This window comes from Metopolophium dirhodum, chromosome 3, assembly GCF_019925205.1.
Source record: "Metopolophium dirhodum isolate CAU chromosome 3, ASM1992520v1, whole genome shotgun sequence".
Taxonomy (NCBI): Eukaryota; Metazoa; Arthropoda; class Insecta; order Hemiptera; family Aphididae; genus Metopolophium; species Metopolophium dirhodum.
The window spans coordinates 3692777-3942768 of NC_083562.1; the positions used below are offsets into that span (position 1 = coordinate 3692777).

The following is a 249992-nucleotide window of genomic DNA, read 5'->3' on the forward strand; positions in this document are numbered from 1 at the left end:
CCAGGTAATTATATTTTAGGGTCATCAATAACGCATAATAATAATAATATATAACTTATGCATGCGTGAACACGAGAACATTTTTTTAGACGTCACGATAAGAAATCGAACAGCTGATTTGAGGATTCGTCAATTTAAAACGTGTTGATAATCACTGGTACTATTACCACCTGCTGCCATTAAATATTATATCAAATCGAGCCCAAAGATCGTTTTCCCAAAACGTGTGTTGCAGTAATACGTTTGTAATTAAAAAAAAAATAATACACTCCGTATACCCATTCAGACTGAAATAACCACCTAATATCAATAATTTATTAGGCGTACTATTCGGTTAGAACAGAGCAAAACGAGTAGGTTGGGTCCGACGTGTGGTGCGCTCACCGGGCAACAGTTGTTGTCCGTAAAAACCATCATCGTAAGTACCTACTTATTATAAACGGTGTTTTTTCTCTGCTCTGTCACTTTTAACATTATTTTATGATATTCTTTATAATTTTATATTCAGAATGACGACGCGTAGTAGACTTTAATAATTAATGCAAAGTTAACAGATAAAAACAAAAAAAATTCAACCGACTAAAAGCATATTATACAAATATTAATTGTTTCTTGCATACGGTCTCGTGAATACTAATTATCATAGCATAAAAGAAAAATTCTTTAAATCTTGAACACTTTGAAAAAAAATTTCAATAGGAACACTACTATAGTAATATGTGTAATAAAAGAGGATGTGAATAATTAAAAACAAGCACAATGTAATCTTTTATTTATTTATTTGTTTTTTTTTTTTTTACGATTTTATATTTTAACTCGTTTCAACACAATAAAATAAAATATATCTCTAAACATCTGAAAACATATAATTATATAAATGAACAACCGGAAAGTACAAAACACGTGCATAATTTAATTAAAACACAGTTACATGGGAGGAGTTTGGCGAGTGACTTAATTATCGTTCGTTCCATTTGAAATTTATTAGTTTTCAAAATGGCGTGGAAACACGTCGAACCGTTCGCCCGCACGTCATCACTCATTCCACGCGGTTCGACATTTTTCATTAAACATAATTTTAAGCACAAAATTAACAGTTTGATTAATGTACGATTTCTAGTTTGTTAACAATCAGCCATGTGGTGTAAGAACAATACAAATTTTTACATAAACGCAATAAGCGGAATAAAAAAAAATGAATAAATAACATTAGGTACTACTTACCTACAAATATCAAATTTTTTTGAACTTTATTATAAATATATAATAGTATAATACATCTAACTATTTATGCGTTAATACCTAATTGGTTTCGCATAACGCCTAAACATTATTGGATTTATCGAAAAGGTTTAAGAAAACAATATCGACCATATTATACCATTATAGGTACACCTAAGTGTCAATAGTTGATTTTGTGTATAGTATAAAATATTAAAATAATAATAATAGAGGGAATGAATTATAATATTATATTGTACGTTGACGTAGAGTGAATCAATGTCTTTATGTACCTACTCATAAATATCAAACATAATAGACTTAACATTAGTATTTTACAATAGGTACTTGTCTTTTAATTTGATTTGAACGATATAGTCTATTTTGTGGAATAAGTCAACAATTGTTGGTGGTTAAACAGCCATTGAACATTCGTTTTTTTTATAATATTTATTTATTAATAACAAATACGCAATTTAAAAATTGTATTAGGTGTAGGCTAATTAAAAAAAAAAAAAAAAACACTTTGGTAATATTATGTAAATTAAACAAGTATTAATAATTATTGTTCTGTCACTTTCGATTCATTAAATTAGATTTATTTATTTTATGTTAAGCGCGTCGATATTATATTAATATTAAAACTAACTCCTGTAAAATCTCATTTCAAATACAACCGTTTAATACTGCTCGCTTGTTTTTATCACAATATAATATACGACACGACTTATATTCTTTGAATATACCATATTTATGTCTTATTTTACGGTACTTCCATTATAAATCATTTCAACACATAACTACAGAGCCTCAATTTATTATATTATTTGATGAAGACGATTTACTTAAGTGAATAATGGGAATTTTAGTGTTAAAATATATTAAGCATACCTACGACTTAATGCTACTGATATAATGACACAGATGTACGTTTTTCTTATTTTTTTTTTTTCTTTAAAGAATTTAAATCGCTATAACATAATAATTAACGAAAGATAATACGCGCTGCCGTGACATCGTCACCGTAAGAATCATGATAATATAATTAATATTAATATAACTTGTTTTTAACTTTGCAGAGTCGACACAATTATAATAATAATAATATTACGATGAATAGTGATAATGTTTTTAGTCAAAAAATATTTTTGTTCTTCGTTAATATAGGTAGTTATTTTTAATCTAAAAACGATTAACAATATTATGATTTATGACACATTATTATACATGACAATATACGTATACCTATTGCGGGCTATAATTGTGAACTACTAATTACAGTAGGTAGGAAGTTGAACGTAGTCATCATGACTTTAAACGTTTCGATGATAAGTAGGTACTTTGCGTATAAATCTGATTAAAACTTGTGTTTTAAAATACGCGAATGAGGCACGACGAGAGAGGAACAATAATATTTCGTATCACCGCAGCAGCAGCACCTCTACGCGAACAATAACAATTAAAAACCAAATAATTTCGGGGGACACTATTGTTTCGTGTGTTTATTATTATTATTATTATTTTTTTTTTTTTTGAAAATTATCAAACCATTGTTATCATCTGCAATGACGCCCGGGCCCGGCCATGCCGACCTATTTCCGATACGACTCGCAAGTATATATTATTACGATGTTCATATTTCATTCGTATTATTACTATTATTATTATTATTATATGATGGCTAAAAAGTTTGCGAAATTTAACGTGCGAGCACGCGCTTTCGTGTGATTCGCAAGTCTGATAAATCGTATATATATTCCGAGAACTCGGCGGGGAGGGGAGGGGAGAGGGGCAATAAATTATATCCCATGCCGACATTTGTGTTTAGAAGACTTGTCCGGTTTTAAAGACCGGATGGGCCGGGTCAGCCCGGTCCGAGCCTTTGCAACTCATTAGTTATTATAAACACACTTTGTACAACCAGTAACCACCGAATGTAATGTGTACCCATAATGTTTATAAATCATAACACGTTGCGGTGTACGAACAACACATATTTCCCTAAAACGTACAATGTATATTGTTATTCACTATAACATATAGTGTACAAGCGTAGTGAATTAATGGAACAAATATTAAAATTAAAATCGCAAGTGCCTCGATATCATATGTATAATACTCATATTATAAGCACATAGGCGAGTATAGTCGTATTATATAGGCAAGGCATTATGGCGTGTGTATAATTATTAAGTCACAATATATAATGATTTGTGTCGAAAACGCGAATTCGCTCTTCCACGATATACTTAGTTAAATTATATTTTCTATGACTGTTTAAGAACATTGTATCTCTCTGTTGTGGTTCCAAATAATGTTTCTGTCGACAGTTTACAAACGCAATATTGCAGTCTATACCATATCTACGGTTAGGGATTTCTAGGAGTTTGCATGTTTTTAAATAATCATCAAGAACGTACCTAAGTAATATAGAAATTTGTTTCGTAGTAATGCAAGTTTATATATAAAATGTACAGTTGCATATTTTGCATATTTGACCATTTTTTATTTACAAGTGCATAATATTTGACAATTTTTTTTATAATATATAGAGATAAGTTTTATAATTTAATAAAAAAAACGCAATTTTAAATAGGTTTCCTGGACTTGAGATATTCCTGGACTTGGTATGATGGTTTTATTTATAGAAAATAAATATTTTAAGATTAGTGTTTCTTTTCCTCGCTGATCACTCGCATTGTTACGTCTTATTGATATACCACATGCGCGATTCACTAAAACTCGACGTTAGAAGAAAAAAAAAATAGGAAAAGAAAATTATCAATTATTTGTTAACATACAAGATTTTTGTTATAAATTACAATATATAATTTTTGAAATACTATCTAGATATTAAAATGAAAAGGTATTATTCAATAGGTACTATGATTTTTTTCTTAATGCATATTTTAATAGCATATTTAGTGATTTTCTAGGGCATAAGTGCATGCATTGTTTAAGGTTTTGAAGGGCATGAAGTCCCTAGCCCTAACCATATCATAAGAAAGTATAATAACAATATGCGCATTATGGTGTATGGAGTCGATTGTGTATTCAACCAGAAATGTAAATCATATAGTTTTGAGTGAGAGTGACGGGTCTCTCTATATACCTCTGTATGATAATATATCGGTTTAGTATAGTTCTTAAAGTGCTTCGCGAGTAGCACGTGAGGTATCATTCGATTATTTTATGAACTCAGTATATATTGTAATACAAATAATTGCACTTGCACGACTGATTTTGACATATTTTGAAAAAATAAACTGATCGTATTATGTATGTACTTCCGATCATTGATTAACTGCAGTCGCAGATATTACAAAACGTATTTTAGAACGGTCGGCTATATCATATTATTATTAAATTGTCATCCTCGTCGAATTAAAAACACCACAAAGCCGCTTAGAAGTTAATCTACAATAATACGTTGTAATTGAATTAGGTGTATTTGTACTAAACAAACATTATCCAACGATTAAATTATTATAATATTATATTATGCTCGAGTATAAAATGGTATATTATTATACCTAGCGACGCGTAACTTAAAAAAATTACGGCCACTATCTATATAATACAAACCATAAAGAATAGTATCGGTATTTGTGTCAAAGGAACGTGGGACTTCGGTAATAATTATAGACAATGGATATTTTAATAATGACATTATGTAATATCTATGGCTACTGCAGAACCACGGCACGGTAGTGCCCTCGGTATAAACCACGATATAATTGACCAAAAGACGTTTTTCTGAGTATCTGCTACAATAATAATAATAATAATAATAATAATAATAATAATACGTTATGTCTAGACTCAGTAGTCTATATAGACACCAGATGGAAGGCAGTACCGGTAATTATTTTTCTTTTTTTTTTCATAAGACGTGTGTAGTTATAGGTACCCATGACTCTGGATGCCAGTGCAGCAATTATCGGCTTTAATTCCAGTTTCGGACCTTGACAAAATTAACGTGCTAGCGAAAAAAAAATTCAGTACCTTCCTTTGTGTGATACGTAAACAAACGGCGAGTGTTGCTCACAGTGAGCACCGATAGTATGCCCATATCGTCAATAGGGGGGGGGGGAGTAATGCGAGGGCTTCACCCTTCCTCGGGGCCAACTCAAGCCCTCCTAAAGATATTTTATATTTATGATTTATTGTCATGTGCTAAAGATACAATGATTATAAAAATATGTATTTAATTTAATATTGTAAATTGTCGGTATAAGTTATTGCTTATTAGTAGGTATATACCTATTAGACATTATAATTAATGTCAATGTTTTTTATACTGGTATTGTTCGACCTACAATGCACCTATGATGTACTTTTCTCTGTATATTGTCAGACGGACAGTCTACATTGAATTATCTACAGTGACGACTGACGGGTGACAAATTACAATCGTACCTATTGTGTTTTTTAAAATTGAACTCACCGCGTATATATGATGTGAATTATTCATAATTTATTGTCAGTTGGTGATTATTATGTTTAGCATTTTTTAATATTAGAAACTGTATTAACAGTCATCCACTGCAGGCTACTGCCGAATAGGTGTTACACAGATGAAACTACCAATGAATACTGATTTTTGATTTTTGTAACTACAATAAAATATATTATTTTGCACACAAAGTTTATTACTATCATAGCAGCTATTATATTATCGCACCTTCATAATATTTTCATACTTTTAACGGATAATTTCTAAATAAGCTATTTGATAATGTAACCGTATAGAGATGAGCAATATTCTTTATAGTAATATTATAACATTTAATTAGTGATTGTTTTGAATTTCATCGTATAGATGACATTGTATATGTACACGAATGTCCCCACTCTCCTTTTGAAACTATTTGGGCTCAAACGCCTAGTGAATTTCAGGATCGACTGACGGGTGACAAATTACAATCGTACCTATTGTGTTTTTTAAAATTGAACTCACCGCGTATATGATGTGAATTATTCATAATTTGTTGTCAGTTAGTGATTATTATGTTTAGCATTTTTAATATTAGAAACTGTATTAACAGTCATCCACTGTAGGCTACTGCTGAATAGGTGTTACACAGATGAAACTACCAATGAATACTGATTTTTGGTTTTTGTAACTACAATAAAATATATTATTTTGCACACAAAGTTTATTACTATCACATAGCAGTTATTATTATCGCACCTCCAAATTATGTTCATACTTTTAACGGGTAATTTCTAAATAAGCTATTTGATAATGTAACCGTATAGAGATGAGCAATATTCTTTATATTATAACATTTAATTAGTGATTGTTTTGAAGCAATTCATCATAGATAAAATTGTATGTACACGGATGTCCCCACGTCTTTCCTTTTGAAACCATTTGAGCTCAAACGAGTCAAACGCCTTGTGAATTTGAGGATCGTATTTACGTCTATGCCTATATTATACTTTTCAACTAAAATAATAATATTATACTAATCAGAGCATGAATTGCAATGCAAATTTGTTTTCCTTCACGGTTGATTATTGCTTATTGTTTACCTATAAAACGTATTTCTATTTTATAGGACTTGATACAAAATTCATGATAAACAATTTTTATTCTGCATTTTCTCCATTTCAATATTATTCGAGCGTATATGTTATTTATAGCATGCCAGTATTATAATATTATTCATCTATTATATAATATATTATATGTAAAGTATGTACTTACATTTGACCACGAAGAAAAAGAAAAAAACACTGAAAAAATAAATAAATATTTGTGTAGAAATTGAGATTTAATAATTTTCACCGACAAAAATTTTAAATTTTAAGCTCCATCAAACCGATTTTTAAGATTTGCACTCAAGTTGGTTCGAGCGAAACAAATAACTGCACAACGACACGAGATTACCCAAACAGTCGAAATGGATAATAAACTAACACATAACAACTTCAACAATAACCTAAATAAAACCGAAGGATCAAAATCGGTAAAAAACATCAAAACCCGGACTAAAACCTCGTTGCGTCTACCACCTTCCTAGAACTACAAACAAACCACTAACAAGAAGATTGCTTTGTATTCATTGTAAATAAAACTTTGTGAAAACATTTGGTACCTACCTATGTTGAAACAATCAACTAAATTAAATTAAAAATAAATAAATAAATAGAGATTAGATGATGTATTTGTGAGTAATTAAAGTTATCGCGTTTATTAAGTATTTCCGTATTTGTTTGAGAAAAAAGGAATGTGGACCTGCAGAGTATCTTGACTAGTAGAGCGTAAAACAACTTTGAAGTTAATCAGTGAGAGGAGAAAAGGAGGATCAGTTTTACAGGAGATGACAGGAGGGACCGTCAAGGAAGCAAATATTACGGTAAGTAACGACGACGGTCAGCCAAAGAGGACAAATTAAGTTTTATAATCACTGGGGTATATAGTCATTAAGAGGACATGGCATTTTTAACGCTTAACTATAACGAAATTGAGGAATTTCGTTTGAACGCGTTATTATATTATTTTCATTTTCTTATATTATAATAAATGTTTACAATTCTCGCAATTTATCGATTTTACCATTTTAATTGTTTAGATTATTTCCATATTAATTATTCTATTTGTTTTCCTTTTTTGTGAAATACTGCACAGAATTTACCGATCATATGTTGTTTGGTTATACAATTTTTTATTATTTGTATGTATACCTATAGAATTACCACGCCGAGTGTAAGTCTACAGAGACGATTTATTCCATTTTATACGTTGTGCCTTATTCGCACTTCGTTACAATATTGAATAATATTTTAACTGATTTACCTGCAGATTATAGTATGCGCCCGACGTGTGTTACTTACACTTATTTCTTATCAAAATTATTTTGCTGATACTACGTGACATAATTACGGAAACTAATAACTTTAATGAAAACTAGATAATATTCCATTTATTACAAACATAATATTATACTCGTATGTTAATTTACGAGGTCAACATATTTCGTATAGCTTACACCAGAATGATCTACATTTTACTAATTACCACGCGCACAAAGTAAAGTTTTTATATAATAGGTAGCACAGTAGCCATAGTAGGTAACTGTAAAATAATTTGGTGACACCATTACAATTTATATACAGTGTGATTTTTTTTTTTTCACATTGGTCACTTATAATTCGAAGAATATTTGCTTTCATTGCTGGCTCTTTGTTGTTTTAAGAAAACTGCAGTTCCAACTACGTATCTTACGCTGTTCTGTTTTTTCTCATCCTGTTGTCTCTGTTGGTTGAGTCACAACAAAATGTTAACTCTTAAATTAAATGTGTGTTTTTAATTTCAATATACTTACTCTAACGAAGTTTGATTTCCTTTTCAAAAAACCGATGACGTAAATATCCATTATATTACTAAAATAGAATCAATAGTTATTTTTTCTTACCGTGTGCATTAAACAATAAAAGTTCAATTATTTTTTAAAGAGGTCCTAAATAGCTCAAAATATAATAGGTACAACTAATTATCGTACTTGTATCAAAGTGTCAAGGTTACCTATGTATAGTGGCTAGTTGTATTGCGTATTTTATTTTTTATTGTTTAAATTGTATTCATTCAATCATGACTGATAATTTTAACAATTTGTTAAATTTCTAATACCACAATGATTAGTCTTGTATTTTCAAGTTTCATGTTAAAATTAAATAAATTCTGTTTCAAAAATATTTTGCTTGGCGGATCACCGTGCATTGTTTTCCCATAAAACTATAACAATTATAAACATCGTATTTAAGTCCAAACATGTTTTAACATTATTTGAAAATCATTAATTTGGTACGTATTTATATGTCTGTATATAATACGTCTGTATAAAAAAAAAAAAAAAAATACCGAAATAAACAATCGCGAGGACATGTAATTCCTGTAATTACCTATCTACTGCACATAAGGATAATTAAAAACCGAAATATTTCAAAAATGTCACCTCCCTGACAGTTGTAGTACTGCTGAGTTTCGTTTTCCCCGGTTCAAATCAATAATAATCATAGGTGTATTATTATTCCTTTGTTCGTTTTGAATAAAAAAATACCTTTTGTTTATCGATGATATTCAATCATTCGTATACACACATATATTTACCTAACCTATAGGTTTACACTATAATATGTATACGTAATATTATAATGACATGGCGGGGGTGATTTTATTAAACAGCGATAAACTTATTTTATTTTATTGAAATATTACTCACAGCTTGACCCCCCCCCCCCCCCCCCCCCGAGATTACTAATTATAAATACGCCACTCGCCTAGTACCTAAAGGCTGTAACTCGAGTGACTTTTTCTCTGTAGTTGATAAAACGAGTGAACTATGACACTCGCTGTATTATTATTATGCAGATCGATGAAATTGTTCTGCGTATATTCGTTTTATATATAAATATTGACAATATTTTCGAATTTACGATTTCGGTCATTTTACGCGTGCTATACCTATATACTTTGTTCTAAGAGAACGCTGCAACATATTGGGCGGAAACAAAACCACGTGCATAACGATCGAGAAAGCGTTGTTCAAGTGTTTTGGCCGGCATTCCTTTGAAATCTATACAATTTAGTAGGCACATTATTATACTTACGGTCTGCAGTGAGCGCGTGTTCTAATGGCATAAAGTTTCTTTAAAATTATTATAAAATCGAATAACGACAAGACGTATTAAGTCACTGCACCTACAAGGCCATAGTATGCAATCGACTCATCGATACAGTAAGTGAGCAGGCTGAAATAACAAAGTAAATTTATAGAGTCCGCCACAATAGTAACAACCAGTGTCGCGTATTTGGTGATCTTATTTCATATTATGATTTCTGGGGAAACTATGATTTTAGCTATTATAGCCAAAACCACGATTCGCTATTCTCGCACATCACCCTTGAATAATATTATCATTTGTCAGACCATTCGGAGCAATACAAACCCCTGCATTGTTAATATTAATAATTTATCAGATAGCATAATATTTTTTTTTAGCTGTACAAGTAAGTTATTATGTTTTTAATCACTTACATTTTTTCTAAATAGGCAACTTGATAAGTACAAAATACAAATAAATAAATAAACTATACATATTTTTTTTTTTACTAAAAATATTTAATTACAATCTATACGACATCTGTACAATAAGTTATTTTGTTTTAAGATATTTACATAGCGAGACTGACAGATAAGGGAGGCCACCCGAGTATGATATATTTTAAGCATGTAAAATATTAACTAAAAATAGTTTATTTCAACAATATATTAGATACCTATACATATTATAATTGAACTCCTTTTCCATTTTACCACTTGCATTAGAATATGGCATACAAATTAACATTTGAGGAAATGTCAACATATTCGGTCATTAGAGGATTTTGAAAGTTGTATTATTTTACTGATCCATTATTGAGGTATTTTTGTACTTTTTGTTTCGTCAAATAATATTTTTTTTTTTAATTTGAACTATCTCTTTATCAAATCTTTGTATTTGTATACAATATACATATTATGTAGGCACTAGCTTGAAACTTCAATGGTTTTTCGTACAGGAAAATGTGTTTGCATTTTTTTTATATCAGAAAAAATTCCAAATTTGTCACATTAGTCAGTACCTATGTATTATGCCACCTTTGTTTTATTCAGTTGATAAATTACCATGCTATTTTATTATTTGTTAAGAACAAAATGTTTCGTTTTTATTTATTAATTTTGTCTTCACAAGAAAATAATATAAATTCACCATCATGCTTCTTCATCAGAAAAGAAATATGTCATTTAATTGTAGTTTCCAGCCCAAGGTTAGGTTATGGGGTCCAATATTAATTATTTGAATACTTTTTGACGTTTTGTCAAATATAGTTCTGAGATGTATGTGGGACATCCAAACAATTAAAAGAAAGACAAATATTCAAATGATTTTATTTTATAGTTAATTGAAATTTCTTCGTATTTAATAGCATTCCTTTGAATGGAATCAGCAGATAAAAACTCTACAACTCTAATATATTGTATATCCAATCTTAATTGATTTTCAAATAGGTACTGAATGCCGTGACGACCAACGAGTTAAACATATACGTTTTTTAGACGTGTATAGTATTGGATATTAATTTATCCAACATTTTTGTCATGATATCATTATAAGATAGTTGCAAAATGTATAGCAAAAAAAAAAAAAAAAATTGAAATTTATATTTTAATTTGGTGGCGTCGCGCCCCTTCTATTGGATGGCCCTACAATATGAACAATGACTACAATAACAAAACGCACGGATGAAAAGCCACCGGAAAAAAAAAAGGTTCTGAAACGAAAAAACGAGCTACATTACGCACATTGAGGATATGTTTTATTCGGTTTTAGGGGTTTAGGCCAATTTGGTTTTAAAATAGTATATCGTGTGGCAAGGGCGGGGGAAGTGAGCTGTTTCAGTCGCGGGCGACGTGTGCGACCGAAATTGCCTTCCCGCACGAGCCACACATACTATTTTTTGTCACGCCTCTGCATTCATCGATCACGGTAAAGGTAATGCAGGGATCTACGCAACAATACAAGACCATGATTGTACGGCAACAACCATATAGATGTATACAACAACTATATAGATGGCCGTCTTTGTACTATACGGTTGTGACTTGTGACCGATGTTGAAGTCGGTGGCCATTAATAAAGCAGGCAATGTTTACATTTGTTTTACATTTATTTATGTACATATATATATATATATTCATCTATACATATATACGGTGGCAATATTATTTTGTAAACGTTATTGCCTGCTTTGTTGCCGACTTCGATGACAAGAAGGACACGGCTATCAAGTTGTTGTATACATATATTATATATCTATGACGACCAGAATTATATTTCACGAAAGAAACGATTTGGTTTTATTTATTTTCATATGCGTCCATGCATGGAGGTTATAAAATGAATGTAAGATGTAACCAAATGTTTATGTTTTGTTAGGACCGCGGTATAGATTAGTTCAGTGTCTGGTTGTGCGGGGGATACGCGCGTGACAGGTATGTTGTATACGCCCAGCACTTTTCGGGATTTCCAATTTAACCGCCCGGCACTTCTTGGGATTTCCACTTTAACGCCCGGCACTTCTGGGGATTTCCACTTTACCGCCCGCTGGACGGAAAAAAGGACGCTTTACAACGCGTCAACCGCTATCGAAAACCGAACATTTGGTGCAGGCGTGACATAAATATATTTAATTTCATGATGTAAAGAAAAGAATTGTGTTTTAAATTCTGTTCTGCGCCGGCATATCTATTCTCGATCGATGTCGTTTTGATAGGACATTATATTATTATAATATAACGTGCAGCGTACAGTTAAGACGTGGACATCAGCTGTTGGGCCGTGCTAGAAGCGGTCTTACCCAGCGGGTGACATAATATTATACGTACGTGTATAATGTATGTATGGTCATATCGTACGGAAATATACCTTGTGGAAAAAAAAATTACTTATTATAATATTATTATCATTATAATAATATACAAAATATATTTAAAAGGACTTACGACCGGCAGAAACAGTCCGCGGCGGCCGTTATTCGTCGAAACCGCACACGCACTCACCGTGGGGGCTCGCCATCGCCGCCGCCGTGTATTCGTGTTGGCAGTGGTCGTCGTCGTCGTCGGCAGCGGCGGCGGCGGCGGCGTCTCAGTCTCGTTCGACAACGTGTGCCGTCCGGTCGTCTCTCGTGCGTCGCGTCGCGTCCCGTCGAATCCCCGTCGTCGAGTTCAAACCGAAAATTTAACGTCGCGATACCCGAAATAACAATTATTGCATTGATATTTGGACATTTTTCTCGTTCGCCGGTCGTCATCCAAAGGTGAAACGCGTTATAACCGAAAAACAAACCGACAATATTATTATTAATTTATTACGTGTACCTACGGGTGAGTTTCGCACGTGCAGCAGACATCGCTCGGTCATCGTCGTCGTCCTCCGTGTGCACCAACCGGCCACGCGCTGATAGCGGTATAGCCGCCGCGGCCGAAGCGCATGGTGGTCGTCGTCCGACACGAACCGTGGACATGAACGGCGGTCGAGTGGCCAAGCGGCTGCTGGCCGTCGTGCTGGCCCTCAGCACGCTGGTCACGCTGGGCTTCTACTACAACGGCTTGTCGTCCGGCGTCGGCGTCGGTGGCGGCGGTCGCGCGGACGACCGGCCACAACCGGCCGCGTTACTGCCGGCCATCGGGTGGCCGCAGCGGCCCGAGGACGATTCAGCAGCCAACGACGTCGCGGCACCGTCCGGGCACAGGAAGCGGCCGGGCGTCGCGCCGCAACACCACCGGGTCGTGCCGATGACGGCCACCGTGGACAGAGACACGTGCCCGGTTCTGGGGCTGGCCAACACCACCATCGACACGGCGGCGGAGTTTACGCGATTCGAGTTCCAGGTAAGACATAAACTGTTTTTGTCAGAGAGCGGGTTTTCACGGTAGTATAGTTCTGGAACGATTTGTTGACAATTATTTTTGGCACATGAAGGATTGATTTCTCGAGCACTCTTGCCCCCCCCCCCCCCCCCCCCCCATCATATTAAGACGTATACCTATCATATTATGCTCAAGACTTTAGGGCCATTTTGTATTCAAAGACTTATTGCATTGTTATTTATGATGGTTAGGCCGTGGTGATCTGAACATTTTGTCGTTTAAATGGATAAACAAGCCTTATTTTCCGTGAAAAACAATTAAAAATAGTATATTGTGTGGCAAGGGCGGGAAGTGAGCTATTTCAGTCGCGGGCGACGGCCGCATTTCACCCAAGACTGATATTGCCTTCCCGCACGAGCCAAACACACAATTTTTCGTCACACCTTTGCGTTCATTGATCGCGCCACCACGGCAAAGGTAATTCAGGCCGAGATCTATGCAACAACCAGACTATTCTACGAAAACAATAGGTATTTCATGAAAGAAACGACTTGGTTATATTTATTTTAAGCGTCGTGCTTAATGGAGGTTATAAGATGTAACCAAAAGTTTATGTTTTGTAAGGACCGTGGTAAAGATTTCAGTATAAATAATAATAAATTATTATATTAAAATAAAATAAGAATAAAAAAAAAATGTAATCCAGGCAAATGTAATGCATTATGCGGGGATCTATGCAACAACCAAATTATTAAACGCAAAACAATTTCATGAAAGAAAAATGGTTACCCGGCATGCAAGGAGGTCATAATATGAACATAAGATGTAACCGAAAGTTTATGTTTTATGAGGACCGTGGTATAGATTTTAGTGTCTGTGTGTTCAGAGGATACGCGTGATATCTGAGCTCAGTACTTTTGGGGATTTCCACTTTACCGCCCGGTACTTTTGGGGATTCCCACTTTACCGCCCCGCTGGACGGAAAAACGTCGCTTTCCAACGCTTCAACCGTCATCGAAAACTAAACTTTCGGCGCAGGCGTGACAAAAAATTATATAAAACAGTTGTGGTCGAGCAGACGATATTTTCGCGAATGTTGGATTGTTTTTTTTCTATAAATGGAAATTTTAACGATGGATGATGAGTGTACTACCTAGTTGTTATTTGAATACATGTATATATTATAAGGATATAATATTATAATATTACATGACTACCTATGTAAGTCATAAGTACCTATATTATCTATTGCATATTAGTAATCTATTATAGATGTAAAGGTGCTCGTAAAGGTATTAATATTGATACAGGTCCTTGGAAAATAAAATAGGATAACTGAAAACCATTCGTTAGATTTTTGATTTTGATATAAGTACTTGTCAATATTTTCAAAAACAAATCATCTACTTAACAGTTTGCAAAAAAATGTGTCGTTATCGTTCGAGAAACAATATGTTCCTATAGTATTTTGAAAATATGATTTTCCCCAGTTTTTAAGTAGGCACACTTAATGTTTGATTTGAATAAATGGGAGTAAGCAGCCTGTTTAAATAATTAATTTAAAAATTGTAATGTCGAAATTTGTGAAATTTGTCCACAGTGCCCGACACAAAATGTCGGTAGAACCATAGTTTCGATAATACCTCCTTTATTGTGATTTTACACGGACAATAGTGTGTGAGCATTGTAGGTATAGTAACATCTATAAAATATTCTCATTGTATCAAAAGAAATACTTAATGACGGTATTCTATTTGTATTATGAAAAGAACACAATATTGTCAATGTGAAAAAAAAAACCGATTTACGCGCCACAGTCGAGCTCGTACCTATATGAATCGTCGTGTATAAACACACTGGCGGAATATATTTTTTATCGGGAGCAGACGTATGAAAATAATAATAATAATAATAAACAAATGCAGACGAGACCATTCCTATAAAATAATATCTACGATATATTAACATAATACTTCTCGTCAACGAGTGCACTCGGGGAAGTCTTTTTATTGTCATATCCCCCGGATAGGTTCGATAAGGTCCCACATACATACCATGATACACGGTAAATCTATATAAATAAAATAGTAGCAATAGCGTAATGAATTACAAAATGTAATAGTCTCGAGTCATGCAGAAGTCTTCAACTGCAGTTCAACCATTATTATAAATAGGACAGAGTTGTATAGGTACCTACCTACGACTTATTATATGATAATACGATATTTATTTGCCTACGTTCGAAAGATATGTATTTTTTTTTATCGAAACGTCACTGCTACACTACCACAGGGCATAGACTATATTGTATGCGTGAAATATAAAATATAATTTTCTGTTGATTTACATGCAATACTATAGTTAGGCGATAGTGGCGTACCGAATATCTATATCCATGTGATATTTTAAAGTCTACACGGAGTCGCGCATCAGACAACAAAGAGAAAACGCTGATTTTCCGTTTCGTCTGCAGTAAATACAAAATATATATTCGGCACCAATGATACATTCTCTATTCTGGAGACTATATAATATATATAAGTACCGAAATCAGTAGAATTTAGATCAAGTTGACGACGATTCGTAAGGAATCATAAAATATTATATTTCCAGTCTCATGTGAAAACGCACATAAATCAAAATCGTTATTATTCTCGTTATGTGTGTGCAGTTTAGAACCTGTTTTTCTTCAAAACTACGGTGTATTCAATTATTATTATTGTCAGAAACGTATTCAAAGTCGTATACCGGAGTAATATTAATTTAATCGCTATTTTAAAATCGAACCGAATGATGTACCCATTATTATTATCATTGTCTTAACGCGCGATTTTTTTTTTCGTGATGACAATTATTATTTTAGGACAATGTCTTACAATCGAGTTTACAATCGGTGTCAGCAAAATGTGTGATTGGTATTTCATAATATTATTAGTTGCGAATAAATCTTTTCATCCAATTCAATCGATGTCGAGCGTGTGTGGTTGCACAAGTAGACTACATATAGTCATATATTCATATGTTGTTCCTCGTTTTGTACACTGCACACACACACACACACACACAGTATAATAAATGTATTAACGCCAACTTAAACTCAACAGGGTTCTCCGGTGTTTTCTTTATGTTTGTAATTGTAAGAAAGTCGCGTGCGGTGACAATTTATGTACCTAATACTACTATATAGTATAATATTATGCGGTGGTGAGATTCATTTTTCTTGCTTTTCGACAGTATATTTGAGTAGGTATAATTACTATTGTAAAATATTACACCAATCTAATATTGTATTTTTTGTTGATAAAATACATTTTGAAAAAATATAGTAAGATTTACGATTTGACAAAATCTATTGGGTATTATTAGGTATTTTCAAACCACATTTCACGCACATTGCACACGTGACCATTAAAAAATTAATTTATTTTGAGTGAAAATGATCTGTTCAAATACAGTATATACATATAGGTATAGATACGTTTTTATTGTGATTGTCGTTAATATCGTTTTGATTTTCCAATGATGTAATAATAACGAATGAAATATTAATAAATTGTATTCTATAATTAAAAATCAGCGTACAGTGTAGTGTATATACTGTTATTTCGAGTATACTACGTATAGAATATAAATACATAATATAGTTTAATTAGTATATTTGATACCGGTTAGGTTCTTTGGTAGTTGTATCAATTTTTAAACGCAAATAGTGGATATTTTCTTATTTACTCTATAGCAGGCCACTACTCTGCTCCACGTAAGACTTTCGTCATGCATTTTATCGGAATTACTTTTATAATATCAATGATAATTTAGTTAACACTATATTAATTTTCCTAGAAAATAATTCTTTCCATATTTTGAACTTTAAGGTAATTTAAAATTATTTGTGGTAAAAATATTCCAGGAACGTATACTACCTACAACTAGTTTTATATTACTAGCTGAGCAATCTACGCTGCATCGTCCTCGCTCACTTTCATTCGGTTCTCGGTTCTCGGTAATCATTACCTTTCAGATAATCTCAACCGTTTTCGTTTCGAGCACCTTCAATCAATTTATTTTTTGTATTTTTATCAATAATTCGGAGTATTCTACATCTTTGCTCGAATCCTCGACTATCGTCGTGTTTAATGTCTTGTGCTTCGGTCTCATCGTGACACTCGTTATTTGCTTTGGAACTACTCGTCTCAGAGCTATAGAAAAAATATTATATTATAGGTGGGTACATAGCACATAATATACGTCTACTATATATAAAGAAATAATAATAATAATAATAATAATAATCATTATTATCGCTGTATGCCTGTATGAAATTCGTTGGAAACCGTCCTGGATCGGTCCTTGCCGTCATCTCGACTTCCGAGGTAAATAAAAGAAAACGTTATCTCGTGGCTACCCAGTACCAATATGACTTACCGGATGAAATAAATCAATAACGTATATTGTACGTCATGGACAGATGACGAACGATATATACTATTATAATCGTGATTTGTAATATAACATATTAGTAGGTATGTGTTGTAGGTACACTCAATATAGTTTTTGTATAGTGTATATAACTATAGTTTCAGATAATTTAAATTGTATATATTAGCTATAATAGGTGATAGCGTGACGCTGTGACAGTTCCTCGGCAACACTTAAATGCCTTTAGCTTGTAACTTGTTGGTACGTTATAGATATAACGAAAATATTAGGGGTACCAAATGTTGGTTTATTATTATTAAAACTGAACAGAATTGATGATTTATTTAATATTGTGATTGATCGTCTGCAACATAATATTCATACGATGGATTCTATTATGTACACCTACCTATTCTTCTACATTTTCGTCACTATGGTAGTATGTTTGGTGTCTAAGGATAGAATTACGTTTAAAATCATTTTTTAGATTCTGAGCGGAGCGAGGAAACTAGTGGTTTTACAATGGTGTTTTTTTCTTATTTTTTTTTATCATCTTGTATACAAAATTTATACCAGAAGGAGTGCTTTGATTTCAAAATATTATAGTATCTTATCTTTTTGCAAATTAGATCAAGATGGTACTTTAGAGAGGCTAAAAACGGGATTTTAATTTCTAACGCTTTGTTTATCACCATAGAAACATTAGAAACGAATAAAAATAAAAAATAACGATTTAAGTTATTTTGTTGTAATTTATAATATTAATTAAACTTACAGGCTATAATCAATATAATAACAAATTATTAACAATATGACAAACCGTCTCCGCTCAGAATCGTTTTTCCTATATACAATGGTATTATAATATCATTGAATTCAAATCTAATACAATCCATTATGCAGTGACCAACTTGTAAGTTGTAACCTACTCTACAGCAGAACGACATCCACTTACCCACTTTTTATACGTCTAATTAATAGAATATGGTGTTTAAACTGTTTATCGTGTATGATTGATTTTTGAAAGTTTTTAAAATTGTGAGCATTTTTTATCATCTTCATGTATTACGATTTATAAATAAAAGTGTTTAACCAATTACCTGTATATATTTTTCGTAGGACAAACGTCTAAATATATGTACATAGTACACGATCGTTTTCGATATACATAGTCCGAAATTATAGTACCCCTCCATGATGTTTTATTGCTCTTTCATGTGTAAATAACTATACTCGTATAAAGTTATTTCGCGAGAACACCGAGTATTATTATATAATAATAAAGTTTGGAGATTTTCTGTACATGGCTTAACGAGAATATTAATTTCAATTTAAATATTATATTACTTTTGAGTTTGGTTCGAAGCGTTAGTTCGTAGAGACTACACCCGCATATACGCTGGCTTATTATATACCTACCTAATACGTATTATTATTAATTTAATATATTATACATTAAAATTATATATAAGTAATATAATAGTATGTAATAGGAAAAACGGCGATTGAAAATGTAAAAAAAATGTACGTGTTTACGTAGAATCCGTTTATATTATAATATAGAATATTAATAATTATTGCAACTCGCGCACGCAAAAATATGTTTATTTTATGCTACAGGGTGTCCCGAGTTAATTTCCCGCGAAAATTAATCACGCTCCAGCCCCCTAAGGAGCCTCGCTACGGTCATTATTTAAGGGGCAACATTTAGGCAATTTCTAATCTTGTCATAGCCGCCCGGGATCTATGAGTTAGTTGTAAATGATTAAATTAGTGTGAGTGAAATTAAATGCGGGTACCACTCTCGTACGCGCATGCACTTGTCAATTACCCGATAACCATATAAATTTCACTACACGAATTTTACAACAACATACTTATTGTTTTGACAAAATTAAAGTTGGTTAACGTTGTCTGATTTTGATTCTGAAAAAATATTTGAATTCAGCAGAAAAATGTCTGTAAATCATACGAAACATTTTCCGTTTTTAATATTGAATTTAATTTTAATTATGATTCGGAAAAGTTCATATTTTCATGTTCACAATAATATAAAATTTAGTTTTTACAAAGTGCTTCGTAGGATCTATAGACAATTTTCTGGCGAGTTCAATTTTTTTTTCAGAATCAAAATCGGACAACGTTAACGAACTTTAATTTTGTCAATACTTTAGGTCTTTTCAACTAAAATTGACGGCAGTAGCGAGGCCCCTTAATTTGTATTCCGCTGCTTTAAAATATAAATCTCACCAAAATAATTCACTCTGTACATCCCCCATCCTACACATATTTAGTTGTATTATAACTAAATAGCTATCCCCCAAACGTCTGCCCGGACCGTCTACCTAACCTAACCAGCGTGACGCCAACGAGTCTCGGTCAAGCTGTGTGGCGGGGGTGAGATTCGCCGGCATATTGTCTCAGTGAACCTTTTCACGGACATTTCCAGTTGCACCTGACGACCACCTAAGGTATTTTCAAGGGATGGCAACGTTTTAGCACCGCTATGTGCGGGGGTGGTGTGGCGTGAGAAGGGTATTATTATCATTATTGTCGTTATTGTTATTATCGTTGAAACATCGAACCCGTAAACGCACAACCTCGAACGCACACCACAGTGTTCTATTATAGGCTTCTTCCTTCTTCGCTGCGATTCGTGACATTTTGGTGGTATACACGACGTCTGTCCATAATGATATTATTATTACGTCGAATCCGGACACGCATTGTGTGCGCTCGTGGGGTAAATGTAATAATAATAATAATAAAAAAGTACCCGCTCAGACCGCTTGTAATGAAAACAGGATTATAAGGGTTTCCGGGACAGGTGTGGAGTGTTTCACGCTATTCCTGGAGTCAAATTGTATTCGCCTTAACCTCCCACGGCAATATACCTATATATATACATGAATCCGGGCATAAACCTCAACTAGTATATATACGGATGGCAGGTCTAATTTTTGGGGTTTCCGTTTTTCCGTCACCGCATTTCCCGTAACGTAACAAATAATAATTATTACTATTGATTTTGTTTTAACTCAATTTGTCTCCGAGTGGCCGGCTTAACGTCAAAGGGGCCCGTCCGTTTATCTGACCGTCGGGGTTTTATTTTTAAAGGTAACATTCAGATGATGTTGGCTTATTTATTAAATGACCGCACACCGATATTAAATTATTATGGCATTAATTATACCAGCCGAGATTAATTACCTCGATGGCCGATGTCGAGACGTGTGACAGAGTCATGAGAATTAAAATATATTCTGGTTTATAATACATGCATTATGCAATATTGATTATTATTATATAGATACCATAAAATGTCTCTTAAATATAATATTAATATATGAGAACGCCACACCCGCACGACGTACTATCTCCGTCCTACAAAGTACGTACAATATAGCAAATAATAATTGTACGTTCACAATAATCCGCGTTTTACTCTGTTATTTTTTAAAACCAGATTTAATTCATCTATAATCAAATTCAATGGTAAACTAATTATTTAGGGTATCTCGGAAACTTTTATTAATATGATCACGAAGCAAATTATGAGCATTTTAAATTGTAAATGTTTTGTATATTTCAAATTTATTACAACCCTCTTCAAAATTAAAATATCAACAAAAGCCACCAAGATACCTCAGATAACAATCTTACCTTTAAATTGTATAATTGTCAGTTCACTCTAATAGTCTATTTTAAAAATAATATAGAGTAAAATGGATCATTATAATTATTTTTTTTTATTAGATTAAGGCTTTGACGACTGAGGGTTGAACCCGGGTGGTCACCCACCCGGGAACTAGTGGCATCGGACGTTACTTACTCTCGACCACGTTGCGTGATTGATTGTAGCCACCGCAGTCTGCAAAGCCACTAGATTATTATTGTGAACGTAAAATTTGCTATGTTGTACGTTTGTCAGACGGAGACAACACGCCATGCGGGTGTGGCGTCCTCTTAATGATATTCAAATTTACATTTTCATGTACGTTGTTGTGGTGTACGCCTGTATTTACATTTAAATACATAAAATAAATCACTTATCGCTGAATACAATTTTAAAATTGACAGTAGTCGTTGCTACTTATATTGCTTAAATGCGCTTTAGTACAACCCAATGTCATATTCATAATAAATATAAAATTTGTTAGTTTTATAGGACGAATGGCATAAAAAATGATTACTTCTTATAATTTTTATTTAAATAATAATAATAATAAAATTGACTGTACCACTTTATAGTAGGTATATTACTAACTAGCTATATGCGGTTATCCAGTCATTCGTTTCGATTATAATAATATAATAACATATTTTATTACGACAAACGTCCCACACACGTACCTATCTACAGTATCAGTATTTAATTTTTTTTTTATTCGCATTTAAATTGTGTGCTACGGTATCTGCAGCACTCTATAAAATATGGTCACAAAAGTTTTTCAAATATTGACTTGTTTTAATTAAATTGATATTCATCTTTGAAATCGATTAAATTGCGATATTCTGAATCTGAACATCACGCGTAATTCGTTATTACACTTTACTTAATGAAACTCGTTGGGTATATAATATGTGCACTCAATGATATTATCTGACACTAATGAAAAAAAAAAATCAAATACCTACATAAATCACGCGTGGATATTGTGCAGCTGAAGCTTTAATGTAATTATATATGCGCGTTTACCTAATAGTATTTGCACGATTTTTCAGATTTAAATAACATCGATTAGTTATTTACATAATAATCTATAAAATAATACCTAATAATAATAACCCACTGCTGCGGTAGTTAAAATTTTTATTTTAAAACAACCATGTTCGGTTTGTACGTCGTAAATAGGTCTGCCAGTTTATTTTTATGGTATCGATAAGCTTAACAAGCTCAACTTCCGGTGCGCCATATCATAATACCGTCTACCGCCACAACGCATTCATTATAATATCCGTTGTGAAAATATCCTTAAAATTGGCTTAAATTATCGTCGCGTTTCAATCCCTTGGAAAGTGACGGAGTATTTCATTATAATATGATAATATCGCATATTTTCGTATAATCGATGATAGGCTAGGTATAAGTGATAAATATAATATAATATTTAAAACACAAAACGTCTAAAGGTTTAATAAAAATATACAATAATTTTTCAAAGGTAAACGCACTAAACATACTAGGTACCTGTAGGCATAGTTTTCCCAAAAGGTATAAACCTCGTTTTTCAATTTTTTTTTTTTTTAAATAAATAACTACTTATAGTTTTAACCGTTTTCGCGTTTATTATTATCATTTGTCATAATATTGATTATTGATATTTGACCATTCTATTTTTTTCATCGAAGAAATTACTTTGCAGTGCATATGAATTTTCAGATATTTACCTATATGTACGATGACGTTCGTTTATTTAATTAATTCCGGATTTAATCAAAGGATTTAGAATATTGTTCGCCCATATTCGACCACGACTATAATAGCCATTAAATATTATTTGAAGTGTATTGTAAGTTATAAGTTGAATACCCTCCGAAATACATATTATAATAATACACAATATTATTATATTATGTATATTGATATTTCAAAATGATGTCCGTTGTCACGAAGACAGTATTATTATTTCCTATCTTTCAGAATGTACCACTTTTGAAACTCGTAAATAAATAAATAAAAGTAAATAAACCACAAATCATATTCTACAAAATAGGGTCGAACTTTTCTTTCGCCTTGACCTGTGAGGCATCTATATACACATTACACATATGCCACAATAATAAACAGTAATTTTTAGATTCTGAGTGAAACGATGAATGTATTGATTTTACAATGATGTGTGTTTTTTTTTTTATTTTTTTTTTTTTTTATTTTTTTATTTTTGTGTCTGTGTACACGATAAGTAGTCGAAATAATGCTTCGATTTTCGACTTCAGTATCTTGTTCGATGGGAAAGTGAATATCGTTGGTGCATTGGGGAGGTCAAAATTTTAATTTCCCAGTAGTTTTCAAAAGCGATGTGAAAAACAAAAGAAAAATTAAGGAAAAACGGGAATTTTTACGCAAAATCGATTTTTAACAAAATCGATTTTGGTTATTGGTGTAACTCTAAAACAAATGACCGTAGATGCATGAAATTTTCACTGGTTGTTTATATTTGCATTTTCTATACACAATACAATTTTGAAAATAATTTGACTTTTTTTGAACTGTTTACGGACATTGTCAGTTTTCAGTTTTTTTAAATTTTTTTTCTATAAATATCAATAAAATTTTATTTGTTGGGTAAAAAAGCTTGAAAATTTAATAGAAGGCTCCTAGGTTATTGTTTCAAAGGCAGATGAAAAAAATTAAAAATCCTTAGTCACAGTTTTTTTTTATACACGTTTAAAGTTCAAATCTTGAAAAAATACGGAAAAATCACGAAAATTTGCAAATTATTTTGAGTTAGAAATTCATAAAAAATTTTCTTTTTAAATCTAAGATTTTAAAATCTAATACAAGATTCCTCATAAGTTTGTCTAACTTTATCAAAAAAAAAATTTCTACAAGAAAGTCAAATTAAATTTTTATGAGCGTTTTAAATTCATATTTTTACAACATTAGATATTTACTCGATTTCTCATGTACCGATTTCCTTATTTTCTTGTAATTCAAAAACAAATAACTGTAGATACATGAAAATTTCACTGAATGTTTATATTAGCATTTCCTATACACCATACAATTTTGAAAATATTTTGACACTTTTTGAGCTGTTTACGGGCATTTTCAGTTTTCAATTTTTTTAGTTTTTTTTTCTATAAATATCAATAAAGTTTTATCTGTTGGGCCAAAAAGTGTAAAAATTTAATACAAGACTCCTGATATATTTTTACAATAGCAGTTGAAAAATATTGAAAATACATAGGCACAGTTTTTTTTTATAAGCATTTAAAGATCAAATTTGGACAGAATTTATCAAATTTATAATTTAATAATTATTTTGTAGTTAAAAATTTATAAAATGTTCAACTTTTATAGCTAAGGATTGAAAATTGAAAACAAGGCTCCACGTAAATAGGTTATTTATAAATTACTTTATTCACAATAATATCATCAAATATACTTGGTAATATCATAGGCTGACTGACCGTTTTCGCTCAGAATCGTTTTTCTTATACAATGATATTATATCATTGAATTCAAATTTAACACCATCCATTACAGCGACCCACTTGTAACCTACTGTACAGCAGAGCGACATCCACTTATCCACCTTTTTTCTACTACCAATTTAATTTAGATACCAACATTGTCTTAACAGATATCGTCGATCCTTTAAACATATTAGATTTACTTATTAGATACTATATAACTTTTTCATCGGTTGAAATTACTTTATAGTTAATATACTATTACATTTTCATTATATATACTTATATATTATGTGCGTTAAAACTTGAACATTTTAAGGGAAACGATTAACACATTTCGAGTAAATAAATTATTTGACTCTTAGTTTTCATTTAAATATCGCTGTTGGAACAGATTATCGTAATTCGATATTTTTATATCCCAAATATTACCAACCGTAATAAATCATCATTAAAAAGCGTTTCTCACTTAGGTTTCAAGAAACATAATTTTCTGATTAAATTAAATATACCTACCTCATTGGATATAATATTATATTAGGTATACAAAAAATCAATTTCAAGAAAAAACTCGTGCGAATACAAATGTCACGGTTTTTAAGCAGTTTTCCCTTCCCATTTGTCAGTTAGCAATTTTTTAAAATAATTGTGGTGATAACAATAATAATAACAATACAATGATTCATTTTGTACCATTTTGTTACACAACGAACATTATTGGAGTGTATAATAATTGATTATTTACGTATGTTTTTGGTTGCTGTTGGTGACCGTGGGGTTGCCGCATAAGCTTGACATCGAAATTCCGAGTAAAAGCTCGCGATTTCCCCACACGCGTATAATATTGACATCGTTTTCCTCCCCATTAGCAGCCCTGCCGTCAGTGCACGCTTTCAACTTTTAAGTAGGCACACTTATCGAAAAAATTATTCTGTATCGTGTCATATTATAATAACAAAGTCGTTATCGTAGAAAATTGAATATAATATCTATTTCACTTTTTCAAAACTTTTAATAATAAAATACGGTTAAATAATGTTTGCATTGTTGCGCAAACATAATACGATATTGTCACAATATAATAGGATAATGTCATTAAATCGTCTTTTGATTTGCCCATACAGATTTTGTGTTGTATTTTTTTACGAACGCGTTTCAATAAACTGCAAAGTATATCATCATCATCATCACTATAATGTCGAATTTTGATGTATATAATATATTATAGTTTTATAAGCACCGAAAATTATTAAAAACGCGCGTGAGTTCCAACTTTGGTTTTTCTTTTTCAGAGAAGCATTAAATGGGGGCAGACTTATAATACGCGAAAAGATTTAACGGTGTTGAGGCACTAATTTCCATTAATTATTCGCCAAAGTAAAAAAAACTACCGACAACAAATCTGTGTACGTTTTTGTAAACGTAATTTCAAAAACTTTTTTTCTGACATACAATGTTTACTTTGATGTGTATCTTTGATTTTTTTTTCACGATTCAAGGTTCTCGTTGTTAAATTCCAACGCCAAGATACGAATGAAGGTTGTCGGTTGTACAATAATAATAATAATAATAATAATAATAATAATATGCATATTTCCATTATATATATATATATATTTAGGTACGTACGTGCATAATGATGCTATGGCTATGGTTTTGCCATAATTATTACGTTTATTACGGGTAATTAAACGTAATTATTGTTATTAAACATTATGATTAATATAATTAAGGATATTTTCAAAAGTACCTACCCTTAAGCTTTTCTAAACGTTTTAACATGTTAATATAATAATACGCGATATTCTATTTTTCTCGTGTATGCTGAAGGTATAGTATTGTATACCCGTGCCAGTCAATATGGAGGCAATTTTTTTTACCAATTTTCTCGCTAATAAACCACCATTATATATATATATACATGCAAAAGGTCTTTTGATAGCGATCAATCTGTATCGAAAAAAATATATAACACTATAGTCTATATACGCGTCATTAGCATTATTCATGGCGATCAAAGTACGATGGGGAGAGGAGAAAAATTGAACGAGGTATCGTATCATGGAATGGCAATTACTATAGAATTTTTTTTATCACTATTGTCAGATTCAACTATATTATAATATTATACTGTTGTAGCAGCCGTACAATATTATATCGTATTATTCAAATTGTTCCACTATAGACCTCTGGGCACGAATATTTTTGGTCCGCGGGAGATTGAGCAGATATAGAGTATTTTTATTTTTTATCCATTTACGGGACGATGAAATGTTGTAATGAGAGAAATAAATATAAAGAATAAGCATTGCGTACGCATTGTTTATATGTATAAGTACCTATATCTAATATGATATAGCCGCAGTTGAAAGAATAAATGTCTTATGCCCGCTAGTTTTTGCGGTAGAGTGAAACTTTTTTTTCCTGCACAGTGATGATGGCGGTGCTGTGAACGTTTAAAAATTCCCCCTTTGGATGGACTTTTCATAAGAGAAAACACAGGTAAGCACTTGGGAAATTAAATCGCTCGAAAGGGTCTGAGAAATAAATAAATTCACTTCTGTTTTGATCAAAAGAAAAGAAAAAGAAATGGTGAAGTGCTTATACACATTAGAACGAGCGGAGAGCACAGAAGAACTACAACTTACAACTGTAATTATTCACTCGATCAAAAAAATATATAAAGTCTTAATAAGATAACGCGTATGGAAACGGAAGTATATAGGTATATATTTGCGACTAGATCGCAAAATTTACTCTGAATATCTCAATATTAAAATGATAAGCTTATCATCAATACTTGTTTATAATGTAGTTTTTATTTACATTTTTGTCGGGTAAAACAATACACAATTTGTCGACGATGATCACATACCGTACCTAATTACGTCATACGATAACCAATATGAATTAATCAGAATATGTTTGGGGCGAGTTTCTGACGTTCCTGTGTAGGAATCTGTATACCTATGCTGAAAAGTAATTTAATTATAAGTCGTAATGTATTTGTATGATTTGTTACAAAAGTGAATATTTGCTTTAACGTTGGAAATATAATATATATTCAACCAGCTGTCTATGGATGACCAGTGTTATTAGGAACAATTATGATTACTTTTTTACTAATATTATTATTGATTATAATATTACAACAAAACCATATTATATACTATTGTTATTCGACTTGTTGCTAACTGTGAGTTCCTATTATAGTATTTAAGTCTATAATAAATTCCAACCGAAACGTTGTAAACAATTAAATTCGAAAACATAAATATCATATTATAATAATACATTGTGTGCAAATTATAACATATTATAATGTGTTATAGTATTTTACAACTCACTGCATAATTTTAAATAGATTATAGACAAAAAGTAAAATATTTAATGAACAATTGCATTTTAACTAAACAAATAGGTAAATATATACGATTGTTGTGAGATTTTTGTTGTAATTAAATGGCACATTGTTCCCAGTAATATATTAATGTAATTTTAAATCTTCATTTATGTGTTTATTAAAATATCAACGCATTCCTAATTAAAATACTATATTCCTACAAAAAGTATAAAATAATATCCAAACGTTATAATGTTTTTAGGCAAAAGATCTTGATCGAAATATTATTATTTTTAATTTAATTTAGCGTTTAATTTTTTTTATCGTGACATGACGTAGATTGCGTTCTACACAAAAAATACGCCACTATAAAAAGCAAAAATAATGATTATTGTTTTTATATTTTCAAATAAAATTAACGTCGTACGAATGGTCACAAATAATAACATTTTTTTAAACTGTCGCATTATATCCAAAATGTAATTCCCTGGTAAAAAATTTGTTCTTATTTCGTTTTCACGACAATTTTTACTAGCTAAGCATAATGTATAACTGTAGTGCGTCGTATACACCGACGCTGCGTAAAATAACATAATTTATTATTTTGATATATGTTATTATTAATTTATTGTTTTCGTTTACAATACGCATTTGTAAAACAATATCGGCAACATCGATGATGTTTTTTGCGTGTTAATAGCAATAATTTCGTTTTTACATGCGCACTTCATATTTTAGTTCTCTCGAAATGTTTGATTAATAACCATCACAAATAATACAATAATTATGCACGTGTTAAAAAATATCACATTTTTTTATCGGGCTTCTGGGATCTATAATAATTATACCTATACTATTATGATATAAGTAATGTGTGTACGATTGTTATAATATAATATGTAACTATATAACTGTTTTTGGTTTTTTAATTTCCGCATATTATTCGAATCGGTAGAATATTTTATGTGGCTCGCAGAACTGTTTGAAGGAAAAACCTATACGGAATATTATAATAAAATATGATGCATGACGGGCTACTCGAATGACTCCACCGACCCAGCAGCTCTAGAACGAACGCAACTTACTACATCATATTATTATATACGTATAATATATCTATCACTGGAGAATCTGTTATATTAATCATATATATACGCGCATACCTCTACTCGATCCGTAAATCTCTTAAGTACATCGCTCTATATTGTCGTGTGTTATATACATTATTATATTATGCGTATAGTCTCTCGCACAGTTCCTTCAATGAGGCACTTGCCTCGTCTCTCGTCCGAGCTTTTATCATGTCCTCCCGCACCTCCCTACACACAATACAATACAATATAAAATATAATAATAATGCGCGTTGTTATCGTCGCGTGGCTTTACACCCTTGAAACGGAGGCGTACTATATACAGCGTTATTGTCGAAAAGTATATCACATTTTGCTGTATATACGTATATTTAATATGTACTCTGGTACTCGTTTTTAATATGCCAACCGTGCTTTCGCTGTATCATTCGCTATCGTTATTTTTTCGACCATATACGCCACGTCGAATCACTGAAAAAAAAACTTAAAAATTTGACTTAATATAATATATTATATATATATATATGCATATATGTAGGTACCTACCTAAATAATATCAGCAAAACATATCTATTTAAATTGACAAAAAAATTGCACCTGATAATGAATACCAGCTAGAATGTAAGCGGGAAATGACGGCACGCGCCATTATATTACATACTTATTTTGCCGTCTGCTCTCTATATCGCGTTTAAGGTTTAACACATAACCAGTGTTCTTTCTTCAGTTTTTTAAATTTTAAAACGAGTTATGAGTATATCTATGTAAAATATTTCGATATAAATATGCTCAAAACTTGTGACGAGCCGACAACGGTATAATATATAACATAGATAAAATTATATTCAGCGTCGCCAAGGGAGTGTTTGGGGGTTGTAATTCTCGCCTCAAAAATTTGGTAATATGTATATAGTTACTACAGTTGCATAATTTTATTACAATTTCTGCAGTTAAGAGAATTTTTTGCACCCCTGAATATATTAATGCTAACAAAACTAAAAAGGTTCTGATAAACTGAAATTTGCTCTATGTGACACACATTTGTGAGATCACCCACTCAAGAAATAAATATATTCAAACAGTATACCTATGTACATTTAGTTAGTTTATTTGATCAATAATCGCTGCACATGTGAAAACTGTATAGATAATTCAACGGAAACGTGTGAACTTTTCTTTTGTGAAAGTATATAATCATAATACAACTTTTGACTTTTTGTAGGAAAATGTATACTATTCCCGAACGCATTATTACGGTCCCTTTTTTATATATAATTTACAGCATCGAAATTCCTTTATATTAAAATATGTACACATAGTGTATATTATATTATAATATTGCAAGTGTATATATTATATGTACGTTGTGTCGACGATGATGTGCGCAGGTACGTGTACAATTTGTACATCACATATTATATATTATATTATATACCCACTGTCCCACTAATTCGGCAAAGTTTGGCATCTGCACGCATAGATGCACAAAAGCTTTTTCATTTTAACGGTCGGTGACGGTTTTCTTCTGTTGGACGGATTTTATTTGCATACTGTCTGCATATTATTTGCGTGCCTTAACGAATTTTCCACCTAATCGAATCACGTATATATATATTTATTGTCGGCGTCCCGCGTATAGTCAAATATGAGTTGTGACGAAATTGATATTCGTATATATTATATACTATACACACTTCCAGTATAACACTGCCCAAAACAGATATCCCAGTATACTCTTTGCTCGCTTTGTGCGTAATTTGTAATTTAAGTCAATAATATATATTAAATATATTTTAAAAATTTTTTTTTTTGGGGGGTAGTTGTCAAACATTATAATACATGATTATATTTTGCGAATAATCAACTAATTTATATTATAGTGCGATCTCGTATACCTTCAATAATTATCCGCGTTCAATTATATTAAACGGCGAAGTAAAAATCTGAGTAAAAATCACAAAAATTCAATTTAATACGGTTTACTTAAGCTCAAGTAAATTTTATTCCTACGCACATAATTAGTTATTATATTGTCGGTGTCCCGCGTAGTAAAGATGAGTTGTGACGAAATTGATATATTCGTATATATATATATATGCGCTTCAAGGAACACGGCCAGAAACAGATATCCCAGTATACTCTTTGCTCGCTTTGTGCGTGATTTGTATTTTAAGTTAATATATTAATTTTTTTTTTGGGGTAGTCGTCAAACTTTATATTATTTTGCGAATAATCTGATTTATATTTTAATGCAATCTCGTACCTTCAATAATTATAACCACGTTGATATTATATTAAACGGCATGGTAAAAATCACAAAAAGTCAATTTAATACGGTTTATTACTTAAGCTCAAGTATATACCTACGCACTTAATTAGTAGTTATTATATTTTGTCGTCACGTATCTTAAAAAGGCCTATATTTATAACATTAATTTATGTAAATATTTTAAAAGGGCTAATTACTGATTTACGTTAAACATTCAAACAGTTGGCGCAAGTTGTACAGAGTTTATAGGCAGGATGCGGTTAGTATATAGGGTCGGAGTAAATTTAGTATATAGGTGGCGAGAGGGTAGCGTATATATAGGTACTCACTACACTTTATGCAATATACACATCAACGTGTTGGTCGTTCTTTCCATTTAAGTTTGATGGACCGTATTCATTAAAATTTCAAGTTTGTCGGAACTTTGCCATTGTACATGCGTTATAATACATTTATCGTGCTACAGATGGCACATAATATTATATCAATATAATAATAATATGTGTCTCGTTTATATACCAAATTCTGCTATACGATTAACCGGCAATTTTTTTACCGAAACGCATGATGGGTTTCATTCGCGCAAAATACATAGCAAAACGAACGCCGTTTGACGAATATGATTTTAACCTTTCGACGACGTGGCGCATTTTCTATGGATTAAAAACGCATTTCTGCTATATCATATATAATAATATACAACGGTGGTCGGATATATCAGCTATATCGTGGCAAATATTCGATACCGATTTGGTTTTTTTAATTTTATATAATTTGATACCTATAATATATAGATAAACATTGAATCATAATAATATGTTATGTCGAAAACCTAACCTGCAGTGTTGGATTATATTGTTATTTCGCTGATTAAGATTGTTATCCCGCATTAACGTAAAACTTTTATTCGGGAATCCATTGAATTTATGAAACCGTTCCAGAGAATCTTTTGTATAACCTACCGTAAATATTATATTGCTCACCAACATGTAATAAATTAAATTGACAATTAATATATTATAATTAAATACCTACACGAGTACATTTCGTGATATATAGGTATATCACGAAATATTTAAATAGTATATTATATTATATCATAATATTATATATATTAATATATAATATTATGCATTTGTTTTTAAAAATAAGTTTATTATTTTTTGCTTTACTAAATCGGAAAAATTTTAACGATTTATATAAAATTACGTCGAATGACGACACTTGCCTAATACATATTATATTACGATACACCCTGAAGTTATATACCTACGCGTGCACAAATCCAGCATATACGGGCATTAGGAATTATGTACGATTTATACTAATGTATACAATATAATATATACTTATATATACATATATCCGAATAATAAGCTTTCGGTCGATTAAGTGGGCTAATCTTAGGGCTCTGACAATGGTACCTATATAATATTATGTGTATGTCGGAGACCTGTGCGTGTCGCATCAATATATAATACAATACACATTACGCTCAGTAGTCAGAGACCGTATACATATACATATCGTCCAAACAAACGACGTGGGAGGAGAAATAGCGTATTATTATTGTACCTATATAGAACTGCGCGATTTATACTTCCGGAGTATAATACATATTTTGGTCGAAAGACCAAAGTCATCGGTCATCGCGGGCTGTAAACCATGTACAGGTATATGCGTATACAGAGTGTTTCAGTACGATAACAGTACAAACTTTGAGAATAATCTCGTGTCAGTTTGTGAAAACCTGTTTTGTGTTTCGCAAGGGATTTATGGTATCTATTTCATTAAATATTAAACTTATTGGTATACCTATAGGTAATAAATACACTATACATAACAACATAATATTGTCGTCTCCCAGAACAGTTATTTGAGATGGTTAATTTCTGATTAAAATATAACAATTCAAGGTTTTATCGTTCAAACGATAAAAAAGTTATTGAAAAACAGACAATGATACATTTTTAATTATTCAATTTATCAGAAATTAATTCCCACGCGAGATTTGTCGTCCCTGAAAATCCCTATATTTATTATACCTACTATCTATATTATATTATATATATAATTATTTTTTTTTTGGAGATTTTACGTTACGCTTGCGTCTCAAATTTAAATTCTCAAAAGTTTTGTGGGATATCAGAATGGGAAACGATGGGGGACGACGATTCTAGGTGTATATTTACTATCGCATAAATTTAAAATTAATTACGATATAGGTATAAATATAGATATCATAATAAGACAGTATTCATACAAATCCCTCAAATTTTACAAAACGCATCATAATCTTATAATGAAATATATCCTGTATATACATGTCGTTTGATATTACGATAACGTTTTTGTAGTCCGATTCTAACAATGGGATCTAACCGTGTGCTGTTATAACTATTAATGCGTTTTTGGGGAGGAGGTCATATTTATATATTAAAATAATCACACTGACAATGATTTACAATTGTCTTGACGTTTATATTCTAGCCAATCATAATAATATTGTATAGGTACTGTATAATATACATCTTCCCGCGTTCTGATTTTCTATATTATGTGTCGCATCGTATAATTGACATTGTTTAATGTATGAAACCCACAGTCACCGCGTAGGGTATTAGTGTGCTTAAGCCGTGTATAATTTCGCTACCTACCTATATAATAATATAATATATTAAATAGTATTATTAATATTAAACACAGAGATTTTGTCAACAATTTTTAACGATATTGTTATCGTTACGCTACACAACCAGATAATTAACACAGCGGAGGTGTGAGGGTAGTTTTTTTAAAGAAATTGTATGAAATTATATTTTTTAAGAAAGAGCTTAAAAATATAATATTGTTGTTGATGCTCGTGAAAAAAAAATGAGTTTAATTCATTATAATACATATAATATTAGCATTTCAAAAATAAATAAAATATAACGTAGGTACATAATATTATTATACCATAGCGGTAACATATACGAATACACAATAATTATAATTATATACATTATATGAAACTCCAGACAACTATAAATAATATATGCTTTATATAATTAATTATATACAAGTGATACGTATAGCCTATACCAGGGGTGGCCAACTTTAATATAGACTTGACGTGATCAACCTCTGAGCTTTTCTAGGTTGTCGCGATCGACCCGTTGGTCACCCCTATACAGTAGATGCAATACAATATGTAATTTTCGATCTCACCATCACGAGTCCTCATGACTCGATGGTAGTAAAACACGATAGTTGCAATCATGATAGCTATTGTATATTATGACTGCATAGACATGCGCTTAAACGTAACTAGGTATATTATATACAGGCTTTTGATTTCGGGGTCTCGAATTTCACCTAAAATTATTTTATTGGACTTTTTTAGACCGTACATTTTTTTTTTTTTTGTGGACCGCATATTGGGAGTTGGCCATTATTAATTCATACACTAATGACCATTTTATTTTTTCAAGGCATTATATATTAAAATTATACCTATTTTTGTATTTAGATAAAGTTTTTTTCACTGATCCCAACCCCACGGTCCCGACCGTACAAAAGTATGAAGGTACAATACGCACAGTGTGCATATTGTTTACAAAATTGCTTTAAAAACTAAACGATTTAAAGATAAATATATGCATTTTGTAGGTTTTGAACTTCCTCGATAACGACATTATTTTGAAAAAAAATTAAAAAATAACTCATTTATTTATCCTTCTCACCGGTATACGACGATAAACGAAACGAACAATTTTATTATTATTAAACCCATAATAAACAGTTCTACCGTCGCTTAGTTTGTAAAAAATCATAACGATGTGCTTCTCACCGTACAATATTATTGTTTTATACAATATTTTCATTATTATAATATTATAATATTATTATTGTACTAACAACACGGGACGGAAGTCTATGTACGGTTTGTATATGTGCAGATTACACCAGCTCGTTACGGCGTAAGGTCAGTGATATGTCACGGTGCGTTTCAGGTGTGCGGGGGGATACGTCTTGGAAGCAAATTTGTTATTTTCGTAAAGGTGAAGGATAATAATTTAATATCTAGTAGAGCAAACACACTCGGGCCAATTTCACGTTCACACGTCTTGCGTCATATAATTATTTAAATTATTCACAAGTGGACATGTGGTAGGTATACGCACGAACCCCGACTACCGTGCGAAACGACCCGAGCACGAAACGCGTTGTCTGGTTCGACGGCGATTTGTGTCCGACAAAACTTCCAAACCAGTTAATTATTTTCTTCGAAAAGATAAATCTGAAAACCTTTTTTCTCCTACAAATTTTGTCCATATAACCCGTGTTTACCGAGGTTTTACACACTGGACGACAACGACGACGACGACGTTTCGAAGACTTCATGCGAAAAATAATAATACATTAATATACGATATAACCTGCACCGTGACCGGCATAACACGTAATTAGTATTTTTTCAACATTTCATTCGCTGTATAATAATAATAATAATATAACCATATAGGTTATATGTCACGACGTTTTAAGCGTAATCCCGTAAAACATTTTTCTCCTTTACCTATTATAGATTCGAGGCCATAATATAATATCATTGATTAAATAGTATTTATAGGTACTATTATACTTTGTGTGTACCATCACTGCAGTATCTGTATAATGATAATATACATAATACATGTATATATACTATAAACACATGTAGGTGCATTAAAAAAACAATAGATTGTTTTACAATATTATTAAGTCGTCTGTTTGTTTTACGTACCTATAGTGGTAGTGCATAATATATAAACATATTGAACATACGTCCTACGTTATATTATTCTTATATTTTTTTCTTATAATATGTTTCAACGATATCAAAGCAGCAATAAATAACGAATAGACTAAACGTTTCATAATTTATTTTTTTTAAACGCCACAGTGCTTAATTTTACCTAATTTAGTTAAAACAATAGTGGATTAATAATAATTACGAATCCCTGAGAACGCGAGTATTTACTTTTTTATTTAGGTATTTATTTCAAGTTTAAATTCAACACTGGCGGTCTCTATCGTTCCATGGCATCAATATAATAATTATAATATCGAACTTAAGTTATAATATTATGTATTTCAAACGAAAAACTGCAGTTAGCATGCATAGGCACATTTTCTATAATTATAATAATATTTTATCCCGTCCCAGTTAATTCGATAGTCTTTTAAAATTATTATATACACAATATTTTAATATAATATAATAAAGATGGTTTTACCAAACGTATAGAATTCTAAATGTGTATCCGTAAGATAGAAAATCTAATTGCTGGGGGAAAAATGTGAAGGGTGTAATATAATGTGCCAACACACATATCTCATTAGATATAATACACACGCGACGTTTTGGAAATGCTGAAGCGGTGGAATAAATATAAAATATATTTTATTCATAGCATACCTATAGCCTATAGGTACATATTTGAAAAGAAAAAAATAATCGTATTTTAACACAATTTAGTGTAGGTACATTTCATATTTACTGTGTGGTATGTATTATATTTACTGTAAATTGATACATTGCTCTTAAGTGCATTATTTAAAATAATGCCATTAGGCGAGGAACTGTGTAAGTAATATACGTTTATACAGAAATACGTTAACTCGATTGATTAATGCTTAGGTGCTTAATGTACGCTCGAGTCAAGAGATATTGTACATATATATATATTATATTATACGACTCGATATTAAATTATTAAGATTAACTTTATAAAACAACTTCGCATACCATTTAGTTGGCGTATATGTTATTTAAATATAATATATATTATATAATTATGTGTAAAAAATTACAATTTTATTCACAATAGTGCAGCATACGTGTCACTAATGCAAATTTTGCCAAGGAGCCAATCGGACGAATTTTCATGAATCAAAATACAATATAATAATATGTCAATAATATATATTATGCTTAAACTCAGGTACCTATATACATCAAAGTCCACCTACTGGTGTAAGTACTTTATATAGTAGCGTCGTGGTCGTCCAATTTATACGATATGGTTACAATAATTTAAGTGCAATGATCTCGTTAATATCGGAATGTATAAATGTTAAAATGTTTTATGTGTTTTATAATTTATTTGAGTTATCTAAAGTTTTTTGAATAAATAATTTTTCAGTCACGTTTTTTTTCTTCTGTATCGAATATTATAAGAGACCACAATATGTCCACATAATCTAGGTAGGTAGGTATACTGCTATAGTGTAAAGGCTACCTCATTCGAGTAGCTTAATATATTATGCACATTTTTAAAATATAATATCATATGACACTAAAATATTATAATAAAATACACTGTTTCCAAGACAAAATTGTTTAAAATATCATCGTAGGTAGGTACCTACCTATATATTATAATAATACTCCCGTGACCTAGATGTCAACTCGATCGTGTAGGACTGTTTTTTTTTTTATAATAATTATGATTAATTATCTTGTCAAGAACTTTAGTAATAATATAATAACAATAATAATAATAACAGCGACAGACAATTCAACGATTATACTTATTATCTACACGTAAAACATGTTTCTCTCCCACAAAGATGTTTTGTATTATGTTCATTATAATATTATGTATACTGCACTACTGCAGGTATTAGGTAATAGACAAATACAGTCTTTATTTTGAAAATCAACTCACGATAACCGACGCGTTAATATACGATAGTTTTCAACCATAACCAGCGTATAGGTTCGTATTATTTGATATTTCGTTCGTCGAGAAAATTACGTACACATTTTAGTGACATACGAGTAGGTGACACGTATAATATATAATAACTTTTGCGCCAATATTAAGAATATTGGAATTTGAAATTTCAAACAATAAAATTATTGTATATCATATTATTATAATATACCTACCAGCCAATAGTATACTATATCTAGCTGTTACATATTTGATAGTAATTTCATATATTACATAAGTATACGATGATGTATATACATAATTTTGACCACCATATCGGCTTAGGTGTATTTTCCATGCATGCAGGGGAGGAACGGTTTTGGAACGAATGATTGAAACGCGTTTGTATTTGTGGCAAGTATTTTTAGTTGGGTGGTCACCCATCCGGGAGCTAGCAACACTGGCCGATACGTACACTGAGAGCATTTACGCAGTTGAGTGTACTTACCGCGCCACATTAAGTCACCGTTGTGTTTATATATAATATATCATATATATTTTTTGCGATATTAAATAAAACAGCAAGTACAAAATTTAATCCACACATTGTAGTGAAGCTCGATACGATATTAATTCTGTGTTTTAGTACACTTTATTTTCACAGATTAAATATACAAATGTTGTAAATTTAATCTGCGAGGAAAAAGTACACGTTTATGTGTTGTACAGTATAAGTATATACTGGGAGATTTTTGAACAGCGTATACTCTCGCTATACTGAAAAGTATTATTCATTTTTTATTTATATACAATATCTACTAAAAGTAATATTACAGATTATTAATTTTATTCCTAACTTTGTTTTTTACTGCAAAGTTTTAAAGTTTATATGCCGGTCATAGTGCACTACGCAATGGTTATATTATTCCACGAAGATCTCTTACTACCACTAAACTAAACTTTAAACGCTTATTAATAAAAAAAACCATATTCATTCAATATTCAAAAAAAAAATTTCTTTTTAAATCAAAAGTTGATAATGGTCTTGGCAACAGACGTAAAACAATAAAGCAATATAAAATGTTATCTGCCTAAGTATACTCGTATTATATATTATAGATAGTACCACCTACCTTACCTTAATATACTAAAAATCAAAATGTCAATAGTTTTATCAACGTCTGTAGTTATAGTTCACTGTGTTAAAAAAAGTCTCCCCATATAGTGTTGTGCGTATACGGTACGTCTACAAGAGGACCACTTTACACCCGCATGACGTCTTGTATCTGTTTTACACACGTGTAACATGGCAAATCCGTAATAATTCGGTACGTTGTTTGTTACAACTTATGCGGGTGGTAGGGTCTTCTTAATTTACGTATCCAGATTTATTATGTTTTACTATTGTAGCCGTGGTTTCTGAATGGGATCGTGGGGTGCAGAAATATGTTCGTGCATCGTTTGCCCTATTGTTTTTGGAATTCCGTTGACAAAACAAGTCGTTGATTATTATCAATAAAACATGATAATATTGCGATCATTTAAATAAATCAAATGATTATTAATCATTTGGGCGGACGACAAATTCTCATAAATATTTACGTGCATATAAGAACTCCGTCAGCTGCTCTGAAAATAAAACCGTGTGTTACACACACATAGAATATACTTAGAATATTGTAAAGTCGTAATACCCAAGGCAGGAATATAAAAAAAAACCGGGAAAGTCGCTCTTTCACTACTAGTTTTACTCTTTCATTACAGTAAAGGTGTCGAATGCGTACCTTGACATTGATAAGGTCACTGTAACGGATGTATGTAAAATAACTAAGATTTGAAATAAATGTTTACGAAAAACGATTCAGACAATGGACGTGGAGACAATCTGTCAGCATGTTATAATATATTTCTTAGGTTTTCTCACATTATATATTGCAATTAGTAATTTTTTTTCTATTAGTTATACATATACGGTAGGTTGAACTAATTTTTCCCAAAAACAAATCGCGTGTATACCAATTATTACAATATTATTTCATATAATATAATAATTAGTATAGGTACTTAGTATTCCTTATTAGCTGTTATTATTAAGTTATAAGCTAATATACTTGCAACTTACTTGACGTTTAACGTATTGTTTAGGCTTAGGCCTTCTACACACGGAGCTTTAGGCTTAGGCTTGACCACGTCCATCACGGTCGTGTTGTCGGAAAAGTCGATTGTATTACATATTATTATTTTGACCTGCAGCGAACAAATAACGCGTATTATTATAATATTATAATTTATAGATAGGTACCTATTTTACTTTTGTTGTGGCGGCGCCACATCGTCTGCACTCCGCGACGTTTCAATAATACATCACGCACATATTATTATTATTATGATCTTTTAAGATAGTCAAGATAGTCGCGGCGTTGCCCATAAAATATAATATAATATGGCAATATTATTACATCGCAAACGAGCGTGATCAAACGCAATACGTCTACTATAGGTTATAGGTACGAAAACCGTTTTCAACAATAATTCTCGTCGTCGTCATCGTCGTCGGTATACAACGCCTGCCCACCTGTATTGTTGTATCCACATGATACGAATAACGATAAAATCATTTCCACGAGTGTGGCAATATCGCTTAATGTATTCAGCTACATGGCTCGTGACTAGTCGTGTTATATTAGCATATTGTATTTTGTTTTTAGCCGTCCTGGAGACACCCGAGTGAGATATAAATTCGTTTTCGATTACCCACAACGACGTCTGCAAAACACGACGCGCATATACTGCAGTGTGCAGCTTCGCTCGGAATTGCTATATGCTCGTCCCATTTTTCCACTGCTATAACTAATTTGTTCAAATTCTGATTTTTAGAAATAATTATAAGTAGGTAATACTAGGTGTAGGTACATATTATAAGGACCATATTTTAAAATGTTTAAGCTTTTTATACCATTTAAGGAGTGTCCAGCTGTGGTGATACCATGCAACTTTTTTATTATTAATCAAACATTTGTTTTTTTTAAATATATACATATATCAACCAAAACTTGAACTACCGAGAATTATTTAACTTTGTACAATAAGAATAGTAAATGCATGATAAAAGGATTGTGAGATTTGGGGGAGGGGGTGGGAGTGGCTTTGATGATTTAAAAATTATAATTATTATCTATATGCGATTATACTAATTTATTTTACCTAATCTATGAACATTTTATAATTTGAAAAATTGTCAAAGTATAATAACATTAGGTAAATATTAGGTGTATATTAGGTACCTACATAATATAGGTAATATTAATATTTTTGTAAAACCATTTTTAAGGATTATTATGTTAGTATAAACATTTTAACAACTCAGAAATAAATCGTTCAAATTTTGATTTCGATATATGCAGGAACAACAATTTTCAAAAAAATCAACAGCTATTAACATTCAGTAAAAAATTTTGAATCTTGTTATTTGTTTCGCCACATGATCCTACTGAAATGGCGAATCACTCTTTATAAAAACTATAGACGTCTTATAGTTAAGTTCACTATTTAAAAAAAAAACATAATAACAATATTTGGACGTACCTAGGCAATATACAAAATCAGTCTTGATTCCATTTCACAAATAACAATAATTTTATGTCGTCCGTTGCTTTTCAATTTACGGGGGACTTCTAAAAATTTTAGACGGTCACATAAGCTGGGATTATAATATTATTATTGTGGGAAGTCTAGTTACAACTCAATATTATAGGCGTATGCGATTAACCTATGTAGTATCCGTTTTTTTTTTTGTGAATTGATTATATAGGTACATTATTTCTATTTCTCTGGTAATATTATTAAAATAATATCATGATATGTATTTTGTACGTCCGATGTTTTAAATCGTATCGCGTGTAGACGTGTGTATAGTGTTATTTTCCTAAACGCCTTAAAGGCAAAAATATATAATATGATCTATTTATATAAATCTGCCGGTGACCTTAATTGTTATGTAATAGTGAATTTGAAAGCGTTTACGATCGACGCGTGTCGTATTGTACGATTCGCTATACATTATCATATTATAATATTACACTTTATAATAATTTATATATTATATATTATATCAAAACGCAAACAGCGGACGGAGATCCTCCGAGCGTTCGAACGTCACTCAACGTCTGAAAATCGTTTTGTTTTATTTCGCTCAAACGCATATATAATATAGCGTATAGTTCAACATTCGGACATTTTCGGAACGCCAATAATTTAATAATAGTTTTTATTTATTTTCATTATATTATTATTATTACCAATAGGTACCGCGAATCGCAATATAATAATTGGCGCTCGTTACAACATGATTTTTTTTCAGAGCCGTATGCACAAGAGCCCCTGGACCATATTATAATAATAATATAATGATACGTAATATACACGCGTCGCACTCACACACACACTCACAGACATAATATGATATTATTATAATAGTGTCTCGTGTCCGTAGCCCGCGGCCCACGACCAATAACCATCATCCTATGTATACGATATTTTTTTTTATAACTCGTGCACACACACACTTAGGTACCTCATTATATACGAGTGTGAGGCGTAAACTTTATTTATTATTATTATTATAATACTGTATTTTCAACGTCGAATTATCGTCGCGCTGGACCTCTTGCAGGCTGCGGAGTCGTCGTCGTCATCGTGAAACCGTTAATATCACGAGATGGACCGCGTGTGGGGTGTGTTCACCCATTGACGACGATTATTGCTATAGATAATAATAATATGCATTTTAGTTCCCACACTATTACATGTTATTATACATACGTGGACAGCAACGCTCACGGTACCTACAGGCCGCGTCGCGTCGTCGATACGACTTTTCGTCGTCCGTTTAAAATTATTGTTGAAATACTATACATAATATGATGTATACGATTTGGGAAAATCATTACTTTGTCGGAATCCCGCTCTGCAACAATAGCTGGTGTATAAATATATTATATTATCGAAAACGTATTGAAATTGAAAATAATAATTCGCGTTATTTTATTAATATGGTAGTACTGCACTGCAGAGACAATACCTAGCTAATTATTAATGCGAATTTTTTCAGACTAGAATTATTACTAATTTTCATTAATATCGCATTCAAATATATTATATAGTCGTGTGCGTTTTAAGGTTTCCAAAGGACGCTGCTAGTAGACGACGAGTTCATTACCAACAAATATATTATATATATATTGGCGTGCGGGTGCGGTGTATACGAGGCCAAAGGGTGTACGGGAAACCCTGTGTATGATATCGTATATGATATCGTGTATGACAATCGATTTTAAGAGCATTTAAATTTTTTCCTCATAATATATATTATAAATATTATGTATGGGTAGTTACTTGATTGGCGACGGACTATACACGTGAACATCGGATAATCGTGTCGTCTGAATTTTTTCGCGTAATAATTTAAAACGCAAATATTAGGACCTCGAATGTACAGCACACAACGACGTATTATTAGGTACGTGTAATTTTCGTGAAAATACCTATGTCCGTATACACTGCAGGTGCTGCTTGAACCGCCCACGCAGAGGACGACGGCGATGATAATGTGTTGGGCAAACGGACATTTTTGGATTTCGCCTACGTAGGTTATAATATACATCCGAAAAAAAAGTTCTGTCGTAAATTACGTTTTACTTTTGAGGACTTATATATAGGTGAGTATAGATACGCTGCGATCATGTCCAATCGCGTTAGTTTTGATTGTTCGTTTTTTTTTTCTACGTACACAATACATTATTATATTAAGACCATTGCACTGCACGGAGATCTGTGGCTGGTTTTCTCTATAGGAATGAAAAAAAAACCGCTGGTCAACTTATATCGTATATTATATCGAGCGTAGTATAGGTATATGTGTGTGTTCGTTCAGACCAGACGTTAAAAATATATAACCCTACAGTCGTTTTGCGTGCATAAAAAAAAACCTTGCAACTTTGCAACGATATTATAGGTACATAATACCTATCGTATTTAATATTATAAATTATTTTAGAACCTTTTACGTCGACTTTATTATGCAGCGGTATTGTTATAAATTAATACTTTTATTTTTATAATAATGTTTTTATAACTTATATTATTATTAATTGATAATAATTCTGACAAAATAACGCAATATCCGTTTACTTGCAGCGCAGGATACAAACGATTCAATAAATAATTTATTAAAACACTTACCAACTTATAATGTTTTTATATTTTATATACATATAAATATATAGGCGCGGGGTACATGAGTTTGACTTTAAAAAAAAAAAAAAACTTAATACCTACATTAATATACATATTACATTATGACTATCAAAAGTTGTTACAAGTCTAAATATAATTTGATAAAAGGTATCGTAAAATATTATATAGGTAGGTATACTTGCAATTTGCATTCAAACAGTTGTGTTTATGCGTAAAAAAATTTTAAATGCTGACGTTTAATTACTATGGTTAATAACTATAGTTTATAAGTACCTACCTACCTATATAAAAAAATTTAAATGTTAAAAACTTCTTAAAGTTTTAGTGTATATTAGGTACATATTTGATATTTATGGCTGGTTATTCACACCATAATTATTTTTTGTTAATCTCACTAAGTGGTACGGCGCAATTATTTTCGGACGAATACATTTCATCTATACTTATATTTAAAGCTTAATTTATATAAAAATAAAAATTGTTCAAACGATATTATATAATATTAACACTATATATAAAGTAAATATAATGATATTTAAAAAATGTATTTAAGTACTTATAACTTACAATCTAAACTTTAGGAACTTCAAGGGGTTTACCGCTTAAAATATTTGTTTAAACACTTATTAACGCCAAAACGCAATGTTTAAAGAATATTTTATACTTAAATGAAAATATAGGGATAAATGTTTAAAAAGTTAACGTAAAGTGAAAATTGTTATTATAATCGTATAAAATATAAATATTTTCTACGCAATACTATAATAACCAATAATAATAATAATTGTTGAACTCAAACAAGTAGTAAGTATAACGTGTGGACCACCATTATCGATATTCGTTTTTTGTCTATTATACATTTTTATCAATTAAATAAAACTTCATGAATCATACTAAAAAATGTCGACATTTTATTGAAACGTATTAAATAAGCTTATTAGATTGAGTATCACTACTTATCATTAAATTACAGAAAATAAGTTACTTCTCGGAAACCATTTATTTTTGTTGTTATATACGCTAAATATATAATAACTCCAACCTACCTAGTTTAACTGGTACCTGGTTAAATACAAAATTTTCGACACTGTCAGATGATTAGTTAAGATTCCATGCACAACTTTAGACTTAACTTTATTTCGCATTCGAGAAACAATAATACTGTGCCTACACTGTTTATAAAATTATTATATAAACAGTATAGGTATCTATATATAACCGAGTTAGAGCTATAGTTAAAGCTAAACCAAGGGGTTTGAAGAATTTTGTTAAATAATTATCGTTCTATGGAGCCATCTATATTGCGTAATATTAAAATATAGACTATCAAAACTTTATATCATATTATATTATTCATTCAAAAATATATAACATACTTGCGTGTAATCTATTCGTTGACGTCGTATACAATGCAAAATGGCACAGTTCATTGTTTATTACGTTTCATTATGGCTTTGACTAATTGTTGTCCTTAACGAGCTCTTTGTTTGAACAATTCGTCTTGTGTGACAATATAAGAGTGAATCGAAATTGTTAAACATTAATTGCACGAAAACCGTACACGTAAGGACAAAAACGTTCAAATTAAACCTTTTGATTTTTTGCCTCTGCGAAATAATATTATTATATTATATATGTATATTTTTTTTTGTTGAGAGTAATTCCACATAACTTAATCACATTTCTATTTTCTACCCTTTAAATTCATAAATTAATTTTTGGTTTTATATTCGAATAACTTTAGACGGCTAATTATGTTTTTAAATTAGTATATGGGAGACTTTAAATGTAATTTCAACTAAATAAATCAAAATAGCATGCCCATGTCTTTATAAGTGACAAATAAATGAAAAAAAAAACATTTATTTTTTTTTCGCGGCGTTTAAAAAAAATGTACTTATCTACGTAATAGTGATTTAGACGCGACCATTGTATGCGTTTCATATAGCCCCAATGGTCATGATAGAAATAATTATTTAATATTATTTATACAAATAATATGGTTATACCTACTGTAAGTAATAATGAATTGAAGGGGTAAAGTTGGTAACCGCTCTGCTGTACGTCGTCATTAGTAAGTTAGTCACTGTAATGGATATTATGTTAAATTTAAATTCAATACGATAAAATATTAAATCATGGCAAACGAAAAACGATTCTGAGTGGAGATATGGAGACGGTCTGTCAGCACTCAACGTTATTACCTACTAATTGTATTTTATTATACATTCATATTGGTATTATAGTAACTTATTTTACAATAAGTAGTACGGTAGGTTGCATTTTTTTTAAATGTATTATATTATTAATCATAATAATATAGTATACAGGGTGATTGTATTTACCAAACATGCACTCCCACATTTTTCTTTATTAATATTTATTTAAATTCTTCAAAATCTGATTTTAGGATTTCTGTTTTTCAAGTGAAAATTTTTCTACCATAAATTATTTAGCGAATCATTTTTCTGAACATTTGATGTATCAGAATCAAAATTTGCACTAAGTGATTTTGAGTTATTTAACTTTGCAATGTACTAAGGATAATAGTTCATAAAAATAGGTTTTGTAGATATGGCAATAATGGATTTAAACAATAAACGATATGGTGGTTTGAAAATTGTAGTGATTAATATTATATTAATTAGGAAGTTTATCAACATTTATAATTTGTAAAAATACTCCAAGTATAATAAACACTAGATGCAATTACCATAATATATTTTATATTTTTGTAAAAAAACATTTTTAAGGACTATATAATATATATAGGTACCTTAGTATAAACATTTTAATAACTGAGAAACTATTCGTTCAAATTTTAAATAAATTAGGTACCTACACCTATATTTTCAAAAAAATGATTCATTAAATAATTCACCAAATAGGGTTAATTTTTGAATAACAAAAATCGTTTTTTTTTGTTTAAATATCCAATTTTGTCAAGTTTTTTTTTGAGATTTTTAGTTATCTGATAGAAAAACTTACGAGAAACCTTCTATGTCTTAAATTGCCGAGCCTTAGATATTATAATATGTATTAAAAATTCCAATACAAACTTCGTGGTTCTAATGATATTTTGTCTAAATTTGATCTAGGTACAAATCTTTCAAAAAAATTGTACCTATGTATTTTTGGTATTTTTAACTGCTGTAATAAAAAATAATCTGAAATCTTGTGTAATATTTTATAGTTTTTTGGCAGAACATAAAATTGTTTATCAATATTTATAGAAATAAACTAAAAGAATTCAAAACTTTCAATCTTTATAAAAATTCTTTAAATTTAGTTGAAACAGTTTTAAAATTTCATTGAGTAAAGAAAAAGTTTCTGCGGTAAATATATTTATATTTTAATATTATTTTTTAACAAAAATAATTGTATGAGAAATCATTATTTTACATGTAAATATCCAATGTCGTCAACATTTTAACTTCAGACGTTTATAAAAAATAGTAGGTAGTCCAATAAGTAGTCGTACGCTCTACTATTTTTATTTTTGCAAGAAAAATATACGAACAACCTTGTATTTTTTTTTCAAACCTAATGAAAAAATGTACGCATTTTTAATAACAAAATATTTTGCCGTTTTTTTGTGATTTTAATGAATTTCAGAAAAATTTAATTTTGAATGGTTAATAAAAAAAAATTTTATTAGGTACTTATGTATTTTTGATTTTCTGAAAGAAGAACTAACGAGAAAACTTGTATTTATTTTTCAAGTTTTTTTACTCACAAACAAAAATAAAAATGAAAACTAAAAAAAGTCCAAAGTTTCAAATATCTTTTAAACACAGAGTGATTGCCAAAATAATCCAATTAGATTATGATTTATTATGTCCAGTAAATGCATGCTTTATATGAATATTTGGTGAACATTTCTACAGTCTACGGTTACCTATTTATTTTGAATTATAACAAAAAATCAAATTTGATTATCAAACTATCATATTTGGCCTTCAAATAATACCAACTAAATCCAATTTCTTATCGAATAGTTGAAGATCAAAACACTTATTTTCTACTATAAAACGTATAGATACATGCGCGGTATTATATTGATAAATTGATAGGTACCTATATATGTGTAAACACAAAAATAAAAAACATACATCATAATATATTGTAAAATCAATAGGTACCTACATTTATCACTCCGATCAGAATCTAAAAAAGCATATTAGTCAAAACTTGAATAGACTTAAATATTTTACAAAGATAACATTTACATGTACATTCTATTATCATCTCTGAACCTAATCTTACATTCTGCATTTATTGAGATTTAGTATCTTAATAACTGCCACAGCCCCTTATTACTATTACGTATTAAGAAAATTAAAATATAATTTATACATTGATCATCGAATAGATTAAAATGTTAATCACAACACCGCCGTGGCGGTTGGAGCAAATGAGGGGAGGGGGCGTGGCCTTCCACGAGCTTGAGAAATATAAATAAAAACGACAGCCCCCCCTCCTAAAAATTATCGGCCACTGGCCACCTGGGTTTCGCGATGCCATCGCCACTGTTGGAAGGCGTTAGGTTATAATAATATTATGTACTTAATATACTATCAAATATTATACATTTAATTTTCTCCCTTCGCAACCAGCAGAAACATTTTGTAAAATGTTTTCCTTTGTATTTACACAATACTATTATTGCCCATTGTTTTTTATTGTTTCGCGACGGATTGGGGAAATGACTTTTGGTTCTCATTGCGTTCGTTCAAAAGTATGTCCGTTGTTATAATTAATTTAAGTATGAATCGACAAAATATATACATATACATAATATTATATATATATAATATCTATTATATTATGTACATTGTACAGAATGCGTATTATTACAATATTATATTGTTCGATCGCCTTAACGAAATTATATAATGCAGTCAAAGGAAATATTATATATTTTTCTATATTTGGAATTATATCATTTATAATATATAACAGGTATTGCGAAGGGGGTAGCGTTTTCGTACTTTTAGTTAAATATTATAAAACTTGTGACGGCGGGACTAAATAAATTCTCTTGAGAGGGCACACTAAGCCATATTATATATATGCGTATATGGGTAAGTGCCGACTGTTTGTTTTTATTCAAACCGAAAGAAAACCTTTTTTGGACCATAAGGAAATAAGTACAGGTACCAGCTATATGTAATATTATAACATAATAGATATTATCGTATAGGAAGCCAGTTCGAGTTTTTGATATTTTCTTTTAGCCGATAAATCGATACAACCATATAGTCAAATGCCAATAAAATATTAGCCTGCGTGCGGTATATACGATGTAGGTATACGTTATATACCATAGGTGGTGTACCTATATACTCACTACTTATGTGCATCGAATAAATTATAATTATATACGTCGTATAGCGATTTATGGTACGTAATAATATTATGTATAATAATAATAACAACAAGAACACCACACCGGCGCGGACTCATATCGCTATAATGTAATATTATAATATAATATTCTCTGCTGGCCCTCTGCGCGCGCAAACTTTTCGAATGACGATTGGCTGACGGGACGCACGGCCAGGGCGAGGGGGGGGGGAGGGAAACACAAATCGTGTGCAGTGAATATTGTTAGGTATAATATTGTGTGCACGGAAAAAAAATGATTTTTTTAAAAAAAAACACGACGAATTAACATGCGGCGACCGATTATTATTTTATGACGGCGGTGTGTACGTATAATTATGATCGATTTTAATATTTAATGACTCTGTAATTAAATGGCTGATAAGATATCAAGGTGACCTTGGGTCCTGTCACGCCGGTTTCGAATCCTCCGGGCCGCCGCCGCCGCCTCTGCCGCTGTAGTAAATATCTCATTGTTCTCGGCGGCCGTGACGCGATCGTCCAGAAATCGATTGCGCACACGTCGTCGTCGTTTCCTGCAGTGATGTTTCCACACACCGACTAGGAATTATTATTATCGTCCTGTGTCCTGCAGTGTATTATTATTATTATTATTATCGTTATTATGATGATGTAGTGTAACGTATGTACCTATACATGAAATGTGTCGTCGTCGCGGTGAGTGTAGGTACCTACTTACATAATATTATAATATGATATACCGCGAGTCCGCTATGAAACCAGGGTACACAGAAAAAGTAAAGTTGTTGCGTATGCACAAAGAGGTAAAAAATTTTATGTTATTGGAAGTTACGATCCAATAGTCGAGTCTCGTGTCCCGCAAACAGAATTTAAAAGTATACGTATACTGTATAGGGTAGTAGGTAGTAATATAAGTAACTGAGTTATAGAGTATACCCTGTACTTATAGACACGTGGTTTACATATATATATATAACATACAATGTAGGTACGTCACTGTACGCGTGTCCCGTGAAGAAGTGACCGGCCGTCGTCATCATGTGATAGTATACCTATATGTTATGAAAAAAACCCCTTTAAAGGGAGGAGGTATAACTTTGAATTTTTTTAGTTATGAGCAATTCAACTTTACTTAAAACAAAACCGAACCTACCGCATATTTGCTGACGTATCTTCAAAACTTTTCAACTTTTTATCGAATTTTTTTTTATTTCAAAACTATTTCATTGTGCTATCAACCAACATACACAATCAAACCAGAAATGTTCAAATTGTTTTTATTAAATTAAAAAAATGGTAAAAAATTAGCATTTATAAAAGGAAATCGCGTAGGTATAACTCTAAATAACGCCGCGCCGTATAATATACAGTTACTACATTTTTATTTTTTTTATTATTCTACATATTTCTTTTTTTTTTAATTTAATAAAAATAATTTGTACATTTCTGGTTTGATTGTGTACATCAGCAAACATATGTGCGGTAGGTTCGGTTTATTTAAACAAAAGTTGAATTGCTTATAACTAAAAACTAAAAATTTTCATAATTTCAGGTATGCTATCATAATATTTAACACCAGCCATTTTTGTCATTTCTTCACGGGACACATTGTAAACAGGCAATTCATGGTCAAGACCATATATAATGTCGTACGCAGGACTTGTGCGTGCGTGTCGGCTCGATACGAAATCGCTGAACGAGATATAGCTATATAATATGAGTCATGCATAGAGGTACCTATACCTATAATATTGTACTGCACGCCACTCGAAAACCCTCAGACTGTATGTATACAATAACATTTTATGCGCTCGGTGTTCGTTAATTTTATGCGGTGCGGCAAAGGATATTTAATGTTATAATATTTCCTATAATATACAATATGTTATATTATACGGTATTCTGGAGAAGATTTCGTCTACGGTTTCGTAGTTGCTGCTCCGTTTCCATATAAATCGTACGGAATTATGCATAAAATTACACATACCTTCAGCCGTCGTCGTATACCAATGTCGCGTATATTATCTCCGTTATATTATAAAATTATAATATAATAACAATATTTCGATTCCATACCATCAAGTCTTCCGTACGGCTCGGTCGAGGCATCTGAAGCAACAGCATCGCATCGCCGCGAGGTCTAAGAGACGATAAATAACAAAGCGGTGAGACTTAGTCTCCTACGCGATATTGCGGTAAGTATACGCATACTATCCATAGCCGATTAGTCCATTGACGTAGCGGGGAAGGTATTATATATAGTGCACCTCCCCACCGCACTAATATTTTTGAACGGACGGACGGTTATAGGATACGGTTTTTTTCAACAAAGTTTACCTACCACCGATGGCAGTTTTTTAAACGAGACAATATATATGCTGAGGGTATATTATTACTATACATAGTGTAATATTATCATTGTTGTTAAAAGTACCCATATAGATATCCATATTCCATACATATATGTATATATATAGGCACGTTATAATTTCTTGTTTGGTATATACCTAATTAAAACTATACCTATATTATGTATGTTTGCGTATATATAGGGATCGTAGTACGCTCCCATATAAATTGGTGTAAATTAAGAAAAACATGGATTATTTATGAAAATAATAAATGCTTTGTATTACATACTAGTACAATATGTATAGATAGCCGGATTTGTAGTAATAATAAAAAAAATTATGAATAATTCAAATCTCAAACGGGTGGACTTGAATATTTTTATTTTATCACCCCCTCGCGGAAAATTTCAAAGTATACGCCACTACATTTTTACATACACATTAAACACACACACTAAAAGACAAGCGTAGGTATATGTATAAATTGATGGCCGTGAACAGGGTTAGGGTGCCGGAGTTCTGTAAAAAAAAAAAAATGGTCGCTTCCGGAAAAATGGCGTCGAGTCCGCTGGGTAGGTACGCCACTGACCGTGTTATTCACAGTTTGTTGTTTCGGGGAATGTATATATATATGTGTTCTTCCGTCAGTATATATACTTAGGTATATTCGCACACGTCTGCCTGAGAACGGAAAATCGAACACCTGCAGCAGCAATCGTATATAACATAATGTATAATAATAATATGTAACCATACCTTACACGCGCGTGAGTCCATCCGTGTATTCGTTTGCGTATAATAAATAATTTTTTGATTATACACCGCGCGCTACTCGTTTTTTTCGACGCGTTCATAAATCAGGATTTATGGTTATAAACAGATATAGATATAGATTATCCTCGTGGGGAAACCGATCGAGACCATAAAAAGGTATATATTATGTGGTTAAAATACTAGCCGCGTATACATCGCCGCCACGTCTTTAATATGTCACTCTCTCACCAACCACTCGTGCACTGTTACGTCACTTATTTAATATATATATACAGAGGTATACCAGCTATACCGAATACCTCGCCCGGAGTCTGTAGTCGTTTTTTTCCCCGTTTTTTTTTTTTTTTTTATAATACTTTTTAGGTCGCTTAGTCGGTATAATGTATATACATATCATATATAGATGCTGGTTGAACCACAATAATAATAATAATAATAATAATAATAAAAAATAATAATAATAAACCTAAGGTCTTTTTCGAGTGGCAGGTAAACGCTATAGCCTATATAAGCTCTCCCGGGAAAACCGTCATCCTCGTCGGGTACTGATTTTATGTTTACTTTTGTATCCAAATCCGACCAAATCGTTCGAATCGATTGCGGGTACTTATATACACCATATACCTATATTATATTTTGTTTTATACGCGCGTATGTTTGAATATAATTAAACGAGTTTTATGAATAGACAGTAATAATCCGCGCAAACAAAGGAATTCATTATCTCCTCCACCCCACCTGCAGATACGCGGTGTTTTAAGAATGTAATTTTATTACATCAAACGTGTGTGTTCGGATAGTATAATATGTGTTCGAGAAACGTTTAAGAATAGACAACGTGAGTAGGTATAGTTGCGACCAAACTGTATCTAAAATATAAAGAAATATGTAAATTATTACAATGTTTTTTGACCGACAACGGTTACGACTTGCGACGTTCGAATACTAGGTCTATATAGGTATATTATATATGCATATTGTATTATTGTACGTACATATACAGCGCTGTTGCAGAGTGAAATCATTAGATTATTCATAAGCGGAGGGGCTCGCTGGAGACTTGTTGCGTTTTCATTCCTCGTTTTGATCCGCTACGGCGGAGACACGTCCTATAATACAGCGAGACATAAATGTTTCTGGGCCGAGTCAAATACGAAATTACATTTGGCGTGTTTCTGAGTTTCAACGCTGCAGCGGTTATAGTATATACGCTCTGAGCGGCTTTTCGCGATTTTCTCGGCATTTCATATATAATATTATAACAAACGTTTCAGCATGATAACGTGGATTATTCAACGCGTCTCTCGACGTTTATAAACTTTTTTTTACTTCAGAGGGAAGGTACCCCCCAGGTATTTAACGATGTTTTTACACTGTTGATTATCTACTCTTCGACCAACAAATTTTCGAGTAACACGACTATATACAAGTGCACCGAGGCGGCGACTCAATACCGCCCGGCTTCAGTATATATCCTGTCCAAAAATTGTCGTGTCCTTGGTTTACATCAAATCGACCTATGTTATATTATTGCATTAAATTATATGAATATTCATCGAAAGTATTACATGCACGTGTATATGTAAATAAATATTATAATGTTCTAGTCGTCGTTATATCCAACAAGTACCTATAGGTATAGGTAGGTACTATATGCTATAATAGTGGTATGGGAGCTACAATAGAAAACTGTGAGTAGGTGTATTGGTAATTATTACATTATAGTCTATATATAAAATCTTATGCTTCCTATTTGTTTTATTTGAGTAGGTAGTTCAAATAATTACGTAGAGACTATACTACATTTCTAGTGAATTTACTGAATTACGAGTTGTCGAGAATTTCCGCTCTAAAAATTCGGGATAGGTAGGTAATAAAATAAATACATCATTAAAAAATAATTCATAATACAAGTTATTTCTTTTCATCATATATGGTTGATTGAAAAAATAAAACCAATTGATACAGTTAAGTACAATTTTATCCTCAGCCTTTAATCTACTTAAATTAAATAATAATTAAATTGATAACTTTTACATACTTACCTTATAAATTATGAATTCAGCCCTAATTCTAACTCGACAGTCCGTAAAATAGATAAAAAATTGTGCATTTAAAATTACTACTGTAAAATATATGACGTACTAGCCTAAAAAATTAAAGCAAAAAAAAAAATACTAGATTCTGAGTTTTACGATTGATTTTTTAGATTCATCTTTACGTATGTTTTTAGAACATTATACCGCGGGGTAGTATAGGTAGCAAAAAGTTTTAAATGTTTTAAAACCTGTAGCCTATATATTTTGAAATATACATACACGGAATAGTAATTAAATATTTTAAGCAAACAAGAAGATAATATAGTTAATATACATTTTGCAAAAAAGACACTGTATAAATAAAAATAATTAAAACTAATTAGGTATCCCAATTATGGTTTAAAAATATAGTAAATGTTAACGATTGATTTATTCATTTATATCCACAGTCCACTGTCGTGCACTGATACTTTGTTTATGTTTACTTATTATAATTATTTATTATTTATTCAATAATTTTAATAACATAAGCAGTGATATTCTTATATTCAAAAAAAGTATAAAAAGAAAAGTGTGCCTTAAAATACACACATAGGCAAAATCACGTGAAAACTGTCAGACCACAATATTACAGGAAGGAACGCGATTTACGAAAAAAATTTCTTGAGAAAGCATAACAAATTCGTAGTTAAATAATGAAGTTTTAAAATACAATAATCTTTGTGGAAATGTTACGTATTACAATGTAGGTACTATCCGACACCTATCACAGCAAACAACAAAAAAAAAATATTAATACATACTAATTTCTACTATTATTATTATACCTAATCTGCAAAAAAAAAAGAAAACAAACATCATTGTAAAACCAATATGTTCCAGAAATAATAAGGTATTATCAAAAAACTAGTGATGTCCCAACAAAAACACTCCGCTGGACTACAATCCATTTTATAATTTATAATTGTTTGTTATAACTTATAGACATACTTTTATAGTTTTATGAACTAAAATTACCATCGCTTATATTAATACCTACATAGAGGACATCACACAACGATATGATATTTAGTTCTTGTAAACACGATGCATCAATTTGTATGCAAATATTTTAAATGCACAATTTACTAAAATATAGAATATTTGATGATAATTTTTATTTCATCTACAGACTATATACAGCTGTTTGTTTTCAGATTTTGTTAGTTATCGAATTGGGTTGGATAATTTTAAAATGTATATTATATTAAAATCGACCAACTATTTAATTTTTAAAAGCTTATTATTGCGTATCATATTATTGTACTTATAGTTACATGCAAATGTTTTATTTAAACAAACAACATTTTTATTAAAATTAGTTTTTTAATAGAAATACCGTTCGGTTTTTTTTTTTATCAAACATGTATATTATATAATATATTATGTTTAGCATCAAATACACCGTTCAAATACAAATGTACCTATATAAATTCATATATTTTTAAAAAGTATAAAAAGAAAATCCTTCTTTACAGTACGATCTATCACTATTTTAATAAGATGCTGTATCCTATGACTATTTATTATTATTTTTTTTTTTGCGAAATTTAAGTAGAATGACTTATAAATATCCATTTATGTTATACTTCTACGATTAATAATATATAATATATGTATACCGTAATAATAGCATATATTATTGGTACTTTTAGATTTTAGATAAGTCGTATAGTATACTGTAATAATTTACTGAAATACTAGTAATTAATAATTTTTTTTCCCATTAATATTATTGAAAATAAGTAGTGTGTGAGATTCGTGAAGTTCTGTTCTTGCTGGAATCACGATGGGTTTATCTTAAATGGTTAACCATAAATCACATTCGAGACGATTTTAATTTGCCCTTTATGAAAATCACTTAATCATCTACATATATAATAATATAAAGTACACATCTGCGTACGTTTTTCCTCCTCTGGCAAAACAACGGGGAGGAGGAGACATAATAATATTATATACCTTATGTCCAAGTCCGAGCCCTGTAGGCAGTAAATTCGTCTTCTGCGCCAGTCAACCTTGGTCGTATATATAGGTATAATAATGTTCAGACGCAAGCCAATAAAGATGATTATCGGAATTCGACGGAATTTGTTAATTTGTCGGCCATCTTAACACCTGCAAAAAAATAATATTAGTGATAGCTTAAATATTTCCTGGTGCGTGCAACATAGGTATATCTGGTAATACACGACATGACGCGGTATACAGCTGGTATAATAATATATAATAGGTACGCCCATAATTTTATATTGACTACGAATTTACCTTCTATCACGTGAAACGACCATAGGACGTACAATTATTACTTTTTTATTCTTCACTCGGCGTATTGGTATGCACATTGACCAGTTATACCTATATATTATATTATATGTAATGTATATACAATGTACATGCATATTATCACAGAACCAACTAATTGCAGCCGGATTTCGATTTGACCACTTTTTTACCAAAGATGATATGAATATAAAAAATAGAATATAGGTACCTAATAATAAATAATAATAGTATATTATAGTTTAATAGGATAATATAATTTTCGATCAAACAGTTTTATATGCTTTTATTTGTTAAAATATTAATTTTTTTCGTACATACCTAGGTAATATATCTATAAAAAACATAAATATAATAAATGTTTAAATTGCCGCATAATTATTGTAGTTAACACATTCTCGCATGTACACGAGTAAACAAATGTTTCATTCGGGATATATGTATGTAAAATATTGAATTTGCCTAAGTTTAACTATGTGTTATAACATATAAGACCTGATTTCATATAAGAGATTTATATTTTTTTTTCCACTCGATTATCAATTATAACGAGTGAATTTCGTGAAGTATTATACTGATCGCTGTGTTGCATAATATTATATAACGTGCTTAACATTTCTAGTAAATACTACTGGGAGATCTGGCGGATGCGACATTGCAATATTATATTAATATTTAATTTAAAAAATGTTTAATACATTTTTTTTTCTTAAAAATCAATGATAGGTACAACTTGTTTTTATAAATAATTATACCTTATAATCAATTTCTTCAAATTCAGATTTTTGAAATTTGTAGCTGTACTTAAGGTTCATAATTTATAATTTATATTAAATACGTTTTAATAACTCAGAAACTATTTGTTTGAATTTTGATATTTTGAGATATCTATACATCAACATTTTCAAAATAATAATCTGCTTAACAATTTAATTACAGATTGGCTCTCATTTGAAGAAAAAAATTGATCTTTGAGTAGATTAAGTAGAATTATTCTTGAAATCAGAATTTGAAAAAAATTCGTTATTTAAGGGAAAATGAGGGTAGATTGGTGAATCACACGACCCTGTATGTACAACTAGATCAACTAGTTAACTAGATTATACGACATAGTCCCGAAAGGATAAAAAGTGACATAAATCATAATGGTTTATAAAACCTATAAGTCAGGGTTAACGTAATAATATTATTAACGCACCATTTTTCAAATTTAGATTTTATTTATTTGATAATTAAACGATCCTAGTGGCAATGATTAAATGAATACTTACATTGGTAAGATTAGCGAATATATAGTATAAATTACATGTGTAACCGATATAGATGAGATTCTTGACTAGCCGGCGTAACATTCTATATGGAGTGACTGGTCGTGTCCATAGGTGTTGAGGTGAGACGGAACGAGAAATAGAAATTGGTTTCTAGTGGTGTGGGGGAAGGGACATGGAAGGATACGGTGGCTAATAAATCAGGAGTATCGATAGTATCGTTAAGATGCGAGGTGATATACGCTATAGATCTTCTGAACAATTTTTAATGATGGCACAATTTATATTAGTCAAACTGAATAAAATACACTGCTGTGTTGTTGTTCACATGCACATTAACATGAGAAAGAACTCACTCTTTTCTTCCAGATAGAATTACTAGAAAGTAGTCAACCATTTCTGTCGAGATGAAATTCAAAAAAACATATCAATATAATATGCGTGTGCGAAATTCGATTTGCAGCCATTCTATCACTTTCAACGCGTGTATGACAAATATATATTATAGTGCATTTGCGAAAAGTGTTTTCGAAGATATTAGTTCGTATCATTGATAAAGCTATACTTATTATAATATATAGGGTAGCCGATATGTGCCGGATTTTCGGTTATTGCGCGGGAGCTCAGCTGGTTACCCGGAAGTCACCGCGGTGATGGTACTGCAGGTAATGGGGTGCGATGTAAAACAAAAAAATCAAAGCACCCCTTCATAATCATCATTATTATATTATTATTATTATTTCGAATTAAATCAAACGTCATACGAACGGATGCGTTCACTGATTTATGGCGTACGGTTTTTATTCTACTGCAGCTATTACGTCATTACTGTATAATATACGAGAAAATAAAAAATAAAAAAAAAAATTTTAAAAACACACTTTTCCATAAAAACATTTAAAAAAAAATTTTAAAAATTGCACTAAAAAGACAAAAATAATTCTCTGTACTTAAAAATAATGAAAAATTTATTGATGAAAAATTTAAAAGTGTGTGGTGCTCATACACTTGACATATATTCCCAGTCACTATCTTATAAACATGATTGAACAAAGAAGTGTATGTGAGACTTTCCTTGGCTTTTAAATTTTTCATCAGTAAATTTTTCATTATTTTGCTCTTATACTTGACATATACTGCCAGTCACTATCTTATAAACAGGATTGAACAAAGAAGTGTATGTGAGACTTAGCTCGGCTTTTAATGTTTTGTATGATGCACCACACACTTTTAAATTTTTCATCAATAAATTTTTCATTATTTTTAAGTACAGAGAATTATTTTTGTCTTTTTAGTGCAATTTTTAAAATTTTTTTTTAAATGTTTTTATGGAAAAGTGTGTTTTTAAAATTTTTTTTTTTATTTTTTATTTTCTACTTTTTAGTTGAAAGTAAATATTTTTATTAAACGTTTAAGAAATATGTTATCCGGTGTTTTCGGTACCTATATCAGAATACCGGTATAATGTTATTTGGTAATAATTACCGTTGTTACCATAGATATTATAATAATGGATAGGACACGCCTATACTTGCTTCGTAAGAGGTTGCGGTTTTTTTTGGGGAAGAGAGAAAGTTCAATATCTGCGAGAGATATTACGGCGACGTCGTGGGGACAATCCTTTTTTTTTTTTTGGTCCATGTCCCAAAATGACAACGGATTATTGTATTGTCATCCAAGACCAAGGTCTATACCAATTTTCAGAATTTTTCATCTTCAAAAAGTGCCTCAAATCGAGCGCGCAAGATTTGATCACAGACAGACGTGAAACCAAACTTAAGAAAAGTGTTAAAAATGTGAAATTATTATTCGTACGGCTGCAGTAGTCGCTGTAAGTATATATAGAGTGAACTGTGGACGGTTTTAATTTTCGAAATAATAAAAAATGATAGTGAAAAAAAAACCGATGATAATACATAATAATATAATATTACAATATATGAATAATTGCCAAAATGTGATAGATTATCAAATGGATTTTATAATTTCCGTTCGTGTTCTGCAGCTGTTATAGCGTGTTATTAGTTTTAACAAATGAAAAAAAAAATAGCAGGAATATAATATTATAATATTTACATTTTGTTAAACGTTAATTTATCAATTTTAACGATACACGTACCTACCTATACAATTAATAGATATTCAGAACGTCGACTATAGGTTATACATATATATTTGCGTGATAAATATCGCAGTTGTAAATAATCGCGAATAATATTTCACTGCCATTTCGTCAAACAATCATTTACAAAAATATTATGTTATTTCATAACAATATTGGTGTTTTTCCACTCGTCGCTCTGCAAAGGTCTACGTCGAAAGTAAAACATATTATTATATACGGTACAGGACATTTTCTACGAGCCAATGAGATTACACGTCTTGATGTTGAATTGATGATTGTAATAGCGCTTTTCTTTAAACTAATACCTACGCCATATTATTATTTGCAATTTAACTCGAACGATTTGTCGTTTATACGGCCACGCGGATAGTCTTGTCGTCGATACGGTTTCAAATCAATTAAAAAAGTCAATCTCTTTGCAAATAATGTCTTGTTCAAACAAAAAGCTATCTTCATGGATTCGTCTGTAAATGATGAATATACCCGCAATACATACTGTGCAAATAAATGTATAATAAAATATAACGTTTTATGAACATTATGATTTATGAAGGTATATATATATACCTACATGCTATATCGGAGACGACTTGAACCGGCACGTTCGGAATCGAAACTTTTGATATTTAATCATAAACATTTTATTTGAATTGATAGGTAATAAATAATAATATAATATAATGGATTAAATATTTGCATTCGTTTTTTAAAGTAGGTAAGTACCTATTTATTTATAACTAGAAAATTGTACTTGTGTATACAGTAAGAATATAATTGAAATTTAAATAAATCGGATTTCATTGGCAGACCTATGGATACCGGATGATTCATTTAACTTAAGACATTCATTATTTCAAAAAGTATTAATTAACCATGGTTTCATGTCGCTATAAAACAACGGGTTTTTTTGAAAAATATATATTTTTTATTCATATAATTATTTTTATGTTTTTTGTTTTTTTGAATGACAACATATAGTTTTAATTTTTTCTCCGAAAGCAAAATAATTTTCTGAGTATTTCGATACAATAAAACGAATTTAGGACGAGTAGTTAATAGTAGTTAATATGATTAGTTAGACATTTTTTAAATGTTCTTCATGAGTAGAATGGCGTGGTACGCAGTTACCCCGCAAAATGATGGTCCATTACTCCGCTAAACTTTAAATACTTATAAGTTATAACTCATAAACTACTTGCCTAAATTCAATTTGTATGTTGTAAAATACTAAGAAAATATTCTACTTTAGAATACGAAATTAAAACTATGTTGTCATTCAAAAAAGTAAAAATTAATTAGTTTAAACAATATTTAAAATAAATAATTTTTAAAAATGTTGTTTTTTAACAATTAGAAATCGTGTACATTTTTTTTAAATAATGAGTGGTTCATGATAATCACCTGGTGATATATAACTATGATACCTATTATCTAGATAATATTCTCATTCAAATGATTTTTTTTCGTCCGTGTTTATTTTACGTTTAATTTTAAGTCAGATAATAACTTAGTTATTTTTTACAATTTATTTAATAAATGACTGCGGATAACTATTATAAAATCCTATCATATTTATCGCAATTCTCAATGGTTTTAAAATAATATCACAGTTATGCGTGATATGTATTAATGTTAAATATTGAAATTATAAAATAGTATTACAAAACGCGGGTCGACCCGTATATTACCTCTATATTATGTCCACGTGCGGAGGTATGTGGTAATAGATAGGTGCCTACACTGAATATCGCATATTATTTTGAGCTGGATAAACACAGTTTAACGTTCCATATCAAGAGTAGTGTTGTATACGAACTTTTCAGTTCAGGTGACTACAAACACAAAAACAATATAACGAACTAAAAACCTTTATTCAAATTACTAAACACACACAAGTTAAAAAGAATATCACGTACACCGTAGTACTTCCGTACCACGACTCTCCGGCTTACTCTTCCTTTCGCCATGTATGTAATTTACATTTTAGTTGCCTCAGCACATTAGCTTCACTGGCCTACATTTCAAATGTATCGTCACCTATTACTTATTGTCTATGCTTAAAATTATACTAATTGTGATTTTATTACCTAATTGTTATCTTAACCTAATTTGTTGGAATGCATGATTATGCATGATACATCACTGTAGGTACTTGATATTTTTTACGCGATTTTCCTAAAAAATGTCATGTTATTGATGATATCGTTTTTCGTTGGATATAATATAGCGATAGGTATTTAAAAAAGTATATAGTATTATCGTCATAAGTTCGGACGTCGTTGTGCTCCAGGACCTGACATTTTACTCTCGGATGATCTTTTGATTTGTGGAGAATTTCTATATATCGTGAACATTATCTCAGCGGGATGTGAATGAAAGAGAGTGGACGAGAAGACATCATCCTGCACGTCGTCCACGTCAATCCGACCATTAGCCGTTTGTCGTCTTCCACCACGCGGCGTATACCGCGATAGGTTACCAGATAACGCGCTCTCCGCCGTCTATACCGTTGAGCCGATCGCTGCCGATGACCGTTATTAGTAGGAGGGTATTAGTCCGTTCATCGATACCATTAAAATTGTATCATCACATATTTTGCAACGAGTGCGCCAAGTGTTATGCGGTGAAACGGACCCGAAGACATAATTAATCGTTTCGATTCGAACGCATTTTTCATCGCGAAAAGCGTTTTTCGGATCTCGTACATAAGGCAGCAACACGCTATAGTATAAATAATAATATGCTAATATGTATTTGACGATGGCGTGCCGCTGTGTACACTGCACAAGGGGATAACATGATATTGTACAGTGGAACCTCGACGTCTCGAACGTATTTAAGGCAAATTTTCGATAACTCGAAGAAAGGCGAATGACTTGTCTTGGCCCCTTTGTATACATACAATTTTTTCTATGACTCGAATTTACGATAACCTACGTTTTTATTTGTATCCGACCGATTCAAGTCATTGAGGTTTAACTGTATATATATATATGTTTCGTATACAGTCACGAAAATGTCGATGTCTCACTGTTATTGAGGCGATTGCCTTTGAAATAGCCGAAACGCCGCCGAGCTAACGCAGTAAAGTTTTTTTGCGGTCAAATTTACTATAGTATAGCCAGTAAAGGTATAATATTGTACGACGAAGGTAATAGCACAGATTATATTAAACTTTTATATAATCTGTGGTAATATAGTTCAAAATATCATAATCGAACAATATATACACTACAGAACGCTGTGCAAATGTATGAATAAAGTCTATAAGTTGCATGTGAATTGTTTAACAGTTAACACGGTCTATCAATATTATGCCTAGAAAAATATTTTTCTGAGGATCTCGTGTATATAAAAAATAAAAATGAATATTATCGAACTTTGATATTCGTTTTTTATAGTTAATTAGTTATAATAGTACCTATTTCATAATAATTGAGTAGTACCTATTATTCACGCAATATCTTGCGTGGTACATGTTCCGCTTCTCAAATCTAATCATATAACTTTAAACGGGTATTCATTAAAAAAAACTTTAAAAGTCAATACTTATAATATGGATATAAAGAATATATTTACCGTTAAAAGAATCACTCAGAACATACTATATGTATAATAGTATATTATTATTTATGTAGGTGTACCTGCACATTTTTTTTTATCTGATTAAATATTTTTTTTTATGACTATCAGTTGGGTATTATATTTTAAGAAAATAAACAAATAAATACATGTTGATACACCTATAATGAGCTGTAATGGTCACTGTTTTAAAGTTTATACTATTACGCTGTACGCTGCATGATATCGGTACATGGACAGCTGTTGTAATTTTTGTCTTGTGATATTCAATACCTACTAAAATAATATATATATGGTTTTTCTAAAAATTACATCACGTGGTGTCGTTTAATGAATAACGATATACGATTGATAAAATTATAATTGATAATAGTTTGATTGGACTAAAATTATGTTTAGTATAATTAATCGTATAAATAATCGTGATAAAGGTCGAACTCATCGGAGTTTAAATACTTATAATAATAATATGTGTGTGTACAGCAACCCGTGCCAATTTCAATTGATCGCAGTTATTATATACATACAATTTCGTTTTCAGTCAGTCGTTGCTTGTTATTCGGTTTATCGTTGTTGTATTCGTGTTCCACATTGTTCGAAGGGTGTACGCGTAGCGATATGTACCGAAGGCTATATACGGCGCCTCTGGGCGTATTATACAATTTATACGTTTAATAGCAAATTTTAAGCGTACCACATCTCTCATAATATTTATTATACAATCTATATCGCAGTACATAAAAATATATAATAATATGCAGTTGGATTGTCAGAAACAAAATACTGCCGAAAACCGTTTGAGTATAAATTCGATAAGTTTTTTTTATTTTGTCTTAGAAAATATATTTAAAATAATATACCACCCCGATGCTTTTCGCAAAGACAATAATATTATACTCGAGTAATGTTCAAATAAAACTAAAAAAAAATGTGCATTTTCGTGCATTATATACAATGAATTCTCTCGTCCCACTTATATATATTTAAAAAACTATTATATTAAAATAAATTATTTTATAGTTGTGAGTCTTTCGTTATAACTTATAATTTACAAATCAAATATTATATATATTGATACGAGCTATAGCTATACAATCTTTAGAAAATAAGAAATGCGGTATCTATAATAATAAGACGTTTACTTACAATTTTGAAAATAGGTCAGAGCATATAATAACGCCAATCGGTGACCTCCGATCGTTATTTGCATGATTATTTGCTCGTGAACCTAATAAGGAGCATTTTCAAAATGTCTGTGTGAAAATACGTTCTTCATACCTAATTATATGCTGTCACCTAACCGTTATGCCTCTGCAATATTGACTGTTATTATAGTGCACTTTGAATTCACATCTGTGTTATTTGAAGGAATGGAAACCGTGCTAATTTAATATTTTACAATATCGTTATTATTAAGTATATTTTACAATAGTATATTTCTGTGGGTGTGACAATTTACTTTAATAAAAGAGAAAACTCGGAAAACGATTTTCGATCCCTCCCTCGATCGGTAACCCGAAGTATATACCAAGTTAATTCCAATCTTCTCGCCAAATATTCAACAAAGTATACAATGCCAACTATATAATTTATAAATAACAGTATAAATGTAACAACAATGGAAACCGAAAGAAAACACGTTGGCGCTAAAACCTAATTCAATTATTCAATCAGCTTATTATAATATTGTTGATATACCTAATATAATAACTTTTTTTTTGTTTCGAAAATTATTATTCTTATTATTATTATTTTTTAAACTACTGAGCATTAAAGAATTCACTGAATTGGCCACTGAAATGGTCCAAAAAAAACAACAAAAAAAAACGCTATTCGTTAGCCCACAACCGTTGTATCGATTCGCAGAGACATCCATACATAATGAACAGATGGGAATTGAAACTTTTCAAAGACCATTTTTTTCATGCTCAATATGCTTTAAAAATATACATACAAATATCCTATTTACATTTTTACATTTTAATAACGCATTAATATTTAAGTATTATATACACACTACACAGCGTGTGTCACGTCATATAAATTAACTTATTACTAAATATCTCAGTTCCGATGACCTCAGAATGAAATATGGTTTGATGTGACAACTAAAGGGGGGATCAAAGCACACATTTTAGAAAAACTTGACATTGAACCCGAATTTATAAGCAAACATCGCTAAATTCGATTAAGTATTAATTTTATGGGAAAACGTTAATAATAGGAAGTCGCGTTGGCGGTTTATCCAATTTTCCGCAATTCTATAAAATTTGAAACATATATTTTCTAATTTAGTTGCTACCTTAATATTATATGGGTGCCGAATACTTTTTTTATTTGAAAGATATTTGCTCAAATTTACATTTTACTTTCAATAGTGCTAGAAATATAAGTTTGAAAAATAACAAATATTGTGCATTGTTCAAATACATATTTTAGCTTCTATTATTATAATTTTGAAAATCAGGCTTTGATCCGAGTACCCGACCAGCAAAATGTTCTCTTCTTTTAAATTTAAAAAAAATGTGCTGTTCAGTGGGTTATTACAAGTGGGTCACTGTAATGGATGGTGTTAAATTTGAATTCAATGATATAATATCATTGTATAAGAAAAATGATTCTGAGCGAAAATGGTCAGTCAGCCTATGATATTACCAAGTTTTACAAACATTTTATAAATTTTTAACTACAAAAATATAATTATTAAATTATAAATTTGATGAATTTTGTCAAAATTTGAACTTTAAATGCTTATAAAAAAAAATTGTGCCTGTGTATTATTAATATTTTTCAACTGCTATTAGAACAATATATCAACAGCCTTATATTAAATTTTCACGCTTTTTTACCCAACAAATAAAATTTTATTGATATTTATAGAAAAAAAACTAAAAAAAATGGAAACTGAAAATGTCCGCAAACAGCTCAAAATAAGTCAAAATATTTGGAAAATGTTATGGTGTTTAGAAAATGCTAATGTAAACGTTCAGTCAAAATTTTATGTATCTACGGTCATTTGTTTTAGAGTGGCACCAAAAACCAAAATCGATTTTCTCAAAAACAGATTTTGCGTAAAAATTCCCGTTTTTCCTTAATTTTTCTTTTATTATTCACGCCGCATTTGAAAACTACTGGGAAATGTTTACTTTTGACCCCCAACATACCAACTATATTCACTTTCCTATCAAAAAATTACTGTTGAAGAAAATCCAAGCATTTTTACTGTCCAAAAAAGTGATGACAGACACAAAAAAAAAAAGGTGGTTAAGTGGATGTCGCTCTGCTGTACAGTAGGTTACAAGTGGGTCACTGTAATGGATGGTGTTAAATTTGAATTCAATGATATAATATCATTGTATAAGAAAAACGATTCTGAGCGAAAACGGTCAGTCAGCCTATGATATTACCAAGTATATTTGATGATATTATTGTGAATAAAGTAATTTATATATAACCTATTTACGTGGAGCCTTGTTTTACATTTTAAATCCTTAGCCATAAAAGTTAAACATTTTATACATTTTTAACCACAAAATAATTAATAAATTATAAATTTGATAAATGTTGTCAAAATTTGAACTTTAAATGCTTATAAAAAAAAATTGTGCCTATGTATTTTTAATATTTTTCAACTGCTATTAGAACGATATATCAGGAGCCTTATATTAAATTTTCACGCTTTTTTACCCAACAAATAAAAATTTATTGTTATTTATAGAAAAAAAAACTAAAAAAATTGAAAACTGACAATGTCCGTAAACAGCTCAAAAAGAGTCAAAATATTTTCAACATTTTATGGTGTATAGAAAATGCTAATATGAACATTCAGTGAAATTTTCAAGTATCTACAGTCATTTGTTTTTTAATTACAATAAAATAAGAAAATTGTTACATGAGAAATCGAGTAAATATCAAATGTTGTAAAAATATAAATTTCAGACGCTCATAAAAATTTAATTTAAGTTTCTTCTAGACATTTTTTTTTTGATAAAGGTAGACAAACTTATGAGTAATCTTATATTACATTTTCAAATCTTAGATTTAAAAAGAAAAATTTTTATGAATTTCAACTCAAAATAATTTGCTATTTTTCGTGATTTTTCCGTATTTTTTCAAGATTTGAACTTTAAACGTGTATAAAAAAAAACTGTGACTAAGGATTTTTAATTTTTTTCATCTGCCTTTGAAACAATAACCTAGGAGCCTTCTATTAAATTTTCAAGCTTTTTTACCCAACAAATAAAATTTTATTGATATTTATAGAAAAAAAATTTAAAAAAACTGAAAACTGACAATGTCCGTAAACAGTTCAAAAAAAGTCAAATTATTTTCAAAATTGTATTGTGTATAGAAAATGCAAATATAAACAACCAGTGAAAATTTCATGCATCTACGGTCATTTGTTTTAGAGTTACACCAATAACCAAAATCGATTTTGTTAAAAATCGATTTTGCGTAAAAATTCCCGTTTTTCCTTAATTTTTCTTTTGTTTTTCACATCGCTTTTGAAAACTACTGGGAAATTAAAATTTTGACCTCCCCAATGCACCAACGATATTCACTTTCCCATCGAACAAGATACTGAAGTCGAAAATCGAAGCATTATTTCGACTACTTATCGTGTACACAGACACAAAAATAAAAAAATAAAAAAAAAAATAAAAAAAAAAATAAAAAAAAAAAAAAAATAAAAAAAAAAACACACATCATTGTAAAATCAATACATTCATCGTTTCACTCAGAATCTAAAATAAAAAATAAAAAAACACGCATCATTATAAAATCAATACATTCATCGCTTCGCTGAAAATCTAAAAAAATTAACCAAATCCAATTATTTCCTGTAGGACATGTTTTTGTACTAAAAATGCACCGTCTCCGACGACCTCAAATTAAATTATTTTCAATTATGAAATAGCTGTAATTCGGTCAGCTTTAGGTTTTAGACGCGTGGATCAATGAATCAATATTAATTTTTAAAAAAATAAACCTAACCATATCATTGACGCTCCTTGTTACCCCATTATAAACCTACTCTATAGAATGTTGGTCCACCGATATTCCTCCCGTCTATATTAATTTCAATATTTATACAACAATATAATTACTCAATCAAAATTGAATTTTGATACATTGAAATAGTCAAAGAAATATCTGCAGAGATCATCTGCTTCAGAATATAAAAATTAAAATTGTATATCATAGTTCAAAAGAGTAAAAAGCTTACAAATGATAAATATCATATGATAAATAAATGGTATATAAATGGTATTAAATATATGTATGTTTTTCTAAAATTTTTCCGAAATTATGGTATTCTGTAGTTGAGTAAACTGGAGTAGCGTTTAAAAAGTTACATTTTTATTATTTACGAGCATAGAAAAATAATTAATATCAAACGCAATTTTTAATAAAATTGAATTATTTTTTAAATCAGCTTTTTATTTAAACATATTACAAAATGATTTCATGGTATGTACTAAACTTTTTTATTCGATATATTTATATTATATTATGTCAATAATATTACGCGTATATATGTAATTTATATCCAAATCCACAACCGAATTGTTTGAAGTGATTTTTTTTCGTTATTAATAAACTAATGATACATTTTAATTTATATTAAAACAAAATGTACAACGCGATGCATTGATTACACCTACATTTTTGTATTTGCTATTATTGTATCGTAATACATGTTATGATTATGCATTTATGTCTCATATATGAGTATTTGACGTTTGTCAAAATAATTTATTGGTATTGAATAACGATCACAGAAAACTTGGCGTTGGGTCAGTCCTCAAATAATAACAATATTCATATTTTAATATTATTTTCTGTAGTTCATTTTGTAAAATGGTAGATAAACAAAATTATTGATAAGTAAAAAAGTCATAAATGTGAATTTATTGTGATAATAATATTAAATTTTAAATTTATAAATTATAAATTATTATATGTAAACGTGCAAGATCCGTTCAAATAGACATAATATACTTCAACTAAAATTAATTATGTTTAAGGTTTAACTGATGAAAATAAAAACAAAATGTCTGTTTTACTTTATAGAAACGTTGTAAGTATTAGCAGTATATTTATGTATACGTTTACTGTTTTACATTACTTTACATTACGCATATAAACTAACTAGAAATACTATGTTTAATAACATAAATAAATTTAGGGCTCGGATTTAAACGTAACTACAAATTACTTAAACATTTAAAATATCTCATCTTAAACTAAAAGTTAAATAACGACTCATACATTTTGTCTGAAAAATGCCATTACACAACCATAATTAAACTCTAAAAAGAAAGGGAAAAAAATATGTAAATCGGTTTTTTTTTTATTAACAATTAAAGCAAAAGTACTTTTTGACAAATATGAATTGTTTTTTTTTCTTGAAAACTGTATATTATATTATATTATTATCATGATAAATAAACATCAGTGAATTTAAAACCAGATGGATTTCTTTAAAATTAATAAATACTAAAAAGCATAACAAACAATACCATATTCGAGAAATACAAACTAACATCGAAGAAATGTCAATACAACATATCAAAAGATGACAAAAGTATTTATATATAGATGTAAAATGAAAATTTCAAATCTCCAATATCTTTCAATAATCTTCTATAACCGTATTTATAATAGATTTATTGTTATTTCAAGAAATATGCGAATTAATATAATATTAAATAGGTATTTATATTTTTTATCGAATTAATTTATTAAGTTTTTACTTTTTATAGAATAAAAACACTTAATTTAAAAATCTTAGTTTGAAGCTGCATACAATTGTCTAAGAATTTCTAATGAATAAGTTATAACTTATAAGTATTTAAAAAACTAATAAGTGGATAATAATGGACCAACACTTATGTTATAATTAATTAACTACTCATTCGAGTTGCATTTGTGTCGACAGCCATTTATGTTATCATGTATATACTTTAATATTTTTAACGATTTTTGGGTAGTTTGCTGGGTACTTCCTGTTTCCTAACAAAAGTTATTTACATTCGAGTGGAGGTAGAAGGCTCATATGTTATTGTCACGTGCCATTTAATTCAATAGGAATTCGACAATAAAATGTAATGCGTTTCACATTATTTTCATTTCGTTGTGAAATAATAGTTGCAGTTCGGTATGAACTACAACGTTTGAATTACGACAGAATAATCGTGAAGTGAATCATGTTGGCGTTATATTAGACCTCGTATGCCATTTGAGAGAGCATATTTTTTTGGTGTTACTTCAACTTTATTTTCCGGTTAAAATTTTAAAAACAATATTGATGATAACCAGTTAACGGCATTACCTAACTGTTTTTGAAACATTTTTACAATCATATCATTAAAATAGTCACTAAAGGTAGGCCTATACATAGGCTAGGCAGAGATTTGAGTGTGTTTTAGGGTGCTTAGATCCCCAACATATTAAAAGTCCCCCCCCCCCTATAAAAAAAATAAATATTTTGTAACTAGGATTTAAGCCCCCCTGAAATTCAATAAAATCTCTTCCTATGGGCGTATATAGTTTCTATACTTCGTGTTATTAAGGAACGGTCGTGTTACACGGATCAGACCATATTATATTTGTCGTCTAGACTCTAGACGGATACGATTAATAAAACAACTTGACGAAATATCATAGTATTATGCGCATAATACAATATTTACATGTTTATGTATTATGTTTAAACGTGCAATTTATATTTTTTTTTCTAGCCTTATTGGATGAAAAGTAAAGAATATTGGAACAACAGTTTCGATGAACGTTACAAGAAACTCCACGAAGACGTTATCAATAAAAAACGACTTCCACTCAAGGTAAGTCCCGAAGAACACGTCGTACTGTTATTATACTTCAGTTTAAAGGAAACACAATAATGTCTGAAATGTTTTATTAATGTCGCCGCGTGACGAGTATGACGTTTTTCCGTATACACAAAGTGTTTTTTTATTATTACACGTGTTCTATATTTAGGGCTGAATCACTATTCACTATACAACACAGTCCGTCGTGTACCCTTCCTACTTGTAGAGGCAACTTCTGTTACCTTGTTCACCTTTTTCTCGTATAATATACCGTCCCGCTATTTCAGTCGAAAGAACTACTTTAAAAACCCCACCTCCTCCATGAATATCTGCAACTTTTTAGTAATGCCAATTTCTCAAATTTCATAGTAACGAGTATTTATATATTTTAGTTCAAATCGTTTTAAATTTCATCCTTAATAATATAATTATATAATAGGCTCGACAAACCTTATATGGGGGCCTGGTGTCGGTCGGTGGTTGGCCTCGGTCACCAACGTGTTATGAGGTCAAGAAACGGCCGACGTCGCTAGTTCCCGGACTACCCGGGTTTTCAGTGACGAATCTTCGCCGACACATACACGTGTTCCTCAATAAATTGCAACCCAACCCTCACCCCTACAAAAATTATAATGGCTATTGTTGCCAATACTTGAGATCAATAATAAAAATTAAAAAACCCTTTCACGGTTGAAATAAAATTATTCATTTCAAAATGTCTATATAATAAATTATGATAATAATAAATAATTTTTTTCAACAAATATTAAATTCATTTCATAGTAATTGTAATATAATTTATGTATAATACAATATACACTCGTTATCTTGATTAAAATTACGTTTCCTGTAAACTGTAACAACATTTTTTTTTAACGTCGGGTTATTTTTCGTACAAAAACTTCTGTGTTCACACCGTTGCACTCCTGTAGGTATTATATTCTCGTTAAATCACATCGATAAACACGACATCGCGCGCAAATAAAAGTAGGTATACGCAAGTAAATTGACTAATTATTATTATTATTAATAACCAGTGAAAATAATAGTCCCACGGCAGTCGTTTAAATAATCACGAGAGCACAATAATAGTAATTATTATTATTATTATAATGTGACGTTATTTTTGTCGACGAATTTCATATTCTTTTCGCCTGTTAATGCGCCCATAAACCCAAATAATTGCACGAAAGTTATTATTATTATTATTATTATTATTATTCACTCCAGTGACCCCGGGTCCTAGGGGGTCGTAGACTAAAGTATAATACTGCAGTTGGCCAGTGCAGGGTGTTGGGCGCGGGAGGATTGTCGGACGAGGTGTCAGGTGACCCACGAAATTGGTTATTTACTACGGCTTATTCGTTTCCGTTAATAAAAATGTCCACTTACCTCCACGCGCCCACACCGATTCACACGCCCACCCACTCTCACCACGGCATACCTTTGCAGCTCGACCGATGTAATGCACGCGCAGCCCGCAGCGGGGTAAAACAAATTACAGCCGCCGTACGAGAAGTTAATTCGGGTAGAGTCCGCGGCGGCGGCGGCGGCGGCGGCGGCGAGACTGCGCAAATATTTTATGTTTTTTATTTTCATTTTCCCCGACGTACTATACATATATTATATGTACCTAGCTACCTTGCCGCCAACTCGTACGAAATTATTCCTTCCGTCGTCACGTTTCGTTTTCCGGTAATAGGATTTACTGGTCCGACACGATATATTATATAACGCCGCAGCGCGCGTGGAAGTCAACTACGAAAATATTTCATACGCGTACCTTGCCCACACATATGTTCAACGTACGCATTTATATATATAAGTAAACTTGCGTGTAGTCTGCTGCAAAGGCACAGGAAATAATTTAAACGGGAACATATTATATAATATGGTACAACACACGCGTATACAGTTTATTGTATATATATAATATGTGTGTGTGTGCATGTGTGGTCGCCATTTGGGGGTCGGGGTGAGGAGGACTGCACGTCTTATAATGTCTAAAACTACAGCAAAACTTCTTTTTCATTTCTTCGGAAATAATATTAATCATATAGTACGGCGGTTCTATCGTATCATTCTGCTGTAGCCTGAGAGACTGTTAAATCACTGTGACATTTGTTCCGACAAAAATACAATTTTTAAGTGCGGTCTCGTACGAAACCTTATAATGTTTCATAATATTATATAACTAGCTGGCCACAAGCAAACTATACTGGCCACAATATAATACTACTGTCTACTACTATAGTTTATTTTTTTCGGTAACAAATAGTTTATTGAAACCCGTCATTAAGTGTTTGGCTCTCATCCTGTTCGCCGTCCGTTTACACGTCATATATACATAGTACATACAGAGATGGACGCCACATCGAGAACTGTCGTATGCCAACAGTCGTATGCCAATAACGAGGGTCGATCCATTATAGATGTTCTGGATTTGGCAGTTGACCTCAAGAACACAGCCGCGGTCAAGTCATCGTTACTGCACAGCGGACACGCCGCAAAGAAGAGTACCCGGTCGTCACCGGAATTGAGAATAATTAACTCACCCGTGTACCAGCAGGACGTAGTTATAGTTGCACCATCATCGGAGCCTGCTGCAACTTTTTGTGTGATATCAAAGACGGACGCACCCGGGGAAATCTCATTGATTGACGCGCTGGACCTGGCAGTCGATCGTAGGATCTCTCCCACGCCTGTCCTGCAGCTACCGATACGGCGGCGTGAACATTTCCGGTCGTCTATTGAGCTGCAAATCCAGTCGCCCGTGTACGGTGGCGTGAAGTCTGACCCGCCGGTACCCACGGAATTCCCGGAAAACCCTGCAGCGCGGTCTGTTGGTCGGCGGAGGTCTGCGTGGAAGAGAACGAAAAGATTCGTTTGGAAATCCTTGGTGAACGTGGCACGCAGGGTTTGCATCTGTCAAACCCTCGTGGACATAGAATAATGTTCACCAAGTTTTCCCCTTCCATCACCGTTGTACGCCACAGTGGTACCTGCAGCAGTTTCCGCCGTCAGCCGCCCGTCAACCTGCAGTTTTCGGCGTACCGCATGATGGTGCCAGGCCGGTCGAAACGCACCACCTGTTGTTTCCGCCGGACAATTATTCGTCCGACACCGTTAAATTACTATAAAAATAGCTTTAACCTAACCTAATTATTGTGCGCGTTCGCCAGTAGTCCGTCCGACGTTTTTCGCCCCTGCTTTTAGGTCCGTTCGTGCACGCTGTTTTTCGCATACGTACTTTGTATTACATTGTACACTGCCGTTCTCCGCCGCGTGTTTAGTTTGTCGGGCTCCGTTATTTCTTCGAATAAATATTAAATTGTATTAGTTCTCGGTGCCTGATTTTTTTTATATGTTAGTTTTGCACAGCTTTCGGCTCCTTTTCGCTTCGTTTTTTCTTGCAGCTAAGTCAGCGTCTTTATGTTCCTGTTGCAGCACTCTCAAACCACGTTGTACCTATGTGATTTAGTGAATATCGTTTAGTAATTATCGTTCATTGCAATATTGCATTATAGTTTGCCCTCATTAAATTTGTCTTTTCTCCAGTTAATATGGCGGTCAAATTTACCGGCTATATTGTTATAAATTATGTTCCAAATTATGTTTTATTGTGAATTGTTATATGGGACTGCTGTCTAAAAATTATGTATTGTTATATGAGACTGCTGTCTAAAAACCATGTATTATATGAAACTGCGCATTATGATTCTACACATTATGTATTATTAAATGAGACTGTTGTCTAAAAATTATGTATTGTTATATGAGACTGCTGTCTAAAAACCATGTATTATATGAGACTGCGCATTATGATTCTACACATTATGTATTATTAAATGTTGTATTATTAAATGTATTTAATCTAAAAATTATGTATCATTGTATGAAACTGTTGTAAATATATATTTAGCCATGAATTTATTATTGTTTATTTGTTCATGGTAATACGCACAAAGTTTTGTGTTTCGTTTTGTGTAGCTAGCGCCCTAGCGGGTACATCATATTATTATACCACGGTATAAGTACTGGCATTGACTTTTTATTGATTTGTTTTTTTTTTTTTATTAAAGAAGATTTTTATTATATTATGTTATTAACAAAAAATGATACAAAGTATTAAGGGAAATAATAAAAATTACCTACACCTTTAAGCTAAGCTTGTGGTGGATGAAGCGAGTCACGTGTTTGAATTAAACTACACAATTAAATAAATGATAATACGAATAATAAGAACAAAAGAAAAAATATACAAATGTTTCTTATACTAGATTTTGTAATACCGAATCATAAACATAATCACTGACTTATTTCACTAAATAAAACATTTCTTGATGTTGGTATTATCAATAAAAATATTTCTTTTCACATCTATTAGCAAAGATTTAAAATTAACAGGGCCCAGATAGTTAACGAACTTTTGTACAAAACTCGTTTTTGTATATTATTCTACTTTAATATTAAATTATCTTACTTCCCCGATGGGCTTATTATTTTGTTCAATAAAGAAACAACACATTATGTGTGCGCTCACATCGATATGCAATAATTGAAGTAAATAAAACAGTAAGTTCATTATTCGTATATTATTATATGACTGAACTGGACGCCCACGTGAGAACTCCAAAATTCCAGCAGTCTTATAATGCCATTGAAAGTCGATCTACAGTGAACTCTGGATTTCACCGTCGTTAACCCTTTGTCGACCGACGGTACTTTTGAGTACCACATTACTAATAAATGTATATTAAATAATACGATGCATTTATCTTTTTTGTGACCCGTCGGTACGCACGAGTACCTCTTTAGCTACAAGATAAAAAATAGAACTATGGTCCAAATTTAGAAATATAACTGTGTAATTAGATGTCAAAGTAAACAATGTACACGAAAATTCTTAGAACCAAACATGCCCACATCAGGCTGGGTTTTAAACTCGTACAAAAGCTATTTTTAGCATTCTTATCCGCTAGAATTGTTTGCAATTATTGTGTCTAGTTTATAAATATTATTATAGCTCTAAGTGAAACTCTGGGAAAGTTGGACTCGCTGAGAGTGGGTACCAATTTTGGAATATAAAAGTCGCAAAGGCTGTAAGACGAAAGTTTAGGATTTGTGATAAGGATTAGTGATATGGATTGGAGATAAGGCTTGGCGCTTTGGCGGGAATGTTTAAAAGTTTGAGCGTCTAGCAATCCGTCACGAACGTTGTAAATGGATAGGCTGGATACGATATCCAGGATCATCTCCCGTTTCTCCGCTGCTTTTGGTTGTTAAAATTGTTAAAAAGTGTAGAGTCGATAGGTTTATTTGATTGTCTAGCTATCAGTCATAAAATCACATAGGTAGGCGATCCGACTGCGTCGGATCGCGGACTATATCGAAGCGTATATCACCAGGTATGCAATCCACCTGCGGTGGATTGTGGACCCCGTTAGTTGCGTAGATAGGTGAATAATCGAAAAAATAGTTGGACCCCTTGACCGTGTTAGTTGTAAGTGAGTACCGATTTTGGAGACACATTAGAATTATAAATGTTGCACTTAAGCATGTAGAAGGTGATAAGAATTTCTGTATGGCCTGGCTCTTCGGCGGTCTCGTTTCGAAGGTGGGAACGTTTGAAAGTCAAGATTCAGTGTCTAGAAATCTCCCATGGCCCATGAAAACCGGCAATTCAATGATAATACTATCCCCCAGCGTATGTCTGGTGCTTTTTTTGTACGTGTAAGAAAATGTTAATTCAAAAATCTGCATGTTAGAGTGTCCAGCAAATCAGTCATTACCCATCTAAGACAAAACAAAAATAAGCAATCCACCTGCGGCGGATAAAGTGGTATGTGCCATCGCATGTCTGGTGCTCTTTCTTATGTAAAAAGTGTAAAGTCAAAACCCGAGTTGGATTGTCTAGCAAGTCAGTCATCTCAAGTCAAAATCGATTAACATCCAATTAGCCACCTAGGTAGGCAATCCGAATTCGTCGGATCGCGGATAATGTGCTACAGTATATAAAGTAGGCAATCCACCTGCGGTGGATTGCAGACCCGACGTTGGGCGGCTATAAGTGAAAACCCTATTACACAACTTACGAAATAATTTACGAAAAATACAAACTATAACTATACAATATAAATACAAACAAATATAATATATTGTACCTATTTATTATAATTCATAAAAAAAATAACATATAGATACATAATATTATATTAACCAATACAATACATATAAACATGTACCTGTAATGTATATATAATTATATCAAAAAAAAAAAAAATGTAAAAACCTGCATGTTTAAGTGTTAAGCAAGTCAGTCAGCACCGTCTAAGACGAAATCAAAATGAGCAATCCGTCTACTGCGGATAGAATGGTAGGTATGTGCCGTCACATGTCCGGTGCTTTTTCTTATGTAAAATGTGTAAAGTCGAAACCGTGTTGGAGTGTCTAGAAAGTCAGTCATATCAAGTCAAAATCTATTAACTTTAAAGTTCGTCAGCTAGGTTGGCTATCCGACTTGGTTAGGTTAGTTACAATGTGCTGCAGAAAATAAGTCTAGTATGTCTAGCTGCTATAAGTGAAGAGAAAAAATAGTATTTTCCATAAACCCAATCACACAACATTCGAAATAACTTACGAAAAATAAGTATGATTATTAGTATAATTAGTATGATATAATAACAATGACAATTTAAAGAAAATAATATGTGTTGAATTCCCAATAATTTAAATAACATATAGGTACATAATATACAATATACAGTCATATAATGTAAAATTAACATGTATATTATTATATTATTTATGAAATTATAACGTGAAAAAAAATGCAAAAAAGTCAATTTACGGGCGGCCGTGCCTTTGAATACACGGTACAGTCGGTTGCCGCCCGAACAGAGCTACGACGGTTTCGAACCCGGACCTACCTATCATCCTATGTTTGGGGAACCTACGCCTAACCTATCGAGCCATAGTTTGTGATGCAAATCACGGTCAAAACTTCAACAATTAAGCTGTGTGTCTACGGAGCGACGTAAACCAATATATCCGATATACATCGATGTAATCGTATATAATTCTATGTATCATAATTCTACACACTGTTTAAACTTTAATTGTATTTTATTCACTTATCTGACCGTTATTATGTATGCTTGAATAATACATTTTTTACGTTAAGCAATATACCAGCTACGTTATTAAGGACCGAATAATACGTCTACAATCACATAATGCAATATTTATTGAATCAAAAACAAAACAAAAAAAACAGTATATATTTATTGTACACTTGTGCGTTGGAACGAAGACCGACTGACATTTCGTGAACGCGATTTTTTAAGTGTACAAACCGCATATTCACGGGGTTCAAAAGAAATAAACTTAACAAATAGAGCACAAACGGCAATTGAAAAGACGAAACGAAAAGCGATAATAACGACCTACGCTGGCGTCGATTGCGATGGCTATGGACCGATATCGCGTACAAACCACGCGGCTTTTAAAAGAAACGAACTATATGTGAAAATGTCTAAAAGTCGAAAAACAGCGTAAAAAGCGTAACATTTTTCGAAAACGTTTAAAAACCGACCGCCGCCGCCGCGGCGAAGGTACGCGATTGGTCGCGCTATAGGGAATCGACGGGATCGGTCCGGCGGACTGGGGAAACGGAGCGGTGTTTAATTTTATCCACCATGAGATCCTCCATGAATTCCCTATAGATCAGCTGTTTTTCTTGCGATTTTATAGAATAAGATATCATACCTACATATAATATAGGTTTTTTTTTTAATTTTATCTTTTTGTTTCCTCAAATAGTTTGTTATAAATATAATATAATTATAATCCGTTTGATCGTTTTATTATGAACACATTTCACTATAACTTATTAGATTTCAAGAACCTAACCCATAACCTAAGCGAAAAACAATACAGCGACTGTGTATTGGTTTTACGGCGGTGTTTTGTTGTATTATAAATTATAATTTTTTTTTTGTCCTTCCCTATTTATCCTATTCTCGTTTATAGAATGAGTGTTCAAAAACTTTCAGAATACAGTATAATAAATGTTTAATATCTCTACATCTGGTGTCTAGACGGTACTTTGAAGTGGTAATTTTTCGATTTTCCCAATACAATTTTCCTAAGTTATTCACACAAAGAAAAATTCTGCTGTCGAAAAAAAAATTGAAAAAATGTCAGCAACTGAAGCTCCGTTTTTTAAATGCGATGAGGTACGGTCGCTTTTAAATTTAATATCACGCATACCGCACTATCTTTGCTTCGATAAGATAGGCGAGCAATGCCGGACTTGTCCAGTTATCGTGTTTTTTTTTTTGTTATTTGTGCGGACTTATGAATCAATAAATATTTACACAGTGAAAGTAAAAACATTATTACAATTCAATTTTGTATAATATTGTTTCTTAATGTTTTATTATTATTTTATTATTATAAATATGTTACGATTTATTTGAAAATTTAACAAAAACATTGTTAATGATATTATTAATTGTATTATCTAATGATTTCTAAACTGGATACGTATTTAGTAAGTTTAATTTTTATTCTTTCACCTATTTCGGCGGTGAACATTAGTATTATTTTCAAACTAAATATTTACAAAGTAAAATGCAAATTGTATATAATAATAATATAAAGAGTATTAAAGACTATTATATTTTTGAGCGTGCATGTAAAAGTCGTGCTACCTTATATTATTATAGTAAATATACATATAATGTAATATCTGTCTCGAAGGGCTCAGACCCACCTCGGACATATAGGTGAGACTTATTGTATGCGTATATAATATTATTATTCGTCGTGCTTTGGAAAAATTCAGTTAACAAAACGTTTCACAGTTCCGTATTATGATTAAAAATAAGGGAAGATTTATTGTTGTGATGATCAGTATTCCACCAAATACCTATAATTTGTATTTCGCACATAATAGGTTCGTTAGCGTATCTAATAACCGCGTAGTATAAACAATAAATGCAATCATATTATTATATCCAACGACCGTTATAGGGTGGCGCTAAGTATAAAAAGAAAAGAGCGCTTTAAAATACACACATATATAGACAACACACACGCAAAAACTGTCAGACTGTAATAAAAAGAGAAGCAACACGATTCACGATTCGAGAAAGAATAGTACATTTGTAATTATAAATAATGAAGTTTGAAAATACAATCATCTAATTGGACATTTTACGTAGAAGTGCATCCTGTATTTTTCAAATCATTTTTAACAATATCAACAGAGTTGAGCTAATTTCACTATAAATTATTGTAGCGTATTTTCAACATTTTATTAGATAATATTCCCCGCGACCCGCAATGCACGGTTGAAAGCAATGCACAATGCACTATAGTATAAAATGCACAAATAATTATTTTATTATATTTATACAAATAAGTAACAATATAGGTTTTATTGAATTAACTAATCATTGTTGATTTAATAAATTCAAAATACTCTATTCCATAAAATTTTAATTAATTTAATCAAGATATCATTGAATGAATAATAATTTGATTGAAATTATAAAAAATCATTGGTTGATAATTAATAAAATATATTTGTTGATTCGTATAGTATTGTTTCGTTCAGTGATATATCCGAAACGATGGAAGGATAATATTATGATAATGTTTCCGATATTTTACGTGCGTGTCGCCGATAGGTATTATTATAATATATACCTAATATTATATTCTTGAATATCTATGAAGTCGCCACGGTGTTTCCCCCCCCCCCACGTCATTCTCGAACGCATGCTTACACCCAATCACGATATCGTATTGTCAAAATTTTTTAGGGGATTTAAATTTTAGCTCTAATTACAATAATTAACCGTCGGAAGTGTCCAAATGTATAATATATGGTCTCCAGAGGTTTTGTCGTATCGGCGAAATAGAAATGTATCGAACTCAAATCGTTATTTGATCACACGAGGAGTCGAACAAAGATTTACGGGAATGTATACGAAACATAAGGCTGCCGTTTTATATACTGTCACCCTGACGTACATGAAGTTGGCCGTCACCCTGAGGTCAAAAAGTCGACTCTAAAATTGTTTGGTATTATATTATTTATTTGTATTATAACTGCAATTTGTATCCGCCAATAAAAAAATATGTTTGACTACATTGAGGCCCTGTAAAACCTACTGGCTAACGGGTGCCGCACGGAAACGTTACCCCAGAACCTCAGCCGGCTCAACTATTAAATAGTTTATTAGTTACCTAAATAGTTAATAAGTATAATTTATAATATTACATATACCTATATTTATATCTGATAAAAGTGAAAAAAAATTTGAGCAATACATAATAATAAAACCGGTTTCGACAAAAATCCAAAATAATATACGTTCTTGGTGCTTTGCGTTGTTAAAGCAAGGCCGCCCACAGAGGGGGGCACGGCCCACCCGCTCCTTTTGCATTTTATATAGCAGTCTTGAAGGCGATAAGGAGGACTTTTTTCGCTAGCCCCCCCGAGAAAAAATTTTGCGGGCGGCCTTGTGTTAAAGTTGTCATACATGTGTATAAGTAGTAGTAAGTACATTGGGTGGATAAAACGTGGAACGTTTTTTCAACTCTAATTTAATTATAATTTATGGTTAATAATTATTCTGTTGCGTTAATTACCGCGTATGATTTATGTTTATTATTTGGGCTGAAATCTGCAAACTACCGGGTGGTATACTGGTGTGTTATAAACAATTAACGATTTTACATTAAAAAAAAAACTCATGTAGGTATCCCTAGTATTTAGTGTAAATTCATCGTTTACACTGGTACAACTCGTACAGCATTGTCAAACATGTAATTATTTTTAAATATTTAAATAATTATCAATATATTGATACATATACGCAGCGTAGGTACATTTGTTATAAAACAAAATCAATGTGAAATTTATAATCATACATTGTGTTAGGCACGCAGAAATGTGAGGAAATTTAAAAACGGTTATCGGAATAATCAATTAAATTCTATTATAATAGTACGTGAGATTTAGTTATTTATACAATGATGAAAATTTAATTAATATATGTTTATATGGTATAGCTGTATATTTAGAGAACTTGTAATGATTTTCGATCACCACATAGTTGATATTTCAATGGTTGATATATAGTACCTATAAGGTAAAAATACATTATATTATTGGTTCATCGAAGTTTTGTCGGTATTATTATTTTAGTTACATACGTTTCGATGACTTTTCAATATTAAAACTTATTAGAATTCAACATTTAATTTCTTTATTATTATGAATCAATTAAAAAAGTTTCGTACGCATTTCTTGTTAAATTAAAATTAATTTGTTCCTCGTAAAACAGCACAAAAAAACACGAGTTTCGCGTTTTATATTTCGGTTAACCATACTTATTTTTATTTCAACTTGGAATATTCGTTTCATAATTTAAATCAAATAAATTTGCGTGCAATTTCATTTCAATCACAATAATGTCTGTGCATTTATTCTTTACATACCTATTATATTATACAGCAAGGTATAACAGAGAGACTTGACGAAAAAACAAAAATGATGCTACATAAACGTATGACGAAAATTGTTAAAATTATATGATTAGTAACTATAAATTAAGAAATATACTAATGTCAGAAAATTCCCCAAAAAATATTTTGAATAAAGTTATTACGTTCCAAATTCATTTAACCAAAAAAATATTAATATTTAAAAAAATTCTAAAAAATAAACTACTTGACTTAGATAAATGTTTTACCATCAACATTTTTTTTATAATTAGATTCACAATAATTGGCTATTTTAAATATATCCAAAAAAATTTTAATTTAATTTAAAATTTTTTATTTTCAGTGTTAAAATGTGTAATAATATACGTGTAACGCAAGTGACTTTAAATTATATGTAAAAAAAAAATGTTTACAAAAGTTATTCCAAAAGGCAGTTCTACCCTGTATAGTTATAATTATAACAGTTAACTTATAACTTACAAAGTTTTTTTTTTAACATATTATAATACATGATTCTATGATAATCTTAACGTGTCTTATTTTACTAACTATTAAACTGCAGCTGTGGTTTACTGGAGTCAAACTATACTCTATTGGCGTACCTAATACAAATTAGAATCTATTGTTCATTAACTATAAAAACTATTATTGTGATTTTAATAAAATAATGTAATATATAATAATTAATAACTAAATATTATTATATATTACATAATATATAAGACTTATAAATCATATCGAATTTAATGCAATCACTATAATAACACTCGCCGTGCCGATGGAAATATCGATTTTATAAGACTATTATTTTATATAACATATCTCATGTAATAATATTATCATGACATTTGGGCGGTTGTTTTTTTCCATATATATATACCTACCTACGCAAACTATATATATAACCGGATGGCCATTTCGCGTAAGTTCACGTCCCCGCTTCATTGTTTCCGTTGTATTGTCATCACTGTTTTTTTTTTCTGATAACTATTTAATTTGTTTGTTCCTAATTATAATTTTGTACATACTTTTCGATTAATATTTCAACCACTGGCGTGACAATACCGCCTATACATAAACCTGCAGCTATACGTATACCGAGTCATATAGAATGGAAAAAATTCAGAGGACGTCATTTTGAGAGATTGAAGAGATTGTATATATATATATATTATACGGAGGGAGAGTTTCTTATATTATATTTTTATTTTTGTAATCCATATACTTTTCTTATTGTGATGTGAAATACTCGTGTAATCTAAAGGGATAATACTTTGTAAAGATCTTTCTCTGCCTTTATTTCACTTTACCGGGTCGCTTTTACCCGTTTCTTTCTTCGATCACTCCCCTACAATATGTGCAGTATAAATATATATAAATACTATATTTATATATGGTGCAGTTATCTCACCATTTTCACCGCATTTCTTCACGTCAATATCTATTATATAACTACTACGTACCTATCCATTTTAATCTTAGTTTTGCTTCTCTATATATATAAATATATATTTTAAGATATCTCGAATATGATTATTATTCTCTCAAATAAACAAACATCATTTTCCCCTCGAAACGTTTCGGCATTCGATCAATTTCATTTAAGTGATGTATTTCAATAGTTTTAAGAACAATTTGTGTAAGCTAATGAATAACGGAATACGCGATCTGAATAATTTTGCAGTATAAAAAGTTTTGTGCGGACACTGTAAAATGTAGAAATATTTTGTATATAAATGTTTGATAAAATTGATGTAGTTATACCTTATACTTATCGATAACATAAAACATTTTTAAATAATATTCTTAAATAGTTAGGTAAACTATGCCTATTACCTATTGCATATTATCAGCTACAGCTCGTATAATGTACATAAAATATTAAAACCCTTAAAAAAAGATCAAATTAAAGCTATAATATACAGGTCTTTATATTTTTCATTTTACTATATACTTAATCATTATACGTTCATTAAAAAAAAACTGAATTCATTTTATTTTAATTGATTAAAAATAATCATACGTGGGAGTCTCTTCTATTGCTTTGGTTGGGGCTATATATGCGGTAGACTGCAGTATGATTGCGAAGTTATAATATGAGTGGATATCAGTTTCTGTTTCTCTCGTTGTTTTTGTAATATTCATATTTTAAGTACCTACTTGTGAAAAAAGAATTGAGTACACATTTATTAAATTCATTGTACATGTTACGTTATCAGTTATCACATTTAAAAAAAATCTTCTAAAATAATAATTTTTATTTAAAATAGTAAATAAAATCACGTTGAAACAAATGTATTATTATTCTAATATTTTTTCTCAGTAAGTAGGTAATAATAATATGTACTATACATATAAATGATGGAAATAAACGATCGATCACAATTATAGACGTTATGACGCATTCGACTGACTTTATAATGATTATATATAGGTACTTAAATTACTGCATCTTAAATTCAATCGTCCAATTAAATTTCATTGGATCGTTTTTCTACGTATTTTTCCATAAGTACTGTCTTTCAGCTGCTGTATTGGCTTCAATGCCGTAGTATTTACTTACCTATAGTACTATAATATTATATTATTTTAATTTGATTGTGCGTATAGTAACTTCCACTGTGTTTTATATTTCCTATTATATCGTACATTAAATAAAGTTGTCAGTTATTATCTCACCTAACCAATAAACTGATCACTTCTCTTTCTCGATATACCTTTACAATAACAAATTGTTTTCTATACGGAAATCAGAGTGCATTCGAAAGTAACTTTACCCGAACAAAAATTGACACTGTCTATATTATAATATCACAATAAAGGTTGATGTAGTATACTAAACTAAGCTGCCTAGTGGATTTCTAAAGAAATCCATCAGGCCGTCATTCCTATATATAGTTAATAAGGAATCTTTATATTCAAGCTGTATTATTATTATTTTACTGTGAAAACTACTACAACTATAATATCTCCGGATGATACACAAAATATTTTAAATCATAAACATTTTTTAACGTTTAATTAATACATTCGACAACATCTTTTACCGATTTCTATACGATTTTCAGTCTTTATTCTAAAAATCAAAAATTAAAAATTCCTTATATTTTCTAAGAATATAATTATATTGCCAGCTGGTTCGCAACTGTGGAAGAACCGCTCTGTATAATATATAATACGCTCGACGAATGATAAAATAATAATTTTTCTCACCTATATTACACGTCATATTATTATGTTTTCCTTACACGTCGACGGCGTCGCTTAATCGTACTCTAGCGGCCGTCGACGAAACACACACACACACATTTGTACGTTTGCATACGTTGTAGGTGCATAAATATATAATATAATATGTTAGTATACGCTTTTTTTCTTCCCCGACAAATATAATATGTTATGTGTAGTATATATATATATATATATATCTGTATAGTATTTATATATAATATAATATATATACCTTTCCGCCGTCTATTCGAATTTATTATTTAGCGCGTATACATGTATTATACTATACAGTGCATCAGTTGTGTTATGTATACGTATGTAATAATAATAACGCTGCTCACACACAAACACAAACACACACACACACACCTTTGCCAGCGCGTACGAACATGTTTCGAGTGAAACGGTACCGCCGCCGCCGTCGCAGGAGATCAACGTAAAATCCACCCTCGGGACCGAAAGCAGACGATTTATATATATATATATATTTAGAGAGAGAGAATGCGATAGTAAGAGGCGGGGGGGGGGTGTACATGTCGAACGAGTGGGTCAGGTATATAAGATTGGTTGTGTGTGTGTGTGTGTACTGAACAGAACGGGAATAGAAAATAAATACGAAAATGTGTGTTTAGCGGTGCCAAGAGCTTGCCGAAGCTTGCCGCCGCGTAAGAGCCACGAGTAATAACCCGGTCTGCAGTTGAACATATATATATAATAGTAGTACCTATATTCTTATAACGCGGTCGCGGTATAAACTTGCGGAGAGCTCCGACGACGATGTTTTCCCAGCTCTCTTAATTTTTGCCACCGAACATCGTCGCGTGAATAATATGCGTTACAATTTAAAGTTATGATAGCGGTATATAATATACGACATAATATAATATATTTATATGAATTTAACACTTACCGCACTGTAATATAATACATATGATGTATTTATTATTATATTTTTGCGACTCGTCGCTCTATGTCACGACTTATTTAATTTTTTTGAGGACATAATAATATGCAATCGTGTCTTTTAATATTTGGAGACGTGCTAAATTGCACTCCTTTAAATTGCGTCGTATTAACTCGAAGATGTGTCGTATACCTATATGTGGCCATATACAGGTTGATTCGCCGCAAGCATGATCACCCCCATATTTTTCTTTAATAATGAATTTATGATATTATCTCGGAATTTTCAATATTATATTCAAATTCTTAAATTTTTTTGTACTATACTTAATGAGTGTACTGTGGTGGTACAAACTTCTGTTGTTCAAATAAGAAAATAAACCACAAAATATGACGTATATCATAATACATATAAATAGGTATTCCGCGGCAAGATAATATGGCTTTATTCAGACTTTCGACTAGGATCGACGTGAATGACCCTGCATTTTTTTTTTTTGACAAGTACCTAATGTAATTAAGTTGGCACATTTTATTATTACGTTTCAAACAAATAATGAAATAAATATGATTTAGTAAAAATTTTAATGTCTATAATATAATCAAATAATTTCATCGTAAACGATGAAGTATATTTTTTACATGAGTTTATTGTAATATTATCCGTTTGTACTATAGAATCTCACTAATCCTACTTACTGCAGTATATATAGCATGTTAAAACAATATTACACTATTATTTTATTAAAACCGTTGTGCGTATTTAGAACAGATAATAATATAATTCGAATTATTCGATGTAAGTACATAATATATACATTAAGCCGGTGCACTTTTGAGACACAGTTAAAATATACCTATATATAGGTATCTACGGTTTCTCATAAATAGTATATTATTATGTTCAGCGATCGTATTATATACTCATCACACGTTATATTATGACGTCGTAATCTGTAAGTATATATTATACATAAAATATGGTACGCGTATTGTGTTAGCTTTAATTTTCAAAACGGTGCGTATTATATATTATTATTATCCACGTAAGTGCGCTGTGAGAATACTAATACTATTGAATTACGCGGAAACTTTAAGCGAATACGAAATAACGCTCTAAATGGAATCTCTGCGGCGTTTAACGAGGTTTTACAATCTTAATAATGGAGTTGGGTGAAATCTCGGTCTTTCACGTGTTATTATAATATAAGCGCCACCTGCCGCCGCAATGATTTACATGGTATACACGCTCGCCGCGAATAAACCGGTGAAAACCTCCGAGAAATTAAAGGAAAACTATATTTCCTCTATTTATTTGAGTAATATAATATTGTCGAATGTCGAATAAAACTGCAGTACGTTATAAGTAGGTACGCAGTGGCAGACTTGCCCGGGTGGAGAGTAGGAGACATCCACCGAGGTCGCAGCCGCGAGAGGCTTTTTCATCCTTTCCGTTATTTTTTCCTTTTTAGTCCAAATACATCATTGATTGTCAGTTTTTGAATATTTATTAGAAAAAACTAATTAATAATGAAGGTAATATCATATTACATTTATCTTATATATGACAACCTGTAATAAATATAGTTTTGTTTTTCGTAAATAAAATATATTTGTAAATTGACATGGTCCGTTATATCGAGTAAAAGATAAAATTGTATAATATGGTAGTTTATGAGTTAATTTGCTAATACTGAAAGTACGGCGCGTGTTTGACATGTGGATACAAAATTGTATACAAATATATATATTTAGTACCTACGTGACATATTCCGAAGAATGCCTTAAGACTTCAAAGTGAATGTGCTAAATCATGACAATATATTAAAGTATTTTCTAGCGAAATTTTGAAAGGTAATTAAATAAAATATTTTATTATATATTTATACTATAGGTATTATTACGATAGATTTTTATATAAACGCAACTTAACGATTTATAGAATTTTAAATAATTTTTTCCTTACTTAATTTTTTACTGCATATATATCCTAGCCCTATATTAGCTATATTATTATATATTTTATTGAAGCGCATGCGCGGTTGGGAATGCGTCTTTGCGAAAATTAAGCCGTCATAACTAATTATATATTTTATTACGTCGAATATCGAAACGGGCGGGCGTCACCTGTCAACCGGTCGGACAAAACGGTTTTTAGTTTTTTTCGTTTACACGCCATATTATAATATAAATGTAAGTAGGTAAGTACATCATCATTGGCGCGTAACTCGTTAAAATAATATTACTCGGTGAAAATGTACGTTCAAAGTTAAATTCGTAATGACATAAATGTTAGACACCACCTCGAAGCCTTATTATCGACCAATTAGTGTTTATTTATTTGTTTGTTTGTTAATTTTGATTTACCTATATTACTTTTAAACGGTGAAAATAAAAATAAAACGACGAGGCGGCACCGTCTACAATAACAGCTAGGTATAGTTTGGGTTCGCACAATCTCTTAAAATCAGTGGGCATAGATCACGCGAACAAAATGTAAATATATATATAATGCGCCTGCCTTAACGGCGTAACGGTGTCGCTACTATACCATATATAACCACGACCATAATATAACTTCACGGACGTGGCGGCGGCGGTGGCGTTGTCCCCTCTCAAAGCGTTTAGAGCGTAAAACGACGACGACGTTGATAATAACAATATTATTCTAACTACGTCTAAACACGTAGGTATAATATCACTACAACTATATTATACAGACTACTGCCATATTATATACATAATAATAATATAATTACCACACGACCGGCGCCGTCGCCCCGATATATAGGTATATATTATACGCACATACCACAGGGTGGTCCGCCTCGGCGATTTCCACATTTTTCCGGATCAGTGTTGAACAAGAAAAATGGAAAACACCCTGTACACGTTATCACAAGGTCATAACACATATTTTACCGTATACAGTGATATCGTAATCGATTTTATCGTATATTATATTTATTATATTATTATACTCGCGCTTGCGGATGTCACCGCAATGGGTATATCATATAATTATGACGATAATCAACAAACAAAAAAATCCTCCACAAATCGGTTTTCCTACACACACTATATTATAATATTATATAGATATAGGTGTATACGATTATATAATAATATTATGTACCTATCTATAGTATAAACTACTGTAATATAGTTTTCACGAATCCACGCTAACGGTTTTAATCAACCGTGTCGTCGCGATACCGCAGTTCGACGACGCTTATCGTACCACAGACATAACACTATTATTATTATGATCGTCGTGATATACCTATATATACCGTGTATCCGCAAACACAGAGTACATAGAAAAAGTGAAGTTGTGCATGCGCAAAATACAAGAGTTAAAAATTTCAAGTTATATAGGGATTAATGCGATCCTGCAATAGCTCATAAACTATATATACAGACTACATAATATATAGTCACATTTCCCGCGAACAGAATTCAAATTATATTATTATTACACCATTATTTTTGTACGATAATTATTATTATTGTTGCTGTGACTTGTGAGTGATAACGGCGCCGATCGTGATTATTTCACACCCCGAAAAGTTTTTTTTCCTCATCATTACTATAAAATAATTTAATGGCATAGCTATAGAGGTACTTTTATTCGCCAATTCTTGCCGTTACAGCAAAATATAATGAGTTAGGTTTTGAAATTATTCCAAACCCAAAATATAGACATAAACATAATTCGCAGAGAGAAAATTGAATAAGTATAGGTACTCGGTTGACGAAAGATCCCGGTCCTGTGAGAGCTTCTATAATAAGTAGGTATTCGTTATTTCAATATTTTGAGTGGCCCAGTTGATTTCACAATAGACTCGAGAGATGTTTTTTATTGTGTTTTTTTATTTATTATTGATTCTTGTGCAGTTCCTATACGAATTTAAACAAAGAATTACTCTGCACCCACCGAACTCGTTTATTTAGGTCGCTGACTGATTAAAAACGATTTCGTTTCCCCCGAGGACAAGCCTTGATATTTGTTTTACGTTACCGAACATTTCACACCACCGCAACGCTCTGAGTATAAAAAATATATATATATATATATTGAAAATGGATATATAGTAATCGCCATATAGAACTCGATCGGAGTAGTTATTTTCACTTTCCGGTATAGTTTTGTCGAAAATAGTAAAGAAACATAGTAAACACCAATTTTTGAACAAAAACTCTATCGTTTTCGAGTGAACGGCAATATATATATATAGCATCAGACCTCGCCGGGATATAAGTAAAAGTCCTACCCGCGTCCGTGCTACACGTTTGTTATGTAAATCCGTCGATCCCAGCAATGACGTCGGATATGGATTCATTTACGACATTTGTCCACGATCCGTTCCTCGTTGAAAGGTGCAATTCGTACGAATGGTCTCGAGCTACTACTATGTACAGAGCGATTCGCCAAGCCAATACGAGGGGTGTTTCTTTAAGCTATAAATTCGTTAAAAATTTGATTTTTGGAATATTTAAAAACATGCCTTCTCAAAAATATTTTCAAATACTTAAATTATAGAATACGTATCACGTGGGGATGCACGCATTTCTTTTTTCCAAGTATAAACCGTGCCATTTTTACCGTAAATTGTTAAGTAGATGATTTTTTTTTAGAAAATGACAACGTATTTAAACGAGTATATTATGAGTTATTTAACTATTGGGCTTTCAGGATGAAATGTTTGGAAGACATGGGGAGCTGTGATGATTTAATTATGTAGTGGGGGACGTAGTAGCTGAGTGGACTAAGGCGTCGGTCGCGACGCGCACCGACGCCGGTTCAAAACCTCGGCGCGGGCTGCATTTTTCTTTGAGCAAGTCACGGTGTCCGGATAGAAGGGTGCCCACTAAAAAATCTGCTGAACTGTATAAACGTGTTTAAAACCTAAAGTACCATCCCACACAGTAAAAACCACCCAATGGCCTAAGTTGCCGCGGATTAATAAAAAAATTTTTTGTTATTTAAAACAAATATTGAGCACAATGAATGTTTCATGTTTCATACATTTTATATTTAAAAGCATTAGAACAAGAATTATTATCTGTAATACATAAATATTATACTACTCAGTATAATTAACTCTGTAACCACTAACCGTTCGAATTTAATTTTGTAATGATTTATGCACATCGAAATATTTCAAAAATCATCAGATGCTTAACATCTTGTGGAAGAAAACAACTGTACCACCCTGCAAGACCCTCTTTAAAATGGTAAAAAAATTCTAAGTATTTGAAAATATCATCGCTAAGTATATTATATTATAGAGGTATACACCTACTTGATAATTTCAAAATCAAAATCCGAATAAATACATTATTAATGGAAAGGGTGAAGGGGTGACCCATATAAGCTTAGTGAATCTACCTGTATATATAATGACTCGATTGAGGGATGGGCAAGAGAATGATGGGTATTGTTTATATATAGGAAGAAAATATGCTAAATGCATATTGCACATAATATTATGTATTCGTAGATCGGTATATTGCGTTTGAAAATTTTTTCTACGTCGAACCACAATAATAACACATGATTTTTTTTACTCACATTTGTTTTTATCGTGCTCACGTCTACCGACGATAGATAAATAATGGTATCTGCTATAGGATACTGTATAGTAAAGACTATAATTTATGATACACGCTGCAGCACAATTTATTGATTTTGGTCAATCATCACTGCCAATATATATGTGCGAGCAGTGAGCACGTGGATTCGTACAGGGGATAACTCATCCCGAGGGCGGAAATCGCGGGCAACGACACTCGACTTTTCGTTGGCACCGTTTACCCTGTATACACATATATACACTCGTAAATTGTCGATTTTTCGAGCGTTCGAACCGATATAGATACATATAAACGTACTGTTATATAGGCGATAAAACAAATATAACACGTAGACAATAATAATATCATATTATATATTTGTTCGCGCTCGATCTGCACCGAGTATGACTTTATATCGTCGTCTGTACACACGTACCTATATAAAATACTACTGCAGTTTCCTAGTGAGAATATGCTCGTTTTACGTGATATAATATTTATAGGTACCTATATAGTACATAATATTATTATTACGTGTGACTGCAGACTGATATTATCATTCGCCCTATTTGCGCGATTTATATAATATATAATATGCGTCAAAATATGTACGTCCTATATAGGTAAAGACCTATGTACGCAAGGCCGTATCTGATGAGTGGGTGGGGGGGAGGAGGCAAGAGGTCTGGACCCCCTCTCCGAAATGTCTTCAATATGTCTATTATTTCTAACCAAATATCGAAACCTAAATTCAATAAAATTACAATATACGTGTTTTGGACCCCCCTCCCGAAAAAAAATTCTGGATCACACCTATATCATATTATACAGAGTGATACACGTCGAAATTATCCCTGCGCGGTTGAGGTGTGCGCCTGACATCCGAGACTGTCAAGGGCGCCCATTAGGGGTTGCACGGAGGTGGCATGTCATCCCCCTATACAAATGTGAAATGATTGTAATTTTTTTTAATTGTAAATAATAAACTATTTTTACTGATGACATAATAATACATGACATATTACATAGCCACGTAGGTACATCGTTTATCTATATGTTGTGTATTTATTTTTTGTTATTTAATTTAATAAAATCAATTTGGTCGGTTCTTAGTTATTTTTTTATGATATTGTCACCCCCTAGGTTCTGATTGATGGGCGCCCTTGGAGACTGCTGCAGTGTATTACAATAATGATGATGATGATAATAATATAACAACAACGACGGCACAATATCGTATAACACCACCGATACGTGTGTGTTAGTAATATATAATATATACCTATGTATGAGTGTGATGTGCACGATGCCGCAAATATGAATTAAGTCTGACATTCGAAAACGCGTTACCACGTTGGTTACATAATAATAATATTATATATGACGTATAATAATACACTACGCGGCATTACTGCAATAATGTGGACCCTATATTATTATTATACATCATTCGGGTACAGGCTGTAACAGGAAAACCTGACAAATAACTTATGTTCTAAGCAATAATTGTTCTTTTTATATCATATATTACAAGCGTTTGCACTGCACGTGTAAGATGTATAACATTTTTATTTTTTAACACTTAAAATAAAAAATATTAAATATGATGTTTTTTTTTTCTCAAAATAGCCAATTTGTAAAATATGTGGTTTTTAGAAAATATTTGAATGTAAAAATTGTATTTAAGTTGTAGTTAATATTTTTAATTTTTTTTAAATCTCATTATTTTTGTTAAGTAAAGTTATTAAGAAAATACGTACCTATATTTCAAAAGTATAAACTTTTTTTAATATTTTATAAGATTTTTCAAATGGGTACATGTTAGGTCTAAATATTTTTTGAAAAGTATTATTACTTTTCAAATTAAGAAATTACTTCAAATAAATTTGACATTTTAAAACATCATAAAAAATAAACCACTTGACTTACATAAATGTTTTCACAGTCAAAACTTTTCTACATTCAGCCGATTTACAAATTGGCTATTTTGAAATTTAAAAAAAAAATTAAACACATTTTTTTTTATTTTCAGTATTAAAATAAAAAAATGTTATATTATACATGTAACGCACGAGCTAATAAATTAAATAGAAAAAAAATAGAAAATATTATTTAGAACAAAAGTTATTTTATTTGTCAGATCTTCCTGTATTAAACACTCGCTGTATATATAATAATAATATACGCATCGTATCGTTGTCGTTATATTATATATATATACATATATAGTAATATTAAATATTTGTGTTTACCAGACCCATTCGATGCGACGACGAACCACGGAAATACGATAATATTATCGCCGTCGTACTTATTACATATATATATATATATATAGTTACAAATCATTTTATCGGGAAATTCGACAGACTCCAAAGCTCGTATACGTCAATAATATTATAATGATAAGTAAGAAGACGTATACAGTTTTAAATATTGTCGTTTTAAAGTCAGACGAGAATATTTTCCGGGAAATGGGAATATGTACCGTTTGAATATTATATTATACCATTCCATTGTATATTTTATTTTTGTGTTCTCTAAATTTAGTATTTATTATGTAATCACTGTTCGCCATTTTATAATGATGAGCAGATAAGAAAGAAAGACGGTTCTGTTTTTTGAACTCACAAATTGATGTCGTCGCAGCTGATATTAAAGATGAGATACTCTCCCTCCTCCTCCTACTCCTTTGACATTTAGGTTTAATAATATTATATCATACAGGCAGGGCCGGATCTAGGGGGGGGAAGCCAGGGATTTATCCCCGGGCGTATAATTTTCGTGGGCGTATTTTTAAGGTTTGAAATTTGTAAATTGAAATTTTAAAATTGACAATAAAACAAAAGTCAAAACTTGGTTCAAATAATATTTTACAGAAAATGTGTAATATTGGATATGCGAATAAAATAAAATAATTTTATTTTTAATCGAGATAAGTTATATCTAATAACATTGATTTAAAAATTAAAAAGGACAAATATGAAATAGGTATACGCAGTGTCGTGGAAATACCCGTCAGCAACTGCCAGCGCGCGAGAGTGACACGCCTTAGTCTATCATAGATTCATAGATTACACTTAGTTAAACTCTCCGATTAGTGACATATTAAAGTATGGTAAATTACATCGTTTTCTTGCATATAATATATTATGTAGATACTAGATACAGCCCCCCCCCCCCCCAATTAGTCGTGTTATTGTATAAACCTTAAATAATAAAAGGCAAAGTAAAAACCATGATATTTTAGGAAACTTTTAATGAAATATTTTTCCTATTCTTATTATTAATTATCAGGGTTGGGATTTTATAGCACTTAAAATTGCATAAATATGCGCTAAAATATTAAAAAAAAGAAATTTATTAATTAATAATTTTAAAATGTATAGAAATACATATTGAATAATAAACATTACTTTGATATGTAATTTATCTTTTATTAAAAATCTTTTAAATCTAACATTTTTTTAATATAATAAAAATATATATTTTAAAAACATTATTTTTGAAATGTTTTAATATTTATTAAACGTGTAAAAAACATTTCATTGTTACTTGGGCCGATTTCAAAAATATTATTCACTCGAATTGCTTCCTAAGAGGGTCACTACCTACTCTTGTACTGTAATCGCCCGCGATAGCTATAATTAATCGATTTATAAAAAAATATATCAAACATAATTTAGATGAAATATCATTCTGTTATACAGTCAAAAACTTAAGTTTGTATAAAATAAATGTTGTTTTTTATTCGTGTCAGGCGCATAGTATAACAGTAATAATAATAATGATATAAGTTGTATAGTGTAAAATAATATAAACAGTATAAAATAAAATAAACAAAAAAAAAAAAAAAATTAAATTAACAAATAAATGTTGTAATAAATAGACAGACACAGCAGTAATAATTGATAATATTAAAAATAATTTTGCTGGTCGTTCAGAGATCTGTTCTAAAGCTTTTCGTTTCAATTTGTTGCTGAGTATCTGTCTGTTAATTTTTTGCTCTGAGTCTTTCGCACAATCGTGATTAAGTTTACTATTTTCGAACTGGATTTTATTGCGTTGATCGGTTTTCAAATAGGCTATACATATTTTTTTCGTACATGTCCACCGTTTAATGTCAATAGCTAATTATTTTTTGTAACTAAACTTGAGACCATCACATATTATAATGGTTAGGTTAGGTATATTAGGCACATATTATAATGGTTTTACCCTTTTCGCTGATCTCGCTTATCACGTTCATTTTTATAAAAATGTATGTATACTATATAATAACGTGTTATTTATCGTGGTTGCGAAAACGAAACTGATTGTGTTGAACTGGTGATGATAGACTAATCACTAATCGCGGATAAGATTATTGCATTCGAAAAATTAATCTGTCTGGTAAATTATACTGTCTTAAACATTTTATTTTTGACCATTATACGGAATAATATAATAATCGATAGTACACGTACAACTATCGATATATTAATTAATATTCCAGGTGTGTCATGTGAGGCAATTCGAGTAGACCATTTGGGTATACTCGAATATTGCCTCCGAAAACGCCGGGAGGCAATTCAAGTAAAAAAAGGTCACCGACCTAAGTTTAGGAGGCAATTCGAGTGTCACATATACATTTTATCGATAAGTTATAATCCATGATAAAGTAAATTTCATGTTATAATCATTATATTACAATTTACAGTACATCACATTTTTGTTTCATTGTATTTTTTCCGTATTTAGGTACATAATATTAAGTTTTGATTGTAACAAATATTAAAAATGAAAAATGTATAATATTGTTATGTTGCAAATTAAATATTGTTCTTTTACATAAAGCTTTTTATATTAAAAGTAAGCAATGGATACCTAATTTAGATTTATTAATAAATAATTTATACATGTTATTATTATCAATATTATTTTTATTCTAAGCCTGAAACTTGGAAATATTTTCCACATATTTTAGCTTTAAATACACCATTAAGAAGTGCTTCTAAACTATTACTTAATTAGTTTAAAATCGTTTAAATTATTTGTGGTAAATAAATTATTGGTCCAGTATATTGCAAAAGCCAAAAGGTTTTGTAAGTGTTGGTCCTCACAATACTGTGTGAGTGTGCTTAATTTTCCATAAAAAAAAATACTAATTCTGGTAATCTCCCTGAGATTGGCGTATTTTTTTAATTTCCCCGGGTGTTAAAAAGCTAAGATCCGGCCCTGCATACAGGCACCTACAATTTGTATTGTCTGCTGTCTTTGCTTGGTATCTCGAAATGTCATGTTTTATTTTACTTCGATTTATTATTTATCGTTACTCGTTTGAATCTATACATAATATCTTATCAAATAAAAATATAAAACACGAATGAAATAATACAATCCCCTGATGTTATCTGTGTTTTTCAACGACGACATTTACGTCAAAAGCACGGTCTGTGTCGATCTTCGCGTATCAAAGTCAATTAAAAACCTCCATAAGCTTCGTTGTATAAATAAATAATAAGTAATAACATTATAATATTATAGAGGTATATTGAAAATATTAACCCTTTATGTGCTACATTATTATTTTTTAGTATCACCATCCGTGCTGAATAAAAACAAATTGTCCTAAGAATAAGGTATAATTTTTTAAATGCTTATAATATTTTTTGATACACTTGTAAAATAATAAAAAAAACTTTTAACTATACTTACACATCACGATTGTGGTATATTATATCATATAATGGTGGATTTTTATAAATGTGCACCGTACAGGTGCTATATTTTTGTCGTCGGAAATAAATAAGAAACCTATATATCTATTACCTAGTACCGGGGAACTCGTAATCTTCGACCACATATTTTCGAGGCAATGAACATTAACGTTATTAAATTAGAACGTCTTAAGCTTAACGGCTATATATACAGTTACTTACTTTAAGGTAACTACCTGTATCTATGTATTTAACGAGTTTCTTTTCAGCATCAGTGCAAGTACAACGTTAACATAACAAGATTATTCTCTACACGACAGAGTTATATTATAGTTACTCGAAAAATTGGTTTTCACTTCACTGTAATATAATATATTATTATTTTATCCAAAGCTTTTTGTCTCTCATATATACCTTTCATTGGGGAAAAACTGAACATTTTGGAATTACATAACAGTTAAACGGTTATAACAAAACATTTACCACGTGAAAGGATATTATAATATTGTCGTTGACAAATGACAATCATTACAATACATTATTGAATAAAATGTGTACTATATAGAAAACAAAATAATAACACAATATTAACTTTGCTCGAATTTTTCTTTTCTATACTTTAATACAATATAAGTACTTACATACATATATTATATTATACTTCCAGGTATATTTCTATTTTCACAAACCACTAATTATTATTTAAAGTATTATTGTTTTAGAAAAAAAAATTTACTTGGTTTCTATAGTCTTTAGAAAAAACTACGCATAAAAAAAATATATATATATTTTTTATCCTCGACATTTTTAAGTTTTTATTATTTTTGAATAGTAACATACAGTTTTAATTTCATATTCCAAAGCAGGATAATTTTCTAAGTATTTCGATACATAAAAATCGAACTTACATTGAGCAGTCTAAGAGTTATAACTTATAAGCATTTAAAATTTAGATGAGCGGAGTAGTGGACCAACATTTTGCAGGATAACCGCGCACCACTCCACTCCGCTCATCAAAAACTTTAAATAGATACTTATAAATCATAAACTAACTAGTCCTTAATTCGATTTTTATGTACCGAAATACTCAGAAAAATATTCTGCTTTTGGAGATGAAATTAAAACTGTATACAACATAATATTACACATTCAAAAAAGTAAAAATCTTAGAAATAACTGAAGTATAAAAATATAATATTAAAAAAAAAATTGTTTTGTAACGACTTGAAACAATACAAAAAAAATGTTTATACGTTTTGATAATAATGCGGATGTCTCACGTTACCATATATGTATATTATTATAAAATATAATATATTGTTATGACGCATAAATTAATATAAATAATACTTCGACTTAAACCGGTCAAAAACGACAACGCACCACTCAGCCTCGCTGTGGCTATAATAATATATTATACGTATAATATTATTATATGTTTGTGATAGGAAATAAAATAGGTTAGGTACCTATGTGCCGCCACGGCTTGTTTATCAGCGGTGGGATTGCTGCAGCTGCGGTTGCGACCGCGACGGGTTTTTGGCGATTGATAACGGTCGTCGCACGGCGTGCGTGACAGTTATTCGGCTGTTATAATATATTATATAACTCCGAGCAGCATCATTTCCGGAACGTCGTCGTCGCGACGTTTATTTATAATAACGCGAATAATCTGCAACTTTGCACGATAGATAGATCGGTACATATATATATACCGTAGTGTGTCCGCAGAAACAAGGTACACAGAAAAAATCGAGTTGTCGCGTGTGCGCCACATATACAAGGATTAAAAAAATGCAAGTTGCGTATGTGAAGGGCAATAATCCAAAACGCGGTATCGCCAAAATTTTGAAAATCGAGTTAATCATCGATTCTGGTGGGGTAAAATGGGAGGAATTCGATTTTGCAGTCAGAATTAAGTTATATCGATTACTTTTATGAATAAAATCGATTTTAAAACTGATGTTCAATGCATAAAGTGATATATTGTCACATTTAATGTCAAAGCAAAACGTGGTGTCGTAGTATCATCATGTTCAAGTCAAAACGTATTATTTCCCATGTTACTTGTATTGGGGCAAACTTTTTATCATTGCAAAACGTGGTATTTCCAATATTATATTTTTCTTCAAAACGTGGTATATTGCCGGCAATAATGCATTTTGCATCAACAGAAATAGGGACAACTTAAAAACGTGCTATTGCCATTACCTTTTCAAAACCTGCAATACCACCTTTGGCCAGTAAACACTTTTTAAAGTATTAAAACTAAGTTTTAAACACAAAATAAATTAATTTTGACACCGTCAATCGTTTTATTTTTCATTTTTTACATTTGATTACACTAATTACAAGTGTTAATTCGTGTCATAAAACGTGATATAGTTTTTCTTAATTTGTGAAAATTTTGGATAATCACCCTTCATATAGGAATTTATCATCCAATAGTTTAGTCTCATGTCCCGCAAACAGAATTCAAAAACGTGTATATGTTAAGTACCTACCTACCTATAATAACTGAGTTATAGAGCGTACCATGTTTTCGTGGTCATACGGTATTTTATGACGTGTGTTTAGAACGGACCAACGAGTTTTCCCGTTTCCTCGCGTATGTACAATTATATTATATGTATACTACGGCATAATAATAATATAACTGCAGTTAAGACTTGGGAAATGAGAAATGGTGCGCAGACGGCCAACGTGACGACGTACGACGACGACGCTAAACCGATTACGCGAAAAACAATATAATCTAAAATAATAATATACAGTTTTGTTAAGAGCCCGCGCAATAAAGGGGCACGTGTGTCGACACTGCAGAAGTGGGCAGAACATCATCGAATGCGCCGTTTACGATGTGAATAAAATACGTATAAACGCGTTTTCGGTTCGAGGGACTTCACGTGATCTGAAATATCATAATATTATTCATAGATAAGCTTTTGAAATTATCTAAAAAGTATTATTTTTTTTTTGCGTAAATTTGTTTCTATTAAAATGTCAACAAATTGCATAGTTGTAGGTACTTATCTGCGTTTTCTCCCGGACTCGCTGTTATACATTTAACTTGGAAAAATATTAACAGTCGTTCCTTTATCCGTCTTGTACAGTGTTGTACATAGAGAGATACCTACATTATTTTGATCTGCAGATATTATTTTTATAACTCTTTCCGTGTCGAAATTAGCATCATAGTAGGTAATATATTTTAAAAAGTCATTTCGGTGCATGTGCATGAAAGTCCCGGCACGTCTGTCGTCTTGGTCGCGTTATTCAGCGGCATTACCAGACACCACCGGTACGCCACTTATTTCGTGTTATATACCTGACTGCAGTCGGATAATGTGCGCGGCCTATATTATAATCTACCTATATACCGACATGGTTTATAATATATACGTGTATAGATGTGTATAGGACCCAATTCGGTTTCGGGTTGTATAGGTCCTGTGCAAGTAGTACGCAGTACGCAATATATTATATTACGAACTCGTATATATTATGACAACGGCAGACCGCACATTTTTTACCCGTTAAACGGCCTGTACAAGGCGCCCGCGTATTCACTATAATATATAATAATATATCGTGACCGCGCGATGACGTCCTGCTGCAGCCTTTCACGCAGTTGATATATAATATGAATAAATATTATAAACACACACACACACACACACACATATATAGATATTTTTTTTTTTTTAAATAGCACCTGCAGCGTGCGTTTCGATATGATATTATTATTATATAGTTTAACCGGTCTTGCAGCGGGATGGTTATTTTTACTATATATTCCATCGCGGACGCCGTAATTTGTATACGTCAGGACGACAGGATAACAGGTGAAAATCGTCCTTTTCGTACGTATATATATGTACACTACGTGTACAACACTATACTGCAGACTTGTCTCCGCGGCACAAATTGGGCCTTAGCGCGCGGCCATGCGTTATGGAAATAGGTATAAATTGTAATGATAATAATATATATATAGACGTCTATCCAGAAGCGTTAACGCGACCTATATAGTCATCCCGACCATGTATTGTACACGTGCACAACGATTGTACCACGTCGACAAGCCAAATCGAAGATTTTAACAGCAAAAACGTTTCAAGTCTTAAACGATGTCGGGCGAGAACATAATAATATGATAATATTTAAACCGTACGAACATCAAAACAATTCGTTTGGGAGCACATTACATCATCGTACCTAATATTATTATTATTATTATTATAGTCACCGTTACAGAAAAATATAATCTGTTGTTCAAAAACAGTCCTAAACTGCAGTTGTATAATACGGTCTTTAATTTTTACGAGTCGCGTCATACCTTATATACTATAAGGATTATATACTTACAGTACGGCCGTTGTAATATCGCACGGGAATAACAAAAAATTGTTTTAGAATTTATTTCATGTAGAATTATCGTGTCGAACACAAAACCGAGATACCTAGCCATATATTTCTGCAAGGCTATCGAACGGTGTTCGACTAAAACGTGCGACTTATATTATATTTTATAATATAAGAGCGAATTTAGAAAGTTTAATGTTATTATTATCGTCGAACCACTTTCAGCATTTTATATACAACGATAACCTTTTTGCGTATATATAATAGTGTTTTGCAAAAGATTCTCGGCCATCTTATCTCTGCTTTCTTTTTCAATTATAAATGTCCCCAGAGAAACTTTAAATCTTAAACGTTACGCGAGAAGTATTATACGACCGCTGCGTTAGATCCCTGACTCTATTTTTTTGTATGCTAAACATAATTTAATTTTTAAATACTTTTCGTAAAATGTTTCGTTTTTTCCAGTTGTTTATTGTTCTAGATAATTCTCAAGTATCGTCAAATAAACGCTGATATTATTTTATCGTTATAACGGACACGGTCGTTAACGGTCGTACATGTTACTATGTATACATTATCGGAATAGTCATTTTTTATAAGCCAAACTTAATAGTATATATAATTTATGCATATCTTATATTGCAGGATTGTTATATTAATTAACTAATCGAATAATCATTCGATTTGATTTACTACCGATTATATATACAATTTGCCATGACTTTATGTCTTAATCACACCGAATAATAATAATAATAATAATAATAATGATATAATTAAACACTGGAAAATTTTCGATAAACTTGTACCATTTTGTGTCATCCTACGTTTAGGCCATGTCATTAAAAGCACTCAAATACGTTTAAATATTTAATGCGAGCGTACGTACATAATTCGGAAAACGTGTCTAATTGATTCATTCATTTTATATGACCTGTCTGTATGATAATATATTATATTATAATATATTGTATGGTGTAAGTATTAGTCATTCGACATAAACTATGTATAAGGTATTAAGTTAAATTATTTACCACTATGGATTTTATTTTATCATCTACTATAACACTAAAGCATCCATCGCTAGACATGTGCTCCCTCAGGCCTGCAGGACGTTATAGGTTCCGTTGAGTTGCGTATAAAACAGTGCCGTATAGCCGCGAGGGGGCACTGAAGGGCCTGAAGTGCCCCTCCCCACCGAATTTTTTTATGAACAAAGGTGTCAGAATTAAGCAACAGGTGATATGTATTCCGGGTCTCCAAAACAAGAGAAAAAAAATGAAGTACCGCACTCGTTACAAAAATAAAAATAATAATAATGGCTCTGATACAAAATTATATATAATTTTTAAATATTATGTTCGCCTTTGTCGCGCGTTATAAACGATAAGACTTCGCGAAACGGTTTGGCTATACGAGATAGGTGTGATAGAATCGATTCTAATCACCGACAAAGTAATCCAATGTAAAGAATGGTAAGTACCTATATAGTCTTATTCATTACGTCAAATGGTCAGTCTGATTGAGTTCGATTATTCGTTTGCATTATACCGAAACGGCGAATTGTCGAATTATATCCTCTCATATATGACTTACCCTGTCAATCTGTTCTTCTCTATTACTATCTCTCTCCCTACCCGCCGTATAACAATATTATATTTCTTCGCCAACACGAAATCGTTTACATTTAATTAGACATTTTAAAGCTAGTGGTTTTACAATGGGGTTTATTTTTTTTTTTTTTTTTTTTTATCCTGTATACAAAATTTCTACCAAAAGGAGTGCTTCGATTTCAACATATAGTACCTTATCTTTTAGCAAATGAGATCAAAATGATACTTTAAGGAGGTCATTTTTTGATTTCCTCAGTAGTTATTTAATGCGACGGGAAAAATCACCAACAAATTACGAAAAACCGCTAAAAATGGGATTTTAATTTCTAACGCTTTGTCTATCACCATAGAAACGAATAAAAAAATAATATTTTATAATATTAATTCAACTTAAAGGTTATAATAAATAATAACAATATAAAAAATATACAGACCGACAAACCGTCTCCGCTCAGAATCATTTTTCTTATACAATGATATTATATCATTGAATTCAAGTTAAATGCAATCCATTATACATTGGCCCACTTGTAAACTACTGTACAGCAGAGCGACATCCACTTACCCACTTTTTTTTTGTCATTAAATTGTTTTAACTCGTTTAGCGCCTCGGGGGGTTTTAATATATAATGATATATACGTATTATATTACCTTGCTACTATTGTTTTCTAATCACACTACCTATATATCTAAATAATATATATTCTCTTAAAATTGATTTCCAGTGGTTCTTTCCGTAAGGTAGCTATTTACTTAATAGGCTACCTATTATAATTATTAATTACTATTGGATTCATCTAACTGCAGCATATAATATCTTGTTCTTACATTCCTGCTAAATATGCGAGCTTTGTATACACTGACAATGCGGCTGCAGTTGACGCTGTCATCGAGACGTGCTTGCCTCCGTTAAACGGGCATTCCTCTTAAATCTTCAAATTCCGTCAATCGCCAGACGAACATAATATCATCTGATACGAACATCAAATATATCAAAGAGAATACAGATCTCGTATTATTACAATTTAATATTGGCTACGTACCTATACATATTTATAAGCTCTTTCCTAAATAGTTAAGTTGTCAAATGCGTTCTTTTGAACAAAAATTTTGTAATCTGTTCCCTGCTGTAAGTCTCAGATGGAGCCGTCCGAAATATGTTTGGCACTCCCGGAAGTTTCTTGAGAAATTTTCCAAAAAATACTAAAATCTGTAAAAAAAAAAATGCATTTATTATTATAGACAGCTTCTTGATCTATTTATTTTTACATAAATGTAACTATTATCTTAGGGTTTTTAGTAATTTTAAAATGTACTATTAAATCTTACTATATATAGTAAATACAGGATAGTTATTCTGTTTTCATATAATTAGGTAGATACAGTTATTAATATTTTTAACAGAAAAATGGGTTAATTTCGTTCAGAGTAAGTAACTATTGTAACATGGATTAATATACTACTCAACTATACCGATTAAACCGTGTTATTAATTCGTTTTTAAATTCTGAGAGGAAAAGGAAAGTAAAACAAAAATAAAAGTAAATCCCATGTTTTGTTGATTATTCATTATTAACATAACTTTAGGAACATTGAAATAGAAACCTAGAATATAAGTAAAGCTATAGGTTAGTTTAGGTACTATATAATATATTTGGGTGTCCAGGACTTCCGGTGTCCCTAAAATATTTATCAGGATTTCGATATACCGAGAAATATAATTCGTTATTTTAAGTTCGAATTGCATTGTTTGATAAATAATTATAGGTATAAGCTTTCTGCGGTATCCCTCGTTTTCGTCATACTTATTTATTTAACAGTGAGGTTTTCAGTGTTAAAAATTGTATTTAGTAGAAATAAAAAAATATGATTTATTTTATTAATTGTATTCAATATAAATTGAATTATTATTATTAACAGTTATAAAATATTCGGTAGATTAAATTGTTGTTTAATACCTACAATGTTAATTGTTTTGTATTGATGCATAATGCAAAATCAGAGATTGTGACCCATCGATTTCACAATATTATAGCATAGATTCCGCCAGTCAAGATAGGTACAATATAATATAAATGTTATTGAAACCTTATTCAGCAAAAGTAATTTTTTTAATGAATTACACTATGATTTAGTCACGATGAGCTAACTATCGTTACCGCAATTACTGCATGACTTCAGTTAATTTTCACACGTTCCCGGGAATTGCCACCCTACCCTAAGACCACTGCAGTCATACATTTTTAATTCGAATATATTTATCTAAATCAAAAATATCAAATCAACACTAGAGGCAGGCATAACTGCATAATCGAGTATAGGTACGCACAAAGTGCCGTTAAGGGCATATTTAGTAATAATAATATATATCGAAAAAAACGCAATTCCGCCGACCAACAACAATTATCGAGTTTAACTCGTTTAATATGTTTATACTGCGCTTGAGGTGCAATAATAATAATATAATACGCAATAACGTATATAATGGTGGAGCGCAATACAATAATAATAATAAATAATAGGGAGGGAAAAGTATGCGGGAAAATGAGACATAAAACCGGCGAGAGTGCAGGATGATGCGCAGCAGCATCACCAGTGACAATATTGTGGAGAAGTAGTTAAAATATACTAAAGATTTATCGACTAGGATTTTCCGCAAATCTCGGGGGAAACACACATCACAACGTTCGATATGTACGCGCTGTTTCAAATTTTTTTTTTTTATTATTATTATATATTTTTATTACATCCATCTTTTTTTTTTTTTTGTATGTGCAAACGGATTGCGATGTTCGTCTCTCCGGGCTCGTATATAACCCGTCATATCTGCTTTTCCCCGGAGGTGTTCACGGGGCTCCGGGACAAAATAACACTACCTTCCCACCCACATATTTTATATAGGTGTATCTCTTCCCTATATGCCGACCGAAACTCTTTCTTCCTCTCCACCACCCTCTCTCACACACCCCACCCGTCATTGTTTATGACGGTCACCGGTCGCGGTACCGGCAGTTTTCTCGTACCTAGGTATATATAATATGGCTAACCGTTTCGAAATTAGAACGATTCAAAATAGCACTTTTATATATCGCACGTATAATATTTCTAGGTTGTTCCTTCGGCAAATTTTGCTGTTTGCTATTGTTTACCGTGTTATTCGTTTTCGAGTTTTTATTTTCAGAATTGCATATCATGCAGGAGTATCATAATAATAATATAATTGTTTGTAATTAAGTTCTGCTGCAGAAACCCGCCGCGCAAGACCATAATAATATTAGGTATACATTTTATTAACACGTCAGAAAATATAAGCATAATGATATGATTGTCTGGTTTTCTCTCTCCGGGATATACGACATTATATTATACTCCTATCGATACCGTGATTGTGCCTAGTCATATATAGATAACCTTTGTGTAAGGAGCGGTGAGATGGTTATGGTTCACGAATGCAGGTCGAAAATAAGCCAAAAGATTTGCGAAAATGTGAAACGTTCACCATATGGACTGCGCGTGTTTATTGTATACACTCGTACACAAACATGTTTACCAAATATTATTGTTGAAAATGACACAGTAGTTTTAATATTATAATTTATATGAAATCTATGGGACATAACTATACCTTATACGCGTCAAACAACTATAATGACTTACACCTAAAACTGAAAAATGTGTTTTCTGCGGCAGCTGCGGATATTTAGATTCGGTAAAGCAATTCGACGTCGTAACAATATGATTCGCATTTATAATAATAATATAATGTATTAGCATAATACACACACGATATTATTATAACGCTTCAAATGATATATTATTATTCCGAATTATAATAACAGTACCTATATATAATATTATTATTATATGCGTCGCAGCAGCAGTGCAACACGCGCCGCCGCCGTTGCCTGCAGTTTTGTATAATATATTGTTTGGGAAGTCGAATTTCGAGAAGACGACCGAGTTCACAACTGTAAAACAGCATACATTTATTATTTATACATACAAGGTGTAACAGAAAGACCTGACAAAAAAAAAATAATTGTACTTAAACGTATGACAAAAATTAATATACGTTAAGAGTATATGATTAGTAAATAATTTAAGAAATATACCCTCATGTCAGAAAAGTCCCAAAAAAATATTTTGAAAAAAGTTGTTTCGTTCCAAATTCATTTAATCAAAAAAATATAGATATTTAAAAAATTCTAAAAAATAAACTATTTGACTTAGATAAATGTTTTTACTATCAAAATTGTTCTTATAATCAGATTCACAAATTGGTTATTTTGAATATATCCAAAAAAATTTAAATCAAATTTTAAATATTTTATTTTCAGTGTTAAAAAATAAAAATAATTGTTTGTATAATACATAGCAAGTGACTATAAATTATATATAAAAAAAAATTCAAATATTGATTAGAAAAAAAGTTATTCCAAAAGTCTATCTGTTACGCCCTGTATATATATATGTGTGTGTGTGTGTGTGTGTGTGTATTGTATGACGAACTTTTGTTATACCTATACGTGTCTGTCTTCGCTGGCAATTTTCTTTGCGGCGCGTGTGACTGTGCGTTTTACAATGTTCGCAACATCCAAGATCTAACCACTCGCTACACACACACCCACATACACACTCGCACACGCACACACGCTTGCCGCAGACATTGAGAGATCCCCGCGGACAGGTCGGTCACGTTTTCCGAAAGAAAAAGAAACTGCGCTTACATAGATGTACACATATTATATATTGTACGCCTACACAATATAATATAACATTAAATCATATATTATATATATAAACTATCTTAGGCGTCCACACCGTGGTTTTCCGGTGAAAGCGTTTTCGCCAAAACTGCGTGTACACGTCATGTATATCTATCTATTATATACTTTTGTATTCACGCACAATAACACGTTCGTCTGTATATTATATTGTATACATGGCGGCCATATATACATAAGGACCATACCGAAAACAAAAACATCGAAAACAGCGAGCGGTGACTCGCGCGTCATGTCGGATATTGTGTTTTTGACTCACTCGCGCGCAATTTTTTTTTTTTTTACTTCGTCTTTAACGAACCGAAAAATATACAATACAATAACAACAGTACGGATAATTTACACTGTACATAGTATTATAATGTTATTATATTGGATATGCGTGATTAAAAAAACCGCGAGTTTGCCTTGTCAATTTTATTTATTTTTTTTAAGCACTATATAATAATAATATATCCACATATATAGCTATATTATAATATTAAATAGTAAACGAAAAACTGGAAAGTCGTAAACGCCTCGGCTTACGTGTTTTTACATGTCACGTTAATATTATACTGCTTGAATATATAGTTTCACTTTATGCGCTTGAGAATCATCATTTATGTATGCGGAAACTGTTGATGAAATATTCACAAAATATAATATTATAATATGATACCTATATATGACTAAATTCATTTTTCTACTTTTGTCATCGCAGATACACGGTTTTTGATCTTTTATAACTATAGGTATATTATATCGCGATGTAGCGTCAAAAGGAGGTTCTCGCATTACTTGACATATTTCTCAGATACCTTAAAACAATAATATAATATATTTAATATTTATGTATACTCGAATAATATTGTAGAAGAAAGTTCTATGAAATATTAATTAAATATGAATAAAAAATCAACCTGCTTATACTATATGTTTTGTTATGGAAATCACATTCGTCGAATTATTTTATTTTGCTTTGTCCTGTCGTATATAATTGTACGCATATACCTAATATTATATACCTATTATTATAACAATAAACTCTATTTAATGAAATTTTCTGTTTAATGATCAATTTTGAGAACCATAATGACCTTCATTGTTAATCATGCGTAAATTCTATTTAACGGATTCCTCTAAATTACGAATTTTTTTGTCCCCCATGAGACTTCGTTATACGGAAGTTTCACTTTATAATTTTACTAAACAAAAATTGTATTCTTTAAATTTATTATACATCAAGTATTATGTAACGTAGATTATAATGAAAAAGTAAAAAATGATATAATGATATAATCAAATATACTAAACAAACACTAAAATTGTATTGAAAGATACTATAATATTATTATGCATACAATATAAGTAATTTTAAATAAAATATCCATACCATATTTTTTCTGAAAACACAATTTTAAAAATAATATACCATAACTTTAAATTTACAGTAGCTGGCATACCTCTTATGCAGCTATAAAGTATAATATTATAATTTAGTTATTATTTATTACGAACATTTTACCATGAAATTGTATAGGAAGTATATTAATAATATAATGTAATAATAGTATAATAATATTATGTAGGTTTGTTTTTTAAAAAAATTGTCTTACTCGATTAACTTTGTATGGATATTTTTTTTTTCATTTATTTACGAAAGACGAGTTTTTAAATCTATTGTAATATTACGCTTCAATCAACTCTTTATGGTTTTTTTTCTCCTATAATATTTATCTTCAGCTCTGCAGATAATAATATATAATGTTTATCTCGGTATCCGATAAAAATGTCCACGTATAAAATGCCCAGGTTCTCCTTGGAATGTATAGGTAGATACATTATGAGACATATACAATGGCACTGGTATACCTACAACCTAAATGAAAGATATATGGGACCATTATAACTTTTCAAAATTAGTGATTAATTTACATTTCTGGAAGAGATCTGGACGTTAATTCGACAAAATACAATTAGAGTACCTATAAAGGATTAACTCAAGGTAGATAAAAAAGATATAATTTTTAATACTTTATGAGTTCTCATGGTATATTATTATTGTTACTTCAGTTACTTGTAGTTATGTTTCTACTTATACTGGGCCATATTACACCAGGGCATCTCCCTATTGGCATTTGGACCAATCATTGTACATTTTATTTTTTACCGAATTTTTTTTTATTTTGGAATTTGTATGTATAGATGGATATAAAATATAAGTTAATAATGGATATTCACGTATTACAATAATATATTCATTTTTTTATTATTACTTATTATTCATATTATATTAACTCGCGACTAATATTATAGGCCATCAGGATTTATATAATTGTACAACAGTATTTATTTATTGTTATTGTATTAACGCCAATTGGCAGTTTTGTGGGTTGGTATACACAAAATTAACATGAATATAGGTAATAGTAATAAAATTTAAATCGTCTATAAATATTATACCTATTAAAGAATAAAAAAGTAATAAAGTTAGTATAGGGATTAATCAATTTATTTATAATCATTAATAACTAGTATGTACCTACTAGAAAATACATAGAAAGGAGATAAAAAAAAATAAAATTACATGTAATAGGTTTTTGTTGTTTGCATTGTACAAACAGAGAGAGAAATAGAAAACGGAAAGCAATTAATTTAAAGTTTTATTTCGGTTTGATTGTGGAGATTGCTGCGGTAGGTTTGTCTTCTGTGCAGCTTGAAATAATAGAGATTAACTAATTTTATCATTTTGGTTTATTTGCATTAATATTTGTTCTTATAATGTCATTAGTCATTACATCATTAGTGATCACACTATCTTTACTACCATATTTTTGAATTATCGATGTACCTACAGACTTAAACAGTTCCAAATTTCCAACTGAAGGAAATGTATATATGAATTCGTGAGGAAGTATGAACGAAAACAGTTTATCTTCATATAATAACATATAGACTCTGTAACAAGCAGTAATGACGATTAATATACAACTAGTTGTTACGAATACAGTACATATTATATAATAATACATCCATCTACACAGCAGTGTTTGAGTAATGATAATATTTTGTAAATATGTATTTTAAAATGATTTTTATAAATATATTTTTTATATGTTTTTAAAAAGTTCCCCTGAAAATATGTTTGGAACAATCATAATAGAACATTTTAAAAGTTATTGTTTTGTAAATATTTTATCAATTATGTTAAAATATATTACATTAGTTGCAAGCAAAATATTTTCAGGATAAATTTATTATAACAGTACTTTTTATGGGTAATTATTAATTCGTCAATATTTTTATGATAATATTAATATACGATACACCTATTTTACCTGGGCTATGGAATATTAGGATTTACGTCATTATTATACTATCAGCGTCAAAATATAATAATGCCATTCAACCGAAAACTTATTATAGTATTATTATCGTTATCATGCATCACCGTCGTCGAACACTGTGTTTCAACGCGATCATTCATATTATGCAGAGTACTTGCCCATTTAAAAATCAATAACGAAGATGCGATGTGTATCCGAAACGTCATCAGCTGTCACGCGATCGGCTGTCACGTACAAAATGTAATAGCAGTGTACTATATGTACACCGAGACATTATATTATACTATAATATGTACTATATACTGCGACGTTGTATATAATATATACATACATATTATGTATTGTTTTGTTTTGGACGTCCGATTTCGTTACATCTACACAGATATACACACATCACAAGCTATTTATATATATTGGTACGTACATGTTATATATTATATTATTATGGTGTATCCGACCAATATAATATATATATATATATATATTGTATGATATACCGATTCGAAACGAACGCACAAATGTCAATTTCGCCTAAATATTATACGCGTTTCCGATGCGCACTGCACGATTTTATTTATTTCCGTACTATATAATATATATATATTTGTACATGTCGTAAAACAATGACCGATACATCTAAATCGGTATTTATGTTGTAAGCGCATTATTCGAGTAGGTCATACGTGAATAATCATATATATATCGATGACCTGCGTTTATAAAATAGCATAGGTATAATGTATATATATATATACACCTATAACGTACCTATAAGGTTAGTTTTAGTTTTGGTAACAGTCGTAATATTGTTTAGTTCATTTTTCGATCACGGTTATATCACGGATACCGGTCCTTATTTGTACTTTACTATATTATACAGTATTATGTATTTATATTAGATATAGTGGTAAGTCGGTTAAGTTCAAAAATATAATAAACTAATTTACCAAAAATCAAACAAGGTGTTTATAAACTACTAATATAACACCATATACCTACGAGTATTTATAATCGATGATGATATACCATTGTTAAACCTACCTATAAGCTATGACGCTTAAATAGATTTCGAACCCGAATTTAAAAGTATACTGTATGAATTTAATTATTTCGTAAATAATTAGCTTAATGCCTTATTAATCGTATCGTTAAAAAAAGTGAAAATAAAACTTTTTAACGTATATATGTTTTGGGTCGGGGGTACATCTATTTTTCCAACCGATTTTCGTTTACCGAATGCTTTATTTTTTTGCCATAAAAACGCATATATATAAACAATAAAAAAAATTAATTACATTCCTAACAAAATGAAGCATGCCACTTAGATAATATTATTCTACTGCAAAAACATATCTATGATTCCTCAAATTTTGCTTACAGAGGAAAAATGTTAGTAGCTACTTTTTTTGTAAATTTTAACCAACGAAATGTATTAAATACTTGTTTATTGTAAATGGTCATTAGAACCTTTTAGAAAAGTAATGCAGAACAATAAGACATAAAAAAAGAATAATATTAATATGCAAATAATAAATGGTAAAAATGACAAAAATAAATACGACGGGGAAATAAATTTAATTGTGTTAGGTTAAACTGCAAAAACGTATTATAATTTATCCAATTTAAAAGTATATATAGTATGAGTCGCACATTTATATAAACAGTTGAAAATTTTGTTGAAAATTTAATGTTAAAACATTTTGTAAGTTTTGAACATACGTAATAAATTGTTTTAAAATAAAATTGTATTGATATAAATGAAAAAGACTGCAAAAATTTTTGGTAACCACTTCGCTGTGGACAGGGTTCGAACCTGTGCGGGCAGAGCCCATTGGATTTCAAGTCCAACTCCTTAACCACTCGGACACCGCAGCGGATGAAAAAATTACTTAGAACAGTGTCTTTTATAACGAATTATTATTGATGCAACTAAAACGTTAATTCATTAATTATTACAAAAGACCAAAAACAATAGAATATTTATATTAGAGTATTAGACTGCTTAAAAACTAATAGTGATTATAATATATTGTTTATTATTATTTTTATAAAGACATAATCTTTATTTTTTACAACAAGTACACATTGTACAATAGGTACTACAAAATATTTTATTTTATTTTGTGATACGTGTCAATGTGTCATAGAAAAAAAAAGTCAACACTCAAAAGTAAACAAACTTACAAACATAGGGCATTGTAATACCAAGAAGCCTGCCACTCATTACTGACATTAAACTTGAGTTGATGATAAGCTAACTTAAATATTTTTTTTCAAAAATGACATGAAGTTCGTTATATTGTAAACTATAAACAAAAACATTTAGGTATCTACCTTTTAACACTATATTATGTATAAAATATATATACATAGTAAATTTATAGTCATATATTTATGATATTTTAAATGAAAAAAAAATATAATTCCTAACCTAACCTAACACCTAGTATAATCGGAAATTATTAATTTTAACAATATCATCACGTTTTACGTTTTGTGTCTCGTCGTATTTCAAAACAAATTTATATAAGGTTAAGTATAGGTACGCTGCAGGTCAGTGGACGCTGATTTACGTTTTTTTTGAAATTTCACGAAAATATGCAAATGTCAGTGAATAGCTGTTCTCTGGAGTCTAACCTATACCTATATAGGTAGTTGATGGCGTTATGAATTCGGGACGCAGCACAAAAAACCAGAACTGTAAAATGAGAATATCTGAACATTAGTATACTTACACCGAATGGTCACCATAAAATAGCATAGGAATACAGGTACACACATAATAATGTGATGGGCTCTTGCGGGCAGCTATTATACATATTATTATCATAATAATTCACGAACAAACTTAAAATAAATATTTTATTTCATTCATTATAGAGTGGTGGTACTATATGAGGAGGGGTCATATTATACTACTAATGTATTTTACTCGTAAACGTATCAATAATACTAATTTATATCCTATGCTCGTTGAATCATTAATTAAAGTGTTTAAAATACATTTGTACTCGAGCGTTATTTATAATAATATGTATATAAGTAGTGTTACACAATATTAATTTCACGTTATGTTTTTAGTCCACCCATATATTATATACAGGGTGTAACAGAAAGAACTGATAAATAAATATAAACAATTTATATTAGTTAAATGTATAAACATAATATAAACAATAAATTATGAAAATACTATATGGATAATAAATAATTTAATAAATATAGGTAGCTACCTAAACTAATGTCAGGAAATGTATTCCCATAAAAAAGTTTTTACGTTTGAAATTAATTTCTTCCAAAAAAATATTGATAGGTATTTTAAAAATAAATAACTTGACTTAAATAATCGTTTTTACCATAAACATTTATCTAAAAATTACAAATCGGATATTTTAAATATTTTCCGATAAAATGTTTTATTATTTTCTTTACCTTTTAAAAAAATAAAACAATATTATACTGCGTACTTGTAGCGCAAACTTCTATCATTTATATATATATTATATAAAAAATTGTTAAAATATTAACAAAAATTATTTCATTTGTCAGCTCTTTCTGTTATAGGTACACCGCTTGTATTACTACACCTAGGTAGATAGTAGGTACCTACTTACCTATATACTACATATAGGTATGCATTTATGCTCATATATTATAATTGTAGTATCATAGTTTTAATAGGTATTTTATTTTATTTCATATGTTATGTTTATAATATATTTTTTATATGTATTTAGCTGCAGCAATATAATATTTAAAATTTTAAGTTTTTCGTCGTTAAAATATGTCTTTTGTAAATTAAATTTTTTATTAGTTTTATTTGTTGCAAACTGTAATTTTATACACGACTATACAAATAGCTGCTATAAACTATATACGTGCAATAAAAATAAAAACTAGGTTTTTATTTAAATAATACAATTTTTTCTGTAAACGTGTTATTTCCGGAAATGATATAAGCTTAGAAAAACTTTACTTAAAATTGTGTATTTTTTATTGGTTTTGTCTTGAAAATTAATTCTAGTCACATTTTCACATTTTTATTGTATACATTTTGGCGAGGATATTTATAATATATTGAATTTATGCAAATGTATAAAAAAAAATTCGTTCGGAAATATAACTCGTTCCTTATATACATATTGTTTATACCTATATATTTTCATATAAATTCACCTAAATTAGTTTTTTTTTTTTTTTAACGATACGTTTTCTGAAAACTCAGTGCCTTACATGGGTATATTATGTACTATTGTATGGGCGGTGGTAATATTTTAACACAGACTGGTGTAATAATATTGCCGGCGTAAAAAATTTTATAAAATACTGAACGCGAATGCATATAATAATAATATCGTTTATGCCGTTGTAGGTACCTTAAACTGCGTATCTTTTCTGGTTTTCCATGAACCGAATTTATTATTAATCAAACCGTTGATCAATAAAACACACAAATTTATTGGTATATTCTTTAATAATGTGCGAATACACGTCGTGTAGGTACGCTTCTACGTGACGTTTAACTGTGTTAATATTTTACAAATCGATATAACAGATATATATATAAACATATACTATATAAATATATATAGGCGCGGTGTTTCGCGTGTGTGCGCATTTTTTTTCTTCATCAAACACATCCCATTTATACGACGACGATGTAATAAAACCGTGTTATTTACCGAGATATTATATTATTATATGCGTACCTATATTATCATATAATATTATATGGTGTATCTACCACGAGTACCAGTTATTTACCGTATATACACGGACACACGGTATACATATATCACATATCTAGGTAGGTTTATATATTATATGATAAGTATATCAACCCATATCATATTTGTATACACGTGTGTTATAATATAAATACCAATAAAATATATTCTCGTTCGTTGACGACATATGGCACTCTATATAATAATATGTATGTTCATAAAATGTAAATATAACGTGTACTCTAATTTATATATATAAATATACAAGCTGAAACAAAAAGACCTGACGAAAAAAAATTATGCTACTTAAACGTATGACAAAATTTGTTAAAATTATATGATTAGTAAATAATTTAAGAAATATACTCATCATGTCAGCAAATACTTAAAAAAAAATATTTAAAACAATTCTAAAAAATAAATGTTTTTAATATCAAAATTGTACATATAAACAGATTCAAAAATTAGCTATTTTGAATACATATATCCAAAAAAAATTTAAATCAAATTTTTTATTTTTAGTGTTTAAAAATAAAAATAATTTTTTGTATGATATATGTGTGGCGCAAGTAATTATAAATTATAATTTTTTTTTGCATATTATATAAAAAATAAATTTTAAATATTGATTAGAACAAAAGTTATTCCAAAATGCAGTTCTATCTGTTACATCCTGTATATAATATAATATATATTATATAGTCTACTTTTTAATATAATATAAACATTGTATACTCACTATTACATTAGTTTACTTCGTTTTTCGTAAATACATAATGCGCCTACCTATTCTTACGCTTACAAAATATTACGCGAAGAGTTTTTTTTATTCGTAAAAAAACAATAAAATGATTCACTTACTTTGGAAATGATGAATGTGAAAATGCGTAATATAATAATAGGTAATTGTCGTATAACATTGATGCACGAACGCATCATATAATCATACATGTCATATATTATGTCATATAAGTGATATCATAATCGACGGAAAATATTTTAAAAATATGAATATTATATTATTATGTTTTATTGTTTATTTGCAGGTCATATGATTATTTTACTCTATAGTATTACAGTTAGTACCTACATAGTACATATTACTCGTATATTAGGTGTACAATGTCATTTTACATATTGTACAACCGTATATAATATAATATGATGATAATAATAGTATTATTATAATATATCCACTATACTGATAATACTTATATCTAAATTTATTATTATTACTATCAAATGAATATTTTTTTTATTTTTTTATTGATCCTAAGCTTTTCTTAATATGCTATCTTACATGATTATATATATAATATAACAGAGAATAAATAATACATATATGTTTTGAATCAACCCGAAAGCGTTACAACTGAAAAAACATGACTATTCGTAATAAATTATATATTTCTCCGGTTTAGTTCTCATAGAAATTAAATGATGTTCTATGCAGATAGGCAATCAGGGTCGTATGTATATTATTGGTATTCATTTAAAATTATGTATTTTTGTAAAAAGTTCATAGTAGGTAAATCAAGTGGTCCAAAAATTTCACATAAGTCATTATTACCTATATTGGTACCTATTATATATTGATATATTTTACAATATAACATTTAAAATATATTATTAAAATATATACAATATATAAATAAATATATTACTATAGTAACTACCTTCTTTAAAATTAGAGGTAAATTTTGGAATTTTTCATAAGTAGGTATTTCAACATAACTGTGAAACTCCAGGCCTATTGACAGTCATTAGCCACATATATAATATTGTTACTTGTATTTTAAATTACAATGGAAAATTAACCCTATTAAGACTTAAAGACTAAAGTACCTAATACACATATATAGGTAATGCCTATATAACAAACTTCAAACGGTTATGAAGAGTTGTAATACAGACATATCAAATGTGAACCTATATAAAGACGACAATGCAAAGTATGTACGTATTTATATACAATTTTGAGAATGTAATTCTTTCTTGGAATTTATATTATAAGATGTTTAAAATCTTCAAATTTGCATTAAAATGTATCACTATTTTTTTTTTAGATTCCTTGTATTAATATATTATATTTTAATTTTAAATTCATCACAACAGTGAAAATGATATTCTGTTAGATATTATAATCTTTATCACTAGGTATTCAATGCATTTAAAAAAAACTTACAAAATAATTTTTTATGTGCATTATAATAATTAATGTATTTGAAAAACAATTTGGTCATTAGTCATGGTTAGGATTTATTTCCGTTTATAATATTTTTATAGTATAAATTATAAGTAATGATTGAACGTTTTGCCTAATATGATATGAAAATATAAATTTCACAATGTAAAACACTACCTATATTACCCACTAAGGGTCTACACCCCATCAAATTATAATTAGTCTGCATAGGCGCAATACAAATTGATAATATTATATTATGTTATAGTACTTACGAATAGTCGAAAAGGTATACTACTTACTAAATTATTTAACTGCGTTCCGTTGTACCTAAAAAATGTAAAATATATGTTCAATACTTATATTATTAGATATATCTCTAAATATGTAGCATAATATATCATAAAAAAAACAAAAGTCTTGTACAACATAGTCGACACTCGACCTCTATCAACTTTTGACCCGTCTCGTTGTAGGTAGGTAAACTGAAAAAAACTATTCACACTTAGTTGAACTGACGGGCATTGCGACTTGCGAACTGGAAATATATGAAAAGATTTTGTTTCTGTCATATTGAAGGAATTAGGACTTTAATCATATCAGATGTGTCAAAGTTTTTATTTATTTTTTGGAAAAGTCAAGATTTAGCCATGGTTATTCTAGCTTCTAATGGTTTTTGAAAAACATCAATATACGTCTTATCGTCCGTGTTTATAATATCACTTATTGACTTATTAGAAATACTGTAACACAAAAACAATTTAAATTAATTTTTTTCAGTAATTTTTGTTGGTTTTGTATTTAAATTATATTAACTTAGTTGTACTAACTCGATGAGGACTTAATTTGGATGTACTTGGCATAATTTGGGTGGAACTAAGTCTCCTGGTCCCACTAGGTTAGGTGATATATTGTCCAACGTGATGAGTCTTTAAATAAATGTTACGGAATAAAATATTTGACTATAATATGATGTAGGTACATTTTAAATAAAGTTAGTTTCTAACAGAAAAATCATTAAATTAGATTTTCTAAACTTGACGACTAAAACTACGTTTTCCAATAATGATTACAAATGATATCAAACTCATACCAATTCTCGTCCGCTGCGGTGTCCGAGTGGTTAAGGAGTTAGACTTGAAATCTAATGGGCTCTGCCCGCACAGGTTCGAACCCTGTCCACAGCGAAGTGGTTTCCGAAAATTTTTTGCAGTTTTTTTTCATAATATTTGAATACAACTTTTACAACAATTTATTTTATTTTTTAAAAACTAATAAAAAGTTTAATTTTTAACGAAAAGATAAAAGGCTTAGTCAAACAGAAAGAGGTCGGTCCGCGTTGGCACTGTAAAATACAACCGACCGCTGCCTGTCGCGGTTAGCGTACCGGTTACACAATGGCAGCCCGCAGAGCGGCTCTCTGTTTGATTGAGCCTTAACTCGTAGCATTTCTCGTCCGCTGCGGTGTCCGAGTGGTTAAGGAGTTAGACTTGAAATCTAATGGGCTCTGCCCGCACAGGTTCGAACCCTGTCCACAGCGAAGTGGTTACCAATAATTTTTTGCAGTTTTTTTTTCATAATATTTGAATACAATTTTTACAACAATTTATTTTATTTTTTAAAAAAAATCAATAGAACATTTAATTTTTTAATGAAACAATTAAGTGAGCTGCTTTTAAGTTTTTTAATAACGCGATTCTTACAATGTATAATATTATATATCATATAAATAATATAATATACTTTTAAATTAGTATTTTACGATAATATAGCTATATATTACGATAATAGCTATTATTTCAGTAGTCTATGTTCACCTTAAGATTTATATTTTTTAAACACTGCAGTGTTATTGTAAGTTGTAACACACATTTTTGTATTTTCTTTTGATTTAAAATGACGAACTTGGATTTTTATAAAAAAAAATTTAGTATACCTATTACAGCCTATAAGTAATTGCCCTGCTGTACAGTATCGAGTGAATCTCCTCATTGATTGGATCACTTTAATGGATGTGTTAAATTTGAATTTAATATAGTATTATAACCTATTTATATTTTATATATCATTGTATGGAAAAAAGCCGAGATGGTCTAACTTTTTGGTAACCATGTAATTACCAAACAATTATTATATTAATAATAATATTAAAATATTATATACTATGTGTATTGTGTATGCTAATGTTACTTATACTTCCCCCCTACAATTATTTTTGAATATTGACCCATAAAAATACAAATTAGATCCACTTTTCTAACAGAACCTTCCTCAATGTCAAAATCGGAGCATTTATCCTTTTCAAAAAAATTGTTTTTAGACATAAAAATTAAAAACTAATAAAACATGCACATATCATTGTAAGATCGTTACATTCTTCGTCCGTGGCCACTTAGAATTAAGGACTTGTAAAAATAAACAAATATATTTAGCATTGAATAAAGAGGTATCTAGCAGCAGTGGCGTAGCTGTAAGAAGGGGAGAAACAGGAGCATTTGCCCCCCCCCTGGAAATTTTTTGCATAATTCATATTTATTTTGTTTTGCTTTTAAATATTTCATGGTTGCAAAAATTTAAATTGATGTATTTAATAATCCCTCCCCCCAAAAAAAAAAAAAAAAAATTTCACAAGAATATGCCACTGGTTAGTATATATATATTATATGGGTAATTATTATATGTGTGTAACGTTTATATAGATCTTTAATTCGTATACCTAAGTGGTTTTTATTATACCTACCTAATTTCGGAAAAAAAATTGCGAAAATAATTTTTCACCGCTCATTTGTAAACCGTGTCCCAAACAAATACATATGTATAGCCATATAATAGGTAATAATTTAAATGTACTATCTCAATTAAATACGAACAAAACGAAATCACAAATTTGTAGGTAGGTTTATTGTATATACGCATAATAAATATTGATATTATTTATTTACCGGTGTGTTATGTACTTACTGCGCGTGTACAACAACCATCATTGAGTTATCGAATAAATAATAATAATATTGATTATTGTAGGTATCTAACAATAATAATGGGTAATAATTATGATATCGTTTCGAAAACAGCGAGCTATAATATTATATTATAATCGCCGCAAACAATTAATACCGATTTCGAGATTTATCACGAATCTAAAATACTTATATGTTTACTCGAAAAAAAAAATTACAAAACACACGCATTATAAATATTGATATTATTTATTTACCGGTGTGTTATGTACTTACTGCGCGTGTACAACAACCATCATTGAGTTATCGAATAAATAATAATAATGTTGATTATTTTAGGTATCTAACAATAATAATGGGTAATAATTATGATATCGTTTCGAAAACAGCGAGCTATAATATTATATTATAATCGCCGCAAACAATTAATACCGATTTCGAGATTTATCACGAATCTAAAATACTTATATGTATACTCGAAAAAAAAAATTACAAAACACACACGCGCGTGAAATATCCGTTCATAAATGCGAGACAACGGCGGTATTATAAGGTATATATAGGTGGTGAGATAAAATTCGCGTGTACGTATATATATATATATATATATATATAAATATATTGGCAGGGCATTAAAATTTCCCGTCGCTGTGCTGCAGCTGTAGTGGCTGGCGCTGAATAAATAATAAATTGTATTACGTTTAAATGCGTACTATACTGATTATTTGCGATCCGAATCCACTTGTTTGCATTGATTAATATAACGCGCCGCCGAGCCGCCTGCGACTCGTTTATCGCCGGGGCCTCATAATCCTTACGACAATTCGCTCGCCATGATGGTTTCAGTTAATTGAATAATAACATCCCTCGATATTATTATTATTATTATTATTATTATTATTACGTGCATGCCCTGGCTGCTCGGCGGACTGTGCAATCATTTGATTATAATATTATTATTATTATTATATGGAAATCTAATTGCGCTCGTTTTGTATTATTATTATAATATTATATATTATTATTATTATATACACGACAGTATACCTAGGTATATGCGTGCATACCTAAATGAGTACCCGAAGCGGTTTCTGCGGTGCGCACGCAAAACGAGTTATTATATTATTATGTTAAAATATATATATTATTATTATATTATTCGCAGTTTTTTCATATACTCTCCGGCTCGCCCGAAACTTTTAATTCCGTTTTCGAGACTCGATTATTATACTATTATTATTGTTATTATATTTGTTTAACGTCCGGACAACCGCGGGAATAATATGTCCTCCTCTTTTAGCGAGACTCCAAAAATCTCAGTGAAATAATATTTTATAATTATATAAAACACACGCGAACAAACAGTACATCTCTCAACACTCTCTATACGTCTTCCGCTTATAATGCATTGTGCAACAAGAGGAGAAAGAAAATGCGTTTGAACAACTGCTTTAGTTATTCGGTACTTACAATATTACTTGTTAATCTTGTATAAATGTTTAAGAATTTTGCTTCATTCTCTGTAACAATTAAATGTCAAGCTATATCGGTACCTGGTATACTCATAAGTCATAACTATACGATACACCATATACTCGTAAAACTTGCTAGAAAGATTTCTTGTAATTTATTTATTTCCCTTCGGCAAAACGCTTTCAGTGTCGGATGGAAGGTTATATAATATATTATAAACCATATAAGTTTATATTATGTATATGGGTAGGTGGGTGTACTATATGTGCAAGAAATATTTAGAAAATCAAAGAAAAGGGAATTAATAATAAAAGTAACATTTATTTGTAATAAGTAATAAGTCTTTCTAGTTTCTAGAAATTACATATAATTGATTAAATATACATTTAATATTGTATATTTAATCAATGCATATACTATAGTGCAGGCGTGCCCAGGGTGTTCCAACCGGCCTGTGACCATTTTATAATCTCATCTTTACCTCTAGTATGTTTTTCAAATACGTTTCCGACTCTTTCACTTTTTAAATTTTGTTTGAATTTTTCTAACAAAGAAGTTCTAAGATTCCCTCTAAAAATATAAATTTAAGCATTTATTTCTACACTTAGTTAGCGTAATACCTAAATACCCTCTTCAGAAAAATAAAAAAATATGATAAATATTTACCTTTACAATTGACGTATTTGTTTTGATGTTTACTTTCATAATGTCTTTTAATATTAAATTCTTTAAAAACCGCCACAGTTTCGTAGCATATCTCAAACACAAAGCTTTATTTCGATAAAAAAATAACTTAAACTCCAATTCTCATTAAAAACACGGCATTCGGTATCAATTTTGCGCTTTTTATTTTGAGACATCTTAATGTGAACCTACAATTTCTAATGACGAAAACAAACTAACAACTATAGCGTGGAAATATTGAGAACTTTAAACACATACGATTTGAGTCATAAATTCGATAAGTGAACAAAGATAATATTATATCCGATAAAATGTACAATAGATATACCTATGACTAGTCCAGCGGTTCCCAACCTGGGGGTAATTACCCCCTAAGGGGTAAAAACACGATTTTTTGAGGGGTAAAAGTTAAATTATTTATTTTTATTTTAAGTACTCATTTTAAGTTTACTCATGTAAATGATCATTATTTTTTTTATTACTCAACTTTTTTTTGATAGGGAGGGGTATTTGTTAATATCTAACCTGACTTATGGGTAATAGTCTCAAAAAGGTTGGGAACCACTGGACTAGTCTATATTTTATCGAAATGAACAAAAAAAAAACCTGTGAAGCATATACGGCCCGCAGTATGAATATAAATTTTGAATGTGGCCCGCAAGTTGAGAAAGGTTAGGCACTATTCTGTGATTATATACTACCCACTTGTGTTAAGTATATATAATAATAATTAATGCATTTCATAAAAAGTCATCCTGAGATCGCTATTGAGACACACGTACTTTATAATATTATACTCAATATTCACTGCAGTAAAACGCCTCTGAATTTTCTGAAACTGCAGTACTTATGTATGTGTTGTACCTATATCTATATACTTTATGTCTTATCTATTCTAATATTATTGTTCGTAAGCATTTTTAACTCTACGGACCTCGATGTTGTCGTTATATTATATTCGTTGATATTCAAAGTGTTATTGTTGAAACAAATTTATAAAGGTTTTGCTAGATAAAAGTTGAACTTAAGAATTTTTTTAATGTATTTATTATATATATATATATATAGTTAGACAGGCGGCACGGTGAATGCAAGGAAAAAATGTAACTTGCGCTCAAAGCGATTTGTGTGTTCTCAGATGATAAGAGCTTTTTCAAAGATTTAAGGAGTCTGAGTTTTTGACACACAAAGAGCCTGAAGAAAATAATAATAATATTTTCTATGCAAATTCGTTATACATCGGTTTCTCTTTCTCGCACACAGTAACAACAGACACACACACACACACACACATCTCTCTCGCAGGGCGCATCGTATTTTTCATCCGTTTTTTTATTAAACATAATGTTATTACAATTTTTTATTATTATTATTGTTGTCGTTGTGTATAATATAATAATAATATTATTTATTATAATTTCGTTTTTATTTATTTTTTCCAGATTATCGTCGTGCCCCACTCGCACAACGACCCGGGATGGCTGAGAACGTTCGAGGGCTACTATCACTTGCAGACGAGCAAAGTGCTCAACTACATGGTGGAAAAAATGACAGTATTAAAAAACATGACGTTCGTCTGGTCCGAGATATCGTTTTTGGCGCTGTGGTGGGAAAGGTACGTAGTCGTTCATAAAATTCACTCCCTATATTATACTACAGTCCCCACAGCAGGGCCTAAAATTAAGATATTTTGCTACTGCACACCTAATTCCACACCAAAATATTTTAAAATAATGAACATAGACCTAGTAGTGCACAGTAACATATAACTTCATTGGATAATTATTTTTGCTATTTATTAATAATCAGTTATATTAAATACAATCTAAAACAATCTTCTATACAAGTCATTGATACCGATATGGCTATGTGACTAAACATTTTAAAATTAAAAACAAAATAGCTTGGGTTAATATACTTATTAACTAATATGGTGTAGTCAGTATTATTTTTAGTGTTAAGGATTTTAAACGAATAAAATATGCTAATTAGTAATTTTCAATAATCAATATTGAATATTAATCAAATAAAAATTTATAAAAGCCGAAAATAAGTACTGCACACTTTTAAATTTGTTACTGCACATTTAATATTAGCTACTACACATAGTGTGTGCTACTGCACGCAATTTTAGGCCCTACCCAACAGCGATAATATATACATGCGCAGCATATATATTTATATATATATATAGGTACCCGCGCATAAAGCAATTACTCTTATTATGTGTGTGTTGCCCCATTACTTATATGCGTGTCTCGTCCGGTTCTCCGACACAAAACTATACATTTGTCTCTGGACATTTCGCGAGTATTGTTGAAGTTTCGGTGCTTAGGCGAATAGCGAGGTATAGGTAGGTATACTCTGCTCCTCGTGTCGTGCAGCCCAGCACCGCTATAATGTGTATATATATATACAATATGTGTATAGATACAAGGTACCAGTTAATCACCGAAAGTTTTCGCAATACTGTTATTTATTAACCTGACCGGTACTTCGGAATTCGTACATATACAGTGTGATTCATTTGTCGTAAACCAGGAAATATCTCTTAAAACGTTTTGACCTAAACTATATGGAAACTATGTAGGGTACCTATACCAATGTGTAGCTATATATATTTTTTAATTAAAAGACAAGCTTTGCAAGTACTGCTATAGTAATCAGTGATTATTGTAGTCAAATGTAAAATAATGTGTTCGTTGAAAAATAAAAATTTAAAAATTCTTTATATTTTTCCCGGTTAACGCTACCGCTATCGGTTCACGGTACAAAAAATAGATAAATATAAGAATTGCCTAATCGTGCTAGGCCTCGACAATTTTTCGTCAAGAAATTGAAGCTGCAGTGATTGCGCATAGATATATTACGAGTTTATATGGAAACAATAAGGAAAACCAAACAAATTTTTACCTATACTATATAGTATATGGTGTATACCTACCTAGATATTTTCATCTTGTGCAAGTTCACTATTCGTCGGTGTAATATAGATACCATACAACAGTGGGCAATATACATTTCTAATATATGATAAGTTTTTGGAAAATGTCCGAAGACTTATTTGTTCTGTTTCTGATGTTGTCTGTCAATATGCGATGTAGGTATATGCCCCAACATTAAAGCTGCGGTTTTTAAGGCTATTATTCGCCTTATGATAGCCTATATAATATTATGTTATGTTACACAGTAAACATTGCTTGGTGTTACAACTGTAGTTATATTGTTATTTATTTCCGGACCGAAAATTAAATCGTTTTTATGTTCAGTCGTTTATGCAGGGCCGTGGTAGTATACATTAGGATTTATTACGCCAAAATGTGAAATAACGTTTGAAATTTAGCTCTATAAAAACATAATTAATATAATATCTCTATGACGTACCGTATTTTAAGTTTTTAAATATCGTTGTAGACTGTAGTTATAACTTATAAATAGTACCTATATGAATAACATTGAAGAGCCGAACAATAAAAAACGAACTATTTGTTTTTTCATTACCTCTAAAAAATGGTTACACAGATAATAAATACAATTATACAATATTAACTAGGTATATAAATTATAATTTATTATTATGTATTTTAACTTATATAAGTTATCATTAACGTTTTCCCATAGGTAGGTACCCGATTTATAAATATTGCACCATATATACCGTGGTGTTATAAGAAAAAATTTAATTTTACCACCCACACGAATAATAGTTATATTTAACCAACCAGAAAATTGGTAAAAATCCCAGTTTAACGTTTTAAAATATGTTTTACATAAAAAACATAATTTTTTTTTTTAATGCGCAACTAAATCAAATTATATAGGAAGATGCGCCGTAAAAGAAAACTTGTGTGTCTATACCATAATAATATATAATAATACATCCATATAATTAATGTATTTTAACCACCGCCGTTATTATGTTAGGTATAATATACGCATATAACGACGTAGGCATTATATTTTATTCAATATTGTTCTATCTATAATTTATAATGTTACATACTTGTACACTTATATGTATAGATACTTGCTTTATTATTATTGTAATGGCTTCTGAACTTATGACAGGAATTTTGTTTTACATTTTCAAGTATTTGATCAAAAAAATTTGTATCCTCATTTATAGAATAAAATAAAATCAAATATTTCAAATGCCATAAAATATATTGCTTGAAAAGTATTAGTCTAAGTATTTTTAAATATTTCATTGTATAAAGAAAATTATGATTTAAATAACACAGTACTTTCTATAGAATGTTTCAAGTTTATACGTTATAAATTATACGGTTAATATATTTTGAATTACCTACAACGACATAACAAAAATCGTTTACGAAGAAATCATTATTTTACGTTTGCAGAATATCGAACTCCGACAACATTTGAACTTGAAATTTAATGTGACTACGCAAATTTTTTTTTTTAATTCTTTATATAGCAAAATAACAACTTCTGGGAATTAATATTATATCATACTATAATACATTAATACATAATATTAACTATTATATATCATCTACTTAAAATACGTTATTCCTGATTTTCTTTTACATAGTTATGAGATCTTATTAAAAAAAAAAAAAAATACCTGAAGGGAACTATAGTCCTAGGTCTGAGAATTTTACAGAGTGATCCATTTCAGTGTCTATACAGTAAACACTCGTTTATTTCGAAAAAATTTCAACTTTTTTGAAAATACATTTTTTCACAATGTTAGGTAGGTATGTCATAACAAAACAAAATTTTATAATGTTAACTATTTTTATCGTTAATGTTTTTAAAGCCTTTTACTTTTCTTTTTAGACTGATGATCTACATTTTTTATTTCATATTCCTAAGCAGAATAGACAGAGCAGAGTATTTTAGTATACAAAGATCACAAGTATAGTTCGTTAGTTATAAATGTATAACTTATAAGCATTTAAAGTATTGATAAGCGGAGTAAAGAGATACAAAATTACCTCCCAAAACTTCGTCCACTACTCCTCTAATTTAAACTTTTAATAATTATAACTAATGAACTACTTCTCCGAAATCGTATTTTCATGCATTGAGAAATACTCTAAATAATTCGAAATTTGAAATAAAAAATGTATGGTGTCATTATATACAACAAAAAACTTAAGAATGATAAAAAATAGTATAAAATAGAATTTTTTTCAGATATGTTGTTTTGAAATGACATCAAATTTTACGAAAAGAAAATTTTCAAAAAAATTAAAACTTTGAAATAATGACCGTAGACACTCGTACTTGGTATATAGATCTTAGATGATCCTCATCGTTTATTTATTTTGTACGAAAGGATAGCCTATACGTCATTCTGGCTTCTAAAATATAAACTTTCCTAAACCTAATGCGCACGGTGCGATTATGATTATTATTTATTTTTGAATCTAACCCTGCTGCGGGTTACAACCACGTGGAAATCCCTACGCCAACGACTGTACACGACCCACAATATTGGTCTCTTTACGGCTGATGGCAATTGTTAAAATATTATTTTATACTCGATGCCGATGCGGTATATAATAACATCGCACGAGTTGTTTATTTAAGGACCCGATGAGATTTTTTTCCCGCCTCACGCCCGCTAGCATCTGCTGCAGCACTACACGTCGTCGTTCGGTTTTATTTTACGAGCGAGCATAAAAACGAGTTCGTTTTTGAACAGTCCGATTATAAATATTGAACTTTCGTATTCTAAATTGTCGTATATGCGTGACCATAATACGCGCGCTTTATTTTTACGACGTGCAAAATAAAAATCGAAAACCCTTAGATACGAAGGAAAATCCACAGCTATATTCCTGCAGGATAATCGGGAGTTCAGCCGCGGTGTCGTGATGGGGGCAATCGTCGTGCAACGTGTGTTACATCAGAAATCGATTGTTATATCGAGTCGTTGGAAAAATCGATTGTCGCGGCGGCTGCGTTTTTGGCGGATTTTCTTTTCGGATCGCAAACTAAAAAATTTTATTTTATTTTCGTTCTAAAGATTTAAGCTCTAACTATACCTATAGGTATCTCCAGTTCTGGTGTTAAATAGGCATACTACCTACCCTATTATGCTTCAATAAAAATGTCACTATGCTTGTATAATAATAATTACTGAAATAAAATAAAAACTATATACTAGAATTCGCAAAAAATACAAAACGTTTTTTTTTCACTTTTACGAACAAAATATATTATAAAAGTAGTGGATTTATGTTTTAATTTGGATTTACTTATTCATATAATTATTTTACTTCACTTATCATTAAAATTAGAGTTGAATTGCGGTATTCGAAACGACTATGTTTTGAATCTATATACTATTTATTTAATAATGATTTAAATAATATTTCTAAGTATCCGTTTTAAGAAGTCTTGTCAAAAACTAATTGATATAAAAAAACCATTTGAATAAGTTTATATTAATAAATTGAATTAATAAAAATTATTAATAAATTGTATCGTGTGAAATGCAAAAATAAAACTGCAAAAAATTTGTGATTCCGGCCAGGATCGAACTGGCGACCTTCTGCGTGTAAAGCAGATGTGATAACCACTACACCACGGAACCCGCTTGCAGTAGGTACAAGTTTGAACATTATTTAAAGCTGACGTACGCAATAAGAAATTTTATAATATTTTAATAATATATTGGTAGATAGTTTGATTTTAAATCTTTTTTAATAAATCAATTTTAATATCAGCATATTTTATATTATACAATATATTATGTCATTTATGCAAGTCTCGTAAAAGTATTCAGATACTTTTATACTACTTAAATCGTATATGTACCTACTTATAAAATGAAATGTGCAACTGTGGTTAATTAAATTTTTTTTGGTGGGTATTATTAGGTTTAATTTGGAGATATAGTTTACACTTAACACCAGTGGTGACTCAGCGGGAACTGGGAAGTCGGATGTCCTACACTTCTATAACCTAGTGCTGTGGTATATCCCTACCTACTTCGGTTTTTTTACAATATAAAATATTTATATATTTTATTATATACCCCCCCCCCCCCCTCCCTTGGAAATATCTATGCATACCGCTGATAAATACTTTAATAGTCTATGTCTAGCCAGTAGCCATATAATAATGTACTATGCTAATGTATTGTAATGTACTAGTCTGGTAACCGCAGTAAATACTTATAATATATGAACATGGGCGCGGTTTCAATGAAAAACTGGGGGGGGGGGATTCCGAAGCCCCTCTATTTTTTTCATATTATCTCATGTTTATGGAGACCCGTATTATGACTATTTTAATGTAAATTAAAATGAACAATTTAGGTATTATAGTATATTATAAATAGGTAGGGTCCGTGTAGATATATATATTATGTACATTAGTCATTACTATACATAGTATAGTATTATACGACATATATTTTGTATTTTATAGTTAACTGCAGGAAATCAAATCAATTTAAAATCGAAAACGTTTTCATTATTTTAGCACTCAAACAACTACTACAGTTAACTTTACAATAGTAAAATACCTATGTATATAAATAATAATAACACTTTTCAATTGGATTTTATCTATCGAATTGCGATTCTATAAAAAAAAAAAGAACACAATAGCCAATAGCCAATAGCCAATAGCCAATAGGCTAACCCACATAAATAAGTACTTACATATTATAAACGATGTATTGGTACATTCCGGTTCCATTCAGAATTCAACATTTTTTATATTACCTTCAGCTGATTGCTAAAGCCTAAAGCGGTCTATTTTATGGATTCTGGTCAAAGCGAGGAATGTACTTCCTTTTAAAATGGTATAAACAAAATAATCTTTTTCTATGGACAATTTTTCGGGCCGTAGGATAGTTTCAAGTAAATTGAACATAATATAAAGCAGATATATAGGTACATTAAAGCAGGTCATACTATATACCTAATAATACATTTACTTCGTAGATGGAAAAAATACTGAAAAATAAAATACATTTTAAAATGGTAATAGTCGTGTTAATGAAGATAATAAAGACTAAGAAAACATTTTATCCTGGTAGTAATTTTATTATTTTCTTCCTTTGTAATAATAATGAAAACTTTGAAAATAAGAAAAGTACCTAACATCTGATCCTGCTCCTCAAAGGATCAAAAGGCGGATGTGATTAACACAACGCCAACATTGTATAGCTACCTACTATTATATATATATTATTTTTTCTATCCGGTAGGTACCTATTTTTATTTGTATGTATTTGTATGTATTAATAAAATATAGTTAATTACACTTTAAATGCACTGTATGGCGTATGACTTCAATTTGTATTCATTTTAAAACAATTTGTAAGTTTATAAATAAAATTATCAAATTTTAAAAATTTCATCTCTGTAACTTGTCATAGAGAGATTTGTGTGAAACGTGAGTTTGAATTAGTTTCTATATATATATAAATAAGTTAAAACAAAATAATAAATAACGTGCTCTGAAAAATAATATGAACTAAAAAAATATGAAAATATGTTTAATATTTGATAAAAATTTTAAGTTGAAAAAATAATTAAAAATGTAATATTCGAAATACGCCTTACAATTAAGTATTAACCGCGCAACAAAAAAATGAATGATTCCGGCCAGGATCGAACTGGCGACCTTCTGCGTGTAAAGCAGATGTGATAACCGCTACACCACGGAACCACGTTGAGAAATGCGGCCGATACAATGTGTGGTAAGGGTAACGTATATGAGTACAAAATGCGTTTATATATATCTTATAATTGTTTTCACTTTGAACACCGAATGAATCTGAGGATTAACTCGAGTGATGTGAATACTGCAGTGCATTTCTCATTTCATCCAGAAAATATTTTATTTTTTTTATTTTCGGTAGGCTATCCCCTATATTTTGTGCAAGACATCGAATGGATACCGATAAAACACTATGATAGTGGTAATGCAAAATAAAACGAATCGAAATATTTTTATCCCGGCTAATCTCAAGAGTTTGGCCGGAATGAACGGCATTGGGCACAATACTAAAACATAATATTATATTAATGTTATCGTGTCGGCCCGGCCTTAACCACTAGGCCACGAAGCGTCCGGGGCCCCGATAGTACTATGAATATTGGATATTGAATATTATTATATCTATATTATTAAAATGTATAATACTATCATAGAATAATCATTTTATCAAAAATCACTGATATAAGAAAATCAATTACACAACTTGAATCGCATTAAAAAATAATAAGTCATGTATAATATATTATAAGGTATTATTTATATAATTTTTTAGAATCCTAAATAATTTGTAATTACTTTAACTATGTAGTTAACTTAAATGTGTGTTTTAAAATTTTAAATAAGGCACTTTTAAAAAAATATAATATTTTGTACTACTTGTTTATTAACACTTTTTTTAGAATTTTTTGAAATAACATTTTTGGGGGCCCTTCTGTATAAATGCATATGAAACACTGAATATTATGATAGGTACCAACTACCCAATTATACCAACTGGCCATGATAGTTATTATGCGCACAACATTTCACCGCATTCGAAAAGATTCCACCGTCGTCCGATAAGTTACTTTTCACAGGAAAACTTTGAAATTTGTAACAAAACCAGAAAAGGATTTATATAATATGTAAATAAAAACGGGATCGGCAGTATAACATAATATACTGATACGGCGAATTTAACGTAAAACGACGGTATGTGTCCCTGCACACTCCCACGCGTTATATTTTAATGTGTTTTATTTGTACACATAATATATCCAACTTTGTGTGTGGGTGTGTGTGTGTGTGCAGTGTGCGCGTGTGACTAAAATTTGTGGAGACCCTATCGCGTGTACATACAGTGCGGTCGATCTGACGGTATAGGGTGGTGGCGGTTGGCCTTTGCGGCGGCGGTGGTATTATACACACACACACACACAGCCAGTGCCGTCGTCGGTCGGACAAACGCCGTTTAATTGAAAAGCCGTCCGAGCAAATAAATTCGGGCGACCCCACGTATTTTAATTAAACCCGATAACGGCCCTCGATCGTCATCGTCGTCGTCGTATAGTCGTCGAGCACCCGCGTGCTCGGCTGCAGCAGGGTTGGGGCATGATGATGCGCGTGTATAATATAATGTTATATGCCGCACACCGCAGGTATATTATTTATATTATTATACCGGAGTACAGCGCAATTATACTCTCAATAATAGTCGTTGAATACGACAGCGGCGAGAAATAAACCCTGCATATCCATCCCCGAGGAGTACCTATATATAGGTATGTGAATATTATACCGGACGGACCGGACGTGGCAAACGTTCCGAAACCGCGGCGGACAAAATACTATATATTTTTATCACCTCCAACGATCGTAATATTCTCCTTATTATTATTATAATGTTAGATATTTATATATTACGTTTATATTTTACATATTATATGTATTATGTTTTTGGGCAGAGTGCAACTTTTTTTTTCTAACCGATTTCCGCGAGGCCTTTTCGTAACGCCATTTGTTTATTGCCATATAATAAAAACAGAAAAAAATCAAATTAAATTCCTAACAAAGTGTGGCATGTGACTATAGATATATTTCCACTGCACTATACCCAAAAAAATGTCTATGATTCCTCAATTGTCCATGCAAAGGAAAAATATCAAGTACCTACTTATAATGCATACCCGAATACAAACGACATTTTTATTGTCTTTTAGGTCTTATGCGATAGTTATTATACCGACGTGTCTTATACAATACGATGTATAAATTATTATAATGTATACAGTTGTATAATATACTTGCAAACACATTTTGAACCACAGACGAGATATACGACCTTCGTCGTTTGACGACTTTGGACTTTCCGCCATGTGTATATAGGGGCTGTTATTTGTTCGGTAGATTTTACGTGGACGTAGGTATATTGTGTAAAATAGTGTAACGACCAATCAATATGGCTAGAAATAGCGAGAAACGACTGTTTTTATTTCATATTCTACTTAATTATCTATTTTTAATTAATTACCTACCGTACAATAATATATCTCGACTATTGTAATCTAAACCGAGGTTACCGACGATTTTAGTACTGTGGGTCATCCGTGAAGCATCAACCAAATATATTATAATATGTACTACAAAGCAGCTTGGTTTATTCCTGATTTATTTCAAATGTATTGAAATCAACATAATGTCATAAGCAGGAACGGATATTATTTACATATTATTTCTCCAATTTTCATACATAAAGCAATTTACATAAACCTAATAATCGATCGTTTTGGAAAATGCGATATTATTAAAAGACGTTTGGATTTTGTTATTTAATATAATATAATCACTAATTGATTTATTACATTAACAATTAAATTTAAAAAAATTATTCCCCCCCCCCCCTACAAAACTAAAAGTTGTACCAATTTTGTCGTGTTATTTTGTCTGACCGACGGCGGATTAATACAATCAATTAATACAAAATCCCAACCTAACCAAACCGAACTAAAATTCGATGGATAAAAAAAACCAAACATTCGTAGGTATACAGATAAAAAAATATAATGTAAAAAAAAAATGAAAAAATTGGTCTACTGAATCCATGGTTCGAACTCGAAAAATTCATAGAAATGCTACTACGCCAACAGGCTTGTCGCACTAATAATAATTATTATTATTATTAAAACCAATAGCAACCGTTTATAAATAAACATTTCTATCGTAATACTCAAAATTCCTGTTTGAGCACCATCCCGGGTTGAACCTCCAGTGTATCCTTTTTCGCGACTAAATGTAACCAATCTTCTTCTCAAATGTATAATCTATCTCTAGCTGTACCAAATTGTATGGCAATCGGATGAACGGCGTTTAGGAATGCATAAAGGCACACAGACAAACATTCAATTTTATATATGTATAGATTTGTACGGTTCATAAAATAGAAATTCAATTCTATTATTTCCGACCATATATCTTAAAAAAATATTTCCTTCAGTTGTACAAAAACAAACTTACTTTCGATTTATTTTAGCTTTGACTTTTGCAGGTAAACGCCCAAATCCAAAATAATGTATTATTGTGTCATTGCCCTGCCGACCTCAATTACATTCAATGAATAACGAGCAATTTCCTAAACCAATTCAATCGAAATACAATATTAAACACAAATTATTGAAACATTTGTGTTTTATACGATTATTTTAACTATAATAACAAGCAATTCTCATATATATTATTCGAGTGTGATTAGTCGTTAACTCTAAGGCGTAAATGATTGAATAAAATGAGACACACCATATTTAGGAACAATATATTATATTTTATTTATAAAGAAACAATAGGTACACAATATGATTATTTGCAATTATTTCAGTGGCACTCTGCCAAATATAACAATAACAATTTATTGTGATGAACAAGACTCACCGGGAAGTGAGCGTCGATCCAATATTTCGGAGATGGATCGTGGGGGCAGAAAAGGGTGGAAAACACGAGGAAGAAAATTATACCCCGTACAGGATCAGTGAAAAAGATGATCACTAGGTTCGGAGAGCTGCAAAGCACAGCACAGCGCCGGCGTGGAGGTTGTGCTTAGTTTTTACCGGTCAGTGGTCGCCTTGGGCAGCGTTGAGCCTCCCCCCAAACCTGGTGATCATCTTCTTCACAAATCCTGGACGTGGTATAATTTTTTTCCTAAGATTTCCCACATTCTTCTTCCCCCGTGATCCATCTGCGCAAGATTGGATCAGCATCCATGTCCCGGTGACGTCATTCCGCGGTGCGTACCGTCCGCCGTCGCTCACGATTACTGTATTTTGTCTACGTTTCGGTGCCAAGTCGTCGTGGTTGGATTCAAACATTTTGATAAGTGAAGAAACATTATTGCCATTCTCGACACGAACCTTCAAATCAACAGCTATTTCAACTGCAGCGATCATAATGGGTAACTGTATATTATGTTGCTGTAGACGCAATGTGAAATAATAATGGACTGCAATTATTGATTAATCCGCGTAAATGTATTGAATTAATTATTCGTATGATTGATATATTACGAACCGATTACTATAACACTGATGACAAAAAATGTGAAAGTGCGATAAATAATTATACAATATTCAACAGAAATACGCGTCATGAGATACGAAACGAGAATAATATGTTTATGACTCGATGTCCAGATGAATGTATTCAAATAATTATGTTGGCATGGTATTGTGTACATCATTTCATTCGGCCATAATTATTATTATTAAAAAAAAAAACAAATAAATTAATTAATTAAAACATTTATTCTCGTGCAGATATTTTGGATTAAAATTTAAAAGTACTTGAAATTTACCAAATGTTAAAATGACCATTTTCCATGCATGGTAATATTTTCAAACAATTTTGACTCTTTTTGAACTATATTTATAGCGAAGAAATTTTTTAAATTTTGTAAATTATTGATAGATTTTTTATATTTTGTTGTATTTTCAAATCGAATAACCGTAAACTCATTAAATTTTTACCATATATTTTATCAGCATAGCATACATATAACATAACATTTTCAAACTATTTCGACACTTTTTGAGTTATTTAAAGCCATGATAATTTTTTTAATTTAAATAATAGTTTAAAAATTTATAAACTATTTTTTAGTTAAAAATTGATAAAAGATTTTTTTTTTATAGCTAAGATAAGAAATTTTTATAAAAGATTCCCCACAAAATGTTCTACTTAAAACAAAACAATTATGTTTAGCGTCAAGTAACAATATTTTTTTATGAGCGTTTGATTATATAATTTTTACGATATTGTATATTTAGTAGTAATTTATCGAATTCGACAAGACCTTAAAGCACAAAGCAGTCACCCACCTATCCATCCACCACCTAAAAAAGTTATGGAGTATTTACCCCAGTAGCCATACGTGTTCGGCGCCACTGCAAGCAATAGACTATTGACAAATTTTGTTTTTAAGCAATAATATTGATAAATCTAGATATTTATGACACCAATTATAATAATAATGTAAATTGTATAATATGCAATATTAATAATATTCGTTTGAATAAATATTTCGTGTTTATGAACAACGGGATGGAAAACCGTTAATTCTATCATAATTAAAATGACTCATCGGGTCATGTAACGATATCGAATAAGTTACAATGCACAATATTCTGTAATAGCTTAAAATTAATTTGTTTAATTTCAACGCACTTGATTTCTGGCGAATTTTTTTTGAGAAAATTTTTGTGAATGTATGACGTATAGGATTTGATTGATATTAATACATATAATCAGCTTGATGGTCCGTCAAGGTTTAGTGTTGTCGTTTTTATCATTTATACGATTATAAACAAACACATAATACATATACATATTTTAATTGAATTGTTTGAATTGATTTTAATGTCTATCATCGCATTAAACATAATGTATAATATTTAAAACAAACTACCTAATTAAAATATTTTGTTTACCTATAAAAATAACTATGTGTATAGGTACTCAAAGTACATAATTAAAATGAAAACTTTATTTCGAACAAATGCGTTTAATGTATATTATACTAAAAACTGTGACCAATGTTTTTTTTATCATTTTTAAACATCATTGAGTTGTATATAGTAATATTATAAAATTCAAATATAAAGTTTAGCTTTCATCGTTTTACAAGCAATGCAAAATCCTTGTCATTCTTTGTATGCATTATCTATATTATAATACGCCTACAATCAGTGACGGATCCTGTGGGGGGGGGGGGGCTAGGGGCCCAGCTCCTCACATATTTTTTATAAATATAATTATTATAAATTAAAACAAAATCTAAACTTCTTTTCACATTGTCGCTTCATATATTAAATAATCAATAATTTATTTATCAAATTGATTACCTACACTTACTATTATGACAACATTTTTGAATTAAGAATAAAGTATAATATTTTATTATAATTTATTGTATTTGTGTTGTAAAAAAATTGTTGCCCCCCACTCCCCAGATCTTTGCTCTGGATCCGTGCCTGCCTACAATGTCACAATGTCTATAATATTGTTTATGCTTGCAACGGCGTCCCAATATTGTGTTAAAAATTTGAGATACATTTTCCGATAGAAGTATTTTTTGTTTTGCTTAAAATTAAGGGTTTTTTTTTTTTAATCTAAATTGTTAATATTTTTTACTCCAACTGCTGTTCGAGCAAAGAAAAAGTACGTATATACGCAAAATCCAAATCATCATAACAGTATTGTTCAATATACATGATATACCATGCGATATTATCTCGTAACATACTTACTACAGGGCTCGGATTTCGATGCATTTGAATTTTTTTCTAGAATGCTTGACAGTTGACACGATGTTTTCCAAGATACAAATGTCCTTCAAGTACACACTATAATACTATAGTATACTATATCATATAGCGACTATAATATGCTAACAATGAACTTATTTTAGCGATTATTTTACGCATATGCTTAATGTTTAAGTGCATTTTTAAACGTTTTTAGAGCATTATTTATTCTTAACCTATTTCTAGTAATATTAAGAAAAAAAATATAAACATAATATGTAAATAGGTGCGCATATTATTGTACTAAAAGGTAACATAAGGTAATCTGGTTTTTAAATAAAACGATTCACATAATGTATATCGAGGTCTGAAGACATCCTAGGTCAGTTCCAGGGTATTATTTTTGGACATCTTTAAGGGCATTTTTCGATATTTTTAAGGGCATTTATATCCGAGCCCAATACATTACTGTTATTTTAGTCTGTGTGTAGACATATAGGTAGGTTAGAGCAAACCGGACAGCATAATAATTTTGTCTAAGCATCGTCGCGAAAGCACTAATATAGTTAGGTTAATTAATTAATTTTAGTTAGTTATTCGACCTTAAATAAATTAAATGGAATTAGTTTTATACATTTGCAAACCTTTTACAATTCTACAGTCACGACGCGGGTTTAGCCTGCAATCTGTTAATTTAACGATTTTATTGTTGTTTGTCCATTAAGTGCCTATGTTTTACTAGAGTCAATATAGTTCCACGTTAAATATTATAATTAATGTAGTCTGCAGGCGCATCTGACACAAGAGCGATAAGTACGCGATTCCCAGTAAATGGTAAGTGATGATCTCTAGTCAAAAGTTCAAAGCTTTGATTAAACGTCTATTGAGTGTATTTACAAATTACACGGTCTCATAAACCGTATATTCATTTTAAAATTATAAAATTTGAATATTATGAAAATACAGGAACTGCGAGTAGGACAAAATAATTCGAAAAACATGATATATTATTACATAAATAATATATACATTTTCATTACATGTACTTTATGATGCAATATACGCATACAAATAAGCGGTCTGGGAAAATTGTTTGAGGTATAAATTGTTATGAATATAGTTTTATGTATAATGTAATTGTAATTATTTTTAATGTCTATTCGTTGGAATCGTATTCACCGACTGCATTGCATTTGCAGCGTTTTCTGAGCGAAATTCTTATATTACCCGCGTGATGTCAAATGAAACGAAATATCAACCAAAGTTAAAATTACGGTTTCAACCTACCTCTATATAATAGTATACAATATTATTATGTTCATAAAGTCGACAGTAATTAAAATAATGTATTTTTTACTGTATAGAATATATACATATACGCGCGTGTTAAATATTGTTATAGATATGTTAATTTGGAAAACACGGAATAATAGAACCCGCACAGTTATTGTCGGTGTGTATAAGTCTCATATAAGCTTAAAAACTTTTTAAGTATGCATTATGCGTCAAAACAAGCCCGTAAAAGTTTTACACGTTTTGAATTTCAATACTGCCGCCGCAGATACAATATAATCAGTGTTGCGCAAAGATAACTAAAAATTTATCTAGATAAAGATAAAAGATAATTGGATACAATTTATCTAGATAAAGATAGAAGATAGTTAAAATCTAAATTATCTAGATAAAGATAAAAGATAAAACACTATTTATCTGGATAAAAAAAAAGATAAAATTATTTTAATATACCCGTCCCCCTCCAAAAAAAAAATCCTAGATCTGCCATTGACCATTGTGTACATTTATGTATAGAAAATAAGTAATAAATAATAAGTACTTAGTTTTAAAAAAAATACATTCTTTGTACCTAGGTTTATTATAATTTTATAAAACAATTCATTAATATATTTTAAAATAATAGTAATTAATTATTAAACATAAAAATGTAATTTGTTATACAAATAATGGTTAACACATAATTATATTCTAAAATATATAAAATAGTAAATATACATCATAATAAAATATTGAAAAAAAAACATTGTACCTTCAGTATAAAATGAAAAAAACACTGTACATTTATGAATGGGAAATAAGTAATAATTACCTAATAAGTAATTAGTTTTAATTAAGTACATTATCTTTGTAGTTATATTATAATTTTTTAAAACATAACATTACAATTGAAATAATACTATATAGTTAATACATATGATAGTAAAATATTGGAAAAAAAAACATAAACTTCATGAAATATAAAAAAAATCATGATATATTTTACATATTAACATTGTTAACAATTATTAAATTCTTTCATTAAGCATTAAGCACCTACAACACAATAACATTTCAAAAGTCTTATCCTGAAGCCTGTTTCTTCTCGGGGTTAAGATTTGAGATCCACTACTAAATAGCCTTTCTACTGGTGCTGAAGACGGGAGAGTTGTATTATATTTAAAAAAGACCTTTTTGACAACTGGGAATGTGTTTAACATGTCAAGGTCTTTATTTTTAGAATCTAAATAAGATAGTGCTTGTACAGTTACTTCATTAGTACTATTTAAATTTAACTGTACACAGTGTACATTATCAGAAGCCGAACGATCAAGTGAATATTTACTTTGTGTTAAAATACCATAAAATTCTTCATCACTACCAGCAGAATCATTTTCAACGGAATTAGAATCTGAATTGGTTAATGAGTTTATGAAATTGCATTCAGACAAAAATAAATTTTTACAGAAAGTTAAATATCGACCAGGTATCCATGAAAGTTTAAACCTAGGATGAGATATTGAAGCAATGATATATGGCTTACCTTTTATGTTTTCTAAATCAAATATAAAATAAAATCTTTTTTCTAGGCTTTTAATAATTGATAACGCTAAATGTCTGCAATATATTAAATTTGTCTGTTGAATTAATAAAAGTCTTAACGATATTATAGTAGGTGCGACATATCCTAGAAAACAAGATTTTTCAGCTTGTAATTTGTCAAGTGCAATGGCAAGCGGTTCCATAACTGCACAGTATTCTTCTAAAAATACCCAATTTTTTTTTGTTAGTTGTTCAAGTTTCAATTCAGTAAATAAAGATTTTACTGTTTCTTTATGTGCAATTATTTTTTTTACAGCGTCAAATGAGGAATTCCACCTAGTTACAATAGGTATAGGAAATTTGCAATCGCAGATATCATATACCTTGTCTGAGGCCACTGTACTACGACTTAAAAGATTCCAAAAACTACATAATTTATTAAAAGCATTTTTAGAAGTTAATTTATAAGACTGATCAGAAATTTTGTCTACATCAACAGTTGCAATCAAGCTAAGAGTATGTGCAGAACATGTTATATGATCTGGTAAGCATATTTCATCACTTTCCATATCTTCAGAATTCAAAAACAATGTGGAGAAATCTACAGTATCAAAATCTGTACTAGAATTATCAATTTCTACCCCAGTATTAGGATCATCACATATAGATTCATCAGCAAACCAGTTATCATTACCAATGTTTGAAAACTCCACACCAATAGATTTTAAAGAGTATGTTCTGAATGCCTTGCCAAAATTGCTAGCGTTATCTGTTACGGTATGTGATATTTTAGAGTTCTGGATATTATATGTATGAGTTATTTCATTCATTATCTCTGTTATATTTAAAAATGTATGACTTCCTTTAATCCTTCTACAACCAAGAATGTATGAATGTCTAATGTAGGTATGCTCATCAATAAAATGACCAGTCATACCCAAATAACTTTTGTTATTGCAAGACCAAATATCAGCCGTTGTACATATAAAATTTTGTTTAGCTATTAAATCAGTTAACATGGTTATGTATGATGTGTACTTATTATTTAACTCATTAGACATGACTCTACGATCTGGTAATGAAGTTGTATCGCCAAGGCCGCATAATCCTTTTATGAGGCGTTTGAATGCTGGTTTTTTGCAAGTCACTAATGGCCTCATTTCTTCCACAATATATGCAAAGGTTAAGTCAGTAATCTGAAAAATGAAATAATAAATTACTTACAAAGTTACAAACAATACAAAAAAAATTTAAAAAAAAGCAAAATATAGGTAAACCTAATTGTTCTGTATATAGTATAATATTTACATTTAAAAAAAATAAATCTATAATAACTTTAGGTATTAATTTACCACAATTTGATCTACTTTTCAGTCATAAAACATGATATACTATATATTATTATCTTTAGGTTTTTACCATGAATTAATTATTTGTGTCAGAGTATTTAACCATTAATATACATCTATAATTTCAAAATATTTATTGAACAGTAATATATTAATCTATATTTATATTTTTTTACACTACTCGATAAGAAAATGTACCACATATTACCTCAATTATCTTTCAATTTCCAACACCGCGGTGGCACGGTTATAAAAACTGTTAACTAAATCGGTAATTTTTTATTTAAATAAATAAAAATTTTTTTTTTTAATATTTAAAAATCTTTTTTCATTACATTATTAAACACAAATAATATTTGAACAATTTCTATTTCAAATTACTCTGTATAAGAATGTATAAATTAAAATATCAATAAATAGGTATTAAAACAATTATGGAACTACCAAGTGACTTGAAAGGTACACAAATTATCATTAAGTAAAATCAAATAGTTCAGTGTAAATCATACATATAAAATAAATACTCACTTTTTGTTTTGATATTTTATTTGTATGCGATAACGGCAAGGTTTCTTGTTTTTTTATGGATTGTACATTTTTCTTAACAGTTTTAGCTGCTTTGACTTTTTCCATCAAATGTAAATGTTTAAACTATAACAGTAAATTTATAATAATACATATTATTAAATAATAATACGCAGTCGGGCAAAATTATATCTTGATAATTATTCAAATAAATATGTACCTATTTGAATAAAAAATTATCAACATATTATAATACCTAACCAATTATAATTAAAAAAAATTCAGACATTCAGGGCAAATAATTATTAATAGAGCCTAACAGGTGTTTTAGGTACCTATTGAAATCTATCATTGTTATTAATTGAACTAAAAGTGTGTAGGTACCTCGGTAGGTACTAACTACTATAGGTACCTATGTAGTATGTACCTACCCTGCAATTGGACATATTTTAGGTCTTGATAATAATTAATTAATTTTATTTAAGTACCTACTTTGATGTGACTTAAAAAATTTCCAGTAGAACCCTTATGACCATGCACGATTTTAGGACAATTTTGGCACTGTGCGGATATTTTATTTTTTTCATTGTCTTCTTCATTTATTATTTTGAAAAACTTGCCATTAAATATGTAACATTTTGATTTTTCTATTGTTTCCAAATTGTGTACAGGATCGTCTTCACACACAATGTTTTGTTTTTTTGTGCTTCGATTGATGAATTTTTCCATTATGTTAAAATTATAAATCAAACCAAAACTGAGGAAACTAAACAGTAAACACAATACTAAACAAAAATTATCGGTAACCAACTTTGTCGCACGGCACACTCACACCGTCATTCGTCGTCTGTGGTCTGAGACCATATGATATAATTAAGAATATGGTAATAATAATTGTTGTTGTTTTAGTAGAAATGGTATTAATGTATATTTATGATTTATCAACAATTTCAAAACTAGTATACGTATTTAATAATAAACAGTGTACACTAATGTAGATATAGACGTATATTGAATTTGTACCCACTGTCTGTCTGACTGTTATAGAAATATTCAAATATAGAATATAAGGTACTTATAACTATTATAGCTTTATATGATATAATATATTATGGATTTATTAATATAAAACCATACAATAACATTTATAATATCATTATATAACTATACCATTTTGGGAAATCTGCATTCATTTATGTTACCTATATTTAGAAATTTAAAATTGAACACACAAGATCATAAGAATATAATATACAATATACATCAGTTATATGCGAGAGCTATTCAAAATGTCATTGATGTGTTATTGTGCCTGTTTGTGTAGGTAGTGTGTACTGTGTAGAGTGTAGACGTGTAGTGTGGTCTTGTACTCTTGTGCACATATTAATTATTATTATCCCCAATAATAAATTATGGACTTTGGATTATGGTGTACCTACACGGCAGTCGACAGACGACGAGTCGACGACACAACGTTGCAACATAGTATTCGGCCGTAGCCCGTATAAATCGGGATAATTAGAATTTAGAAATAACATAAAAGTGGCATGGAAAATTATTACCTATTACTTTGTTATTGTTCTGTATTTGTGCAAGGATGATTTATTAATTTAATAGGAATTTAATATTTTAAGACTTTCAAGTTCAATTTTTCGAATTTTTTGAATAAATATATTTATTTATCTAGATGAATTACGTTAGATAACTCAATAATTCATCTAAGATAATTCATCAGATAACTAATTTTGTTTATTATCTAGATAAGATAAAAGATAATTAATTATTTATCTAGATAAATTATTTAGATAATTTATCTAGATAATGCTCAACACTGAATATAATACCGCCGTCGTTAATTCCAGCGGGTTTAAACAATTATTTCTGAGCCCCGGGTGGGTCATGTATGTTGCTTTTGGTTTTCGACTTTCGTCGGGTGTATATACAATGATATAATACACACGAAACTGAAACTTTTCAATGGTCACCATTAATGGTATTTATAATTCCTCTCCGCGTTTGCGACTATACTATATACCTATTATGTATGTATATATAGATTTCGAGTTTAAACTCGTGAATCATAATATTATATTATTATCACATTATTGTTGTATTATATTCTGTGATATTATTATAAAGGCATTAGCGCAGTGTGATACAGGGCGATTTTTAAGCATGCAGCTCAGCCCTATTTTTATGCTCGAGTTATAAATATATTCAAATTCTGGCTTTTGGAATTTTTAAACACATTTGCAGAAGACGATATTTTCGGGTACTTGAGATTATTTTGTACCACTATGTTAAACAAAACTACTGTTTTTCAAAGAGAAAGCCCCCTTTTTCGATTTTATTTATTCAGCAGATATTTTTTTTTGAGAATTTAGATGTATCCAAAATAAGAGTTATTATGAGTAGTTTTTGAGTTAATATAACTTTGTATACTATATAGGGATAATATGTCTATGGTAATGGTTTGAATAGATATGCAGGGGACTTAGACGATTTGAGAATGTTCGTTATTATACTATTGATCTATTAGTATATATAATTTGTAAAAATTATTCAACTATAATAAATACTACATCTCATGACTAATATTACATATTATATAATATAGTTTATATACTTGTAAAACCATTCACTAAATAATATTTTGCAGTAAAAAATGAGGGTCTCATTTCAAAAATGAAAACTTGTACCGCCTACAAAGAATAATATTATGGTCTTAAGGTTAGTATACCTAAAAATTTTAAAAATCAGAATTCGAATAAATGTAGGTACTATTTAAAGGAAAAATAGGGGCGAGTAGTTCCGGAGATTAGCGCGTTCAAACACACAAACTCTACAGCTTTATATATTAGTATAGATAAGTTATAATATAATATTTACATATTTATATAGCCCAAACTTTAATATTTTAATTATTATTAAGCATTATCATCGAGGTACAGAACCGGTAGGTATATTACTAGGTATATAATATAGTGATAATACAATTAACAGGTTCTAAATTAAATTATCTCCAAGTTATAATTTACTTTGTCATCCGTTTGGTTTAAAACGCACCTAAAGTATATTAATGCATTAATTAATTATAGTAATTGCCTATATGGATATATGAGTAGAGTTTATAACAAACTTTTGTATATAAGAGTATTAATAAGGATTAACTTATAAAATCTCAAAAATGTGTGACAGTTAAGAAAAAATTTAATTTAAGGTAAAAATTATACTTCTAGATGATATTATATATGTACTGCAGCTAATTTCTTAATATGTCATAATAATAATAAAATATTAAAATAAGTATATTTTGATATCATAAAAATGAATTTAAATAATATTAAAAATTACAATTTATTTTTAAATAGTATGTGAAAATAATAAAAAGTAAAATTCTTAAGACAAATTTAAATAAAACCAACATTTCTCGTTAAAAAATGTCTGTTTGACATAAAGATATTGGCAACTTATCGAAAATATAATGTTTGATGTCACACTATATTTATTCAACCGTTATAAGCTGGTACAAGGGTACTCTATAAATGTGCAAAAGGAAAAACAAAGTATTGTTAAAAATTCACTATTATATATAACTCGCTGGCGATGGCGATAGCGTACTTTTTTATTTTTAAATCGGAAACAAAAGATTAAAATTAAATATTTTAAAAGTTTTAATTTTATTAAAGTAGATACTTAAACTCGTTGTGGTTTTCTAGTGTATGCGTAAATAACATAGGTAGTATATACACAATGGAAATTTCAGCAACGACAATACTGCAATATTATTGTTTTGGGAAAAGTAGAGGTCTTATATATATTTTCTTTTGTTTATTCGAACGCATTTTAAGAGGAGAATTGAAAACACTTTGCAGCTTTCCGAAAAAAAAAAAATAGAACGAAACAATCCAGCGGCAGATAAAACTGTTAAGTCTGACGACAGGTACCTATATATATATATATATGTATATATATTATACAGTAAATAAGACATCAGCTGCCGGACCGGAGGAAAAAAATAATACCCTTCAAATACCCCGGTTGCCGAGCTCATTTGCATTTGGGTCTTGACGGGACGGCACACACGTGGCAACGAATTGGATTTTGAAAGTTTTGGCCTTTGTCAAACGGTCGTAATAAACACAAGCTTATGGACATGAATACATAAACAGTGGCGGTGGCAGTGCGGTGAATCAATTCGACGTATATGCAATGATTTTTATTTCGGGTTTTGTTTTTAAACCCGTCCAGTCGCTTTTTGCATATAAACAATATTATATAGAAGACGTAATATATTGCGCCTATATGAGCATATTTTTTTATTAATTATATGATTTATTCCAGTGGAAGTGAAAGGGGGGAGGGACAATGAATGCGAAGACCAGGACTGAAAATGTATTTGCGGGTGCCAATACATAATTATTAAGCGGTAGATTTATGTACTTTGAAAATTATAATGATTGGACACAAAATTATTAGGCCCAAAAAATGTTTTTGATTCCTATGGCTATAATATATTATACTATATATAAATATATTATAGGTGGCATGCTACTAGATATTTTTCGTCTGCAAGGAAAACTGAGGAATCATAGATATATGTTTTGGGGTATATAGGCGTGCGGTGGAAAAACACCTAGTAGCAAACATTTTGTTAAGAATTTACTTTGATTCTTTTTTTTTAAATTCTTTATATACGTTTCTATCGCAATAAACAGAGCGTTACGAAAATCGGCCTCACGAAAATCGATTGGAAAAAAGTCGTACCCATCCCGAAATTGTTAAAAAAAAAAAAAATTGTGACAGTGAGTTTATTATTTGATATTTTAGTAACGATAAGAATAAACTTTGATGAAATCCCGCGTCGACGTATATAACCATTAATTGTACTATATTATTGTGCATTATCGTCGCTTCGTATTATATTTGTCTATTATCTGTTGTAAGTATAATATAACATAGGTCATAGGTGTTCTAGATGCGCAGCGTTATTATATTATATTATTATTGTGACATCAGATAGCCACTCATCATCACTAACCGATGATGGTACACAATTTGATAGGGTGCGAATCCAGCGGGTTCGAATTACAAAAATTCCTCGAATAGGACGTTTTTTTAGTCTTGAGATAACGCCGTAACGCTGCTTGATAATATTATTATCTATACAAACCTAAACCTTATTTATAATAAAATGCATATCTATTCGATATTATATAATGAACAACTATAGAGGATAGCACTGATGGAGATGGATAATAATATTATATAGGTATGTGTGTACAATGTGCACGTGTCTTTTTTTTTTATAAGAATTTTACTATGGAATATAAGTCGGTCGAGTATTTTTGAACCCTGCTCGACGATATTTGCTCTGACAACGAAGAAAAAAACGATTTACGAATAATTTAATAATATAAAATTTAAAAAATGTCATAAACAACGACGATATAAACGCATAAATAATAATAATAATATCAACGTCATTATTAATAATTGGTCCGGAGGATTAGCAATTTAATTTTGCAATACCGTCCTTGCAAACGTGCTTTGGCCAGGTCGACCGCCTGAGGCGTAACCGTAGGTACGATTCACCCCCAAACGATCGAAAATTCCCGGAATGGTTAAGTATATTATATTATATCGTGTAAGATGTGATCTGGTGTCCTTAACTTTTGGGCCCACCTGCTAGAGGGTTATCGGAATTCTATCGTACAAAGACTGCGATGATTGCAGCATCCGCCGAGTTCTTGTTAGCAACTGTGAGTATACATTTCTTTTTCAATTTTTCGATACCTTTATCTACTCGTACGTTAGGTTTGAAGTTCGAATAAAGCGAATTTCGCTGAAAGTCGGATCGAACTTTGGCCGTCGTTTGCTTTCCACGAACGATTCACGGGCACTTCAAATTCACGGTTTGCTTTGCAATTTACCTAGCTGTAGGCAATACGAAAAACCAGTCACGGTAAAAAAATGGTGAATTTAATTTATATTTTTATAATGTCGCGGTTAGTAGATATAATAGTATGGTATAATATTTTAGACGATAGCGTGATGTAGGTTCCGTAAAATATTTATCATAATCGTATTAAATAATATTAATTAATTAAAAAATCATCACAATCATTTTCAGATGATGAATTGTGTCCAGATTCAATATTTACAGCAGTACTATATTGTACTAATATCATTGCCAACTGAAATTAATAGTAGTTGGCATGTTACAATATATTCTTTTTGGCACTCGGTTTAATTTAAATTTAGGGAATCTACGACTAACATATTATACGACTTACTCCTTATTGGGACTTTCAAATCGAAAATTAATTGGTAGATACCGTTTTACTAGGCTTCATAAGATCACTTTTGATAACGGTCCACAGTGAACCAAATGACTTTGTTCCGCTGTGCTTCTGATTAGAAAAATCCAGAAAGATGAAAGTTCAGCTTAAATCTTACAACATACAGTAAGTATATTATGAATTATGAATGTGAGTAGGTATTATAACAACCCAGTATGACAGTATTTACAATTGCACAATTACTATTGTAAGTCAAACTCTTAAGACTTAATAATTAAACAATGTTTATATAAACCAAATCAATAAAAACGTTTTAAAAAAGTTAAAGTTCTAGTGTCTTTTGTAGACGTACGTTCAGTGTATATTATTAGGGTGTCTATACCAGCTACAGCAAATTATTCCATTTATTATTATAATTATTATATAACTTTTGGGTTCCAGTAAAAAAATATTGATATAAATGATATAATATCATGACTCAATATATAACTATAGAATTATAAATAATTCATTTTTATAGAGAAACTGGTTGGTTTTTTTCATGGTTTATTATTTGAAGTGGATTTTTTTCCGTGTCATTTTTTCACGTACTGTGTATTTTTTTACTCTGGCTTTTTTCCCGGATTCGAAATTAACACCATAACTTTTATTTCACGTACCCCTGCAACGTAGCACCAATTTTAAATATTATTTTCTGAGAACCGATTTATATACATGTATAAGTGCGATACCTTTAGAACGCGAACGGTTCGGAGTGACAAACGAGTTTTTCGTTTAAGCTCCTGCGGCATTAATTAAACAATGTTAAACAAATAGTTTTTCATGACGACCGCTGCTGTGGTTTCCATGTTCCCTCTCGGTTTAGATTCATTGCCACACTATATAGCATATACCTATACAGCAGCTTCTCACCGCGGTAAATTCATGAAAACAACATTGCGGTCGGTTTTCAACAACACCAGCTGCAGGTTGTTGACTTTGAACAGACAATATATTACCGTCTTTTTTTCGTCGATTAATCGGATTTCAATCGAATAATATCGTAATATATTTCTAGAGAAAATCCACTGCAGTACGTAATATAATATATATTATTGTCAAGACGCATTTGACGTGTCGGAATACAAACTCGTATAATATAGGTACCTACGTTTTCTATACACGACGAATTGAAATATTAAGTGGGAGGTACTTGTCATCTTAGTGTCACTTTTTATAGGTTTACCACCATTATATTATTATCGATATTTTATCGTATAGGAATTAGAATAAACATTATCTACATATTGCCAGCGAGGAATCAGATAAAATGTGTTGTTCCTGCTTTGTATCCTGCACCGCACGATCGTCCCACGAGAATTCACTAATTTAGAGTGCCGAAACAATGACAATAATAGTATATATATAGGTACTATTTTAAGTTCTATGTGCGCGCAGTTTTACCACATAACTTGAAGAATTCCTACGGGACATTATCCGTATTATCATTATTACCCATATTAATACTGCAAACATTTGATATCGAATGTTGTGCTCGTAACCTAACCTTATTTAAACCGTTTTAATTTCAATGCAAATTCATCGTAATTATAGACAATTATTTGATAACTCGTTTCATGCAATATATATATATATCGAATTTAAACGATAATACGTACTTACATAAAAATAACGCGAACTTTCAATAAATTCGAAATGAACTGATTCTGTTATATTAAACTTCAGTATTAATTACCTATCTAATATATAGGTGTTCTTATCGTATATAAGTACTTATATAGCATACCAGATATCTACGTAATTTCCACTGTTATTTTTTCCCATATGAAAAGTGTTTAATTTGTCTATTTTGTTAATTATATAAGTAAATCAGTCGCATAACTTTTGCCAATAGCTATACAAAAACTAAGATTCACTTGCATCGACGACCTTATCACTTTATACCTATAACAAATGTTTTTGCATCGATGGTAAAACGTATTATTCCGTTAAAATGACGTGACAAATATATTACTCATATTAATTATACCCATGGTGTGATTTCCTTTGTTTGGATATGTGAGCTCGTGATAGTCCTTCTAGTGAGACTTTTAAACGAGGAGTTCAACTCGTGGGCATACAAGGTGATTCATCGCCCATATTTTCTCCTTTAATAACGAAGTTATTCAAATTGTTATTTTTGGAATTTTCAATACCTAAGGACCATACTTTTAAAAATTTAATTTTTTATATTGCAATACAAACGTATTTTTGTTTCAAACGAGAACCACGCCTTTACCAGAATTAGTTAACCATCATATGATTTCTTTGAAATTCAAACGATTATTTTCCGAGTTATTAAACTGTAAGTACTATACTAGGATAGACGATATGGGACTAAGATAATACATTGAAAAATGTAAGTATCTAACTATAATAGTATACATTTATTAAAATTTTATAATTTGTAAAAATTGTCCGAGAATATGTTATGTAGGACTTTTATTGTGATTCCTAGTACCTATACATAATAAACATTTTAATAACTCAGAATCAACTCATTTGAATTTTGGTTTACATGCTTAATAATTGTTCAAAGAATCGTTTGATTGACAAAATATATCAACAATAACAACAATGCGGGGTGGTCTCCGCGTATAAATCCTTAAATTGTATAGATAAAACATCTATATAAGTATCTACATATTTAAAAAAAATGTCATGGTCTTAAGTGTACTTAAAAATCACAATAATCAGAGTTGGAATAAATGCATTATTAAAGGACAAAAGGGGGATGAGCGCACGCTCGGTGATTCAGTTTGTAAATTATTTTATAATAATAGAAGATCCGCGTTACGCTCTGTGGCGGAGAGGGTATTTTTTGTTTTCGTGCACTGAGCGAACAGAAACCGGAACTCTCGTACGACCATGGTATCCTTCGCGTACATATAATATTCTATACCAGCAGCAGCTATCGGACGGGGGTATGGTGACGTGTAATAAATGCCCTGCGATTTGTTCCGTTCGTCAGCGAGACTGTTTCTAACTAAGGAAAAAAAAATAATAAGTCTTACCTTTACGGCGGTGCTCAAATGAAAATATATTAATGGTATTAACGTATAACGACCGCCGAGCGTCTTCGGGTCTACTATAATACGCTTCTCCTTTAGCTGCAACGTGTTTTGCAACAGCGATTACTCAAAATTTAAACAAATCATCACCGCGCCGGACCCGTTTCCACAGCGGTGACAATATTTTATCATGCCATATATATTATTTGCGGAAAACGGCGATTTTTCATTGCGTTTGGAAAGAGAAGAAAAAAATACCTTACTCAAAAACGATGATGATAGGTATATGCATCTATCGTCGAATATCGTAAAAATCGCATTTAACGATGATTCACAATCATAGGCGTGCGCAGACTTCAATTTCTGGTCGAGCCTGTGCAATTATAGTAAGTTCATCCTATATATTATGTTAATACAAGTTCATCCTAATTTTTTTTTTAAAAGGTAATATAATATGTCTGTTAAATGAATAAAATGTATGCATTGGTACACACGAATATTTTTGATTTTATTATACTTTCATGACAAATACAATTTCCATGATCTCCACGAACATATCATTATAATAAAAATATATATACGCACATTTTATCATGCCCCTAAAAAGTTTCAGGTCGAGCCTGGGCGCACGCCTATGTTCGAGTTCCTGCAGATCATCGCGGTCGGTTATGTGCGACGTGTAATAAATAATGCACTTGAATTTGTATTTCGTTCGTACGCCGAACGGTGGTTTCTAATATATAAACAAAATAATACGTTTTACCTTTTTTCCGTTAAGATACTCAAAATTTATAATTTTTAATATTATTACTAACACAACAGCGTGGTGGTCTCAGCTCGTCGTTTATTTTTCGTTCAACAAACGGCGATTACTCAAAATTTGAACAAATCGTCACCGCGACGGACCCGTTTCCACAGCGGGTGACAATATTTTATCATGCCATATATATTATTTGCGGAAAACGGCGATTTTTCATTGCGTTTGGAAGGAGAAGAAAAAAATACCTTACTTAAAAACGATGATGATAATAGGTATATGCATCTATCGTCGAATATCGTAAAAATCGCATTTAACGATGATTCACAATCATAGGCGTGCGCAGACTTCAATTTCTGGTCGAGCCTGTGCAATTATAGTAAGTTCATCCTATATATTATGTTAATACAAGTTCATCCTAATTTTTTTTTAAAGGTAATAGTCTGTTAAATGAATAAAATGTATGCATTGGTACACACGAATATTTTTGATTTTATTATACTTTCATGACAAATACAATTTCCATGATCTCCACGAACATATCATTATAATAAAAATATATATACGCACATTTTATCATGCCCCTAAAAAGTTTCAGGTCGAGCCTGGGCGCACGCCTATATGTTCGAATTCCTGCAGATCATCGAGGTCGGTTCTGTGCGACGTGTAATAAATAATGCACTTGAATTTGTATTTCGTTCGTACGCCGAACGGTGGTTTCTAATATATAAACAAAATAATACGTTTTACCTTTTTTCCGTTAAGATACTCAAAATTTATAATTTTTAATATTATTACTAACACAACAGCGTGGGTGGTCTCAGCTCGTCGTTTATTTTTCGTTCAACAAACGGCGATTACTCAAAATTTGAACAAATCGTCACCGCGACGGACCCGTTTCCACAGCGGTGACAATATTTTATCATGCTAAATAATATATTATTTGCGGAAACCGGCGATTTTTCATTCCGTTTAGAACAAGAAGAAGATAATAATACCACACTTAATAATAATGATGATAGGTATGATAACTATCGACGAATATCGTAAAAATCGTATTTAATGATGATTCACAATCACTTTGGTACCCAATTTCGGTTCCGCGACGTGTAATAAATAATGCACTTGAATTTGTTCGAACTGTGGTTTTTACAATATAAACAAAATAATACGTTTTACTTTTTTCCCGTTAGATACTCAAAATGAAAATATATTAATTTTAATATTATTACCTATTAACATAACGGCGTGGTGGTCGCAGCTCGTGTTTTTTTTTTTTTGTGCAACAAACAACGATTACTCAAAATTTAAACAAATCGTCACTCGTCTCTCCGCTGCAGCAATTATATAATATTCGCGCATAAATTTGCGATTTTTTTATTTTGTGTGAAAAAAAAAATAATATAATTATTATAATAGTATACCGCAGCACGACGCTACCGATCCAACACCCCACCATCATTAAATACAATTTACAACCAACTTTTGTCACCATATTGTCATGATGATACCGTTAATGTATATTATATTTATTTAATTAATTACACATTCAAAATACGAAATTTCAATTTACGGGACTTCTTTCAGGATATCTGACCCGAAATATAATAGTATTTCAATTGGTTAAAAAGGATAATCACTTGAAAAAACAACACACCATTATGTATAATTGAATTAATATATTATATTCACCCAAAATACATCGCTCAAATAAAACAAAAGAAAATATCATAATCAATATCATATCCTGCATTTGACATACAACAATATTTAAGTTGACATAATATGAATTCATGATGATAACTTACTATCAATTAAATGTGCATACATATTATGATACACGTATATTATATTATAATATTATTATTCAATTTTATAAAATGTTTTGAATGTAATTTAAAAGTTAAAGTTTGTCCACTATCGTTCCAAGTGCATAAATAATAATTGAACTTTCAAATGTACGTATATTGAATTTTTTAGTTCATTTAACATTAACATTGATTTTGTATTAGTATCTACACTAAATGTTAATTTAAAAACACCATAAAATATATACTATTTCGTATAATTTTAGATCTTGTGATAAAAAATAGCTGTTTAAAATTACCCTTTTTCCTGATGTCACAGTGTACTTACCATTTACTAAAAAAGATGAGGTGAGAATACATTTCATAAAATATGTTTATTATCATATTGATTAACATAAAATTATTCAATGGCTTTTAATAAATATAGTAGTGCATTAGGTACTGAAATATTATCTATACCTATATGCACATTATTTAATATTTCTATCTTGATTACTAGTGTAATATATTATTGCATAAAGAATTTTGGTAAAATTGTTTTGCGTTACATCCCTTTCAATGCATCGTATGAATTAAATATAATTATACGCTACAAAGTAAAAATATATTTGATTTAAAAAAAAACTAGCATGTTCAACGTGAACAATTAATAAGACGAAATACACAGCATCTAAGAATCAATTTTTTTGACCTCCTAAATAGAGTAAATCGGTTCTAAATATTTTATTCACATTAATAAATGTTATAATAATATGAACTGCAAACAAAAAGTAGGCGGTCATAATATTAGTAATATTACACTGCAACTACAGAATCGTACTATATATAGATACACGTAAACGTGATAGACGACTCGGTGAAGGGTCGTACTTTGTATTGATATATTATATATTTATAAAACTATATTATAATATTATATAATGGAATAAATATTAAATACCGTTATAAGACACGTGTGTGTCCACTATGCACAGCGGTCGATATTATATGTTGCTGTCGGTTTGTTATGTGTGTTTTTTTAGGTATGAGGTGTTAAGTGTTTGGATCTCGATTCATATACATACCTTATAATAATAATATGTAAGACCTTGGTTTATAAATATGTAATACTAGGTGGCCGTAATATATTTTATGGGTTAGGTACCTACAACAATAAATTAACGAAAAGCGTGTTCATTATTATAACATAAATGTATAGGTCGGTACGGTATCCGATGACCGATTACCGATTGTTTTTTCCTCTTTTCGGTTTGGACGAAATAATCAAAACCTAGCAAGAGCGAGTTAGCACCTATATGTATATAGGAACTTGTGAAATTTGTACGGATAATATTATTTTGCTTAATATGACAAAATACCGGATCTACTATGGTATGACAAAAATTAATTTTGAATAATTGTTATCGAATAGAAATTGCATTCCGAAAACTAAGTTGAGATTGTTGACACGTTGTCATATTCGGCGCCGATATTATAAATTATAATATATATACATCTGCAGCCGACGGAGATGACAAGGCAATACGGCTTTTGTCGAAATAAACTCGAGTTCGATAATAATTAAAAGCAAATTTCCTATTGTCGGTCGGGTGTTTTTATCATAATAATAATTGAAATAACTGACGAAATATACTGCAATATTGTGATCGCAATTATAATACTCGACATTTGCAGCGATCGACAGACATAATTTTTTATTAAAAACAGCAAATTATTCTTCGTAATAATATATATATGTAGGTATATAGGTGCGTATTAAAACAATTCGATGAACATTTCCGTTATCAGATATTTTACTACTGCAATGATGGCCGATATAAACTTTATTCGTAATATTATATTTAGCATTTTAGCAACTGTACGAATTCCAACCACACGACTGATTTATCTCTATATATAGTTTTATTGTTCGTGTTATTAAAAATATTATTTTGCGGAACAACACGCGAAACTGGCTATATTACACAATAGTGTAATTATTTTAAATACCACGCACGTGGTACTTACACTGTGCGTGTAGTCCATGTGGGTGGGTGCGGGTGTAAATTGTTTTAAAAAAAAAACCCATTGTTGCACTTGACGCTTGTACCTATATAATAATATACAATGTGTCCCGTGAGGAAGTGACCGGCCAGCTTAGAATGCTTAGATAGTGCATGTACCTACTCACAAAAAGATAAAATGTATGAACATTTTTTATGTATTCAAAGTATTGTTCTGTAATAATAATAAAATAAAAATATAAACTGTAGTAAATACGGGGCAAGGTTATCTACACCGTGTAGATAACCGTGATACGGGTTTTTTTTGGAGTTATATGCGCGGTTTCATCTCGAAAATATTAGTTTTTGAAAATATTTTTTGTAATTTAATAAAAATGATTTATACATTTCAGGTCTTATCGGGTCGCACTGTGTAATTTTAGTTAATAGCACAATGAAATAGATTCAAAATTTAAAAAAATATTACAGTAAAAAAGTTGAAAAGTTTTAAAGACACATCAGCAAATGTGCGGTAGGTTTTGATTAAAAAAAGTCGAATTGCTCATAACTAAAAAAATAAAAAGTTATACCCCTCCATTAAAGGGTTTTTTTTCATAACTTAAGGTATACGTATCATATGGCGCCGGTCACTTGCCCAAGGGACACATTGTATATATATACATATATTTACTCGGGGGTTCAAAACACGTGGACCTATATATTGGAAACGTTTCGCTTTGTAGTGGCGATAACTGATAACTTATGTAACAATAATAATATTATATTGTACTCGCTCATATTTTTCTGAACAAAACTGCTTAAAATGGTAGATTTTCTATCAAACTCCAAACTATAATATCATTATAGGCGCTTGTTGTAATGTAGAAATGTGTAAAACGAGGTGCGGCGCAATATAGCGAAACTAATAAATTATTAAGTCGACTGCAACTACAGCTGATTACTGAATATTCGGCGTGCGTGCGAGCAATCTTAAGATAAGTACTCATTTTTACACAGTTCACACGCGGAGCCTTTGAACATCATTCGCACATTTTATTATTAGACATAGTGCACACGCGGCGGACCGTTTTGCTTTTGATATTAAAATGTAATCGGTGCCGCTGGCGAAATCGATCGCTCAAAACACACCAGAAAGTCGTGTCTGTTCACAAGAACGTACAAACGGAATAATCCCAACACATTTCCACACATATTTGTACGATACCTATATAATATGTATCAGTGTAAACTATCGTAAAATAATAACCGTTTCGTGTACGTACAGAGGCGTAGACAAGGGGGGGGGGGGGGCATGGGGATCAGATTCCCCATTGGCTTTTTATTATCTTGGTAAAAAATTTTGAGAGGATGGGTGATTTTCCAATGTTCGCCTCCCGTTTAGCTTATGTCGTTTTCTTTTTTTGATCCCCCCCCCCCTCTTTCAGAAATCATGTCTAGGCCACTGCGCACATACGTAGTATTATAGCCCCATCACGATTTCATTCGTTATTACTTATTACTTATATTATGGGTAAGACCTATGTTATTATTATCCGTGTGTTAATGTACAATAATATAATGAAAGTATTTTGTGTATTTTACACGGGAAAGAGTATCGCCGTCGTACACATAATATATTATACATACGTGTGCTGCAGTAGCGTAGCTGGAGCTCAATCAAGGGAGGGGCTATTTGCCTATTTAAAAATTGTAATACACCACAAAATATTGTGAGGAATTCAAAATTTTCCATTTATTATTTTTAACCGTACATTAATGTATTTTTTAACTAATTATTGCTTAATATTTATTTGATGTTATAAAAAAAAACCGTAGGATATACATATTATACTTAAATCCTAAAGTCATGTAATACTCGTATCCCGGCTAATGCAGCTGAGTCCTTGATTTGGTTATAATAAAACAAAATTAAGAAATACATATAGGTACCTTTATATATATGGCTATATAAATATATAAATTGTACAACAAATCAGAAAAAAAAATATTTACAACAATTTTCAAAGTAATATAGATCTATTTTTTACTTTTGAAAACTGATCTATGATTGTTTCAACATCTACTTCAATATCTCTATGGATATTTAATAAAGCCAAACCAGTTAGTCGTTTCTCACCCATCTTTGCTCTTAACCAAGTTTTTAATCTAAAACAAAGCATCATGCAACAGCATAAAAGCAGAGGTAAAAGCAAAATCAAATGTAAGCAATTTATTTATTTATAACATATTATATAAATAAATATGCATAATTATTAATTATAAGTAGTGAATATTTTATGAATAATAAGTAATAAGAATAACTAACTACTAAATAAATCAATAAATGTTTAATAACCATCTTAGTAAATAATATAGTCTTAACTGAAGAATATTGAAGCAGTAGTTTATAGTTTGAATTAAAGTCTATTAATAATAAACATTAGGGAAATTTAATAAAAAAAAAATAGCTTAAATATTTTACCTGCGCAAAGTGGAAAAGCTGCGTTCGGCAGTTGCTACACTAATTGGCAAAGAAGCAAGAATGTGAAGCAAAGAACTAATATTAGGGGTAAATCATATCAGAACACTCATCAATTACTTCTAAGATATTTGATGGTAGACAATTACCTAAAATAATATAAAAATAAAAAATAAAAGATAAATAGAATAATTTCTTAAAATGAATCACCTTTGTAATGGATCCATTTGGCGTATACCACAATTCAATTTCTGACTCAAACAGCACATCTGTGGTATCCTTAAAAAATGAATATTTATTTTTTATTTCATTAAGTATTTCTTTCCTTTCGTTTTTTGTCAATTTTACTAAATGCTTAGGAACTAATTTGGTAATAGCTTTAAGTGTCTGGGTTTTCATGATTCCCAAATCTTCTACACATGTCACTTATAATACCGTCTAATAATGGAATGAAAATAGTAATTTTGTAAAACTCTTCACAACTATTTTACATTGGGTGGATTTGATCTATTGTTCTGTTTACCAGCAATCCTTGGTATTTTTATATCAACATCTAGTTCTTCCATCAGGTCTTTGCATTCATTAAAAATATTTTGAAAGTTAGTATCACAATCGGAACGGTTGTTTCTTGAGAATTGAAATTATATTTTCAATGATTTCAGAAGAAGTTTAATATATCTTGGTATTTTCCTTGTAGTGTCTTACTTGCGTTGATACGTTACAGCTAATACAGATGATAATGAGTTAGAGAGAAATTATAAATTCACAGTTCGAAATTGAAAATAAAAGGGTTTTGGGCTTTAGACGATGATACTATATCATCCCATTTTGATATAGATGTAAGGACATTAATAATCTCAGGTAATGACATTTTAAAATGCAACACACTATCAGCCTTTCTACCCACCTGGTCTGACAAATACTTAGCAAATTGTTTTTTTGAGCATTTTTTTTAAATATGAAAATTGCGTTTTGCTGATGCGTTAAAAAAGGATATAACTTGTTTCCATGATACCAATACAGTTACGAATTGATTGAACTGTTGATGACTTTGAAATTGATAGATTCAGAGCATGATTATTGCAAGGACAATGAATTGCATTTTTTGTTGACTGCTGGATACGCTGAACAGCCCCAACTATAGTAGAAACCATCACTGCACAGCCATTCAGTAGCAATACCTACACAATTATCAAATTTTAAGCCAAGTTTGGGACATCATTTGTATAACTATATCACCAAGAAATTCTCCAGTCAATTTTGGTTCTATCTGGTTGTTTGAATCTACTCCATCGCTGTCTTCATTTTCATTGTCCATAGATGAATGACAATCAATAAATGTAACAAATCTTTCAAACACTTTTCCTGAATAAATATATCGGATACTTAAAACTCATTTGAGAGATTGTTGAGACATCAGTTGTTTCATCGAATATAATACTGTAGTACTTAGCCTGTTCAATATCTTTAATGATTTTTACATACAATTTCTTTTCTGATACACTCTATTAATTCATTTTGAATAGTAGGACTTATAAAAGTTGCTTTTGCATTATTATTTTTTAAATGACTTTCAAGAGTTTTGTCACCTGATAAAAAATTCTAAACTTTAAAATTTCTCTGAAGTTGCCTTCATTAATAACAGTTTCTGATGAATGAGGTTCAGAAGAAAGTATAACCATAATCTTTGTGTCCTCTTAAAGCAATATTTTGGCGTCCTAAGAAAATGATATCTTTCAATTATTGGTACTAAGCGCTCTCTATTTTCTTTAATTTGTTTTCATACGTTCAGTATCAATTATGTTAATTACAACTTTATTTGGGTTTGAAAAAGTTTTTTGAAAATCAAAAGAAAATTGAACACAATTTTTATGATAGTCGTTATTTTGATGTGTTTCTAAATAGCCCATCTTTTCCTAATAATTTGGCAAACTGGGTTTAGCGGCTCAGTAATAAGTCGTTTTAATTTTTCTGTACCTCTTCGACCGCCATACTCAGATGTTAGGAAAAGTATACAGTACTTACAAAATAGTCCCATTTTTTGATCTTGAATATTCTAGCCATGTAAATTGTTCAAAGTGATTTTTTCCTTAAATAACGCTTAAGTTGCTTACTGTTTTTGTTATGAATGGAAAATGGGGTAAATGAAATGTTCATCTGGTACATTTGAACGTTTTAACAAGGTAGCTTTAGTATGGTCATCGATTTTTAAACCAAAACAAATTTCCAATATCTAATTCTTCTGAATATCTAATTCTTCTGAAACTTAAAAAGGCGCAGTTATCAAAATAATAATATAATAAAATTCAAATCTGAAATAGGTAGGTACCTACTAAAATATAAAAATAAAAATTATAAGTAGAATGAAAAAAAGTATGTGAACATCTTTAAGAGACTACTTACCATTAATAGAATGTTGATTATCATCAATTTGTTTTTGTTCATCATTTTCTAATGTTTTATTTTTTTTAGTAGGACATGTAACTAAAATATTTTCTTCAGATTTATTAGTTTTAAAATAATCATTTATTCTCTTCATAATGAAACAATCAGTTTATAATAAAATAATCTTAACTGTAGACTATTTTATTTATAAAAAGATACAGAATAGAGAGAAAATAAATAATTAATTAATAAACAAAACAGTTGCAAAAGCCACAGACCAATTCGGGTGCAAAAACACTTAACACTTCAGAATTCAGTACTTCACGTCTTTTTGGTTATCATTTCGGCTACCTCCACAATAATTTTGATAATATAACAAACGTAGATTGTATTCCGTGGTATAGTGTGATATCAGTGTATTACTACAACCGTGGTATATTAATTTAGACAAGAATTGGCCGATATCATTATCAACACATTTTGGTAACGCTGATAAAAATTTAAAATACGAAATGAATATTAAATATCACTTGTGTAAATTCTATATTATTTTATTACCTATATACAGGATATAACCGTGATTAAAATATCACCAATAAAAATGCCAAGGGGGGGGGGGCATACACCCATGGCCCCCCCCCTCAAATACGCCACTGGTGTGCTGTGTTTATTTAATCGCTGTGAATAATAAATAATAACAATATAAAATACGGAGCGTGTCCTGAAGATAATAATATTATGCAATTCATATTATAATGTTTATTATTGGTTTTTAACCGCCATCGCGTATAGATAGGTCTGATTTTTTTTTTTACTCGATCTCAAACATCACCAAAAATGGTTATAAATTATAATCTTAGGTATTTAACAGTAATTATTCACGTTATCTAAACTAATTTGTACGTTTAAATTTGAAACGTTGCACGTGATTAATAACACAGCATGTATAAACGAACGTCTTTAGAACATCTCCATACACAATAAGACCGAACAAATTATATTAAAATAAATATTGTTCGAAACTCTTTGCGTGATGCTGATAATGGCTTTATTCAACTTATTCTGAGTCAACAGTCCCCCCTAAAATGTCGAACGTGAAACCGCGGTGGACGAAAAGCATGCAATTATTTTTAGGCGAACATAGAAGAACTTACTACTTTATCATATCCGATCGAAAAGAGGAAAGTCGTTTTCGGGCGAAAGGACTATTGCGCCCGTTTTAGAAAATGTATTATTTTATTGGTTCGTTCGAGTTGAGGTCGCTGCGGGATTTCTTATAGTCGGTAGTTGCCGGTTTGGATATGTTGCCATTTTCTCCCCTTTCACGTATCGCGTGGAAACATTCTGTTGTAATAGTGTAATACTCTGTGTAATAAATGTTTGATTGGTACTTGGATTCCGCATGTATGACTACATTATAAGCCGTATATATAAATATAGTGTTTTCTGTTTAGTACCTATGCCCAATTTCAGATAATCTCTTTGGACCATTTGTGAATAGTTCTTTTAAATTTGATTTCCCCGATATTTGTCATAGTCGACTTGGTTGTATCGATTTGACTTTTCTTATCAGGTTTTATAATTCTTTTAGAATTCGTTACCATATGTACCATATTATATATTATAGTATATATGTGATGCTTATTAATTATTGTTGAATCCATATTACCTACCCAGTAAAACTATTTGTTTTTGTGTGTTTCAAAGGTCTTATGTTCCTATGGATTTATGAGTATATTTTTTACTTATATTTAATCAAAACTTTCAACCAACATTCGTGTTTCATACTAACAAAATATAATATAGGTAGGTACAATAATGACGTACACCTGCCTAGATATACGCATAGTGTTGAAATTGATAATTTGTACTAATTAGTATATATTATCTGGTTCTCCTTATTAACATATATAGTAAACTCGTATTGACACGAAAATATGCACGCGGATCACTGCGCAGTATTTTTGAAATTCAAACACTCGCGTGTTTAGTCAACGTCGTTGATTTACATATTATTTTAATCGTGACAAATTTACTATCACTATCGCCACTGCCACGGTGTGTTATCGTTGATTAAAATTTTCGTTGATTATTTATTCGCGAAGAGAACCATATTATTGATTTGACGACCGTATTTTCGGACTTCATTACTGCTGCTCATCAGGGTTTGTGATAAAGTTAGGTTAGGTTATTACTGTATAGGTATAATATGAAATCCTGAATCGTACGGACGCCGCCCTAGTTTGCAGCTACAATATTATATTTATGCACGGAATTCGCTTTAATTCGTGTGTGTTAACTACGTCGTCTTTTCAAGTAATAAACGTGTACACACAATCTTATTTTTACAGATCATCTATACACTCGCTCCACCGATATACATCTACGCGCATATAATATTTATTATTTACAGCCTCGAGCGTTATTAAGTGTTTTATTCAAACACGCATTTTTCGATCGTCTTACATATTATTCATAGTAATATTGCCGTGTACCTACGTTATATTATAGTGTATGTATAATATAATATAGCCTATAGGTTACTATCGATGTATCGCGATAGAGTCTGCTGCTGCTAAGTCGACTAATTATTTAACGTATGTACGCATTCCGATTATGCATCATGACATAAATAATTAATAAATATCGAGTAATTAACTATGTTTTCCGCAAACCGTAATATATGCTGCAGTTGTATACCATTAGTATATGATACTGTCTGCCTGTTTATTATTTCATAGTTCAAACATTTTCTACTTAATACTAGGTAGTATATATTATTTTGAATGTAGAAAATGATTCGGTTAATATAATCATCCATCCATCAGTATACCATACGTATAAGACTTAAATTAATATTTTTGTGATTGGTTGGTTCTGAAAAAATATATAAAAGGTAATCGTCCGTAATCGTCGTACAGTTTACTGTAAAATGTAGATAATTTTTCAAAATAGGGGACATACCGTGATATAATATGCCACCAACCCCATTCGTCCACCCGGTTTAGACTTCAGCAGTATAGACCGGTGAGGATATTTAAATAAAACCTTACATGTTCTAGTAATTATTTTTTGAAACAATATCAAATTAACTTTTGAATAATAATTATTAGCATTATTACACATTATTATATCGGCGACGCGAATAGACACATTACGGCACCGATACAGAATAAACTCATATATTTTAGCCAATTTATTCATTATTTTGGGTAAAATGTACCTCCCTCGAAAAAAATTGTTCCGGTACCATCACTGAAGCGATAAATGCCCACAACTCGTCTCTCTGGATACCGTGAAATGAAAAAGGTGAAAAAAAACGTGTTTACTGTTCATAGAATCGCCCTGTAAAATATCGTCGCCGCAAACCTAGCGCTTGCAATAATGACGCATCGACCCGCTGCTGCAACAGTTATCTCGCGACCGTCAATTTTTTAACGTAGTTGCACAAAATAATATATACGTATTAAAATACTTCAGTCACCGTTATAATATGGTAATAAACGGTATCTGTAATATTCTAAACACCCTTACCGCGAGAAAATCGCTGTCATATTTTTTATTGCCTATTATTGATCTCTCGTAAACCGCACCACAACGCGCAACCGTAATTATGATAATGATGATTATCGCTTATTTGTAGTCGTAGAGTTTTTTTTTTTTTTAGTTGTTACTATACTCATATTATAGACTTGAACGAATAAATAATGATAAAAAAAAAAAAATGATATAATAGTCGGCTGCTGCAGTCACATCCTCCGCGAGTAGGTACACGCACCGCGCGATATATGAGAAAAAAATATATAAAGACAGAGGAAATATAATATATAAAAAAAAACATAAAAAAAATACCACGCGTGATGGATTATATTGTTAATGGTATATCATCGTCGCGTCGTGCCATATAGACGAGACTCGTTATTTTCTCACTCTCTCTCTCTCTCTCTCTCGTTTTTTTTCTTCCTGTATACCAATCTATGTGATAAATAATAATTATACGCATAAACGCGCCCACAAAACGTCTCTCGAATCGTTCCAATAGGTTTTTTTCCTCGTTTCTTTTCACTCCTTTTCGTTGCGATCGCCGAAAGGTCAACGTCGCCGTTTGCCCAACTCTTATATATGTATCGCGTGCTTCTCGGATCGTATAATATGTTCTTTTGTCACCGCCGTTTCAATACCACCAGCTCACATACCGGACACGCGCACTGTGTTAATAAAATACATAGGTATATGGTCGGTTTAAGCCCAATATCAGTTATATACCTATATATATATAGTGCCTGCCTACCTACGCGTACCAGCTCATTCTAATATTCTACTACGACAGCACTCACAAGCGCAAAAAATTAATTTAAAAACGCTTCTGATTAATGCGTCGCCGGCTGGCGCGTTGAAAAAATTGAATGAAATTACGGCGATTGGCGATCACGTTCAATCCGTCGCGTAGTTTTATATTAATAATAATAATAATAAATACGCACCGAGATCGGCGAGAACGAAAATAAAACGAACAAATAAAAAAGTACCTTATGTACCGTAGCGTACTTATGGGGCGCTTTGAGGGCATACCCTCCCTTAAAATTTTAATAAAATTGTTTTAAAGTTATGCATGTGACGTATAAGTATCAATATCACATAAAACACAAATATATTATATCAATATCACAGCTATATTATACAACAAAATAGTTTAAAACACAAATATTGAAATAAAATAGGTATACACATTACACAGTGATAACCTTACTACCTAACCTACCTAACGTATACGATTACATATTATCTCGTAAAACCACAAAGCTTTCGAAAATATATTTTACTTTTTTTAATAACAGCATATATTTTTAATTTCATATCAATATATCATTCTAATATTGAGCGGTAGTGGACTTAAATTAACTATAATCGTTCGATATTCAATTTTGATACATACCTATATACATACCCATTATTTAAATTATCAGAAAAATATTCTACTTCGGAATATGAAATTATGCTGCCGTCGTTCAAAAAAAAAACATTTTTTTTAAAAAATAAATAATAAAAATGGTTTTTTTTTTTTAAATTTCGTTTTTAATTACCTATATTAAATTATGTAAAAAAAAATATTTTCAAAAATATACGTCGTGTTAAATACTTTATTACTACAGTTAAAAAGAATCATCAAGTATATATTATATAATCTGTACATGTAAAAGTTATATACGAACGGTCATTTAGCCGTGTGTTTAACCCCCCACCCCCCCCCCCCACAATCAAAAAAATAAAAAATATATTCCTACTGCTGTATATCCTGTACCTATATATATATACACCTCGCGGATCAAAGCACGGCGCGCGCATTTCTCCGTCAGAGCAGTTGTTTTCGTATAATATTCAGCCTACCTTCGCGACCTTTCCTGCAGAATCCGTTTCGTTATAGCTATATTATAATACATATTGCATTATTGCGCCTAAGAGCAAAATATCCACTCGTATACGCATACGTACACCTACTTGTCCGGTGTACGCCCAGTACATGTTACATAGTGACCATATATATTATAATCACCTCGCGGCTTACAGGTACACACACCGAAAACCTATGGTTCTGCGGCTCGTATAATATATCCGCGAAACGTTATCGGATGACTTTTAAAACGACGACGTGTATACAAGCACGTCGCATACGTTATTATTTATAAGCCGAGTGTATTATACATTATATATTATATATATATATATATACAATGTCTATACAGGGTAATCGTATTATGCACGCCCGTCCCGTTCTTGGACGCGTTTGGATGAACTTTTTATCGGAACCGTGGTTTAAGGAATTTTCAAGCTGCGGTGCATCAGTTAAAACGACGGGTGTTCGTTTCAAATTGTGCAGGTTTTCACGGGCGCCACACCCAAAGATCTTATATTGTCGTCGCAAATGCTATAGGATTTTTACACGTCCTGTGCAGGCGATACTGACTTTTTTCAAACTACAATAGTACAATGGCGGTATCTACCTTTTTTTTTTTTACGAATCTGTTGAACTGTATACAGTCAATTTGTTATTGAAAATGTCTATGCGACTGTAATATGGACCGGAATCGAAATTCCACAACAAATAGTTGCTGAGACGAGTATTATTTCACTTTACGGACTACCTACCCAATTGGATATAAATATATTATAGTATTGTTTTAGGTTTAGACATTTAGAACCTGCAATATGGTTGAACGTATACAAATATTGAAATATAAAACATAAAATAAACGTTCATCGCAGTAATACTTAGGTAATAGTATTATTTATTTTTATCGAAAACTAGGTAGGTACTCGTTGAATATTCGATTTCGTACATAATATTTTTAAATAAAATCCTGCTCCGCTTAACGTAGTTTTGCATATTATAGAAACAGGACGCGACTTTGGGAGTACCACTTTGAGTAAACAAAGTTACCCATTAGAGTCACTATACATCCTCATGCGTTCCATAAAAATGTCAAACGTTACAATAAATGTAAGCACTTATAAAACGAAACGAGCCCGCTCAAAAAATCACCCTGTACATAGTTTAATACACGATTTATTCATCGCTATTGTACGGAGACTGCAGCATCGAGTGCCTGCGTACAATAATATTACACGCATGGTACCTATACGCGATGTATATCAGCTATAAACGCATTTTTGTCCGTTCGATGAAACATATACATATAAAATATACTGTGTATACGACGTTATAATATATAATATATTTATAATATATTATTATATATTGTACGCAAGTTTATATATTATCATGTTATGCGATATGTATAGTATATTTTATATCATAAAAAATTATAATCCGACAAAACTCGCGCGGCTGTACTGTATATAATAATATATACCCTAACCCAGCCCGAGTCGCTTTCAAATTCATAAACTTGTTATAATTTTTCGTACACCGCATATAAGTAACACGTGCATATTATAGTTTCCTCGTAAATATACAGCTGTTATGTGCGGTCTGCGTATAGGTATAATGTTCAAGCCGAATATATATGATACCGCGCGGTCAACGTATATAATAGGTGTTGTATAGGTGTACCTGTTTGAACGGCTACGACGAAAGCGTATAAAATATAATAGGTAATAATAAACTATACACACTATCTATGTCCTATTGTGTATCGTCCTCTGCGACGTGCCGTGTACGAAATGGAAAAAGTTTGGCTGTTTTTAAAATTAAATACCGCGTACAACACACAGCGCATCATCCGCGCGCTATATTATCATCGCCGCGCACACAATAGGTGTAAAAATTTCATCAGATTGCGGAACACAATAGCTGCAGGTACCTTCCTACTTATCTGTATAACTTCGGCCAGTTCCCCCCCCCCCCCCGCACAGCCGTATACGCTTAATCCTAAATGTTAGAAGCGGGCACGCCGCCGCGCGTTATAGTTTTAATATAATATATACGGAAAAAAAAAACATTAACATTTAGCATCACAATAAAATAAGAAATAAAAACCGTAGAGTTCCGTTCGTTGCGTGAAATATATAATAATATGTAACGCGCGTACCTCGTATTATAGTATTATATACCTGCAGCGGCGTCTATATATAGTCCGCGTATTGCATTTCGAATAGAAGAAAAAAAAAACGCTCGAAACTTATGTAGGTATTATTTATACGACCGAACTGCGCGGCGTATAGTGCATTCTCATATATTATAATTTAGGTGCAGGTAAATGTGTTTGTAAATTTTTTTTTCCCTGTCGGCGGGTGTATCGGCGGCGGCGGTGGGTGCTTTGTGTATAATTCACGCAGATTACATGCAAATGTGTGTTTCGCGCGATGTCCCGATTACCGCGGTGCGCGCCGAATCTAGTTTGAATATTTTTACATATTATTTGAAGATGCAAAACATATTATTATTTATTATCGCCGGGGACGGATAGTGCGCGTCGGCCGTCCGGTGCGTATTATTTATGTGTTCGCGAGCGCGACGGCAGTGGGACTGACGCCAAAAAAAAATAAATGCAAAAAATGCAAAAAATAGAGAAGATAATGGGTAAAAATCAATGGGCAAAAACTATATGATATATACAAGGTGTAACAGAAAGACTTGACGAAAAAAAAAAAATGATGCTTTAAGAACGAAAATATATGTTAAAATTATATGATTAGTAAATAATTTAAGAAATATATTCGTTTCAGCGAAAAAAAATATTTTGAAAAAAGTTATTACGTTCCAAATTCATTTAATCAAAAAAATAAACTATTAGACTTTGATAAATATTTTTACTATCAAAATTGTTCTTATAATCAGATTCACAAGTTGGCAATTTGAATATACCCAAAAAAATTTAAATCGTGTTCAAACATTAAAATATTTTTTTATATAATATTTGTGTGGTGGCGCAAGTTTTTTTAAATTATATTATTTTTTTTTGTATATTACTATATAAAAAAAAAATTTTAATATTGATTAGAACAAAAGTTATTTCAAAAGTAAGTTCTATCTGTTACACCCTGTATACGCAGCGCTCACATATTATATACCACGGTGACGGGCATATGTTGTCTTAATGGGTTGAATAAAAATCGAGAGACCTTTATATTACGCAGCGTACGCCGAGGTAGGGTTCTAGGATTCTGACACCCCCCCCCTCTTCCCTAAAATGTCTTCCTTTTACAAAAAAATCTTATTTGCTACCATTAAAATACTCAGAGTCGATCAGAGATAATGGTCATTTTTGATAGATATAAAATAAATTGTTAAATATGACAAAGACGTCGATCGCAGTTTCAGTTTTTTGCTGATTTAGAACATTGCAAAACGTCGTATGATGGTGTATCATCGCGGTCCATCGATTATATTACCACGTTTATGTTACGACCCGAAGAGGATCTATAGCAGATGACCAGGTGTCCAGGTTAAACACTCGAGTGTTCTAATTGTATACTAAATTTGAGACTAACCATAATTTGTTATAACCAACTATATATAATAACGGTTTAGAAAAAAATAACGTAAATTATTTACTAACGTATAAAACCCTGACCGAACTAAAATCCTGCGTACGCTACTGTATTACTCCCATATAATAATAATAATAATTGTATTGTACAGTCAATATTGTGCGTGTGCAGACACTCCGTCGCCGTTCACCACACCCTAGACCCGGCGGCCCTGCTATCTCGACTCGACTCGGCCAATAATAGTAATTTATAGCGGCGCAAAGACGAGGAATAATGGCTCGACCGCGTGGATATCGTCCGCGGATTCGTTGTGCGAACCGAATAATATTGTAATAGTTGCGAGCACGCGACGACGGCCCGAAAAACATAATTTCCCGCAGAGCAAACGAGGAAATAAGCCGAAACGTTTAACGACATAATAATTATACGAGAACACCAGTTACGCCGCGAGAGGAAAAAAACTCATTAACTTTGGTGTGGTGCTGCGGGAAAAGAAAATCGTACATTTTATGTTTTCCCGGATAAGGTTAACGCGCCAGATATGGCCCACCGCAGCGGGGCGGGGCGTATATATATTGTTATATAGTGGGCTTTTAATGTCTTCATTAGAAGGCCTGAATAATTCAACAATACAAATATTATGTTCGGTGGTGTGTGTGTGTGTGTGTGTGTGTGTGTGTGCGCGAGTACGATGTACCGCCGTTTTGTATTTTCTCGCTTTATTTATAATATTTTTTTTTTCTCTTCCGCGACTATAATATTTTGACGGAGAAAAAATAAGCGAATTTCTTTTTCGTGATATTCGCTGTACATATATACCCCCGTCGGGGCGTATTATATATAAATGAGATTTTGTTTTTTCCCCCGCCGCCGCCCGTTACGTTTCTATAATGAACACTTTGTATGCACCGCGGCTTATTGAAATGTATTGCGAAAAAATTGTCAGCATAAATTTCCGACTCGCCCTGTCTATAAATACAATAGCGTCATAATATCACGATCCGAACCGGCGTGTATATACATATTATAATATCGTATACAATAAAGGCGCGCGTTTCCGTCCCGGCCAATAAGTCGCCGCCGCGTCGGCCCCGATCGCGACATGGCGTGTGTAATATTGAAGTGGTGGTGTGCTGTTGCAGTTTCGTTTCACCGGAAGAGATAAAAGCGGCGAAAGGCGAAACAACATAAAAACAGACGAAAACGCTTTTCTTCGTATCCCGCAGTCCCCATACAATATACACTTGCCAATTATATATTATGTACACGCAATAACAGAACGCCCGGAAATTACAACTGCAGTTTCGCGTACAACCCTTATACTATTTGCACGAATTTTCGGTTTGTCATTCGCTTTCGCGGAACACATTTTAATCTAACACGTCATAATATATACACTGTGCACATTGTGACGTATATTTACTCGGCCAGTCTGTCGTAGGTCAAGACTCCAGGCTATAAACACTCGAACTTTGATGAGTATTTCTAGTTTCGGACTTTTTTTTAGGACTGTTTAACAAACAGTATAGGTACATAATATGAATGTTAAAATATCACTTCATAATACCTTATAATTATACCTCATAATATTATACCTTCATAATATTATGGTCCTATTCTGAAATAGTAAAATATATAATCTAAATTGATATTATCACTATATACTATATATTACTATATATTATAATATTATATTATGTGAACCCATAAAGTATAAACCAGCACATATAGGTATGTGGATTACATTTTTATCTTATATTCAATAAATTATAATTTGAAAAAATGTTATCTAGTATCAAAACTGTAAAAAAAAATTAGCGACATCAAGTGTTGTTGCTTCCAATGGCCATAGATTCCGCGGATCGTCTATAAAAAATAAATAAAACATTTATGTCTGCAGACATGTATTTTGTTATGAGTATTAAGAGTTGCTTGGATCAAAATCGTATAAATCACCTTAATGTTATCGTAATATTGACTCATATATAGACAGAGCAGCATAGTCATGGGGTGTAGAATCTGTGGCATCACTTCCATAAAACAACAAAATATTTTCATTGTCTTATATTTTACACCCTTCCTTTAATATTTTTTTTTAATTACTTAACAAAATAACTAAAATAGTTTTATTCTCGTTTGGTTATCCAGTATTATTAACATTTTTAATTAAAATTCCCATAAAAAAATCATGTCTACGTACCTATTGCTGTAAGGAGTATTTCAGACGAAGAACATTGTATAACATAAGAACATTACATCACCCGGCTTTTGAACCGAAAGCAAAATTGTTGAACCCTAGTATTTATTTATAATAGCCGAATTTAGTGATTTTTAATTTGTTGCGATTTGAATATAATTGCACCAAATTACGTTTATATTACGTAATATATATTTTAAGTATAGTTGTCAAAATAAATGTAAAAAAAAGGTCAACAACAAGATGTAAAACATATCCACTGGATAAAAATATTGGTACCGATCAGGTTTAATTCCAGTGTCTTAGGTATATTATTCGGTGTTTCCGAATTGCGGACAAAGTGACAAAAACCATGTGAGTTGCGGATGAAATCTAAAAAGGTAACATACGAATTGCGGACACAAATATAAGATAAGAAATTTCCTATTATTATTTTTGATATAGCGATCGTGGACGTTGGGAAATTACTGTTTAATATTAACGATTAAGATTGTGCCGGTACATTTGAAACCACTGCATATGTTTAATCAGTTTATCATTTTTTAAATAATTCAACAACATTTTAAAAATAACGATTGCTCTTTTGCAAGACACAAATATTTTTAACCCCACCAACCAATTTTTTTGGTAGCTTGTCCTAAGTCCTGAAAAAGTGGTGAAGGGAAATATTTGTGTCCACACTAACGTGGTTTTTATTAAAAAAAGCTCTGTACGCAATTAGTATTATGACAACGAAACTCGTGTCCGCAATTGTTATGTTATAATTCCTGACCTAAATAATTCGTCCGCAACTAGTATGTGTCCATATTATTATGGCCCTGCAGTGGCCAGTGATATTTGCTGCACGCGAATGGCCGTTCATCTATGTACACAAAACATACATCCAGTGATGTAGTCCTAAAAAAGTCTATGGGTACCTTAATCATTGTAAAAAATAACGTTGGGAGTAAAGCCTTTCCAGCGTACCACGATTTTCGTAAAGGGTACACGCACAAATATAAAATTAGGTGGTGGGTACACTACACCTGCACTGCGTACATCGGCTGTATGTGAGTCTTGTGCGCTGCACATATTGTGTAACATAATAATATTATAATAATACAAGCATATACAATAAAATAACGATTACCGGCATGGGGGGGGGGGGGGGGTGCATTATATTTTAATTATTTTGTACATAAGTATTTTAAGACATATAATATAAGATTATACTCGCGATGGGTATTTTGTTTTTTATGTGTATATATACAGCTCTCCATTATTCGCTATAATAAATTATCATATTTACTGTACACTTAGCATATTATACGTATATGACGTATGTATATAATATGTGAGACCGTCTATATATATATATATTATATACACTAAATACCAAATATTAACATTGACATTTCCACAGCGGTGGTGGCAACGACGGCGCTCTCTATGCGGAGGTGATAAACGCGTACGCGAACGTGTGTGCATATATTATAATATGATATTGTTATATATTTTTTTATTCGTTTTTTTTTTATCGGTTACTGGAAATCGCGTCGTTTTCGACTAATGGCCAGCCGCCGCCGCCTCGTATCATTTATGACGTATTTACCCGTGTAACACCACAACCGCACCTGCTGCAGCAGCTCGACGTTTGCGTAAGATATTATATCTTTTTTTTTTACTTCTCCACCCGGCGTGGCGTCCTGCAGGCGTATCGCCGCGTACTATACACAGGTGCCCTTGCACAGTGTTAGTGGAGAAACGCTTCACTCCGAAACGCCGTGGTGCTTAGATATTTCTGAGAAATCGCCCTCTGCAGACCGCCGTGAGATAGGTATACTTTACAATCGATATTCGCGGTGGCATACCTCCTAGGTATACGAAGAAACGTTGAGTGCTGCACTGGAGTTCCGTTTAATTCGATCGGTTATATCACTTTGAAGCCGGTCGTTTCGTAGACATTTTTTTTTCAACACGCGTCGCATTCGACGGCGGGTCCAGGGAGGGGGGGGGGGCGCAGCCCTTCCACCCACCCTCGAGATCGATGCGTTCTGGATCCGCGCCTACACATCGGGTTTGCATTGTTGCGAGGTTTGGTATTCTTGGGTTTAAAAAAATTGTACCAATCGTCATATTATTATAATGTGATATTATTTCCTGTGCAACATCAATCATAAAACTATACAGTTATAGTAGATGTGTGCCACGTGTGCGAATCGTGGCGTGTTATTCAAAATATGAATTATTATAGATCGTATAAAATCAATGTTGTCAAATATTATTATTATTATTATTACCCATATTGTATTAATATATTATATCGAACTCTGCTATCGACTGTGGCTGCATTCTACAAACTACGAATTATATACGATTGCTCGCAGGTCGATTTTTGTTTCACTCGTAACAACTTACGAACAATAATAATAAAACAAGTCGGTCGAGGGGAAAAAAATTTACATTTTTATAACGCCGCAGCGTTTATAACTTACTATTATAACGCGTACATACGATAAATAAATCGTATCTACGTTTCTTTTTTTTTTTTTTATGTGACAAAAAAAATATATAAACGCGCATGTACAATATAATATATAATATAATAATAATATATAATAAGTAGTGTAAAACGCGAATGTGGAACTAATAATAATACGTTTTAGAGACACTGCACGTCATATATTATATTATATTATATGAATTAAATACGATCGTTTTTACGCGCGACCATAAAAAGTAACAGGTCTATTAATATGCCGGCCAATTATTCCGAAGAATTATTCACAATATTTGTGTAAAGAATATATTATTATACGGCGGCGGGTCGAAACGCGAAATAATATTATAACGGACTCGCGGGCTGTCGAGGAATGACAAATGCGTAAACGAGCGAGCGTTTATCCGGACCGGATTTTTCGTGCGTTGCATATCATTATTATTATATGATCGTAAAAATAGTATCAATAAACATGATAATAATAATAATAATAACATTATGATGTATTATGTATATTATCGTGTTTTACCCGGAGAGGAAGAATATAACATTATATTATTGTGACGAAATTGCTTTCCGGCCGCGCAGGTGTATGTGCGAAATATTGTTATTATTTCGCATTATTGCATCATATTATAGTATACAGTCGCGTATAATATTATATTATATTGTCCGATTGTTTTTTGATTTCTGTATTGTTGATTTGTGTTTCTACAGCAATAAACAAGGCGTTACGAAAATCGGTTAGAAAAAAAAATTGTATACCCTGTCCAAAAACATATATCTATGATAATATTGTATTATCTGTATATGTAGGTACAAAAAAACCACTGTGGACATTATCACGTTTAATGTCGAATATATATGACAAAATCTCAAAGTATTGAGGTTTTTTTTTTTTTACTCGATTAGGTGCCCGACTTAACCATTGCTCGGTAGAAGACGGTCAAACGTCCCGCAAAATTGGATACATTATTTTATACTGTAACTTATACATATTATGTTTTCGACAGATTTGTTTTTACTATTTTACTCTTAGACTTGTACAGTTGTACACTTACTATATATACCTACTTTAACATTTTTATTACATACACGTCATGTCGGTACGAGCCAGAATGTCATAAAAAACTAATTGATTTTTTAAGATGGCTTCCGAATAAACTTATAGGTTATTTATGCACATAAATAACCGAAGTGAATGATAAGTCCCTATACATTTGCATTATTTTCTTCTGGTTAGATTTAGCTGACTGGTATAAAGGTAGAAACAGAACGAAGACTATATTATATAACATATATACACCTATTATATATACTATAAAATGTTTCCTTTATATTTCTAAAGTATATAATTTAATTATTCGTGAATAGTTTCACTGTAATATTTCATAATTTTATAGCAGGTGCCTACTTCATATTTTATATTTTATGAATATTTCAAATGCTATATTATATATATATGGACCTACAATATAAAATATGTAATAATATTATTGCGTTTAGTCGCTTTTTCAGATCGTTTTGCCCACTGGCGTTGGAGTATATAATATTATATACACGACGATGATACGATTATTTAATATAATAATATGATAATAAATGATTCGCATTTTTTAAGCGCGTTTAAATGTATATAACCATTGATTATAAATATACTATGGTACATATGATGTACCTATATATAATATAAAGATGCCTGTAATATTATATTATTGTATGTATTTATGTCTCGCGCGTTTCTTATACCGTCGTGTTTAGCCGGTTATTAATACAGATTTAAGAATAATCCGTCAGGTCAACGTGATTAATATTACTCCCAAGTCCCAGGCATTATTGAATCGACTACCGCGTCGTGGATATCGGCATTGATATTATTATTGTAATTACGTTGTTTGTACCGGTCCGGCTGCCGCTTCACATGTGTGTGTGTATATATATATATATATATCACAGAGCTGCACGTGAGTACGGTGTACAAATATATAATATGAATATATGTAAATATAAAACGTTTCGATTTAAAAAAAAAAAATTAAATATATCGCATTTGACACGACTCTAAGCCACTGCTGCTGCTCTGAGAGTTGAGACGCGCGCACATCAAATGTCTCGTATATCGGTGTGTGTGTGTGTGTGTGTGTAATCGAATCGGTTATATTATATTATTATTATACACGCGAGGCATAAATTATGATTAAAGTACCTACCTATATGCGCACGGCGGCGCGTAATACGCGTATTATTATTTTACGTAGTAGCAATACCTACATGAATATTTTCGATTAGAATTTAAATCTCGGAACGCGCACACATCGATACGATAGTGATAAAATATTATAAAAATTGTGATTTTACATTGTGGGACCGTGACGTCGTGTACCTATACAAACCGGCTAATATGTAATATGTAATAATCGACTTTGTTGCGTTTGGTCGTGTCGGCTCGACGTACCTCTTCGCCAAACGCGCGGTCAATATTAGGACGTATATACATAGTCTGATAATTATTAAATATTAATGATCCGTTTGGTCCCGGGTGTACAGTATACATATTATATAATGTTATGGACACGGTATCGACGAGACGCGTGTTCTACGCTCACGATAAATAATAATTCGTAATTGTCGTTTTAACCTAACGCGGCGGCGATGGCAATAAAAGTATAATTTTTCATAACGCTCAGCCGTCGAGAGCAGCTGTGCATTGATTCGCCGCCGCTCACCACAAGTGTCCGCGATATATACGAGAGGGCTTAAATTTTATATGATCGAGGACGAGCGATTTTTCAGACATTAATATTATATTCGGCTACACTGATAATAATATAATGTTTAAGTCGGTTTGTTGGTCGCGACTACGGTGGTCCTGCTGCAGCCGTTCGCCGCCGTATACATATAGACCAATTTATTACGTTTTGTGCACCGCTATCGATAATGTCGAAATGGAGGTGACGTTAAAATATATTATCGTATAATTATGTCAGATCGCAAACGCGCTTTGCAGAGTTCAAAATATATACGTGAGTTCGCCGGAAAAATTTGGCGTACGCGAATTTGTACAGCGCTGACGGAAAGCAGAATTTTCGTCTCGTCGTTTTCAACAGTTAAAAATTATTACTCGCGGTTATAAGTTCACCTTTTCAAAAGCGCTTCAACGCGTTTGGCTAACGCGAACGCTATGTATATTTAGGTCTATAAATTATATGACATTTCAGGAAATCTTCTGTGAAAATACCTAAATGTTTAACGATCATGATGACATTTCATCAACAATGTGTATAGGCACATAATGAGGTGATAGATATTAAAAATTAATCATTTTAATTTGCCATTTATAAAACAACCACAACAGAAATGCACATATTTTGAGCAAGTATAACGGCTGCGTGCCTATAAGTATATCGAAATATCGTAAGTATGAAAATAGATTTTGAAAAATTGTACCAAAAAAATACAAGTATCGCCGAATATAGTATAATGCTGCTGCGTGTATCGGAAGACAATTACAATGATACAATAAATTATCACAATGAAATAATTATTGTGTGTTGAGCTATTGTGGCGGCTTCATATTCGCATCGGGTTATTAGGCACTTAAATTATTTGGAGATAAATCGTCGTAATATAATAATATGGGTATAGTCGTTAATATTCTACAATATACTTACGCGAGTGTCAGAATCGCCGAGGAAGAAGTTTTCGAAGATTTTCTCTTTCTGAGCGAACGTTTTAAAACATAACGTTAGGGGTGTATAGTAATTAAAAACATTGCGAAAAAACTACTGCGGGCGTTTTGCACGAATAAATCTCTTGTCGGAGGGGAAAAAAAATAACCGCACACCGAATAGAAACTAACTTTTCGAGCAGACGACATATATATATATATATATATTATAGGCATAGAGGTCATCCTATAAATACACTATTGTTCCCACGAGTACAATTGCGGATTAGCTTTTTTTCTCTCGCTAACTTATCTCTCGTGCCTAACATGGGCTTTGATAATGTATTGGTCGAAGAATTCTGCAAAGGTCATTATGCTCGAAGTAAAAACTATCTCATCGATAATATTATATACCTATTCCGACCGATTTATTACTTAAAATTCTCACCGAAAATCGGAACTTATTATGCGTGAATTACAATAATGTATATTATACATACCTAGTATATACTCGAAGAAATTGATTGCTGCTATTTTTTTGATTTATGATTATTTTTTTCAATCGTTTTCTGTAAAATTACAACTTGATCTGTTTACCGTTTGTGTTACGTGAACAATAAATCGTTTTTTTTATCCAAATGGTAACTTTTATTTATTTTTATTGTAACACAAGTTGCATAATATGTTCCATGTCCGCGTAGTGTAACATAACAAAAATGATGTACAACACATCAATACGCCATGACCATAATATTATATATACCATAAATAGTGTACACGCACTATACATATAGGTACCCATAATCTGACACGAATATTATTTAATTGGAAACATTCATTAGAGTTTGACACTAATAAAATATATTATTGATAGGACGATGCTGTAGTACATAAAAAAAAAACTCGAAATGAAAAAACCATTTTACGAGCTTAATATTGTCTCCTAAATCAATTTTGACACGTCGTTTAATATTTTTTTTAACATAAAACACAGTTTGAAATTTTTATAGTGGTACGCGCGGTTATTAATTAAATCAAATTGTATGAATGTTCTGGTACAATTTTTTCAAAAGGTCAAGCCAATCCTTGTATGTACACATTTTTGTAAATTATAATTTAACTAGGTACAATATGTTTTTAAATATAGCCGAATAATGGAATAAATTTAAAACTGTATACGTGATCATTTTGAAGGAATCACAGTTGTATTTCAAAAATCGAAATGCTAGTATGTATTTGATATTAATATGAAAAAACAAAAATGTGTATATTAACTGATATACTGCTGAATTGATAAAATCAAAATGCAAATATTATAGAGGAAGGGTGCAAAATCCTCGCTTCTCGTATATTATGCACGGTTTCAGCGATTAATAAATCTGAAAAAGAACGTTTTTCAGCCTAAAGAGGAGTAAATAATCACTAAAAGAATTCGTCTCATACACTATATATGGTGGATAAAGTAAACTGATATCATCATGTGATAATAAAAGACATTTTTTAACGGAATACACTATTTTTTACACTGATTTTTGTATTTTTTTATGAAAAAATATTGTACCTATAACACATACAAAGTCAATTTGGAGTTAAAACCTCATAAAAAAAACTTAAATGTAGTGTATAAAATACTTCAAACAATATCGAAAAAGTTTTTTTAAATACAAAAATCAGCACTTGTATATAGATCACTCTGTATAGCGTATACAAACAGAAGTTTTGAGCGTTAATTGTATCACACTCGTGACACTTTTTGAAAAATAGTTTCAATTTATAATTCCGTAAGTACCGCGTGATCGTGTCTAAATATTTTTTTTTTTTTTAAAACCTGTTTTGCTGACAAACATTTAATTTGTAAATATATTGAATATACGCATAGCAGGTGATGTTGTGAAAAAAACTTTAATGTTTTCTTCAAACTTTAAATCGCGAGCCCGTGCGCTTTCGATAAGTTTTCGATCATACTAATCTGTATAGTTTTTACGAGAAAAAATATATACATACATATTATTATAAAACAACATATAAAACAACTTCCTCTTTAAACGACGCAAGGTACGTTATTTTATTGTTTTAATGTATTTTTTCAGCGCACATCCGACGAAAAAGAAAGTGGTCCAGCGGTTATTGGCGGAAGGACGTTTGGAGATCACCACCGGAGGATGGGTGATGACTGACGAGGCTACAACTCACATCTACGCCATGTTGGACCAATTGATCGAAGGTAATGTAATATTATATAATATAGCGAAGTCGCATTAACAGTGCAAACGCGTACAACGAGGTGTTATGTATGTACATATATTATTATTAAACAGTCTGCAACCATGCAACAACAACTATAGATACATATAGATAGGTACACTAGGTACACTTCATCGCTGTTATAGTTATTTACTTGTTATATATTATTGTGCGCGATATTGGTCGACATCTCGACCGAACATTTTCCACTTTGATTTGATCCTATTCCATATTGTATTAAGTTCGTCAATACCGGGAAAAGCATTTCCCTCCTCTATATACGTGCGCAGTATACTCGTGTTATATCAACTTATAATAATAATTGCATTGAAATCTAATTTCCAATGATTTTCTTCCGTTTTTATAGCATTTCGTAACTCTATATTTAAACTGTATATAATATATAATATACAAAGATTCAATTTTCCTGTCTTCTCAAACCGTCGCTTCGATCATTTTCCAACAATTGTTATTTATTTTTCAAGGATATTAGAAATGTCCGTGTTCTAATATTATATATATAGGTACAGGGTGTAACCGTGTAACAGATAGAACTGACTTTTGGAATAACTTTCGTTCTAATCAATATTTAATTTTTGTTGATGTATATCATTTATAGTCACTTGCGCTACACATATATTATACAAAAAATTGTTAAACACTATTTAAAACATATTATTTAACACTGAAAATAAAAAATTTTAAATTTGATTTAAATTTTTTTGGGTATATTCAAATTGCCAATTTGTGAATCTAATTATAAGAACAGTTTTGATACTAAAAATATTAATCTAAGTCTAATAGCGAATTTTTTTAAATATCAATATTTTTTTGATTAAATGAATTTTGGAACGTAATAACTTTTTTAAAATATTTTTTTTTGGGAATTTGCTGACATGAGTATATTTCTTAAATTATTTACTTATCATATAATTTTAACAATGTTTGTCACACCTTTAAGAAGCAACATTTTTTTTTTCGTCAAGTCTTTCTGTTACACCTTGTATATACTTCTTATATAGTGACACTTTTTACCAGCCATAAATCCATCTAACTTCACTATATAATATAATTTCGAGACGTTCTTCTCATTTTAGTTTTAAAATAATTTACATGATATATACAAAATAATTAATTGTTTTAAACTCATACAACTCGGTCAAATTGCGGACTGCATTAATAAGATTTCAAAAAAAAAAAAAAAACATTAGCAGATCGACCAACCATTTTTTTTTACATTTAGTTTTCACAACAATTTATTCTCGCTTTCACACAACCTTCATTACACTTATTTCAGTTTATTTATTTCGTACAATTTTAAATGTGCGCCCCTGCAAGACTTTGAGCTCGGAGCTGATTGCCCCCCCCCCCCCTCTAATCAAATATTATTATTGGTCACGATCCCGACGCGGCAGTTACACACCGCCTCCTCGGCACTCGTTTCCCGACTTAAATGCACAAAAGCACAACGGATTTATTACCATCTCCTCGAGTACGCTTTTAATAACTCAAATAATTTCCAGCTTTCCGTCTTCTCGTCGTCGTCGTAGTCGCCGTCGTTCCACTCGAACCTCTGTTCCGCAGCTACATAGCGTAGGTAGGGCGTACTCCGTTCATTTTTTTTTTATTTCCATTATTATTATTACTATTACTAACTGTTGTACTGCTATAATACCCTCTTTAAGCGTGCGTACACGTTTTTTTTTTTTTTTTTTACTTTTTTTTTCGAACGGCAGAGCTCTAACACAGACGACGGCAACGGCACTTTGTTAGACTTCTCCGCGGAACCCGCTCAAAGTGCAATCACTTCGCGTACATTATTTTAATGGGAAATAATCTGCTACCGCGTTTTGTTTTTTTATTTTCGTCGTTATATAATAAAGGAGGGTGGAGGTGAAAAATTAGAGATTCTTATATTTGTACAAGTTTCATATAATCGTTGTATATTATGTATAATATAATATACATATATACAGTAAAAAATCGTTTATCATTAGAACGCCGCTTATTTCGACGAGCGCTCGGGATATTATGGCTTAGGGGTAGTTTAGATTTAATATTCGATTTCACCACACTTCGCTGGAAGATGGAACATTAGCGTCGATCAATTACACCGCCGTGGATTAATAATCCTATATACGTAATGTATACTTGTTTAATATGCGTGAAAAAAATATATCTTTATAAAATTATATTGTCACGCCATTTATATAATATCAACACGAAAACGAGTGACGATGGTCGTTCCTCTGAATCGAAAGCCAATTATATACAAGAGACGCGTGCACCGGTGGATTATAATGAATTTTATACTATATAAAATTTCGATCAGACTTCGTCATATACCCGCGTGGTACAGTAATGGTTGCATATGTGGTGATAAAAAATAATTGTAACAAAGACACGATATTATAATTATGCGAATAATATAATATTATAATAACGCATTTATATACGTGTTCAGGTCTGGGGCCATCGACTCGACACACACATAATATATATATATATATATAACCATATGAGTCATACGAGCAGGCGGTGGTATAAGCGCCATAAACATATTACCTACACGACAACCCGCCGCCGCAACCTGTCCGCCTGCATCGACGACGACGCGAAATCATAAGACCGTGAATTTTATGGTTGATGGATGACTACGGTGTATACAACGTGTTTACACGCATATCGTTATTATTACACAATATTCAGTACGTCGTAATAATATCAGACTCGCGCGTTTTTACCCCCTCCCCACGGCACCGTTCGACCCTGCAGTGTGTTCACGAAATCTTCGTGTCGAGACCGATCGCGAATACACCTCCCCCGCGTACCTACATAATACGACGTTTATCTCGCGAACCTACCTACATATAATATATACGCACAATATTATATAATATAATATAATATAATATTATTATTATTATTATTACTATTCCGCCGCCGCCGAGATTCTGCAGCAGCTCTCGTCGCCGCCACCGCACTCTCGCAGGGGGTTGTTTGCATAACCCGGCCGGGTAGATTACGATGGCGCGGCGATCCCTCTCTGACGTGCCAAATATTATATTATATCGAACGCCGTACATTATATTATTATTATTATTATTATGCCACAGTATTGTTCTTCGCCATGCACAGGCGGGCTTTTTGCGCGTATATAATATTTTCGCGTGTGGCGTATATTATATTATATGGGCGTAACAGTATATTATATATACTTACAGCCCGGAGAGTTATTATACTTATTACATTTCGGCTTTCGCGGTGTGCGTTTGGCGAGAATTCGTATGCTACATTATTATTATTTTTATTATAATATTACAAAACGCGCGGCCGTCCTTATATTAAAATAATACGTGCGTGTGTGTCCCCCCCCCCCACCCATCCAAAGAAAATCTCGACAATTTCTATCCAAATATTTTGTACGTCGTTTGTATGAATTTGTTTGACGGTTCTTAGAATTTTTGTACGACACCAGTATTCGAGCAATATCGGGAATATGTCTCCAGCCCCTCCTGATATAAATAATTAAGTATTCATATATTTTGTACTGCAAGATTCAAGAACTCAATTTGTATGAATTCGTATGACCATTTTTGGAATTTGTATGCAATCTCTCTCTCCCCCCCCCCCCCCGAGTTGTAATCAAAAAACTAAGGTGTCCCTCGCCCCGCTTGTTCGGAATTTTTTACTTTTTCCTACGCGAAACAATTAAACGCTATTTGTATGAATTTGTATAATAATAATAATAATAATAATAATGATAATACAATATACCTAAAATATCAGGCGATACCCGTGTTCGACTACCTGCTTCGATTTAAAACGATCATCGTCGAACTCGTACGACTGGCAAGTTTTCTCGGGTTATCACGTGTCAACACCTTTTAAATTTGGCGTTCGGCGTGAAGATTAGTTTCTAGTATTTTCCAAACAAAATATTTAGATCTCGTGAATATAATAGCAGATAGGTACTTTGGATACTTTCAGCTATTTTGCACGGTTCAGAAGTTTGATCTAAAATTGACTATAGTGTCAACTATAAACTATAAGTATAATTTTACTTTTGCTCATAGATATATGTACAACAACTAAATAGATGTCTTTATACTTCAGTTGTGACCAATGTTGAAGTTGGCCACCATTCATAAAGCAAGAAATGTTTACATTTATTGATATATATATATATATATATAAACTTTAAAAGTTTAAACTTATATAATATACATATAAACTGTGATAATATTATTTTGCAAACGTTGCCTGCTCTGTAAATGGCGGCCGACTTCAATGATAATAGGGGAAGGACTGAAGGAGACGGCTATCTAGTTGTTGTATATTATATCTACGCTTTTGCTATAATAATATTATTTGTGTTAAACTTAGTTCTGAGAATTGCAATTGATATATTAAAATATAATATTTATTAATATATTAGAGGCAGTAACATGATGTATTGTTTTAATTTGATTGATACTCCCTGCAATGCTAATTTGTAAAAATAATTAAACTATTGTAAGATGTAGATAGTTAAATTTTAAATTTTAAACTTCAACAAAAAAAAAACAATTACGAAATTGATGACAAAATAAACAGTTCTGATACAGTAAAATGATAACTAATAAAAACGTGATAAATCAACATGGATGAACATAATAATTTTATTATTCAACAATAACACAATATTAATGTCATATAAATCCCTCAATACGAAGAGGCACGGGCCCATTATTGTGCTCTATTGCAGGACTCGCTTAGAAACGATAAATCACCTAGGCAATAACATATTATAGAATAATACATAAGATATTATATAAACACGCGAGTGAACTTTATCGATACGACAATGAAATAATAATATTGAACCACATAATAATGTACAACTCGTATTGTAATGTATAAGTTTGTCTATATATAGGTATCTGGTATAATATGTTTTAAATAAATACAATAATATTATGTACGCGCACGAATTAATCAATGTTTAATCTAAAGTCTCAATCCTGCAGCGTATTATTTATTCGTTATTTTTCTCTCTCTCTCTCTCTCTCTCAATCTCTCAATCTCCCTCTGTCGGAAGTCGGAGGTTTGCGCATTATATTTACCGCGGTGACGGAGACGGTTTTATATTGTGTTTACTACTACAACAGACTGTCGTCGTGCACGGTCGTTTCACACAACTCGGTCCACGAGTTGTGCGCGGCGAGTGATTTCTCTAGAGGACGACACCGCCGCGGAATAATTTCTTTTCTCGGCCATACGCGTGGTGTATAGTTATACGACAATACTATACATAATATTATTATTATTATTATTATTATTATGTAGCGATTCCGTTAACGTCTCTCCGGTCGTGATTCTCCGGATGAGTAAAAAAAAAAATAAAAAAAATATTAGTATGTAGTTCGATGTACGATTTGTCAGCTGCTGCTCGGAGGATTATTATTTATTCATATATTTTGGACGCGGTCCCATTGCGTGTGTATGGAGACGGTGCATTATAGATAAAGAGAGAGTTATGACTTTGTGGCGTATATAAGATAATCGGTTCGAGTAATCGAGTACAATAATAATAATAATAATATGATGGATCGCCGCTATTGCGGCCTGTTCAACAAAAAATATACGTACACCTCGTGCGCGTCTATATATAGAAACCCAAAAAATTATTCCACGGTAGACTCTTTATTGCGATCATCCCGCGAGTAAATCATCTCTACCCGAGACCGGACGAACGTAACACAATTTTATATCAGCTCATATAACGCTATGCGATAATATACACTGAATAAATATCGTACGATATTATAATATGATAATATTATTATTATACAATGCTGCTCCGAATAAAACGTTGATTTTACCGGAGAAAAATCATCCCGTATAAATCCTCCTCGGCGATAATAATATAATAGCAATGGTTTAACCTGCATATATGTATATTATTATACCACGGTACGGGTTACGGTGGTGATATTATCATGCGCCTACGCACTATACGCGTGCAACAGCAATAATACTGCAGTACCTAGGTGTGCATGATTAAACGTGATGGCGCCCGGGACATAATTTTCAAATTCAGAATTATTTTACCCACCCACCCACATGATGAGAGTCATTATAGTGTCACTTCACTCGCATGCTACAAGCTCACGGGGCAAAGGGGCTCGAAACAAGGAAGGGTTATTAAAGTGTCGGAAATACTCTGTATATAATATATATACGTTCTTTCATCTTATAAAAATATTTATTTTTTTCGACTACGACTAGATAAGTATAAAACGTGATTTTATGTAATATAATTTGTAGTGAGTAATGTATTATTTTCACGAAAACTATAAGTAAATAGTAATGCATATTATTATTTTTATTATGGTAAAAAATTATAATTTTTCAGTTGAGGATGCGTTATATAATTTGGTATTATAAGTGTATTAGAAAGTAAGTTGAGGGATGCAAAACGTAAGCTAAAAAAAAACTGACTAAGTCACATTATGACATTAAACTATACTAAACTCTGGTCATTAATGAGTAGCAATTTACGGAATTCGTGAAACATATTAATTAGATACCATCCCACCCCTTTAGGTGCAATATTTTCAAGCTCTACAGTACTTATTGTATATACTTTATATACCTATACAGGCTGTAACAAGAAGACCTGACAAATGAAATAACTTTTGATCTAATCAATATTTTTATTTATTTTTTTTATATAATTTATATTTACTTGCACTACACGTCATAGATATAATATAAAAACAATTATTTTTATTTTTATCGGGTCTTCCTGTTACACGCTGTATAGCCAATTGGGTATCTCTGCAGGGTATTGTCGTGGTGCGGGGTACCGCGTACAATAAATTATCGATCGGTCATGTTAGGTCCGCGTGCGTCCACTCTGGAATCGTCAATATGATCGATACATAGAAAACCAAACGACAAAACTTGTCTCCCGCGACGAGAAATATTTATTCGTAAATGTCCACAGCTATAGTACTGTGCGTACAGTGTTCGTGGCGTATCGTTCTCGTCGCTTTCAAAAGTATAATAATATAATATATATATATATATACACACACGAACACACGCGTATACTTCAGCGACGAGTACCCGCACACATATTATTATACGTGCGTTATTCGTGTTATATACGCCGCCGTCGACTGCAGCCGTTTCGTTTTAGGACCCTCCGAGGCAGGTAGGCACACACACACCCACACCCACACACGCACCCACACACGCACAATACTACGACACTCGAAAGCTCTTTCGGAGCGATAATAATAGTCGGCGAGCTTGTTAAAAACGTCGAGTCGCGTTCGACGTTATATAGGTACGAACGCACACGCAAAAAGGGGGTGTCTGAAAGCACCACTGCAGGTACATATATATATATATAACGTTAACAAATATATACGTGTATATTATATTATGTTTAATAGTACGTGCGTACAGGTCCGCAAGACGAGGGCGCAGAGAATAATATTGCCAGAAACGCTTCCATTATATTGTTTGTGCGTGTGCGTGTGTGTGTGTGTGTGTGTGTGTGTGTGTGTGTGTGTGTGTGTGTGCTTAATTAAGACCGGAACTGCGGCCGTAATCCATTATCGAATCACGGAAACCCTCCTTAAGAAAATCGTTGATCAACTATACCATTATATTATTGTTATACGTAGGTATACGATTATTGTGTTAAATAAGGTGAAATTCGCGACCGGCACGCGACGGTCGAAAATATAAAGCTGCACCACGTCCCGCACGGCAAACTGCACGCTCTCCTCCTCCCCCCCCCCCCAAGCAGTATTTAACTGGGTTATTACGTGCGTGAACTTTGTTAACGAGTTTTGTTTGACTATATTATAGAGTCATAAACCCGCCCGAAACTGTCCGAGGTGCGTTTTCGTTCGTATACGTCTCACTTTCGAAATGTATTTATTTTTTCAATTGATAATAATTATTATTTTATTTCAAACAGAAATGTGCGAGCCGGTGTGACGGTGTGTGTTTGCAAAAATATGTTATGTGTGTGAGGTGTGTAAAATGCGTATCATGACGATACTACAACCATATTATAAAGTAATGAGTAATTATTAACATTTAACAATGACAAATCAGCTGGTTCCATCGCGAAAACTATATTACATATAATGTGACGTCCCTGGGTTGATGATTTTTGATATAGTTATACAAATAAATATTAATATAATTGGTATTCGACATTCAATCTTGACAAACACTTATTCTATATAATTAGTTATAATATATTAGTATATAAGTACTAATAACTATCCCTATATAGATTATTCCTTAGTTCTTTAAAATATTTATTAAGTATACAATTATTACCAAAAACCAAAAATCAAAACAACATTCTTAACGACTATGATATTATATTCTATAACACTATAATTACTTAATAATTCCCTAAATAAAAATATATTAGTTGAAAGTATAAAGATATTATATGCACTTGGATACATTTTATAACACTTTTAATATTAAATTAAAAATCTGCTAGGAATTATATCATATAATTTATATCATTAATATGTTTATTGTTTTGGTAAAATAATAATAATTTTCCTATACCTACACTTGTTCGTAACTTTAAAATCAATAAAATGTTCATACAAAAGCCAAATCTTTCAACTCAACAAAAGTTTAACACCAGAACAGTGTGTATGAAAGTGCAATTATGGAAAAACTAATATTCTTAACTTCAAAATGTCGTTTTCAAGAAAATCTGCAGATAGGTTTTTAAAACATAAATTTAATTCGTATACACTAGATTGTTCGAGTACAATAAAATACATCTGTAATATTTTTCTGACCTTCGATACGATTATTTTCTTAGGTAATAATATAAATATATTATATGTTTGTATCGATAATTTATTATAAATCTGATTAAAAAAAAATTGTTTAAGCACTGCTTGAAAATTTGCACACAAAACAAATTATGATATTTTAACAACCATTTTTGTGTTGGAATAATAAATTGAATATATTTTTCTTGATATGGTAAATATTAATTTAGTTTTTTTTTATTAAAGGTAGATTTCCATAGCTTCATTATTCTGTATACTTTCGTTAATAATATATTTTATTCAGTCGTATTTTTAATGAAACATGTTTGCTTATAAATCGTTCATAATAATAATAATAACTATATAATCAAATCGTAGTTTTGAATAGCGAACAACACGCGTGGGAATGGAAGTTCTAAAAAAAAGTGTTTGATGTGCTTTCAATCTATATGTAAAATATTTGTGTTTGTGACACTATCCCTGCATAGGTGTCAGAATTATTTTGTTTGTTTTCTGTGACAACAGATATCTGTAAACGGAATTTTTACACAGATACGTTCTACGTATTATTGTATACAAAGATCAATAGTTGTACAGAGTATAAAGAGGAGATTATTTTTTTTTTTTTTTTTATTATTGGTTAAGCATCAACTACATAGGTTATTAGCTTACAGGTGTTAATTTCTACATTAAATATTATATGTTATTGTACAATTCAATTTTTTTTAAAAATAAAATTATGCTATGAAAGTTTGAAAATGGACCAATTGCTTCGTACAGGTTGTCTGGGATGTTGAGATCTTTTCTGGCTTCGTTGAAGTTTGGGCAGTGGATGATGATATGCTTGATGGAGTAGTTTGTATTGCATGTTAGGCATAGGGGTGGATCTGTCTTTGCCATAAGATGTCCGTGTGTGAGTTTCGTGTGACCGATTCTGAGTCGATTGAGAATAACTTCATTTTTTCTGTTTAGTTCAGTGTATCTTGGCCAGAGTTCAACAGAGTGCTTAATTTCCCTTAATTTATTTTCCGTGGTCATGTGCCACTGTGAGTTCCACAAATCAATACAGTATTTGCTTATATTTCTTTTTATATCCACGAGTGAGGAAAAAGGAATATTTTCACTGTCTGGACTGTTGACTGCATTTCTAGCCGCTTCGTCTGCCTTCTCATTTCCCTTTATGTTACAGTGACCTGGGGTCCATATAAATCTGATTTCTTTATTCGATTTGGAAAGAAGGTTGCTGATTGAAAGAGCCAATGGTTCTGATAAGGTTTTGGATTGTAGATTTGCTAAGGCACTAAGTGAGTCCGAGCAAATATCGATTTTAGCATTATTGATATCTAGGGCAAATTGAACTCCTTTCAATAATGCTAGGTATTCAGCTGAATAAATACTGCTTAATTTATTGAGTTTATACTGTTTAGTTACATTGAGGTGTACAACTGCAAGTCCTATGCCCATTTCGGTTTTAGATGCATCAGTATAGATCTGAGTGCTGGTATTTGAAGTGTGTATTAGTTCATTAAATAGGTTATTATAAATAGTATTTGGTGTTTCTTTCTTAAGGTGTTCTGTTAAGCTTGTATCAACTAGGTAATTTGGTTGTTTCCAGGTGGGTATCAAACTGCTTTCGTGTTGACATATTTCATTAATTTCAATGTTGATATCCTTCATCTCTTTTTGTAGCCTTAGCCCTAATGGTTTTCTTAGTTTAGAATTGTGTTCATATATATTTGAAAAGCGCTTTTTGTTTAAAAAGTGAATGGTTGAATTTTCCGGGGAAGAAAAGATGCGAGCTATATATTAAGAGATAATTTAGTTCTTCGGTGCTGAAGTGAGGGTTCACCAGTCAGGGATAACAAACTAACAATCGGGCTGCTTTTGAATGCTCCAATTGAAAATCTCAGTCCGGCATTGTGGATTGTATCAAGAATTTGTAAGAGCTTTGATTCTGAGTTTCCGTAACAAATTGAACCATAATCGAGTTTGGATCTTACAAGCGATCTATATACATTTAATAATATGGTTCCTTCAGCACCCCATTCACAATGATTTAATGATTTGATGACATTAAGGCTTTTATATGATTTTTTTTTGAGTGACATAATATGGGATTTCCAAGAAAGTTTTTTATCGAAAGTGAGACCAAGTATTGAAATGTCTTCAACGAAGGGTAAACGAGATGTTCCAAGAAAGAGTTTTGGTTTAATTAGTTTTCTTTTATTCGAAAATAAAATACATTTTGTCTTTTGAGGTGAAAAAATGAAACCGGCTTCGAAGCACCATTCATACAGGTCATTGAGGCATTTTTGGAGTGTTCCGGTCATTACAGAAATTTGTGTACCTCGAATATATATGTAAGTGTCGTCTGCAAAAATAATTGATTTTACAGGGTTTGTGATAATGCTGGGCAGGTTGTTAATTGCTGTTTGAAATAAAAAAAATGCTGAGTGGAGAACCTTGAGGCACTCCATTTTCTAACATAAATGTATTCGATGTTTGATCTCTAATTTTAACTTGGAAGGATCGTTGGTTTAGGAAGTTGGTTATGAAGATTAGCATTTTTCCATGTATGTTCCAATTCTTTAGTAAATTGATTACTCTATGTCGCCAAACCGTGTCGTATGCCTTTTGTAAATCGAGACTTATTAGTATCATTGATTGTTTATTAGCAAAGGTTTCTATGACTTCGGTTTCAATTTTTACGTGGCAGTCGGTGGTTGAGTGGTGTTTTCGAAAACCATGTTGACATGGTGAAAGGAGTTTATGATGAGTTGCGTACCAACTGAGTCGGTTGTAGATAATTTTTTCTAATAACTTGCTCATGCTGCAGAGTACCGATATTGGTCGATATCCTGTAGGTTTGAAGCTGTTTTGATTATTTTTTGGTATGGGTGTGATAATTGCATTTTTCCACTTAATCGGGATTAAGCCTGTTTCCCAAATTTGGTTGTAGAGACGTAGTAGAAGATACTTGCCACTAGAAGGTAGGTTTTGTAAGAATATGAATGGAATTTTATCGGATCCACAACTTTTACTTTTTTTTCCACGGAGACAAAATTCAATTTCAGGCATGGTAATTGGTTCATTTAATATGTCGCCTAGGCCAATATTGGGTAATGGATTTGTTGTGACATCAATTTCATTTTCTTTTTCTTGTTTAAACTTGAGAAAATCGTGGGTTAATGAAAGGTTGCTGCTGTTAGTATAAAAATAATGGCCGATTGATTGGGCTATTTCATGAGGTTCCGTAAGTATAGAATTTTCAGATAAAATGGTTTTTATTTGAGACGTGGGAATGCCTTTAATGACTTTAATTTTTTTCCAAATGTTGGTTGTCGACTCTTTGCTGTTAAGGTCTGTCGTAAATTTAATCCAAGATTTTTTTTTTTCGTTTTTTATTAAATACCGGACTAATGCTTTGTATATTTGAATTCGATAAAATCATTGAAATCATTTGTGCGTTTGAATTTATTGAAGGTAGTTTTTTTGTTCCTTATAGCATGTTTGATGGTTTTATTCCACCATGGTACTGGTGGTCGTTTCCCAGAGTAACTATTTTGTTCAAAAATATTGGATGCCGTGTTATAAATTAAATTACTGAGTTCCTCCATAGTATCCTCTACGTCATTATTATTTGAAAAAGAAAGGGAATGATTAATTATATTTTTTTCAATTTCTGCTTGGTAGGTATCCCAGTTGGCATTTTTCAGTTTCCATTTAAGACTACGAGTGTGTTTTTCATCAGGGTTGGTATACTTTAAGGTTAGTTTAATTGGAAAATGGTCGCTACTAGAGAGCTCAGGCATTGTGTTCCATTCAAAATGAGGTGTAATAGTTGACGAAGAAAGAGAGAGATCAATTGCCGAGAGGTTTCCTGTGCTAGCGCTTATTCTTGTTGCTTGACCATTGTTGAGAATATTGATGTTGTTGTTGTTATCGAGTATTTTTTCTATAATTCTACCTCTTTGATCAGTGTCGTTACAGCCCCACAAGATATTGTGACTGTTGAAGTCTCCCAGAATTATAAAAGGCGTAGGTAGTTGGTCGATAATGTTTTGGATGTCAGTGTAACAGAAGATCTGCGAGTTGGGTATGTACAAATTACAAATAGTTAGTTTGTATTTGACAGAAATTCCAGGAGATTATTATTTTAGTCATTAAATTACATTTTTATCACATTCAGATGTCAACAAAGACAAAATAAAAATATATGACACAACAATGTTTAATGAAAAATAAAGTAGAATAGAAAACAGGCCACGGATAAATCAAGTTTGATGTACTTTAATATATAATGTACCAACGTCGTTGGTCCAACGCACACAATGCCATAATGTAATAATATAAAACTATAGAAAAAAAAACACGACAGTCTCGATGAGATTTGCAAATTTGCAATATTCATTTTTTACGCGTTTACATTCTACAATTTCGTATCAAAAGTTTTTTCAAACATCCACAATAGGTATAGCAATAATCAGCCAATATTTACCATGTTTTTCGTTTGCCCGTGTAGGTCACCAATGGGTGAAGAACAACCTCGGAGTGAACATCAAGACCGGATGGTCAGTGGACCCGTTTGGACACGGTCCAACGGTGCCGTATCTGCTGAAAAAGTCCGAGGTCACCGGCGGAACGGTCATCCAGCGTTTGCACTACGCGTGGAAGGAATGGTTTGCAAGGACGCAAAACGGCGATTTCATGTGGAGGCAGAACTGGGACCGGACCGGTCACACCGACACCTTGGTTCACAACATGCCGTTTTCCATATACTCGATAAGGAGCTCTTGCGGTCCTCATCCGCAGGTACGTGAGAGAGGAGATGAATTCCTATTAGTTATTATACTATCGTTTATCATTTTTATTGATATGCGGTAACATTATCATCGTTAAATATAATATATTTTAACGCGTGATGTTGTTTTTACAGGTGTGCATCAATTACGACTTTCGAAAGGTGCCCGGCGAGTTTACCGACTACTCGGAACTGGCGGTTTTCATAGACGACCAGAACGTGAAGCAGAAGGCCGACGTGCTGATGGACCAATACGGCCGAACGGCTTCAGTGTCGCCGTACAACGTGGCTCTGATACCGCTGGGAGACGACTTCCGGTACGACCACGACACCGAGTGGGACCAGCAGTACACCAACTACATGAAGCTGTTCGACTTCATAAACGCCAACAAGGAGAGATACCATGGGGCGGAAGTGGGTTTCGGCACGCCGTCGGATTTCTTCCGGGCTCTGAGGGCGAGGAGCGACGGCCAGTTCCCCACGTTGCGCGGCGATTTTTTCGTCTATAGCGACGTGTTCTCCGAGGGCCGGCCGGCCTACTGGAGCGGATACTACACGACCCGGCCGTACTGGAAGGTGCTGGACCGGGAGCTGGAGAGCAAGCTCAGGTCGACGGAAATCCTGTACACGTTTGCCGTCAACGACGCCCGGCGGAAGAAGCTCCAGACGGTCAGGCTGCTGGAGCGTAACTACGAGAAACTGACCAGGGCCAGACAGAATTTGGCGCTATTCCAGCACCACGACGCCATAACGGGCACGTCCAAGGCGTTCGTGATGAACGACTATGCGCTGAAGCTGTTCGAGGGCATCCAAAACTGCGCATCGATCCAAAGCTACGCGGTCCAGTGTCTGCTGTCCAAGGCCGGCGACTCGGGCGCACCGCTGTCTGCGAAAATAGTCGTGCCCGACAGCGACCGACAGACCTACGACCAGCCGACGTACAGGCTGGCGTTGAACATCGACAAGTCTCGGCCCCGAAACGTGATCGTGTTCAACCCGCTCGCCCGCCGGAAAACTGAACCCATCAAGGTCTTGGTATCGGAACCCAACGTCCGGGTGGTGGACAGCGACGGGTCAGTCGTCCGGCACCAGATAAACCCCGTGTGGAACCTGAGCGAAACGGCCGAGCAGCCGTTGACCATGTCCAAGGTGTGCTTCGAGCTGCTGTTCGTCGCCGTGCTGGAACCGTTGAGCCTGACCACGTTTACCATCCAAAAGGCGCCGAACCCGGAAGGCCTGGCGCTGGTCTACTGCAAAAACTGTGCCGGACACTCCGTGTTCACCGTCAACCCCATGAGGCTCGGCGACGTCCAGCTGGAGAACGATCACATTCAGGTGCTGTTCGATGGCAAGACGGGCCTGTTGACGTCGATCGTGGACAAGGGCTCGGGCGTGTCGCAGTACGTGAACATCGACTTCGCGGCTTACCAAGCGGCACAACTACACAGTGGCGCGTACCTGTTCATGCCTGACCCGAACCTGCGGGACACCGAGAAGAAGGTGCTGGACGACTACCCCGGCCCGTCGACAGTGATCATAACGTCCGGACCGATATCGTCCGAAATCACGGTCGTCTATGGTATAGTAACGCACAGGGTGCGACTGTACCATGGCAAGGGTGTGGAGAGCAAGGGCCTGTACGTGGAGAACGTGGTGGACTTCAAACAGCCGCCCAAGAATCGGGAGACGGAGCTGTTCATGCGGTTGTCGTCGGGCATCGCCAACGGTGAACCGGCGGTCATCTACACGGACTCTAACGGGTTCCAGATGCAGAAGCGAGTGACGGTGAAGCGGGTGGGCATCGAGGGCAACTACTATCCGACTACGACGACCGCGTACATCGAGGACGACCGGCACCGGCTGACCGTGCTGGTGAACCACGCTCAGGGCGCCGCTGGATGGGAGCCGGGCCGGATCGAGCTGATGCTGGACCGTCGGACGCTATACGACGACTCGAGGGGTATGGGCGAGGGGGTGGTTGACAACAAGCCAACGCTCACCAAGTACTGGATACTGCTGGAGACGGTGTCGGACGACGGAAGCGGCTCGAAGGGCGGCGACCGGGTGTCCAACCCCAGCCTGGTGGCCAATCAGCTGTCCGAGAGCCTGCTGTACCCGGCCGACGTGTTCGTCGTCGAGCCGGACGCCGAACACCACCTCCGCCCCGGACTGGCCATGATCGACAGGCCGGTACCGTGTGACGTGCACCTGATGAACTTCCGGACCAACACCGACCCGGTGTTCCAGCAGTTCCCGTCGCCGTCTGCACTCATGGTGCTGCACCGGAAGGGCTACGACTGCCGGGTGGACAAGGGCTACCGGATACCCGATTGTCAGCTCAGGCGGGACAGGGGCGTGTTCGACCCGGGCACCGCGTTCGCCGGGCTCGACCGCCTGCAGATCGCCAGGACCACGGTCACCGGTATGCATCCGATGGAAGCCGTCGACCGACTCGACCAAGTGGAGGTGGCCTCCATGGAGTTGGCCGTGTTCAACGTCACGTTTGTCGATTGAACGAGTCACTCCTCGCACTCGCGTTCCCACACAATTAATATTATAATATGTTTGTAAATTCTGTCCGTGACCAAATTTCTAGAACCTCGCGCCGTGTTACGATAACGAAAACTGGTATAATCGACAATATTACATTTGTATCACGTACTTTTATACAGTATGAGCAAGGCCGTATTTGGGGGAGGGGAGTTAATGATTACCTCTCCCTAAATTGTTCTTGGATTAAACATCTCATGTTCAAATTTATACTCAGTTTTTTTAAAAAATAATATTTCATAACACCCCAACTCTCGGAAAATTTGTTCGGAATGCGGCCTTGAGTACGAATCGTTTCTGAAACCACTGCTAACTATAAATGTTATGTATTATAATATTATTACTTATTATATTTTTTTTTTTTTTCACTCCAGTTTATCGTTATATCTATTACAATACAGTATGGTAGGTGTATACGATACTATTATTATATTTTATAATCGACACGATTGTACAATTAGGTATTAATTTTTAAGTTTCTCACGCGTCGACAGCTGGCAGCAGGTTGTTTATGGGGATATGCGGATCATATAGGCGCAATTTGGACAACTGATTTGGGGGGGAGTGGGGGATTTATAAAATCAATACAGACCCGCATAATTTTTTTTATTGGGTGGACCTATGAATGAATATATTTAAAAACGTAGGGGGGCTAAGCCCCTCTAGAACCCCGCCCCCCACCCCAAATTTTTCCTATCCGCACCGACACGATACTCTTCCGTACTAGAAAATTCGTTTTTCGCAGACACTTAGGGTGAAAACGACGCGCGAATACGTAATACGTTCACAAAGTTTTTGCCACGCAGATGTGAAATATATAGATAAACGTAAGCGATTATAATATCGTTAAATGACGTTATCGTTGTTTGTAAAAGAAAAAATATAATATGTTAGCTTAAAACTTGTATAACATTATTTTCTCGCGACATTATATTATTATTAAACCTATAATGTATATTTTGAATTTATAATTTGTTGACAAATACTAAAAATATCAAATCAAATGTAACGCATTATTATTATTATTGTATGTTACGGATATTATCACTGCATAACGTATATAATAATATTGCATAAATGTTGTGTATAATATTGTTTTTTTTTTTTTTTTACCTTTTAGAAATTATGGAAATGTTTTTATTTCTAGTCACATGTCTTACGCAAAACTCAACGATAAACATTATATTATTATTATTGTGTATACTGTAATTGCCGTTCATTTTAAAGTTATTGTGTTTGTTTATTATTTGGCTATTACATTGGAGCATTGGCAATATCATAATACTATTATTAAGTTTAAGCACTGTTTTTACGTATTATACTTTTCATTTTTCGTTACGATAAACGGAAATTAGGTGTGTCATATACTCATATACAAATAAGTAATTTTTACTATAAGTAGTGTAATATATTATATTGTATGTTATTTTTTATAAATATTAAAAAAATACCCATGTGTTAATAAATATTGTTAACTTATATTTAGACTGTAGGGATATTGTGATATAATATTATAAATGGATCGGTGTTTATTGATAATAATAAAAAAAAAAAATGTTCATAATAAACTTGTTACCCATTTTTTTAATTTCATTTTCGCCGAGAACTTTGATGCGATACACCAATAGTATTTATAAAATTTTTATAAATGTAAAAATATGTTGTATTGTATTAAGACGTTTGAAGCTATATGCACATAATATAATTGGCATTTATTCTGTGCTGCAGTTCGTCGCTTATGGCCATGTATAATGACCGATAAATTAATTACATTTAATTTTTTACTTATATAAAAACATAACCAACTAAATAATACACTACGCAGTCAATACACAGTAGAATCTGAATTTTATTGGAAGTCATGTTCTAAATATATTTCATTGTAATCTCAGCATCCTTCATCACATATAGTATTCAATTTTACTTTGAGCTTCTTAAAATATGTGTCTACTCTTATACTGAAGTGTTAGCAGAGTTATTAGTCATTTCTTTCCAATCAGTTATTGTTATAATAAGATTAAGATATATAATAGGTGGTAGGTAGGCACATAGTACATCTATCCGGTACCATATTAGTTTATTTGTTTGGTTTTTACTCGGAATTTCAACAGAGATAAAGAATTTTTCAACAAATATAATTTACAAGTTTAATTAATGAAAATACTGAAAGCATCTTATAAAGAATGACAAGAAGAATGATCGTTTGGACCAACCACTTGGCGTATAATTCCAAACGAAATAATATTAAAAAAATTAAATTTCTGTAAAATAAATAACGAAAACATTATTTAGAATCCAGTTAATGTAAGTACCTACCTATAGGTACTTTATATTATTTAATTTGAATACAATTCATTCTACATCCAAATAATTTTGGTTAAATTCATATATGGATAAGTACGTCATATGCAACATTTTATTCATACAGTAGATAGTTAGACTCCATCTAGTGTACATTTTTAGTGAGGCTCATTAAAAATCAATGTGACTTTCCGGTAAACTTATTTTAGATTCTGGACAGAGTGTTTTTACAACAATTTGTGGGTTTTTTTTTAAAAATTTTCTTTTACTATTTGTGTTTGTGTACACGATGATAAACAGTCTAAATAATGCTTTGATTTTCAACTTCAGTGTCTTGTTCGATGAGAAAGTGAATCCAGTTAGTGCATTTCGGAGATCAAAGAGTAAAATCCCGAGTAATCGCCGGGAAAAACGCAAAAAAAATGTAGAAAACAGGAATCGATTTTGATTTTTGGTGTAACGTTTAAGACAAATTACCGTAAAGACAAGAAATGTTCACAGAATAATGTTTATATATGTTTATTTTTTTTTATGTTTTTTTATTTTATATACACCATCAAATTTACAACACATAATATTTTGACTTGTTTTGAACTGTTTACGGACATTTTCAGTTTCCAATTTTTTAGTTTTTTTTCTAAAAATGTCAATAAAATTATATTCATTGGGTCAAAAAGCTTTTAAATTTAATACAAGACTGTTACAATGGAAGTTGTATAATATTGAAAATACATAGTCACAATTTTTTTTTTATAAGCATTTAAAGTTCAATTTTTGACAACGTTTATCAAATTAAAAATGTTGTAGTTAACAATTTATAAAATGTTCAACTTTTATAGCTAAGGATTAAAAAAAACGAACACACAGTTTTTCTAGTTATTCTACGTTCAAATTTGGGCGAAATTACATATTAAAAGACCAAGGATAACGATTTTAATTATTTTTGTTGTAATTTAAAAATATTATTCGTGGGTTATGTAATCTCTCAAGTATATCATTATAAGTACATGTACCTATTGTATTACGATAATACGCAAACAATATTAATTCAACTTACCGGCAACTATATTAATAATAACAATGTAAATATTATGGTATAAAATATCCCAGGCTGACAAACCGTCGCCGCTCAGAATCGTTTTTCGTATACAGTGATATAAATATAATATAATCATTATAATAATATATTGTCATTGAATTCAAATTCGACACCACCCATTCCAGTGACCCACTTGTAACCTACTGTACAGCAGAGCGACACCCACTTACCCGGTTTTTTTAAATTGTACTACAACTTTCTATGTACATTGTTCCTGATTTCTAGTGAGAAAACAAACAAAAATTATAATTCAAATTTGCGCGCGCACAACAGATTAATACCATATTTGAAAGTAGTAAAGTTGTTGTAGTCCGTGCACGAATTAAGGTATAAATTAATTAATAATTCGTGAGTCCGTGTCATCCAGTCAACTGCAGCTGATGTTGATGAAATTAATTTTATTTGTTTGCCTAGTGTTAACGCTTATCAGTATCTCTTCGACTGGGCGCCTGATAACAACAAGTTTTTACTGTCGGATACATATTAGGTTAGGTAGTTAATAGTTATTAGTTATGCGCCCAGGCGATGTAAGCCGACTCGGGGAAGATCATAATATTATATATCTTTACGAGTGAAAAGTGAAAACGACTGACAAGTCTCAAAGGATACAAACAAATTGATTTTCTACCGATTCTACGACAGATTCCTTGTCGAACATCGAATTACCTAATATTCAACATTTTGATCGAAATGTCTGACGAAAATGAGATGTTAAGAGAAAATCTAGAAGCTCAGTTGGAACGTTTGGTCCAACAACTCAGCGATTTAGAGGAATGCAGGTAAAGTTATTATGCATCTTGTACAATGCTGACTCACTCCCGTACACCCAAGGGTCTCAACGAACTGCGGTACATTCGCCGTTGAGTCCAAACGGTATTACAGAAAATAAACCGTCACAGTGGGTTCTTCTCCGTCGAAACAATGTGTTTACTTTACGAACGGTGCGATGTTGTGATGACCAATGTTGCGGTGCTGTCCGTTTAAATATAGTAGTTTGACTGTGGACGTAAAAACCGTTCGGACTCGACGGCAAAAATACCCCAGTGCGTTTAGACCATTAACGTTGTCTGTCACATTGTGGTACAACCATTTATATTTCCAAAACATTGATTTTAACCCATCAATATTATTGTTGTAGCAGCTTGGAAGTATTAAAATATTTTTTCAATCCCTGCTGAATATCTAATAGAAAAATATTGTTTAGAACAAAAGTTGGGATTTTTTTTTGTTTAAAAAGTAATTATTTGGGATTATGTTACAGAAGTGATATGACTGACGATGAATATAACGAGTCAAAAGAAGACACTGTTGAACAGCTAAAAGAATTCAATGATAGATTGAGTAAAATTACTGCTGGTGACATGACTATACATGACAATTTGAGCATTATGCGTTTGGTCAGTATTTAATTTAATTGCAATTTGTAATATAACAGTACTCATTTAAATATTACAAAATACTTAGAGATGTTACAAACCATAATATTTAAGGTAACCGAACTTTTCTCTAAATTAACAAACCGAACAGATCCGAACCTATACACTTTTAATCGAACTCGAACCCAACATAAAAAAAGTCAAAATTGGATATTACTTTATTTAATATTTATTTATCATTTAGCCACCATACCACAGAATTATTGACTTAAGATTTTATTAGTGATACCTAATAGAACCCTTATAGAACTGACTTTTATTTTAATTTCTTTTGTTCGATTATTGAACCAAACTATTAGGTATTGGTTCAGTTCGATTATTTGGAAATTCCTGATCAATTTTCAAACCGAATCGAATATCCAGAGTTTAGTTTGGTTTGGTTCAAAAATCGAACAGTAACTTCTCTACAAAATACATATTGTTAAATCATTAATTTTAGAAATAAACATTAATCAACCAAAATATTAAGTTAGTAACTGTATAATATTCATGTCTTATACATAGGCAACTAGTGCAGCCATAACAAAAGCATTTCAAACACCGTCAATCATCAAAATGTTTGCTAAGAATGAACCAAATGCACTCAAAGACAAACGTAATCAAATTGAAAGAAATATAAAATTGGGTAAATTGAGCTTGGAAGTTGGAAATCGACAAAAGGTTAGCCTTATTTATCCGTGAATAAATGTATACAATGTACTTGACATGTTTGTTTTATACAAATTTAGTTTATTAATGTAATTGTTTCATATATGGCTTTTCCTACATTTAACAGCTTGAAGTATTAACTGCGTTGAGACATCTTGGCTGCGAGCTGACGGATAGTGATAAAATGTTTATTAGAGAAGAAACAAGCAAACTTCAAAGCTGTTTGCCATCGAATGGTTTTAATATATCAGACTCTTTAAATGGTTTTGGTATGAAATTTCCATTATTTTAATCATATAAATTATTTAAATATAAATGTGATACAAATTACTTATTAGTTATAGCTAAGGTTAGGATATTTATGACCTTAAAAACTATATAAAAAAAAAGTATGAAAATGTGCAAAAAATATCTAAGTACCTATAACCTATGCCCTACAATCAATCAAATAATATGATATTAAAAAATGCTTAGAAAACTTAAAAATATTATATTATCTTGGCGCCTGCTTATAAATTAATTCTAAATAAAACAAATTTAACTATAGATTAAAATAATTTGAATATTACTTTTGGTTTACTTTTACATAACTACTATTTAAACTGATTTCAGATTTGAATGATGATAATTTTTTTGAGATTTTCAAATAAGTACTTGCGTAATGCGTTGGTTGTCAGATGCAAAAAGGGTAACACATTTTTGTGAGATGAAAAACTTCATTCATCATTTACTGAAGTAATAAGCGCATATTGAAATTTTTACTAAAAATTGATTCTTAATTTTTTTTATCAACATTTTTGTTTAATCACTGTTTTTATTCATAATATTATGCAATTATTCCTGTTAACCATTATAAATGTGCAAAAATATGCAATATAAAATGTAATGTATCTGATTCTATGTCACAAAAAAACAAACATTTTGGCAATGTGCATGACAAAAAGAAAAAATATGAAAAATCATTAACATCTTGACCTTACTTATTATCAATTTGAATTAATTTGGTTCATGACTTTAATTGTTAAATATATATCATAAATATAGCTAATATTAAAACAATTTAAATCGTAAGACAACTTTTAACATAATATCATACATTTTTAATAAAAATGGCAAGATTTTTTTATAAGTAATTTAGGTCGAGCATTAATGTTAAAATGAGTTTAATATCAAGGGTAATAAATCTTCATAAACTTGTTTTTGCTAAGTTCTACTCGCCAAAGACTTGTGTTTATTTATTTATTTTCTAAAATTATACTTTTGCCTAAACAAAAAAAATATAACATTATTATTTTTCATGTGGCTATTAAAACATTTTCTTGACATTTTCCTATATTCTATGAGTTCTGAACCATAAAATAAATATTTTTTTGTAAGAAATCCAAATGTGAATTTGGGTTTGTTATACATTTTTATCTTTCTTTTGTTGCATATTTTTTTTTTACAGTGTTGTAAAATATACAAAACTTTTATGTTATTTTATAGCATAAACTACCTATATGTTATGCAATATAACCAAAACAAAAATTCCGTGTCCAAAACATAAAGTATGTTATCATATTTATAACAAAAAATTAATAATAACCTATAAACAATTTTATACTGGTCACAAATTATGAAATAAAAGAAAAAAAGTGGTACTGAAAACAATTATTTTCAAATTTTATTAAAACTGATATTATATAGGAATTTGAGTTCATTAGTTTTCATCATAGTTGACAAAAGTCTATACTCTTCCGTGGTTTTCATTAATCATTTCTAAAATTCCATTTTAGTGGCCGCCTATAGAAACCAGGTGTAACTGTTACACAATCTTAATAATTATTTTTGTTCATAATTTAACTTTATGAAGTAATGAGTAATAACATTAAATTGTATTCTTTTAATAAATAATTTATTTTTGTTAACTACTTCCAAGCAATACAATGGCTAATATAAACTATAAAATATTGCCATTATCGAAAATATTCTATGAAGTTGATCACTAATGAACTTGATCACTAGTTGGTGAATAATTGTTCTTGTAAAAATAATGTTATAATTTTCAATATCATATATTAGATTTATTAATATTGGTGTAATTAGATTTAGATATAAGAAAGCACTTGTGTTAAGACTTATGATTATATAATAATTTTACATGAAATTGTAATTAATAATTTATTATTGACAGCTTTATTTTTAAGTTTTGACTATCAGTACATTGATTTAATTAATAATTACACACATTAATGTTTTTTATTTCAGATTTCAATATGTTTTTGAAACTGGATGACACTACACCATAAACTTGGCGTCTTAGATTATTTAATGTTTATATTAAATTATATAACACCAACCACTAACATGGTAATGAACAGTATTTTTTATATAATGAATTGTTGTATATTTATTTACTTAGTGGTAATTGACATAGACCAAATGTTAACTATATTATTATATAAGACTTTATTTTATGTATTAATATGTGTTACTTGTAAGTAATTGTGAATTGTGTTTAAAAAAACTTAAGTTTTGATATTTTATTATTGTTATAAGTTCCATTTTATTAAAATTTAACTAAAGCCATATTAAAAACCATCTGTTATGCAATATAGTAATATGTTTTTAATTTAATTGCTGTATATTATATAACAACATTAAATCTTGTTTGTTATTTAACTTATATATTTTAAATTGTGTCAGGAAGAATTCAATTAGTTTAATATTTTTTAAATCAGTGTTCTTAAATGGTCCAATTGGTAATTTTAGTTTGAAACAAATGGTTTAAATGTATGAATTATTTATAGTTTTCCAGATTTCCAATGTTAAATATCACAATTCTTAATTAATTTAATATCTATCTACTCATAGATCCGATAATCCTAATAATATCAGTACCAACACGGAGTAAAATATTTTCTAAAATTGAATGATTGCTTTTATATACTAATACTAATTTAAGTAAGGTACAGTCAGTGTGTATTTTTTAGGTCGACATTTTAAAAAGAAATAATATAACATCACATTGTGATTCACTGGCTGAAGAACAGTTCTAAGCCTCTTCTAAATATTATAATTGTGTACATTTTTCTAATAACTATTAATTTATATTTTTATTGATGTAGTATCTGAGTATCATCAGTTTTCAACATAAAAGTAGTAGCTAATAGTGCTGTAGTGGAGGGTGTATGGCGGTATACGCCGTTTATCTTCTGACCATTACAAATAAACACCGTATACCTTCTGGTTATGGTCTTATACTCTCTGTTGTAATGAAATAATATAAAATTATATATATTTGTACACAATATGTATTTTGTATATGTATACCAAAACACCTAATGATAATTGGGTATTAGTTATTTAGTATACCCTCTGATTTTTTTACGACTACAGCACTGGTAGCTAACAAACTCCTAGCTCAAATTTAGGTTAATCTAAAATAGTCAAGGTCACATTGGCGTTTTTGCCACCTTCTAGTCAATATCCAAACCGTTGACATTATTGTCAAACACTTGTACACATAAAATGTCATAATTTAATTATTAAAATTTAAAACATATATATTATTTGAGATTATAAGAAAATAAAACTTGAATAGCAAATGGCATAGAAATTAGAAACTGAACTTTATAATATTATCATACCAAAGTCAAAACCATATTAGGTTAAACATGATAGGTACCATTAATTACATATTAATACTAATAGAACCAATTTATAATCAATGATGATACTTATTATCTAGTTTCACTGTTCAAATATATTTAATCGAAAAACATTTCATCAAGTACATAATTAATCATACATGTACAATATTATTTACTTTTATCATCACTAATATTATTGTACCTAATCTTTAAATATTGTTTATATTAATTTTATATTTTAAGATTATCATTTTTTTGTGATTTGTTTCAATAATATTGTAGGTACCTACCCAATTTAATATGTATCTCAAATTATTCGAACCAATCAATCATATTTGTGGTTGTTGATGCTCTGATTAAACTTAGTGTCATATTTACTCTGTATTTTCATATTTAAAAAGTTTACTCTTGCTGAAAATATCAAAATCATATGCAATATTTTAAACTATATCACAGACCATATAGTTGTTATGACTTACCTATATTATTATGTACAGCATATATTTATGAACAATGTGTCATGTGTGGATGAAACAAACAATTTGAGATAAATAAATAAGTATAATTATCATTCACAAATTAGGTAGATAAATTAATATACATATATTATGATATATATTCTGCAGTTGTTGATAGTTGTTGATTTTCTAAAGTATCTATTATATTAATTAAAATTCATAATATAACAAGGTATTTAGGTATCGTTAAAACGTTGACTGTCACGAGCCCGCCGGTGACCTGCAATTTACTATTTATTTAATTTGTTTTTAAATTTTTTTTTTTATTAGATAAAATAGAATATTTACAATCTGTAATATTTATATACATACAATAAGTAAATTTGATAATATAATAAGAAACAACAACATGAATGGCGTGAGGAGGGAGGCCCACCAGTGTGGATACTCTCTAGTTTGAGGGGTTTTTAAATTTAAATTTAATAAAATCACAATTTATATTTTTTCTATAGTCAAACTATAATCTAATTTATAATCGTAATTATAATCTTTTGAACTATTTCAGATTATAAATACAAAACTAAGATATATTATCGACTATACTTAGCCAAAGTTTAAATCTAACCCTGATGCTACTATAATATTAGGTAGGTTTTAGCACTATAGTATTACCACCTACCAACTTATCTGTACTGATTAGTGATTATTATGAGTCATCATTCATTAATTGTATTTTGATTATCCAAAATATTTTGAAAATTTGGTACAACTTTCAGTGACGCACTGTACATAAATAGTTAATTTTAATTAATAAATGCAGTTTGTTATGTTTGAAACAAAACTATAACGACTAGAAATACCATAAGTTTTATTTATCACTTATAAGTTAACTATGTTGGAAACACTTTGAACATTGAGTATTCCAATCACGACACCTGTGTTTCAATTACTTAAACTTGACTCTCTAGTTAACCGCAGGCAAGCTGCTAATCTCAAGTTTTTTACTAAATCGTTAGCAAGGAAAATCGATTTGCCATACCTGTTATCCCAAATCTCTTTAAATGTCCCTGTTCCTTTCTCACTAACTACAACCTCAACTAATTATGGTAAGAATGAGCCCCTGCGTCCTGGCATGTATTTAGCAAATCCAGACCCCCCCCCCTCTTTCTTGCTTTAATAGGTAATAGTTAAATATTATTGTTACAACAGTGTATATTATTAAATGTTTTATAATCTGTAAATTGAGCAAAAGCCCCCATGTTGTGTTATAAAATAAGTCATAACACAGTCTACTAAGTGGGTTGTTCACAATTATTAATCTGATCTACACGAATAACGATTTACAAAGTTTGAAATATAGTTCTACAATAGTGAAATTTGAATATTTATTCATTATCGTAGGCACATATTTGTGTTTTAATATTTTATTATTTTATTCTCACCAATAAATATTATATTATATTCAGTAAAATGACCATGACGAAATAAAAAAATTCTTCAACAATGAATACATCATTTTAAAATCGATATTATTTAGTAATAGGTATCAGCTGTTTACGCAGACCCTATAGTAGTATAGTCAATTTCAGGCTCATGATATACGTTAAACAATTCGAATATAGTTCAGCCCACATAATAGCTGCAATCGTCCAAAAAGATGAACCGCGTCATTACAGTCATTTAACGAGATTCGAAAACTACAATAACGCAATATTATATTAAATCGAAATAAGCCGGCTGCGCAGTAAACTCTATTTGTAATTGAAAATAAATATAGCGTCTCCTATATCCGACCAAATCAGAGTGTTTAATCCGTGTCAAACATACATGGATACTATTATTATATGGGTAGGTACACGACGTCGTCCGGAGACATTGGTCGTTTTACTTCGAAGCTCGGCCCGGTAAAGGTCGCCCGGGAAAAACAGTTGTCCGAAGAGATGGCTATTGAGAGGATTGATTTTTTCACAGTGTTAATAATAATTAAAATACCAGTAAAAACCGTTTTAATTTTTTTACAAATCTACACATTTTTCAACTCTCGCGCGGCCTAAACAGAAACGTGAAATCCTTCGCCGTAACGATGTGTTGGTGGCCGCGGCGTGTATGTGCGGATATCTTATTCCGAGTGAGTACAACACACTTTGTACCCATTTATTTACTGTACACCTACTTAAATGCTGTCGTTTGGTTTGATTAATATGTACATAAACGTTGATAAATTATACCCAAATAATATATTGTACGCGCATCGATGATAATATTATATTAGTGTGCATTGTGTAATGTTGGTTTTTTTTTATGCTTGTTTGCATTTTGTAATGATACATCATCATTCGTTCATATCAACCGTAGTGAGTGATTATAACTACAGTCTACGGTACCATTTCCGAGGAAATAGTTATAATTCGAATAGTCATTTTCAAAGTGTCGGCCTGGCCAGTGGCCTTAGCCGTTACGCCACAAATGCGTCCGGGGCCATATTTTTTGTGAGGGGCGCCGATAGTAATAATATGAATATTATTGTATATTATATCATTAAAAATTATAATAGGTTCCATTACAGTATTATCATTTTATCAAATATTACTGATATAGAGAAAATCAATTACACAACTTGAATCGCATTAAAACGTATTAAGTTGTATAACATTATAAGGCATTATTTATATGATTTTTTAGAATTATAAATATTTACGGTATATCACTATGTAGTTAACTAAATGTGTATTTTAAATAAGGTAAGGTACCTTTTAAAAAAATATAATATTTTGCACTAGCTGTTTATTAGCACTTTTTTTTATAATTTTTGGGGGTCCTTTAAATACCAGACCGACACTGGTCATTTAGTTTTGATCACGGTTCTAGTAAAAAAATATCAAAAAGTATTTTAAAATATAAAAACCAATAATGATTGTCATCGTGTTCATACCATTACTATTTGACACATTAAAACATAATCATTTTTTTTGTAAAAGTTCTTTTATACCTAAACAAATGTCTTAATTGTTTTATTGTTGTTTTTTTTAACATAACCTTGTTTGATCCATTGGATTCCCTTTCATCAAACTCCTAAATATATAGTTAAAATAATATGTTATGATTGTACATTGTACAGCCAAAGTTGGTTAACTTTAACAATGCCTTGAAATGTTTTTCTGGTTCATATCTAAACATCACAATTTAATAACATTATGTTCTTAACTCAAATGTTATGGTCTATGGATAATTTTAAGTTCTAACTAAGTTATTAACATTAAGAATATTATATAGACACACACATAATATGCCGTTTTTGATACATATTTTTATTTTGAAGTTAAATGTAAGTGGCTTTTACGGGGGACTGAAGTGGCTACACCCCAAAATTTTAAATCAATATCTAGTTAATTAAATACCTAGTATGTAATAATTTTGTAGTTATTAAGGGTTTTTTTTTTTAATGTATTGTGTAACTGATTAGCCTTCACCCCCCAAAAAAAACCCTAGATTCGCCCTATCCTTCAAAATTAAAATATCAAAAAAAATAAATACCTATGTGGAGATCTAGATAATAGTCCAACATTTAAATTTCAATAAATTTACTGTAATATAACAATGTTGAATAGATTATTCTGAACTTAAAATTGGCTATGTTATGGTGTGTGTATTTGTGAGACAATCACTTGCCAAACAAAAATAATTACTTTTTAAAATATTTAAGTATGTATGTAGGTCTAATAAAATACATATTACATAATATGTTATATATTTTAATTTTTTACTTTCTTGGATATAATCTTATTTAAATAAGAAATCTAAAATTATTTTTCCTTAGATTTGAGTTACCTACCAAGTTCGACTAGGTATATATTTAATATTTATTTACTATTTATAATAATGGTTCTCTATACAATATTATTCATAATATTATATCTTTAAATATTTGAACTGCATAGTATTATAGGAACTAAACTTTGATTTTGTAGATTCTGAGCGGAGTATGATGAATGTATTGATGTATCAATGATGTCGTTTTTTGTTATTATTTTTATATGTCATCAGTCATCACCTTTTGGAGCAGTAAAATTCTATCTTCCACTTAAACAGAAATTCTTTAGAAAATTGAATCTTGTTGGTACTTATAGTAAAAAATTCTCAGTTCTTAATAAGTAATTGGGAAAAACTAAAAAAAAAATATAGAAGAATGCAACAATATACTAAACAAAAAAGAATTTTTGTAATGACTTTTATATTCAAAAACCTAACATAACCAGATACTTGATATGTTCACCCGAGTGTTCACCTATTCTCTATTTTAGTAATTTCTAAACATGTTATAACTTCCCAAATGTTTTGGCTCTTTTTGAGATATTTATACACATTTAAAATTTCTCAGAAATGTCAATTTAAATATTTATGCTTGGTCAAAAAGCTTGAAAATTGAATACAAGGAAGGATATTTTATGAGGTGTTATTACTCAAAAAAAAAAATTGATCATAATATTATATTATGTGTCTAGAAATAACAATAGTCGCAGAAAATTGAACTTTCAATTAGTGTTTAAATTTAATTTTTAAAATATTGACCTTATTTTCAAGTTATTTATAGGCATTTAGAATATTTGATTTTTTTTGGTTTTTTTTGTTGATTATTATATTATGGAATCTTATCTTTATTCAATATGACTTGAGAAGTTTTTGTGAGTATAAGTATAAGTATAAGTATATGTATAAGTAGAGGATACATACATTTATTATTACTTATATTAATTATACCCATTCAGGTTCTCCACTTGGTAACTCCAACATTTAAATATGAATGACACTATAGATAGTAGGTACATAAGTGCATAACTATTAAAATAATTTATTCTTCTAATATGTAGACTTCAAAAAGAAGATCATACACCTAAAATATTAATAAAATTCAAGTAATTTAAGCAGTGACTCAAATAGGATTCTTGGGGTCCCGGACAAAGTCAATGTATGGGGCCCTGAGATCTATGTATATAATAATTTTTTATAGATAACCTATACAAAAAATAATAATTATGGTGATTTTTTTTTTAAAGGTGAAGGCCTACCACCCAGTGACCAAGTGACCATTTATAGATAAATATAGATATTATGAATAAATAGGGCCCCCTGTTCTTCGACTACAAATTAGATAGCATAATAAATTATAAAAATAAATATTTTTATTTAATATATTTTATTTGATTTAAACATTAGATTATAATGCAATTATTTAAAAATTTAAAATAGATGCGGAGCGCCGTCGGGGCCTTCTGAGCCAACAATTAGCGGCCCTCTACAGGGGCATTGCCTCGGCTGCCCCTGTGGTTATTGCGGCACTGAATTTAAGATAAAACTGTTATAACTGTTATAACCAAGAAAAATTAATTAAACAATAAAAATAAGTATAAATTTCAAACTTGCCTAAGAAATATTTAATATTATATTTAAAAGTTAAAACTGTACTTTAAAGGAATGCTTTTCCTAATTATTAAAACAGTATTTACATGTAAAATAAATATGTATGCTGTATGTCAGGTAATAACATTATATTACAGCTGTTGATGTGTCAAAAGTTAATGCATTTTTGCATGTGGTACATTATTGATAATATTTTTTCTAATGCATCGAATGTTAGATCTGAAATTGTATTTATACCTCCCAACATTTTATTAAACAGTTTCATTTTTTTTAATATAATCGGGTTATAGCCATTATTGACTGCCAAATCTTTTATTCGGTCAAAATTATTTTGAAGTGGACATTTTCTTTATCAACTTTATCAGGTAATCCATTAAAATCAGATTGGTTTTCAAAATTAATAATTTCACAGTTTTCATCAATTAAAACAATGTCTTCAGGTGAATTTAATTGAGGACTAGTGTTATTTAATGTTTTTATGGACCCCTCAGTTTCAGCATTATCTTCCATGGGCTCCATGAAAGTAGGATCAAATGAGTTTCCAAGTGCAAGATTGCCCAACTCTATTCTATTTTTAGTTGTCAGTATTGGAGTATTGTCAACTAAGAAACCATTACTATGAACAGCACTATATGCTTTCAGAATTTTCCAGCTGGACAGTCACAATACTCATAATTATTTATTAATAAAACATTGTATTAAGTTAAATGCGCTTCTGTAGATAAAGAAACAGTATACCTACATTGTTTTGTTTATACAAGTAACTTCTAAATCTTTAGCTTTGTTTACACATTTTTTGTTGTTGTGCACTTGAGGTTTTATTAGTCCATATGACACAAATTTGATTAGACGTCTTCTATGGTACTCTTTAAGAACTTTAAACACAAAGTACACCAATGCAGCTGCGTTAAAAGCTTTACATCTTTCAAGAACAATATCTTTTAAAATTTGAATTGATGATTCTATTGTATTTTTTATATTATGACCATTTGTTCAAAGATTATTTTCTATTTTTTCCATTCTTCCATTCTATTTTTTAACAATAACACGTTTGGAGAATAATACATTTGTATCATCACATAATTTGTCCATACCTTTTAAAGCTATTTGTGTGTCATGAGTAAATAAAACTTCTCTAAAAAGCATCATTTTAGTCTGTCTCTCTGATTCGTCTATGTTGTGCTTTGGTCCCAGAGCCATCTCCATAACGCCTGACAAATATGAAAAGCCAAAATAGTAATTTTGAAGCTGGAAAAACAGATGATAATGCTTGGCGTTCTTTAGTGCTATCATCAGTCATAAAAACTGTAAAATACAACTGACCATTAAATGCTACATCACCTAAACCTGAGAATGCATTTACATAGTCATTGTTTGTTTGATGTTGGTGAATAACTACTCCTAGAGAAACTCCTCTAGTTTTAGAAGCACCAATGAAAAATGTGATAGTAGAATTACCTTGGTCGCATGAGCCACTTCAATCTACAAAAACAATATCTTTGGAGAAAGAGAAACTGTGAGCTCTTTCTTTAACTAGTGTAACAATTGCTAAAGCAAATGGATTTTCAGATATTTCTAATAAGCCTCCATTTTGTTGAATCATGATTTGTTTATCTTTTAAACTTTTAAAGTATTTATAATTCCACTATTCGTGCGGTCACCAAAATGTGTAGTCCTATACATCAAACAAAACAAATCCCTTGTTTTTTAAATATAAAAAGGTGGGTAAGTGGATGTTGCTCTGCTGTACAGTAGGTTACAAGTGGGTCACTGTAATGGATGGTGTTAAATATGAATTCAATGATATAATATCATTGTATAAGAACAACGATTCTGAGCGAAAACGGTCAGTCAACCTATGATATTACCAAGTATATTTGGTAATATTATTGTGAATAAAGTAATTTATATATAACCTATTTACGTGGAGCCTTCTTTTAAATTTTCAATCCTTAGCCATAAAAGTTAAACATTTTATAAATTTTTAACTACAAAATAATTAATAAATTATAAATTTAATAAATGTTGTCAAAATTTGAACTTTAAATGCTTATAAAAAAAAATTGTGCCTATGTATTTTTAATATTTTTCAACTGCTATTAGAACGATATATCAGGAGCCTTATATTACATTTTCACGCTTTTTTACCCAACAAATAAAATTTTATTGATAATTATAAAAAAAAAAAAACTAAAAAAATTGAAAACTGACAATGTCTTTAAACAGCTCAAAAAGAGTCAAAATATTTTCAAAATTTTATAGTGTATAGAAAATGCTAATATAAACATTCAGTGAAATTTTCAAGTAACTACAGTCATACGTTTTTAATTACAACAAAATAAAAAAATCGTTACACGAGAAATATCAAATGTTGTAAAAATATAAATTTCAGACGCTCATAAAATTTTAATTTAAATTTCTTGTAGACATTTTTTTTTTTTTTTGATAAAGGTAGACAAACTTATGGATAATCTTGTATTACATTTTCAAACCTTAGATTTAAAAATTTTTATGAGTTCTCAACTCAAAATAATTTGCTAATTTTCGTGATTTTTCCGTAGTTTGTCAAGATATGAACTTTAAATGCTTATAAATAAAAACTGTGACCAAGGATTTTTAATATTTTTAAAATGTTATTGTAGCGATATAGTAGGAGCCTTGTATTAAATATTCAAGCTTTTTTACCCAACAAATACAATTTTATTAATATTTGTAGAAAAAAAAACTAAAAAAAATGGAAACTGAAAATGTCCGTAAACAGCTCAAAATAATATGTCAAAATATTTGGGAAATGTTATAGTGTATAGAAAATGCTAATATAAACATTCAATCAAAATTTCATGTACCTACGGTCATTTGTTTTAGAGTTACACCAAAAACCAAAATCGATTTTTTCGAAAACAGATTTTGCTTAGAAATTCCCGTTTTTCCTTAATTTTTCTTTTGTTTTTCATAACGCTTTTGAAAACTACTGGGACATTTAACTACTAGATTCACTTTCCTATCAGAAAAGTTACTGTTGAAGAAAATCCAAGCACTTTTACTGTCCTAAAAGGTGATGAACTGACAGACACAAAAAAAAAAATTAAAAAAAACACACATAATTGGAAAATCAATACATTCTCGCTTCGCTCAGAATCTAAAATATGAGATTTTAAATAATAATAAATTAACCAATGTTTATTAAAATTGTAAAAGAATTTAATAAATATTAATAATTAAACATATAAATATTTAATTTTAATATTTTTTAATGTGCACAGTATTATGTATTTCATGTTAGGACATTAGGTAGTTCCTTTTGATTTTTGAAATCCATTTAAAATTAAAAAAAAATATAGGTAGGTATGTATAAAGCAAAAATTAAGTTTAGGGCAAAATCTAAATATATAATTTTTTGAAATTTTACAGGAAAAATAAATATGTTTTTTAAGTTTTACTAAAATATATACAAAAAAATGTACAATATATTATTAAAGGAATATCTTAATAATATTGAATGCATTAAATTTAACTATAAAAATTAGACACAAGATTGATTTGGTATGGAATTATCTATCTATTTTTTGCTCACAGATAGTTTTTTTTTATTTAAAAGGAAAAAATACCTATTAAATATTTTGACAGTTTTATTGTTTTTAAAGTTAAACATAATACTCAAAAACTATTTTATAAAAACTAAACATTTAATATTTTTGCGATGGGGTTCTTCAGATATTATACCAACATAAAGCATAAAACATACCAAAAGCTAAAAAATATACATTCAACATTGGTTTTTACATATGCAATGTGCATTATTATTATATCCAATTATAAATTAATTTTTTCTGCGTATTAATTTATTAAAAACATTGATTTTCAAAGAAATTGGGCTCATAAGTTTTTATACTTAAACCAGGGCTTGAAACCGATTAAAATAATTTCGGTTTCGGTTTCAATTTTGTATACTGGTTTTTAATTTTTTCGGTTTCGGTTTGAATTTTTCAATACCGGTATTAGGAAGTTTCGGTTTCGATTTTGTATACAGATTTTGAAATTTTACGATTTCGGTATCAACTTAGCAATACCGGTATTAAGAAATTTCGGTTTCGGTTTTGTATACTGGTTTCCAATTTTTTTTGCGAATAATGAAATGGTTATCAACATTTTAATATAAGTATCAATTATGCGTATTAATGGAATTTACGTATTTAAAAACACGTCAATTAAAAAAAAAAAACGATTTCCAATTTTTTCAGATTTCAGTTTAGAATTAAATACTGGTTTCCATTTTTTTACGGTTTCGATTTTGAATTTAATACCGGTATCCAATTTTTTTCGGTTTCGTTTTTGATTACGATTTCGGTTTTGGTTTTAAAACGGTTTATACCTGTTTCTGAAATCGGTTTTGAAAACGGTTTCAAGCCCTGACTTAAACCTCTCATGCACTTACACTATTAATAAACTCACAAACTTGATTAATTTATGATAAAAAAACTAGTCATTTGATAAGTTTGAACCATTCATAATTGTTTAACTTAAAGAGTGTTTAAGTGTCAAAGTGTATTTAAGTGAACATTATCAGATTATATTTTATTTTTATGCTTGGGTATATGTTTTTATATTATAGCCTATAGATGAGCACAAAATGTATAGAGAACATTGTATGATTATATTGTAGGATCTATATATTCGAGAAGGATAAAAAAAAACTATGTTGTAATGTTTTTAAATTACAATTTTTTTTCCAAATTTCTAATTTATTTAAAAACTTGTTTAAATTATTAAGAAATATAATTTAGAAATGTCCTTAATTTAGTAGTAAAAATACATTGCTTATATGGGAAGGAAAATTACTCTAAATTCCTGACGGGACTTTAAAATCCAGACCGTAAATGACTGACGGGACTCATAAGTCAAAGGATGTAAGACTAAATTTTTATGTATTTTCAAAACTTTTCCATTTTTATAATAGGAAAAAATCATTTTTTTCTAGGTTTGGTTTAAAAAGTGTTAAGGTATCTTAATAATTATTTCTATATTAGACATAATATATTATAAAATATTAATTATAATAATATTAATATATAATCACCTTAATCAAAACAAGTTCCTAACATATAATTTTTTAATGAAAATTAGTTACCAACTAAAATACTATAGGCAATAGGTAATATTATAATTTTTAGAATAATTGTTTTATTTTAGAACATATAAATTACCTCCATGTATCAACGGTTTGTAAACCTGTCGTTCAATTGGATTTATCTGTGCATTTGCCAAAACTTTTACATATTCCATTTTACCATCCAAATCATCAAGCGCAGATTTAATTTATAAATATTATAATTAAGAATGTACATTAGAAAAATAATTGTAATTATTATAACAGCAACAACTAATGGCCGTTTTCGCCAATGTTTTGTTTTAAATCAATAAAAAAAAAACTTATTTGAAAAAAAAATATTTATTTAAATACTAAAAAAAAAAAATTAAATAAATAAATACTAATCACAATTTTAAAATTCATGAAATTTTCAAACATAAATTTATTACGTATTTGCAATAATAATACGGCTTAACAACTGTCGCTATAGCGATTAGCCACCGATAACATCATTATATTTTGACCCGTTCAGGTATATTATTTATAAAACTAGGATTTGTAAATATAATATACTCAATTCAATATTTTAGCTTATATTACACAATAAATAGGTATAGTTGTTCGTTTTATTTGTGTTAAGTAGCTCATAACTATAGGAAATTTCAAAGCAACCATTTTTTACGAAAACATATTTATCTTTTGTTCATTGTACATTTGTACCGATAAAATTAATGGTGCAATCAGAAATCTAAAAACATATTTGAGTTCGTTATGATTTATGAAATTTATTTGAGTTCCATAATAATCTTGTACTTTTTAACATTTTGACTACCTACTTGCTATCATCCAATAAAATTGAAATTTTTTTTAAATGTAACAATTGTAGAATTTTAAAATACCTATTGATTACCAATACGGAAATTAAAAAAAAAAACAGTGAGATGATCGATCATTTAAATAGATAAACTTCAACGTCCGTAACGAATAGGTTTTCAGATTTCTTATCACTAGAGCTCTGATTTCGATGCATTTCCATATTTTTTTCTTGAATGTTTGAAATAATGCTTTCAAAGATACAAATTTGTTTCAAGTACAAACTATGCTAATAACAAAATTTTGTTGGTGGCATTTTTTGAATTTTTCGAGGTTATTTATTATTTTAGGGATTTTAGGTCATAAATTCATTTTTTGAAAATCATTTAAATCCGAGCCCTACTCATCACAGTACTTAGTTTTACCAGTTTAGTCAAAATGTTGATAAGTCCCTACATGTATTTTAGAGAAAAATATTACGTACTTATTGACCACAGCAGGTTGGTCCGTTGGTGCACACATAACATGCGTGTGCTTGCTAGAACTTTCAACAATTTATTTTACGACATGCATGCGAGTACTTGGATTATTACCTATACGGAACTCCTTAAAAACGGTCGATACATAAAATCCCCTTAAATATAATTAGATTTTCATTAAACGTAACCATACGTAGGTAAGTAATAAGAATCAAAACGTCTGCGACATGCAGTTTCCTTTTAAGAAAGTACTATTATTGCACATTTCCCTATTAGAACTAATAATGTATCAATGGATATAATTAAATAATATTAACAATGGATAAATTTCCTAAAACGAAAATAATATACATATTATATTATATACAGCGGAATTAGGTTTAACCGACCTATAACCCGCGAGCATACTACACATTTATTTTAGTTGTTTACGTTGTCAGGAATCGAATAAGACGTCAAGACGCCTCGCCTGTTGGGATTCACGCCCAAGTTCTCCCAGTTGATCCACGAAAGTCTGGCTGTTAGATCTGTGGGAATAACAAAAAAATATACAATTCATCATACACGTATATGTATTATAGGTAACGAAAGTATAGCTACTTATTACAATAAAAGGTAAAATTGCTAATCAGGGCAACTAATATTAGGATATTATAATAATACTATAATATTATATTGAATATTATTTTTGTTGTCATAAATAAAATCTTAAAGGGTTATCTTTTTTTACTATAAGACATAAATATAGATAATATATATTTTATACAATTGGGGACTTCAAAGTATGAATCACAATTCACATTCAAATTATGGTTTGAGTAATTCCAACTTTAAAATGACAAATTTAACTGAATCTAGGACGTTTCTTTCCGTGCCTTCACCTACGATTCGTTAGACGACCCCAACCTCCCAAACGGGGCAATTTCCCCCCGGACAAAAAATTAAAAGTAAAAATATTAAACAATAATATACAATGCAAATAAATATGAATGTACTGTTTACGAGATTATTTATTAAATAATTGTTAAATTAGGTATACATATAATTCATTAATACTTTTACATAACTTTGGTTTATCAATCATTGTCCATTTAATAGGATAATAAATCCATAACGGAAATTATGATAGTCGATAGTCGTCGATATGACGATCGTAGGTGTTTCTGGTGGGACCAAAGAACCTATTTTCCAACCTATTATTTTGTGTAAAAAAAATATACATTGACTCGGGGGGGGGGATGTCTAAGTCCAGCGGGGCGCAAGACACGGAGGGAGGGGACGTCCAAGTACCGATTTAATCTAACCTAACCTTACTAGGTGTATACCTAACGACATATCGGTGTTCCCTCTCGGAGGTTTATCCGATATCGAAACGATAGTTGTGAGCGTTTTAAAAACCATAATAATACGGTAATCTTTATTATAATATTATAGATACCGACCACTGGTGTTCCACTCGGCGCGTTCGGGCGTCCGCTCGCCACTCAGACACCGTTGGACATAAGTGAGCGGGTCGCAGTCGGCCGACAGAACTTCGCGCAACAGCGCAATGTAAGCGATCGCCAGACGGAGAGTGTCGATCTTGCTGAGCCGCTTCTCGTACGGGAACGTAGGCACATGTCCGCGGAGCTCGTCGAACGCCGAGTTGATGCTGCTAAACACCAAACGATTCATTATAATAATATGTTGCGACGGATGCGACCGCGAACGCGGTCGGCGTACGATAATTAATGACGACGGACACTCGACGTGCACCTAAAGGTTAGTGTTGTAATAGTATGGAGACAAGGAAAATTTGGGGAATGATAGAGACGTATACTGTGTATTAATTATTCGACAAGATTATAACGTATTAGTTATTCGGCCATACGTGAATAATGTGAATTTCACCCAAGTTAAAAGCGCCCGAATTATTAATTGGGGCAAACAGGTGTAGGCAGTGGCGTATTTAGAAATTTTGCTAGGGGGGGGGGGGTGAAATATATAATAATAGGTACACCCATAAACACGTACATAATATACATTTTTAAGATCCCCTAACTTGTTGAGGTTAGTGTGGATCAAGGCGAAATAAGAATTAACACAAAGTACCTATACCTAATAGCATTTATTATAAATTCATACTAACGCCAATTCAGTATTAAAATACGATAAACAAAAAAAAATATTTATAATACAATATCCCATTTTCTATTTTTTTTTTTGGATGCCCAGTTCATCGATAACCTCATCTGGCATGATTATTGTATTGACCGGTGACATGCCAATAAAGCAGGGCTTGAAACCGATTTCAAAAACCGGTATAAACCGAAACCGTAATCAAAAACGAAACCGACAAAAATTGGATACCGGTATTAAAGTCAAAACCGAAACCGGAAAAAATTGGATACCGGTATTATACTTTTAAAACCGAAACCGAAAAAAATTGGATACTGGTATTAAATTCAAAATCAAAACCGTAAAAAATTGGAAACCAGTATTAAATTCATAACCGAAATCTGAAAAAATTGGAAATCGTTGTTTTTTTTTCAATTGACGTGTTTTTAAATACGTAATTTCCATTAATACGCATAATTAATACTCATAATAAAATTGAGATCGTGATTAAAATGTTGATAACCATTTCATTATTCGCAAAAGAAAATTGGAAACCGGTATATAAAACCGAAACCGAAACCGAAATTTCTTAATATCGGTATTGCTAAGTTGAAACCGAAATCGTAAAATTTCAAAACCGGTATACAAAATCGAAACCGAAACCGAAATTTTCTATTAACGGTATTGAAAAATTGAAACCGAAATCGAAAAATTAAAAACTGGTATACAAAATCGAAACCGAAACCGAAATTATTTTAATCGGTTTCAAGCCTTGCAATAAAGCCACACTATTAAGGGCCCGTATTACAATAGTAAATGTTAAACTAATGTAAAACCGCGGGATTCGACCGGTAAAACCAATGGGCTAAGCGTAACCGAGGTTTAAACTATGATTGTAAAACGAGTCCTAAGTCAGTTCTAATAAACAAAGTATATAATAATTACTACTTAATTTATAGTTATTATTTAATATTAGATAGGAAAATTGCTAAAATATTTACTTCTGTCATACTATTTATTAGGTAAGATTTAATAAAAAAAAATGTAATACTTAATAAAAACTTGAAAAACATCGTTCAGGTGTAGCCGTTGATAATAGGTAAAGTACAAAATATTTTCAAGAGTTCATAAATATTTGGATACAACTCTTTATCACAAACATCTAAAGCATGTAACCCAGAGGGGAATACAAATTTTTCAGTCACTAATTACACTTCAGTCGCTAAAAATAAACCCACGCCCTATGGTTAATCTACAGTCTCCATGGTAATTTTATTTTATTTACCAACTATTTATTGGGTTTATTATAAACACTCATGTATGAAAAATAATTTGCTGAAAATTAAAATTACAGTACACCATACTGCCATAGAGGTATATGTTTTTGTTGTCCAATAGTCACATATATGCCGTGAACGGCTCGTGGCGTAGAGTATATCAGAGCGGTAAAATTACCATGGCTAGACATTTAGAAAACAGAGATACTTAATAGTAATATCATATTGAGAAATACAGAAAATAAGAAAAATTAACTTTACAAAAAAAAGGGTCAAGGGGGGATCTATCCCCCCCCTCCGTAAATACGCCACTGGGTATAGGTATAATGTAAACTACGATCTGAAACTGTAGTAGATACGCTTAGCCACTTAGGTATGCACCATTATCATCCATTGCTGGTACATGAAATACGACATCGTGGTACGGTAAATTAATTAATCAATCTTTGTTCGTATAAAAATATCACGGAAATGGGTCATACATGGGTGGTAATTCAATCGCCAAACGCCCAAACAATAATTTAACGACCAACATAATTGTATCTTAACTGTGGCTATTCGAACAGAATAAAGTTAGATTTTTAATATTTTACTGATTTATAATTTGAATGGTTTGATTTTTAGTTATTACCTAGTGGTAGTGATATGGTACATGGCTCATTCATAATTCACATAATATGTGGTACACAAGGATTTAGTCAGAGGATCTCTGGCTCTGACCTATATATACTTAACGACTTACCCATTATTATGTCAATATATATATATATATCAATACAGCATATCTTACCTACCCAGTATATGCCTACGTCCTAGTGTCCTACAGTGTAGTATCTACATTATATACCTAGCTATAAATTGTATCGGTATACCCCGCTGTGCGTGTGACCCCCGAGTGCATTCTAAAATTCGTAAATATTCGTTTAAGCACGTTTCGGATAAAAGGTCCCCGTTTCTCGACCGGGTCGCTTAAATAATAAAATGATCGGATGCGACCCGCCCGAGCGTTTGTTTTCGCGCGCGTGCGCCGTGCGGGGTCTTACATTTTGACCGGCGTGGGCCTATCCGCTGCCCGAGTCGGCGCCAGGTCTGACCTCAACATTCGTCTACGTTCCCGTATGTTGGCCGCTTGCCTCTGCACCCTGTACCCGCCGCCTCCACCTCCGACGCCGCCCGCACCTTGTGCGTCCACAATCGCCGCCACCGCCATTCCTGCCGGGGCGTTGTGATGATGGTGATGATGATTATGACCGTTTCCGTTGCCGTTATGGTGATGGTGATGGTGATGACCGTGGTGGTGGTGGTGGTGATGATGTCCAGCGCTCCCATTACCGTGGTTACCGCTAGCCGCGCCGTAGTAACCGTCCGCCACCGCTGCCGCCGCCGCCGCCACCATATTGTGCCGACCCATCGAACCGGCCGACGACAAGTCAGCGCCTGATCGCAAAAATCATTATTATTATAGCTTATAACTTATAACCCAACAAATTTCTCATTTTCATAAGGAAAGGTAACGACGAAGTAAACAAAAATACGGATACAGAAATAAGACTATATTTTGAAACTTTCAGATCATAGATGAATTATTTCGCTTATAATATATTATCGGTAGTATATAAACACTTAGGTATTTGATTGAGTTTATTTAATGCATTTTAGAGTGTTATTATACTACATATCTTAAAATTTGTTTTCAAAAAATGACTATTAAATAATAAACAAAATTAAATCATACATTGTATACTTAAGGAATAGATATAGTCAGTAGAGTTCCCTTCACTCAGTTGATTTTGCTCTGAATATAAGACGAAGTGTAAAAGTATAAATATTTGAATTTTAAAAATCTTCTATTTCATTTGCTATAACCTATAACACGTTGTGTAAAGGGCAATAATTTAAATAAACAAAAATATTGTTATGATAATCCAATTCTCTTATACTTCCAAGTCTTAAACTATTAGTTAGGTACCTGGTACCTCGGTACCTGCTATATAATATTATAGTATTCCGTATACAGGATGTAACAGATAAAACTGTCTTTTGGAATAACTTTTGTTCTAATCAATATTATTTTTTTTGATAAAGTTGGCAACTGTAGGTTAAAGTAGGTTGGACCTAAATAATCTACAAAAGACTGCCCAAAATATTTTTCAGTATATCCCACAGGTTTACTCTTAGTTCTCTAGACTTAAACAAAATCAACTGTATTGGTATCGTTCTTTATAATTTTTTTAATTGTGAAAAGTAATGCATTTTTTTTATATAATATAATAGTTTAGCCGGAAGAACACCTAAAAATTTATAATTTTGTTTCGTTGAACCTTCTAAGGATTTTTTACCTAAAATTATTCCTGCTGCGCTATTCCACTTGTAGTGGATTTAAATAATTATCTTTCACACCTCCCCATACTTTAGAGCCCATACTGAAAAATGGATTGATAATAGGCGAAATAAATCATACGCATCGTTTTCACCGGTAACAGATCTCTGAGTTTTATGAATTGATGGATTGTGGAACGATATACACGTCATATAAATGTGTAATTGACAATTGTAATCATTTTACATATATATCATAATAATATATTAAGACTATCATGCACCCGGATATCACAGGTAACGACTAATGATACGCTCAAAATTAGCATTGAACTTAACAATTGTATACATAATTTTAATATTATACGCACAATAACACCAGACATGCACCAGAGCATCATTTATTATCATATATACAGTCAGTATTTCCCTTGCAGGCGTATTGCGCACCTATAGAGAAGTTAAACCTAGCTCGGAAATTCGATAAGTGATAGCTATAAAAACTAAACATCAGCGTTAAATTTACCGACTCTTATTTTTTATAATTTGCATACATTTTTAAATTTATAATGAGAGGGAGTCAAGAAATCATATACGGGTTGTAAAACAATACTCTTGCGCCAAATTGAAGATGAAAGGGCCGAAAATATTACGGAATGTATAATATTATATAAGTAGGGTTCTTAACAATAAGATATATGATATATCCATTTTTTTTCCAAAACAATATGAGGACGACAATAGATCTAGCACAACAAAAGATAATTATATATTTAACGAACACGAGCATGCTTAGTACTCACTTCTAAGTTTAGTTTTATATTAAACGTCACCGATGATGAGATCGGTACGTTATAGCTGTACATACGAGTATAAAGTTACTGAACAAATGACATCGCGTGCACAATGGTTAAATGTGTTTACTACTAATTGAAACCTGTAATAAAGAATTCGTCGATCGTTAACGATCATATAGGTATATCGTGTACTTAACTAGTGCAGCCGGTGCTGGCATAATAAACGATAGGTGTGGATATTTAAAATCTTGATTTTTTTTATATTATAATTAAAAAATAAATGTTGATGTAGTAATCGATGCAGCAGCAAAACTACAGAGGTTTACCTAGATGCCCACATGTATATGTATTTAATTTATACAGAGTCAGGCCTATTGAGGGTTACTTAATTTATAGGTAGTGTGTTTAAAGATTTGTCTGATTTTTTTTTTTTGCTTTTTATGTTTACGGCGATTTTAATAGGATTGACTTTCACCGGAGTCGGATTCAGAACCACCCTGAAGCAATGTATATTTGGTACCCAAAATCAAGGAGCTATTAAAACAATATTTATTTCATGTTTAATATACTATATTAATATGTGAAAGATACCGCCCTAAAACAAAAGCTCCTTTTGCCCTTATACGAGTATAATATGGTAACCCGGACCGGTCCATCACCCATATTTTCTAAGCAATTTTTAACGATTATCTCGTCTATCTAAGTAATTATCTTTATTGAAACCATATATAGCGTGCATAAAAGTTTACCTTGTCTTATCGAAGTCCCCACGAAACTGTGGTGGACAGAGCGGTAAGTGCAGCTGGGTTGGCTCGAATCTTCTCCGTCACTGCAACTGTCGTCGTCCTGTTGCTGTTGCGTTTGACACGAGTCATTGGCCAACATGAAATCTTGGGTGAAAGTCGAAGTCTTACTGAAATCGAAAACAACAACAATAATATTATTAGAGGCGCGTCCTGGATATTCTGTCAACGATTACTATCCCGTTGGTACACTGGGTGATAAATTACGAGGAGATATACTATATGAGCTGCATTTTGCATCAAATGTACACCACAGAACGAAAAATACAAACAAACCTATTATTAAATAGGTATTCAACGAGTAACAATTATTTAAAATAGTTCATGTGTGTTCTCAACGGTCATATGCATATAGATCATAGACCGATAGTCGACAGTACGATTTAAATTTGGTTACAGTCAAAAATAGATAGGTATAGTTTGTAAGATATTTAGTGAAACTTCTGAGTCGAATCTTCAAACTGAGCCCAAATCCAAAACGTTAGAATATTATTTAAATATTTGAGTTTTATAAGAGGTAAAAATTGAAAATTTCCAGTAGTTTTCAAAAGCGTCGGGAAAAACCAAAATAAAAAAATTAAGAAAAACGAACATTTTTATGCAAAACCAGTTTTTGACAAAATCGATTTTGGTTTTTTTTTGTCTAATAAGCAATAACCATAGATACTTTAAATTTTCAACAAATGTTTATATGGACATTTTTCACTGTGGATAGGCGGCCCACCGAGTACTATGAGAATACCACTATGAAAAAGCTCAACTTTATATGTTATAAAAGCTGTTAGCGTAGACTGTAGCTATACTGATTGATATATTTTAACATAATGCCCATAAGGTGCAGGTGCACCATGTAAATTTATTAAATCATAAGTAATATATAACTATTTAGGTATTTCTCCTTTTGTTTGGTCGATATTTGTACTAAACATCTAACTAAAATTTATTAGGCAGCAGAGATCTATTTCAGGAGGATATACATAAGAAGGCGCTCATCCCGGGTGGAAATTTTGTATTAGGGGTGTCACCTTTTTATATGAGCGTACTATTGCGTTTATAATATTATACCGAAAGTATAAAAATAAATATTAGGTATAATACTATAATGTAACAAACTACTTAAACTACCATTAAGTACTAATTATACTATTGCTTATTGAAAAGATAATTTGTTATAGGTGATAATTTTATTTTATTTTTCTTAGTTGAAATTCTTTTTCCATTTAATCATACATTTTATAATATATTATTATTCTGAATAAATCTCTTGTATTAAGAATAAATATAGTATAATATACTCTAATAGGGTACCTACATTTAGATACATTTTTACTATCTATTTTATCTATAATACTTATATAGTTTAACGTGATGTTGATGTATTTTGTTCATATTATAGTCGACCATAATATTATAAGACGTTATATGAAAAAAACCATGGATTATCAGCACTTAATTTACGCATTTCCCACCGTGATTACTGATTAATATTACTACATAATAGCTAACATAATTTTACTGAACTTATTTCAATCACGCTACTTAAAATATATTAAATTAAATTGTTTTGTATATTAGGCTAGAATGACATATAAATATATAACTCATATTAATATATACCTTCTTTACTATAAGCATTTAATAATTTTTGTATAAAACATAATTTGTATGATTAACTTAATAATTCGACGTTTTTAAGTTGACTATTAACTATTAAATATGAAATGCAATACCTAAGTTTACAATATGAAATCCGTAATCATGTTATTTATTTATATATACTTACTTATAACAGAGTGACGGCGACGAGGATGAAGAATCGGCTTTAGTGGTCACAACGTGACCTCCACTTCTGAGCAAATCGGGTGATTGTTGCTGGTGCTGTTGCTGTTGCTGGTGATGATGGTGAAAACCGTAAATGTTGTGCATGTCCGGTGTTGGTGCCATCGAATGGTTCATTATAATAACAGTATTACGGTTGATTGGTAAGTCGTATTAGTTGCAATATGGGAAAACATTAAAACAAAATAATTTCCAAGTGAACAATTTCGAGTGAGGTTGTTTATTTTCTATTGCAAATCTGCCCGGTTTTTGGCGAGCGAGATCCAACGACTGACTGATCGTCAATCGGTGAAGGAGACCTATTTAAAACCGATGCTCGTCCCTTTGCGCTTGGAGCTCACCCCATTTGGGCGGAGCCAAAGCGTTTCACGGGAAAATGGCGGACCATCCCTCCGCTGAATTAATCGTGTCTGTATCTGAAAGCCTGACTGCTGCAGGTTATTTCTTTCGATATCTGTGTTTAATTTATAGTCGGATGGTAGAACAAAAAAAACTAGTTTTTCCAAATAATTAACAAATTAAAACAAGTGATGAAGAAAAACGTAATCGCGTATTCTCGTACAAGGAACAATGCTTTCTGAATCTCGTAATTGCAGATTTTTAAATGTGCCTATATTTTATAGAAATAATGTTAAATAATATTGGTTGTTTAATCGTTATACAGGTAAAAAAAAATCTTTACGGCATAATAAATTGGAGTTATTCATAGTTTTCTTTTTATCAAAATGATACAAAAAATGAATTGTAAATGTTCAATAAACATTTTTCTGGTACCACATAATATTAAAATTAATATTTTTTCTCACAATTTACAAACTGTTCCAATATATGCTAAATAAGCTAAATATTCTTAAATATGCAAAATAAAAACTTTTTCATATTAAGAAATCGTATAAGACTGCCTAGACTCAGTTACTATACGTAAATCCAGTCTTTACTATTAAGTAAATAATAGTTTTGTACATTTATTATTATTTGCAAAGTATCCTCGAGTTCAAGCAATGATTATTGCTAATGTATTAAATGTCATATATTATATAAGTATAGCCAGTTTTCTGTCAACCCTGCAAAGAATAAAGTAATTAGTAATTAGCAGGGCTAGGATTTATATGCAAAAGCATGTTTTTTTTGCGACTTCTGATTTTGTCAGTAATGTCCACGAATCACCTCATGATGAGATAAATGGTGGTATTTTTATTTTGCATGTTTTTGCATATTTTGGATGAAATGCATATTATTGCATATATTGAATAAAATTAATATTATTGTACGTTTTGATTATAAGAATGCGAAAAATAAATGTTTTATAGTAAATTTCATAATACTTGGTTTTTTGTCAAACATAAATTTTATTTTTATAAATACAATCCTATGGTACAATAGGTATGCGATAAAAGATTAAATAATTTGACATTCATTTTCGAAAATTTGAAAAAATATGTGATCGTAGCATGTAACACTCGTAGTGAATGTGAATTATAAAATTTATTTCTAAATTATTTTTTTTTCTCAATTATATTATATTAAGACGCCCGATGCCGATGCCATTTTGTCCTCAAAAATATATTCTGCGGGAATAATGATACTACCTTATAGAATCAACCAAATTTCATAATTTTTTATTTAATTGCTAGAGAGAAATATTCTACAGCCCGCATCGATCTCTGTTTTTCAATATTTCATTCTCAAACTTTATAATATGTCTAAAAAAATACAAGATAAAAAGCATTTTTTTTACAAATTTTTAATACAATTATTTGAAATAAAATACAAAATCAAAGATTGGTGTGGGCTGTAGGAAGACTTCTTCTTTCAGATAAAAAAAAGTCATCAGAATCCGACAATTCTACAAAGCTTGAGCGTTATTCCCGTAAAGTCGTTTTTTTTTCGATATAATACACCCTATCAACTCCCCCCCCCCTAAATAGGTATTAGGTAGTAGATTAGTGTAAAAGTCTTATAATTGAAGTGGCAACTAAAATATAAAATTTAATTTTCAAATTTTATAGAATTGTGAAAAATTTGAAAAACTGGTAACGTGATCCTAAAGACGAACAGCTAATCACTGATGTATTTCAACAAAAAAATATTTTCTTTGTAACTATGTTTTTGTGTTTATCTTATAAAAATTTAAATGCATATTTTTGCATATTTTGGTAAATAAAATGCATATTTTACCGTTTTTTATTGCATACAAATCCTAGCCCTGGTAATTAGTAAATGGTATTCAATAACATAAAGTGATTGATATGCATATGCCGGATGTTCAAAAAAAGACAACATGAAACACTTTTGAGACATTCCTATACGGGGTATAAAAAGTGTATAATTACTAAGTAATAATATAATGACTACAAACTACTGCCTAATACATTAATATTGTTCTTGACGAATTCTTATTCAATTTAAATATTTTATAAACCGTAAGATTAATAGCATAATATATTGTTCAATGGGAGTATTATAACGAGCATATGTATAGGCGTATATATTTTTTTTAATTTTAGGAACAAGTACAACACAACTGAAAAATCGTTGACTACAATCTTTTAAATTGCCACAAAAAATTCAAACATTCAAACCGCTCGCATTTATTTCTTCACCAGAACTTTTTGTCCTTTCACCAAGTTGACATTGATCGATGGACTTTGCGTATCGCTTCATGTTGGAAAATTATGTTGGTATCGAACTACCCACCCCTAAATTATTGACAAATACTACAGGTGCAACAGCTATATGCATATATTATATTAAACAATATTTCCCAAAAAAGTTTTTCGTGTAGATTTTTAAGCATTAAGCATACTGCTATGGCTAAGTATAAATTGTTCTTAAAAGTTAAAAATTGATTTTCCTGCTTGAGTTTTAAGAAAACCTATGTTATCGAACTTCAACTGTCTAAATCGAAATTGCTGTGGCACCGAGAACACAAAATATGTAATATAGGTACATAATATATATCTAACAATGACCATGATGCAGACCCGAATCAGTGTGGTCTTAATAAACACGTAAAGTACCATATATTATGTATATAATTTATTATAAGATGTAAATTATATAGAATCTGTAATTTATTGTTTGCTTTTGCAATCATTGTTTAAATTTAAAATCATGTCAATTTAAGAGACATTTTAAATTAAAGTTTAGTTTTAGTTGGTGAAGACATATTTTTATTTACAATACGACATAATACGTAAGACAAAGTTCTATTTAAACATATTTCTTATTTATTTGTTTTGTTTTTCAACTACTGTTGTTGAACATTATACATGTTATCGACCTAAATCGATACCTATTCGAAATCTTCTTATATGGTCAATGGATATTTGTAAGTCGAAGTGAATGTATATTAATGTGCTGTGCGAATTACTCATGTTATATTAATATACATAGTATTGAAGAAAAATAATAAAATATTTACCAAGCACTACGCAATAAACACACACAAACACAAAGAGTGAGTAAGAGGGTGCGGAGGGTAAACGTAGGTACACCTACTACACAAGTCGTGCATTTGACACATACCATAAAATAAACTCCCCGTATATATATATAGATATAGTGTGGTATATAGTGGTTGCGGTATGTACGCAAGTCGGATGGTATAAAAGGGCGGTGGCGAATATTCCAGTTCGCGAATCGACCTGTCACACGCACACCGACCAATCAGATACGGTACTGCAGTAGAAGTTGTTGATCGATGTACACAAATACGCAGTCGAGCTTTAATGAATGAGTGAACATTTTAACAGTGTATATTGTAAATGCTCGTGGCGCGTAAGTCCACTGTGGACTTAAAACTGTCTTTATTAGATTAATATTTGGAAAAAAAATGATTGGCTTACAAAATATTATTTTTCTAGTTGGAAAAAAAGTCTACGAAACTTTAATAAATGTCTACCCCGCCCAAATATCGTGCATGAAATAATTCTAGGTAACACTGATTAGTTATCATTGATAAAAATTACTTAGCCAAATCAGTTAAACCTAACCTTTAAACACCAACCTATACTTATCGTCAACATTTTAGTCTATTCGCACCAATCAACAGAATATTAATTTCAGGTAACTCAATACCCGAATAATCCATTTATTCCATGATAACTTAACCAGGTTAAAATCACTGATTTAATTGTAAACGTACCTATAAAATGTTTAATATTTAGATAAGCACATGTTACTATGTATTTTATTTTTTGTTTGTACCTACTAATTGAAAAATAACTGTTATCTGAGCCATAAGTATTCATACAGAGACGCAATATTAATATATAATGAACAAATTGTCGTACATCGCACCGATAATAATTGAATGCATACCACTATATACGAGTGAATTTGACAATGTCAACATATTTTGTTTAGAATTATTAACTTTAGAATGATGTGTAGGTATGTTTATTTTTTTATTTTTGTGTCAGACAACACGATAAGTAATCGAGATAATGCTTCGCTTCTCAATTTCTGTAACTTTTCCAAAGGTAAATTGAATCTATTTGGTGCATTCGACAGGTCAATATTTAAAAATCTCAGTAGTTATCAAAGCGCCGGGAAAAACAAAAAAAACATTTTTTACGCAAAATTGGTTTTTGATCAATTCGATTTTAGTTTTTGGTGTAACTCTACCTTACGGCTTACGGTAGATACATTAAATTTTCAGTAGATATTTATAATAGCATTTTCTACACACCATACAATTTTCAATATACTTTGAGTCATGATGTGCTTTTTATAGGCATAAAAGACATTTTTTTTAAATTAATGTCGATACAATTTTCGAAAATATTTTCCCTCGGTCATAAATCTTGGAACTTTTATACACGATTCCTCGTAAGTTGTTGTTAGTGGAAATTAAAATAAAAAGTTTGTAAGTCCACAATATTTTTTTACTAGATTCTGAAGTAAAAATCACAAACATTTTCAAATTATTTTGAGTTAGAAATTTATAAAAAATTTTCTTTTTATATCTAAGATTTTAAAATGTATTACTATATTCCTCATAAGTTTTTCTTCCTTTATAAATAAAAAAAAAGGTGGGCAAGTGGGTGTCGATCTGCTGTACAGTAGTGCTAACTGTAATGGATGGTGTTAAATTTGAATTCAATGATATAATATCATTGTATATGAAAAAAGATTCTGACCGTAAACGTCAGTCAGCCTATGGTATTACTAAGTATATTTGGTTATATTATTGTGAATAAAATAATTTATATACAACCTATTTACGTGGAACGTTGTTTTTTTTCAATTTTCAATCTTTAGCTATAAAAGTTGAACATTTTATAAATTTTCAACTACAAAATAATTATTACATTTTGTCAATTATTCCCAGTCAAGTGCCACTGGCTTTTTACTCACGTACTCATATTATTGTAACTCTGATCAAATATGCTAATTGTCAAAATTCGAACTTTACATGCTTTAAATTGTGTCTATATATTTTTAATATTTTTCAACAACTATTTTAACAATAAATCAGGAGCCTTGCATTAAATTTTCACGCTTTTTTACCCAACAAATAAAATTTTTTTGATATTTATAAAAAATAAACTAATAAAATTGAAAACAGACAATGTCCGTAAACAGCTCAAAAAGAGTGATATTTTCAAAATGTTATGGTGTATAGAAAATGAAAATATAAATATTCAGTAAACTGTTAATGTATCTACAGTTATTTGTTTTTGAATAAAAAAACCACCACATGAGAAATCGAGTGAATGTCCAATATTTAAACTTCAAACGCTCATAAAAATTTAATTTGATTTACTTATGGACATTTCTTTTTTGATAAAAGTAGACAAACTTATGAATAATCTATTATATTAAATTTTCATATCTTAGATTTAAAAAGAAAATTTTTTATGAATATTCTCAACTCAAAATAATTTACTAATTTTTGTGATTTTTCCGTATTTTGTCAAGACTTGAACTTTAATTGCTTATAAAAAAGACTATGACCAAGGATTTTTAATGTTTTTTAAATGTCATTGTAACAATATAGTGGGAGCCTTCATATCATTGAATTCAACTATTTTCACCAAATATTTACATATTTTTCATACGTGGTAAAATCTTTTTGAGCTATTTATAGCCACGAGTAAGTGTTTAAATGTTCAAATTTTGTAAATTACTTTTCATTTAAAAATTCATAAAAGTTTTTCTTTTCATAGCTAACATAATCCGTCAATCCTATTAGGGGACTTAACCACTCCTTGTTTATGAAATGTTGATCACCATATTGATGTTTATACAATTTATACTGTACACTAGCTTTAAGCTCGTCCCGTTTTATAATATAATAAATAAATAATAATAATATAATAGTTTTTATGATAAAAAGTTAATAAAATATTATAAAAAATAATTTGTGTCAGTAGTATTTTCAGTGGAAACCTGCACGGATATAGTGGAATTAGCGAATAGGACCCAGGTCATTGTGACACACCCGTACAAACTACAATTAATCGTCTGTAAACGGCGGCGCAAATTGATTTATACATATTTTATTAAAATATAGATTCGCGGCATTTGGAGCGACGGTGGTGTGGTCAAAATCCGCCAAAACGGAAATCGTACTAGCCTTTGCACATAATAATAAGAGTACCTATTTATTATATTACGTGGCCATTATTATAATGCGGAAAACCGTGAGAAAAACAATTCCGGCATCCGAGAAGAACGGGTTGTGTGTGGGCGGCGAAACGGTACGACTCTTCGGCGACGGCGTTCACGTCTCCCACCCCCGCTCGCCCCTACGACAATCGGGCGGCTGCACCGGTGGCGTGTACCGGGCGGACTGCCTTCCGTATAATAACCACGTAATGTATAATATTATTTTATTTTGATCGTGTGACGGACACGGCCAATTTGGACGCGATAATAACAGGGAAGCGTTGGCGGAAAGCGGCGAGAGAACCGTGAAAAGGAAAAAAAAAACGCGTATTACAACACAATAATAACAAATCCCTCAAGGGTAAACAAAGATTGGGCGCGGGAACGTCGATGAGCCCGCCACTACCCTATTTGTATAACGCGCGTTATACATTATATTTTGTGTTTACACGTGCGGCGGCAGTGCGTACACGACGTATATGCGTCGAATTTCGACCGGGCCCACCCCTTTTATTTTGTATAATTTTTTTTTGCCTACCGGTCGCTGCACGAAGCCCGCGGCCGATATATTATTATATTATCGTTGTCGTTCGTAATTAGCCGGTGTTTTTTTTTTTTTTATTTCGATTTCGACGGACGGCGACGACGACCCGCGATCGGTCCTGCAGCAACGCGAAAACTGGTGATTGCAGCAAACTATCCTGCCCCGATTTCCGTGTGCTGCAGGTGTGACTACAAAATAATTTTATATACGAGTAAACCGCAAGCGTGCAATGATCGTTATGTTTTAATTTTTTTTACGATCATCTGCAGTTATCATATGATTACACTGAAATCGATTATGCCGATGGTAGACGTGATTCTCATATTAGTCATATTTTATCATCAAAAAACGTTAGGAAATCCAAAATCTCGTAAATTAATATTTTTACGAAAGTTAGTTTTTAGTAGTAACTAGTAGCAGTGGCATCCCCTGAAATGTCTAATATGGGGGGGGGGAGGATATACTCATTACTCATCTTTTGTGAATATACGTTTTTTTTAGTTTTAGCTGTAGGGAAATTGTTATAATTATTAAAGATTAGTATTATTGATGCCAGCAGAAAAAGATACACTTCTGAAAACAATAAAGTTATACACGTGTTTGTAATTATTGTTTGTTTATTATAAGGTCTCATTATACATTACTTAAGTTTATCAACAAATATTATAATGATTTTTGATTGTACAACGTAGTTTTGAATTTTTTAAGAATATTGAAATAATTTCAATTGAATCATTTACTATTGTTACAATAATGAATTATAGGTAATCAATGGTACGAATGTACGATATTACCCTATCTTATTTAAAATGATCGATCGCTGAAGTAATACACTTTTCGATATTAATTGAGTATTAGCACAGACCAAATATTTCACTTAAATGATGCGTACATTTAAAAGGGCACAAGCATATTGTATATATAGCCAAGTATATTTATGCTGATAAAATGTCAATTGCAAAAAATAAGCCGTGCAACCCTTATCAATTATTTCAAAAATAAATCCAACAATGTGTGTAAAAAAGCGTAATGATTTTAGAAGGGTTGCGGACATAATGGTTAACAATATTTAACTTATTTTAAAACGCTAGGGGATAATTCTATTAAATGAATTTGAAATAGTGTTTTTTATTTTTCATAATATATATTAATAAACGTTGAGCGCACATTGATAGAACCATTCAAACGGGTTAGACTGAAATAATCAATTTCTTCACTTATTGAATACTGTCTAAGCGTCTCTAACTACTTTTTTGGTTAGAGAAAAAAGATGAATTTAGGTACCTCTTTAAAATGACGAAAACTCTCTGTGGCGAGCACTCCTTCCGCCAAAAATGTCGATAGAAAATAAAAGTACAACTATATTAAAACCTAACACGTCTGTTTCGTTTTTATTTAAAATGTCGTGAAATTTACCTCTTAAGAAAAACATTTCCAGGCTACGAATTCTAGTACCTATTAACGAAATTAAAGCATAGACATTTTTGTTTCTGTTTTTCAAAGTTTCCCATGGTTTTTTTTAAGGTAGGTGCGTCTTTGGCTCTATGCAAATATAAATTATAATACATATTTCTGTTTTACCTTCTTTGCTATATAATAATTGAGCCGTATAATTGTTTAAATGTTGGTATAGTTTAGTTTTAATGTATATACAACATATATTATTTTACATATTTGAGTATATTTAATTTAATTTAGTAAGTAGGTATTTATATTTTTTATTTATGAGCATTGCTGCTTGCTGTATGCCTTTCTACACAGATGGAAAATAATTTCGTTTTCTCAATGGACTCAAGTCAAACAATGCACCATTGAATAACAGACCATTATTCTAAAATTTTAAATATAAATAATAGCTCAATTATTCGAAAAATTAGTAATGCTTAAAGTGGAATTTAATTATCTGTTGATTATTGAAAATTATTATTATTACCAGCAAATGCATCAGCCTTCTCTTTAAATATATATTTAGGGACCACCGTTCATATTTCATTAGGTATAATATTTTATTGAAATTTGGTACGTAACAAAACAGTTTGGTTAACTCTTTATGGGCATCACTACAAGAACATGTATCGTGGGGCCTATTAGTTGAAACGAAAAAAAAATATATGTAGGTACTCGTTAGTACGAAAAATAAGAAACAAAATTTTTTTATGTTTGAGAAACAATAATATAATTATTTTTAACATTATTTTAATGCACAAAGTTGCAAGAAAAAAGTAGTTTAAAATTTAGAAAAAACAATAAATATTAATAGCAACAAAAATATGGTTTTTAGAAAAAAAAAACATCAGACAATACACATTGGCGTGTTGAGGAGGGAGTGGATACATAATGAGTGATGACGTAGTGGGTGCAAATGATGTTGGTATATGGTAAATGTTTAAATGTTGGGCCACTGGTCTCCTGTACAACGTCCTCACAGCCGCGAGCCGGTCCCACGGGACGAATTTGAGAAATTACCCCTAGACTATGTTCCACCGAAATTAGACTTGTGCCAATATATTAGCATTAATTATTATGTTAGATAATGTGGATTTAAGTTTAAATATAATTGAATATATATTTTTATTCAATTGTTTTTGTACTTTCTCAAACCACGAGTGTTTGTTTTACGCAAACATGCATTTACAATAATTTTATATGACAGCCTACGTTCATAACAGCGTTTTCGATACCTTTTGTTGGAGACGTTCATTTTGAATGGGTCGACAATTAGTTATAATATATAGGTGCCAGGTTAGGTTAGGTTAGGTTAGGCCAGGTCCGGAAGAAGATAAAATTTTCAATGTGACACGAATACACGATCACTATGCATATTATGTATTATGTGTGACGTTACACATAGGCGCAAGTAGGCCAATATTTTTAGGGGTGCACAAATTGTAAAGAATTCCCAGACCTTCAGACCCTTACCACTTTATACCTATCTATCAACAATAATTTCAAATGTATAGGTATTTCTGTTTACCTATGGACGGCGCGCGTCTTCATAATCATTTAGTTTCTTCTTTCTTCTTCCATTAACTGCGTTCAAAAGAGATTTTATTTTATATTGTGGTACGAGGACATATTATTATTATTTTCAAAACTTGAAATGATACAACCTACGTGGATTTAAAAAGGTTGATAACCTGTGCCCCTATCGAGAATCCACATCGAAACCGAATAGCGGAAGAAAACGATGAAAAGGGACGATATACAATATTATTATACTGACCCGAAGTGTGCAGAAGTGGGGACCGGGCGAGGGTACCGGTGTAAATTAAAGTGTAAATTACGATTTGCATAATAATAATATAATGAACTCGTGTCGATTTGTGCGCGCACTATAATATTGATACCGGGTATCGGGTTGATAACGTCACCGCAGACCAAACCGAAAATCCGGACGTCCGCGTGCGCGTTGTTCGCGCTAATAAACTATAATATTATATATACGTTCATAAAATATATAATAATATCTAAAGTATTATAATATTATAATAGAATCGATGCCGGCGGCGGACGTCGCTGTCAATCACATCTCGTACAACAATCATAATAATATGTGTGTGCCGTATCGTCGTCGTCGTCGTTCGTTTTTTTTCTCGTCTACATAATTGTAAAAACTTAATTAATTCAAATCCGCAAATTTAACCGCCGCCGCCGCTGGTATAGGTGTTGGACCGTGTACGTGTGTTCGCGGCGTGTTCGTCCGCGTTCGGATATTATGCAAATCAGGCTCGCGGTCGTGGCGTATATTATTTAATATATTGTATTATATTGTACAATGTACATATATATTTATCGGTCTCTTACGATTGAAATTTTAAAAAAAAAACTCGCTCTCGATCCGAGTAAAACGTGCCCGAGGGATTACGAAAAATTATTGTCCGGTCGGTCGGACGCGCACGTGTCGCGCACGGCACTTTGGTCGCGCGCCGCGGCCATACGTTCCGGACGCACCGCCGCCGCAGCCCTCGAGGAAAACAATAATAATAGTATGCAATTCGGCCGGCGGCGGACGACCGCGACACAAACAAACACAACAATTGGTCGGTTCGTTGAACACGACCAGTCGACGACGACGTCAGCCGCGGTCGGACCGGATTTATCAAAATAATACAATAAATACGAATTTTATAATCGATGGTAATCACATTTTTTTTTCTCTCGTAAATCCGACAAAGCCATCAAAGTCCCGTCGAGAGAGATTGACGACAAAAAAATAATTTCATCAAACAACGTATACCGCTAGGACGTTATACGATAAATATTTTTTTTGCGATGGACCTTTCAACCTTTGTAAAGTAATTTGTCGTAAAACCGCGTATAATAATATTATTTAGGTTTCATTTATTGAGTATTATAATAAAATCCAAAACAACTAGGTAACAAGCAATATACAAAATATTAAGTATATAAGTTATTTAAATGTTTAGACGAATCTCTTCTTATAAGTAGTTGTAATGCTTATAATTTTTACCTAATGATTATAATATTATATTTGATGTTATTTATGGTCTTAACAGCATATTTTAGAAAATATATTTATATATCATTCTTATAATATTAAAAATAACGAAGTTAGGAATTAACACCTACTGACGTCGTCACGTCGGTCAGGTATTTCTCCACAGACCCATTTCATAAAATCTAGTACAGTTCTTAGAACGACACGGACGTAGGTCAAAATATAGGTAGGTAATGAAAAAAAGTTTTCTCAGCATCATATCCATTATAACTCTAACCTCTAGGGATTGGAAAAACATTTTTAAAGAATAAACTGTATATTTTGTCATTTTGATACATAAAAATCTAATCATAGTATTTCAACATTATCATTACCTACCGGAAAAAGTAACGTGAAAATTCCTAGGAAGTGGAGTGGCTTTACCAGCTTACGAAAATATAAAATATTGTACATATTTTATAATTATGTTTATCTAAATGATTGCAATATTGCGGTTACACATATAAATATGGCATACACATTTTTCACAAATATATTTATTAAAAATACGAATCTTTGGCCTGGACAACGTCGGGCGGGAGAGCTAGTATGTCTATATGCGTATTATATTAAATATGTAGATTCATTTTCTTCCGCGAAGTCTATTGGATATTTCGTTTTCAAAAACGTGGTCCAGCCCCAGCTCGACAAATATTTTCAAGTCCCAATCGGTCAAAAGTCTGTCTCGACCTGTAAACAGAAATACTATAGGACCACGACGAATCGACGAATGTATCATGGTCAGACGTAATGAATATGTCTACGATAAACATTTCGCGAAGTTATAACGTCATAACTCATAATCGTGCGTATAGCCGCGGATAGACAGAGCTCTGTGGTGGCAGGGGGGGGGGGGGGGGGGGGTGGATGACGGAGGCGCTCTCGAGACTCGTTATAGTCCGTCGCCGCGATTAATTGTCACGCGACACAAAGGCGCTCGTCCCTCGGAGCACCACGATACGCGTAGGTACACATACGTATTGTGTTTAATACGTCTTGTCGTCGGGAGACGATGGTAATAATATATCACGTGCGTGGGCTATCCGCGATACGGTAAACACGCCGTATAATATATTAATCGACGGTGGCTGTGCGCCGACGACAACGACTCGTTAAAGTCGCGTGTCGGTCCACGCGGTATGTAAACACACTCGACGGAGTGCGGCACGTGGGAGAATAAAATGTAGTACAATAATAATATAATACAATATTACAATGCACGACATTTCCGCGACTGTTCACTATTTTGCACACACTCGCCGACACGCACTCGTAAAATATTTCCGCGTGACATTTGTTTATAGCAATAAAGCGAAACAGTGTCCGCTGCACCGGCGTGTGTGTGTGTGTGTGTGTGATTTTCTCGTTTTTCCGAGAGGGCCAAGTCCGCCCGATTTTCACTGCATTGTACACAGTCGCACACACACGTACACTCGAACTCACACACGCCGCAGTGAGGGTAGGTTTTTGGGTTACGTCACGACGAGCACACGCGCCGAATTAGAACGAGACCGGATCGGCGGCGGACTGCGATGCACATAATATGATAATATTATACGAGCGCGGCGTATAATGAATGACCGGAGACGACCGCGCCGTATTAGCGACGGCCCATTAACCGCCGCACCGTCGCGGGTTCCCACAACAATTCGCGGTTAGCGGTAGTGGTGGTTACACCGCTGCAGCGGGTACAACAGATATTATAATATTATATTATTGTGATGAGACCGCGGCGCGACGAGTCGGTACTTATGTTTTTTTTTTTTCGGCCCGGGGCGCAAATATTTGCACAATATCCTTTTCGGGGGAGACGACCCCCTCGACCCGCGCCCCATACTCGGGGGGTATATCTTTGTATATTTTATATACCTACTATTTTATACCGATGCACAACAATCACGTTGACGGGTACCGCTGCCCGTCCGCCGTTTTTGTTTTCTCTCCTCCGTATCCCTGCAGGCTTGTTTTGTGCGTGTGGGCCAAATTTAATTTCATAAAATGTACACCTGAAGTCGACCGCGATGACTGTGTAAACATAATATTGATGGGAACGGTAAACACGAATCAGCCGTGGTATACTAATATACATAGCACGCGCTCTTGCTGCTGCCGATGCACGTGACCTCCACTGCGCTCGGGTATATACCGCGATATATAGTCACATCGATCATTTAAAACCAGGATTTAAAATAAATTGCACTGTCGATTGGTTTACCCGCAATACCCATATGATGTCTATAGGTAATAGGTATACTTTTAAATATATATATTATGTAAAAGTTCAAATACACACTCGAAAATCGTCGAAACTACTATTATATATATATATTATATTATATGCACATATTGTACACAAAATTTCTCTGAAGACTTATTGAAAAACTTGAAAAATATTTACATAAAAAAATTTATTTTTATCGACGTACCATATATGTATACCTACCTACAGTTTAACAATTTGCTTTCAACTTCAAACAGTTCAAACGGACATTTTCAAACAAACCTATTGCAAGGAATTGTTAGACTTTTCTTTTCTTTTTCAGTTGTACAAATAGACTATAGTGTAAAGTGTTGACAAATGGGAGGTTATTTATTCATTGAATGTTACTTGTAATGTGCCTAATGGAGTGTTGCTTGTAACGTGTTTGGAATGTTTAACCTAACGGCTAACCGATAACGTGTATGGAATTATAATATGATATACTTGTAATGTATTGTTTGTAACGATATTTATATTATTCTTTATTTTATTTTCCTGGGTAGGTAGGTAGGGTAGATACGCTTATTTTATTTTCCTGGGTAGGTAGGTAGGGTAGATACGCGATTGTAGATTAGACATTTTGTCTGGTTGATGTAAGTTAAGATGAGCATTGAGCACTCCACTCTGTATATGGCATATGCCCATTTTTGACTACACGTACGATCGTGATTCGTGGCCGGTCGACCAAACATAAAAGGAAAACAAGTTTTTTCAACGGTCAATATTAATATACGCGTTAACATTTTTGTAGACGAGCCTATAGTGTTATATTATAATACCTTTTTGGATACTCAAAAGTCAAAACTATGGAAAAACACAAAAATCGACTGAGAAAATTAGTGTAGGCACTTTTATGCCTTATAACCATATTGATTAGTTCGTAGCCAATCAAAAGATTTGACCGCAGTATATCGCGTAATCACGTGTATTGGCCATGCAGTGTTCGACTGTGAAAGGGTTGACGGTGGCTTTGCGACGACATATGACAAACGATCAAAACCGTTTCTGCGGTCGTCCGCATACTGCATGATACGACATATAGCAATACAAAATTGTATAGCAGCAAGTCGACGACGACGATGACGACTGGTCGAGTGATCGAGTTGGGTCTCGTCTGCGGGAGACTTGTGCTCGGTGAGAGGGTTGCGCGGGCGGATCGTTTGTGTCCGTCGCAGATTCGGCGTGGAAAAAACGAATAAATAGGAAACGTCGTCGACGGTTTCAAGTGGACGCGTGTCCGACACGCGTACCGATAATTATTTATTTATGTTAATCGGTGGTGGTGCCGCCGAACACGATGATGACTGCAGCAGACGGCGTTACCCCATCAGCACCCACAAGTATGAATTTCATAACTATTTAGATTCCGAACGGATTCGGTATTGATTTATGTTTTTTCGTTTTTGTTTTTGTGTCTATATACGCGGTATAGCCGATGTAGTGATTAGGAAAATTATTCAAAGGTTTTTGGTAGTAAGTTATAGAGACCAACTAGGTTTACCTAGTTTACAGATAAAGTACCTATAAATTCACCCGGTAGATTAGTCACATCAGCCTCTATTATACTAAGTGGTGATCGGTAATTCAAATGATTATTATATATCTACAAATAAGTTTTTTTCATCAAAATCACGTACAATAGGTCATATATTATTACATCTATCACGATATTAGAGATATTCGATTAGAACTACTCTGCTGTACATTTGGTGTCGAATTTTGTCGTCATTCCGTATACGTACACTGTGTACCTATGTGTTAAATTTGAATTCAATGATAAATAATAGCATACGTGGAGTTTTTATTGATTTTATAATATATTAATTGTGTTAATCAAAGTACTGAAGAACGGAGTGAATAGGTTCGTTGTATAAATAAATAAGCATAAATAAGCTTAAAATGAATCTTGTAATATTTTTAAATTATCATCATTTTTAAAATACCGTAAATTATAATAATATAAACGTAAAAGTTTCAAGTAACACATAAACAGTGTATTATATAAACCTAATCAGCCTAACAAATTAAATATTATCAGTGCACCCCAAACGACTCCCTAAGAAAAAGGTTTTACGAACAGATGAATTTCCAAAAGGCTCCAGTCAAAAAAGGTATTACGAACAGGTAAATTCCCAAACGGCTGACGGTAATACCAGTATACCGATTTGAGGCCGATATATCGTACTATCGTATAAGTACCTTTGTTTAATTTAAATTGAAATTGAAAAAAAATATATATATGAATTAAAATACACCTAAATCGAAAAGAAAACAGGGGCTAATTGGAAACATTATTGACGAATTTTAATCGAATGAAATAACACGTATTGATTAAATAAAAATATAGTGACTCAAAAATTTATTCAATGTCCAATTTTTTATATTTTTAGTTTTTACATATACATCCATTTTTTTTTACTTTTAACTCTAAAATTGAAAACTCTAAAATTATTTTAATAACAATTAGTTCACAATATATGATTCTTATAACTAGAGCTCGGGTGTTTATAAATTAGCATATTTTTTTCGCGCAGCCAGAATTACACCGGAGTGAGATATAAGTTTGATTCTTGAAGTCTATATTAGAAATAGGCAAACTATTTTTGCATATTTGACATTTTTGAGCATATAAATGCATATATTGCCAATTTCTAGATTTAGTGGCATTTAAAATATTTAAATATAATATTATAAACATAACACTTTTTACTACCTAATATGTATTTTAGTTTATATTTGTATTTTTATTTATAGTATTTTATTTCTTTTATGTATTTTGCTATGAAGTTATTTTAAAAGTTATTCTGAATCACTATTATCCCATTTTTTGTAATTGTTTAAAATAGATATAATATTTAGTATACATTTGATAGTGTTCATAATTTATTTTGAATTAATATTAACTTTAAATTTTGTGTATATTTTTTCATTTTTTTGCATATATTTTTGATACATTTAAAGGCATATATTAGCATATTTTTAAATTTTTAAATGCATATTTTAGCATATTTTAGATTCTGAGCGAAGCGATGAATGTATTGATTTTACAATGATGTGTGTGTTTTTTTTTTATGTTTTTTTATTTTTGTGTCTGTCATCACCTTTTAGGACAGTAAAAGTGCTTGGATTTTCTTCAATAGTAACTTTTCTGATAGGAAAGTGAATCTAGTTGGTACTTTGGGGGGTCAAAAGTAAAAATTTCCCAGTAGTTTTCACAAGCGACGTGAAAAACAAAAGAAAAATTAAGGAAAAATGGGAATTTTTACGCAAAATCTGTTTTCGAGAAAATCGATTTTGGTTTTTCGTGTAACTCTAAAACAAATGACCGTAGGGACATGAAATTTTGACTGAATGTTTATATTAGCATTTTCTATACACCATAAAATTTTGAAAATATTTTGACTCTTTTTGAGCTGTTTACGGCCATTGTCAGTTTTCAATTTTTTTAGTTTTTTTTTCTATAAATATCAATAAAATTTTATCTGTTGAGTAAAAAAGCTTGAAAATTTAATAGAAGGCTCCTAGGTTATTGTTTCAAAGGCAGATGAAAAAAATTAAAAATCCTTAGTCACAGTTTTTAATTATAAGCATTTAAAGTTCAAATTTTGACAAAATACGGAAAAATCACGAAAAATAGCAAATTATTTTGATGAGAATTCATAAAAATTTTTCTTTTTAAATCTAAGATTTGAAAATGTAATATAAGATTACTCATAAGTTTGTCTACCTTTATCTTGGATTTTCTTCAATAGTAACTTTTCTGATAGGAGAGTGAATCTAGTAGTTAAATGTCCCAGTAGTTTTCAAAAGCGCCATGAAAAACAAAAGAAAAATTAAGGAAAAACGGGAATTTCTAAGCAAAATCTGTTTTCGAAAAAATCGATTTTGGTTTTTGGTGTAACTCTAAAACAAATGACCTAACCTACGTACATGAAATTTTGATTGAATGTTTATATTAGCATTTTCTATACACTATAACATTTCCCAAATATTTTGACATATTATTTTGAGCTGTTTACGGACATTTTCAGTTTCCATTTTTTTTAGTTTTTTTTTTCTACAAATATTAATAAAATTGTATTTGTTGGGTAAAAAAAGCTTGAATATTTAATACAAGGCTCCTACTGTATCGCTACAATAACATTTTAAAAATATTAAAAATCCTTGGTCACAGTTTTTATTTATAAGCATTTAAAGTTCATATCTTGACAAACTACGCAGAAATCACGAAAATTAGCAAATTATTTTGAGTTGAGAACTCATAAAAATTTTAAAATCTAAGGTTTTAAAATGTAATACAAGATTATCCATAAGTTTGTCTACCTTTATCAAAAAAAAAAAAAAATGTCTACAAGAAACTTAAATAAAAATTTTATGAGCGTCTGAAATTTATATTTTTACAACATTTGATATTTCTCGTGTAACGATTTTTTTATTTTGTTGTAAATAAAAACGTATGACTGTAGTTACTTGAAAATTTCACTGAATGTTTATATTAGCATTTTCTATACACCATAAAATTTTGAAAATATTTTGACTCTTTTTGAGCTGTTTAAAGACATTGTCAGTTTTCAATTTTTTTAGTTTTTTTTTTTTTATAATTATCAATAAAATTTTATTTGTTGGGTAAAAAAGCGTGAAAATGTAATATATGGCTCCTGATATATCGTTCTAATAGCAGTTGAAAAAATATTAAAAATACATAGGCACAATTTTTTTTTATAAGCATTTAAAGTTCAAATTTTGACAACATTTATCAAATTTATAATTTATTAATTATTTTGTGGTTAAAAATTTATAAATTTTATGGCTAAGGATTGAAAATTTAAAACAAGGCTCCACGTAAATAGGTTATATATTAATTACTTTATTCACAATAATATCATCAAATATACTTGGTAAAATCATAGGCTGACTGACCGTTTTCGCTCAGAATCGTTTTTCTTATACAATGATATTATATCATTGAATTCAAATTTAACACCATCCATTACAGTGACCCACTTGTAACCTACTGTACAGCAGAGCGACATCCACTTATCCACCTTTTTAAATTTTTAATTGCATATTTTAATGACATTTTGGTCATTAACATCCGAGCTGTAACTATAACTTACTTAGAATATAACCTTAAAAAAAACATCAACACATTTTTAACTACTCCTGCTCTTTTCAGATAATCTTAACTCCTAAGTCGGATATCTGTATGAAATGGGGAGGAATTTTTGTTGCAAAATACTGGAGCTGTTTGGGAATCGAATGGCTAATATTATAGATTATTAGTGTTGATTAGTTATTTTACTGATTACATATTAATATATTATATCATAGCAAATATTGATAATGAATGATTTACGAACGTCTAAAGACGTAAATCAGGAATTGCCTTGTTAATGATTATATTATAAGTATTATAATTACTGTATGAAATTTTAAAACACTAGTTGAAAATGACACGTATACCTTGAATTCCTATTAATAGCCTTTAAACCATTGCCTTCTCTAACATTTTTTTTTGTAATCTTTGTGAATAAATTTAAACGGTCTCAATAAATTATAAAATGTAATAAATCGGACGGATGAACGGCAGAACATAAGTATATTATAT

The 249992-nt window shown here is 31.1% G+C and overlaps 4 protein-coding genes and 5 non-coding genes across 12 annotated transcripts; 4 read left to right on the forward strand and 5 right to left on the reverse strand.

Annotated features, from left to right (window-relative positions):
* Positions 1 to 12917: 12917 nt before the first annotated feature.
* On the forward strand, positions 12918 to 201509 carry LOC132941209 (alpha-mannosidase 2). The gene is made up of 6 exons (XM_061009151.1): positions 12918 to 13664; positions 72414 to 72515; positions 126997 to 127169; positions 183648 to 183781; positions 197134 to 197423; positions 197548 to 201509. Exons 1-6 carry the CDS (start codon positions 13296 to 13298, stop codon positions 199924 to 199926), a joined length of 3447 nt encoding a protein of 1148 aa, XP_060865134.1. The 5' UTR covers positions 12918 to 13295; the 3' UTR covers positions 199927 to 201509.
* On the reverse strand, positions 115318 to 115399 carry Trnas-uga (transfer RNA serine (anticodon UGA)). Its single transcript has one exon. It is a non-coding gene; the product is annotated as a tRNA-Ser (tRNA).
* Trnas-uga (transfer RNA serine (anticodon UGA)) lies at positions 121543 to 121624 on the forward strand. Its single transcript has one exon. It is a non-coding gene; the product is annotated as a tRNA-Ser (tRNA).
* Positions 121896 to 121977, forward strand: Trnas-uga (transfer RNA serine (anticodon UGA)). The gene has a single exon. It is a non-coding gene; the product is annotated as a tRNA-Ser (tRNA).
* Trnav-uac (transfer RNA valine (anticodon UAC)) lies at positions 132050 to 132122 on the reverse strand. The gene has a single exon. It is a non-coding gene; the product is annotated as a tRNA-Val (tRNA).
* On the reverse strand, positions 134140 to 134212 carry Trnav-uac (transfer RNA valine (anticodon UAC)). The gene has a single exon. It is a non-coding gene; the product is annotated as a tRNA-Val (tRNA).
* LOC132941167 (uncharacterized) lies at positions 141607 to 146478 on the reverse strand. Of its 2 annotated transcripts, none has more exons than XM_061009105.1 (3): positions 145992 to 146478; positions 145503 to 145625; positions 141607 to 144821 (listed from the first exon to the last, which is right to left on the reverse strand). In XM_061009105.1, exons 1-3 carry the CDS (start codon positions 146226 to 146228, stop codon positions 143112 to 143114), a joined length of 2070 nt encoding a protein of 689 aa, XP_060865088.1. In that variant the 5' UTR covers positions 146229 to 146478; the 3' UTR covers positions 141607 to 143111. The 2 variants fall into 2 exon arrangements, with proteins under 2 accessions (XP_060865088.1, XP_060865089.1); XM_061009106.1 differs by having other exon boundaries at positions 141608 to 144821; positions 145988 to 146075.
* Positions 201510 to 203819: 2310 nt separating the features above from the next.
* LOC132941927 (protein LZIC-like) lies at positions 203820 to 208496 on the forward strand. Of its 2 annotated transcripts, XR_009664202.1 has the most exons (6): positions 203820 to 204141; positions 204624 to 204759; positions 205303 to 205458; positions 205574 to 205715; positions 206059 to 206181; positions 207694 to 208496. XR_009664202.1 is itself a non-coding variant. In XM_061010177.1 (5 exons), exons 1-5 carry the CDS (start codon positions 204053 to 204055, stop codon positions 207732 to 207734), a joined length of 564 nt encoding a protein of 187 aa, XP_060866160.1. In that variant the 5' UTR covers positions 203824 to 204052; the 3' UTR covers positions 207735 to 208496. The 2 variants fall into 2 exon arrangements, 1 of the variants encoding a protein (XP_060866160.1); XM_061010177.1 differs by lacking the exon at positions 206059 to 206181 and having other exon boundaries at positions 203824 to 204141.
* Positions 208497 to 218472: 9976 nt separating this feature from the next.
* On the reverse strand, positions 218473 to 230728 carry LOC132941759 (MOB kinase activator-like 2). Of its 2 annotated transcripts, none has more exons than XM_061009915.1 (5): positions 230412 to 230728; positions 228575 to 228738; positions 225753 to 226146; positions 222778 to 222989; positions 218473 to 221862 (listed from the first exon to the last, which is right to left on the reverse strand). In XM_061009915.1, the coding sequence occupies exons 1-5, from the start codon at positions 230582 to 230584 to the stop codon at positions 221756 to 221758; spliced, it is 1050 nt and encodes a 349-aa protein (XP_060865898.1). In that variant the 5' UTR covers positions 230585 to 230728; the 3' UTR covers positions 218473 to 221755. The 2 variants fall into 2 exon arrangements, with proteins under 2 accessions (XP_060865898.1, XP_060865899.1); XM_061009916.1 differs by having other exon boundaries at positions 218474 to 221862; positions 222778 to 222986.
* Between the last annotated feature and the right edge of the window lie 19264 nt (positions 230729 to 249992).

Coding starts and splice junctions, on each gene's coding strand:
- LOC132941209 (XM_061009151.1), top strand. CDS start 13,296: ATGAACGGCGGTCGAGTGGCCAAGCGGCTGCTGGCCGTCGTGCTGGCC. Junction 13,665..72,413: donor TTACGCGATTCGAGTTCCAG/GTAAGACATAAA, acceptor TTTTTTTTCTAG/CCTTATTGGATGAAAAGTAA. Junction 72,516..126,996: donor AAAAACGACTTCCACTCAAG/GTAAGTCCCGAA, acceptor TATTTTTTCCAG/ATTATCGTCGTGCCCCACTC.
- LOC132941167 (XM_061009105.1), bottom strand. CDS start 146,228: ATGGAAAAATTCATCAATCGAAGCACAAAAAAACAAAACATTGTGTGT. Junction 145,626..145,991: donor ATTTTTTAAGTCACATCAAA/GTAGGTACTTAA, acceptor TTACTGTTATAG/TTTAAACATTTACATTTGAT. Junction 144,822..145,502: donor ATAAAATATCAAAACAAAAA/GTGAGTATTTAT, acceptor TTCATTTTTCAG/ATTACTGACTTAACCTTTGC.
- LOC132941927 (XM_061010177.1), top strand. CDS start 204,053: ATGTCTGACGAAAATGAGATGTTAAGAGAAAATCTAGAAGCTCAGTTG. Junction 204,142..204,623: donor AGCGATTTAGAGGAATGCAG/GTAAAGTTATTA, acceptor ATTATGTTACAG/AAGTGATATGACTGACGATG. Junction 205,459..205,573: donor AAGTTGGAAATCGACAAAAG/GTTAGCCTTATT, acceptor TACATTTAACAG/CTTGAAGTATTAACTGCGTT.
- LOC132941759 (XM_061009915.1), bottom strand. CDS start 230,584: ATGAACCATTCGATGGCACCAACACCGGACATGCACAACATTTACGGT. Junction 226,147..228,574: donor GGGGACTTCGATAAGACAAG/GTAAACTTTTAT, acceptor TTTTGCGATCAG/GCGCTGACTTGTCGTCGGCC. Junction 221,863..222,777: donor CGCCGAGTGGAACACCAGTG/GTCGGTATCTAT, acceptor TTATTCCCACAG/ATCTAACAGCCAGACTTTCG.